A 257,618-nucleotide genomic window follows, 5' to 3' on the forward strand; every position below is an offset into this window, starting at 1 on the left:
CTATTTCAAAAGTCTTAATTAGGGGAATCACTTACCTCAAGCTAACAGTGTCTGAACTCACTTCACAGGTGACTACTTAGAGTGGTTTCAGCACCTTGCACAACTCGGAAAGTATTCTCCACTGTGCTGGACTAAAGTATATTCCCCCTTGAATTCGATTCCTTTTGCAGCAGCTGTAATCTCCTACATGCTGTTGCAGAATGCCAAAAATTACCCGAATTATTTCTGGACACAGACAGCATCTCCTGCATGTCACTTATTTTTGAAAAAGCTCTGCACCACCAAGTTGATTGTGTGAGCAAAACAGGGAATGTGATGGATTTCTCCCCGCTGTAATGCTCTCACAATATTGGTGGCGTTCTCACAAATGACAATATCCTCAGGAGAGTCCAAGCGAGATAAGCCATGTTGCAATGATATCCCTTAGTTTTTCAAACAGGTTGTCAGCGGTATGCCTCTTAGTGTAGCCGGTGATACACAAACGTAGGATACCACTTTGTATTTGCAACAGGATGAGGGGGGTATTTGTGTAGCTGATGACGGCGCTAATGAGGATGTTGATGAGGTTGTTTGTGTAAGTCCTGCACCAGTGGAAGCAGTTCTTGCCAGTGATAAGAAGAAGGCCATTGTCATTTCTGAGCATAAGACCAAAAAATCCACCTCTTATGTGCAATTATTTTTACCCAATCCTGACAACAGTTGTAAAGCCACACAGACAACACCTTCCTCATCAATATCCTCACTAGTGATCGGCGTTAGTTCTGCATCCAAGTTGCTAAGGCTAGATGACTCCTCCCTTATCCAGGATTACGCTGAAGAATCCTTGAGCGTTAGTCTTGCTGCTGGGGGTGGATCTTCAACCCAGAAGCAGACCAAGAAGAAGACTACTATTAGTTTACAACAATTGACTGTTAAACAATCCTTTGCAAGAGGAACCAAGTATGAAAGCTGTCACCCATGCGGATCACAGACATCATGGCGACTATGCTGCTATTAGATCTGCGTCCAATATCCACAATTAATGCAGCTGGTTTTAGACAGTTAATTCAGGTCCTGTGTCCCCGGTACCAAATTCCATCACGGCACCATTTTTACTAGAAAAGCAATTCCTCACCTCTACCAGAAGGTTCCATGAAATGTAATTATTAGGCTACAAAATGCCATTCTACCCACTGTACACTTAACCACAGATATGTGGGCAAACTAAAGATTATATGACTGACAGCCCACTAGGTTGGTGAATTACATTCAGCAGCAGCATGTACCCAACAATGGCAGATTATTCTGAGGCAGGTTACTCTGTGTATCACCAGCTACACTAAGAGGCATACCAGGGACAACCTGTTTGAAAAACTAAGGGATGTCATTACAACATGGCTTATCCCGCTTGGACTCTCCTGAGGATATGTCATTTATGATAACGCCACCAATATTGTGAGAGCATTACAGCTGGGTGAAATACATCACATTCCCTGTTTTGTTCACACAATCTACTTGGTGGTACAGAGCTTTTTGAAAAATGACAGGGACGTGCAGGAGATGCTGTCTGTGGCCCGAAATATTTTGTGACATTTTCGGCATTCTTCAACAGCATGTAGGAAATTGCAGCAGCTGCAAGGACAATTTATTTTAGCTGCCACCAACTGAAGCAAGAGGTGGTAACAAGGTGGAATTCCACAGTTTATATGCATCTGAGGATAGAGGAACAGCAAAAAGCCACCCACGCTTAATCCGCAAGCCATGACATTGGGAAAGGAGGGGGAATGTATTTTAGTACAGCGCAGTAGAGAATACTTTCCGTGTTGTGCAAGGTGCTGAAACGATTTGAAGTTGTCGCCTGTGACCTGAGTACAGACACTGATAGCTTGAGCAAAGTGATTCCCTTAATTAGACTTTTGGAAAATCACCTTGAAAAATTGAAGGAGGAGATGAAACAAAGAAATTACGCTAAGTATGTCGGACTTGTAGATGAAGTACTGTAATCACTTCGCCAGGACCGAAGAGTTATCAACTTCTGGAAATCGTATCACTACATTTTGGCAACTATGCTTGATCCTAGGTTTAAGAGCTATGTCTTCTCTTTATTTCCCACTGTCCCAGATCACAAGAGATGCAATGAGCTCCTGGTGAGCAAGTTGACAGCTGAAGTGGTACCTGACATGACGGCGTCCCCACCTTCAGTTTCTAAGGCTACTGCTGCTAAGAAAAAAAAACTAAGCTTTTCTAAGAGACCCTGGGATGATGCAGATGATTCAGCAGAATATTTTGACATTTGGCCTGGTCTAAAAGAATTGCCCAAAAATCGTGACGGCTGTGTCGTAAAATGAACTACAAATTCCACGAGGAAGGCTTTTACTGTCATTTAGATGAAAGTACAGATACTTCTGTAATGGTGGATTCCAGCTGGTATTAATTAGTATTGAGTGATGATGATGTACACACTGATGAGGGTGAAGATGATGACAATGTAGATTGCTGATGCTGGAATGCTTATTATTTATTGGGTAAAATAACATATTGCCAATTTTATGTTTTTCTAAAGTAAAGTTTCACCTTTAGTAAAGATGTGTTTTTTTTCTTTAAAAAGGTAAAAGCTTTTTTTTTTACACTTTTGTTTTTGACATTTATGTTACAGAGAATTCTGTAATAGTGGTTACTGTGGGGTTGAATTAATATTGTGTTAGGATGATATAAACCAGGCCTGTCCAACCTGCGGCCCTCCAGGTGTTGTGAAACTACAAGCCCCAGCATGCTTTGCCAGTAGACAACCTGTTGATAGCCTCCAACATCTGGAGGGCCGCAGGTTGGACAGGCCTGATGTAACACTGATGAGGGTGAAGATGATTTTGAAGATGATGACAACATCTTGCCACTAGTTCATTGACAGCACTGTTACCTTAGGTGCCTTAAACCCATTGTTATCTTGTTTTGTGGGGGCCCAAACAAACCAAGCACTTCAGCCACAAAGGTGGCACTCCTTGTCGCCGGAGTGCTTGCTTTGTTAAAATGTACATGTACTTTTCAAGATCTTACATAACGGTGGGTGGGAGGGCCCAAGGACAAGTCCATCTTGTACCACTTTTCTTTTCTGCCACTGCTGTGTGGCAACGTGTTCTAGAAGTGCTATGAACGGCCGTGCGTTTGTGCCGTTGCTCTGTCGCTTACCATCCAGCCAGGTCGCTGCAGTCTTGGTCCGAAAGTGAATGAAAAATAATATTGTGACCTGTGAGCTGGGCCAAATTGACTGGATATTAGTGTTATTGAGGTTAATAATAATGTAAGAACAAAAAAGAGCAAAAATTATGAGATTTTAGCATATTTTAGCTATTTTTCTAAAAAATACAGATTCAAAACCAAAACACGGAGGTCAGTGAACATCTCTAGTTTATCTGCGGTGCAGGAATCCACCCCTTCGGTACTACTACTGCCATCAGCGTCTCTGTGCAGAGGGTTCCTGGCTTCCAAGAAGACATTCCTCACAACTTAACTTTTTAAATCAGGAGAGTGAGTGGGCTGCACAAGAAGGGGGTTCTGTGTGCTGGGTCTCCTCCCTGCGCATCTCTCTACTGTCCTTGGATCGGAACAAAGGTCCTAATCCATGGGACAGTTGGGAGTTATTGGTAAGAAGGGTCAGCTGTCTGCCCTCACCCGTTGTACGAGTCACAGCTAGCAGACGGGACGGGGGGGGTATGCGCTTAGACTACAGTGGGAAACTAAACTGCTGCTACCTCCCAGGAACTGTACAAGCGTCAACATTTACGTTCAAATCAACCGGGCCTATGAAATTTGGATAAAATATTTATGCTGTTCTTAAATACCAAAGTAAATACTTGCTCAGTCCTTGTGTTTTTCACACCCTAGAACTGTTGCCCTTTCCCCTCGAGACTAAAATAGACCGTTTTTCATTATCTGAAGCTGGGAATAACAACGGTGAAATGTTAATCTGAGGATTTGGGATAATCTTCGGGGAATTTGTGCAGCTGAAGGAAATCCCAACTGTTCATGGAGATCTGATTATGTAATATTTCAGGTTGTTGGGGTTTGTCCTCTGCAGGCAAGAAAACCTTTCTGTGGGGGTAATGAAGGGTTTTTAGCACTCATCTGTCCACAAAGTATTTTTAAACTATTTGGTGACAGCAGAACTATAATCAAACGGTTTTATATGTGTAGAATGAAATGTCTTCATTCATATTGTACAGTTGATAATTTGTTGATCTGTAAAAAATGGTCATTTATGAAGCATGGGCGAGATGTGGTTTAAATAGGGCTGTAAACCTCAATTTGCGCTATCGTGCACCTACACCCCTAGAAAGCACAGCTTCTAGTTTTAATGGGACGCGTTTCGCATCCTACACTTGGTGGAGAAACACATTTGTAAGTGGACTTCGCCTAATGTAAGAGGAAGCGTCACACACAATAGTGACATCTGATGAACGCCGATGTCCACTCATTCATATGATTACTTTATGCTGTCTGTAAATATTGCAGGATTTTAAGGGGCAAACTTTAGTTAACGAAAAGGAGTGGGTATAACATGGAAGTTGGTTTTGGGATACAAGGTTTACACTTTTGCAAAATGAGCTTCTATGCCACGCGGGGTTAACTGTTTTGCAGGCAGCTTCATTGTTTAACCCCATTGTCTGGTAGGCAGGAGCCCACTACACGCAGCCCAAAACTGAAGAGCTATTTTGGAAGGTAAGACAGTCCCTGCTTTCCAACTGTTTATGCCACTCTTTATTTTTTAGTAAATAAAATTAACAATTGGGGGGGAGGGGTCCATTGTTCACTTTTCAGGAACTACTGCACATTCCAGCCTCAGATTACACAGAACACATGGTGTTATCTGACAAGGCAAAGTCTTCTGAGAGCCACATATAGTTTCCACTGCAAATAACAATGACTGATAATGTGATGAGCACATGGAGGAACAATGCCTTAGCAGTGACGGGGTTAAACACATTCACGTCATCTCACCAACTTGTAAGATTATTTAGAAATGTATGTTGCTCCCTCCTTGGTATAAGAGGCATCTTGAAGGGATGATCCTCTTAGACGAGCACATCCAACAAGTCAGAGCTGTTTTGGGGAGGGGGGCCTGCACAATATGAGGCAGCTGGTTTTAATGTTGTGGCTGATCGTTGTTATATCACAGATAAATGTTTAGCTGTGAATATGGCTATCACTGACTGAGACATCTGCGATTAAACAGGGATATCAAAAAAACATGTCCTGATAGAACTGTGTAGTCTTAATGGTAAGGAGTTGGTACTGTGTGAAGAATGGTGCTCTTCTTTGGTGAAAACAGGGGCAGTGACATGATGTGATGAGGGGAATGGAGGCAGCAGGAAGCCACAGACTGAGAGTTATATAGTGGAAGGAGCAGAGTCCCCAGCAGCACAGAGTATATCAGGAGATGAGTGATGTGTTAGTGAGGATAGGGCTGCATGTGACAGGGGCAGTGACATGATGTGAGGAAGAGAATGGAGGCAGCAGGAAGTCACAGACTGAGAGTTATATAGTGGAAGGAGCAGGGTCCCCCAGCAGCACAGAGTATATCAGGAGATGAGTGATGTGCCAGTGAGGACAGGGCAGCATGTGGCAGGGGCAGTGACATGATGTGAGGAGGGGAATGGAGGCAGCAGGAAGTCACAGACTGAGAGTTATATACTGGGAGGAGCAGGGTCCCCAGCAGCACAGATTAGTGATGAAAGTTTCCTGTCACACCGATATGGAAAGTTTGTCTTATATAACAGTCCATTTGACAACACAAAGTTCTGCAAACAGTCCTGAAGCTTTATCAGCAAATCTCCTCATAACCATCATCTTCTCACCATAATTTGGGACCCATCAAGTTGAACGAGCATAAATGATCATTTCAGACCCACGTACCCAGTGACGTCAGCCCAGTCTGGGCTACAGCAACTGTGTGTAACCAACTTAAATTCCACGTACAGCACCAAACTGCAGGGACGGAGCATTGAGCTGGGAGAACCACGTGCGTCAGGTAATTCTGGATGGATGACATGAGTTTGCTGCGTGACTTCCTTCCAGATAGTTCACATGCATCGTACACGCAGTTACATGTCAACTATTTACGGCACACAGCTGACCTACAAGCAAATTTTTTTTTATATAATAATGTATAACTATCAATCTGATCTATATTTAGTTCAATCTGTGTTAGTTCATAAAACATGAACTCTTTTCAACAAATCAATTAAAAACTTGGGCTTGTATCCAGGGAGGGGGGGTTGGGTGCATAGTTGGGCCTCATAGCAAAATTTGGATAGAGGCTCCGTGATGCCGCCCTGGCCTCTTTGAGAGTAGAGCAGAGGTCTCTTAGCCTGTGACGGACGTCACTGAGTCACATGATCACTGCACACCCAGCCGGGTGTGGTCATCGGGGGACTGTTCAGATGTTGACAGGAGCAGCTGGTAAATCCAATCATTTTTGGGCCCCTGCACAATGCAATCTGTTCCCAGTTAGGCCTAAGAGGACCTAAATGACTAATAATCACAGCTTATATGGTCCTTTATAAGTGAGATTCCATTTTTAATCACCTAAACATGAAAGCACTTTTCCAAATAAATAAACACAAACCTACAGGTAATGGTCATCGTGAACATTTAAAGGCAAGTCCAGGAACCACCATCCTATATATTACATTTATCACAGTAAGACATCCATGATAACAAACGTCCGACCGCTCAATTAAAACAAAGACACAGCGTAATATCCTGGTATTTCTTTTATTTTTCTTGCAATGGTTTTGCACCAATTTGCGCAATACATAAAAAAAACAAAAAAAACAAACTACAATAATGAAAATAATTAACAAGTTCAGCAATAATTTATGCGTTTCTATAAAGAATTTCTTTAGCAACAAGGCAAGTTAAATTATTATTATTACAGAAGAATATTATGAGGGGAAATGATATACTCCAAACCATTATCAGCGTGCAAAAAGTATCTTCTTTTTAGACTTTGAAACAATTAATTTATCTGCAAGCTCAGGTTCACAAATCCTTTACAAATCTCACTACCGCGTATTTGGGGGTCAATCGAAGATTTGTCACCGTTACAGATGAGGATAAAAAAATGTAACCTTTTGTATTGACAAAAGAAATTATATATATATATATACTTCCAGCACAGACTAATGTGTTTGTGTCATTATCACCCTCATAGGAAAGCAGTGAGCAAAAGTGTTTACATAAAAGTGCATTTACTTACGAAACAATCACTGGGAAAGCACCGTGCTCCTGAAATATTACAGTTTGTAGATATTGTCTTTTAAAAACAGGGAGGGGGTCCCTTCACCGTTTTAGACCCAAACGCACATTAATGCAAATTATGAATTCACTGGGAACCTGTGAGATCACTGAGGCACGAGGCACTTCTTACCTCAGCGATACCATCAGTGAATATCGATTCCACTCACAAAACGTCCGTCCCCTCCTGCGTTTATCCGACATGGACATTAAATCCGGGAGTCATTTTAGAGAACCATGATTAATTCCAATAGTGTTTTAAATACTTCAATGTTGTCTAAAAATGTATGTTGTTAATAAAATAGAATATATAAAAATAGGATATGTACAAAATAATACTAATATATGATAAATATTGATTTTACTTGTTGGGAATATGTACAGATTTTTATCAAACATATGATGACCCCACGGTAAGGAAGCTGGTTACGCCCAATACCCAGCGATTATTCTAACACCAGAGGCGCTGTTGTGGAATCTGTAAAAAGCATCCGCTCTTGTCCTTACAGTACATTTAAATAGGCAGATACATTAAATTCATGATATAAATTGAGTGATGTCTATATAAGTGATATCCATGTATGTATAAGCCCCTGTAAATAATATATCTATAAATAGTGACAAAATGCAGTAAGTAAATGCACATTTATATAAATCACATAAATAGTAAATAAAAATAAAAAAAAGTGCAAGACAGAAAGAAAGAAAAGAAAGCATGTGATAGCAAAGTAACATATTTCATGTTCAGCACCAGAATAAGTTCACAGGTTGTAATGAAGGCTCGTTGGGGGGGAAGAGACGGTGGAACATGTACTCTGAGAATTAATTAGCTGCGAGTTACAGCGCCACCATCTGGCTGGCGAATAATACTGCGGGTATGACCGACAAGGATGTTATTGAGCACAGTCTTCAGTGCAAATCTAGTACAACTCAGTTTACAAATCATAGCAAAACTTCAGTTCTTTATTTAAATATATATATTTTTTTTGTAGTTAGTGCACTCCCTCATTAAAAGTGGGACCAATCCCGTCCCTCCAGTGGAGGCGGCCAATTTTTGTTGGCTGAAAATATTCAGACAATTGATTCACTTGGAACATGCGACGTCGCTGGGGTTGTAACCTGGCTACGCCCACAAAATGGCTGCGTCCGCTGTGTGTAGGGGACACTTCACTTTAAATGAGGTACAAAAAAAAAAAAAAGGCAGTTTTGCATCATGTCTGCATTAACATATTCCTCATCAGTAGGGTTGTCAGGTCGGCCATTTCAACCTGGACACAGAAACAGAGAAGCTGCGTTCAGACGGATGGTCACCTATTGAAGACGGCACACGTTTAATGCGGGTTTTAAGTGGCTGACAACCCTGGTTACTAGGTAGTGTTTTATAAGGTCATATAAACAGCCCCCGTAGCAACCAATCAGACGTTAGCTTGAATTCACCCCTCTGCCCCCGGGCTGTTCAAAGCTAAGATCTGATTGGCCGGTATGGATTACAGTAAGTTCTCTCTGTTATTAAATGCCTCACACTGCATCCTGCAAATAGTTATATATCTACAGTGCGGAGCACCCTGTAACATTCACAAATACATTTAAAAACCTTCTCAAAACAGGACATGTTCAGGTATTTAGAATGACCTGTGCAATTTACATCATCGTGACGGAAGCCATATTGCTTTAACTTATTCTAAAGTCTGGTGCCATTGTAGCTACTTTTCCTCTATGAGTCAGATAGAACTAGTCTAATATAGGGACTGCCATCCGCCAAGGCACATAGACATACATTAAATGCACACATACAAAAAATTATAGTTAAGCTCTGAGTATCTAACTTTTTTGTTTTGTTTTGAGAATCCTCTGGATTAAGTGAGAAAATCTGGACTGCTACAAATTGGACAGATCTGTGGTTTGTTTTGAACCCAAAGTGTCCCCTTCAATTTAAATGGTCACAAATATAAATTAAAATAGAGGATCAGGATTGAGGATTTTTAGCAATCACAATGGGTTAAAGCGCCCACAGGACCTGATATTATATGAACACCTGCTACGCAGCCAAGGACAGACTTTCCTTTCGTTTTTCTCCATTTTAGGCTTCAAGTGGCTCCGTGCACCAATAGGCTTGCAGACAGGAAGTCTGATATGCATAGAAAAAAAAAAAAAAAAAAAAACCACTTTCGGCGTATCGCAGATATTCTTATTTCTGAAACATTTGCATAAATACGGTATTTGTGAATGCCACTGACTTGCATCAACATTTCCAATGCTGCGGAATATGACGCAAGCAAAACAGTTCACCAGTGCGCTGCAAAGCTCTGCAATCAAACAAGCGAAACGCGTCTTTACAAGCGATATATAAAACATGAAATGGACAGAAAACACTGTTGGATAGAGGAACGGAATCCGTCACATCCTCCAAGACTTCGTCACCCAGTCAGTCAGCAAACAACGGATTGTGACATTCATGCAACTTACAAAGTTGAACATTTACTTGTCTAATAGACAGTCTGGGATACTAGTTACAATGTTTCATACAGATAAACGGATCAGTGCGTACGCAATCACAAATTGTAACAGAATAAAACACAGCGGCCATCTTGCTTTAAGAGACCGGTTTAAAACTTTGGGAGTGTAACTTGTCTGCAAAGGAGTGAGAGTTGAACGCCAAAACAACAATAGGAGATTAGAGACTGCGCTTGTCTAATCCAGTGACCTATAGTCTGCTATGATTTAAAGGGGGACACCGCCTTCAGATAATTACGTTGGTCAAAAAGACTTCTTTATTTCCATCGGCCTTGGTTATGCCAATACATCCGCTATGGAGATTCAATATCAAAAATAAATAAATCTGCTTGTACAGTATAACTGTGAAGGTGGAGTTCTCCTTTAAGAAAACTTTAAAATACTTATACTAAAACACCACAGAGCGACACGTATTGCTGTAATCATTAAAAGTGGATAAATATCTAGTAAGGAGGCAGACATATGGCATTAGACAAATTCAATCTGCGTAATATAAAATCAGAGCACATTATGGGTGGGACTGAGAAACTCAAGCTCTAACGAATAATGATTTTATCTAACCAGACATTATGGGGATTGTATCTATGCTATGTACAGACTTACCAAGTACGCCCATTGGTATGTGTAAATGTAGAATTTGTTCTCAAAAGTTACTGACTAGAAGTACATGAATTTAACTTTTTTGTTGTCAAGTATTTGTAAATTCCACTTCATCTGGAACAATCACATTATTATCATTTGTAAACAATGATAGTTGTTTTAGTGAAGACGAGGATGTGTATATATATTATAATATAACATAACAGCCATTCATTTCACACAAGTATGTTTTTTTTTTAGATCAGATTCCTTTTAAACAATAGTCTTCAATTAATTTTCTTAGTACTGCTATAAAATGTAATTTGTAAAAAAATAAATAAGATGGGTTCTAGAAGCTGTGAGGTGCTCTGGCCACAGTAGAACTAGAAGTACCAGCCATCCACACCAGAGAGATGACGTACTTCGTGCCACGACGGCTGTAAAGCCACGGACCGTTGTATGTTGCAAGAATATCCCCACAAAAGCCAATTCACTGACGGGTGGAAACTCTAAACATGAAATAACCTATTAATGAATCAAAACGTATCGCTGGTCACATAGCACGTCACACAGTAACTAGGTGTGAATATTTCTGACTCTATAAGAAGAGCGATTGCCACAAAGACGGCATGGATAGAAAATAACATTTCTGAGAGCACCATTAGATGGTGCGGAGACTTCTTACTGGCTGTTGTCCGATGGACCCAATTTGATGGTGGTGTGGAAACATTGTGGTAGAGTAAACGTTATACACTATCAAAGACCACCGTGTGTGGGTTCAAAGCTGGGTGGAGAAACGCGCAATGCTCCAGAATGACAGGTACGAGGGGACCCAGGAGGATACATTCCGGTAACCAAAATCTGTACGGTGTTTTGTTTTATACCAATCCATGGTAGTTTTGTATAAAAGTCTTCTACATGCCGAGATAAGGCAAAAACATGTCAAATAACGCGGTCAAAGCTTTCAAAGTTATAAACAACACATCCAGGCCTTCAAGTTGTGCTAAGTTTCGATCACCGCAGTCTCCAACACAGTGGGAGTAAGGTGCGATCTTCGGGAAATGCCCTTTTGCATATGGAGAATCGGCGCTGGTCAAGGGTTTTGGTCCAGCACGCAGTAGAAAATCCTGCATGATTGTCCAATTTTATACGATTAGAGATCTCAAAGGAAGATAAGATTTAATCCAAGTGTGGACCACTGATGACTGCCAGCAGTAAATCGAATCCACTGCCGTGGCTCACAGGGCTGGTAGGCTGGCCACGGGGAATCCTAGGAGTGGTACGCCAGCTTGATGCTGGCGCTGGAATAACCTTCGTCGCTGCCCAGGCTCTGCAAGCTGCTGTGATCATCAAGGTCACTGATGCTGGTACTGCTGGAACTGTCCACCTCCAAGTGGGAGAAGTCTGTACTCTCAATGTCCACCTCGATCTCCTCTGTGGAAACAAAAGGAACGTGCATTAGGATCGCCAGTCAACATAACCCCCAACATTGGGTGTAAGACAAAGCAACGGGTGTATTCTTACAACGTTCCCAGCTGGGGAACCGCTCTTTTAAAGACCTAATGCTAAATAAACGTGTTTTGATGCAATTCAACTTTTCTGCAAGTAATTCTACCATTTGTCAGTTTTACCAAAGCAGAAATTTAATCTTACAAGTTGGTGGAACCAGTTCAGAAGTTGGTTTTACTCTTCTTCACAATATACTTTCATAAATGCACAGTAAAAATGTAGAAGTTACAAGTAATTCATAAAAAGTTGTCTATATAATTTGAGACAAACGTATCAGTGGAATGTGCCTTTGATATAACGTAGCAATTTAATACCAGTAGCGTAGAGGTCAGAATAGGTTTTACCTCGCTCCGAGTCGGATCGATCAGGCGACATGTTAGAACCGACGCTGTCCGCTCGCAACCGCTCAGACTCGGGACCACCCTGCAGCTGCTCCAGCCTTCGCTTCAGGAACCGCTGTTCCCTCTCCAGGATATCGAGCTGGTGTTGGCCCTTCCGCGCCGAGTCTTCAAGTTTCTGTAGGACCATAGGAGATTTTAATACCACGGTTGGGGACAACTTAAACACTGCAAGCTCCCAGTCTCCTCAATCGTCCCGATTCCTATATGTCTATAATATTGCTGGACGCTGATTATTATTAAGAAATTAAAAATCTGAAAAACTTTTGATGCATTTCAAGACATTTGAGGGCACAAAGTAAAAACGTTTAAATGCACAGAAACAGCTCTTCATAGACTTCTCACACAGAAATACTTGTAATGCCACATTCATATCTACAGTTATTCTATACCGAAAACTCAGAACTTGTGACCCAGATTAAAGTCTGGAAATGAATTTCAATTTTTAATCAGTAAGGTACTTCCTTTTAATAAACAATGTTGTTAATAAAGTAATATACGAACGTGCAGCTAACATTTTTAGGAAATTAGATATGCATTCAAAACAACATTTCACTGTCATTCATGCCTAGGGGAATATTTACTAAACTGCGGCTTTCAAAAAGTGGAGATGTTGCCTATAGCAACCAATCAGATTCATTCATTTTGTAGAATGCACTAAATAAATGACAGCTAGAATCGGATTGGTTGCTATAGGCAACATCTCCACTTTTTCAAACCCCCAGTTTAGTAAATATACCCCCTAGTGTTTTTCGTCTGTGCAGCATAACAATTCGGATGATGCAGCATTTTTTTCTTTTCTTTGTCACTCCCAAGTTAAGAACATCTAATTTAGTGAATATTCATTGTAATGGTGGGAGTTATCCATTAACAAAGTGCAATAGGGCAAGTTAGACAATGAAAATGTCAGATTGGGAACAACAACAGAGTGAATGTCATTTATAAACAGAGTTTTTTTTGTTTTGTTTAGTTAAAACAGGTCAGATTTCGGAATTAAAAACCAAAAAGACAGCAGTTTCAAAATAGAAATTAGTCAAGAACGACGGCTGTAAAATGTATTCATCCCCTTTTGGCATTTTTCACATTTTATTTTCTTATATTAAGGAAGGAAAATTATTTAAAACGGAAATTCTTATGTAAATCAATAATCTGTACATGATTACAGAATATTTTCTTTTGATCAGTCGTAATAATTCCCAAATAAATCCATTTTCGTTTTAAGATGCAAATTGTGAAAATGACCACAGAGGGGTGGTGGATACCTCCTTGGTTCCTACACAATTCCCAATTATTGCTGCTGAATATCGCCCTATAAATGTGTAATGTAATTTGATCAGAGACACTGATATTACATCTCCTGGATTACAAACCTGTTACATGAAAGTGTTAGAACTCTGCAGATAGATACATTGTGTCGAGCACTAGAATAGAACAATAGCTGAGGGCAGATGGGTCATTACTGGAAACAAGGGGTAAATACCTTGATGTGAAGTTTGGCTTTATTGAGCAGCCCTAGTGTGGTATGTCTGTTGCTGTCTGGCTCCAGGGGGATGAGGTCCTTCAGTCGTTCTAGACACAGGCGTAGGTGGGCTCTCCTGAAAACAGAACCACGATGTTACTGAGTTACAGACGAAAGCGGTATGTCTATGCAAAACTGTTTTTAACTTCCAAATTACTGCTGTGCCTTGTGCCTCACTATTTTCTATATAGTCCACATTCTCAAGAGTATTGACACACAAGACAGTGGTTTCCACCGTGTGTAGATACTTTAACTGGACATCATACTAAAAAAAACCACAATGTTTTGTACAGTTCTTCGTACTTATTTACTTTAAATAAAAAAAAATAAAAAAAATAATACAACTAGGTGGCAGTGTTCTGTTGCCTTCCTTGAGATTTTTCATACTTTAGGATTTTTTCTTCATTCAATCAGGTGTTTTTTTTTTTAACTGTCTTGTTTCTGTAAGGTATCGTCGTATGTTTAATAGAAGTCCTTTGTCTCTATGCGATCAGTAAATCGTTATTAAAATCCTATTACTACACTCTGCAACCGATTAAGGACCTCACCATAAATTCATTCATTTCTGGATTATTTTAGACTTGGCTCTCAGGGTCTCTCGACCTCTCCCCACATTCGTTATAAGTGGCATTTCCCTTCACTTTTAGATTGTAAGCTCATAGGAGCAGGGACCTCTATACCTCTTGCATCAGTGTTTGTTAAAGGTTTCTACAGTTATTTCCTCATATTGCAAAGTGATTATGTTGGTGCTAAATAAATACTGGATAATAAAAATAATAATGTTACCATGTCATATAAAAGAAACAAAACAAGTTATATATATCTAACTTTAATGCAAGAACCTCTAGGGACAATAGTGCAGGATATCATGTGCAAGGGGCGATAATGATTTTATTTCATGCTTAAAGAAATTTGTATATTGCAAGAGTGTCTGTCCCAAGTGTAGGAAACACTAAATAATTCATTCACAATCCTCAAACTCTAAAACATTACATTTTAGAAATGTAAAATCGAAAACATTATTAAAATAATATTTTTTTCTAATAAAGTTTTTATTAAATGTTGGGCACTAATAAAATACAATATTTCAACCCTAAGTCACCTCCTGGTCTGAGAAGACTCTATAGACAGATAATTGAGGAATATATGAAAATAGTCGTAGATCATTAAACCAGCAATTTGGAGAGAAAATAAGAGGAATCTTAATGTTTTTATTAAAAACAAACTATTTCTGTTGAACACATTTTAAACTTAAATTGACCTTTGTTTGTTAACTATTTTAGCCTGAAAATTGCATATGATGAAAAATTTAAAAAAGTTAATAAACTTGACATGAACAAGGAAAACCATTTATTTAGCTTCTTCCTATCAGTATTTCTTAATTTTGGTTTCTGTCTCCCCTCGCTGGTTACTGCTCCCAGGAGGCATTTTACACAACACCCCCTGGCTTGGCGCCCACACAACGCTGGCGTGTCGCTCTCTGTTGCCAAGTTTGACTGTCGGTGCCAAACCAACTGGCTTCAGCTTAATTTAAAGCGACATGAAACTTTAAAACGTAAAAACTTTCTGCTGCTATTAGCAGAAAATAGCAGCGTTTGTTTAGACTTCGAATTCTGCTTCAGGGCTGAAGAAAAAGCTCTGTACATTGTGAATACGCGGGGGACGTAGAAAAGTGCGACTGTATTGTCAGGAAATGGAACAAAAGGGCATTTAATATACTCGTTCTAACCCGGACAAAAAGTGCATTTAAAATATAGAAAAAGGGGAATTTACAAAGTACAAATATTTCATAATAACCCAACACGAGTTCCATTGTTTGCTGCAAGTTTCCTCTTAGGGTAATATTTGTTTTTCTCTGTTTTAGGAGGATGGAATTTCGATTAAAAAGTCAAATATTTTTTTAATACCATCTGCAGATTTTTTATCAGTCTCAGAATCAGTATTACTATAAAGGTTGCTGTGTTATCAGTAATTATGTATATTTAAAAAGTTTTCATATCATCTTTACTGTAACACCTGCAAATATTTAGAACAATGTTGCAGAAACAATACACAGCAAAGCTCTTCTTTCAGTAAACATGATACAAAGGAGAAACACTGAAAAGAGGAAGGTTGGACCCCTCCCCAGAGATCAGCACATGATTTATAACAAGGGTCTGGGGAGGGGGGAGGTTGAGAATTAGTTTTTGTTTTAAACCCCTCTAGATATCTGCATTTGAGTCATAGATTGACCAGGGGACAGATTGTACAGAGCACATTCCATTTGCAGAATTGTATTTAAACCAAGAGATACTAAACAAAGAGGACTCTATGCATCATGAGGATTGAGGCCAATGGTGCCTCGTGTCTCAGTGATGAAACTAGTTCTTAGATACACTAAATATACTACAGATCTCTGGTAAGATTAACATTGAGATTTTGGATGCTGAGTATTAGTAAAAGTTTGTTTTTCAGGCCGATTCCACTAGAAAACTGGTTTACGATCACGGCAACCAATAGGAAAACTAAGGCGGATTAACTTCAGCGATACAGACCATGGACCCTACTTTTGCCATCACACAGCGCAAACAATGTCTTATATTAAATCGGGGCAATGTCGGGCATTATGTTACTGTACCAATCTCCACCACAAGTCCTACTAACTCCTATGGTCTCAGCATCGCCCTCTAGATTGTAAGCTCTTGTGAACAGAGTCCTCTTTACCCTCTGTCTCACGTCTGCACCTCCTTCGTCAATGTTGTATACATCTATCCTGTTTTTATGTAAGATTTGTTATTCTGACTGTGGTGACTTACAAATATAAAATTAGAAAATGTAAATAAATAATATATATATATATATACACACACACACACACACACACACACACACACACACACACACACACACACATACACATACACATACACTTATATCACTTGTGTGTTTGCAATGTGATGTTTTTTTTTATAGTGAGACAGGTAGACTTTTTATAATAGTCTCGTAACAGAGGAATAGAGTGTTACATTGAAACATAAATCTCCATCTACCTCACGGTGACTTCTGCGTTTGGTGGGTTTTTAATCTCTGTAATTAAATGTAAATAGGTTGTTTGATGTGGGCAGCAGCTGCACAGAGACCCTGAACAAGATCCCCCCCCCCATCAATATTACTTCTAAAAAAAGACCCAGCACGGAAGTCATCAAACAACTGCCCCACAACCACCGTTTCCTCTCCTAGAAACATCGCACAGCCGAGAACCTGAGCAGAAATATAACTTCATAGAAACCAAACTACACAGAATCTTCTGATGATTCCTAAAATAAAATATGTCCTATGTAGAGAGAGAGCATTACATGACTATATGTTATTGCATTCTGGTGCCTAAACACAGTGGGAACCATTCACATTACTGAAGAGGTATGAGGCACAAAGCCCCTCATGCCTCAGTGATGTCACTCGTTCCTAGTGACTGGATAGGCTACAATCTCAGTGATGTCACTGGTTCCTAGTGACTTGATAGGCTACAATCTCAGTGATGTCACTGGTTCCTAGTGACTGGATAGGCTGCACTCTCAGTGATGTCACTGGCTCCTAGTGACTGGATAGGCTGCACTCTCAGTGATGTCACTGGTTCCTAGTGACTGGATAAGCTGCATTCTCAGTGATGTCACTGGCTCCTAGTGAATGGATAGGCTGCACTCTCAGTGATGTCACTGGTTCCTAGTGACTGGATAGGCTGCACTCTCAGTGATGTCACTGGCTCCTAGTGACTGGATAGGCTACACTCTAAAATAATCTAAAAATTACTATGGAACTGGGTTATTTGTTTCTAAGAAACTGGGTAAAATTGAAGCATGTAAATAAAAACGGCTTCAGATATATCGGAGACTATTATACACATACATGCAAAACTGTTAACTTATGTTAAAAACTACCACATTCTTCTCATCTATTTTCTCAACAAAAACTGCTAAATAAAATGACTGCACTACTATCTGAAAACCAAAATACTTTTGTAATGAAACACAAATAAAGACAAAGTAACATGTTCTGTGATCTGAGCCAAGGACATCAGCAGCCTGGGCAGCTACAGAGACCATCAGCCTAATACAGAAAACCTACAATATATCCAGTGACCCTGTCTCCCTAACTGGTGTCCCCACCTCCTGCATTCCATCACCCCCTCCCCTCATTGTTCTTACCACCCCCACACACTGCCCCCAGTCCCTCCTCTCCCCAGTCCCTACATTCCCACAGCGGCAGGGGTTCTGGAGGGTCCAAATCCAGATCACAACAAATCAGTTACTTTTGTAATAGAAGTCGGCCATTGAGCTGTCAGATTATGAAATAATACAAAGACCAGAGCCCTGTGCTTTGCACTTTAAAAATAGTTTGCTTAATATTTGTAAGAGTCACATTAATGATGGACAGGGAAAGTTGAGCCAATGTGCTGCGTGTCTGTACTTTTTGGTGGGTGAAATAGTTTTCGGGTAACAGCAATAAGATCATTCAGCCAAACTGCACCGTGACATACGCACGATGACGGCAGTCAGTCTGTGGGCTCAAGATAGTGATTTCACTAGTTCCTAATGGAATAGTGGCCTGTACAAAAATTATATATATATATATACACACACACATACATATACACACACACACACATACACACGTCCGCTTCCACTGTGACAGTTACACTTATCACAGCAATAGAACAGTGCCACCTAGTGGGCAGATTTTCCTAAACATTTACTTTACAAGAACCAAAAAAAAAATAAAAAAAAAAATTGTATTATTTCTCAAACCAACACATTTTTCAGCACGATGTACCAGTTACTCTCCAGCTCTCGTGAGCCTCTAAAGATTGATTTATTTTCATGAAGAAAAAAAACAAAACCGCACTTACCTATTTTTTTCTAGTTCGTTGTGTGTTGATCTGAAAATACAAAATATAAAACATCCTGTTATAATGGGGTTAAAGAGAAGGCTGCAACTTAACCACTTATCTGCCAACCACATAGGCAGATGGAGCAGCATTTATTGCAGAGAACAGCTTGTAATATTTATTTGCAATTTCTCATATCTCCAGCTAAACTAGAGATCTGTCACAAGATAATGCAAATTCTCCACTTAACCCTTAACCATGCACCGTTCAATGCAACAAACGCTACCGCAGCTACAGTAAGGCAGGTTTACATTACAAACCGTCTCCGGTTATAAAGACTAATCATTTATGCTACAACAAAGCAATAATACAACATCTGCTTCCCTCTTTGTATTTTATCAAGCGGTTTTACCATTGTTAATTCTCCTTCAGTTATTACTAACTGCTAAGGGGTTAATAGATTTACTACTCTGTGACTCAGGACTTATTTAGAGTTCACTTAAGGTTATGAGCACAAAGCCACAGAGTAAGACACAGCTTGGGGAAGCAATGAACACTTGGGGCTAGATTTACTAAGCTGCGGGTTTGAAAAAGTGGGGATGTTGCCTATAGCAACCTATCAGATTCTAGCTTTCATTTATTTAGTACTTTCTACAAAATGACAGCTAGAATCTGATTGGTTGCTATAGGCAACATCTCCACCTTTTTCAAACCCGCAGCTTAGTAAATCTAGCCCTTGGTGTCCTTAAGAAGCACATTCACTATAATATAGATTCTTTGTAAACTCAAATGTATTTGTTCAGCCCCCCAACATGGCAGATAGGACCTTTAAGCACACACTGTGCATCTCACGAAGGAATATAACTTACATTGGTGACATATTAGCCTACAAGCATCTCATGGTATCAGAGTTAGATATCAGTAGGAAACTAAAGAGCAGAATGTACAACTGTAACAATCTGGGTGGGTGACAAAGTATCTCCCATCTGGTGAGTTAGAAAATAGGTTATAATTTATATTTATTATAGATCCCTTCAAAGGATTAAATTAGAGGCGGGGGTGGGTGTCGTAGTTTGGCCAAAACTTCTGTGGTGTCACCGACAATTATTTTAGTGCAGGCAATTTTTCTAAAGTCACGATTGTGGTTTTGCAAAAAATAATTGCAGAACATAAGTTTGCTGAGCGGTCGTTCTCACAGCGCACGTGCGTCACCAACAATCTGGGTATCAAATCACTAAGAACAAGTGATCTCATCGAGGAGTGAGGTACACAGTGCCTCGTGCCTCTGTAATGTAACTAGTTTCTAGTGATCCGATGTAATCTCAGGAATGTCCTTTCTGCCACACAATGGCTGAGTCCACGGGGAGTAAGCGATGGGTACACTGTACATGGTCACAGATTTGGAACACCAGGTAGAAATAAAAGTCCTCTGCAAATAATATGTAATAAACCAACAATAAAACGAACTTTAAAAAAAACACTTGAAAATATTCCTAGATTTCTAAGAAAGACCCCGTTCCCAGCAGGAAATCCTGGGCTGATCTGGCCGCAGACACAACCGTTGTCTCCAGTTTTAATGGAAAATCCCCAGAGGAAAAACTTTATTTCTGGAACATGGTTCAAACAGGTTCCCTTCCGTACGCTGCCACATATCACTGGCCGCTGAGCTCACATCCTGCCCTCAATACCTTACAAGTATTCCCACCGTCGGGGACAGAAATATAGTTTTGTTCTGAGAATTAGAACTGAAATCGCAACAAGAGAAGGTACACGAAGGACTCTGCAGTTTTTTAGTTTAAAATAGCGTAAACGAAACTGCTCAGTCATTATTGCTCACCCACCTGTTTTTAAACAGGTGTAAACGCTCAATAAGAGGCAAATGCCATTTAGTATGAGAAACCACTTGTCGAAATGTTATTAATTATGGAAATAGTACTGGTTTGTCACTGGCTGTAGGAAATTTCTTTATTTGAGAGTACAGTATTATACGTACAGTCACATGATGTGATAGCACCTCCTACCGTTACGTATAGCGTACAGTATTATACGTACAGTCACATGATGTGATAGCCCTTCCTACCAGTACATATAGCATACAGTATTATACGTACAGTCACATGACGTGATAGCACCTCCTACCGTTACGTATAGCGTACAGTATTATACGTACAGTCACATGATGCGATAGCCCTTCCTACCAGTACGTATAGCATACAGTATTATACGTACAGTCACATGACGTGATAGCCCTTCCTACCAGTACATATAGCATACAGTATTATACGTACAGTCACATGCCGTGATAGCCCTTCCTACCAGTACATATAGCATACAGTATTATACGTACAGTCACATGACGTTACAGCCTCTCCCACCAGTTCTGGGGCCCTATTGTGAAACTCTACATGACAAGTATTTCAAACCAGGGAAATCTTTTAAATGGTTTAAGGCTAACAGAGAGGGTATCACATACTTCACAAAAATTCCAAATTTTAATGGGCTTTTGGACCAATTGGAAAGTGAGCATGGATTTGTGGGATGGAGGCGTGAGTGGGTGGATTTGGATGGGATGTGGTTGGATAAGGGGTGTATTTTGAGTGGATTTAGGGCTTATTTGTGTGGTATGGTCACATGCATTTTATTTACAGTCATGGTCAAAAGTATTGAGAATGACACAAGTATTGGTTTTCACAAAATTCGCTGCTTCAGTGTTTTTAGAACTTTTGGTCAGATGTGTCTATGGTATACTGACGTAACATTACAAGTATTTCATAAGTGTCAAAGGCTTTTATTGACCATTACATTAAGTTTATGCAAAGAGTCAATATTTGCAATGTTGATCCTTCCTTTTGAAGACCTCAGCAATGCGCCCTGGCATGCTGTCAATCAACTTCTGGGCCACATACTGACTGATGGCTGCTCATTGTTGTCTAATCAATGCTTGGAGTTTGTCAGAATTTGTGTGTTTTTGTTTGTCCACCCGCCTCTTGAGGATTGACCTCAAGTTCTTAATGCGATTAAGTTCTGGGGAGTTTCTTGGCCATGGACTTAAAATTTCGATGTTTTGATCCCCGAGCCCCTTAGTTATCACTTTTGCCTTATGGCAAGGTGCTCCATCATGCTGGAAAAGGCATTGTTCATCCCCAAACTGTTCTTGGATGGTTGGGAGAAGTTGCTCTTAGAGGATGTTTTGGTGCCATTCTTTATTCATGGCTGTGTTCTTAAACAAAATTGTAAGTGAGCCCACTCCCTTGGCTTCGAAGCAACCCCACACATGATGGTCTCAGGATGCTTTACTGTTGGCATGACACAGGACTGATGGTAGCGCTCACCTGTCCTTCTCCGGACAAGCGTTTTTCCAGATGCCCCAAACAATCTGAAAGAGGATTCATCAGAGAAAATGACTTTACCCCAGTCCTCAGAAGTCCAATCCCTGTACCTTTTGAGAATATCAGTCTGTCCCTGATGTTTTTCCTGGAGAGAAGTGGCTTCTTTGCTGGCCTTCTTGACACCAGGCCATCCTCCAAAAGTCTTCTCCTCACTGTGCGTGCAGATGCACTCACACCTGCCTGCTGCCATTCCTGAGCAAGCTCTACACTGGTGGTGCCCCAATACCACAGCTGAATAAACTTTAGGAGACGGTCTTGGCTCTTGCTGGACGTTCTTGGGCGCCTTGAAGTCATCTTCACAACTATTGAACCTCTCTCCCTGAAGTTTTTGATGATCTGATAAATGGTTGATTTTGGTGCAATCTTACTAGCAGCAATATCCTTGCCTGTGAAGCCCTTTTTGTGCAAAGCAATGATAACTGAACATGTTTCCTTGCAGGTAACCATGGTTAACAGTGGAAGAACAATGATTTCAAGCACCGCCCTCCTTTTAAAGTTTCCAGTCTGTTATTCTAACTCAATCAGCATGTCAGAGTGATCTCCAGCCTTGTCCTCGTCAACACTCTCACCTGTGCTAATGAGAGAATCACTGACCTGATGTCACCTGGTCCTTTTGTGGCAGTGGAAATGTTGTTTTTGGGATAAAGTTCATTGTCATGGCAAAGAGGGTCTTTGAAATTAAATTTAATTCATCTGATCAATCTTCATGACATTCTAGAGTAGATGCAAATTCCCATAATAAAAACTGAGGCAGCAGACTTTGTGAAAAATAATATTTGTGTCATTCTCAAAACTTTTGGCCATGACTGTACAATTCCAATGGTACTCCTCTACTGGGTGTACCATCATTAAATTGACCTTGCATAAAATCATGATAGCAAAAGGGAATGTTAATATCATCTTTAGTGATTACCTTCCACATAATGATCACAAACCCAGTAAGTGTGTATAAGAAAGAGGGAGCATCGTATATTAATAAGGCCAGAAGGAAAGTCAGTAGCTCTAGGGATAAATATTGCAAATCTGGGGGTAAATGTATCAAGCTGCGAGTTTTCCGGCGGGTTTGAAAATCCAATCAGATTCTATTTATCATTTATTTAGTACATTCTACAAAATGACAGCTAGAATCTGATTGGTTGCTATAGGCAACATCTCCACTTTTCAAACCTGACGTAAAACTCTCAGCTTGATACATTTACCCCCTGGTGTTTAATAATTGGTTTTTTTGCAATGTAATCCCTCTCAGTCTGTGGTGGGAATATATGGTGACCAAGTAAATACATTGTTCATAGGGGCTGTCCCCAACACCCACCGAGAAAGTATCAGTACGGTACGGTGATTTGGGGGTGTCCCTTTGGTGCATTTGTGGTGAACGTATCCTATGTATGTTAGTTACGTCTCGGGTCAGACAGAGAGGATATTATATCATCATATTACCTGTTGGTGCCATTCGCTAGGCTGTTACTAAACTTCTTGGACTTCAGCCTCCTCGCCTTTAGCCTGTGAAGGTCGGAGCTGTCGGGCGAGGGGCAGGTGGAGGCGTATCCGTGCTCACATTCTGCAACAACAGACAAGAGTAAGAGTTAGACCACCAACGCCATGAGAATAAGCCCCATCCCTGCTCATCCCATCACAGGTCACCAGATGCTCACCGTTAGCTTTCTAGTACAACTTAGACAATGAAAGTGGGTACTATGAGTTACATTATACAGAGAAATAAAGGTGGTAACAATTAGCTTTGTAACTTTGTATCCACTTGGAATACAGATTTAGGAGGTTTCTCCCACCACATAGGCTTTCTGGCTTCTGACTAAACTACCCATTGTGTATGTTAGTATGGAACTAGATTGCAAGCTCCTCCGGTGCAGGAACTGACATCCCCGAGTTCCTCTCTCTCCCGGTTGGGATATTACACATACATCCTGGTACAAACTAAATCACCATAAAGAAGATACTGCAGTCTGTACCAGGCATCAAAGAACTAGGAACAGTTTGACAAAGAATAATATGCAACCTAATTATCAAGAGTACTACAGTAACATTAAATTGTTCTCCTACCTAAAATAAATATTTTTTAGTCATTTCATATAAAACCTTCACTTTCCCCAAGAGACTTATCACTAAATATCATTGTGTACGTCGTGGTAAAGTGGGATTAGCTCAGGATATTTCCTGCATAACTAAACCAATGGGGCGGGGACCACAGACTCAAAACAACTACAAGATTCCAAGACAACTGAACAATAATGGGAGCCAAGCTCCATGCAATGTATACATTGTATCTACACTGTGTTTAGAAGACACAAAGTGATATAAATATAAGACACAAAACAAAACATAAAAACAATAATACGACTATGACAAATAAGTCACTATAAGAGCCAGTTACCTCGATCTCTTCTTTCCAAATACTCAGCAGCCTCTAACAGCCTCTGGACATTAATCATTCGTACACAGTCCATAATGCAACTTTAGCTGTCGACCCACCAAAAATTGAAAGGAAAAAAATATTTAAGGGGAAAAATAAAAAGATGGGAAATTTCTGCAAATCCAGAAAAAAAAAGTCCCCTTAAATAAACAGCAAAATTATATCCTGGTCGCTTGCAAAAATACCTAGGTCAGGTAATGTTATTTAAATGGCCAGGTGAGGTTTGCAGCAGGGCTGGGCCTCTGTGGGGCTGAGCTGGGTACAGCTAGATAAGGTTTCTGTTGCAGGAAAGGAGAGTCTGGCAGCTGATCTCACAGCACAAACTGTTTTGGAAGTTAAAGAAACAAAGAATAAAAAAACGTAAAATAAAAAGTTAGAATTAGTTGCAGCAGAACATGAGCTGTAAGAGGCTGCCCTGCAAACAGACAGTTTGTTTACTCCTTGCAGCAGAGAGAGAGGCTGGTCCCAGGCAAGCTGCAAGTACTGCTGGGAGTTGTAGTTTTCTGTGAGCTGTTCTGCAGCGTAGCTTCATGTTAACTCTCTCACCGCCAGAGATTTCTAGTTTTCCATGTTTGGAAGTTGACACAGAAAGGACCTTGGTAAAATGCTTATCTTAGGAAAATGCACAAGTCACATGCAAAAAAAAGCAATGCTTAGTTGTACAGCAATGTTATAATTTACAGGAAGAGCCCCAGGTTTTAAGATTTGTTTCTGGAGATGTCCCTATTTTGTATACTAGAATAAAGTATATTGAAATTCAGTAAACAAGACATGGGGGTAAATGTATCAAGCTGAGAGTTTTTCGGCGGGTTTGAAAAGCCAATCAGATTCTAGCTATCATTTATTTAGTACATTCTACAAAATGACAGCTAGAATCTGATTGGTTGCTATAGGCAACATCTCCACTTTTCAAACCCACCGATAAACTCTCAGCTTGATACATTTACCCCATGATGGGGATTGTTGTGCTCCAATCGCCCATAACACAAGTAGATCCATCAGATCCACAGTAAAAATATATAAAATGCTGATAGCGATATACTGTCATATTTTTTTTAAAACTATTGATTATGGTAGATTTGTACAAAAATAAATAAAAAAATGCAACGACAAAACACACATTTCAGATGGATCTCTAACCCTATATAAGTGCGCAGTTCAGGGGGTGTGGTTAACGTGCTCATTACTGCAGAGGCAGCGATAATGAGCTGTGGGCCCCAGTGCAGGGAGGCGGAACTGGGGCCCCATTATCTCCATGGGCCCCGGTACACCTCACCAGCCACACCAAAGGAAGTTCCACCAAGTGTTTGTTATGTGCCGCTCAAAACACTGACTCAATTTGTGCGTACGCACAGCACGCAACTTCTGTTACGCGCAGAACTGCAACGCACAAGTGCACTTGTGTCTAAATCTGGTCCTATGTGTAGAACATTCCTATCAGTAGTCATGCCATGTTAGGCATTTACAATCAGATAAATATAAAAGACACTCGCTACATTCCTGCACTGCATTGTGATCACTTAAGTTAATAGGTTGGCACCCTGTAGAACTACAACTCCCAGCATGCAGAGGCTGGGCAGTACTGCTGAACTTGCCCTTTCACAACAGCTTAAGAGCCACAGATTGCCGAAACCTGGCTCACATGACTGTTTGAATATCACATAACTGCAGACATGTAGCATACTACTGATTCCATTACAATATGTACTTCATAGGTGTCTGGTTTCACTGGCTGCCCCGGTACCCCTACATACACAGTCCGTCATGTAGACCAGTGTTTCTCAAACACCATCCTCAGGACCTCTAACAGTGCAGGTTTTCCAGGTAACAAGTGAAATAATTATATCACCTGTGGATCTGTTACAATGTATCAGTCAGTAATAACTACACCTGTGCTCCAGCAAGGAGGTATGGAAAACATGTCCTGTTAGGGGTCCTGAGGACTAGTCTAAATCAGTGGATCCCAAATCTATGTCCCACTAATAAAGCAAAGATCTCCTTCTATGAATACGGGGGGATTTAATGGCGTTTTACTAGATCGGTTTTGTTCGTCGGATCTACACCACGGTCAGGAGCAAACAGCTGGATTCTCTTCTGGAACGTACGGTCACTTGGGGACATTACTGACAAATGATGAACAGAACCCACAACAATCAGATTATAGCAGTACAGTCACTGAAGTGTTCTGATTGGTCGCTGTAGATTACAGCATGTTTTCTGGGTGCGCCGGAGGTCAGGAGCGCTATGTGGGTGTTGCAGGGTTTCGTAACCCTTTCAGCTCCTTTTTGTTTTGCGTTCAACGCAAATCAAACTCATTAAAGTGAATGACTTCCATTGATCTCGTCTGACTTGCAGTGTTTGAGCTTTCCTTGTTGAAACAGGTATGGGTCCCCGGCCTTACAAATTATAACAAGGGTTATAAAATGAGGGTATTCCGCAGAGCTGAATGTAAGCGGGAATAAAGAAGTTCATGATCCTGTAAGATTTTACAGGCTACCCATTCCCTACAGATATTGGAGGCAGCCATTTTTTTTTAGCTGAACCAAAAAAAGAATAAACTGAGGTGTGGGTTTCCTCCGGGTGCTCAGGTTTCCTCCCACACTCCAAAACTAGTAGGTTAATTGGCTGCTAACAAAATTGACCCTAGTCTGTGTGTGTGTGTGTGTGTGCGTGTGTGCTAGGGAATTTAGACTGTAAGCCCCAAAGGGGCAGGGACTGATGTGAATGAGTTCTCTGTACAGCGCTGCGGAATTAGTGGTGCTATATAACTAAATGGTGATGATGATGATATATCCGGTCTTGTCGCCATTCCTGGCCTCTAGATATTGGCGATATACACTCAGTAGTATAAATAGAAATCAGGAAGTTGTACACAGGGAGAAGTTACGCAGATCTGCACATGGGTGGTTTCACTGATTATCTGCAAATGATTCTCTACAGTACAATAGGATCCCTGCAAAAGAGGAAGTGACAGATTCTGTATAGATGGCAGCTCCCCCTGATCAATGACTGGAAGGGTTTGTCCTTATCAATGTGCCTGATCTTTATTACTTCTGCACAGTACCACTGCTCATTCACAGCATGCAAATCTCATGTCCATGGATGCACCTGCCTAGTATCCAAGTATTCCTGGAAGCAGCATGCACAAAGAATAAATAGTGATAATTAGTTGTCTGGACTGGGATTACATTCCCCAAAATTGTTATGAACATTATTAAAAGCAAATATTTGCACAATCAGAATATTTAAAAAAAACATATGAAAAAGATGACATCTAAGACATATTGTTGCACAGTGTGACATATAGTTATTGTAACAAGTCTTTTGTTCTGTGTCCATAGCAAATAAATGCTGCATCTTTAACACAAGGGATGACGTCACCGGCCCAGAGAACAATCGTGACCCGCCCACCGAGCTCTGCTCCCAGCAACCAGTGACATCAGGGAGCCAGCTGTTATCTGATTGGTGGATAATACACGCTGGGTTGTTCCCCCTCCCTCCAGGCAGCCAATAGAAAGGCACAGATTGTGTCCATGTGGAAACCATGTGTGTGCCCACAAAGTGCAGGTCAGGTGATGCATCTGAGTCAGGGGGTGAGGTTCCTCTCACACTCAGTGAGTGCACACTCAGCATGCTGCAGCAACCCTACAGCAAGTGAGCAAATCATTCTCTACATTATCACAAGTCTTTAGTACTGAAATATTTAACTGCAACAAAGTAACACTGAATAAATGCTGCAAGTACAAGGTAACACTGGCCCCCAATGTATGGGACAACTTTGCAAAGTAGCAGTAAGTGAAACATATAAAACTACCTGAGTGCTACAAGGTTACAAAGTATCAGTAAACACAACACACATGTTTAATAAATAAACACTGAATTATTGCTACAGTTGCACCAAACACTGACAAGTTTACAAACTACCACTGAACACAACACACAGAGGTTTAGAAAACAAGCACCAATCAACATACTTATATAGTAGGAACACTAAGCACAACTAGTAAATGTTAATGATAAGGATAATAATGACATACACAAGCTGACTATAACACCAGTGTGAGTTCATGAATGGTCCCAGTTCATGATAGACAATGACGGGACTCCTATTGTAACCACAAGCCACAGACAGACAGGTCTATTGTACTCTGATCAGACAGGGGTGGGGGGCTCTGCAGCTGCACTGGGCTGGGGGGAGTTACTGCCAGGGGTTAAATTACAGGTGCCACTATAGAAAATCGGGATCCTCATCCATTCATGGCCTCCCCTGGGTTAGATCTGTTACTACACTACAATGTCCCACAGTATCTGTATTATCATGCCCAGATTACACACAGTAACTGCTGGGATGTGTTATATTATAGTATCCGAGCTCTGTGGGTCCGGGTAGGGGCAGTGTATGGACCTCACACTGACTTGGGGATTAGTACATAGGCGATACCTGGAGGGGCTCATGTGATATGAGTGTGAGACCACCTGTGTGTATGATACAGGATGCTCAGCACAGTACTGTCCCGGGTACACTGCTGCTGATATTACCACCCAGTCCTTTATATTATTACTACATTATATCAGACAGTCAGCAGTCACGTGGGCAGGGGGTACTCACATCCAGAGAGTGCTCTTTGTGCTGTGAGTGACACGTGCAGAATCACAGATCGCACAATACAACTCCAACCAGATCCAGCACAAACACCCCAATAAGATCCCTTACCCAGATCTACTGTCCTGTCCTTCCCAATACAGAACTAGGACAGGGAGCTACTTCTGTATATATCTGTGCTCTCCACACATACATGTAGGGTTAGTACACTGGACATATACATAGGATTAGTACACATGTTCTCCACACATGCATATAGAGGCAGTACATGAATACATGCACGTGACATGCAACATATCATGTAGACCAGGTAGACAGGATCCATGTGATGGTCTCCACACACACATGTAGAGACAGGACACACGTTGTCCACACATACATGTAGGACAGTGTATGTATTCTCCACACATATAGGGGCAATACACATGCTCTACATACATACGTGTAGATTAAGGACACATTCTCTACATACATACATACATAAATGTAGATTAAGGACACATTCTCTACACACACACACACACACACACACACACACACACACATACACATACACATACATACATGTAGGGGCATGACACCTGCTCTATATACATACATGTAGATGCAGGACACATGCTTTACATACATACATATAGATGCAGGACACATGCTTTACATACATACATGTAGATGCAGGGCACATGCTCTATATACATACATACATGAAGGGGCAGCACACATGTGATGTGCCAGCTCACAGCTCTGTGCCCGGTGGCACTTTCTAGATGATAACAATGAGGTGACATGTTTGTTCTTTGTCTAGACTAATTTCATCCAGAAGAGAGTAAAAGTTTCCCTGGAAGCTCCTGACCTGTCTGCCCACACTGGGGCTATTTCGGCTCCAGGGGCAGATTGCCCTCTCCCATGGCGCAGTCTGCCCCCCTGGGAGAGGGCAACCCCGGGCTGGGAGAAGTCTGGTCAAACCCGGGCTTACTATAGCCCCGGATACACTGAGATCTTCCCCTCCTCAGCCTTTGTCTGGCTGCAGCCCCCCCGGATTACAGACCCACCTAACCCTCAGCCCCCCCCCCATCCCTCAGACCCCCCTGTCCCTCAGCCCCCTCTTACTTTTCCTCTCCTGGTCCACTCTCTCCAAGTAACTGGCAGCTTCCAGCAGGACCTGCACATTGTCCAGGAAGGTGGTGATCTGCCCCATGGCATCACCCTCTGTGTTCAGCAGGTCAGTGAGTGGGCACCTGGGCATCTGAGGGTGCACCAAGCTGCTGTCCATCATGTAGTCCTTCCTGGGTCGTCCTCTCACCATGTTGTGTGAGATGTGATGGGTCAGACTGTCCTGGGGTCTCTATACCCCCCCCTGAGCACTTTATCTGAGTCTGGAGACTGAGCGCTGGATGCGCGCTGGTCCTAGAGCCGACGGCTGACCCACATTAGCATAGAGAATAATAGGAGACTGTCACAGTTACCGCCAGAGAGCTGCATTAACCGCCTAAAGCCCGGACACAGTCACACCTAGCAACTGGTTGTGGGATCAGCTCCAGAAATCAATTAAGACGTCTCTTCCCCTCTACTGTATTATTACTGCACCCTGCACCCAGCAGCAATCTGCACCCTGCACCCAGCAGCAATCTGCACCCTGCACCCAGCAGCAATCTGCACCCTAGATGGCACTTTTTATATTAACTGTGGGGTTAATGAGATCTCCTTTGTGACGTTTAGTGCAGTGAAGGATCAGACACAACCGCCAACTTCTGCTTGTTCCAAACTTTCTCAAGTTACAAACTGTTCAACTTATTTTTTTTTATAACAAAAGTTGAAGTCATTTTACTATAGTAAAATATGGGGATGGTGAACGTGCCAAACATGTCCAGATACACAGTGTGACTCCACATTGCTGCATCCTGCTGCATTGTGTGTCAATGTGTTATTGTGTAATCACGTATCACGAGTGATGAGTCTGTAATTCAGCCCAGTAATCTTTACTCCTCATACAGGACTTGGGTAAACCTGTGGTTTTACAGTTGCTGTGGAACTACAAGTCAAAGCATGCCCGGCCACTCTTTTCTATACAATACAAATAAATCAAGGTAAATCTGCTTTTCAAATAGTTCCTGTATTCCTGAAATGCTCCTAAAATGGGAATTTGCCTTAAAACTGACATCTACGTCACCGATCTTATATTGATGTTAGTTTATTTACATTTATGTAGTTGATATGATTGTCTGGCATGTGAGGTTTGTTTATTCTTTGTTTCAAATTTCCTGCAAAAAAAGATTTTGAACCGCTACATGTCAGTAAGGTATGGTACAGTTATATGTCAGTAAGTTACAGCTACATGTCAGTAACATATGGTAGAGCTATATGTCAGTAAGGTACGGTACAGCTATATGTCAGTAAGGTACAGTACAGCTATATGTCAGTAAGGTACGGTACAGCTATATGTCAGTAAGGTATGGTACAGCTATATGTCAGTAAGGTACGGTACAGCTACATGTCAGTAAGGTACGGTACAGCTACATGTCAGTAAGGTACGGTACAGCTATATGTCAGTAAGGTATAGCTACATGTCAGTAACATATGGTAGAGCTATATGTCAGTAAGGTATGGTACAGCTATATGTCAGTAAGGTACGGTACAGCTACATGTCAGTAAGGTATGGTACAGCTATATGTCAGTAAGGTATGGTACAGTTATATGTCAGTAAGGTATAGCTACATGTCAGTAACATATGGTAGAGCTATATGTCAGTAAGGTATGGTACAGCTACATGTCAGTAACATATGGTACAGTTATATGTCAGTAAGGTACAGTACAGCTATATGTCAGTAAGGTATGGTACAGCTACATGTCAGTAAGGTACGGTACAGCTACATGTCAGTAAGGTATGGTACAGCTACATGTCAGTAAGGTACGGTACAGCTACATGTTAGTAAGGTATGGTACAGTTACATGTCAGTAAGGTACGGTACAGTTATATGTCAGTAAGGTACGGTACAGCTATATGTCAGTAAGGTACAGCTACATGTCAGTAACATATGGTAGAGCTATATGTCAGTAAGGTATGGTACAGCTACATGTCAGTAACATATGGTAGAGCTATATGTCAGTAAGGTATGGTACAGCTACATGTCAGTAACATATGGTACAGTTATATGTCAGTAAGGTACGGTACAGCTACATGTCAGTAAGGTACGGTACAGCTATATGTCAGTAAGGTACTGTACAGCTATATGTCAGTAAGGTATGGTACAGCTACATGTCAGTAACATATGGTAGAGCTATATGTCAGTAAGGTATGGTACAGCTACATGTCAGTAACATATGGTACAGTTGTATGTCAGTAAGGTACGGTACAGCTACATGTCAGTAAGGTACGGTACAGCTATATGTCAGTAAGGTACTGTACAGCTATATGTCAGTAAGGTATGGTACAGCTATATGTCAGTAAGGTACGGTAAAGCTACATGTCAGTAAGGTACGGTACAGCTATATGTCAGTAAGGTACGGTAAAGCTACATGTCAGTAAGGTACGGTACAGCTATATGTCAGTAAGGTACGGTACAGCTATATGTCAGTAAGGTACGGTACAGCTATATGTCAGTAAGGTATAGTACAGTTATATGTCAGTAAGGTATGGTACAGCTATATGTCAGTAAGGTACAGTACAGCTATATGTCAGTAAGGTATGGTACAGTTATATGTCAGTAAGGTACTGTACAGCTACATGTCAGTAACATATGGTAGAGCTATATGTCAGTAAGGTATGGTACAGCTACATGTCAGTAACATATGGTAGAGCTATATGTCAGTAAGGTATGGTACAGCTACATGTCAGTAAGGTATGGTACAGCTACATGTCAGTAAGGTACAGTACAGCTATATGTCAGTAAGGTATGGTACAGTTATATGTCAGTAAGGTACTGTACAGCTACATGTCAGTAACATATGGTAGAGCTATATGTCAGTAAGGTATGGTACAGCTACATGTCAGTAACATATGGTAGAGCTATATGTCAGTAAGGTATGGTACAGCTACATGTCAGTAAGGTATGGTACAGCTACATGTCAGTAAGGTACAGTACAGCTATATGTCAGTAAGGTATGGTACAGTTATATGTCAGTAAGGTACGGTACAGTTATATGTCAGTAACATATGGTAGAGCTATATGTCAGTAAGGTATGGTACAGCTATATGTCAGTAAGGTACGGTACAGCTATATGTCAGTAAGGTATAGTACAGTTATATGTCAGTAAGGTATGGTACAGCTACATGTCAGTAAGGTACAGTACAGCTATATGTCAGTAAGGTATGGTACAGTTATATGTCAGTAAGGTAAGGTACATCTACATGTCAGTAAGGTACTGTACAGCTATATGTCAGTAAGGTATGGTACAGCTACATGTCAGTAAGGTGCGGTACAGCTATATGTCAGTAAGGTATGGTACAGCTACATGTCAGTAAGGTACGGTACAGCTATAAGCCAGCTGGCAAAGTGTGGAAGACCCAACCATTCATCGCTCAGTTGGTGACGGTTCCTCACTGGACAATCTGGGGCCTGGAGGAGGCGTTGGAAGTCCGGGCTGATGTCCCTCCAGAAAATATCTGGGCACCTGATGTTTGAGCACCTTAGCACCTTTTTAGACCTCCTCGCACCACCTCCATTTGCCCCGGCCTTATGGCTGCTGGAAGAATTGTTATAGTTGCCCGGCCATGCGGCTGAGGCCGTCACCTTCACTTTTTGTGTTTCACAGATTTTTATCGGTGTGTGTGGACCCTTATGGGACATTGCCGAAGATCTAGGGGGGGTTGTGTGACTCTGAGGTTCCTTCCCCTGAACCCACTGATGCCCTCCCTTCCCAGGGATACGCGTGTTGCACGTGCACTGGGTGAAGCTTTGACAGATCCCAGGGGCAAAAGAGGCCCCTTAGCCTTGAGGTGAAGGGGGTGTGGAGACCCTTGCTCCCTAAGGGACCTCTTGGTCTTGGGGGTCCGGGATTAGGGCCCTTTCTTTTTAAAGAAGGGAGAGTACCGCACCCTCTTGTGCACTTTTTTGGTTTTGCACCTTTTTTTCAGTTTTGGGCATGAAATCGCTGCTCCCCGGCTTTCAATAGAAAAAAAAAATAATAATAATTGGTCGATCTGGTCCTGATTTGTTAAGTCACACAAAACAAACATCCATGTGCTCTGTTTCCACCTCTGATTCTCTCTCCCCTTCTTCCTCCCTTCCAGTCGGGGTCCCTCAGGGCTCTGTCCTTGGACCCTTACTATTCTCACTATACTCCTCTTCTCTGGGTGCACTCATCAGCTCCTTCGGCCTCAAGTACCACCTTTATGCTGATGACACTCAACTCTACCTTTCCTCTCCTGATCTCTCTCCCTCCCTTCTTTCCAGGGTATCCACATGCCTCTCTGCCATCTCCTCCTGGATGTCCTCTAGATTTCTTAAACTCAATCTTGCTAAAACTGAACTCATTGTCTTTCCTCCCTCTCGTACCTCCTTCCCCTCTGACCTCTCCATCACTGTTGACAACTCATCTATCTCCCCTGTTCCCCAACTCCGCTGCCTAGGTGTCATCCTCGACTCCTCTCTCTCCTTTGCCCCTCACATTCACTCTCTCGCCAAATCCTGCCGTTTCCAGCTTCGCAACATTGCCCGCATTCGGCCCTTCCTCTCCCAGGATGCCACCAAATCTCTCGTCCACTCTCTGATTATCTCCCGCTTGGACTACTGCAACCTTCTCCTTATCGGCCTCCCCCTCTCTCATCTCGCTCCCCTTAGATCTGTACTTAACGCCGCTGCTAGGCTTATTTTCCTCTCTCGCCGTTCCACCTCTGTCTCCCCACTCTACCAAGCCCTTCACTGGCTCCCCTTCCCCTACAGAATCCTTTTCAAGCTCCTCACTCTGACTTACAAGGCCCTCGCCAACTCCACTGCTCCCTACATCTCTGACCTTATCTCTATTCACACTCCCTCCCGCTCACTGCGATCGTCCAACGATCGTCGCCTCTCTTCCCCTCTGATTACCTCCTCTCACGCACGTATCCAAGACTTCTCCCGCGCCGCTCCCCTCCATTGGAACAAGCTCCCCCGCTCCATCAGAACTTCCCCTAATCTGTCCTCTTTCAAACGAACATTAAAAACCCACCTTTTCCTTAAAGCCTTCCAGTCTCATGCCTAAACTCCCACCGGTCGGCTACCTCTCTTTCTCATCCCTTCTTCCCTTCTCCTCCTTCATCCCGTCTCTCCGTCTCATCCATGTGTCTGTCTGTCTTCCCCTCCCTTTAGATTGTTCGCTCCTTTGAGCAGGGCTCTCCTACCTTCTGTTTCCATCACTTTTAACTGCGCTCTCCAGCTACTCAGCTCACCTCCTCTCAGTCCCTCTGCCCTCTGTCTCCTCTCGCTTCTCTCCGCTCCCCTCAGTGACTCTCAACCTGTCATCCGTGCCCACCCTCTTGGGCCATAGTTACCTGTCTGTACTCACTTTTCCCCTCCCTCCCTCTCTTTCATGCTGTGCCTGAGCCCCCAGAGTTATAGTGCTTACTGTTACTTGTACTGTGCTGTTTCACCTTGTACTGTGCCATTGTTTGTCCTTGTACAGCGCTACGGATACTTTGTGGCGCCCTGTAAATAAAAATTAATAATAATAATAATAATGTGCATCTTTTTTAAAATCGCAGGTATATCAGGCATGTAAACATCTGTAACAAGGTGCGGATATGACGATACGTCTGGTGATGAATACGGGTCTACAACCGCTCTGATCTAACAGACACTGCAGGATATGTATATGTGGGATATAAAGTCACAAAAGAACACAAATAAAGATAAATAAAAGCATTATATATACAATTATTATCCAATATAAAATTATACATTTATACAATTCTACAATATAGTGTTTTTTTCTATTTTTTCCCATATAATACATTTATTAGGATGTTTTGAATGACTACTGTACATAAAATACATTTTAAAATTTTACTCATCACTTTGTGCTCCAGTGACGTCACCTGTTCCTAGTGAGTTCATAGGCTACAGGTTAGTTCATCACTCAAAATGTCTGCATTCAGGGTGTGTATCATACACAGACAGTGGCGGTGGGGCCCCATGGTGGAACTGTGGTCTTCGCAGGGGCCCAAAGCCAAAGCCGCTACCTGCACCCTCTATAATCTCAGTGCAAGTGCAGGGAAGCTGAAACCATCTAGGAAGACGGACTGCAAATCTTGATTTGGGCCCTGTCGACGCACTCTGTGTAAGGGATCGGTCAATTAGATGTAAGACATTGGACACATCTCATCTGCTACTTTCCGTTATTTACAATATAAGAAGTGATATTCAGTGCGAGCTGTCAGTCCTCAGTCCTGGACCATGTAGGGTACTGTACAATGTACACTGGGTCTCTGGGCCGTAGGGGGTTAAACTCGGACAGTTAATCTTTCTATGAACCCTCCCAGCTAATCCCATTCCACCAAAGCTGGGAGATCTCTGCTCTGTCAGTGAGGCCCCTGTCACTGCCTTATGTCGTCTTCTAATGCAAACCGTGGTTAGGACTCTGTGTGCCTGAGGTCTGAGGACAACGGACAGCGCAGGACGTGTCCTCAGCCTCTCGTGGACACCGTAGGGCGACCTACGACCTCCCGAAGGCAATCAGCCCTCACAGTACAACCAACATGATAGACCATACACCTCATCATCATCATCATCACCACCATTTATTTTATATAGCGCCACTAATTCCGCAGCACTGTACAAAGAACTCATTCACATCAGTACCTGCCCCAATAGAGCTTACAGTCTAAATTCCCTAACATACACACACACACACACACACACAGACTAGGGTCAATTTGTTTGCAGCCAATTAACCTACCAGTATGTTTTTGGAGTGTGGGAGGAAACTGGAGCACCTGGAGGAAACCCAACACACAAACATGGGGAGAACATACAGACTCCTCACAGATAAGGTTATGGTCGGGAATTGAACTCATGACCCCAGTGCTGTAAGGCAGAAATGCTAACCACTGAGCCACCGCGCTAAGTGGTTAGCACTACTCTTAGTCGGCTCCCGATAAATATTCCCAACAATCAGTAGCATAGCTGAAGATCGTCCCTACTTTCTAGAGACATTCCCAGTCTTTAAAGACTTGTCCCTAGAATGTCCCTTTTTCAATATTAAACAGCCGCACAATAAAAGTCTCCTTTTTCTGTCTCTTAGATGAATATCTTATTGCTTATATGTATTTATTGTGCTTTCTGGAACAGGAGTATTTAAAATGCAAAATGGTCCCACGATCTGGGCTGCGGTGGTCCAAGGTCGCTGATATTGTTATTGCACCGGTTCAGCGGTAACGTATTACAGGAAACTATTTGGAAATGTTGGTTGGATGCAATGTATGTCGTGTTTCCTGTTTCATAATAAGCACATAATCAGCCTATATATCATGCAAAGCATTTCACCAGAAAAGCTACAGCTGATTTTTTTTTTGGGGGGGTATCTATTTTTTTTTTTTTAATCTGGCACCTAATTCTCATTTCTCTGGTATACACAACAACTGCTGTGATTTGCTGGTCTAACACTATGGGGTAGATTCTTCAAAACTTCCAAACAGGAAAAGTGGAGATTTTGCCCATAACAGCCAATCAGATTCTAGCTGTCATTTATCCAGTACATTCTAGGTCATGACAGCTAGAATCTGATTGGTTGCTATGGGCAACACATCCACTTTTCCTATTTAGAAGGTTTGATGAATTTACCCCTTACTGTGGTGAGGCCTGGACCTAGGCTGGCGGTATAGCAGTGGCGGTGTCACAGATGGGCCTCAGTGGTGGGCTTCACTGTCTTAATAGGAGCATTGTCCGAGCAGTGTTAGTTACAATACCTAGTAGGGGGGCGGAGCATGTTGCTGCATATTTTATACGTGCCATGATAAGCCACTCCCCCTCCCCCGAGGGGCGGTCCTTAATGCTGATGATAATCCACACTTATTTATAGGTATTGTACGTCCCTGCCGTGTACTGGGTGAGAAGAAGCTCCCCTCGGTTTATAATATGTATATTTTCTTATATATACTTGTATCATAAAATATGAGTTATAGTTTAATGTCACATCACATTTATTTATTTTATTCACACGGTGGTAACTAAGAACAGGTTTTTGTTCTCCCAAAAATTCCAAAAAGTTATGCATCAAAAAGACAAAAACTAGACACAGCCCCCCCCCCACACACTCATGGCTCCTCTATTCTTACCCCCCAGACATATCCTGTGGTATTCTAGTCGATATTGGCATTAAGCCCCTTAGATTGTACGCTCCTCTGAGCAGGGCTATCTCTCCTCCTGTCTTCACCACTTTTAACTCTGCTCTCCAGCTACCCTGCCTCCTCCTCGAGGACCCTCCTCCTGCGTCCCCTCTCGCTCCCTTCTCTTCCCCCTGGGGGTCTCCCTCTCATCTGTGCCCTCCCTCCTAAGTGCCGTTGCTGGCTGACCTTCCCCCCTCCCCTCCCCTCTAGCTGTTCCTTGAGCTCACTGAGTTACTGTGATTATTGTTTACTATTCTGTGCTGTCTCACCTCGTATTGTAATCTTGTCTGTCCCTGTACGGCGCCGCGGACACCTAGTGGCGCCCTATAAATAAAAATTAATAATAATAATAAAAGCCCAATATTTCAGTGTTTAGACCAAAAATGACGCGTTGTCCAATAACATCTCTATAATTTGGATCATTATTATGACTGAAATTGGCCTGTTCTTAATTGGGCATTGATCCCAATGCTCGTTGCTCTCCTTAAGCTGCGCGATCAGCCTGGCTGTGGCTCTCGTCAGTTTTACGAGCTTGCGCCAGTGGTAGAGCGCTCTATTCATGAGAGCTTAGTGTAAACAGGTGTTCAGAATATGGGATATATGTGGGAATCCTGACAGAAATCAGGACTGTTGGCATTGACGGTAAGTCCAACGATCACCTGCGCACAGAGGAGGCAGCAATTTTGAAGTATACATCGTTCCCTTCTCTTCTCTTAAAAGAGCGAAGCAGGTGCCTCTTCCGAGCATGAACGGACGACCAGGACCTTACCCAAATTTTGCTATGAGGCCAAGTGATGACTCTACATTAGCAACAACTCCAGGATCTGACCTGGAGTCTTTGCTATACTTATGTGGCTTTAGGTAGCACATGCATAGAGTTATTATCATCATTTAATGGAGATGAGAGCTGGAAAGTTGCCGTAGAGGAATCTGAAGATAGCCCACTGGACAGAGCGGCTAACGACTTCCGATCACCATTGGGGTCAAGCCCCGAAAAGCAAAACTTTTCTGAGTTTGATAAATTGTCCCAGGTCGCAGCCCCCATTGAGAATTATGGGGACTGCAATGCTTTGCGATACTTAGTCTAATGCCGGAGATATCATTGATATCTCCTGCGTGAGGCTTTTATTAAATAGCTAGGATACTAAATTATGCCTAAACAGCTGTTTCCACAATGTTAAAGGCTTAATAAATAATGTAATGTCTTAAAAGTGGTGAAATTAGAGTCTGCAGATATAATGGGCATTTTATCAAAAAAAGTTGCTTAATAGTCTTGGGGACAAACAGCAACGTGATTAGAATGATAAGATAAAGTTTTTGCACAAACTTATATTGCTCTTAGCCTGATGTTTCTGGCTTGTGCAAGAGATTAACATGCTACATGTAGCCTTTCCGTTGTACTAAATAAATGATAACTAGAATCTGATTGGTTGCTATAGGCAACATCTCCACTCTTTCAAACCCTCAGTTTAGTAACTCTAGCCCTAAAACTCTTATCATGGTATAACAAATTTTACTTATACATTTGTTATAAAATTATTTTTATGTTTGATCCACTTGTACTTTTCTGGCCTCTTCAAATAACGCCGTAGCTGGTAGAAGCTGTCGAATAAGCGGGGGGAGATCTGGTTAATCTAGATATCAGAATATTTATGACATTTCTTAGAACATCTTGCTGTACTTGGTTGTTACATACTGTGTGTGCCCAATGATCTTGATTTCCTGGAAATTCTAAAATAATCAATCCTAGTTATCACATGATGAGGTCATTATATTTAAAGGGATATCATAATAAAAATATAATTTACCTTTCATACTTTAAAATACATATATATATATAGGGCCCTGTAATCAATGTAAAAAAACAAACAAATTAGGAAATTAAGTTTTTGCTGAGATGGAATCACTGTCCTTGGGGTCTCTGGTAGAACCTCGCTCAGTGATTTCTTTATTCTCTCCATTATGATCTATATATAACGTGAAAATGCTTATTGGGGACTATTTATTGTATGTACGTGTCATGCCTTATACTGAATCGTGGTGTGAGTGTTATGCTGACTTTCTATATCGCTTCTACATATATCACATTCCTGCTATTCTGTGGATTGTATTCCAATTTTTGCTATTATATCTATTTGTATTCTTGTACTTGTTGTTAGGCTTAATTGTTCTCATGCATTATTCTTATTCATATATTATTCTTATATTGTTATTACTCTCAGTTGCTTTGGTGTACTAATGACTATACAGCACTGCAGAATATGATGACGATGATGATGAAGGTGCAAAAGGAAGGATCAGAATATTATTAATTTCCTGCAACAAATCAATAGTAAATAGCATAGGGTCCAGCGCCCGATTCCTGAGTGGGTTCTCTGTGTGCTTGTTCCTCTCTCTTCGTTGGGCCACCAGGTAATACACCACGACACACGTGCAACTCCAAACAATGTTGTGTTACCTCTGTAAATTAATATTTAAATATGATGAATAATTAGTTTGCTTGTTGCTATGACCCAGAGGCACTGAGGGGCCCAAGTTACACTATTTCATTTCTATTAAGGGTATTCAATTGTCAGCAAGTTTTTTTTTTACCGCGTTAAATCATTGTAACGCTGTTTTTTTTATCATATTCGAGCGGGTTAACTTTACCCGCGATTCAATTCCATTTTTAACGCTACGTTTTTTTTCATGAAACGGTCCTCTCGCGCTCCAGTACAAGGTTTATTGAAAGTATAGGGTGTGCAAGAGGCAGCCGCGTTAAAAGCTATTCAATTGTTTTTTAATGCGGTGCATTAAACAGGAAAATATGCTGTTTTATCTCGCACCTCTTTGGGGTGTGTTAAAAATAAAAAAACACTGAAAAGTATTTGAAATCATGTAATAATGTTGAAAAAAAGTTAAACTTATGTTTAGCGCTAATGCCTAACTCGTGTAAGCTGATTTTCTTGTGAAAAAAGAATGAAATAAAAAAATAAAATAAAAAAATAAATAAATAAAATCACTAATTAATTATATTTATGTATGTTTTTGGGACCAATATGAATGTAGTAATGTGTTTTGTCATGGTATAGATCAGGGTTATCCAACCCGCGGCCCGCGGGCCGCATGCGGCCCAGCACGCCTGTAAATGTGGCCCAGAAGGAGTTTTGGTTGTGGCAAGGGGGCAGCGCTGTTAATGGAAAAAATAATCCTGTAAAAAAAAGAAAAGAAAATACTTACCTTGCGGTCACGCGGTCACGTCAGCTGGTACTCCGGCTCCCTCCCTTGTCTCCTCCTCCGTGCGGTGCTCGCAGTGAATGTCGGGCGTGATGTCATCACGCCCAACATCCATTGCGGAGCGCAGCACAGAGGAGTCACCCGCGCGAGAAGAACAATCAGCAGCACAGAATTGGAGAAAAGAAGAGAAGAGGACAGGAGAACAAGCCGATTAAAAGGTAAGTTAAGGGGGATTTTTTTTATTATTTCAAGGGACGCTGACCAGTGAATAAAAGTCACCTGGTCCTGGAGCATCATGGACCTTATCTCCCTGCTACATACTTCTACTTGTAATACTAATGGGGCATTATATATTATTCTCTTTGGCCCATTATACGTTGTTATCCCTTAACTAACATAGTGGTGTAATTAGCAAAACAGGTGACAATTTGGGGTCACAGTGGTGTATATGTCAGGTACCGCAGGCCCGGTCAGGGCACCCTGATATACAATGCCTGGCTTAAATGCACTTTATTGATATTGCATCGAAACAATACAAAAAGTGATTATAGTATAATAACTAGAGAGCATTTTTTGAACAGGGCGATTGAAAGGTAAGTATAGGGGGATTTGAAAAAAAAGTGATATATATATATATATCTCATATTTTTTCCTCATATAACTATGTTTTCTATGGTTTTTTGGAAGATCAGCTATCGTTATTGTTAGTGTATCTTATGTGCGGCCCAAACCAACTCGTCGTCTTCCAATGTGGCCCAGGGAAGCTAAAAGGTTGGACACCCCTGGTATAGATGATTGTATGGTAAAAAATAGTTCAATTAAAAAATATGCTAAAGAAAGTACTGTAATGTAGATATTATCAATGTGTAAGGCAATCTAATGTATGGGAATGTATGCAAAACCTTTTTTTTGTGTTATCATGACCGGGTTAAAACTCCCCTAAAATCTCGCAAACACAATTTTTATCGTGGGGGGCAGCATTCCTTCTTTTTCAATTGAAATGCACGACTTTCCCCGCTGTGCTAACTCAAAACGGTCGCTATTGCCGTCAAAAACCTGCGGGAGTTTTTTTTTTTTGCAGCGGGGAGAAAAAACCTTGCCAACAATTGAATACCCCCCTATGTGTGTTTGTTTGTGACCAAAGTAAGGAGGTAGTGGATCCAAACCAATGTCTCACCCAGGACCCTATGGTTTTTTAATCAGACTTTGCTTTTTAGCAAAACACAACACCTTGCAAAAAGTGGGTTATGATAAACACTTCAATCATCCTGGTTACTCACTTTTAGTTCTCAATCCATAAATCCACTCAAAGGGTCTGCTCAGATTTGTGACAGGGGTCTCAGATGTGGGCATATATTATTTTTCAAGTTATACCAGTAATAGTGAGAGCACCCCGTCTCACGGGCTCAACGCAAACCAATCCAGTGCAAACAAATACATTTTTGAAGCATATATGTCAGTTTTGTACCTCTTGGCACAAGGGCTTACAATCCGTGGATCGTCCAGAGCAGTTTGAAGTTATGACCAACACTGCGCTCTCTATAACTGTAAATGAGACGTGCGCAGAAGTGAACAGCTTTAGTTCCGTCACTGGAAGGATAGAAAACCATTGCTGTCTTTCCACATTAAGTGGTTGTTTTACTGGGGTCCCAGAACTATACCCCAGCTACAAAAAAAAATATTCCCGGGGCCACACACTCACCCAGAGAGCTCTGTGTACATGTTAAACCTCCAGACAGCAGAATTATTCACTCTACAGTCAGACTAAGGTTCTAGTCTTGTGGTTAGAGAGGACCTTTCAAGTGGTGATTGATGTTCACCAAACCCTTTAATAAACGTCACCAGAGCCACTTAGAGAAGACAAATATAGAACCAGTTCAGGCAGCCGCATTCATCTCCGTCTCTACTGATTGTAAGCTCCTTTATGTTCTATTCTGTCATTGTTGGGATAAGATTACACACATCACAGGTGTGTCCTGTCACTGTCTCCAAACAAAACAACACTCCTACTGGTACTTACCCAGACATCTCCAATACTACAACAACATCACAACACTCCTACTGGTACCAGGGCCGGATTAAGGGAATGGAGGTCCCTGGGCTAAGGGGGCCTCCATTCCCCCATGTGGCCACCCCGGTGAGCCGAGCCGAGCCGCCCCCAAGACACTTACCTCCTTCTCCCGGCATTGCAGTCTTTCCCCAGCGCGATGTACGCTCTTTACTGAGGAGATCTCGTGAGAGTGAGACTCACGAGATCTCCTCAGTAAGGAGACTACAGCGCGCCGGGGAAGGACCGCAGTGAAAGTGCTCAGCAGCATTGATCGCGCCGGGGGTGCCCCCGCCCCCGACCGATCAATAATGCTGTTGAGCACTTTCATGGGCCCCTTGGATGCCCGAGGCCCCTGGGCTGTAGCCCAGTTAGCCCTAGGGTTAATCCGGCCCTGACTGGTACTTACCCAGACATCTCCAATACTACAACAACATCACAACACTCCTACTGGTACTTACCCAGACATCTCCAATAGTACAACAACATCACAACACTCCTACTGGTACTTACCCAGACATCTCCAATAGTACAACAACATCACAACACTCCTACTGGTACTTACCCAGACATCTCCAATACTACAACAACATCATAGCCCTGAGGATCTGGGCACCTGATAAGGGCCATTTACTAATATGGTGCAAAACACACAGAGGCGTTATATCCCAGAGCAACCAATCAGATATCAGATTTGTGCGGATATCAGGGCAAGAAACCATTGTTTCTAGCAGTGGATACATGTCTTTTCATTTATGTATTTTTAAATCTGTTTTTGATTATTTTTGTAGTCAATGGGGGTATTCAATTGTTAGCAAGGTTTTTTTTCCCCCGATCTGTAAAAAAAAATAAAAAATCTCCCACGGTTTTTTGACGGCAATAGCGACCGTTTTTAAGTTAGCGCAGCGGAAAAACTTGTGCAATTCAATTCAAAAAGAGGGAGCGCTGCCCCCACGCATTAAAAATTGTGTTTGCAAGATTTTAGGGAAGTGAAGGGGAGTTTTAACTCTGTCATGTATAACACAAAAAAAAGGTTTTGCATACATTCCCATACATTAGATTGCATTACACATTGATAATATCTACATTACAGTACTTTCTTTAGCATATTTTTTTAATTGAACTATTTTTTTACCATACAATTATTTATATCATGTCAAAACACAATACTACATTCATATTTGTACCAAAAACATTCATAAATATAATTAATTAGTGATTTTTTTTTATTTTTTTTTTATTATTTCATTATTTTTTTTCACAAGAAGTTCAACTTACACAAGTTAGGCATTAGTGATAAACTTTTTTTTCCACATTATTACATGATTTCAAATACTTTTCAGAGGTTTTTTATTTTTAACACACCCAAAAGAGGTGCGAGATAAAACAGCATATTTTCCTGTTTAACGCGCCGCGTTAAAAAACAATTGAAAAGCTTTTAACGCAGCTGCCTCTCGTATACCCTATACTTTCAATAGACCTTGTACTGGAGCGCTAGAGGACTGTTTCATGAAAAAAAACAGCGTTAAAAATGGAATTGAATCGTGGGTAAAGTTAACCCGCTCGAAAATGATAAAAAACAACATTAAAATGACTTAACGTGGTAAAAAAAACAACAACTCGCTGACAATTGAATACCCCACAAGGAGTTAATGTTACAAACATAAGTTAAGATATTGAGGACTTGCGAGGTGGAAAATTTTAAGATCGATTCTGCAGAAGAGATAAATGGATTCTATTTCTATCTAAGCTATTTGAATAGTAAAATAGCTTCTAATTTGCTTAATTAAGTGGTATCTCATCCCCTCGTTGTGCAGATTGATGACGTCAGTGCTGAATGTTCATGAGAAGACGTACTCACACTTTCCGAGAGGTATGTGGTCATTGGGATGTGCAGATCGTGGGATATTCTTGTCATAATATTCCACTCAGGAATATGGGGAGTTGTACACAGAGGGTTTGTTTCATCTATGAACACAACTTGCATTTAATAAACTGAGCATATTTCCGACCGTATTGACCGTATTGACAAGTGAGTAGATCTCAATATATATTTGATTTGAATCTGGGTGTAAGTACGGTCTGCCTAAACATTAGTGGCCGATTGTAGACAACAGAGAGCGGGATATACACATGTATGTGTACGATACACGGTCACATCATAAAACATGCCCAAAAAATATTTTATAAAACAAATGAACAACTCTTAATAGTATAATCATTATTTTTTACATTTTATTTTTTAATACTTTTATTTTACATTAACTACATAAATCAGGATGTTCTTAATATGTACAGTACATACAATATGTTTTTATAGCAGCTTCTCTTCCTTGAATACACATGTTCTGTGCTATCTAGAGGCACACATACGTGTAGTGTTTAATACATTTAATGTTTTAATCAGTCGGCACTGACACCTGACCTGTAGCTGGTGCAGATCACACGGCTATAAACCGCGTACTTAAAAGAAAGTCAGGACTTCAGTCGCCCGCATCTGATTTGGCGCGCTCTACTGTCCATGGTCTACATTCGTCCAGCCCTTCCCTTCCTCGTTCCGCCATTGAAGCCGTAAGCGTCATTTGCGCACTGACATGCAATTTTGTACATTAACATAAACACCATTCTGGCGCATGCACCGTGTTATTTTACACACGCCATTCAGACGGCCCATAATCACTTTTGTCACTTCATAGTGAGCGAGCGCTAGTCTTGTTCTGCTATGCGGCAATTTGTGAAGCTGTAACAAGACAGAGGCTCAGCACAAACGCTGTATTGTAGGTTTTATTCTGCTGCGACAAACAGGTGTCTCTTTCATGTTCATTTGTGCCCATTTGTGTGAGAAGGAGCGCGGCCCGGGGCGTCAAAGTGGCGGCATCTACTGGGGGTGCAAAATTTTGCAGCATTTGGGTAAAATTCTTGTATCTGAGGAGGTAACAAGTCTGACCCACAATGTAACGGTGGGTGACTCCGGGGCCGTTTAGCGGAGGATTATGGCTTTACCATGAAAATATCTTTGGTGTATTGAGGCCTCCGCATCCCTGAGTCCAAATAAACATTACCTGGAGTCTGCCCTTTACCGGTAATGAGATTTTCTGGGACAGAACTGTCTGACAACGACCATTTCAAATGCCAATAATTTGCATGTGAAAATGGGCAGATATGACACTATCGGTTACTTTCCAAACAGAGCTTGTGTACATGTAAGATGAATCTAGCAAACGTTATGGGCCTGATTCATTAACAAACACAAAATGAACATAATGTGGGTTTTTAGAAAAAAACAAACAAGCAAACAAATGTGCGTACATCAGATATACGCACGTCTGTATTCAACAAGGAGCGGATATAATTATACGTCTGGTGATGAATACGGGTCTAGGTCCGCTCTGCTCTAACAGACAATACACTGCAGGATACGTTCAATAATACATATGTGGGATATAAAATGCCAAAAGACCACACAGAAAAAAAATCAATATAGTCATTAATGACAAGACATTAAAATATATATGTATAAAAAAAATTCCCATAAAATACATTTATTAGGATGTTATTAATGGCTACTGTACATAAAATACATTGTTACAGTTGCTCCTGATTACAAACACATGTTCTAGCTGTATACACAGCCGTCATCACTAATCAGCACTTACACCTGACCTGTAGCTGGTGCAAGAGATACTGTAGAAGAACACGTACCTGAGAGATGCCCCAAGCTTGAATCAGATGTTGCTGCGTGCGCTCGAGCTTGGCACACTCTTACTGTACACTGACTCCGGGCATACGCCCAGTGCCCTCTCCGTTCCGCCCATGAAATCGTATGCTGTAGCAAGGCTCCTTTGCGTTTGAAGATGAATTGGAATCGGCTGCGTTCTGTGGAGTGTGGTCCGGATCTGGGCCTGCGCAGAGTAATTGTGCGGATTATACTTAAGGTATCACCAGTTACACTCCTTTATAAATCAGACTCTATATAACTATATACATTTGGCAATAATAGCAGCCATGACATATAATTGTGAGTACACCATATAAGGCTTTCCAGTGTCTTTGGTCCAACAAGGGTAATCCACCAACTTTGGCCACTAGTTAAGGTGCACATAAATAGGATATCATACCTATCATACCTTTTGAATATGCAATTTTCCAATTAACAGGTATTTAAAAATCAGAGCTTGAAGCCCATGTTTAAGCTGTAAGTACTGTCGCGGAGTTAGGGGATCAGGTGCCACCTCCTGGGGTAGATGGTAGTGTAGAGCAGCAGAAGAGTCACACAAGACCAAGGTTTTGGTACAACTGGCCTCAGTCAGTTTTATTAAGCAGGAAAAATAAAGAAAAACTTCAAAATAAACCTTGTCTGTCCAGCACTAACTAAATACAAGTCGTTCCTGACTGTCAAACTATAAAGGTAAACATTGTAAGTACCAGCACATATAGTTTACTCACAACAATTATCAGGCTTTGTCTTATAGAGACTCTGCAGTCCCTTCCCTCAGGCAGAGCAGGGAGTCTGATCACAGTGACATCCTTTTAAACACATCTTTCAAGTACAAACATTAATCAGTCTGCTATCAGACTGGAAGATCAGAAGACCCGGACTGGGCTTGTAAGTGGAGCCCACCCTTCTCTCTCCATTCATACCCCAGGGACCCTGAACAGCTTTTCCCTAAAGCTGAATACACTCTTTGGGAAGCTCCTTCCCACACCAAAAAATCTCCCTGGGGTTTTAAAACATGTAGGTCAGAAACCTCTGACAAACATACCTGCCAAAAAACACTATTCTGGCGTTTTTGTCACCCTCCTCCCTCCCCTGTTTCGACTAGGGGGCGGGACACTAGACAAAAGATCATAAATAGTTGTGTACCGTGCCTATGTTCAATTGTAAATTTTAAATTTTGCCATGCTAAAAGCCATCTTGATCCTGGGCATTCTGGCATTTTTTTTTTTGCACCCATCCATTTTAACGTTGCTTGATCTATCACCGGTTTAACTGTCTGCCCAGGAGGTAATATCTCAGAGTGTCTAATGCCTACTTAATGGCCAACACTTCCTTTTCCACAATGGCAAACCTGTTTTTATGTTCATTGAGTTTTCTACTCAAATAAATTATAGAGTGCTCCTCCCCATCTCTCTTATGGGACAATACAGAACATACCCCTACACCTTTTATCAGATCCAGTGTGGTGATATATCTGGCTGTTCCTAACTTTTCTATCAGCTCCTCCAACGGAGCATGGGGTATGCATCAAACGTGGCTACTGTGTTCAGCTTACAGAAATCGTTACAGAAGCTTAGGCTGCCATCTGCTTTTGGGATTGGAACTATGGGGCTGTATCACTCACTATCAGATTCTTCTATAACACTGAGTTCTAGCATTTTTTTTAACCTCGTTGGAAACAGTCTCTCGCTAGGCTCCAGGTATTCTATATGGTTTTATGTTGACCTTGACCCCTGGTTCTGTGACAATGTCATATTTTATTATGGCAGCTCTGAAAATATACCCTTATTTCTTATGAGGAACACGTTAGCCTCATTCTCTTGAGCAGCAGACAGTGTCTCTGACAGTGTCCTTTACTTCAGGCATTAAGTTGGGCCTCTGAAATGGAAAGAACCCTGTAGAGCAGGGGTCGGCAACCTTCTTCTATCAATCTATCTATCTATATGTCAAAGTGTTCTAGTGTTCTGTATTCGGTGATAAGCCATACCAGCAAGTCTTCAACTGCTTTGATTGTAAACCTATAAAATTCCATCCACTTACATTTTCCGTACCGCCACTACTAAATTTCCACTTCAACCACTGTGTGCGTGTGCGTATATAAATATATATATATATATATATATATATATATTTATTTATATATATATTTAAATTTAATTATTTTTTATTTTACTACGCTAATATCATGATAATATTAATAGTAATGGACCAACAAATAAACGTATGTTTATGCCATACAATAGTGCCCCCATATTATGCCACAGTAATACTCCCAATTAATTTTATGCCACACATAAATCACACCAATCCATGTTATGCCACATAGCTGTGCCCCCAATCCTTATTATGCCACACAGTTGCTCCCAATTCAAAATATGTCACACAGTTGTACCCCCAAATTATTATGCCTCATACTTACCTTTGGATTCATCGCTACCACGATTGCCGATCCCTGCTGTAGAGGATTGAGGAACCTCTAATGGCCAGTACTAATTATGGCAACAAATAATCCCAGTTTTATCCCATCTTTATTTACAACCTTTTTTTTACCATTTTTTTAAGGTTTTGTTGAACCTTTCTACCAACCCATCAGTCTGGGGATGGTAAATGGATGTCCTGAGATGAGTGACCTTAAACAACTTGCACATTTCCTCCATGACTGTAGACATAAAGGGAGTACCTTGATCAGTCAGGATTTCATTAGGTACTCATACTCTGGTACAGACAGATGGACCTGGAGCTAGTCACTGTGCTGGAGAACACATTTCTAGCCACGGCTGCCATCTGTGGTTCCACCTCACAGTTTGCTGCTGTTGCCTGCGGTTTTCATCGATAGCCAATTGCTGAATCCTTGTAACTTCCTGCCGAACCGATGTAGACTGTAGTAAGACTAAAACACCACTTGGACCTGCCTTTGGATGTGTGGCAATGCAGAGTATCACTCCTGTGTGGCGCTGCAGATTATCACTCCTGCAACCTGGTTTTCCAATCACACACAGAGCTGCTTCCTGCACAGTACCTAAAATAGTGAGTGAGGGGGGAGTGCAAATAACTCCTGTAATTACACAGATGAGCTAATTTGTGCGCTATATATATGTGATGCAGGTTTTCCAAATCTCCTTGTTGCAGCACAGGTGGCTTCATCACTGACTGACACATTGTAACAGATCCACAGGTGGCACTAATGATTCCTTAATTATTCACCATCTGGGTTACCTACACGGACCAGGAAAGTATCACGATTTACTCTATTATAGGATGCATTTGTGACTATTTGCTACAAGTGGTACAACCAGTCTATTGTTGGGCTAACAGTCCAGATTTTTGGGCGGTTTCTCCGATATACGGCGATAGGAGAAATAATTATTACTGTTGGAAAATCCAGTCCATATATAGGAGATCTATTGCGGACTACTGCACAAAGCTTATTAGTTTCAATGTTTTACATCATTTTGTTGAGAACTGCTTGTTCACACTGATTTTTTATTAATCATACCTACGAAGAGATAGAACTTGGATCCTGTGCTATTTCTCGATCAAATATTGCACAACGGATAATTCTATTAGATACCAACAGATTGATTGCTTAATTATTATGGATGCCATGCGTTTATTTATCTGAAATATATGTTATCAATATATATATATTTTATTGTAGAAGTGGTATATAAACACTGCACTGCTTTAATTTTATTGTCAAATAAATATTGTTTTTTATTTCAATATTGCGGGCTCAGTTTTTAGTCTATCAGTTCCGGTCAACCAGCGCTGATTTTTCTGTATTTTTTGGTTGGCACTAATGATTTCGCCTGTGATACTGTGAGGAAACCTGAAACACCTGCCCTGTTAGGGCCTGAGACTGCATTTATTTCTACAGATCCCAAACGACTTCCAACAACAAGAGTTCTGGAAGACCGAGTATATCTGATATAGAGGCTTCAGGAGGAAGCTCCGTACACACCGCAGCTGCGCCCTAGAGTGATGTCACCTGGGACAACTACCACAAAACTCTCTGTGCGGGGTGTAAATCCTCTCAATACATTCTTTAGAATTAGACCTGTTTCAGGTGCCTCCAGCTCACAGCTATAGACAACATATGTGAGGAGTTTGTATGTTCTCCCCGTGTTTGCGTGAGTTTCCTCCAGGTGCTCAGGTTTCCTGCCACATTCCAAAAAAAACCACACTGGTAGGTTAATTGGCTGCTAACAAATTGACCCTAGTCTCTCTCTCTCTCTCTCTCTCTCTCTCTCTCTCTCTCTCTCTCTCTCTCTGTATATTAGGGAATTTAGACTGTAAGCTCCAATGGGGCAGGGACTGATGTGAGTGAGTTCTCTGTACAGCGCTGCGGAATTAGTGGCGCTATATAAATAACTGATGATGATGATGGTGATGATTTATGAGAAGACAAATGTGTCCTTGGGTAAAACACATGGGGAGGGAGGGGTGGGTTATTATTGAGGGAGGGGGCTGCGTGTTTCATTTCTACTGGGTACCACAATTTCTGATGGCAATCCTGATTATTGGGGTGTGAGTGTGGGGTGAGGTGTGTATAGTGTCGCTGTTCTCCTGCCAGCTTTTGGTGTTTGTGTAACATATTTGTCAGTTAGACATTACTATGAACTGTGTATAACTCCCTCTTTTTTCTGTTTTCTGCACCATCGTGCCACGTTTGCGTTATCACACCGCAGTACGTGGGCCAAAATGCCGCAATTTGTGACAAATTGCTTCATTGAGGCCTCAATCCCGCCCAATTCTCTAAGATGTGAGCTGGATCTGGGAGACAGACCTGATGTGAGCTGGATCTGGGAGACAGACCTGATGTGGGCTGGATCTGGGAGACAGACCTGATGTGGGCTGGATCTGGGAGACAGACCTGATGTGGGCTGGATCTGGGAGACAGACCTGATGTGGGCTGGATCTGGGAGACAGACCTGATGTGGGCTGGATCTGGGAGACAGACCTGATGTGGGCTGGATCTGGGAGACAGACCTGATGTGGGCTGGATCTGGGAGACAGACCTGATGTGGGCTGGATCTGGGAGACAGACCTGATGTGGGCTGGATCTGGGAGACAGACCTGATGTGAGCTGGATCTGGGAGACAGACCTGATGTGGGCTGGATCTGGGAGACAGACCTGATGTGGGCTGGATCTGGGAGACAGACCTGATGTGGGCTGGATCTGGGAGACAGACCTGATGTGGGCTGGATCTGGGAGACAGACCTGATGTGGGCTGGATCTGGGAGACAGACCTGATGTGGGCTGGATCTGGGAGACAGACCTGATGTGGGCTGGATCTGGGAGACAGACCTGATGTGGGCTGGATCTGGGAGACAGACCTGATGTGGGCTGAATCTGGGAGACAGACCTGATGTGGGCTGGATCTGGGAGACAGACCTGATGTGGGCTGGATCTGGGAGACAGACCTGATGTGGGCTGGATCTGGGAGACAGACCTGATGTGGGCTGGATCTGGGAGACAGACCTGATGTGAGCTGGATCTGGGAGACAGACCTGATGTGGGCTGGATCTGGGAGACAGACCTGATGTGGGCTGGATCTGGGAGACAGACCTGATGTGGGCTGGATCTGGGAGACAGACCTGATGTGGGCTGGATCTGGGAGACAGACCTGATGTGGGCTGGATCTGGGAGACAGACCTGATGTGGGCTGGATCTGGGAGACAGACCTGATGTGGGCTGGATCTGGGAGACAGACCTGATGTGGGCTGGATCTGGGAGACAGACCTGATGTGGGCTGGATCTGGGAGACAGACCTGATGTGGGCTGGATCTGGGAGACAGACCTGATGTGGGCTGGATCTGGGAGACAGACCTGATGTGAGCTGGATCTGGGAGACAGACCTGATGTGGGCTGGATCTGGGAGACAGACCTGATGTGAGCTGGATCTGGGAGACAGACCTGATGTGGGCTGGATCTGGGAGACAGACCTGATGTGGGCTGGATCTGGGAGACAGACCTGATGTGGGCTGGATCTGGGAGACAGACCTGATGTGGGCTGGATCTGGGAGACAGACCTGATGTGGGCTGGATCTGGGAGACAGACCTGATGTGGGCTGGATCTGGGAGACAGACCTGATGTGGGCTGGATCTGGGAGACAGACCTGATGTGAGCTGGATCTGGGAGACAGACCTGATGTGGGCTGGATCTGGGAGACAGACCTGCTCTCACAGGGGTCCAGGACAACTTGCCAAAATTCGTAGGCAAATCTGGATACCTCCCAACTGCCCCTATCCCAGCGGGACAGTCCCGATCCCAGCGGTTGGGAGGTTTAAACTCCAAAACTGACCAACCACCGTCCAGCCCCCATACAGCGCGTGCGCAGCACACAATAGCGACCTGTGCTGGACACAAGAGTCAGAACTCTGTGGTGTTACCATGGAGATAGGTGGAGCGGAGATCTGCTGAAGGGGGCGTGGCTTATATTGTCCTTATATTGTACAACCCACAACACGCGTGTTAATAATAAATAGGACGGCCTGACCACATAAGCATCAGCCACACATGAATACACGTACTGCATGTCCACAGATGTATACAGTATATATATATATATATATATATATATACACACACACTGTATACAGGGCCGCCATCAGGGGTGTACAGCAGTATGGGGCCCAACAGCAGAGTAGGGCCCCACCATCCCTAGACCCACACAAATGTATTAAGGGAGGAGGCTTCAGTAGTGAATTAGCGGATTTAGCGGGCGCCATTTCTAGGCAGCAGCTGCTCCTTAGATGTGATTGGTGGTCTGGGGTGACCTCTGCGTGTAGATAAGGTTGCGGCAGCGGGGCCCCTTGTAGGCCCCATGTCTGCCTTCACACCCAAGATGTCGGGCCCCACAGCTGACAAGAAGAAGCAGAGAGGGAGGTAAAACTACTTCAGGGGTTTGATGGAACCGGGAATGTGGGGTGACTGTAGAGAATGGGGGGGCAATTATTAGGTGGAGTATAATTTAAAAATGATTGTAGGGTGAGAGAAGGAAGGAGAGGGGCCCTGTCTGTTACATTTGTACTGGGCCCCTCAAATTCTGGCGGCAGCCCTGACGAGAGAGAGAGGAAGAGATAGGGAGAGAGAGAGAGAGAGAGAGGGGAGAGATGGAGGGAGAGAGTGAGAGAGAGAGGGAGAGAGAGAGAGGGAGAGAGAGAGGGAGAGGGAGAGAGAGAGGGAGAGAGAGAGAGAGAGAGAGAGGGAGAGATGGAGGGAGAGAGAGAGAGAGAGAGTGGAGAGATGGGAGGGAGAGGGAGAGAGAGAGAGGGGAGAGATGGAGGGAGAGGGAGAGAGAGAGGGGGGAGATGGAGGGAGAGGGAGAGAGGGAGAGAGAGAGGGAAAGAGAGAGAGAGAGAGGGGAGAGATGGAGGGAGAGAGAGATGGAGAGATGGGGGAGAGAGGGAGAGAGAGAGAGAGAGGGGGGGGAGAGGGAGAGAGGGAGAGAGAGGGTGTGAGAGGGAGAGAGAGAGGGAGAGAGAGAGAGGGTGGGAGAGATGGAGGGAGAGAGAGAACAGGAGAGAGAGAGAATAGAGAGAGAGAGAACAGAGAGAGAGAGAGAAAGATAGAGAGAGGGTGTGTGTGTGTGTGTGTGTGTGTGTGTGTGTAAGTATTACTGACACACAAGACAACATTATCTGAGCTTTTTGCAGTGTACACTGCGTGTCTTTCACATGAAGCAGGTGTGAAACGGCCGATGTGTATAAATAGACTGTGGACTGATAAAAATCAAGTGATAAAATATAAACAGTTATAAACGTACCCTATTGGTACATGTGTATATGATAAACACTTATCTCTGTGATAAACATAATATATAACATTTATTACAGCATCTAGCTACAAAATACAAATATAACAATGTAATCCTTAGTGGTATTATAGCAAATCATCTCTGGAAAACACAGAAGAAAACCTACATTCATATAAAGCGATTACTACATATATTGTTACAAATATATAGATTTATGTATCATTCCTAGCGGGTTTCTTTGTGGTTGGTATTGTGTGTACAGTTCATAGGCCAGCATCAGTCGCAAAGAGCTAAAACCAATTTCTTTAATATCAGTCCAAGGATTTGTGGAAAGTCCCATATGTATAAAACCTAAATATAACCTACATACTTCACTATAAATTCACAGAGTGCTCTTTCCATCTTTGTGATGGGTGAATATATTTATTAGGGGCTACACTTCCCATCCTCACATTACTAGTTATTGTCTTGTGATATAGGAATAAGTAAACAATCCCTTAGAGTCGGGTTATCTTCACCCCCCCCCCCCCCCCTTTGAGGGGCCCCTGGTTCCCCTGCGTACTGCGGTCGTCTCTACGTTACTGGCGCATTCAGACTTATCAGGTTTTAAAGCACCTGTTCCCCTGTCCCCAGCATAAGCCAATCGTAATCCTTTCTCCTTCCATCACCTGCTGTCACCCCTATCTGCAGACCAACCTGTTCTGCTTCTGACAATTGTACTCACCATCTGTCCAGGCTGATCTCAGCCTCATTCACATATTTAAAGGGACAATAGACTGAAAACTGACTTATTCCACAGCCATTATATGTATTAAATAACCACGTCGGACTAATGTTTTGTCATTTCCATTGTCAGCATTGTAGAATCTCTTGCTGGTGTCTGTTAGTATCTATGTCACTTATGTCAGCAATATAGTAAGATCTTCCTTATATGAATGACCACAGAAATGTTTGATCGGATATTTGCAGAAATATATAGGCAGTTATACCCTACTTGGTAAATGTCAACCTGTTGTTCTGAATTAACATGAGCGCAGTTAAGTAATCGATGTAAAAGGCTCAGTTAATTAATTAAACCCACGTAAACTCATGAAATAGAGTCAGTATTAAGTTTGGGAGCAGAAAAATATTTCTAGGATTAAATGGTGCAAATGACGTCTCTGCTGCGTACGAACGAAGCATAAAACTATATTTAGCTATTCATTAGCACTTTGTAAAAGTGCATAGTCGTTACTTTGTTTTTAATTGCGCTGCAATTAGCTTTTTTATGTTTGTGACTATTTATTCATCTCTCTAAATTCCTCTTTTATGTGTGAATGTTTAACCTTTTCAGTCCCAACAACATAATCAAACTCAATGGAGAAAATGCCATTTGACAACTTTCGAAAAACATTTGACAACAGTTTGGCGCAAACTATTTGCAGAGTCTTTCTGTGGGTTCGATTGTCTCAATGGGGCTATAAAAAAACCCAACTCGTTGTTTTTGTTTTTTACTTTTTAACTTTTTTTTCAGCCTTTGCTGTCCAAATCTTGCTATTGTCATCATGCTCCCCATCCCTTGTGATATCGCTGTAACCGTCCCCCTCAGCATAAACCAGTCCTACTTCTGATTGGGGCTTAGTGCCGTTGTTAAGATGGCTACACTCTACAGTAATTTCATGCAATTATTGTGCAGATCACACGATAAACGACTATTAAGTCCAATATTGCATTAGTGTTTATACTCACACGATCATGTTTTGTGGTACCACAGCACATGATATCATTTGATTTGGTTTTCTAAGTTTCCTAAAAATTACGATCAACGATGGAACGATGTCGGTAAATGTGGAAGTGTGTACGCAGTCACCACCGGCAGTGTAGGCAGATATCTGTACAGTGTACAGAGTCACTATCTTTTCTGCAGATGGTTATGGGAGATGGAGGTCACAGATCTGAAGGTAAGTTGTGTAGGTGTGTACACATGAATCAGTATGGTCATCGGGACTTTCAGTCATTGGTCAAATCGCATCTGACGGAATTTTCTGTATTGTGAACCCAGCTTTAGAAAGTTCCTGTATACAAAATAAATCAGTCTACGTTGCTTTTACTTGGCAGGTTTAATTGTTACACTTTGAAAAGTAAGTCAACAGGAGATTGTTATCAACACAAGGCCAAATAAACATTTAATGTCCTTTGATCATAAGACCCATAGATTAAAATCTGGATCTCCCAATTCGTCCAACGGTTTCAGCATAGTGACCACAAACCTGTATTTGTACATGGGGTAATGCGCTCCCTGCTGTAAGTTATAGGGTTATTAGGAGCCACTTAGGAGACTGGTGACCAATGGCAGAATTACTGCAACTGCAGAAGAGCAGAACGGACAGTGATGGAAAAACTGTGTGGCCACCACTGGGCCCAGAGGTGCTGGGCGTCCCGTCCCAGCCCTCTAAGGCCACAGTTCCTCCCCGCGGTACCTGCTCTGCTCTCAACAGCGTGACGAGAGTCTAGAGCATCGCCACCGGGCGGCTACACAAATTTTGCTGTGGGAACCGGCGCTGTTCTGGGGGCTACTTCTGTGCATGCACTGATCTAAGTGACTCAGTGGTTAGCACTTCTGCCTCACAGCACTGGGGTCATAAGTTCAATTCCCGACCATTGCCTTATCTGTGTGGAGTTTGCGTGGATTTCCTCTGAGTGCTCCGGTTTCCTCCCACACTCCAAAAACATACTGGTAGGTTAATTGGCTGCTTTCAAATTGACCCTAGTCTGTGTATCTGTGTGTGTGTGTCTGTGTATCTGTGTGTGTGTGTGTTAGGGGATTTAGACTGTAAGCTCCAATGGGGCAGGGACTGATGTGAGTTCTCTGTACAGCGCTGCGGAATTCGTGGCGCTATATAAATAAATGATGATGATAATGATGATGGCAGTTAGGCCCCAACAGGGGGACTCACCAATTATAAGTGATGACATCAGGACTGACTGTTTATACTAATAATATTTACAGGAGTTTAGGCAATATGTTACCTTTACTTATTTATGATATACACGTTACTACAGGCTGCCCTGGGCATTACCCACCATAATCGCACAGAGGACAGTTTAACGTCTCTGGACAATAAGGATCTAGAGACACGTTGTCAGCTGCTTGTTATCCTAGATGTTTAATCTCTGTGTCAGTCAAAACATACCACAAGGAATAGTAATAATAAGGCAGCGTACAATGAGCTGGACAAAGGCTGATTCCAATATAACAGCCTCCATTGTCCTCTTGGGAACATATTTTTTTACAATAAGTAACATGCAAAATTCTGGATGACTGGGGAAGAGAGCGGGGGTGGGGATTCACCAGTCCACCCACCCTAAAAAAACAAAAACCTTTACACACAATGATGAACTCAGAATCAAAGGCCCATTACATGTAAAATACCGGAGTCGCACATAGATAGGGGACCTACCAGAATACAAATGTATCAGTGATAATGCTATTGAAGCAGAATACAATGGGCAGAAATCTAGAGCAGGTCTGGCCAACCTCTGGCTCTCTGGGTGCTGGGAAACTACAAGTCCCAGCATGCTCTGCCAGCAGATAGCCAGACGATAGTTGGCAGAACATGCTGGGACTTGTAGTCTCACAACATCCAGAAGAGCCACAGGTTGGCCAGACCTGATCTAGAGGGATTCAAACGGACATTTGTTGTAATCGAAGCCACCAATCAGACGGCGGCTTTCATTTTCTAAACTCTGCTAGAAGAATGAGAGTCAAAATCTCATTGGCTGCTATGAGTTACAGAATTATTTTGGCAGTCACCTGGACATATAATATCAAATATATCCAGCTTTGCAAATCAATTGGGAACTTACAGATATGTGAATTTTAGATAGTAATTTGCTACAAGATTCTGAGCTATTTCTGAGAGTCCAGTCATCAATCATGTTCTGAATGGTTTTATTTATCAACTAATTGAATCTTTTCTAAATCCTGCTAATTACTAATGTCCCACACCTGCAGGAATAAGTAAACAAGATGAATATTTTACCCCCCTTCGCTCTGCAAGTTCTGGGTGTGAAGTGAGAGTCACCTTATCACTATATTGGCAGATGAAAGAGACATTCAGGTGAAGGACAATGACACACACTTTTCCTAATTGAATCACACAATTACCATTGTATTCTGAGTCACAAGATCTTTGTTGTCATGTATAAGCAGAGTTGCAGCAGGATTTTGCCTGTAACAAGTTGTTTTATAGAAGCACTGAGATGCAAACTTGGGGTTTTGCTTCCCCGTTCTGTGGGACAATGTATCACAGTCTGATTAAAGTTGCGTTTTAAAAAGAGCGAAAAACTTGAGTGTAGCTCCCACTGTATTCAAATCTACGTTTATCTAAAGATAATTCTAAAGTTGGATTTGAACCTGTGTAAGTACGTGCGGCCTAAACGTTCCTTATAGACTGATAGAATAGACTGCAGTATACGTACAGGCATCTGTTCAATAACAGGACAGCACAACACGTACAGTAAATGTCCGTTATAAAATAAATTAACAACTCTTAACAGTATAATCATTAATAAAAATACCAATTGTAAGAAAAAATATATATATTACCTTAAATACATCATAAAATGTTTTTAATGTGTACTGTACATACAGGCGTGAGTGATTAAGGAGCATAACCGGTGATACATTGTGTATAATACGCACAATTACTCTGCACATGCCCAGAACTGGACCATACGACTATCCCGTGTCAGTCGGCTCTTACCCCTGTCCTGTAGTGGGTGCAAAGGATACAGGTGAAACTTAGCGCACTTACGAGATACCCAGGACTGAATCGCCCGCATTTGCGTAAACACTCCTTCTGCACATCCTCACAGTACATGGTCTACGTCAGTCCGCCCCCCTCCCCCGTTCCACCTCTCAAGTCGTAGGCAGGCCCGTCTTTCCGACTGGGCACGATGGGCAGGTGCCCGGGGGCCCAGCGGGCAAGGGGGGCCCAAGGCAGGATGAAAATAAAAAATCCTGTAAAAAAACAAACAAAAAAAACAAAAAACAACCCCTTACCTTTTGTGGTCACTTGACCGTTCAGGTCAGGTGGCTATACGGCTCCCTCCCTGGGCCCCTCTTCAGTGCTGCGCTCGCAGTGAATTTCGGGTGCCCGATATTCACTGTGAGCACAGCACGGAGGAGCGGAGAACAGCGACAGCGATAGCAGCGACTCAGAAAAAAGAAGAGAAGGGGATCGGACTCGGAGAACAAGGCGATGAAATGTAAGTTAAGGGGGATTTGATTCTCTAGCTGAAGGGACGCTGAGTGAGCACATGTAAAAAAAAAGTGATATATATATATATATATATATATATATATATATATATATCTATAATATAAATGGCTAGTGGCGTGTGTTAGTCTGTCTGTGTGTGGAAAAAAAAAAAAAAACCAACTGCAGCGCCACCTGCTGGGCAGAGTTATACACTGACCTATATATTTCTTGAAGGAGAAGTGACAGTTGGGAGTGGTTGGTGGTTGCCGGGGGTGACAGTGGGGAGTTTTTAACACCTTTAGTAGCTTGATTTGACTAGAATGCATGAGTATCATGCACGGGTTACCTGACCTACTAAATTCTTAGTGTGTGTGGGAAAAAAAACCTCAAAAAGGGCTGAAATTTGGTATACTGACAGTATTGACAAGTTGAGAGGTCAAACTCATTTTCGTGAGGTAATTTTACCTCATGAACACAGATGTGTACAGTGGCGGATCCAGGGGGGTGCGATCGGGGCAATCGTCCCCCCTAGCAGGGGTTTGCTGCCGACGGCTGCACAGTATGTGCAGGTCCGTTCGGCAGTGACAGTGTGCTGCCCGGCTGCTCTGATTGTGTTTTAAACACACTGTCCCTGCCTGTCACTGCCGAGCAGACCTGCACATACTGTGGAGCCCCCGGCAGCCTCAGAAGTCGGAAAGGGGACGGGGCCTAAATCACCCCATCCTAACATCCCCCCGGGGAACAAACATTTTCTAGATCCGCCCCTGCATGTGTAGCGGCGTGAGTTAGTGTGTGTGTGTCTGTGGGAAAAACTATTTTCTCAGAAAGGGCTCATCCGAATGACCTGAAATTTGGTATACTGACATTATTTGACAAAAAAATGCATGAGTATCATGCACGGGTTAACTTGTAGTATAATATATATATATATATAGGGGCCCCAGAGCACTGCTATGCCCAGGGGCCCATAATGTTGTTAAGATGGCCCTGGTTGTAGGCAGTCATGTCATTTGCGTTCAGACGTGGATTGCACGCAATTGCGTTAATTGCCATAAATTTCATTTTTGAGCCTGCGCACAGATATTTCACGCAAGATATGCTACACAAACGGGCGTACACCTGAACATGACTCAGGCCCTATATTTCCAGACTTCACATTTCACAGAATTTATAGTCTTGAAATAGATTGGAGAAAACAGTGTCAAATCATTCTGTTATATATGTATAAGTGTCTCCCTACCCCCATCTCTACATATATATGTATAAGTGTCTCACTACACACACCTGTCCCCCCCCCCCCCCCCCTGTCGATCACACCCTCAGGGGAATGTGACTCTGGGAGAGTGCTGTGCGTCCTGTTATCAGACAATAGAGGTGATGGTTTATTTTCTTGACTGAGCCGTCTGGTTTTACATAATAATATTTCCACGTTCTAAGTTGGATTTACTGTGTATATATCTTCTCTAGCAGTGTTTCCTAAACCCAGTATACATGACCCCTAACAGTGCAGGTTTTCCAGATCTCCTTGCTGGAGCACAGGTGTAATCATTACTGACTGATACATTGTAACAGATCCACAGGTGTATAATTATTTCCCTTGTCACCTGGAAAACCTGCACTGTTAGAGGACCCTGAGGATGGGGTTTTAGAAACTCTGATCTATAACATAGGACACTGCAAATAGTTCTTTTCTGCAATACTTTTATTATTATGGTTCTTTTGAAGTAACAATTATTATTCCTGATTTCATGGTCAAGCTGTGTAAAACCTGCTGCTAAGTGAAGATTCAGAGGCAGGAAACCAATAATCCCTTAATCTCTCTGAGCAAATGATAAGATTGACTTTTATTAAATGGCTCCTGGGTGTCCTTAAATCAGACCCCGGGGTGTTCAGGATCATAAACACAACTAGCATGTCAGAAGGCTCACAAGGGACACTTAAAGGGTCATTTCCATCATTAGATGACTTTATATTGGACTCAACAAAACATACTGCAACTTTTACTAAATATGTTGTCTTTTCGCTGACTTATTTCCTTCTGTGCTTTCTAGCCATTCACTTATATCATCAGTCAGAGCTGGTTCCTCTCCCTGGGGTAGGAGGCAGCCTTGTTGTACTATCTGCACTGAATACAATTTTATCCACAGTGCAAATAATCTCCTCTGCCTGATTATATAAATATGTGGCTACGGTACCTACAGGCAATGTATGCAGTAAAAGTTACAGGAGGCCAATAAGCCAATAAATTAAAGTAATCTGAAGGTGGACGGCCACTGTCACATTAGCAGTAGGCTGCACTCTTTCATAAGATCTGAGTTCGGCACAAGACCTTTCAGAGACTTTGGAACACAAATGATCATAGGACACAGCTTACAGTAGACTGTTGGTCCAGTCAGGGCCGCCAAGAGGAACTTGGGGCCCCGGTACAGCCGGTCAACCCATTTGGCACGCTGGGCAACATGCGTAGGGGCCCCATAGCCAGGGCTCTGAAGTAATTAAGAAAAAAAATGTATCTTTTTGCGGACACACAGTGGAAATCAGGCTCCTCCCTCTTCCCCTCCTCCCTACTGCGCACGCACTGAAGTTGGCCGCGGGTTCATCACGCCCAACATTTACAGTAAGGAGCGCTCCGAGAGGAGCCACGATGTGACGGACAAGGAAACGAGGAAGAAAGAACTGAAGAGAAGAAGGAGATCTAAAAGTAAATGACGGGGGACAAACAGGAGCATAATGGAGGGCACAGTGTCTGACACAGGGGGAGTCCAGAAGAATGATGAATGATGACTTGTAAGTGCCTCAGAGGCGTCCAGGCCTAAAATGTGTATTTGGGCAAAAGACGTTTTCCCACCACTGCAATCATCACAAAACCATAGTGTGGAGATAAGACATAGGACACCCAGCAGTAAACTGATGACATTATTTGTTAGGGGAAACAGATGGAGAATTCTGTGACAATTCCAAGGAAGACAAACCGGCGGAAGAGCCATTAACATGTTCAGCGCTATCAGTCTGTATTATACTCTGCAGATAGTGGTTCCTTTTAGTGGACGGCCATATCTGCCAACACTCACTGCCATGGGTATCACTGCCTAATACTGTGGGGGAGTACAGAGCCCTGTGTCCTCACAACACTTCCTTCAGATATTATCCCCCCGTCCGTGTCCTCTCACCCAGCATCTTACCTTATTTACACATACCAGCAGCACACGGAGAGCTGGTACTTTAAAGAGATGAAATCAGCATTTCAAACTTCAAAAAGTCAGCAACTATTTCCGCCAGCCTTTGAAGTGGGAGTCAAGAAGAGCGAGACTGAGATCTCCATATCCTGAAATGTCATCAGGACTCCTTGTTCTCACTGAGGACACAACTGACTGCAAACAGCCCCCCCTGGCCCCCTCCTCTTGTTTTATTAGCCCCTAGGCATCATTCTGTCATCTTAAAACTGTTTAGACTGCAAAACTGATACTGCCAGGATCATAGCAACAGAAAACACACAGAACAAATCCGTAGGACTGGGAAGAAAGCTCTCAGGCGTGTGTGGCTAACGTGTGTGTACAGGGCTGCAGAGGCCAAGCTGTTGCATTATGTCCTGGAAAAAGAACTCACAATCTGGGCTATATACAATTAAAGGGGAATGTGCTATTTGATATAATGTACAGGTCGATGTTTATGACAAGTCGTGCAAAGAAAAAAAGGGGTGTTGCTCCAAGTAACCTGATTTGTTGTATTGCAGTTTGGAATTTGAATGCAGCCATCTTACTGTGGCAAATTCTACATATGACACATAACTGCATTGTGCAAATCAGGAACAATTTCCAGGTGATGATTTGATGGTTGACCAGAAGCGACCTATGTTCCTTGCACGGTGGCTCAGTGGTTAGCACTTCTGCCTCACAGCACTGGGGTCATGAGTTCGATTCCCGACCTTGGCCTTATCTGTGTTTAGTTTGTATGTTCTCCCCGTGTTTACATGGGTTTCCTCCAGGTGCTCTGGTTTCTTCCCACACTCCAAAAACATACTGGTAGGTTAATTGGCTTCTAACAAATTGACCCTAGTCTGTGTGTGTGTCTGCGTATGTGTGTGTGTGTTAGGGGATTTAGACTGTAAGCTCCATTGGGGCAGGGACTGAAGTGAATGACAGATATTCTCTGCGGAATTGGTGGTGCTATATAAATTAATGGTGATGATAATCATAGACAGTGATGAGTACTGCGGACATGACCAGCTGATCACTGTTAAGCTGGAGTTCCCATCACAAGGGGGGGTGGGGGGCAATGCCTGTAATTTTTGTGGCTCACCCTTCCAACACCATATCTCTAAGCTCACATCTAATGTGTCTAATGTGTGAATCTTTCATATTCTGTATGTCCCTGCGCCACTAGGCGATGATGTCATTACCCAATTCATCATGATATAATGAAGGCCCTTCTGTTCTACAGACCGGTTAAACTGCTGTGGTCTCGGCATCCCAGTCCAGTGGTGAAGAATCGAAATATGAGGTAATGAGGTAAGGGGGGGGGGGGGGAGGCAGTGGGGAGAAAGAGGCAAGGGGAGGTCAAGAGGGACGTACAGGCGGAAAAGGAGACAAGGGGGAAGCAGAGATGGAGCCTAAGAATGGCGGAAAAGTCATTGATGGCACAAGGGGAGCATTGGGCATATAGGTGTCCGGTGGTTGGGTTGGCAAGGGGTTAATGACAGATTTGGTAAGGCAAAAAATACATGGGTAGACAGTGGGCACATATGAGGTGCTGGAGGCAGCAGGTGACTTGGGGAGGCGAGGAGTGGGGACAACCGGTGAAGACATGACAAGGGGTGTAGACAAAAGGGGAGCACACAAGAGACGGGGGGAGCAGACATAGGGGCATATTTAAAAAAGCACGATAGTGCTCTTACCGGCAAAATAAGGTCCCTCTGTGTCCTCCGCAAATTTATTAAAGGTGCATCACAGCAGATATCATGGATATCTGCTGCTTTGCACTCCTCTTCGTTTTTGCGAGCAGTCACCATTGTACAGTATGGTGACTGCTCTGGCCGCTATCTAACAAGTTCCGAAACGGCACATGCGCAATTAATGTATGAAGAGGAACGAAGAGGACCGGGAGGAGATCCTGAGACAGCGCTTCCGAAGAGGGGGGTAAGTATGATTTTTTTTTTTATCACAGAAACAGCAATTTTTCGGAACTGCTCTTTCTGTGATCCGTTTTTCATAAATTTGAGAAATAGTTCAATCCTTATCCATGCGATAAGGATTGATAACTATTTCTCGGTTTAGGCGATGATTGATAAATGTGCCCCATGGGGAGCACACAAGAGACATGGGGAGCAGACAGGTGGAGCACACAAGAGACGGGGATCACACAAGAGACAGGGGGAGCAGACATGAGGAGCACACATGAGGAGCAGACAGGTGGAGCACACAAGAGACCTAGGGAGCACACAAGAGACGGGGAGCACACAAGAGACAGGGGGAGCACACAAGAGACAGGGGGAGCAGTCATGAGGAGCAGACAGGTGGAGCACACAAGAGACGGGGAGCACATGTGGAGACGCCGGCTCCACACACGGGCCGCGGGCCAATCACGGCGCCCGCCCACGGACCAATCACGGCTCCCGGCCGTGATGAGGTCATAGGGAAGCGCCTGGCCCGGGGATATTGTCGGCGGCCACGTGGGAAGCGTCCTGTTCGGCGGGAAGTGAAGCTGGAGGAAGGACGTCCGGACACAGCAGCAGCAGCACCCACAGCAGCAGCAGCAGCACCCTCAGCAGCAGCACCCACGGTAGCAGCAGCAGCAGCAGCACCCACAGCAGCAGCAGCAGCAGCACCCACAGCAGCAGCAGCACCCACAGCAGCAGCAGCAGCACCCTCAGCAGCAGCACCCACGGTAGCAGCAGCAGCAGCAGCACCCACAGTAGCAGCAGCACCCTCAGCAGCAGCACCCACGGTAGCAGCAGCAGCAGCAGCACCCACAGTAGTAGCAGCAGCAGCAGCACCCACGGTGGCAGCAGCAGCAGGACCGAAGAGGAGTTACGCTGACGTCGCGAGCGGAGGACCTAGACCAGGTAAGACCCCAGTGGGGACCACCCCTCCCGGGCCCACGCCCGCATCCTATCGGACACTCTTTACCCGGGCCCAGGGCCTTCTGCCGGCGTCCATTAAGTCTGCCTTTCCATTTGGTAGCTCCCGTTAGACCCAATAGGGCACCAGGCCCTGAGTAGATTCCCTAGGGCGCGACGCCCTCAGGTCACCCCTGGGCTTTAGGCCCTGCCTTGGAAGTCTGTCTTTGTTCCCTCTCTCCCTTTTCCTAACCGTATCACCCTTGGGGCAGAGTAGGACAGGAACACACACACTCTGCTTTGATATTACACTTTTCCGTGTTAATAGTGTCCTGGGTATTGTACTGTGCAATTGAGTATTGTATTGTGAGTATTGTACTGTCAATTGAGTATTGTATTGGGGGTATTGTACGGTGTAGTGGGCGGTTGGGGCGTGTTGTGTCTCCCTGCAGGGGTCGGAAAGTGGTGTGTTGGGACTGATCGCCGGGTGGACTCAACTCGTTCCCGAGCCGTGTGTACGGCCTAGAAAGGGCAAGTAGGCAAGCTACGTCCCACCCCAGGGAGAAGGACCGAGGAGGGTCTCCCGAGCCGGTAAGTATTGTCTATCCCCTTTCCCTTCCCCCTTCCGTGTAGGCCCTGGTGGGGCAGATCCTTGGGCGGCGGTGTGGCACGACTTCTTCGTGGGCTGGAAGAGATCCGGGTCTCCCTCGGTGCCTTGGAAGTAGTGTAGCACAGCCCTTCTGAGTTCCGAGGGCGGTTCGGGCGTTCTGCGGTTCCACTGGGGCAGTACAGCCCTGCCCTGGTGAGTTCCGGGGTTGGTCACGGCCGTCCACGGTTCCATTGGGGTGTCTGGCCTGAGTTCCGGCAAGGTTGCCTGGCGGTTCCAGGGCAGACGGTGCCTCGTGGGGTAAAACGGAGTCCGCCCGCACGCCGGCAGGAGACTGACGGTTCTGGGTGGGGACTGTGATACCTCGCGGCGCACCGCCGGCGGAGTGAGTCTTGTCCCCACACTTGTGGCCCTCCCCAGAGGGGAGTAGGGAGTTCGGGCGAGAACGTTCTCTACCCCGAACTCTTGGAGCCGCGTGGCTTGGCCAGAATAAAACGGAGAGTCGCCAAGCGGGGCTGAGTAACCCTCTAGTCCTGGGCGGCATTCCGGACACCCCCTTCCACTTCCCCCATTGTTTTCGTGCCTCTGTTCCTCTCGCACGCAGGAGGGACCGTGACTGCAGCAGAAGCCTCCTGCACTTGACGGGTTCCGCCCATAGCGACCCTCGGGATCAGGTGAGAACCTTTCCCCATTACAGGGGATCCTTTGAGACGTTCTTCGGGAGTACCGCTCTCACATTTGGCGTAGTCGGCAGGATCCCGACAGGTAACTATGGAGCCCACGGGCAACAACAACGCTCCAGAGGGCCGGCCGTCTGGAAGGCCGGCGAGCGAGGAGGATCTGCCTAGTGCCGCCGGGAACGTCCCACGCGACGTGGAACCGGTAGGGGAGCCGGCGGAGCGCTCCCGAGTTGTAGCGATAGGGGCGGCTCTTTCTCACGTACCGAAGTTCGATGGTACGAACATAACGTTAGCCGACTGGGAGATGCAGTTACGAATGGTCATCCGGCTATATGGTGTGCCCCCAGATATGCAAGCGGAAGTGGCCGTGCTCGCCTTGGAGGGAGATGCCCGCCAGGCCGCACTTCTATGTGAGCCTGAACAGCGAAAGACTTTGGCGGATGTGTTGAGGGTCTTAAGCGATGTGTATGGGGACAAGTCTACCACAGCGACCCTGCGCAAACGTTTTTTTACCCGATTTCAGCGAGAGGAGGAGACCATCCCCAAATTCGCTATAGCCCTCCAAGGCCTGCTGGCGAATTTAAAGAAAAAGGACACTAAGGTATTGGGAGAAACAGATACCGTACTACGGGATCAATTTATCAACGGCTTACGTAGTGAGCACCTGCGAACCTATATGCAGGACCGATTGGAATTGTTGCCGAGCATGACCTTCCATCAAGCACAAACCACGGTCATCGCCCGGGACGACAATACAGGCAGCGGCCCGAGCACCGTGGCCGTGCAGCAGGTCCGCGCCCCCATCCCAGCGTCCTCCGCACCATGGGAAAGCTGCATCCGAGACCTGACGGACGTAATTCTACAGATGAAGGAGGACATGGGACGGATGCAGAAGCGGATCGAGGGAATACCGTCCGGCCGCGGGGATAGAGAGTATCCCCGGAATGAACCAAGGGACGCCCCACGGCGACGCCCAGCGGACGGGCCCCGGTGTTGGCAATGTGGGCAGGTGGGACATCTGGCCCGTAATTGCCCCAACGCCGCACCCAGGCCGACTTTAAACTAGAAACCCTTGCGGTAGTGGGACCCACCGCAAGGGAAGCCGACTCAGAACGACTGATTGTTAATTCGGCTGAATTAGTAGGAGAGTGTCCCGTAGTTGTGGCTCGCTTCCAGGGTCACAACCAGCGTTGCCTATTAGACACCGGGTCCCAGGTCACCACGATGACAGCGGCCTGTTTCCAAAAGAACTATCAACATCTACAACAGGCCCAGACGGGGGACTGGATTCATCTCACGGCCGCCAATAATCTACCCATCCCTGTGGTGGGAGTCGTGTGGATGGAGGTGGAGCTCTACGGGCGCCCGTTGGGGAAGCAGGGCATTGTGGTCGTAGACAGCCCGGAACTACGACATGGCCCCGTGATTCTGGGGATGAACATCCTCCGAGGATTAGACCATATGCTGTGGTCCGAGAGGGGTCCGGCTTACTGGAAGAAACTGGGGGTCCAACGACCGGTACAACAGGCGCTACAGCAGGTGAACCGCCTGCGAGTCCCAACATTTCCCCAAGGCCGTCCTGCTCCCCTGGGATCCATCCGCACGAACTATCGGCAGGAGGTGGTCGTTCCCCCTCGGCAGGAGCTCCTGTTGTGGATAAGGGTGGGGACCAAGCGGAGGCTCGAAGGCCGGGAGGTGCTCCTCGAACCGGTATCCTCGGGCGGGACGGAGGAGAGCAACCAGAGGATGCCAATGGTTGGCCGTGCACTGGTCAGGATACGGGAAGGACGAGTCCCCGTTCGTTTCTGTAATATGGGCGACCAACCACAGAAAATACCGCCCAACACCCTGCTGGCCTTGCTCCACCCAACCACCGGAGAAGAGGTGGAAACCACTCAAGATGTGTCGTTGTTCCCCGACCCCCAAAGACCTTGGACCATGGTGGTCCAAGTAGCACCCCCGGAACAACCCACCTCCACCTGGAACGGACGGGTAATCCGTGAAAGCATGGATGTTTCAGAAGGTGACCTACCGCCGAACGAAATCCAACAACTGGAAGCGATGCTGTGGAGAAGACAGCGAGTGTTCTCCCGACACGAGGACGATTTCGGGCTAACGGATCAAATGGAGCACGAGATCCATACGGACGGGGCCGTGCCGGAGAGAGAACGTTACCGTCAAATACCCCCGAAGCTGTACCAGGAGGTCAAGACCATGCTGCGTCAGATGTTGGACAACGGGGTGGTGACTGAAAGCCGTAGTCCCTGGGCGGCACCGATCGTCCTGGTGCGGAAGAAAGATGGCACTGTCCGGTTCTGTGTGGACTATCGGAAGCTTAATCACTGCACCGTGCGCGATGCATACCCATTACCACGCATAGAGGAATCCCTCGCGGCGCTGGGCCGGGCCAAATACTTTTCTACGTTAGATCTGGCAAGCGGCTATTGGCAGGTACCCGTGGCCGAGAAGGACAGGGCAAAGACGGCGTTTATTACACCCATGGGGCTATTCGAATTCCAACGAATGCCGTTTGGGTTAACCAACGCGCCAGCCACCTTCCAGCGACTCATGGAGCGCTGCCTCGGAGATCTGAATTTTGAAGCCCTGTTAATCTACCTGGACGACATCATCGTATTCGCATCCACCCTGGAGGAACACTTAGTCCGCCTAGACCTGGTGTTCCAACGACTGGAACGGTTTGGGCTGAAACTCAAGCCGAGGAAATGCCAACTGCTGAAGGATCAGTTGGAGTACCTGGGCCATGTGGTGTCGCGGGACGGAGTGCGTCCCACCCAGGACAAGGTATCCGCGGTGACCAATTGGCCAGCCCCCACGACCATCACGGAGCTTCGAGCGTTTCTGGGCCTCGTTGGGTATTACCGCAGGTTCATCAAGGGATTCTCCAAGATCGCCGGACCATTGTTTGACTTGCTCCGAGGAAGCCCAGCGGGAGCCAAGTCCCGAGTGGAGGCGTGGAATGCCCCCCACGAGGCTGCTTTCACCCAGCTAAAAGAGGAACTTACCCGCGCCCCCGTGTTGGCATACGCCGACTTCAGCCAGCCGTTCATCCTGTACACGGATGGCAGCCACCAAGGGCTAGGAGCAGTACTGGCCCAGATACAGGATGGTAAGGAGCGCGTGATCGCCTATGCCAGCCGGACCTTGCACGACTCCGAGCGAAACCCCGCCAATTACAGCTCCTTCAAACTGGAGTTCTTGGCAGTCGTGTGGGCCATGACCGAAAAATTTGCAGAGTACTTAACGGCCGCGGAGGTGGAGGTAGTCACCGATAACAGTGCACTGGTGCACCTGGACTCGGCCAAATTAGGAGCCTTAGAACAACGGTGGCGAGCCCGCTTGGCCAAGTTCTCTCATCGCTTCCGCTATCGCCCCGGCCGGAATAACGGCAACGCCGACGCACTCTCCAGATTCCCAGTGGTCATGACAACTCACTCCAAAGACGAAGAAGAGGAAGAAGTGGAAATCCCAAACTTCACGCGGTTTCACAAAATGGTCTCCAAGACACCGCTAGACGCCAGAATATGCGCCACCCTCCTTGCCAACCAGATGCCAGACTGGGCCGCAGAACAACAACGGGACCCCGGTATACGCCAGGTCTTCCAGTGGTGCCAGCAGGGACATTGGCCCTCGAAGGGGGAGAGGAAGCGCCTGCCGGTGAGCGAACAGAAACTTGTGGAGCATTGGAACCAGCTGGCGGTGCACGAGGGCGTGCTGCGACGCCGCGCCTATTTGGAACACGAACTACGGCCGGTGTGGCAGATTGTGGTGCCAGCCGAAACCACGCGGCGCCTGGCCGAGGAGGCCCATGTTCAAGGCGCCCACCTGGGGGCCATGAAAACAACCCAATGGCTAAGACAGCGGTTCTATTGGCCAGGGCTGCCAACGTTAGTGGAACAAGTGTGCCGTGAATGCCGAAGATGTGGCGTGACCAAACCCACCCAACAACGGGTGCCCGTCCACACCATCTCGTCGGGACGGCCCCTGGAGCTCCTCATGATCGACTACGTGGCTATCGGAGAGTCTACCCGCGGACACCAGTATGCATTGGTCATGACCGATCATTTTACCAAGTTCACCGTCGTGACCCCTACTCGGGACCAGACGGCTGAATCCGCCGTCACGGCCGTCGTGGAAGACTTCATCAGGAAGTACGGCTGCCCGGAGCGAATCCACTCCGACCAGGGAGCCTGTTTCCAGGGGCGCATCATGCAAGGACTCTGCGACATGTATGGGATACGCCGGTCTAGGACTACCCCCTACCACCCTCAAGGGAATGGCGGGTGTGAGCGCTTCAATCGGACCCTAATCCAGATGCTGCGAACCCTCGAAAAGGAACAGCGGACCCACTGGCCAGCCGCGGTGCCGGATCTTACGTGGGCTTACAACAACCGAGTACATAGCACCACCGGGTACACACCCTATTTCTTAATGTTTGGCCGAGCAGGGAAGGACATGCAAGAGCTGGCTCTGGGACCGGCAGAGGAGGAGCAATGGACATGTCCTGCCTGGGTCATGGAGCAATGGCGGCGGCTGAAGATCGCATGCAGCCTTGCCAAACACCACATCGAAGCCAAGATCCATGATGGCGCCCAGCGAAAGGCACCCCCGGACTTCACAGAAGGGCAGCGCGTTATCGTCCACGTGTCTAAACCGGCAGACAAGCTACAAGAGAGGTGGGAAACCGCCCCCTATGTGGTCCGGCGGCGGTTGAGTCCAGAAAGCCCCGCCTACGAGGTTGAGTCCACCAGGGTACCCGGACTCACGAAAATACTACACCGAGACAAGCTGAGGCCCTGCCTGTTCCACCAGGTCCCAGCAGAGGACCCGGTTCCGGAAATCCTGGGACCCGCACCATGCCCAGGGGGTGAAACCGAGAAAGGGTGGGTGGAGGTACCCCGACCAGCTTTGCCGGGCTCCCCCCGAGATAAAAGATCGGACGACCTCGCAGAAGCACCCGGAAACGTAGGATGGGAGGCGACAACCCTACAAACCCCCACCCTTGGCCCCCAGACGCAAACGGACCCGGATCGCCCTGTCCCTTCCTCTCCGCTAAGACTCATGGCGCCTCGGCAGTCACAGAGGAGCAATCGAGGCGTTCCGGCCCCACGTTTCGCCGATCCGCATTTCGATTGGTCCCAAGCCGTCATTGCAGGGACTGCAATGGGAAACGTAGGGGGATGTGTGGAGACGCCGGCTCCACACACGGGCCGCGGGCCAATCACGGCGCCCGCCCACGGACCAATCACGGCTCCCGGCCGTGATGAGGTCATAGGGAAGCGCCTGGCCCGGGGATATCGTCGGCGGCCACGTGGGAAGCGTCCTGTTCGGCGGGAAGTGAAGCTGGAGGAAGGACGTCCGGACACAGCAGCAGCAGCACCCACAGCAGCAGCAGCAGCACCCTCAGCAGCAGCACCCACGGTAGCAGCAGCAGCAGCAGCACCCACAGCAGCAGCAGCAGCAGCACCCACAGCAGCAGCAGCACCCACAGCAGCAGCAGCAGCACCCTCAGCAGCAGCACCCACGGTAGCAGCAGCAGCAGCAGCACCCACAGTAGCAGCAGCACCCTCAGCAGCAGCACCCACGGTAGCAGCAGCAGCAGCAGCACCCACAGTAGTAGCAGCAGCAGCAGCACCCACGGTGGCAGCAGCAGCAGGACCGAAGAGGAGTTACGCTGACGTCGCGAGCGGAGGACCTAGACCAGGTAAGACCCCAGTGGGGACCACCCCTCCCGGGCCCACGCCCGCATCCTATCGGACACTCTTTACCCGGGCCCAGGGCCTTCTGCCGGCGTCCATTAAGTCTGCCTTTCCATTTGGTAGCTCCCGTTAGACCCAATAGGGCACCAGGCCCTGAGTAGATTCCCTAGGGCGCGACGCCCTCAGGTCACCCCTGGGCTTTAGGCCCTGCCTTGGAAGTCTGTCTTTGTTCCCTCTCTCCCTTTTCCTAACCGTATCACCCTTGGGGCAGAGTAGGACAGGAACACACACACTCTGCTTTGATATTACACTTTTCCGTGTTAATAGTGTCCTGGGTATTGTACTGTGCAATTGAGTATTGTATTGTGAGTATTGTACTGTCAATTGAGTATTGTATTGGGGGTATTGTACGGTGTAGTGGGCGGTTGGGGCGTGTTGTGTCTCCCTGCAGGGGTCGGAAAGTGGTGTGTTGGGACTGATCGCCGGGTGGACTCAACTCGTTCCCGAGCCGTGCGTACGGCCTAGAAAGGGCAAGTAGGCAAGCTACGTCCCACCCCAGGGAGAAGGACCGAGGAGGGTCTCCCGAGCCGGTAAGTATTGTCTATCCCCTTTCCCTTCCCCCTTCCGTGTAGGCCCTGGTGGGGCAGATCCTTGGGCGGCGGTGTGGCACGACTTCTTCGTGGGCTGGAAGAGATCCGGGTCTCCCTCGGTGCCTTGGAAGTAGTGTAGCACAGCCCTTCTGAGTTCCGAGGGCGGTTCGGGCGTTCTGCGGTTCCACTGGGGCAGTACAGCCCTGCCCTGGTGAGTTCCGGGGTTGGTCACGGCCGTCCACGGTTCCATTGGGGTGTCTGGCCTGAGTTCCGGCAAGGTTGCCTGGCGGTTCCAGGGCAGACGGTGCCTCGTGGGGTAAAACGGAGTCCGCCCGCACGCCGGCAGGAGACTGACGGTTCTGGGTGGGGACTGTGATACCTCGCGGCGCACCGCCGGCGGAGTGAGTCTTGTCCCCACACTTGTGGCCCTCCCCAGAGGGGAGTAGGGAGTTCGGGCGAGAACGTTCTCTACCCCGAACTCTTGGAGCCGCGTGGCTTGGCCAGAATAAAACGGAGAGTCGCCAAGCGGGGCTGAGTAACCCTCTAGTCCTGGGCGGCATTCCGGACACCCCCTTCCACTTCCCCCATTGTTTTCGTGCCTCTGTTCCTCTCGCACGCAGGAGGGACCGTGACTGCAGCAGAAGCCTCCTGCACTTGACGGGTTCCGCCCATAGCGACCCTCGGGATCAGGTGAGAACCTTTCCTCATTACAGGGGATCCTTTGAGACGTTCTTCGGGAGTACCGCTCTCACACACACAAGAGACAGGGGGAGCAGACATGAGGAGCAGACAGGTGGAGCACACAAGAGATGGGGAGCACACAAGAGATGGGGGGAGCAGACATGAAGAGCAGACATGAAGAGCACACAAGAGACGGGGAGCAGACATGGGGAGCACACAAGAGACGGGGAGCACACAAGAGATCTAGTTATACATAAACAACATAAAAAGTTTGAGGATATTCATAGAGAACTAAAGAGAGAGAAATGAAGGGCTATATGTGACTACAATATATTTACTATGATGTGTATTTATAACACTTTTTTTATTTTGTTTAATGAATATTTACTTATATGTACAGAACAGTTTATTTCTCAGCTGTGGGGTGAGGGGAAGTTGTCTACTGATCTACAGGGCTCCATTTCTACAATTTGCCCAGAGCAGCATAAACTCCAAACATCTGTTGCCAAAATATTACACTATGCTGTACAGTTACAGAACATTTATTAATGACATCAGTCCCTGTCCCCGGGGAGCTTACTATTGAAATTCCCGAGCAAGGACACGCAGACATTAGAGCCAATATTCACAATTCTATTAACCTACTAACGTGTTGTTGGAGTGTGGGAGGAAACCGGAGCACCCAGAGGAAACCCACGCAAACACAGGGAGAACATACAAACTCCACAGATAGCGCCCTAGGTGGAATCTAACTCATTGCCATACCGCGGCGAAGCAACAATACTAATACATTTATTTATTTTGTTGCTCTGTAAATTATTGCTGTTCGTAGAACATATGATACTGTAACAATTTGACGGCATTATATGTACAATTGTCCCGGTGAGGAGTGATGTTTTGAATTTAATTAACACATAATCAATCACTGATGTTTTCTTGGTAAACATGGAGGTTGGTTTTGAGCTGTTTGAGCAAAAAGTAAAAGCTGACAACACCCCGGGGGCGTTAACAAAGGACCACAAGCTGTAAAGATTGTAGAAATTGGAAAGATTTGCACACGTTTGATTTTCCGTTTCTTGCTTGTACTGCGCTACGCAATATGTTTGCCAACTTGCCTGTAGCATTTTTGCACAAGTATCTTTCCGGTACTAGTTCCACGTTATTCATCAGTTTGTGACATTTTATACTGTTCTTGTTTTTGGCAATGTCTGACCCCTGACCTCTCCCTGTTGTGTTGACAATCACTGGGTTGAAGAATGGGGGCTGTGTAGCAGTATTGACACCTTCCCCAGTGTGAATAGCGGAAGAAACGGTGGGTTTACACAAGATGGTCTTTTACAAGGAAAATGTGACATTCTTTCTGATAGCCCAGGGGCTGAACACAGCAAAATAGACTCAGAGCGACTTGTCAACATGTCAGTTCCACAGATTCCATATACTGTATAGTCCCCTAACAGAGACGTAGACCAGACACAATGAGAGGCCTCCTATAGACAAGGAGATGTTAAAAGGTCAGTAGTACTCAATGAGGGTCATTCTGGAACTGGGAAAAATGTGGACACACGGTGCAGATGCCGGGACTTCCATTTTGGGATATTGTGTGCCTATATCTACATGACTGGAATTAGTGGCGCTATATAAATAAATGATGATGACTGTGCAACATTGTGCTCTTCCTATGGAAAGAAATGAGTGGTTCAGGGCAATCCTTACCGAATGTTCCCCAAAGGTTCACACTGCGCCCAGCTCAGTGTGAACCAACATGAAATAAGATTTCATGTTGATTGATGGGATAATTAAATAAGTCTTGACAGGATAAAGTTGTGCATATAACTGGAGAGGACCAGCCGGGGTTACAGGATGACTGAATTGTTACAAGACCGCAAAGATGGCCGTGATCACGCGTCGGCCCTTACGTTGGATGATTTGAGTTTTCTGTGACTTTTAAAGTCAAAAACACAAATACCAAGGTCATAAAAACACTAAAACCACAAATGTCCCCTCACTTCCAGTTTATGAAAACATTAAAGACGCTTGAAAACGCAGCATTTTCGGAGAAAAGAAATAGAAGTTGTAAAAAATGAAGGGATTGGGTCAAAGGTGATAGGAGGCGGGAGATCACAGTGACAGCCAATCACAGGCAAATCACATGTGTTTGTATATATATATATATTCGTTGCCGTTTTTTTTATTTACTCATTTTTATATTAGTGGAATTAAAACCCCAAATCAGGGCACCTGAGTATCGCTCAGCTATCCCAGTGATATTTTATTTGGTAAATTGCGGCCATGAGGGATTTTTTTTATCTCTGTGATAAGCGACTATAAAATCACAGCCTCATCGCAGGAGAAAAATGGTCTATTTATCATGGATGATGTTGAGATTACGAGTTAGATGGTGGGAGGAGCAGGGTCTCCCTTCAGCACAGAGTAGTGATATAGGGGGAAGAGAGCTGGATATTCATGTTCTCAGAGACACAGAAAGGAAAATAAAGACGTAGATGACGCTGGGTCTCCCTGTACATCCTCTCCCCGTGTGGTTACAGAAACCAGACAAGGGTGGGACACTACAAAGAGTACAGTGAGCAATTCATAGTGTAGAATAATATTATCATTAGTGGTGAGAGCAATAGGCGTGTATATATTATATATGAACACAGTATTTTGACAGATTTTTTGCCCCATCTGTACTCGTAATATTCTGTTGCAGATGTTGCTGACCTCTGTATGCTGAGTTGCATTTATTTAATTTATTTCAAGATACATCCAACTCAAAACACAGATGTGATTCTGCGTCAGGCGTACGATAGATGTAACAATGCGTGTACTTATACCGCAATATAGTGCTAGAGATGCTTTGACAGCGTTGTTAGCAAACATGAAAGAGACAAGTACCCTCTTATGATAATATAATAATGTAATACGTAAGGGAGGATAGTGTCTTGCTAGTGTTATTTATAAATGCCAAAGTTATATTTTCTGTATTAAATGTAATGAAATACAAACAAGCCCCACATTCGTTTACCATATGCGTTAACTGGGGATCTTCTGTCCATTTGTAGTCCAATAGGTGGCTGTAACTCTATACAATATATCATACTTGCCAACTTTTCCTCGTTGGCTTCAGGGAGATCCTGGGGAGGTGGGCGGGGCTTGATGAATCGAATAATTTTGACCCCGCCCTTAAATGATTGTCACAATTTTGGCCAATTACAGCAGGGGGCTAAGATGATGAGATATTTGCGTCATTAAGTCCTGTCCCCGCCACTTATCTATTGCGGGGGCGAGAACCGGGAGGTTGCCCTGCTCTCCCGGGAGCCCAGGAGGTCTCCCAGAAATGCGTGAGTCTCCCGGGCATTCCGGGAGAGTAGTCAATTATGTGTTAAAGAAAAGCAGCTAATGAATCTCTAGAGACTGAAGTGTCTTTTACATTTCTGCCTCCATTACTGAAGTCATGTTGTCTTACCTGTCAGTCTTTGCTTAAATCTTGGTCTCCATGAAAATGGCCACCTCCATAGGCATCAATACATGGACATAGGACACAATTTTTGAACTGTGTCATCATGCCACAGATGGCGAAGCCAACCACGTCTTGTACTGGCTCAGCATCAGGGAGAATGCCAGACTCTTCAGGGAGTGTGGGAGATCACCCCTATTTCAGGGAGTCACCTGACATTCAGGGAGAGTTGGCAAGTATGGAATCTGTGACGCTAATGAAGGAAGTACTATCTGCTGGAGGGGTCATTAGCCAATCAGGAGCAGATCACTGAGTCCCAAAATCGGTAGCAATTTACAATTGTGTGAACTGCGTTCACTGTAAAACTAGTGAAACGCGACATCTTGGAAGTCAGCTCAGCTGGAAGATACAACATTGGCAGATCACTAACAATATTTTGAAACAAAAGAAATCTGATTGAGAGTTTTCCGGCGGGTTTGAAAAGTGGAGATGTTGCCTATAGCAACCAATCAGATTCTAACTGTCATTTTGTAGAATGTACTAAATAAATGATAGCTAGAATCTGATTGGGTTTTCAAACCCGCCGGAAAACTCTCAGCTTGATACATTTACCCCCTGGGGTTTAGAAGGCAGTTAAAATAATCTTTAGTCAAGGAGACACGTGAACTGGAGCACACTGGAGATCATGTCCGAAGAGCACCCAATGTCGCACTTGAAATCGTATCAGTTTCGCTCCTCGATGGTGTCCGCTCCCCTCTCAGGAGCTGTCTCCCCGAAGCACGCCAGGATGTGCGGAGGCTCGCTGTGACATTAAAGTCCAAACTTTAGGCGTCATCCCTTTCAATCAAATATACATTTACATTTTTCTCCTAAAGTATTGCTCAGTTTAACATGACCTAAGTCTTATATTAATCATGGGATTGTGGGTTTGTCTCCATTATACGTGGCAACTGTGTGCAAGTGAAGTGTTTTACTACATAGCCCAGATAATATATATATATATATATATATATTAATAAATAAAAAAAAAAAAAAAAAAATATATATATATATATATACAAGTTAACCTGTGCATGATACTCATGCATTCTAGTCAAATCAAGATACTTAAGGTCTTAAAAAGGTTCTTGTCATGCATTTGGGCCTAGCCCAGACCTCCTCAGGGGAAGATCGTTACTTCCCGACGCAAGCGGCCTTTTTAATGTGTGTTCATGAGGTAAAATTACCACACGAAAATGAGTTTGACCCCTCAACTCGTAAATTTAGCCTTTACTACCCCTCCCACGGGGGAAGGGGGGATGATGGAAGTTAACTGACTTGACTATTCTAATTTTTTTGTCAAATAATGTCAGTATACCAAAGTTCAGGTCAATTGGATGAGCCCTTTCTGAGAAAATAGTTTTTTCCACACACACACACACACACACACATACACACACACTAACGCATGCCTCTACACATGTGTGTTCATGAGGTAAAATTACCTCACGAAAATGAGTTTGAGCCCTATCAAATTTCAGCCCTTTTTGAATTTTTTTTCCCACACACACTAAGAATTTAGTAGGTCAGTGTATAACTCTGCCCAGCAGGTGGCGCTGCAACTTGTTTTTTTTTTCCACACACACACAGACGCCACTAAGCATTTATATATATATATATATATATATATGTAAGTATGCACTATAAATTTTTTCATTACACTAATGGCGAGACCGGCTGCATCTATCGCAAGTTTCAATTTATATCTCTAGTTATCAGTCTTGTTTCATTATGACTCCATCACGTTTCCTGTATAGCCGTTTTTTTTTTACAGTTTACGAGCTTCACCCTTACCATGATATTATTAATCCTCCAGATATAATTGTCTTGTGAACGATGAACTAGACTGTAAGCTCTTTTGAACACTTTCTCAGATTCTTGTCAAGATCCCGATCCACTGAGTTTATTTGGATTGAATGAACTGGAAATTGAATCCGCGTTTTACAGTGGATCAAGTTTTAGAGGAGACTCAAAATTCTTTTTAGCACCGAGAGCCCAGTGTGAAAAGAAATATTTGCAAATCAGAGCCAGACAGCAATGGGATGTGCGTACACAAAATACCTTAGTTACTCTGTGGGTGTAACAGGCAGGGGTCCTAGGAAGTCCTGTACGTTATACTGGTAGGTCACAGTATCTTCAGGAATATAGTCATCTGCACCAGTGTCCTCTCACACCATGTTCCCAACGACTCTATCCTATCTTCCATGCTGGATTACCACTGCTATGCGGACAACACACAACTGTACCTGTCCATTGCTTCAGGTGCTAAAAACCTAATTCCAATTCTAAATGGCTGTGTAGATGAGCTCTAGGAGTAGATGAGTGCCAGTGGCTGAGATTGAATCCTAATAAAACAGAGGTTCTTCAGGGGCAAACGTAGGATTTGTAGAGGGGGGTTTCCACACCACGCCGCCAGTGGGCGTGACCAGCATGCATGGGGGCGTGGCTATAATATTAGACAGTGCTTGGCTGCTCTCCAACTCTTCCTATCCCTATAATATACATGGGCAATGCTGTGTGCACTACTGTTAGGTGCACGCAGCTCTCTCTTTTCAAGCAGAGCCGTGTGAAGCAGGGGAAGGGTCCAGCCTCCTCAATTATACAGTGCCCTGGGCTTGACGGGTGGGTTTCCAGGCACCAGGAAACCCACCCTTGGTTTGCCTATGTTCTTATAACAGGAGCTCAACGCCAAATAACATGACTGTAGCTGTGCCAACCAACTGGGATTAAGCTTGGAGGTTGAGTATTGCAAAAGTCTGATCATGTGCGTAATCTTGGTGTTGTCCTTGATTGTGGTTTGACATTTAAACATCAAGTTTGAGCCATGATCAAATCTTCATCCTTTCATCTGAAGGACATCACCAGAATCAAGTAATTGTTTCCCTCAGAAGATCTTCCTAATCTAATACATGCATTTGTGTCCTCACGCTTGGATTACTGCAATGCTCTCTACTCGGGTCTCCCAGAACAGCATCTGCCCCGCTGTAGCATCTCATTAACACCTCGCTATTTTATAAATAAAAAATTAAAATGCTGCGTAGCCCTTTCTTCTGTCCTCTTGTTAATCCTTCATATGTTTATTTTGTATCATGTTTTTTTTTTTTTAAAGCTGCAACAGTAAAGATAGATACATAGTTACACTCATAGTAAGAGCTGAATGATTTTGTTAAATGAGTAAAGTAAACTCAGAGAACAGAAGCAACTCTCATCTGTGACATCCTGCTCCTTGCTGGCAGTATCCTGGGGAGGATGAGCGGCTGGATGTGTTGTGGGAGGAGGGGAATCAGCAGCTCAGGCACAGAGTGTTCCTGGCACAGAGACATTGCTCTAGTTTCCATCCATTCTCACGTAATCTGCCGTCACTAGAGCCCCAAGTCGCACTGGGTGAGAGACATCACTCGCTGGGGGCAGGGGGGACCAGATTGAGAACATTTCTGCTTCATTGTTTTCAGGGATGATGGCGTTTAGTCTGAGCTATGGTTGGGACATTTCTTGCCCTAGGATACAGTAAATTAATAATTGTACTCGCTGTGCGCTCGTGTCATTCGGCTCTTCTTAACTTGGACGATAAAAGAATTGTCGCGGATCCATTGTCTTCACTCAGTGAGGGACACCATGTTGTGGTCTGGACATATATTCAGTCTGTCAAATCACTTGGACCTAATCGTGCTGCAATCATATGCCATTATTTTATATGTGGGCAGCATGGTGGCTCAGTGGTTAGCACTTCTGCCTTACAGCACTGGGGTCATGAGTTCAATTCCCGACCATGGCCTTATCTGTGTGGAGTTTGTATATTCTCCCCTTGTTTGCGTGGGTTTCCTCCGGGTGCTCCGGTTTCCTCCCACATTCCAAAAACCATACTGGTAGGTTAATTGGCTGCTATCAAATTGACCCTAGTCTCTGTGTGTGTGTCTGTATGTGTGTTAGGGAATTTAGACTGTAAGCTCCAATGGGGCAAGGACTGATGTGAGTGAGTTCTCTGTACAGCGCTGCAAAATTAGTGGCGCTATATAAATAAATGGTGGTGATGATGATATGTGCACAGGTCTGCGTTTCTGTGCTGACAGATGCCTCTGTCTACTTAGGTTTCCTGGTCTATGATAAGCCCTGGACTGTCTGTGTAGTGGGAGGAGCCATCAACCTAATGTGGCCACGCCTCCTCCAGCAGCTATGGAAGTGGCTCCATGAAGTTTCTCTACCAGGGCCCCGAAATTCTTCTTGGTGGCTCTGGGAATAAGGATAGAGATTGACGCACAAAAGTGGCATCGTCGCTTTTCATTTACAAACATGCACAATTGTGTGTAGATCTGATTGCTGGACAATCGGATCTGCATACAATTTAAGGCCACGTTGAACAATCCCATTCTTAGCAATCAAATCATTTGGTGGGACTGATCATCACACACATGCAGACACAGACAGGTGCACAGATATTTCCACCTACAACATGTCCAGTGAATGATTGTTCGACTTGATCGGTTTGATAAATGATTTATTGATTGATGTTTCTTATTTCCGTCTTTGCTTTTCCCCAAATCCAGTACATTAACCAGGAAGAGTTGTTGTGTTATCAATGCACTTAGACACAACACTAAACTGCTCCCAGGATACAATTCCTCGCAGTGCGTAAAGCAGTGCTGGGTCATATTCAAGGGTGACAGAAATAAAACAATTCTTCATGGATGATATAAAGACCTAAGTGAAAAACACAGAAGGATCCCAAAAATATAAAGCAATGTTAATAGCAAAAGTTGCATGAAGGTACTTACCAACAAATACAAGTTGTCTGACTGTGGAATCTCTAAAGCAAATTAAAATTAAATATAATTATATATTGATTGGGGTTGCCGGCTAGATTGTTATAGTTACAGGAGTATCTGAAAAAAGCTGAACTACATGTTCAGATGTAAGTCTGTTTGTGTTGGGTATATTGCGTGAAATATCTCTGCGAGTATTCAGAAACGGACCTTATGCCAATGGCCGCAATTGCATGAAATTTATGTCCTAATGCAGAACACTTACACAGCATAGTCTTTGTTTTCAAAAGTACACATATCTCATACTTGCCTACTTTTGAAGGCATCTGTCCGGGAGGGGGTCCGTCAAGGGGGGCGTGGCCACACATGGTGTGCCGTTAGGCTCCACCCCCTGTCAATCTTAGGCAATTGTAGCTAATCGCAGCAGGGGGCGGGGCCACGATGCTGCATTTAGCCCCGCCTCCACCATCTGAAACAACGGCGACAGCTGGATCCGGGATTTTTGCCTACTCTCTCGGGAGTCCGGGAGAACTCCCAAAAATGTGGGAGTCTCTCGGACATTCCGGGAGAGTAGGCAACTATGACATATCTGTGCCTCTAGCTCTCACTGAACAATTGTATGCAAGTAAGATATATTATTAAAACGCATTGAATGTACAGTGCGCATTGAAATCACCTGTATTTATGTAATTAATGTAAACATTTTTATTATAGTTGGAAATAAATTTTTATACTGATAACAGTTAATTTATTTAATGATCAAATAAAAGTTTTCTGTGTACTGATGTGACATTTTATTCTACATACACGTGTGTATACTGCGGTCTGTCCTGCGTGTAAGCAGAGCGTATTTATACCCAGATTCAAGGCAAAACCCATCTTGAGATTCGCTTGGATTTGAACATGGTCGGAATAGGCACAAGTTCCGTTCGCTCTATAAACACCACTTATGTGCAAGTTTCGTTCAGACATGAACCTGTCCCAGGGTCTCTAAATCAATAAAGTTAATATAGATATATCTGGCTGTAACACCGCAGTTGATTAATGTACATTAAAGGGTATATCCCAGATATAGTATGCTCCCAGGCTGGTCTGTCCCTCCTCAGTGACATTGTGGTTTGGGGACTGAGGGTGATTGGGCAGAAAACCAACGATCCTATGTGTAATTAAAATAGAGGACCCCACGTGACTGTGCCAGGACCAGCAGAGAGAGGCCAGATCAGTAGGGCACCCGGCCAAGGTTACACCATTGTGCTTTCCTTCATCGCTTTGTATTAAAAGCATCGTACACTGCGCTCTCCACCAATCTGGAACCTCACAATTATTTTTATGACTCTTCCACTTCATTTTATGACTCTCGCCTCAATATTAGATCTTTCTGCCCTGAGTAACATTGGTGTTAAAACTATAGATGAAGTGCGCCCATCATCTACACACAGTGCAGGCAGCCATTTTTGGTGGGCGGAGCCACAATTGACAGGAAAGCAGCCAAACGATTGCTAGAGACAAGTACAGTAGTTTCAAGGATACAGGTTTACAAGACTCACACAGAGAAAAGGAGTAAAACGAACGCACTAGAGGTTGTCTGAACTAAGAAAATGTTATGTATATCCACAATGGAGGCCGACAGAATAGAAGCTTTGCATGATCATCGTAATATACAATAATTACAGACGCATTGAATCAGGGGGTTGGCTGAGGGCTCATTCACACGTACGCGCTGAGATGCAAAAGCAAGTTTGTGAAACTGTTGCTGTAGAACAGTGTTGTCTAACCTGTGACATTCCAGGTGTTGTGAAACTACAAGTCCCAGCATACCCTTCCAGCAATAAGCTGCTGTATATTGGCAAAGCATGCTGGGACTTGTAGTTTAGTGCAGCTTTAAGTTTGTTTGATCCCATCGATTCCCTAATGTCACAATCATTAATCTGTAAAACTAATTCAACATACTGGGCTGTGGTTACACTTTGCTGATGACAAGATCTTAGTATTGGGGCCACATTGCTCCTAGTTGGGTTGTTAACGCCATCTGAAGATCTTTATGTTCAAGTTCCTGAGTTTTCAAAATTCAGCTCCACTCGGCTCTTTAAAAGGGTCACAGACATTTTTGTCAATAATTTCCTTTTCCAAATTAATTTCAGTCTATATCTGTCCCTGTCATAATGTTGTACCTACAAATATTTAGCGCCCCCCCCCCCCAAAAAAAAAAATGCCTTGTGCGCCCAGCTTCAGCCTATTGGATAATCAGGCCTGGTACAGTTAGGTAATTTGTGACAGAACCTGGAGGTTACGTTGCTTTCTAATTGGAATCATCTTTGTCCGGACATCAGGTTCACAAAACCTTCACGTTAATCTGCGATCATCAAACATACAAGAATTCATTAAAATTTACTCATTCAGTCAGTCCAGACCCTCACACAAGTATTATATACTGCTGATAATATCAATATATGTCCATCGTCCTCATTTCACCTCACAGGACCCTTAGACTGAGGAGACCACAGCGTTCTAGTAAATTAGGGAATGACAGACTGCTTTGCAAAGTGATCCAGGATTAAGTGACAGGTTAACAAAGATCCCAGGAGAATGGGCCTTACTTTGGGGAGGGGGGGGGGGGGAGTGCCAACCCTAAGCCCCCAATCAATAGTCTAATGATAGCTTTCAGTTTGCTGGCATCTGTCACCTCGTGGAGCCTTTCAGTCCATCCCAGCGGCCGCCATGTGCTCAGGAGAGGTCCCGGGACCGGTTAATCCTCCCTTGTGTCTGAGGACCCTGAGCTGGGAGTCAGCTTACAAAGAGGGTAAAAGGTGATATCTTATGTAATATAGAACATTGCTACACATCAAGCACTTCTCACCTATAACAGCGCAGTACCAAGGTCTGCGGAGCTTAAAAAACTCAACTCAATCATCAGGTTTAGAGTCCTAAATTATTTTAAGACTATGAACAGCGAGGAAGACTGATGTATTATCCTCGCTGTTCGCGGTGTAAGAATCATTTAGGACTAAACTTATGTAGCGCCCACTTATACTGTATCTTCCCTACAGTCCTACCAAAACAACCCATTTTCACAGTGTAATAATGTTGTGCTCCTGTTTTGCGCCACCTTATGTTACAGCAATCCTATTCTGCAGGGTGGTGTTTCTCCAACTTGTCCGCAGGGCCCCCCAACGCTACCAATCCTATCCCCGGAGGAAGAATATATTTATTAACGCTCCTGCATCAGGAAACAAGTGCACAAAATGCTGAACACAACCTGCGACATAATTATAATTGAAGACGCCGTTACTCCGGTGAGAAACAGAGAACATAAATATTGTGGTAAAGGAGAAAGGTGACATAATCCTGTTAACTCCTGATTCTTCCCCTGGTATCACACACGTGTTATCTCTTCTGTGGTCAGATCCAGGAAACGTGTGTGTGTGATAATAGTCAGTGGTCGTTCCCTTTCATTGGTAAATCGGTTAATGGCCAACTTCACCGTAAAACAGCTTATTATTATTATAACAATTTATTTATATAGCGCCACTAATTCCGCAGCGCTGTACAGAGAACTCACTCACATCAGTCTCTGCCCCATTGGGGCTTACAGTCTAAATTCCCTAATATACACACACACAGACAGACAGACACAGACTTGAGTCAATTTGTTAGCAGCCAATCAACCTACCAGTATGTTTTTGGAGTCTGGGAGGAAACCGGAGCACCCGGAGGAAACCCACGCTTAAAGGATTTCATTGCTCTTCACTGTCTGCAATTGGTTTAGGAAACCATTGGCCCTGTGGGGGAACGACCAGCCGTGGTTCTCTACCAAACTTTCCAACACTACAATTCAAAAAAATGGGGACGCTGTTGCCCCCAGCCTTGTGACCCCCGGCAACGCCCCAGATTTTCCCATTCATGATATACCTCTGCCCACAAATCATTATGCTTCACCCCTTTTTTGTCACCTAAATAACGACACAACAGTTAGTGTACGCTCGATATCCCCGGGGCTTTCAAACCAGAAGCGGAGAGGTCTGTAGGCGCTATGGTCCCTCTTTATCAAGGAATTGCGATAACATTGATTTTATCCACCCTATTTACCATTAAAATTTCACTGGGGAGGCTGAGTGACTCTGAGCTTCCCGGCGACGGCGGTAAGAGGATTGTTAGTGGTTCACGGTCTTCAGCACCTCTCCGCATACAGGAATCGCTGAACCTGGACTTCAGCTCCCGCTTTCATCACAAAATAATAGAAAACAAAATAAAAAGATTTAAAAGGTATCAAAAATAAATATTTAAAAATGAATCCGCTCAGGAAAAAAGATTTAGTTAAATAAATAAAGCGTATTCCCTTTGTATATACCCTATCGCTATCCTTAGATGGCGATAAGTGGACGGCGGTGGTAGACGTACCGGCGTTATCCATGGTAAATGGGCTTCACCATGGGGAATAATAATTAGACCCATCAATGTTTGAAACACAGTAATGCAGAGAAATGATACGGCTCGTTGCCAATTGCAGGTGTAAATATTACCGGTGGAGAATAAAGGGCCGTAACGTACCACATTGACGCAGCTGACCGCCGATTAATGCCAGGTAAGGGATTCCTATGGTGGCTGAAACTTTTTAACACCAGGTTGATCTGTTAAGGAAAACAAACAAACAAGTAATTAGGGAGCCAGAGGTTAACCCCTGCACTGCCAGGTCTGACCAGATGTGTTAACGAATTGTGTCTGGGGAAGGAGAGGAACTTGTTTCTCATGGGGGAGTGTAATGCTGAGCAGATGTACCCCCCCCCCCTCCCCTCCTTCCCTCACACCCACCCCCCCACTGATTGTGTCCTGCCCTCTGCGGTGGTTATTATAGGTCAGGGAAATGCAGCTGCAGATTAATACAAAGGAGACCTTTACCATGACGGCTTAGCATTGTCCTCCAACCTAAGACAACCGTCCAATGAGGTCAGCAGCAGAGGCCGCAGAGCATTCTGGGAAATACAACATGACATCACTCTTATCAGATAGTTACGTGTTGGACGAACCTTTCTACAACAAGAAGTGACACAGGCAAATAAACCAGACTGTACCCTTACAAAAGCACATGGGGCTATTTGCAGTACGCACATTGGTGCAGATAAAAATAAAAAGTTACTATAACTCTTAGCAAGCGCTGAAATTTTAACTAAACTTCGAGTGTTGAATTGATTTGTAGTTTATAGCATCTTTTTCCTGTGCAACAGCTTTAACAGTTGTCCCCGCATACGCTCTAACCATCTACTTTATTTATTTTTTAAATGAATATACCCCAATTATAAACAGATCATTTTGCACATCCTCCTTATGCGTTTTTATGCAAATGTTTTGCTGAAAAACAAATTGTTATTTTGGACCTGTCAGATGTATAAACTGTTTATGTGATGTCACAGGTCCATTCATGAAACCTCAGCATATTGTTCGAGCCAGCAAGACGGCAGCTCAGCTTCTCCGTCACGATACAATACAGCGGCGGGACTGCGCCGTGTGCGAGCTCCCAAAAAATCACAATAAAATCTAATCTGATTAGATTGGATGAGATTGCTCACTGACGGCGGTTAACTGGTTTTGAATCTGGATTAGCTTCATGTTTTGGTTTTGGATTTTTTAGAAAAAATCCTAAAATATGCTAAAATCACATAATTTTGCTCTTTTTTTGTTCCTACATTATTATTAACCTCAATAACACAAATTTGAAGTCCTTTGCAGTCAACACCTCACAGGTCACAATATTATTTTCATACACTTTCGGACAAATACTGCAGCGACCTGGCTGGATGGTAAACGACAGAGCAATGACTCAAACACACGGCAGTTCCTAGCACATCTAGGACACATTGGCACACAGCAGTGGCAGAAAAGAAAAATGGGGTCCACCCTCCCTCCCATCCCTCGCTATGTTGGATCTTAAAAAAGGATTCCAAAACTCGCGAGATCCAACAACGTAACAATGATGTTTTGCCTCGTTTTCAAATCCGAGGGCCTGCGACAGTACTGTCTCGGTACTCGGATCTGCCAAATTCGGGTCTAGTGTTATTAAACTCAGTTGAAACATCAGCAGAAATCTCCAATTCAGGACGTATTGACGGTTGGTGTTGCCCAAGGTATTTTCAGCGAACACACACTAAATTAATTATCCGCCTCTATATCCAACGCCTCCTTCTCCACAAGTTTTATAGGAAAAAATGGGTAGTAGTAAAGCCTAAATATAAAATAAACTACTAAAATGAATATAAATATATGTGCGCCCCCTGAACGTGACTGCCCTAGCCGTCTGCCTCATTTGTCTGTATGGTAAATGGAGAGGAGACCTGTAGACAGATAAAGTCACTTCTTCCATTCTGCTCCTTTCCGTGGATGCAGATGGTGGGAGCACAGAAAGAACATCAGACGTCACACATCTCAGGCCGTCACCACAAGTCTGGGCCATTGTGATGCAGATCACAGGAGCTGAACCTCCACCAGCCAGAAGACCCTTTTGTCCTATCCCACCATTGTATTCCAGTCCTTATTGCTATAGCAGCAAGTCCACGATTATCCGCTCGTTTCCCTCATTCAACAGTTGCCACGTGCATTATTTTTTAATGGACTTACAGAACTCTTATTAGACGGCAACAATTCATTTAAACAAGAGCGGTCTGTTCATTTATCACCAACAGCTGAAATGCGATTATCTTACAGTAAAATGTATCATCGATAAACTTGTATCCTTGGATCTATACTAATATAAAACAATATCACAACCATCTGCTCTTTTATTTAGTCTATTGAAAAAGTAATGTGTTTAAACAATGTATCGGAGTCCTGATCAGCTCGGCAGTAAACCTGTGTTCCTTATACCCCCCCCCCCCCCCACAATTTATATAATCAAATAATGTATAGACAGAGTAATATTTTCCATTCTGTTTGCTCAATGCTGAATACTAATACACAAGAACAGCTCCCAAGTTTCAGCTCTCCCTTCAGTTCTACTTTTCTGGTAATCTTTCATAAAGTCTCTCAAACAACTTTTTTAAAAGTCTAAACGAAAATCGTCAAATGTCTGGGTGCAGTGAAAACTTTCCAGAGGATTACTATAGTACTGGGAGAGAAGGGTGTAGAAGCACAGGGGGCATTTGGAATGGCACCACAGAACCTCCTCTCTATCGCCCCCCTGTGGTAGTATTAGCACAGCAGTGGCCGTCAGCGAGAGTAGTGGTACCAGGATAGTCCCTCCTGTACATACTTCACAAGGGAAAAACACCATCAGTAAATGGCAGCAGTGGTCGGAAGCTCATCCTCCAGGATAATGAGATCTACGTATTCATTTCGAACTGTCAGACAAAACAGGTGATAAACTGCAGGTCAACTAACTGCAAATTTCAACCTGTGACGCCAGCAGCCGGTCTAATCAGAAATGGTCCGACAAGACCTCCACAGAGCAGGAGATCATAGTGTGGTCGCGGTACATAAACCGCCCATCACATCCGATAATACGTTTGCAAGTTCAGTGGTGTAATGAGCACAGGTAACGGACTACCAAGCAGTGAAGGAAGATGGTCATCCCAACAAACAGATGAGTGCACTTCTGAGGCCAACCTAAAGGACTCTACTGACGAGTGCTGGTTTACAACAGGTCTTTTTGGCTCCGTAATGTTGGGTGGGCATTTTCCAGGCCTGGTTTGGGTGAAGTCGTTCCCTTATAAGCAAGGTTAGTGCCAATTACTGTTTAACGGCACCGAGTGACCACCTTCACGCAATGTTAGGCTAGGTACACAATGAAGAATTTTACGACCGACGTGTTCTCTCAAACGATTGAACCTACGACTGAAGGTCCGATCAGTCTGACGATTCATCCATACACACTAACACGATTTACCTTCAGATCTGTGCTCTTCATCTGGTCCTCTAGTCTTCAGAGAATGACAGCACAATATTCAATCATTCATTATTGTCACATTGATTAAAACCGCCTTGTTATAGCTATCCACATGTCCTAACGAATTTCGTTAGCTTCTGTACCTGTTATTTCCACCTTCGGAATATGTCCAAGATACGCCCCTTTCTCACCATGGAAGCTAAGCAAGCCCTTGTTCACTCGCTTGTTATCTCTCGCCTTGACTACTGTAACCTCCTTCTCTCTGGCCTACCTGATTCTCACCTTGACCCTCTTAAGTCTACCCTCAATGCTGCTGCCCACCTCATTTTTCTCTCCCGCCGCTCTATCTCTGCTGTCTCCCTCCAATAGTCACTACATTGGCTCCCCATACCCTACAGAATTACATTTAAACTCCTCACCCTCACCTTTAAAGCTCTTAGTCAATCTTCCCCTCCCTACATCTCCAATCTCACCTCTACCTACACTCCTAGCCGCCCCCTCCGCTCTGCCTGTGACCTCCTCTCACTCTCGTCTTCAGGACTTTGTCCGGGCTGCTCCCCTGCTGTGGAACGATCTTCCACGTTCCATCAGGTTAGCATCTACTCTCAAAGGCTTCAAGCGTGCCCTTAAGACTCATTTATTTACTCAAGTCTATCAGTCTCCTCCTATCTCCCTTGTCCTGGCTCTCTCCCCCAGTTAGTACCACCCTATTTGTGTCTCCCCCTTTCCTTTAGGATGTAAGCTCTTAGGAGCAGGGCCCTCTTTCCTTGTGTGCTCCTTCTACTATTCCATCACCCCCTGTACCTCTTGGCCTGCTTCCCTAGCCATGTTTTCTTAAGCTTCGGCCTACTTCTCGCTGATTTCTACCATCACTTTCACTCATTGTCCCAGTAATAATCTGATTTGCGTTACCATGTTACCTGTGTGTCTGTGTATATATTTTTGTTCATTTTTTGCTCTCTCTGTATCATGTTGTGTCATGGGTCACCGTTTTCTGTATGTCATATACGGCGCTGCGGAGCCTTTGTGGCGCCTTATAAATTAAAGATAATAATAATAAAAAATAATAATACTTTGAAACTAAACATTCTGTCTCAGAATGAACAAATTAATTATTCGTTCTACAGCGCTCTCTACATTTATTCCCCGGGACATTCATCACTAGCATCAGCTGAAAAGATCATGACTCTAAACTCTATGGCGATTATCAGCATGAGTGCATACACACTACATGATCGGAAGGTGATTGGTCGAAAATATTAAACGGTACAACTAACTAAATGAGCCGACAATCGACACTTTGGAACGACTTTCGACCATTGTGTCACTATACACACTAACCCGACTTCCGACCGAGCGGCTGATTTACCCAATTATTGGACAAAACCGCTCCAGTGTGTACCTAGCCTAACGGTCACCTGCTGGATGGGGTCTTTCAGGATGTGTTAAGCTGGGTACACACTACAGAATTTTCCACCAACTTTTTATGCCGATCGATTTTACATGCGATCAATGATCCGATCACTCGGTCCATGGACTGCATACACACTAGCCTTGTTTAGGACGATAAAGGGAAGAGCGGACGTCCCTTAAGCGACTTTTTACAGCTATGTTGTCGTGAGCAATGATTTTAATTTCGTACACACATCGGTCGGAAATCTATACACACTACACAACAGAAACGAGATTGGAACGAAAATATTTAACGGTACGACCAACCAAATGAGGCGAAAATCGTCCATTTGGGCAGACTTTCGACCATCGTGTCACTGCACACACTGACCCGACTTTTGAACGAGCGGTCGTATGTCGGCTGATTGAACCGATTATTGGACGAAAACCCTGTAGTGTGTACCCAGCTTTAGATAGTGATGTTATCCATAGATCACTGCCTCAGTCACCAGCTCTTACCCCACCTGAGCATTTATGGGATATTCTGGAACAACGCTTAAATGTTTTCCATCACCATGAACAAGACGCCAGTTAAGTGACATTCTTCTGGACGACGCTGCCACATCTCCCCTGCACAATGCCAGACATCAGTAGACTCAACGTCACGGTACAAACAGGTCGCCCCCGATGGCCCTATTAAGTGGCTTTATATTGGTGCTTCCATTTCTGGGGTCTAATAATGTATAAAGCAACATTTGTGTTTTATATTGTGCATTACGCGGATATAAATGTTGAAGGTAATTTCCGGGAGAGATTAGAGTGATGTTATTCCAGTTCCTGCCTCAAACAGCATCGAGCACGATCTGAGCTCATTTAAATTCAGCATACGGACTTCATATGTGTCTGGGCTCAAATAGCTGATTTAACAAGGTTAAGTGCTGCACTTGTAAAAATGATGGAGTCAAAAACACACACACCTGTGTGCAGTAAAGATACCCTTTAAAACTGTACAACTGGGACATCTGGGGAGGGTGGAGTAACGTCTACTGACCAGGTTTTCAGAACAAGAGCTGATGTGAAATCCCCCCCCTCCCCGGTCTCCCCCCAGGGACCAGTCAGCATCAATTCCATCAAATGAGTCCTCTCCTCCTTATGGACAGAGCCAACTTATGGATATGTAAGAGGTCGCACTATAATTACGACATTCTGCTGCCATTCTTCCGATGGCGACTGTTCCTTGCCCGCTGTACGAAATTACACTGTCGTTCCTATTTTGGGGACTGCGCTCACAAGGACAGCAGGACCCAACTTAATATTTTAATTAGGAGTTGGATATTCATAGACCCTTCCCCAGTTGGATATTCATAGACCCTTCCCCAGTCCTGCTTTGCAGTAAATAGATTAATGAGTTTCCCCAACTCTCTCTAATTAAGGGAAACACAGCTGCTTTCACCTGCAACTGACTGAGTGGGGGGTTTCTTAAAGCCCCCCTTCCCAGCAGCTTTGTCTGAGCACAAAGGGAGAACGTTTGGTCACACAGCACAGTCAGGAATACAGAGCATGGCAGGGAGCCATCTGCTCCATCCCTACCCAGCACAGCAGCGGGCCCCCATCCCCTGCAGGAGGGCCCACACAGCCGTGACACACACAATGTACTAACAGGTGATCAGTGTCCTCAGAAGATACCGTGACCTCTCTCCTCCATGTCTGACCCCCTGGACTAGACACTTAGGACATTAACACTTTTCATACATTTAAACAGAGGTTCAGTTGCCACATGGAGATTCGTGTTTTCAAATGCAACGCAGAGATCTCAGCAGAGGAGGGAGAAAGTGTTACAGCAGCAACAGACACAGACCAGTCCTAAAATACAGTGCAAGAAAAAAAGGAGCCATATCCTATTATTTATTTTAAGTTTAGAAAATTAATGCAAACCTCTGATTGGTTACAGCAGCTTTTTACTCTGCACCAGTTTTCCTAAAGGTAATTATCCCCCAACGAGACGGGTTTGCACCATTTTAATCTGCCTGTTCCTCATTTCATAGGTCTCATTTTGAAACAATTTAGAACATTTAATTCACAGTAGACATTATCACTCCAGTAAATACTTGGTGTGTGTCTGTAGTATTGTGTTTTTCATGTTGTGTTACGGATCGTTGCTGTTTATTGTATACTACTGTAAATGTCATGTACGGAGTTGCGGACCTTTTGTATAAAAGGATAATTATAATAAATGATAATGTTCTGGTGGTATAATTTCTTCACTGTAGATTTGAGCGTTTTCTTCAGGATACTGGGATGTTGTAGAAAGGTGATGTAGGGTCTTTGTTATTAGGAAAATTTATTGCCCTGGGTGAACTCTTAATCCTGAACTGCCCTTCCCTTGAACCCCACCAGATAGACATCTAATAATACCTGCGTCATAAACATTCCAGATAATAGCTGGGACAACAAACCGGACAATTACTTCTGGAGTCCACAACACAATGCAAAGTAGTGAGGGGGTGAGAGGGGATTTCGTCTGAGTCTGTAATGACCCTACAAGGTTACTGGGTCCTAACCCCCCCCCCCCCCCCACCTGCACTCATTTGGCATAAATACCAAAAATTATCTATATTTTTTCCCCACTAACAGCTACAAATAGTATTTTGCTAACACACTTATCAAGTGTTCACCACATCTTTTAGATTGTTAGCTCTTGTGGACAGAGGGGATCTTTACCTGCTGTTTCAGATCATTGTATGCGATTTGTTTGTAACACTTTCCCCGCAATGTACAGCGCTGCGGTATTTGTCAGCGCTTTATAGATAAAGGGTGATAATTAGACGGAGGCATGTACTGCATAAGTCTGCACCAGTCAATGCCTGGCCGTTTATACTGAGCACACAGATAGATGTGATCAGATCACTGGAAATGCAGCCTCTGTACTGTAATCCGGTCAGCGGTGCACGCTTCTCTTTGTAGAACAACAGACACGTAACTTTTAGGAAGCGTTCACAGCTTATTTGTCAATAGAGACACAAGACAAACAGTTTAAGATGTAACAAATTCCCCAAAAATGAAAACGTTAATGTAAAGTTTAAAGAATTTGCAAATATAACCCTTGTATTAAGGTTAATCATTTGCTTGATACACTCTGGTAGAATGTATCTAGCTCTTAACTCACCTGCAGTTTATTCCAGAATAATGCTACGTGTATCTAGCAGACAATTAGATACAGGATTAGGTTGTGTGTGCAGCTCCTGTGTGTAGGTGGCAGATTAATATTATTTACTTATGAAATGATGGAGCACTAAGTTACAACAGCCAACCAGTGTGTCCTGCATCCACAATTACGGTTTATTTTTTGTATGTATTGTATCAAACGTAAAAATGTGCGACTCCAACGTGCCCTCTATCACGTGTAGATCTTTCTAATGCTTTGTTAATGACGTCCTGTGTGTGTAAGAGGAGGTCGCTGGTGGAAGATCTCATGTTTATTAAAAATCCTTGAAAATAACTGCATTGGAGTGCCACCTAGTGGTGATTTTGTGTACAGCTAAATTCAAAGGTAAGGGGTGATACTGTGAGGGCACTAGTTAATTCAGATTGGCCACTAATGCCACCGGCATTGTTCACCCACAGTTCCCGAGGAAAGTCTATAGTCCTTGTCAGTCGCTATTGCTTGCCTGTTTTTTTACCAAATCCAATATAAAATACTTCTATTAACATACACTGACATTAACAAAACTGCTCCAACATACATCTCCTCACTTGTCTCAAAATAACTCAACACCTTCGCTCTGCACAAGATCTGCGTCTCTCTTCTACACCCATCACCATTCCTGGTTACAGGACTTTATTCTGGTTTAAAAACCTTCAAGCGTTCTCAGAAAACCCACCTCTTTAGGAAAGCTTATAATATTCCTCTCCCCCCCACTTAATCTCCCTGGTTACCCTATTACCGCCCTCTACACAGCTAACACAAGACAACAACCCTCTGACCAACATTACTGTGTGACTGATCATACAGCCCACTAAGCACTTTTTACCTTTGCACTCTAGCTGGACAAATATTCAATATGTAGCACTTACCCTCATGTATCAGACTCCCATTGTCCTATAGATTGTAAGCTTGTGAGCAACGTCCTCTTACGGCTCTGTCTGTACAACGTGTCATTATTCACTATGTATATGAAACATACACAAACTCTGACATTCCAAGATTAACTCCTCTTTATTACAAAGGTGAAATTACAAAATTTGTCTACGTAAAATACTGTTTATTTGTGATCCAACATTAATTAGCGATACAACTGTCAGCAAGTTCTAGGGTAACATTTTTCCACAGGACAGTTTCTCAAATGGCTCAAGCAAATATATAGGAGAATTTGCAGGGAGGGGGGAGAGAAGAAAGGTGCATATAACATACCGCGTTTTAAAAAATATTTATGCACATTGCATACATATAGATATATTTTATATAGACTTATTTCTGTATACATTTGTTTTTTTTTTATTATTTAGAAAACGTGTAGCATAATTCACAGACTCTTGTTCCCACGGTTGTAATACAATGTAAAAATACCACACAAATAATGAAAAATAAAAAACAAAAACAAAACAAATTCCCCTAAAAAACAAAACACCACATTTGAGATTAAGCAATTCAAAAGGCATCTCCCTTATAAAGACAGGAGCCGGACACTGAAGGGTTAAAATATAAACAACGTTTCTAAGAAATTCTTTTCCAGTATATAGATGTCCAGATTTCCCACAAATTAAATATATAGGTTTTTTATTATGGAGAGAATTAAAGACGAACCAGCAAATGCGTATTTCTAACACGTCTTCAGTTTCCAGTATAGTTTGAATCTAAACAATAAAACAGTCGGCGTCGGGACGTAGAGAGCCGCCGTCTCACGCTGTACAAAAAAAAATATCAAAAAAAAACTTTTATATTAAACTCAAAATATCTCCAATAAGTAGAGTGATTGATGCTGGAGGAGCCGAGAGCGACTCCCAGAAATAAGCACCAATTGAGGGAAGGTGGAGGGTAGGAAATAAGGCAGAATATATGTAATTTGCATTTAAAGCCTATATTGGAAAATTAATCTTTTAAAAACAAACTAAAAAAAAAAAAAAAATTCTAGGAAATTATGAAAAATTATGATCATCAAGTCCAAACGTTTATTTTTCCTGCGCCTTAAAATAATTTTTCCCTCTGACTAATTTAAATGCCTAGTTTGTTACCTGTCGATTCCCATTGCTTTAAGTTTGTTGTTTAACAGACCAATGAATGAATGCAGTTTAAAAGCCAATCTAAGTACAAGACACGGCTCAGGTCTGATTATCGTGGGTTTCAATCCAATCCGTGGACCTGGAGTAATTTTTTTTTTTTCAACTAACGTAAACCCCCCATCCAGACCAAGCTTAGGCCAGAAAAGAACGGACCCTCTTTCAGATTAGTTAAAAGCTTAAAAAAGCAAAATAAAACAAAAATGCTAACGCTTCAAAGAACATTAGTGCAATGGACGCAGGACAAGGCTGAAGGTGGATTTCAACAGGCTAAGCCGCGTTCCTGCATTTCCCCCTAGTCTGCAGAGCACTGTGCTGTGTTCTCCAGAATCCCGGGCATCTTTGGTGTCTCTAGAGTCTTTCATTTCACTTTTATACGACCTCCCCGTCCAAAAAACCCTAACCAATGCAGCCTACTGACCCCTTTGATTTGCTCTACTATATTCTACAATCTGCTACCTGAACACTTTACCATGTGACCTCTCTGTACATTCAAAACGCAGAATCATCTCCTTATTAGCTACATACTTAAACTTTAATGTTCCAAACTCACCATCGCTATTGAACAACAGAACTAAAAATTTGGCGTTTTTATTCTCCCTATTATAAAATGCTAAAAATATATTTAAAGAAAAATAGTTTCTTTATTAAATTCTAAAACCAAATAAAACTATCTAGCGCACACAGGGGTATAATATAACGTGCAAAATTTAGTATATTTTTTTTTTTTAAATTTCACTGTAAAACTAATCTGTCTTTTTATTTTAAAGAAAATTTTAGATTTTCAAGAAGCACTTAATCATTATCCAACTATTTGCAGATTTTAATACTTGTTGACGTTTTTGAGCATTAAATGGGAAAATATATATATTTCATGTTTTACAAATGAACATTGTAATCTTCAATTAGACTGTTTTCTCAAAAATAACCTTTAGTACTTTGCTTCTATGGAGCTTTAGGTGCAGTTGACGTACTCGCAAAAAAACCAACACAAAATAAAAATAAAATTCATAACCCGCAGGTGAAGAGAGAATAAAAATGAAAAAAAGAAAAACCCACAGCACTCTGCAATATCAACAACACCTTGACCCCGTTTGTGCAACAATTGTAAGAAGCCCTTTGGCAGCAAATAGTTAAAATGAACAAATATTTGGCAAGGAAAAAAAATATATATATATACCGTATATAGAAGCATTTTCTAAGTCTACTCAGCTCAGATTTTTAAATGCCGGAAATGAATGAAAAGTCTGCAATTAGAATGTGCCATAGGATACGAAAAATATTGACATGTTACAATGACAAGTTATGCAGAATATAACTAAAGACAATTCTTAGCCGCGTCCAGTTACAACCACCAATCACAGCCCACGATCCGTGAGACCAAATGAAACTACAGCGACCGTATGAGATAGTCTGCAGCCAAAACCGCGTAGTTATACTCTGCACCGTTGCAGGGTGCAGCATAATCGATTCTTAGAGATACAAGAGGAAACATAGCGAGTAGACCGTATATACAGCGCAGGGTCCGTCACCTCCCCCCCCCTCGGCAGACCCCACCTTTAGCGACCCCCCCTGGTGGGGGCTGTGGTCAGGAAAATACAATCACAGTTTATATTCCAGCTTTAAGCTCCAGTTGCTTAGGGATTTCGGAAATTTCCTCCTCCGAATTAAATGGAACAGGGGGGACACAGTTAAAACGATGGATGTAGATATATTTCGGGCACACACCCATGGGATTTCAGTGGACGCCTGTGCAGCCGTGGGATCTTTAAAAAATAATTTGAAGCTCGGTTAAAAAAAACACACACAAGTTGTGTTTGCCTATTCCTGTAGCATCAGACACAAAAATAAGAGCTGGTTCTGAAAACGTTGATGCGGACAGTCTGGGGTGAGAGGCGGCTGAGCTTCTTCCGGCGGTGAGGACTCATGAAGAATGCTGGAGACGAGCGTTTTCATCGGAACAGTCGGGGTCTACGACCTTCGCATCACACGTCCCTCCAGCATAAAACAGGTTTCACCTATTAAGCCCCGTAAATATATTCCCCATTCCCCAAAAACCACCTGTTATGCCTCCAGCTTATCCTTCTTTTTATTTTTCTTCAAGAAGGACGGGGTGCGGAACTTCTTCTTCTTCTTGTTGGGTGACTTGGAAGGAGAACCCTCGGGGGTCAGCTCCCCTTCGATGATCTTCTCCGTACTCCGGACTGTAATCTCCACGCTCTCCCCCACGCTCAGCTGACTTATACGCGTGGTTAAGACCTCCTCGGCTTCCGGTCTGCCGCTGTCCTTGCCGTTCAGCACGATCGGAGAGTCTTTCTGGAACACCAGGTCCTCCAGAGGCTCTGAAGCGGCATAAGGGTACAATGAGTAAGAGCACACAGTCACTACAACTGGTATGCGCTCTCGTTCCTCAGTGTTCCTAATTAACAGCACTTCAGCCATGGCTGCTCCGGTCACAGCAATAAGACAGACGCTGAGTGCAGAGTTCCGAGATGACCCGCTCTCTGCGTTAGAATATAATGTTCATTGAAGGCTTTAGACACTAGCGGCTCAAGCACTGGACAGGAGTAATGTGTCTAAGACAGGACAACGAGAGAGGGATCATCAGGGAACTCTGCCCGTCAAGCAATCCCTGGGGCGCACACTGAGGAACGGGAGCCCCCTTCATCCACACATTAAAATAATACAGCAAAGTATATTATAATTATTGAATCCCACACTGATCTGCAAACATTTTATTCATTCTTGGATTTCTTATAAAAAAATAACCAGCTTCTCAGGAGCAATAAATTAGATGAAAGATTTTGCAGAGAACTGTTACATTGTTTCAACAAAGTAACAAAACAAAATGGAATGGTAATGGCTGCTGGCTATGTACTGTAGGTATATGTAGTCTATCTTTTCAAACTCTGCTGATTTGAATCATTTGCTGTTTCGGCCAGAAGGCAGCAGGAGAGATAAAAAGTTGCAAATGTTCTTCTCCATTGGGGCATATGAATAAAATAAATAAATAAATAGTGGACTTCCCCTTAAATAAACGGCTTAGTGATGATCTGGGCATTAGTTGCTATATGGTGAGATCTGTGTCATGGATGGAGCCAGGGCCAAAAATTAAGAGGCAGCAATTTGAACATAAAATTATGAGCTGCACATTGTTCTTTAAAAAGAGAAGACCAACACCCAGGGCCGGATTAAGGGAAGGGAGGCCCCCGGGCTAAGGGTTCTGTGAGGCCCACCCTCCATGAGCTTACCTCCTTCCGTTGTTCCACTCCCTATAGTACTTCCGCGGTGCACAGTAATCTCCTTACTGAGGAGATCTCGTGAGAGTGAGACTATGAGTCATAGTCTTACTCTCAAGAGATCTCCACAGTAAGGAGATTACTGCGCACCGCGGAAGTACTACAGTGACAGCAGGCAGCTAACAGCATAACATTTGCTGTTAGCTGCCTGCCATTCTCCTTGAACAGACGACAGTAGGAGTCGGTGGCGGGGACGCCCCCGACACGATGAATGCCGGTGGGCCCCACAGCTGCCTGAGGCCCCTGGGCAGTAGCCCCTTTAGCCCTATTGTTAATCTGGCTCTGCCAACACCCAGTGACTCCACATGCCAGTCTATGCCCAGGAAGTATACCAGTGCCCCCCATCAGTGGGCCTACAATATACCAGTCTGTGTCCACGCATTATACTAGTGCCCGCAATCAGTGGGCCTACATTATACCAGTCTGTGCCCAGGCACTATACCAGTGCTCCTAATCAGTGGACCTACGGTATACCAGTCTGTGCCCACGCATTATACTAGTGCCCCCAATCAGTGGGCCTACATTATACCAGTCTATGCCCAGGCACTAAACCAGTGCTCCCAATCAGTGGGCCTACGGTATACCAGTCTGTGCCCACGCATTATACTAGTGCCCCCAATCAGTGGGCCTACATTATACCAGTCTGTGTCCATACACTATACCAGTGCCCCCAATCAGTGGGCCTACATTATACCAGTCTGTGCCCAGGCACTGTACCAGTGCCCCCAATCAGTGGGCCTACAGTATACCAGTCTGTGTCCATGCACTATACCATTGCCCCAATTAATGGGCCTACAATATACCAGTCTGAGCCCAGGCACTATACCAGTGCTCCTAATCAGTGGGCCTACGGTATACCAGTCTGTGCCCACGCATTATACTAGTGCCCCCAATCAGTGGGCCTACATTATACCAGTCTGTGCCCAGGCACTATACCAGTGCTCCTAATCAGTGGGCCTACGGTATACCAGTCTGTGCCCACGCATTATACTAGTGCCCCCAATCAGTGGGCCTACATTATACCAGTCTATGCCCAGGCACTAAACCAGTGCTCCCAATCAGTGGGCCTACGGTATACCAGTCTGTGCCCACGCATTATACTAGTGCCCCCAATCAGTGGGCCTACATTATACCAGTCTGTGTCCATACACTATACCAGTGCCCCCAATCAGTGGGCCTACATTATACCAGTCTGTGCCCAGGCACTGTACTAGTGCCCCCAATCAGTGGGCCTACAGTATACCAGTCTGTGTCCATGCACTATACCATTGCCCCAATTAATGGGCCTACAATATACCAGTCTGAGCCCAGGCAGTATACCAGTGCCCCCATTCAGTGGGCCTACATTATACCAGTATGTGCCCACACACTATACCAGTGCCCCAATCAGTGGGCCTACAGTATATCAGTCTGTGCCCACACACTATACCAGTGCCCCAGTTAGTGCTCCTACAGTATATGCCTCAGAATACAACCAGCCGTGCTCCAATATATCAGCTAGATCTCACAATTCATGTGACAACCCTTTGTCATGGCTGTTGGCACTCAGGGGCACGGAGAGGTAGCCTGGGCATGGCAGTCATGACAATGAGGTGATGTCGAAATCTATTCATGGGTCGGGGAAAGTGAAGGTCTGTGACTATGCGGTCCTGTCACGCGTGTTCACACGCCCCTAGCCTGCACACACACACACACACACACACACACACACACACACATATATATATGAGATGGGTGTAGACACAGAGACGGGCAGCCGGCAGCGGATAAATACCTGTAGCGGTGATCGGCGTCAGGGGTGGGGACTGGGTTACGGGGGCAGAAGGTTCTTCTTCTGAGATTAGTTCATGCTCAGCATCTGTGGGGTTTAGACGGGTGTTAGCGGTCATGCAGGGCACAGCGTAGGGCGTTTGGGATGTTAGGACCGGACGGGAAACATTCACTTTCATGCATAGAAATATTACATTAAAAAAGGAAAACAGAAAATAAATAAATTGCAGGTGAGGAGAGAACAGAAGAAGGTGTCTGTGTTAGGTCATCACCAAACCAGGGTCTGTGGTTCCACTCACCTCGTGTCCTGTTATCCTCGCCCCGTCTGTCACCCTCGTTGGCTTCCTCCAGCAGATGGCTGAAGGGGTTGGGGGGCGGAGGCGGAGCGTTCTCATCCTCCTCAAACTGCATCTGCTGCAGGAGAGAGAGAGGAGGTTACATTCCATCCAACGGTCCTCAGATCTAGGTGTAATGTCCTTCTCAAACTGGAACTGGGGTGGGAGGATCACACGGCAAGTGGGAAGAGGGGGAGGTCACACGGCAAGTGTGTGTGTGTGGGGGGGGGGGGGATGACACGCCAAGTGGGCACATTACGTGTTATTTTCTGATACACATAATTTGATAGTGAACAGCGATAGGGACAGTAGTTTGTAAAGATGAGAAAAGCCCGAAATTGCTACAGCGTACACTAGAGATACTTCAACTGCTTCAAAATGCAATCAAATTTCACCAGTTCAATGACCACGAACATATTTTCGGTACAATCAACAATTTACCCAGATTCTAACATGTGGTTCTAAATCCGTGTTCTGCATTTGCGTTAAAATGTGTGTTTTTAAACACTTTAGATTGTTAACTAAAAAGTCTTTAAAAAATGTGTTTCTAACTGTGTATGAAAGTCTGCCGTTTTCCAAACAGTGAGTCAATTTCAACTTCAACACTGTCAGGTCAACTTGACCACGGTCGAACGATGTTCCCCTTTCTCAAATTTAGTTTGATTTTTTTAGTTCCATCAAAAATTTGAGAAATTCCAGGATATTTCCATGTCTGTTTGTTGAACTGGTCCTAGAAACAATATGTGGCCAGTTCCAGCATCTCTAGTCTACATCTACACTGGCGAGTGTTTCTTCACTATACTGGAACCTAGACTGGAGGAATCTCTACACACTGCAGCCTCTATGAGTGAGGTCCAAGACTTAAGGCTGCACACAAAGAGGGTACTTACAGGAACTGGCTTATCCACCACAATTCCAGCCAAGACCTGAGATTGAGGTCCCGCAGTCTTCAGATCGTACCGATTTTGCTCCCGGATCTATAGAACAACAACAAGGTGGACAAAAAATATATATTTATAATACTGTAATATGTACAGATAAAGCATTACTTCTGGGAACAAAAAAATTGTTTAATAAAACAGTCTTCATCTCAAACTGGTCTTCACACCATACGTTCTTCTACCGCTCATGACCTTCAGTGCTCTATAAGATCTTTCTCCCTCGTTTATGGATAACAATTCTTTACACAAAAAATCAGAGAGAATATCTTGGGGGTTGGAGGCAACAGATGACTGATTATTAAGCATAATGGGTCAACGGTAATGACTGCAACTCATAAACCAAACGTCACCTTGTTCCTTTTCTCCAGAACATCTGTCGGGTTGGTGTTTAATGGGACAAACTGGTTAGGATCTTCTATTTTGATGGGATATCCGCTGGAATTCCTGTTAAACTCCTCGGCTTTCATCCACTGCAAAGGAAACAGGAAGTGCTCAGCCGAGGACCACGGACATTCAAACGTAAAGTTAGGAACTTGTCTAAGTAGGTTTATCCCTTAACTTCTAGCCTTTCCCCTACATATACAGCCCAAAGACTATAAAATACTCCCGAATCGCCCCAAACAGCAAGCACTTTATCTTGTGATATATCCTATAAAACCTAGAAGCATAGAATAGGCCACAGGAACCCAACTCACTGTGATCTTAGTCCTTGGGCTCATCTCTCCGTTCAGAGACTCCTCTGGCACGTGGACTCTCAAGTAGGTGTTGGGCGAGTTGAGCCAGCGCGTCTTCTCTCTCTGCTGCTTCTGGGCCAGGAACTTGAGCGGAGACTGCGGCATGGACTGGTCGTCCTCAAACGAGAAAGCGGTGACGGTGGCCGGGATTTCCACGTCGCTCCTGTGCCGTGGCTTCTCCCGGGTCAGGGGCTGTCTGTAGGCGTAGCCAGTCCTGTAACCCTGCAGGAGAAGACGGTCCCGTTACTAGCCGACTGCTAAAGGCTGAGCTAGTAACTTCATCAAGTCATTGGGGGTGCAGTACTTCCCACCAGCCTGTAGATGGCAACGCGCTCCAGTACTTACCAGGTTGTCCAACATTCTCATGAGCGATTCAAACTCCAACTCCCCAACTTTCCACTTGTGCTGCCCCTCCATGTTCACCCCTCCGCCGCCGGCCGCAGCCACGGCGTGTGTGACCACCTTGTACTTCTCCAGATCCAACAGAAGAAGGTTGTCCATGCCTCCCGAACCGGCCAGAGCGTGTACCTGTAGGAAGGACACCGTGACCATCGATACAACCTGATTGTTACATGGAGGTGAACCCCAGGTCGCACATTAATGTCTTCTGTTATTATATAACGGTTACCAAATATTACCTGGACTTCACAGGCCAACTGCACATTGAAGATGTAATGAAAAGCTTCTTCCAGAGTCTCCCCCAAAGCCAGTACCCCGTGATTCCGGAGCACCAAAACCTGCACACATAGAAGAGAACGTCAGGTAGAAGGTACCCTTACCATTGGCAAGGGGGGCACAGTGAGACAAGGAAGCACCCCTTCAGGGAAACCTCCCCCCACCTACCACAAGGGGGCAATGCGCTAGGTGTAGACCCACAACGGACACAGAATGAGCAAGAGACACTATCCCAGAAACAGAAATACAAATTGTAATTGTAATAAACTGCAATATAACCATCTATCGGGGTATCCATATTTACGATGTGCACCAAACTGTTATTTTATAACACATTCACCCGCAGTTAGAGATTATACTAAACGCTACCTTGGCGCTGGGTCCCAGGACTTTCTGCAGTTGGATTCTCTCCTGCTGCTCGTCCAGAGATCCCTGGTAATTGTAGTACGCCACGTCTCCAAGCAGCAAAGCCTCCTGGGAGATGGGGAGGATGCCGCACTTCATGGACGAGACCTGACGATGAGAGAATGAAAGACGTGAGAACCTCAAAGGAGAACAGTAAGCGCGTAGGACTCCTAGTGCTCATGAAAATATTATGTCTGGTATTTAACTTCTTATCTGTGGATTCTAGATCCTTTATCTGGTGGCGCCCCCTAGTGCCAGTGGCATTTTATGCAACGTAGACAGACTAAGGCTTATATGAGATAGCAATAATACTCTGGCTGGATAGAAGTGAGATCTACAACCATGAAAGTTTAATAAGTCCAGAGAAAGTGTCGGCTGGACGTATAACACTCACAGCAGCAGTGGCGGGGGTGTGGATATGGATGACGCAGCGTACATCAGGACGGGTGGAGTAAATGGCAGCGTGAGGGCTGAAACCTGACGGGTCGATTCGCAGGTTGGTGGTCCCTTGGTCTACCACCTCACCAACGATGTTCAGCTTCACCTGCAAAGAACACAGAGGATTCTTAAACGTGGAAGAGCCGAGAGACAAATGCATCATCTAAAACAGGCAGCGAGGTGGGGGGGGGGGAGAGGATGGCGGCCTTACCAGATTGGAGGCCGACGCTTCGGAGAAGGAGAGGCCTCTGGGAATGATCAGGATGTGGTCTTGCTCCTTGCTGACTCTGACCTGCACAGAACATCACAGAGAATCAGAGACAGGACAGCAATACAAGGATAAATAACGTGAGCACACACGGTAGGATGCGCGCTTCCGCTAAGCCTGCCTGGACAGTGGAGAATAATGCAACCAACGGGGCAAAAACCAACAACATTTCACTGCAAAATATAATGAAGTATTTGTTTTAGTCTGTTACCTTGTATTATTTCTAGAACAGATTTTTTTGGCGTGTTTATTTAACTTTTCAATCAGTGATCTTAACTCTCCAGATTACAATCTAACATTTAGACAAAGAGGAACATTAACTCTTATGTACGGGACTAGTTAGAGAGACCCATAGAGAGAGAACAATATTTTGCTGGGTCTTCCTGTGGATCAACCCAATTAGAATTTAAGAAATGAATGGAACGGTCGCGATTTCATCTTACAAACTATGTAAATATTATACAAGTAAAAAGTAAAAGTAAAAAGTAAAACTGCAACACACACAAAAAGTGTTTTCACATTCTCATTAGTAGAACTGATTCTGTGTCAGGAGTTTTTTGCAGAGTATTTAGTGGTAGGAACAGGCTGAGATCTTCTATTAGCAATTCGGCCACTGGTCTAATGTCGGCTGCACAATTGGGGTTAAAGCTTAGTAAACATTTTGGCCTAGGGGAATATGATGCAGTTAACATGATAAGGGCTCATTCTCAGTAAGGAGGTCTGTACACGCCATGTGTTTGGTCTGTGCCTACACGCCGGTTTTATATCCAACTCAACTCTGTTCATTGGACAAAAGCATGTTTTTTTTTGGGGGGTTTTTAAGCATTTTTGGGACACGTGCAAACATTAACTTACAAGTCGCCTGGCATCGGTTATATGTCTTTGAGCGGCATATAAGTGCGGCGTGGCCACAGGTTTTTTTTTAGGACCCAGACCACGCCTCTAGATCAAGGTAACTTACTAATGGCAAACCAGGGATCTACAAATCCAAGACCCAGGCAGACAATACGCCTACATAAAATGAAAAATAAATAAATGCATAAATGCTACCACCTAACATTTGTCAGTAATCTCTATCGATGGCCATTTCCCTGGTCGTTAAAAGTTTCCTGCTGGTGCCTAAATTCTACATTATTCTGCTTGCCTCCGGCTGTAGAGAACACCCGGCGCTCCCCTCTTTATACCCCCCCGACATTAGAATGTATTAAATTATACGCTCCCTCCTTTATAACCAGACCCTCTCACTATAACACCAGCTTTGTTCAGTCTTTTAAGCCAACGTCACGAAGACTGAGTGGCGTACGAGCCCGTAGCACTGCCAGAGCGGCGGGTCTCACCGTGAAGTAGGCGTTGGCCAGATGCGCCCAACCGAAGAGATCGGCCAAGCGGTACATACTGGCCAGCTTGCAGCGGGTCAGTTTCTCTCCTTTTGCCATCGAGGGCTCTGCCGCAGGGTGGACGTCGTTAATCGGAGTCACCATTCCGAGACCTGCGGAGTAAAGTAAATAAATAGAAAGTTCGCGTACAGTAGTGAGCGGCTCCTAGTATACAACATACGAGATAACAGTAACCCAGACACAATAATTGATTTTTTTAAACACTTATTAACTAACAATCGAGCCACCTACCGTTGACTGTGGTAATCTGACCAGTGACCAGTAGGGGGCAGTGGTCGCCGGGATTCTACATAGGATCTTTCAATCTAACAGCAGCGAGAATTATTCTAACATACACAAACAGTGAGAGACAGGATACAGGGATATAAACCCTTATGACTGAATAATAGAAATAATTCAGTAAATAAGAGATTCCTGGAGCAATTCCGACAGATTCCGACTTGGAGGAAGGAAGTTCAGGGGCACAGCTATCCGGTAATTAAAAACATCCGCATGAATGGTTTAATCAGACACCTCTCAAAAAAAACAAGACTTCTGGCGGCTCTCTTATGTCCTGGATATTAAACAGGAGTAAACCCAGCCTTCCAGCGTTTATGGCCTGCCAAACCTTTGTACCCAAAGCTCTCACTAAATCTAACGACACCTGTATGAACGGGTGCGACCGTGCACAGGATATAAACACCAGAGAGATAATACTGATAATAAAGAAAGTCTTAAAGTATTCAGGCAGAACTACAATTTACTGTATTAACTCCCGATACTTGAAAAAGGACTTGTGCCTGAAATATCCTCTTGAAACCTAAGGGAACTCAGTTATTCACAGGTGATTTCAGGCAGAAGTCCTATTTTGGTAATCAGGAGTTATTTCAGTAAACTGTAGTACCCAAGAGATTTTGATCAAGAAACCTAATTTTTGTGTGGCTCTTAAACCGTGGCCTGGTACACATTTATCCCATCATTCAATGTAAAGTGATTTATAGCAAACAAACACAAGCAGAAGGTCAAATGGATAAATCATTTCGGTGGATCAATCATCTGGAAGTGATTGGATTGAAGCCGATGGATGTGTTTGTGTTCTGCAATTAAATCAACAATCCTGTGTGTGAAGCGATTGTTTATTTTTTGACAATATCTAATTAAAAACACCTATTTTGTTTTGCATACAAATGTAATCATACTGTATGTGCCTCAACTGTTAACTTATGTGATTGCGAAAAAAATACAACTGCTCATTTGGAAATCAATAAAAGAAAAACAAAGATAATAAAATGACTGTAATGTGTCTCCAGGTTAAAGAAACGTCAGCAGAAATAAACATGAAAACAGTTCTACGGAACTGTTTGTGTAAGTTGAAGAGACCGACCCATCGCTTCCTAGGGCTATGTTTAAATGAAAGTATTATAAAGGATAGTGACTCACACTGTATTTAAGAAGACATTACATGTAAACACAGCGGTTGTTATATAAAAATAAATAATGCTACAGCACAAATCACCAATAAAATTAATAAATCGCACACTTTAATTTGTGGGACACAGGCAGAAAGACTCGCCAAACATCACATCATTTGACAGCAGACAGAGCTCAGAGGGGCGTTCCAAAGCTTCTCCGCTCCCTACATTATGTGCCACGTGATTGCCATGATAGTCACATGACACTGCTATAATAATTAACAGCAGCCTGAAGAAACAAACCAAGAAAATGGTAAATACCAAAATTATTAATTGCTAGTTGTGGCAGACCATTCCCTAATTCCAACAATTCTGCAGTACCTCAAAGGTTAGCTCCAGTCAAACAATCATGCAGAGAAGTACAATTTATTGGAATAACTCTTAATACTTGAAAATGGACTTCTGCCTGAAACTCAAACACACTGTCGCTGCCATTTGACAAGTATGTAGCGAAAACCTGACCATCCCTAAAATCTGTAACCATGAAAACAAATGGTGGACAGAATTGATTTTGATTACATATAAGGAAGTACAGTGATTCCCAACATAACACAATGTCAGCAACAGTGAGTTTCTCAGCAATCAACAGGTGATTTCAGGCAGAAGTCAAACTCCAAACATCAGATGCTGTTCTAGTAAGTTGTAGAACCCAAAATGAACATTTTAATTAAGCAAATCCAGTAGAATTAACCTTTAAAGTTGATCAACTCTGTGACAAAATAGTTAAATAGGCCTTTGGGGAAACTAAAAACCACTGATTGCATCAATTTAGATGTTCACCAGTAAACCGCAGAACTTACTGAGAGGAGATGAAGCAAATCCGGCGAATGAGCTGGCCATGATATAATCTGCAATCTGCTGGAGAGCCAGGAGACCAGTGGGGTTCTTTCCCTTCTTCATCTGATCCTGAATGAGACTTTCCAGGTCCTCACGGAACGCCTGCGGGAACAGAGACAGCGTATATACAGTATTATACCACACAATGTGCGGGAACAGAGACAGCGTATATACAGTATAATACCACACAATGTGCGGGAACAGAGACAGCGTATATACAGTATAATACCACACAATGTGCGGGAACAGAGACAGCGTATATACAGTATTATACCACACAATGTGCGGGAACAGAGACAGCGTATATACAGTATTATACCACACAATGTGCGGGAACAGAGACAGGTTACAGACTGCGGGAACAGAGACAGCGTATATACAGTATTATACCACACAATGTGCGGGAACAGAGACAGCGTATATACAGTATTATACCACACAATGTGCGGGAACAGAGACAGGCCACAGACTGCGAGCACAGAGACAGCGTATATACAGTATTATACCACACAATGTGCGGGAACAGAGACAGGTTACAGACTGCGGGAACAGAGACAGCGTATATACAGTATTATACCACACAATGTGCGGGAACAGAGACAGCGTATATACAGTATTATACCACACAATGTGCGGGAACAGAGACAGGTTACAGACTGCGGGAACAGAGACAGCGTATATACAGTATTATACCACACAATGTGCGGGAACAGAGACAGCGTATATACAGTATTATACCACACAATGTGCGGGAACAGAGACAGGCCACAGACTGCGAGCACAGAGACAGCGTATATACAGTATTATACCACACAATGTGCGGGAACAGAGACAGGCCACAGACTGCGAGCACAGAGACAGCGTATATACAGTATTATACCACACAATGTGCGGGCACAGAGACAGGCCACAGACTGCGAGCACAGAGACAGCGTATATACAGTATTATACCACACAATGTGCGGGAACAGAGACAGGTTACAGACTGCGGGAACAGAGACAGCGTATATACAGTATTATACCACACAATGTGCGGGAACAGAGACAGCATATATACAGTAATATACCACACAATGTGCGGGAACAGAGACAGGCCACAGACTGCGAGCACAGAGACAGCGTATATACAGTATTATACCACACAATGTGCGGGAACAGAGACAGCGTATATACAGTATTATACCACACAATGTGCGGGCACAGAGACTGCTGGCATATATAATGGTTTCCCACAAAAGTATATAGAAAAATCATTAGATGTCATCGGATATAAACGTATCTGGGATAGATTTATTTTTAATTCGCAGTTTAAATGTTATCACTTAGAGGAGGTCAGTGATCAAGTGTTATCAGAAGTTTCTAACTCTGACATTGTACAGTACAAAGTTTAGAGCTGGTGTTTGTCAGACTCCCTGGCAGACGTTAGTATACGGCGCTGTACCTGCTAATCATCTGAGCGGGTCAGATCTGTGTAGGAGGACGACCAATATCCACACTTCCCACCTTCCAGAGAGGAGTCTGGAGAACTGCCCAGAACTAAATCATCCTCTATATAAAACACCAGGAACTTAAAACTCCTCCAGCAAAAACTCACGGGAGAAAGGTAGCGCTAGGGCACCAAGAGGACTGAGGCACAGGGGGGGAGGAAAACCGGTCAACGTGCACATTGTCCAATTAAAAGAAAATTTATTAGAATTGATGGGTTAAAGCTCAACAATATTTATCCTTTTTATTACAATACAAAATTCTGGTGGGAGTCAACAAGTGAAATCAATACAAAATACCCCCTAATAATGCTTTGGTGCCCATGCTGATGTGCTGGTTAGCAAAAACAATAAGTTGTAGTACCCCAAAACCACCAGCAGGGTGCATTCTGGACCCTCAACATAGTTGAAGATACCAGTGTTTTGCATTTAAAGTACATACATTGTGGTATTAACGGTACAACTTCGAGTATATTGTATTGACCGCATAATGAATGTCCTAACCAGGTAAAAAAAAAGTGGTAGGTAGAGGAGACCGCATCCCAATATTGTGGATATAAGGATATAATATACATCTCTAACACAAGATTGTGTTTCTTGTGCATTGTAATGTCAGCATTATAAGACAGATATTATAAACAAATCTGTTGCTGAACAGAAAACGGTAACGTACAAGGCATTAATTTGGACAGCAATGTCAGAAAACAAATAATCTGTACAAACACAGCAATCAAACATGACACATACATTTAAAATGGCGCTGAAGGATTTGCTGAGAGAGGAGGCACAAAGTTAAAGGTTTGTAGCCTTTATCCTCTTCCCTTGGTTAAAAGTAACGTGGTCTGTTATATGAACTCCACTTTCTGACCATAAAACGGTGCCCTGCACTGAGGAGTCCTGACAAGGGTGAAACAGTCGATCTAGACGGTTTAATGCTATAACACCAAACTGGGCAGGGCATCCGAGGCCTCCAATGTAAATGTCATTTTCCAGAAGTCTACTCTTCCAAATTATTTTCATATGGGCAGGACCGGTACGTGGCCCCATTATCTGCGCTAAGTGCAATGTGCTGATGCACATTTATGTCCGTGTCTAACAGCGGTTTCGTTATAAGAGGTGACCGCACCAGAGCAACTTTTGAGAGATGGATAAAGAATTCCAAATGCAGGGTTTGCACAGCCCCAAATCCCTATTAGTTATTATGGCACTACAACGCTGTGTCCTACAAAGAGTTAATGTTTTCGGTATCAGAAAATCCAGTCCCCCTTGTCCTCCGCCCCACGGGGAGCCGGACACTCTTGTGATTGTGTAATGAAGCGAACTGCGCTCAGAAAGGATTTCTAAGCCCTCTGGCCAAGCTAGCAGCATCGGTCCGAGGGTCGGTGGGGAGGGAAGGCCGCTGTGGCCCCCGTGTACAAGCTTTTCCAGAGGGATTAAACATTCCAGGGGAAGGACTTATCTGTGGCCAAGCTTGAGGGGCCCGTGTGTCTGCTGGATTATAAACTACAATTGTTCACGGACACCTACAACCATTGTTACATTATAGGTAAGGGACAAATCAGAAAATTAAATTATAAAAAAATTGATTACAAAACTTTTTGAGAGGTTTAAGACTTTAAATTTTTCCCACTAGAACACAGTATACTTGTAAAATAAAAGAAGAATAAATGGCTTTCTGCAAAGCTAACAAAGCATGGGGGTTCCCACTCACCGGGCTTTTCAGTATCTGTGTCACTCTCTTCTTCTGCTCCATCATGTTGAAGTCCTGACGGAGATCCGGGGACATGTTTCTCTCCCGGAGGTAGCCGGGGTCATTTTCATCGATACGGTCGAAGTACCGCTCTTTGTGAGGCATGCTGGGAGGAGGAGGGGCAGTGATCACCCCCTGACTGGCACCGGAACTCATGGCTCAGTCGCAGCGGAGCAGGGTCTACAGAGAGAGAGAGTAAAGAGCTAGGTCAATATAGCCGTGAGGACACCAGGCGCCATAAAAACATTTACACACGTTTTCTTTCCGGCATTTAATATTTTGTCATTGTCCAAATTACCCAGAATCCTTGGCTACAAAACCTATTGTAATGATAATTAGGACTACAGCTTATTCTACACTCAAAAATCTAGTCAGGAGAGGGGATTAAACCTCACCGTGCAATGTATGGACTTTATTAGGCCACCTAAGGTCACGTTGATATTTGAACCTCGTCCGGGCTATACACGGACACGACACAAACAGTGTCTGCGCGTACATCTCAGAGGACAGATGGCCTGTCCCCTCCCCGCACCCACACTGTGCCTGAGATTTGTTTTGAAACCTGAGAGGGTCACATGACAAAGCAAAGACGAGGGATTAAGGGACAAGGAGCATTTTCTGACGTGTACACAAAACAAAACACGGAGCCAGGCCTTGTGTACACATCTCCCACGTCCTGACTAATGCAGTCTAGTGTTAGGACAGTAACAGTCTTTCAAACATCTGCACAGTGCTGAAAATGTCATCTATACACACACACTGAGGAGCCATTATGGCGACTGTCTCCTAGGCTGCTTTGGTTCAGTGACATCACTGAGCCGTAGATATAAAGCTTTGTGAGCTATTCATGGTTTATGCTTATACAAAATGCACTATTTTTATGTCAATCTTAAAAAACACAGACGACACGAATGCAAGCTGTGGCGGGTGGTGCATTTCTGGGACTTGTAGTTCCCACGCTTTGCTGAAGCCTGATGCAGGCCATGCCGCTCATCTCAGCAGTCAGACATCTCTAGTTTATCATATAAAACTCTACTAGATCCGAGTGGTACAAACCTACGGCTGGGTATACACCACAGTGTTATGGGGCCATCACACGATAAACGACCATTAGGACCGATATCAGATTAGTGTGTACTCTCCAACGATGAATGATTATTGTGCCAAAGAGCATCGTATCGTTTCACTTGATTTTATATACGGACTAGAAATCTCTATAGACAATGTCGTTCCGATCCCGCAGTGTGTAAGCGCTCACGACCGGCAGAGTCCATAGTTCTATGCAGAGTTTACAGAGTCACACTCTTAAGCCATTGGTTACGACAGATGAAGAGCACAGATTTGAAAGTAAATCTTGTAACACGTGTATAGTGTGTACACAGGACTCGGCTGCTGATCGGGACTTATATTTTTAAATCGTTGGTAAAATCGTTATAGATAACACATCGGGAGAAGAGTTCTGCAGTGTGTACGCAGCCTTAGACTGTCAGGACACAGGGGCAGTTCAATACCACAGCCCGCTCGGCAGGGAAGCTAACAGTTAACAGTGGGAGGAAAGCCACTTACGCGCAGATGGTGCCAGAACAATGAGTAGGAAATGAACAAGAAAAAGTAAACATTCAAAAGATGAGGGGAAGAAAGTGGGATTTCTGAGCATGGGAAACGGGAGGATCCCTATAGGGGGACCGTCCATCTTCCAGGGAAAAAGAAGTGAATCAAAGTTCTGTTGCCAGAAATGACATAACGTCGGGGGACAGATGCGGTGACGACACATTTTCTACGACCTCTAACTTATCTTATAACAGTAGAGAGCAGTTTACTACTCTTTATGTGACCTAGTCACATTATTACGGTTTATGTAGCGCCAACATACTCTGTAGTGCTGTACAATTGGGAACAAGCAGTAACAAAACAACCTGGGTATTACAGACAAAGCGATCAGAGGGCCTCGCTCAGAAGCTTACAATCTATAGAAGATAGTTGAAGTTTCAGTGCCACCGATTGGTCCAGACAGATCGCAATGGGAAACAATGTGTCATTGTCTTTCATTTATTTTGGATAAAGACGACCAGACATCCAAAATGTATCCTAAACGGGGTCTGCTCTATAAAACGAATGGTATAAAACATTTGTATCCAGAAAGCAACATTGTGTCTTATCTGACAAGACAGAGCGGCCCCGAGATAAGTAGATGACTAAAGATCACAGAAGATTGGGAGATAAAACTATTAAAGTTACACAAGGTCGTGGGCAAGTTAGTACCTGTAATAAGACGTCTGAAGGTGGAGAACCCCTTAAGTGAACTTTTAAGTAATAGATAGTCAGAGGAATCCATTGTTATTAAAACTATTAATCTGATTCACCAACAGATTTTAATAGTGGTCTAAATATTTGTCAAACAAACTAAACAGTATTTCCCAAACACGTTTAATGATTGTGATTGGATACATTTTATACAGTTTTACATAAGAAAGACCTGTTGGATAGATAGATCAAACCTTCTAAAAAGTGGAGGTGTTGCCCATAGCAACCAGGCGTAATGCAGATATCCTGTTCTACAATGTACTAGATAAGTGATAACTAGAATCTGATTGGTTGCTATGGGCAACATCTCCACTTTTCCTTTTAAAAAGGTTTTAATAAATCTATCCTCAAGTATTTCTATAGTAAGTTGCGTCTTTTTTTTTTTTTTTTTTTACTCTTTTTACAGTAACTTATATTAAACATATCTGAAGCCACTTTATTTTGTGGTCATTATAAAACACTGATCAGCTCATTTCCAGAGCGGATCACTAAGAAACAGCAATCAGCCGTTATAATGAGTGTATAATACATTGCAGGCCAGTAACTCTCCCTCACCTGCTGAATGCTAATAAATGGAGGGAGAGGGAGAGGGAGAGGGAGAGAGGGAGAGAGGGAGAGACACGGGACAATTTTAATAGCAGCCAATTAACCAACTAGTATGTTTTTGGAGTTTGGGAGGAAACCAGAGCACCCGGAGGAAATCCACGCAAACATGGGGAGAACATACAAACTCCACACAAATAAGGCCATGCTCAGGAATTGAACTCATGACCCCAGTGCTGTGAGGCAGAAGTGCTAACCACTGAGCCACTGTGCATTATCCACCCTGTCCCCCCAGGCTGTCTTCACAGATCATGGGCCTGGATATACAGACTGAACAGTGAGGCACCTACACATGACCCAGCACCAGATATAGGTGGTAAACAAGATCACATGAGACACATGGGTTATAATTATAGTGAAACCAAAACAAATATAGGATCTGTGTGACCTCTGTAAGTATGCCGGGTGGCTGAGGAGGGGGCGACAGATCACACATTACATAAGAGCCTCTGATGAATGAAGGTTTGTACTTGAAAGACGTAATTGTTGCCGCTGGCAGTTAGTGATACAAATAGTTACAATGTAACAACATCGCCACAGAAACACCCGAATAACTTCCCCATCTGCAGGACGATCAGAGGTCAGTCAACTCCAGCGCTGTCCAACGCGAAGGTAACAAAGTGTCAGCTTACACTGCGCAAACCAGCACCGCGCTATAAGCTCATATCGTCCAATGGGGAGTGTACCGAGCCCCATACGTACTGCAGACGCGGTTATTTGTGGGCTGAACCAACATTTGTATGAACGCTGCCTAGTAATGAACGCTCAGTGTACGCAAAACCATACGCCAAATATAAAGAGCGTGCAACCGTTTTCACGCTTGCTCAGTGTGAACGAGCCATAAATGTGATAAGCAAATGACAGAAATAAAGCAGCATCTATAGATTGTAAGCTTGCGTGCAGGGCCCTCTTACCTCTCTGTCTGTATTACCCAGTATTGTCTTATTAATGTTTGCTCCCAATTGTAAAGCGCTACGGAATTTGCTGGCGCTATATAAATAAATGTTGATGATGATTAGGTCGTATTACCGCACTGAGGAGTTAATGTAATTACCAGGAGCCAGGGTGGGCGGGGCTTACTGCGCCAGGTATGGAATTACCTTGGTGATAATTCCCACCTCCATGGAAATATCCATATACATGATGAAAGTATTTCTAACCTATATACTTGTGTTCTGCAGATTTTAGCAGATATGTTTAAAAGTGAGCCGATAAGTTTCAATGTTATTTTCAGTCAGGAAACACCAATGTTGTACATGATCAGGTCTATTAGAGGATACTGAGGTATCAGACAGTCAGTAACCATTAGTGGGAAAGTCCGACGTACTGGCAGGAGCATGCTCAGTGTGGTACTGGGAAACATCCTGTGACATCATCAAACTGCCAGCTTGCAGTGCATTGGCTCAGAGAGATCACATGAGATCAGTGTCACAGAAACACCAACATCTAATTTAAATAATTAGTACGGCAATTATAACAAGCAGAAAAAAAGTGGATGCAGCACACTGGCTTAGTGGTTAGCACTTCTGCACTGGGGTCATGAGTTCGATTCCCGACCATGGCCTTATCTGTGTGGGGTTTGTATGTTCTCCCTGTGTTTGCGTGGGTTTCCTCCGGGTGCTCCGGTTTCCTTCCACACTACAAAAACATACTGGTAGGTTAATTGGCTGCTGACAAAATTAACCCTAGTCTGCGTTTGGGAATTTAGACCGTAAGCTCCAATGGGGCTGGGACTGATGTGAATGAGTTCTCTGTACAGCGCTGCGGAATTAGTGGCGCTATATAAATAAATGATGATGATTGGATGAACATCTTCTTGAATAACCCAGAAATGGTAGAAAACCTGAGTACAAAGGAATCACGTTGCACAAACATGTGGACACAATTGTTTTATTCAGTGAAAAGATCTAAATAGGTCCTAAAACCAGACAACGTGCGATTCAGTACTCCGGGCGCCGGAGTTACAACATATCAGACTTTCTGGGAGATCATTAACGACGAGATTCCGGTCACCACAATTCCACTACGTGCTGGAAGAAGCGCGTTCCCTCCGTCTACCCTTCAGATTTTAATTAAAAGGAAAATCAAAGGCTCTCTAATTATGTGGAACAGGGCACAGGGAGTCACATGTCCGCTGTAACCTTCATGTCGTTTCTATGGAAAGCTGCGGAGAAACAAGACGCACGCCCGGACACAAAGACAGACATTTCTTTGTGGAGGACAGAGAGGGGGAAATGGACGCATCGGTGCTTGTACCAGTCACTGGAGGGGCCATGAAGTCATGTCTCAGCCATCCGCAGCCTGGTTAACCCCCTCTATAAAGCAGCAAACCTGATGATTGTTTATGTGCTAAAGAACAGCCCTCCTGAAACCTTTACTAAGTACACTGCTTTGTCTTTTCTGTGCTTCTCAGTATTACTTTAATATCAGCCAGGCAGGGTTTTTATTTTCTGGTCTTTGGACAAAACACTTCTGTATCATGGCAACAAAAATGCAATCTGTCTGAATGATATAAAGTCATTGCTGAAAAAACAAAAACCTAAAGGATAAAGCAATGTTCTTTCAAGTTGCAGTAGGGTGTGTACAACAAATGAACGTTCCCTGAAGGTAAGGTAACCGCGGTAATGGAATGCTGGAATGCTGATCCAGGGCAGAATCCATTTGTCATTTTGCAGTCAGGATTTTGTCTACTTAATTGGGACAGTGTGTGCGCTAGGCTCTCCCCAGACTCACTTCACCAACATACACCCTCAGAATGCCGCAAGCTCCAGTGGCAGCTGTGCGAGGCAGCAGAGGCAGCTGTGCGAGGCACCAGCTCACCTGGAAGCCGTGACAAATGTCCTGACTGCCGGGAGAGTCCCAAAAATAGGGACTGTGCCGTCTACATCGGGACCAGTTGAGAGGTCCCGTGCCATGTGCCATAAGTTACAATAAACTAATGATAGAAATCCCTCCAGACCTACCTGAACTTTAACCACGGACAAGTACTGAACTTCTTTTTACATTGTGTGTATTGTTTCTACTAGCAAGAGCGGGAAGGGTTAAATTCACTCGCGCCGGCAGCTGGCTGCGGTTACAGGGACAGCTCTTACAGGGATTTGGGCGGCTGACATCACCTCCATAAGATTACATAACCTGGCACGCTGAACGCCAGACAGACAGACTGTGCTCATCACCCCCCCTGTACAACAAGAGGCCCCCTCACAGGATAGATACACAGACTGCTGACCATCCCACACATTTACCAGTATATCCCTCAGCTGACAGGAGCCTGGGTGTGGTAAGAGTAATGTATGCCCTCAGCTCCGCCACTGACAGGGGCCTAAGGGTAACATCGTCTCAGCTCCGCCACTGACGGAGGCCTAAGGGTAACATCGCCTCAGCTCCACCGCTGACGGAGGCCTAAGGGTAACATCGCCTCAGCTCCACCGCTGACGGAGGCCTAAGGGTAACATCGCCTCAGCTCCACCACTGACGGGGGCCTAAGGGTAACATCGCCTCAGCTCCACCGCTGACGGAGGCCTAAGGGTAACATCGCCTCAGCTCCGCCGCTGACGGGGGCCTAAGGGTAACATCGCCTCAGCTCCGCCGCTGACGGGGGCCTAAGGGTAACATCGCCTCAGCTCCACCACTGACGGAGGCCTAAGGGTAACATCGCCTCAGCTCCGCCACTGACGGGGGCCTAAGGGTAACATCGCCTCAGCTCCACCACTGACGGAGGCCTAAGGGTAACATCGCCTCAGCTCCACCGCTGACGGGGGCCTAAGGGTAATATCGCCTCAGCTCCGCCACTGACGGGGGCCTAAGGGTAACATCGCCTCAGCTCCACCGCTGACGGAGGCCTAAGGGTAACATCGCCTCAGCTCCACCACTGACGGAGGCCTAAGGGTAACATCGCCTCAGCTCCACCGCTGACGGAGGCCTAAGGGTAACATCGCCTCAGCTCCACCGCTGACGGAGGCCTAAGGGTAACATCGCCTCAGCTCCACCGCTGATGGAGGCCTAAGGGTAACATCCCCTCAGCTCCGCCGCTGACGGAGGCCTAAGGGTAACATCGCCCTCAGCTCCACCGCTGACGGAGGCCTAAGGGTAATATCGCCTCAGCTCCACCGCTGACGGGGGCCTAAGAGTAATATCCCCTCAGCTCCACCGCTGACGGAGGCCTAAGGGTAACATCGCCTCAGCTCCACCGCTGACGGGAGCCTAAGGGTAACATCGCCTCAGCTCCACCGCTGACGGGAGCCTAAGGGTAACATCGCCTCAGCTCCACCGCTGACGGAGGCCTAAGGGTAACATCGCCTCAGCTCCACCACTGACGGGGGCCTAAGGGTAACATCGCCTCAGCTCCACCGCTGATGGAGGCCTAAGGGTAACATCGCCTCAGCTCCGCCGCTGACGGAGGCCTAAGGGTAACATCGCCCTCAGCTCCACCGCTGACGGAGGCCTAAGGGTAATATCGCCTCAGCTCCACCGCTGACGGGGGCCTAAGAGTAATATCCCCTCAGCTCCACCGCTGACGGAGGCCTAAGGGTAATATCGCCTCAGCTCCACCGCTGACGGAGGCCTAAGGGTAACATCGCCTCAGCTCCACCACTGACGGGGGCCTAAGGGTAACATCGCCTCAGCTCCACCGCTGACGGGGGCCTAAGGGCAACATCGCCTCAGCTCCACCACAGAAAGCAGCGTAGGTGTGGTAAAAGTAATACATCGCCTCAGTTCCTCTGACCAGACACACACAATGCAGGGAGCACTGGTGCGTTACTAGGAAGGGTTGAGGGAAAGGACATTCAGAATCCACTTGACAGTCAGACGCCGTCCATCAATAGGACAATGAACAAGGTCACAATATTATTCCATTATTATAAGCAGCCGATTTATCGTAAATGTGGCTTTTAATGGAAAATGTGTATGTAATGAAAGTCCTCACAGAGGAACGGGGGTATATAGTGCACAGTCACTTATTACAGCATCGGAGGACCAGAACAGCCATATAATGTATCTATGACATCACTACAGACTCCCATCATTGGTCAGACACTGACGCACAGATCGGATTGTCCAGACAGATCTCTGTCTAATCTCATTGGCTGAATCTGTGTGTTTAACAGAAGATCAATATGAATAATATTATTGCTAAAATAGATGTTCTCCAGCTCCTTTAAATGTATGATGTTCATAGTACCTAACAAGATAGAAACGCTCCTTTTATACCATATATTTCCCTGTAAGCAGATTAGCACCAGCACTGTTGAGATCTTGCCACTAGAGTAGGATAAATCCTCTTTTCCAGAGAGCATTGTTTACTGTACGTATCACACATAGGCCTGAGCGCTCTGCATGACTGCACCCATCCAGAGGTCTGGACACGTATTAGTACATATCACGGCTCACGAGACGCTCTGCAGACGGGCTGGGAGTACACCGACACCTTGTATCACGGCTCATGAGATGCTCTGCAGACGGGCTGGGAGTACACCAACACCTTGTATCACGGCTCACGAGACGCTCTGCAGACAGGCTGGGAGTACACCAACACTTTGTATCACGGCTCACGGGACGCTCTGCAGACGGGCTGGGAGTACACCGACACCTTGTATCACGGCTCACGAGACGCTCTGCAGACGGGCTAGGAGTACACCGACACCTTGTATCACGGCTCACGAGACGCTCTGCAGACGGGCTGGGAGTACACCGACACCTTGTATCACGGCTCACGAGACGCTCTGCAGACGGGCTGGGAGTACACGACACCTTGTATCACGACTCACGGGACGCTCTGCAGACGGGCTGGGAGTACACCGACACCTTGTATCACGGCTCACGAGACGCTCTGCAGACGGGCTGGGAGTACACCGACACCTTGTATCACGGCTCACGGGACGCTCTGCAGACGGGCTGGGAGTACACCGACACCTTGTATCACGGCTCACGAGACGCTCTGCAGACGGGCTGGGAGTACACCGACACCTTGTATCACGGCTCACGGGACGCTCTGCAGACGGGCTTGGAGTACACCGACACCTTGTATCACGGCTCACGAGATGCTCTGCAGACGGGCTGGGAGTATACCGACACCTTGTATCACGGCTCACGAGACGCTCTGCAGACGGGCTGGGAGTACACCGACACCCTGTATTACGGCTCACGAGATGCTCTGCAGACGGGCTGGGAGTACACCGACACCTTGTATCACGGCTCACGAGATGCTCTGCAGACGGGCTGGGAGTACACCGACACCTTGTATCACGGCTCACGAGACGCTCTGCAGACGGGCTGGGAGTACACCGACACCTTGTATCACGGCTCACGGGACGCTCTGCAGACGGGCTTGGAGTACACCGACACCTTGTATCACGGCTCACGAGACGCTCTGCAGACGGGCTGGGAGTACACCGACACCTTGTATCACGGCTCACGGGACGCTCTGCAGACGGGCTGAGAGTACACCGACACCTTGTATCACGGCTCACGGGACGCTCTGCAGACGGGCTGGGAGTACACGACACCTTGTATCACGGCTCACGGGACGCTCTGCAGACGGGTTGGGAGTACACCGACACCTTGTATCACAGCTCACGAGACGCTCTGCAGACGGGCTGGGAGTACACGACACCTTGTATCACGGCTCACGGGACGCTCTGCAGACGGGTTGGGAGTACACCGACACCTTGTATCACAGCTCACGAGACGCTCTGCAGACAGGCTGGGAGTACACCGACACCTTGTATCACAGCTCACGAGACGCTCTGCAGACGGGCTGGGAGTACACCGACACCCTGTATCACGGCTCACGGGACGCTCTGCAGACGGGTTGGGAGTACACCGACACCTTCAGAGTCCCACATCACCCTTATCTCCCTCCTTCATCTCAACAACCCCGGCTCTTGGCAGGCAGACTGGGGATCCGGCACAAGACTGAGACGGACGGGGCCAGGAAACAATTACGGTCAGGAGTGTGGTGTTAGGAAAGCAGACTTAAGCTGATATATAAAAATACAAATTTAAATGGCGGTCAGAAGGCTTCCAATGTAATAATAATACACCATATATAATAAGAGGCTGACTGCATGGGCTAGTGGGCTCGGAGCACAAGGGTATAACTGTAGCCTGGAGGGGCTAAGGGGGGAGATTGAGGGTGTCAGGGGTGATGGCGGCAAAGAGGGTTACAATTTTCGGGATGGCGTTAATAATTACATAGCTCCCTCTTTATACCGCAGGTCAAGACTGGAGTAATAGTGAAGGTGACAATAATGTTTTTATTGTACTTTCATACAGATAATATACATCTTGGTGAGGGGGGGTGGTCACAATAACCTGGGCATGGCAGCCCACAGAACACCCGAGACCCCCCTTCACTGTACACAGTATAACACAGACAGGAGTCACAGTGACGCCCTATAAGTGTCCCTGGCTTCCCCAGGAAGTGAGGTGCGCAACGTGAGGCCGCTCCCCGCGGGAATAAGCTCCAACACCTCCTAGGCCAAATCTCCTGCCGTTCAGTCCAAAACAGAAATAAGGCGGCCCTCAAAAAACTGAGAGACCGGTACTGGCCTCTCACACATTATGTCAGTCACGTACAATCACATGCATCATAAAAACATCACACACGTGTAATCAGGAAGCAAAAGACACATTTAGGTTGGAGTTTAGTGTCTGCATGATATGCATATGACTGAGCAAAGCTGCAGGACAGGAAGAAACCAGCATTATGGGGTTGGATACCTTCGTCCTATTGAGATAAATCCGACACCGCACACACAGACAGTAACACTGATGGTGTGCTCCCCGACAGGCTCTTCACAGCGACCGCTTGTAATACACACTTGAAAGGATTCCGATTAATGAACATGGCGGCTGCCTACAATGACGTCTATTTCAAGAGTGACTGCATTAATATTGGGGTTAACGTGTTAATTTAAGGAGGTGCCGGCTCTACAATGTGCTTTACAAAGGCCTGTACACTGTCTGGGTACGCAGTGTCGTATCTGTGTGCATCGTTATAAAGACTACAACCGGTATTATGTCTGTACACCACCATGGTCATTAAGGGGTCTGCTCACTTTAATATTAATGTGGATAAACATAACCATATAACACATTATAGGAGCAGACAAAATAAAGCGTCACAATTGCAGACTAGACCCCAGAGCTTGCGCTCATTATTCACTAAAATATATCAGGTGCTTAGTGGTGTAAGGACTCAGATATGGGCGTTATTATTATAAGCTCAAGACATGGTCTTAAAGCCCAGCATGGAAAATACAGAGAAATTGGTGGAAGGTAAGTGACTAACACTAAACGTCTCTATACTACAGATTTCATAGTGTCAACACAGAAAAACTAAGCTGCAGTCCCAAGAGGCTATTATACAACACAGACTACCCACAAATAACTGTATCAAAGCAACACAGGACATAAAACCTACATATGATGTTTTCTAGAGAAAAAAAAGTTAAACATTGCCTTATATTTATTTATTTTTAGATCATTGGCGGTTTCCTCATCTTTATATGACATGTGCGCAAGTAAAACATTCTAAACCCACAAAAAACTTTATTCCGCGGCAGCAGCCGCTCCAATGCCGCTTATCTGGGTCATTCCTCATCAGGGTGTTTAAGGACACGATTTCTGTATTGTAGATTAAATCTCCACCCGAGCTGTGCATTGTGGTATGCTATACACGTGTGGCAGCTATGTAAAGACTTAACATAATATTTATTATCTCCCACACTGAGACGGTCATGGCTGAAGACTTTGTACAGCCGCAGTGAAAATAACATCGGATTTGTTTCCATGTAGACGTAACCACCGCGGGTGTCAGCCATGACAGGCGCAGCGTAGAGGAGGCTGGAAGCTGGAACGGACGGGACTGTGGGGAGGTAGAACGTTCATCTTTTCTAAACATGGCTGCATGTTGGGTAGAGATACCATAAGTGACTGTATACCGGTCTATCTGTACTACATACAATCAGTGACTGTATACTGGTCAGTGTGACCTCTCTGTGATAGCACTATGCACTTTAGCGCATGAACCCAGCTGTATGCACAGTGATTGTGTGCAGAAAAGAGAATGGTGGAACATGTCACTTAGAACCAGCACCAGTCATACCACTTTCCTTATGCTTGTGGGAGAGCCACAGACGCCTAAAGTGACTTCTCAAGTTATCACCAAGGGTTAAATCATCCCACTATTGTGCTGAGCTACATTCTGCATGGTGTGTCTGGTAAGCTCTCCTCTGGACCTAGTGTCTGGTAAGCTCTCCTCTGGACCTAGTGTCTGGTAAGCTCTCCTCTGGACCTAGTGTCTGGTAAGCTCTCCTCTGGACCTAGTGTCTGGTAAGCTCTCCTCTGGACCTAGTGTCTGGTAAGCTCTCCTCTGGACCTAGTGTCTGGTAAGCTCTCCTCTGGACCTAGTGTCTGGTAAGCACTCCTCTGGACCTAGTGTCTGGTAAGCACTCCTCTGGACCTAGTGTCTGGTAAGCACTCCTCTGGACCTAGTGTCTGGTAAGCACTCCTCTGGACCTAGTGTCTGGTAAGCACTCCTCTGGACCTAGTGTCTGGTAAGCACTCCTCTGGACCTAGTGTCTGGTAAGCACTCCTCTGGACCTAGTGTCTGGTAAGCACTCCTCTGGACCTAGTGTCTGGTAAGCTCTCCTCTGGACCTAGTGTCTGGTAAGCTCTCCTCTGGACCTAGTGTCTGGTAAGCTCTCCTCTGGACCTAGTGTCTGGTAAGCTCTCCTCTGGACCTAGTGTCTGGTAAGCTCTCCTCTGGACCTAGTGTCTGGTAAGCTCTCCTCTGGACCTAGTGTCTGGTAAGCTCTCCTCTGGACCTAGTGTCTGGTAAGCTCTCCTCTGGACCTAGTGTCTGGTAAGCTCTCCTCTGGACCTAGTGTCTGGTAAGCTCTCCTCTGGAGATAGTGTCTGGTAAGCTCTCCTCTGGACGTCAGAGTTAAGGTGAGCGGTCAGATCCCAGACGGGGGACAGAAAACAAGAGCCTGAGAGGAGGAAATAGATCAGACAGAACCAGAGATTAAACTCAAGCTGCTGTCCAGCACAGGGGCCACCAGCCCTCCTCTGTGCTCCCCAGGCAGGAAGCCAGAAGGTTATGAGCTGTAGAATTATTACTTAACGAGGAGCACGGATAATTAAAGAACAAATATAAATCTGTTAATTTGCTCTGTGCTTCTGTATGTAGCAGTTACACGTATGTTCAGTCCCCTACAAACACACACCCACAAAGGACACGCCCATAACATGGGCTTCACCAACATCCAGCCTATCAAATCACTAGGAGCTAGTGACATCACAAGGTGTGATGTCATTCTCCAGTGACATTACTAGTTCTCAGATAACTGAGGCTGCATCGCTGCCAATATTGACCCAACCTACAAGACGTCCGCCTCCTCTGTGGTTAAGTGAAAGGAGCACTTTAAAGTGCATCATATCTAAACTACAGCAAGCAATGCTGGAACATGTAGTTCATCAACTGTCAAATTACCATACCCATCATGTGTCAGCCAAAGCCAATTCAAAATGCTATTTGGAAACAAAGATAAAATTATTTCTGGGTTGGTCCTCAGAAATGTACTTTCTCAGAGACGTAATCAGGGACCAATCATCTGCTAATATCAGCTTGATGACGCTGGGTGGGCGCTGTATGGGGGTGAAGGGTATAATGCCAGATGCCATCTGCCTCATCTGTCCGACACTAAAGAGTAGTAGGGAGGAAGGACCCTATGGGGCAGCCGGTGGCTTTACAGCTGTTGTGGAACTACAAGTCCCAGCAGGCCATCTTTTGCAAAAAAAACCAAAAAAAAAACATTTGCAAAGCAGGTCAAGGAATGTATGTCAGCGACACTAATCCAACGCCTCCTAAATCTGCATTTTCTTCCCAGTAGTTTCATCTTTCTCAAACTGGCTTTAAGGATGTGGTTATAGAAACACAGCCCAGGGAGATCTCCATAAGTTGCTGAATACAGTTATGGTGGATATTCTGCGTTTAAGTTTCGTCATACTGTCCAGTATACGAAAGAGATAAAGTCACCGCGTGGGTCTTGCGGATGGACTCCGGCTACTCTGCACAGCGGAACGTGACCACACACAGACAAACAGTGAAATAAAAAAAAAAAAAACAACAATGGAACAACAAAAACAAATCAGCTACAACTCTTCAATTATAAAGGTCACATTTAAACATAAATGTAAGTTATAAACAATCATCATGACAGCTTCACTAACTAGTCAAACATTTGATTTCTGATTTAGAAAACACAATAAAAAAAAAATTAAACTATCCCCTCTGTGTTTTAAACAAACCATAATCTCTAGACCCCAAGGCCATGAATAATGAATAACGTGCCAGAGATTTCTACTTGTCACACACATTAATCTTCAGACACCGTCGCTCCATCCTCTCCGATGACCAATCAATGTCCATCTCTAACCATTGTTAGAAACCAAAAGTTTCACCGACAAGTTTGCGATTCAGACTGTTGAAGATCGACGTCCACTTTAATAGTCGCTGTAACCGTCTTGACTTCCCCTCTTCAGCGTCGGTATAACCCAACGACCGAAGATCAGACCTTGAAGACTGGTACTTCTCCTTTAAAAAAGGGAAGTGCAATTTTCCTGTATAACTATATTTTGGTTATACCAACCATTGTTGCTTTTTTTAATTTTTTACTGCAGAATAAAACCAGGGGTGGGGTGTGTGGGCGGTGGAGATTGCATAAAAAAAGAAGTATTTCATTTCTAAGCTGAAGTCACAAAATAAACAAACAGTCTGTTATGGGTAATTAAGAGACTTTAGAAAAATAATCTTTATCTGCAGGGAACAGGGGCTTTGAAATCTCACCGCACTTACAAATAAAAAGCAAAGCGGTCTGATAAAAAGAGGAAAATTATTGCACAATGCACCAAAGATGAAGTAAAAGATAAATGGTGCGTTATTAAGACTCACTTTTGTGAAACATTGCAGTGGAAAAGATGAGTGTAGAGATGATAGCACCACGCCCAGGATGACCCGCGACCCGTCAGCTGGAGCCAGAGACGGGTTATGGATCCAGTGCTGGGAAAGAGCAGCAGACAATGAAATGTCTTCATTAATGATGGATCCAACCAGATCTGTTCCTTCCAGACTCATTCCAGAAGTACAAATAAATTGCTGGAACATTTTCCTTGACTGTGATATAACCGGTCACTGAAACACGTTACTTTATAACAAGAATCCCTTTTTAATAAACTAAAATCTTCTGCTACACAAATGTTTTTACAACCATGTAAAATTGGAGTTTGTCAGCTGTGAACTTGAGGTCAACTTGGAGTTGTTGTTACAATCAGCAGAGTTCTTGACCTTGGGGGAAATTGTAAAATTTTTATTAGTTCAGGAGTCACTAAAACATTGACTCCATGACTTAAAAGGGGAGGAAAAGAAAAATATATATGGCCATGGCCTTATCTGTGAGGAGTTTGTATGTTCTCCCCGTGTTTGCGTGGGTTTCCTCCGGGTGCTCCGGTTTCCTACCACACTCCAAAAACATACTGGTAGGTTAATTGGCTGCTATCAAACATGACCCTAGTCTGTCTGTCTGTGTCCATATTAGGGAATTTAGACTGTAAGCTCCAATGGGGCAGGGACTGATGTGAATGAGTTCTCTGTACAGCGCTGCAGAATTAGTGGTGCTATATAAATAGCTGATGATGATGATTTTTGAAATCTCAAATCCCCTGAACCCAACTAATAACCTCATACCCAGGACCCCTGTAATTTGGTAGCTACTTGCCCAAACCTGGGATACTCTGGTAGGGGCGGAGAAGAAAGAGGCGGTGGGTGGGGCTTGAGTTATGATGCAAATTGGGTCATTGAGGCTCCGGCCGCCCTGGGCGGGGCTACATGCAATATGCAGCATGAGGTTGTTACGTGAAAGCCGATTGGCTAAGCTATTGCTCTATCCAATCAGCTTCCACCCGACAACCTACAAGTTTATAGTCTGCTGCCAATGCTTAAGAAGCTGGTTTTTCCTTGCGTTCCCTTGTAAACCAACCCCCAACCAAAATAAATCACTAAGAAGTTATTACATATATCATAAGTCACCCAGAACACCCATTTGCCAGGATTCTCTAGTATAACTGTGTGCAAGATGCAGGCCAAACATGGAAACTGTCAAGAAGTGCCTTGTGCCTCCATGAGCTCACTGAGCCATGCTTTCATAATGAATGGTTCGGCCCACACAATGTCTGCTCCGTGGCGTGAACGCAGCAATTACACTTTAAATACCAACAGAGCCACTGTTGCACTTACTACAATTATTGTTGGTCTATTTTTTTGCTCCATAATTTCAAGTATAGAATGCAATTTAATAATGACATAGATGGCCCTGAATAACACTTAGCTGCTGCAGAACTATATGTTACAGACAGACGGAAAGATGAGCCGGCTGCAACCTGAGATCCGAGTTACGAGGAGAAGACGAAGGAGAATGCACTGGGATTTTTATCTGGATTGTGCATTCCTTCACCCGCATATTCCCAGAACGCTGTTATCCGCCTCCTCCCCCCTCAGTGAATGCACTGGTAAGCAATACCTAGTATAACCGAGACGTTTGCCACAAGCTAGGAATGTATCCGACCCACACACACAGAGCAGCAGAGACAAAATCCAAAACACCCAACGCACTCGAGGCGGAGAATCCGTGCAGGGGAGAACGCGTGGAGGCCTGCCAGAAATCAGCCTCAGATCCGGCGTCCACTGCCGACTTACTGGCTTACAGGAGGGCGAGAAATTCCCTGCGGAATCCATAAGGAGTATTACATTCAGCCAAGAGTGAGGATTTACCAGGCGGCTCGCCAACCGTTTGGGCATGATACGTAGCGCTCATCGCAGGGGGGTAAGATTGTACTTTTATGATGAGCGGTTTTAACTTTGTCCTATTGTTGAAGGGCTGGCAGAAAGACTGACAAAGAGTATTCCCTAGAACAACAGACAGCTTCATTCTGGAGACAAAGAATGTGTTACATCGGAGGGAAGTCGCAGAGAGACAAAGGGATTGGCATAAAATAAAATAAAACGAGAGATAATAAATCAGAGGGTTCTTTTGGAAACTTCTCGCACAGTTTACAAGAGGAAACTTGATAACACCGCTCTCAACGTACAGAACTGCTCGATCCCCCACCCCGAATATTAAAGAAAAATAAATAAAAAAAAAGTTTAGTTTATTTTGAGAGGGGGTCCTGCCCATCTGGCTGAGTATTTGTGTAAATCAAAAGCAACAGATGAGCCGAAAATCTCCAGCTGGGACTTTGCAAGTTCCAAATGACATCACGGCAGGGAAGCCGGCCAGAAAAACTCCACTAAGAGCGGTTGCCTGAGCCAGGGACTGTGGAACGGCATGTACGTGTGCTAGAGATCGATAATCCCATCGGGGCTTTACTGTGGGAAGCCAGGGGTTAAATCCGCAGTCTTAGCGGGTTTTGTGTTACGGCTGGCGTTGGAGAGAGGAGTTGGGTGGGGTGGGGGGTATCAGAAATTCAGAGCACACTCTCGGACAGCGGATTTAATCGTTCCAACACACTTCAACTCGAGTGAAAAATGTAACAGAAAGAGATCCGTCTTTGTATTCAAAGCTCTGACATTTAACACCGGGGAGGGAAGAACTGGAATCAGCAGAAGAGCGAGGAACGTTCATTGGAAAGAGATTCAGGACCGGCAGAGTCTTGTTTACTGATAATATATTCCCGTTTGCGAATCATATTACTGTAAGAAATTATTAGCAGGAACAGAGTAGCCCAAAATCACAAATTAGGAGGTTCTGCATTTGGTTTCTGTAAGTAACATAAAATAGCTTATACCACCTAATCAGAGACTACTATTAGTAGACAAACTGGTCTGTATAACAAATCCGAGTATTGTGCTCTTATCATCCAAACCAGGGGTGTCCAACCTTTTAGCTTCCCCGGGCCACATTGGAAGACGACGAGTCGGTTTGGGCCGCACATAAGATACACACACACATATATATATATATATATATAACTTTTTTTCAAATCCCCCTATACTTACCTTTCAATCGCCCTGTTCAAAAAATCCTCTCTAGTTATTATACTATAATCAATTTTTGTATTGTTTCGATGCAATATCAATAAAGTGCATTTAAGCCAGGCATTGTATATCAGGGTGCCCTGACCGGGCCTGCGGTACCTGACATATACACCACTGTGACCCCAAATTGTCACCTGTTTTGATAATTACACCACTATGTTAGTTAAGGGATAACAATTTATAATGGGCCAAAGAGAATAATATATAATGCCCCATTAGTATTACAAGTAGAAGTATGTAGCAGGGAGATAAGGTCCATGAAGCTCCAGGACCAGGTGACTTTTATTCACTTGTCAGCGTCCCTTGAAATAATAAAAAAAATCCCCCTTAACTTACCTTTTAATCGGCTTGTTCTCCTGTCCTCTTCTCTTCTCCAATTCTCTGCTGCTGATTGTTCTTCTCGCGCGGGTGACTCCTCTGTGCTGCGCTCCGCAATGGATGTTGGGCGTGATGACATCACGCCGGACATTCACTGCGAGCGCCGCACGGAGGAGGAGACAAGGGAGGGAGCCGGAGTACCAGCTGACGTGACCGCAAGGTAAGTAGTTTCTTTTCTTTTGCAGGATTTTTTTAACAGCGCTGCCCCCTTGCCACAACCAAAACTCCTTCTGGGCCACATTTACAGGCGTGCTGGGCCGCATGCGGCCCGCGGGTTGGACAACCCTGATCTAAACCAAACGTGGCGATTGTAGACCAAGCTAAACCGACATTACCACCAAAACCGATCCAATCTTTATCCCACTTGTGACACAACAAGGTGGTAAATGTTGTGGAAAGTGGCCGTTTCGCCCTGCGCGTGCGTTATTTGGCCATGGGGAACCTGGACAAGAGACCGGAAAAGACCAATTTGTCCCCGTCACAGATACAACCATGTTAAACACCCAACACCTGGACAGCTTAAAGCCGAGCTAAAATGCCGATAACGAGCAGAAAATCGTTGCACACGGAAGCGAGCACAGTGCAACCGCAATAAATTATGTAAACTGTTTTCCCACTGTAAGAATTTAAAACAGCAAAAATCAAACAAAAAGAAAAAACTCCCCCTAAGGCGCTAATCGCTGTATATAACGGTGTCTGTTATGTGGTCTCACATCGTAAATATACCACCAGGGTACAGAAGTTCATCATCCAAACCACACGCTCGGTGTCCCACCCACAATAAGGCCTCCGCTGCTGGATACGGGCCAGGCCCCGGCTCGGAAATATTTATGGAAACAGCTCTGGGTCATACAGCAAACAGATGTTCTTCGTTAATACAATAGATGTGAAAATGATAACAAGCTCATTTAATTAACCGTTTCCCGGCTCCTGGAGGCTGTTCCTGGGGGCGAGGAGTTAAATGTGTTAATCACATCCATAATTAGTAGTTGGGGGACCTGTATTTCAACATCAGAAAAAAAAAAGAAGGATAGTGTGTGGATTTAATTTGTTTTCTGGCATTTAGCCAGACCCACGCCCTACTACATAGCAGCGAGACGCCCCAAAAAGGCTGACTGACGCCCAACAATAACCAGACTGTAATTGCTCAGCAAGACCGATGTCTGTTAGACCCAAACCAGATGCTGACGCAGAGGGGGATGTGCGCCAGGTTGCGTTGCGTTATCTTGCGTGAATCTGCCAGAAAGCGGGCGCACACATATGCACCTTTGCAGGGTCATGTGATGGTGCCCCGACGCCTGCCTGGAGAGGTGGGACAGGGGGAGGGAAGGGCATGCAAACGCACGCAGGTTAAACTAAAGGCGCGTTCATGCAAAGGCGGTTCCTGCACAGACAGATATACGCCCTCTCTTTTTTTTTCTTTAGAATAAGTTACTCCTGTTTCGCTCCGATGTCACAAGTAATCCTATGTGTGTGCCCATTTTATACCCAGCTAAAACAGCTCTTGCTCTAATTTGCCCCCTAACAGTGCAGGTTTTCCAGGCGACGACTGGAACCCGTTACAATGTATCAATGAATACACCTATGCTACAGCAATGAGTTCTGGAAAACCTGCCCTGTTAGAGGACTTGAGGACTGGGATTGGCAAACACAAACAAGATATAGCTTGTACACACTAGTATATGTACATCGCCCCTGCCATGGTGATTTTTGTTGCTCAATCTGACCGCCAAACACACAACGGCCGGAGCTCCTGCTGCCTGGGCCGATCTGTCCTGGAAGCTGCAAACACGTAAACACATCTATACGGATATGGCTGTCCTATAATTGCCCTACAGAAGGGTCTGTTTCCTGAAGCTGGCGGGAGATAATGAGACTAATGACCGGCCATCCTCTCCATACACACATCTGTGCTCAGTGACAGCTTCATACACAACGTCTGTACGGTAACTAATCACAGGACGGCAGTCACACAGCGGAAAAATGCAGAAGAGATTCTGTTTTATTAATGCGCCAACGTGTACGTGTGCATATACGTAGGACCGCGCTCCCAGTTATTATTGTAGCCCAAGAAGATGCTTATCACAAGCCTGTTATATATAGAGATATGATCATTTCGGAAAAATAATAAAAAGACACTACATATTATCACAATCTGATCAGTTGCTTATTTACAACTTTACCTCTGCTCACTTACGTAACTAATAATAGTAAGAGGACTGAAAGCACTTACTTCAAGTGTTGCGTATAATAATAATATATATATATATATTTTAAATGCATCGATTTTTGAAGTGTACATTAATACACTTCAGCTTTAAAATAAGTCCAAATAGCGCAACAAAGCTGGTTAGAGGACCTGGCTAGCTGGAAGCCTACAAGTTGATGATTAAAATCTTTACAGTGGCTCAGTGGTTAGCATTTCTGCCTCACAGCACTGGGATCATAAGTTTGATTCCCGACCATGGTCTTGTGTGGAGTTTGTATGTTCTGCCCGTGTTTGCATGGGTTTCCTCTAGGTCATCATCATCATCTATTTATATAGCGCTACTAATTCCGCAGCGCTGTACAGAGAATTCACTCACATCAGTCCCTGCCCCATTGGAGCTTAGTTTAAATCCCCTAACATACACACACACACACACACACACACACAGACCGAGAGAGACGAAGGGCAATTTAATAGCAGCCAATTAATCTACTAGTATGTTTTTGGAGTGTGGGAGGAGAACGGAGCACCCGGAGGAAACCCACGCAAACACGGGGAGAACATACAAACTCTCTAGATGCTCCGGTTTCCTCCCACACTTCAAAAACATAATGGTAGGTTAATTGGCTGCTGACAAAAAAAATTAACCCTAGTGTGTGTGTGTGTGTGTGTGTGTGTGTGTGTTAGGGAATTTAGACTGTAAGCTCTAATGGTGCAGGGATTGATAGATAGAGCTGTTAGTTTCCAGCACCATATAGTAGAGAAAATGTATTAGCCAATGGGTCTCGCTACCCAGGATCCCAGGGGCATCGGAGTTACATGAAGTGGGAGATTAGAAGAGGGATGAGCCCATCACCTCCTTCCCCCGAACCTCACAGCCCAGGAATCCGCAGGCAACATGATATGAAAGCTTATCTCCCGCAGCCTCAGGACATTAAGGAGGAAGAGGATGGGGGATGGGGTCCAGGGCGCTCTGTCCGGGATACAATACACTGAAGCCTGTCCCAGCGTTAGTCAGCGATTTAATTCACTGACTTTCCAAACAATTCTGGGAGTAACCAAGCAGAATGCAACAGTCTATATTAAGTTTTATTTACAGTAAAAAAATAAAACCCACACATACTTCTCAGAGTAATTTATATATCCTAAAGATGTATGTTTCTCATCTTCAATACTTTGAATATACTGTATGCCTTATGATTAAAAGAAGTTATATATTCTTTACTTATGTTTCAATAGATGTACAGTTACATACGGACAGACCCTGCTGCACTATATAGTTATTGGTGTATTAACAGGCAGAGTAGTCCCCAGATTAAAGGGAAACTCCACTTTTAGAGAACTATTATCCAGGAAGATTTGTTTAATATCCTCTCTTAGATACAACAGATGTACTGTTTATAAATAAATTGTATCCAAGGCACATAAATCTCGTGTTGTTGTTGTATCCATGGGGAACAAGATCAACAAATTTGTTTGTATAATGGAATCATCTGAAGGTGGAGCGGATATTGTTCTACTCAGAGGAAACATTGTTTCAGTGTCATATTCCTGGTGATCGATCCACGTGTATCAGTAAATGTAACAGCGTACTCCCATGACATTATCCAATATCAGCAACTTGTAACACAAAGTTTCCATACAGCTCACAGGACTAAAATGATGCCTGGAAATAAATATATTACTGCACATCCCTAACGAGCCCTCATCAGTCATATTTCGGTAACGAAGAGTCTCGGTTTACCATGTGGAGACGGTGAACCGGGATACGTGGTATAGAGAGAATGGATGTAGGTAGGAAGGGAGTAAGATTAGTTTTGAATAAATGAATCATAACATTTAAAAACCACCAGAATTCCACAATCTGAGCATTGTGGGTCTGAACATTTCTTTACTCTTGATTAATCAAAAAGGAGAAAACCTGAAAATCAACTGCCCAATGCTGGCCATAGATTGGACACATCTGTGTGTCTGGCATGGACGGGGCCAGTGATTATTATTATTATTATCATTGATTTGTAAGATGCCAGAGCTCCGCAGAAGGGAAAACAGAGACATACATAAGACGGGGAGACAGAATAAATGCAGATATGGAAACAGGACGCAGGAAGAGCCCCTGCTCATTAGAGAGCTTACAATTTAATGGGAGGAAGGTAGAGCTGAGACCAGAGGAGCGAGAGTGGCTCAGAGTGGAGATTGGGACAGCTGTGAGGGTACCAGAGTAAATTATATAGGTGCGAGTAGGTTACGGCAGATTCTAGTAAAGAAATGTGTGTTCAGAGAGCATTTGAAGGCTGTGAGAGAGTATGATTGGGTGTGGTAGGATATTTCATAGGTGGGGAAGCAGCACAGGAGAAGTCTTGTAGGCAGGAGTGAGAGGTGGAAACCAGAGACGAGGGAGGTGCAGGTCAGAGGTAGATCTAAGAGAGCGAGAGGGGGAGTATTGCAAGATGAGGTTTGATGCGGGGCTTTGTTGAGGGCTAAGGGAGTAATTTTAAATAGATTTTGGAGGAGCGGATATAGGTATCTGCAGAGGGTGTGTCAGAAGAGGAAGATCAGCATCTCGGACAGATTGAAGCGTTGACAGTTGAGTGAGGAGAATGACAGATTGGAGGAGGTTCCAGTAGTTGTAGTGGGAGAGGATAGAATGGATAAGAGTTTTGGTTGCAACTTGGGTCAGATAAGGACATGCAATAGGCAGTAGTTGGGGTGTGTGGTGCCTGGCATGAGGAGACATCACAAAGTGTGTCCATTATGTCTTTGCAGTAGGTTGAGAAGTCCTGGGCTGTGTGGGAGGATGGGGGGGGGGGGGCAGAGGAGAGAGGTAAAGAGGAGAGAGGTGACAAACAGGCACCTGGGGTTAGAAGACTGGGTGGATATTAGACACGTAAAGTAGGTTTGCAAATGAAAGAGCAGTGTTGTTAGATGAAAGGATGAAGCTCTATTCGGGGAATTGGGCGTTGGGGGCAGATTTCCTCCTGTGGGGCTCAGTGGGGTATTTGATGTGCTATGGGTGAGGTTTGAATCACTGGGCTGAGGCACAACGGATATCAGACGATAGCAAAACTTTCCTGTACCCTGTGTAGCAAATGGAAGGTACCACCTGAGGCTGTGGTGGGAAACCCTCAAATAAAAAAATATAAATTCAGTTTGCGAAGCCCTATTCATTATATCAGCCATTCTCCTCTTGAATATCATTATATCATCCCTGAACTCCCTCTTTTCTGTGTTCTGCACGGTCAACAGGTTTACAAGGCTTAATTTAAAAAGCCAACAGAAAGGTAATATAGCTCTCCGATGGGTAAACCTCCTGGCACTAATTCCCGGCTCACCCTAGTAGAGTTAACAGCACCAGATTTTGCCGGGATGTATTGAAACATGAGCTCTGTGTAAGCAGAGAGCAAACGTCACTCAGAAACCTGGATCTAAAAGTTATTAATATAAGCACACGTCACTTAAAGACTTAACGAGTGGCACTGTGTATACCGGTCACTCACGGACAATGGAGGTAACCAATACGAATATTCATGAAAATGCAGCCTATGAATTCACTAGGAACAACACTGAGACATGAGGCACTAGTTATTGGATGGGCTGTGGTGTCAGTGTGTAAGTAACAGGTACACATGAATGCATCGCCTCTGTTTTGAGAGCTTAATCACGGATTATCCACTCGCTGCCCTCCCCACAGCCTAATACTAACAGAGGTTTTACAGCGATTCAGGCACCACAGGATCCATGCAACCACAAATGAGGCAGAATGTACATCCGCCGCCCCGGGGCTCAGATTCACCGCCCAGCAGGAAGGAGTAGGGTAGATGCACCAGGCCGGGCTCCAGCACCAACCCTGTGTACGAGCCGCCGGGCGGCTTAGCCACAGCGACAGGTGGAAGCATTAACCCCACACTGCCTGTCTCAAACGCATCCTTTAATTTCCGAATAAACACTTCCATTCCAGCACAATGACATCATAACACTAGGGCAGCACGGTGGCTCAGTGGTTAGCACTTCTGTCTTAGAGCACTGGGGTCATGAGTTCAATTTCCAAGCATGGCCTTATCTATTTGGAGTTTGTATGTTTTCCCCGTGTTTGCGTGGGTTTCCTCTGGGTGCTCTGGTTTCCTCCCACATTCCAAAAACATTCTGGTAGGTCAATTGGCTTCTAACAAATTGACCCGTGTCTCTCTCAGTGTGTGTGTGTGTGTGTGTGTGTGTGTGTGTGTGTGTGTGTGTGTGTGTGTGTTAGGGAATTTAGACTGTAAGCCCCAATGGGGCAGTGACTGATGTGAGTTCTCTGTACAGCGCTGCGGAATTAGTGGCGCTATAGAAATAAATGATGATGATGATGATGATGATGAGTATGATGATGGAGGTAGACGTCTTAACTGTATTTTTAGCATTTTTGTTTCACACTGTTCTGCTTGGACAGAAAGGAATCTGCAGGGCACGCTCCACGTAGGACACTTGTAGTATCATTAGAAACAGCGAATTTGATGGCAGAAGATAACCTACGTAAGGTCCCTTGTGTCTGCGCTATTTTCTAAGTTTTACCAATAGCCGTATGTTTGTCCCATGTTTTTTTTTTTTGGGTTATTTTACTGTACGAATCTCAAACACAGCTGCTGGGAGACTAGTCCCTGGATCTACTACTCCTTATGTATAAAAAGTTCTTTCTTAAGTTCCCTTTCAGTATTCCTCCAATTTCAGAGCGTGTCCCCTTCTGCCAGGAACCCTCTCTTACTTGTATAACTATAAGCTCTTCATGAACACTATTACTTTTAATATATTTGAATGCACCATACTCTCCTCTGTCCCTCCTCTCGTCCAGCTCTTCAAGTCTTCCCTGATGAGTTGTGTTACGCAGCCCATGTACCAGATTAGTCATCCTTCTCTAGATTATTTCTATTTTATCCCTGTCTTTTTGGCGATAGGGCCTTCAGAACAGTACACAGTACTCCGGGTGACATCTTACCAGTGACCTATGAAGCGGCAATATGTGTTTACTACCATACACATTCAGATTATTGATCAGTGCTTATCAGCTAATGGATCAGTCGTTGTCCACCAGTCCAGGGTTTTTACAATTCCATAAAAGTAAAATAACAATTGCAACGTGTGTGGACAACAGTACAACAATGAAACATTCAAGGGTTCAAACCTAAGTTTAGAGATTGCATCAAGAGTGAAACACACAAAAAAAAATCAAATAAAGTTTTTGGGGCTGAAACTATCTTGCTACAAAGCAGTTCTGGGACTACGGTATAACAGAGGACGACACGTTGAACTGAACACTTTCACAGAATCACACTGTACTTCCCCTGACCTGTGCCAGCAAACAGCTCAAATTACATCTGGTGATGACCAAACCCTCTAATCACAGTCAGATCTCTGTTTACACTAGGAACAGGGCAACGTGGTTCCTATAACTGTACAAACACCAACTCAATAACAGGAAGCAGCAGAAACTGATAGAAATCTACGCCCTCTATGCCGCAACCAAAAACCGCAGGGTAACCAACCGTACAGGGAAACCCCAAATGTGTCCACAGAGCTGCATCAAAAACACAGAACAGCGCTGCCCCAGAACGACGAGATGTAATAATCCCATCAGTTCCATATTTATCCCGTCCTATAAGGGGCAGATATAATGCAGCACGGGGTGACGCCGGGCACCTCCTCGATATCCGGCTGCGCACATTGTCCTCTATTACGTTAGGGAACATCTGCTCGTTTTCTGTGCAAGGAAAAATAAGCAGAATTTTCAGCCTGAACATCGCCTTGATGAGCCTCCGCGGACAGCTCCAGAGACGCGTCACGCTGAATGGAATATCCCACTTACAATATATTCTCCCAGATTGTCAAAAACATTATCCTGTCCGTTCTGTTTTCGCACTAAAGCTTTTTGCAGGAAAGGGTCTTCGTTAATGAAATAATGCAAATATTACACAATGTAAGCCTCTTTGGATAAACCCCTCAAATATATTCTTATAGCCAATCAGGCCCATCACCCCACCCTCCCACATTACCCCTCCCAGGTAATTGAACTCTTGCATGCGCTAGTGATGGGCCCTCAAAGCCTTCACCTAGGGCCCCCCAGCTCCTTCCTGCTCTATTGTCAGATCTGTTACAGTGTGTAACACTTCTTCAGAATCCCTGCTGATATGTAATTACAGATACGAGTCTCTTTCTTTGATTAAATGTCTTGTTTTACCTTTGAAAGGTTAGAGGGTCTCACTAGGTTGCCTATGACTGTGCTAGAGGCTACAATCAGTCCACAGCCCTGCTGGAGAGTTATAAGGAAGAGCTATGGCCTCCTGGAAATCGTGCGGGGGTCATTGTTCACTTAAGGAGGTGTTGTCCAAAAATGGACAACTGCTTTAACACATCTCTGACACCTCCACCCCCTTCCCTGTGGTATGTACAAGTTATCAGTACCTGGAGGGCTGTGCTACAGCTGTACAATATAACCAGACCAGAGCAGGACATGATCATCCCTATTGTAGATAAATGAACCTCCTGCAGTGACCTGAAAACAAAGACCGATATAAATAATAAATTATAAAGATTACATGGTGCGGCAGCTGCAGCACCCGATGTCTTGTGGCTGGACGCAGCGATGGCTGAATGCCGCTTCACTCGTCGCCAGCAGAGCGCCAGGGAAAGCGGAATGGGCCCCCTTCACTGCATCCTCTCAGGTCATAGGTATGTATGTATGTATGGAAGTAAAACACGTCAAACAGCATTAAGCACATAGAACACGTATGACATTACAAGGTGGGAAGTTCCTCTAATCCCAGAACAGAGAACAACTGCGCGTCGTACATAACCCAGATCTTGTGCTTGGTAATAAAACTCAAATAAATGTGAAAGTAAAGGTGTGTTTACTTCAGGTTACCAGGACAGAGTAACAGCGTTATATTATGTTTCTTTACGATCTGTTTACCTATAGAAGATAAAAACCACCCGGGAGGGGTGGAAGTCAGTGCAGCAAATAGTAATGTACAGCAAGTTACTGGGGTCATGAGTTCAATTCCCGACCATGGCCTTATCTGTGTGGAGTTTGTATCTTCTCCCCGTGTTTGCGTGGGTTTCCTCCGGGTGCTCCGGTTTCCTCCCACACACCAAAAACATACTAGTAGGTTAATTGGCTGCTATCAAAATTGACCCTAGTCTCTCTCTGTCTGTCTATGTTGATGTTAGGGAATTTACATTGTAAGCTCCAATGGGGCAGGGACTGATGTGAGTTCTCTGTACAGCGCTGCGGAATTAGTGGCGCTATATAAATAAATGGTGAGGATAGAGATATAGATATATGTATATGTATATGTATATGTATATGTATATGTATATGTATATGTATATGTATATATATATATATATATATATATATATATATATATATATATCTCTATCTGTGCACTAGGAACCTCCGTGACTACGATTACATGCCGATTTACTGTCGTGCTATTTTCATTTTCCAAACATGTGGAAGACATTATATACAGGCGTCTCTGCATTCTGTTATAATCACCATTCTGGCTGGAATGCCGTCACATGGATGTAAACACGGAAGGAGAATGTCAGAGGACTAACGATACATTACAAAACATAGTACTAGCTGAATGTCTTTTAGCCAACTCCCCTCTCAGATAAAATCCCCCCCAACATGTATGTGCAGGTATCGGCCTTGTTACACGCAAGGAGTCAATATAACCTATAATAAGAAGTCTGTAACATATGTCCAGGTATATTCATTCCACACACAAATATATAATTCTAGGACCAGAGCTTTTCCCGATACATAGATAAAAGTGACACTTACCCAAATGTATTCCCAGGAGAAATGTTCAGCTTTTCACCTAAAGCAAGAAACAAAATCAATAATGAAGATCTGACGGTCAGTGTAACCCACAATGCAGCCAATAAAATAATCCATTAATGACATCTATCTGTAATGCTGTCAGTTACTCAGCTGAAAAAATAAACCTTAATCTATATACATCACTAAACGCCCGATATCTGCCCCATTACTGTACGGAGAGGTCGGGTGGATCTTCTGTACATTGTATCGCTCAGGTTTAGTCTGCAAGTGAATATACGTGATTGGTGGATTCGCACACAGGGTCACGGTAAGGTTTATAAGGGGAATTACAAACATCCCATATCAGCAGCCGATCATTATTCACACATAGTAGGCAGCGTTATACATCATCCAATGGATGCCATACTGAGACATAAATATACATACAGATCAATACAGACACGCTTTACGGGTGCTTTTAGATAGAGAATAAGAATATTAAAAAAAAAAAAATATTTTCTAGAAAGCAAAGTTTGGTTCCAATTAATTCAAAACTATATGAGAACTCGAGATGGGAGAATCAATTTGTCCAATTCTGAAATTCTTCCAAATTTCATTGAACCAAAAATTAACATGTGAATCGTCCAGATTTGCCCAAAATTCAGCAAATAATGTACGCTCCCTTTTGCCAATCACAGTGCATAGAATGTAAACAAACCAATCGGCAAAGCTCAAGAAAGGTCACATGACTACAGCCTTATAAATAGGGCTTACAGCCTCTCTAATGCTCGATCCTCCTTGATGGTTCTAGAGGAAAACGGTCTGAACCCTGAATTTGTGACTCTGCCTATTATACTCTTCACTTCTGTTCTGCGCAGACATAGTGCTCAGCCCGATACGCTCATTATTTTAATTTTGCATTCAATTCAGCTCAATGTGGTTCCGGGATCAATCCGCGGAGACACAAAGGCGATGATCAAGTACCGAGGTACTACACTGCCTGCCCTCTAATCTGGTGTTTTGTTTCTTTACGACGCACCAACAGACGCAAAACACCATTTATCCGTCATTCTACTTGTCGTTCCGTCCATCCGCTCTACCCGAATCCCTTAATTATTGGGCGTCAGTGGGATCACAGAGGACGACAACTCGCGTGCAGAATAGAAACTGTAGATGGCGGACAGGAAGTGCGTGCGGCGATTCGGAGCACATTAAAGCCATATTCAGGCCGGTGGTAATCTATCCCGATACTTGGGATACCGACACCGACTATAGCTACAAAAAAACCCACGAAGGCTGAAATCAGGACATGATTATAATATACATACACTTATATCAGCACCGACCGAGGACATTACAGAAGGAAGTGCTATGCGACTACTACACAAGCCGAAGATGCTGGATGTCGGCGCTTCAGTATGACATCACCGAAGACAGCGACATGCACATTTAAAGAGATACGTTAACGTTAGGCTTAGGGTGCGTCAAACTTGGCTGTCGTCGGTGACCTGTGTAGCAGTCGCTTGGCACTTCATTCGGTAATGTCCTCCATCGGTGATAAAGGTAAGTGTATATTATAATGATGGGGCATATTCAATTACGTTTCCGGTCGGCGGGATCGCGCCGGAATGGGCCGCAAAGTTAATCCACGGTACCGCAATAACGTGGATTTTTGTTCGCACCCCATAGGGTTGAGTACGAAAATCCACGTTATTGCACCGCCAATATTGCGCATCGGAATCCTAATTGAATATGCCCCTTAGTGTTTTATTTGTAGCTATAGCTGGTGTCTGTATCCCAAGCATCGGAATACCGTACCCAACCCCTTCAGGAAGAATGTAAATAAAAACAAGATCATTTTCTACAGATCGGTGCTCCGGTCAGAGACCAGCATCCATTCTACAGATCGGTGCTCCGGTCAGAGACCAGCATCCATTCTACAGATCGGTGCTCCGGTCAGAGACCAGCATCCATTCTACAGATCGGTGCTCCGGTCAGAGACCAGCATCCATTCTACAGATCGGTGCTCCGGTCAGAGACCAGCATCCATTCTACAGATCGGTGCTCCGGTCAGAGACCAGCATCCATTCTACAGATCGGTGCTCCGGTCAGAGACCAGCATCCATTCTACAGATCGGTGCTCCGGTCAGAGACCAGCATCCATTCTACAGATCGGTGCTCCGGTCAGAGACCAGCATCCATTCTACAGATCGGTGCTCCGGTCAGAGACCAGCATCCATCTCTTCATCAGTAGTTTCTCCAACAGCTCCGAACATGTTGTGACAAATTACAAGCTTAGGAACTATTAATCCGGAATCTCGGCGTGGCAGATCGCATCTAATTTCCCCATATCATTAACTCTGACTTACACATAGCTTTACAGATTAGCTGAAATCACTACAACAATGCACCTTGCCGGGAAAATCCCACCATCATTACCAGATTTACCAATATTAAGCCAGAGAATTTATGTCACAATTAGGTGACCCTTCCTACCTCAACATAGCTTTAAAGGTAAAGTGACCTAATTTTTCCTGCACAGGTCAGTATTGTGAGACCCATATACGACTTTTTACAGATAGCATAGGGTATATTCTTGTATTAGCTCCCCACCCCATTATAGACAGCTGAAGCCCCTCCCACATCGTTAGGGGTGTGTCCTAATGGGATCTAATGCAGGTAAAAAAAGCTAAGACTAAAAACATTTTATTTAGTAGGTCACCACTGGCCCCACCCCTCTGTATGAATCAACCAATCCACATATTCCCTTTCTGCAAACAAGTCTGCCAAGCCATCAGCCGGTCTGTGTCTGCCCAGTTAGAGGAACCCCGTCCTAACCAGTGGCTGATTAAGGGTTCGGGCCGCTCTAGGAAAATACACATGAAGTGCTCCTTGTCCTCCACCCCAGGCATATACGCAGCAGGTAAAAATGAACTTGTTCTTAATTTAAAATTATGCTTCCTTACCCCTCCCCACATATGTCCAATACTGTCCTTGCGTCTTCTGTAAGTTGGCTGCTAGAGCTTTGTTTAAAGTCCTATAATGTCCTTATAGCAGGTCTGGGAAATCTAAGAACACAAAATTTACATTAATAACTGAACCGCACCCTTAAATGTGCCACGACTTCTCCATTCCTTCCTGGTACTGCAACGCATTTCACTGTCCTCACAGTGTCATGTGTTGTACAAGGACATTACCCAGCATGCACCAGCAAAATAATGGAGGGGGACACAGGTCATTGTGAACAGATATTGTAATCCATAGCGACCAATCAGATTCCGCCTCTTTGTAGTTTAGAAAAAACATTCTTTTTTTTTTTGCTATAGTTACAGCATGTGCAGTTCCCTATGTGCCTAAATGTCAGTCTAATCATTCGTGAAGACCATATATACAAATATAAGCTGCACTCACATAGTAATGTTTAGCAGCCATGTAAACAGATCGTTAAACAGATCGCTCATTTACCAGTAATGTATAGCAGGAGGCAGCAATATATCCAGAACACAGCGTTACAGTAATGTAAAGCGTGAGAAAGCCGCGTAGAGGAAACTCCGATCGTCTAATGGACAAGACAGATCTGACCCCGAGTTTCCTTTTCCTAAAAGCCGGACCCTGTGGATCGCTGTAATGTGTCATTATCAGGACGTGCAGAGTGCTCACTACTAGGCACCGAGACCTCTCGGGAAAATAAAGATACTGGTGGAAGTGAATCGATCTCCAGAAGGAGATGGAGAAACCATTAGAGCGCAGTCAGCGCGTTTCAATCTCTGCAATGTCAGCGACTGCGGAAACCTGAGAGCGCAAGAGCCCAGCGATTGCCTTCATGTTATTATCCATGTACAAGAACAGTAACACTATTCTATACGTTCCTGAACTATAAACCTTAATGTATAGGACATATTAGTGACAGCGAGGAATTCTGTGACCACACACGAGGTAATTACATTTATACAGATCACAGGAATCAGGGAAACCACCAACTAGAATATGCTACATACAAGTGTACACTAATGCATCACATATATGGTTACAGACATACATATATATTTATACACATGTGATACCGAGGGCTGGAGGCATTATATCGCCCCCACCACCACCGAATGGGTATATTGCCTAACATTCAGTCATTTAGGCATTAATCACTAGTGTAATATGACAGATTATGGATTAGAAGATGAAATTGCTGTAAATGTGTTTACACGGGAAGGGCAAGTTTACGACATGCATTGATTTACGCAGCACAAAGTCTACACGGAGAAGTCTGCAATGTATCAGGGGTTACAACAAAAATAATCAATTAAAAATGTCAGAACTGTTAAAGGACAACTACACCCCAAAACTGACCTGTTTCTGTAAAGGACCATGAACCATGGTCCAGTGTTAATGATCAGCAGCAGAATATACAGAACTACGGGGTATAATAACACACTATATAGTATGTCGGCACAGGGTAATATGTATAGCATCAGGGGAGAAATGTTCTCCATTTAAGACAAATTGAACGACGCGTTCTAGGAGTTTTCATATTTTCTGGGATTTGAGGATGACATTTTTTTTATGTGCAATTATATTACAGACAGCTGACAATGTCCCGACGGGCTCTGATGCAGGTCAAAAAGCTGAAACTGAAATCATTTCAGTTACTGGCCCCGCCCCTGTGTATGGACCAGCCAATCCACACACTGCACTTCTGCAAAGCTGTCAGTCACTCTGTGCCTGCCGTGTTAGAGAAGAATTTTATCCTAACATGGCAACCTGCTGCAGAGGCGAGTGTGAGTGAGAGAGAGCATGGGGGGGTGGGGGACATATCTAGTATACACACTCCAGTTATCTCATGCATACTATTGAGCAGTCAATCAATAACACGCAGCCTTTGATATATAAATTCTTCATGTCAAACAGCGGCTGGAGTTGCCCTTTAAATATAGAGCAGATTACTCCGAGGTTAGAGGCAGAGTCGCATATTACATTACACGACTTATCTCTCAGATAGGCTGCAGGAATTCACACCCTATTTCTGCCAGGTTTAAATGGGCAACGCATGCCAGGAATTCATTTTAGCATTTAGCCCGGGAATGTGCCACAGCTTAAAGCAAGAATTCTGGGAACACTGAGTTGTCCGTACTCCCCCCTGACCCCCCCCCCCCTCACCCCCTGCAAAGCCGATTCCAATGTACTGGTTACAAGGCTGCTTTTTAATAGCATTTCTGGATGAAAATAAAAGTTTAATGCCACTAAATTACCTTACTGAATGAGAATAATAATAATAAAAAAAAAACAACACTCATTAAAACATTTTTCGAAAAAGGAACTTATACTGTGAGATGACTTCTTAACTGAAAATACAATGTATCCAAATCCTTTATGAAACTTGTAAGGATTAATACAAGTTATAGGCTCTGAAGTTACTTAAAACAACGGTTTCGCATCAATTGAATCCAGATTACGCCGATGTGGGAGAAGCTCTCTCTAGCACAGAACCTCTTTGGGGTTAAACACTACTCTGATGCACAGAAGCTCAGACCTGACATCTTCTAAGAGACAGAGCAATAAGCTCTGAAGATTTAATATAAAATCTCTGCAATAACCCCCCTACAGTTCATTAGACAGAGCTGGAAGTCAGATATAAGCAAAACAAAAATCAGAATTCTGACTAATCCGCTTTACATGGTATGAATCACCAAAATACACCAATATATCGCACAACTTGCTTTTCATATCCCTCGTAAAATACAAAAACAAGTTATTGCTTGTCAATTTACTAACGGCTGAAACAGGAGCCCGCTAGAAAATGCGGCTAAAATCAAATAGCTGACTACGCCACGATTTAAATTCAATAGAAGTAGCGTAAATAATGACCTCCTAGATTCAACAGGGGGGCTCCTAAAATATACAATATTTTGTTTTAGACGGACTGATTATGTGTCAGAATTCTGCAACCAATGCAGATTGAAGTCATTAATAATTATTTATGTTTTATAATGTTTTCCACGGTTCCTTTAAGCCGTCAGCAATAAACAGACATATATATATTAATAACTCTCACGGGTGCACTTGGAACATCTCTGCGACCACCGATAGCGCAATGCGTGTGTAGCGTTGAACCGTGGCCCTTGTCCAGACATTTAAACAACGAACAGAATTATTACTTGGATGGTCTGCGAGAGGACGGCTGCAGGAAGCTCATCGGGAAACGCTGGGAAAGGAAGCCAGGTGCGTAGTGGAGGAAATCACATATTTACAACAAAGTGCCCATTTCACCCGTGCCAGCTGGCACTCAGAGCGCCCATTCAATGATCTCCGGCTTCTTCCAAATACCAGGGCCACTCGGAAGTGCAAGTGTCACAGGGTAACGTATCTGACGCAGGCGACACTGTGTGATAAACGTACTGCTTCCTCTTCCATCTCATTTAATACCGCAGTCATTAAGGGGGGGGGAACAAAAAGGAAAATACACAATAATCCTTATTACAAGTCATCACACAAATATATGTACAAAATCCCCTAATCCCCTATCCTATTATACTTATTAAGCAGCCAATAGTGTAAGCCATTGCTCTCTGTTATCTGACCGTTCCAGTTCACGGTCGCTATCCTGTAACAGACGTCGAGAGGAACATAATAAACATTTCGTCAAAATCATAGTTGGAGCTGTGATTTTGGGAGCTTACACTCAGAGCTCTGAGATATGATGAAAGCAAACATTTTATATTTTATCTATCGAGCATCTCGCCCGGCAAGGTGGACAATCTGCTGCTCAGCGCAACCCCGGTACATTGGATTTTCCATAATTAAGTTCTGCTTTTTCTAACCATTATTTCCAGAGTACGAAGCTTAGAGGAAACAGAAGTCAGGTAGTTTTATTGTACTTGTACTTTACTGCAGTGGCTACAAAATTATCAATATAATCTACACAAATAACCTCTTCTGTACAGGTGACATATCATATTCCTGATAACTGATGAATGCTATGACAAACTCTATATATATTATACTTGTATATCGGGCAGCACGGTGGCTGAGTGGTTTAGGGCCTTACAGCACTGGGGTCATGAGTTCAATTCCTTAACATGGCCTTATCTGTATGTATGTTCTCCCCGTGTTTGCGTGGGTTTCCTTCGGGTGCTCCGATTTCCTCCCACACTCCAAAAAACATACTGGTAGGTTAATTGGCCGCTAACAAAATTGACCCCAGTGTGTCTGTCTGTGTGTGTGTGTGTGTGTGTTAGGGAATTTAGATTGTAAGCCCCAATGGGGCAGGGACTGATGTGAGTGAGTTCTCTGTACAGCGCTGCGGAATTAGTTGCGCTATATAAATAAAAGATGATGATATTGTGTTATATGTATCTGATATGCCGATCTGGGGATTTATCAGGCGCCATTGTATTATATATCAGAGGGTTCGATTATAAAAAGGGAAAGCAAAATGGAGACACCAGGTAAACTGATATTTTTAGGATGCAATAAAAATTATTTCTTGTAGAAAACAGCTGTCATTTATTCAGCATTTAAACGAGAACAGTCACCAGCCTGACGTGACGGATACGTGTAACGGACAAAGTAACGCTCACTAATATTCTCTACAGCGCGAAAGAAACGGTCACTTTAAGAAGTGTCAGCAGAAATATCTTCATTCTAACCTGAACTGGAAAATTATTATAACACACAGATCATTTAACAACCAGGGACATGGAGGAACCATTTGTCCCCGTGAATAAATTGGTAGTTCGGATTTCAGAGTTTCATTGTCCGCAACAAACGCAAAGAGAACTATTCAATCTCAACGGAAAGTATTGTATTAGACTCAGATACAATAAGAAGTAGTGGGGTTACAATGGGAACATTTAACAAGCTGGTTTACACTTCAAGCTAAATGAGGCAAATATTTATCACCAGAACGAACTAACCCTGTGGGATCCTAGAATAACACTGTCCACAAGTCCTGTGATGAAATGAGGCTTTGACTGGACTTCCTGAGGGGGGGAAATAATCATCTGTGACTTGTTCTGAGGATCCTTCTCTGCTCTATAATCCTGGCTGAGAACACACATCTCATTTGCCTGAAGGGTAAATACCAGGATCTAGACTAGGTCCCAGCTGTACGGTAAATAAACAGCCCCACAAGAGTGTACAGTGGAGACCGCGGCGTGTAAGGCTGCGCTGTGTCTTAGTGACGCAGGATAAGGTCCCGGCTAACAGGCCAGATCTCTGTTCACCGTCGCCTGGACTGTAAGTTACATGAGATTTAGCAAAACACAACAGTCGTGTGATGAAATAAAGGGTCGGCACAGGCTCAACTGTATAACGAACACAAAGACGTTTACACCATGTCCCAGAAACCGCTGGAACGCAGATAATCAGCCCCCATACAGCGATGGTCCTGAGCAAAACTAACCCAAAAAACTCCAACTCCAATGGAAGGCGGCTTTTACTCATACGGTGATAAATTAATATATTATACCCACTCATAGGCTGATCCTGGCATTCAGCTAGGGCACCAAATTAAAGGATCTATTTCTAATTGGCCACATATGGATGGCTAAATTGTAAAGTTCCACCAATCAAGCACCCGGCCAGAGTGATTGGTTATTCTATCCCCATGAATGTTCTACATTTGTGATTGGGCTGCACGTTGGCCGAGCAACTTTCTAAGGCTCCGATTGGGCTGCACGCTGGCCGAGCAACGTTCTAAGGCTACAATTGGGCTGCACGCTGGCCGAGCAACTTTCTAAGGCTACAATTGGGCTGCACGTTGGCCGAGCAACTTTCTAAGGCTCCGATTGGGCTGCACGTTGGCCGAGCAACTTTCTAAGGCTACGATTGGGCTGCACGCTGGCCGAGCAACTTTCTAAGGCTACAATTGGGCTGCACGTTGGCCGAGCAACTTTCTAAGGCTCCGATTGGGTTGCATGTTGGCCGAGCAACTTTCTAAGGCTCCAATTGGGCTGCACGCTGCCCGAGCAACTTTCTAAGGCTGATTAGGCTGCACGTTGGCCGAGCAACTTTCTAAGGCTCCGATTGGGCTGCACGCTGGCCGAGCAACTTTCTAAGGCTACAATTGGGCTGCACGTTGGCCGAGCAACTTTCTAAGGCTCCGATTGGGCTGCACGTTGGCCGAGCAACTTTCTAAGGCTACGATTGGGCTGCACGCTGGCCGAGCAACTTTCTAAGGCTACAATTGGGCTGCACGTTGGCCGAGCAACTTTCTAAGGCTCCGATTGGGTTGCATGTTGGCCGAGCAACTTTCTAAGGCTCTAATTGGGCTGCACGCTGCCCGAGCAACTTTCTAAGGCTGATTAGGCTGCACGTTGGCCGAGCAACTTTCTAAGGCTCCGATTGGGCTGCACGCTGGCCGAGCAGCGTTCTAAGGCTCCGATTGGGCTGCACGCTGGCCGAGCAGCGTTCTAAGGCTCCGATTGGGCTGCACGCTGGCCGAGCAGCGTTCTAAGGCTCCGATTGGGCTGCACGCTGGCCGAGCAGCGTTCTAAGGCTCCGATTGGGCTGCACGCTGGCCGAGCAGCGTTCTAAGGCTCCGATTGGGCTGCACGCTGGCCGAGCAGCGTTCGAAGGCTCCGATTGGGCTGCACGCTGGCCGAGCAGCGTTCTAAGGCTCCGATTGGGCTGCACGCTGGCCGAGCAGCGTTCTAAGGCTCCGATTGGGCTGCACGCTGGCCGAGCAGCGTTCTAAGGCTCCGATTGGGCTGCACGCTGGCCGAGCAACGTTCTAAGGCTCCGATTGGGCTGCACGCTGGCCGAGCAACGTTCTAAGGCTCCGATTGGGCTGCACGCTGCCCGAGCAACTTTCTAAGGCTCCGATTGGGCTGCACGTTGGCCAAGCAACTTTCTAAGGCTCCGATTGGGCTGCACGTTGGCCGAGCAACTTTCTAAGGCTGCGATTGGGCTGCACGTTGGCCAAGCAACTTTCTAAAGCTGCGATTGGGCTGCAGGTTGGCCGAGCAACTTTCTAAAACTCCGATTCTGCTATAGGTTGGTTCTAGGTTTGTCCACTTCACATGATTATCACTGATCAAAAAAAAAAAAAAAAATCTAATATGTTTGACAGGTGCTTGTGCTGTATTTAATCACACTTAAAAACAGCACAATCTTTAGTTTGCTTAGGAAACAGGGAGCATACAGTGAACAGATACAATAAGCATTATATAAATCAAAACCAAAGCCAATAACTCCAAATATAACCACAACTAGCAACCCGGTAACTCCAGAGAACGACACAACATGTGAAGCGCTCTACCAGACATGGCAACAGCTGTGTTGATGTGCGGCTCTCCGTCCACTCTGACTGCATGACGCAGGCTCTTAAACTGCGGAAACTCTCACACGACAAAGAACCTTCAGTTTACACGTAACCTTCAGTTTACCACGCTCCATAAAAGCTAAATGGTTTGCAGGGTCAAGAAAGGTCCGTGAGTAGAATACAAATTGAAGCCCCGGACTTTACACTGTGACTTAAATACTCCATTAAGGGAATAAGAGGCCATTAACTTGTAGCCAATACCTGCAGGACCCAGAACCAACAGATCTTACACTCTATCAGGAAATTCTCTCATGTCCTTGTATTCAGCATCTGATTCCTATCACCCTAAGCCTATGGCCCATTACCCTCAGGGTCTCTTCATTTACAAAATATTAATCCCACAAAAAGCGCACTTATGTGTTAATATTTCGCAACTCCAACGCGCAAGAACAGCAGAAGCATTAAGGAGTTTTCATCCAGTCGGTGATTCGCTTTCTGTGATCTGGAACTTCTCTCCTAACACCTGAGATCTCACTATGCTCATGAATAAGAGGAGACACACTGAGCAGCATTCTAGAAGGTTAAAAAGAGGCAAGAAGACATTTGCCCCGGCCACTGTGTAAATGAGACAAAGTAATCAAAGCTCTTAAAACAAATTCACTACAAAGTAATGATCTGAGGTTCTATATCATCTCCCAGAGATTATTATTATTATTATTATTATTATTTATTTATAGGGCGCCACTAGGTATCCGTAGCGCCGTACAGGGACAGACAGAAATACAGTACAGGGTGAGACATCACGGAACAGTTAACAAAAAGCACAGTAACTCAGAAGCTCAAAGTACAGCTAGATGACAGGCGAGAGCCCCAGCGGGGTAGCTAGAGGGGTAGAAGGGCCTCACAGAAAAAACAAGGAGCTGGAGAGCAGAGTTAAGGTGGTGGAGAACAGGAGGAGAGGAGGCCCTGCTCGGAGGAGCGTACAATCTAAGGGGAGGGTAGGACGGACAGAGACGCAAGGGAAGGAAGAGGAGAGGGGGAGAGTGGAGGCAAAGACGGAGGGGAGGGGGGGAGAGGAGAGCGACGAGGAGGAAGGTAGGTGGGAGACAGGAAGGAGGGCAGTTAGGTGGGGGACTGGAAGGCTATAAGGAAGAGGTGGGTTTTTAAGGCCCGTTTGAAGCTGGACAAGTTGGGTGAAGTTCTGATGGAGCGGGGGAGCTGGTTCCAGTGGAGTGGGGCAGCACGGGAGAAGTCTTGGATGCGAGCGTGGGAGGAGGTGACCAGGGGGGAAGAGAGGCGACGGTCATTGGCCGAACGCAGAGGGCGGGATGGAGCATGGATGGAGATGAGGCTGGAGATGTAGGGAGCGGTGGAGTTGGAGAGGGCCTTGAAGGTAAGTGTAAGGAGCTTGAACACGATTCTGTAGGGGAAGGGGAGCCAGTGAAGGGATTGGTAGAGGGGGGAGACAGAGGAGGAGCGGCGAGAAAGGAAAATAAGCCGAGCGGCAGCATTGAGAACGGAGCGAAGGGGGGCGAGATGAGAGCGGGGGATTCCAGTAAGGAGGAGGTTGCAGTAGTCTAAGCGGGAGATGATAAGAGAGTGGACAAGAGCTTTAGTGGCATCTTGGGAAAGGAAGGGCCGAATGCGCGCGATGTTGCGCAGCTGGAAGCGGCAAGATTTAGCAAGTGAGAGAATGTGAGGGGCAAAGGAGAGAGAGGAGTCGAGGATGACACCGAGGCAGCGAATTTGAGGAACAGGGGAAAGAGAGGAGTTGAGTACAGTGATAGAGAGGTCTGAAGGGCAGGGGGAATGAGCAGGAGGAAAGACAATTAGTTCGGTTTTCGCAAGATTAAGTTTGAGAAATTTAGAGGACATCCAGGAGGAGATGGCCGAGAGGCAGTCGGACACCCTGGAGAGGAGGGAGGGAGAGAGATCAGGAGAGGAAAGGTAGAGTTGGGTGTCATCCGCATAAAGGTGGTACTTGAGACCAAAGGAGCTGATGAGTTTGCCCAGGGAAGAGGTGTAAAGAGAGAACAGTAGGGGTCCGAGAACAGAGCCTTGGGGGACCCCTACTGGAAGGGAGGAGGGGGGGGAGAGAGATCCAGAGGTGGTGACCGAGAAGGAACGGTCAGCAAGGTAAGAGGTGAACCAGGACAGGACGGAGCCAGAGAGGCCAAAGGATTGAAGGGTGTGGAGCAGGAGTGGGTGGTCAACGGTGTCAAAGGCCGCTGAGATCTTAAAGCACTTTAATTACAATCAGTGATGGGGTGTTTGTCTGGCTCTAATATAGAAAAGGAAAAACCCACAAACCAAGGACCTTAAACACTCTAATGATTTTTGGCTACTATAAACTTGATTGTATACATCATATAAAAGACATTATTTCTTAAGCAACACATCAATGTCCTCAGACACAAGGATTGTAATATATCATTAAACAAAACACACACAAACCTACAACACCGAGCACACACGGCGCAGGCCTGGCGCAATCGCTAGCTGTCCGTCTGACCGCTTCACGGAACCAGGAACTTACAGCGCAGTTATCAGTCCCCCTATGACAACCTCCACCAGCAAAACGAGCTGCGGACACATCTGGCCCTTGTTTCCACATTACACAAACTTGAACTTGCTTACCAACACAGAGGGAAGGGACGGGGGTGCTTCCTCCCCGCATTAACCCATGGTGTGCCACACTGCCCGCAGCCCCCGACAGCTAGCCCAAGCGCTGCAAGAGAGTTGAGGAAGGGGTCACAGCTGGTTGTTCCAGACCCCCCCCCCCCCTCCCTTTATTTGTGCTGGCAAATTCTCAAGTTCCAAGAGTGCTGGCCTTTGAAGTGGGGAAACCTGTTTGGAAACCTTCGCAGATGTGAGGTACTGTCACCAGCACGGGAACGAGATCAACCGGTTTCAATCTCTGTCCCTCTGCTTTCGCTCTAGGAAGTCGTGACTGCTAGAAATAGATTGCAAGCTGTCCAGGCTAAATAAAGCTGGGTACACTCTACACAGTTTTCAACCAATAATCGGCTAAATCAGCCGACATACGACCGCTCGTTCAAAAGTCGGGTCAGTGTGTGCAGTGACACGATGGTCGAAAGTCTGCCCAAATGGACAATTGTCGCCTCATTTGGTTGGTCGTACTGTTTAATATTTGCGTTCCAATCTAGTTACCGCTGTGTAGTGTGTATAAACTTCCGACCGATCCACAACAGTGAGTACGAAATTACAGTCATTGCTCACGACAACATGGCTGTAAAAAGTCGCTTAAGGGACGTCCGCTCTTCCCTTTATCGTCCTAAACAAGGCTAGTATGTATGCAGTCCATGGACCGAGCGATCGGACCATCGATCACATGTAAAATCGCTCGGCATAAAAAGTTGGTCGAAATTTCTGTAGTGTGTACCCAGCTTAAGCCTAGCGTGCTCTTGTGAAGGCGAATAACTACAATGGAGGTGGGTCTGAAATCTAATTAGCTGACATCAATTCACTTTACTGCCCGCTCTGCATCCAAAATACAGTTTAAGGGGGTATTTTCTTCTAGTAGGTAGCCTAAAAAGTAGGGATGGGATATGAACTTAAAAATAAATAAATGTAAAAGCCAATATAGTAAACACAGCTCTGGTCATTAGTAGTCATTCAATTAAAAAATAACTATCAAAGCATGTGAGCATCAAACAATGTGTTTTATTACAATGTTTCCCAAATTCTACCCCCTACGACTCTCTACCCCACAGGGTAACCAACATGGACCTTGTTGTGGGTTTGGAGCCCTCAGATTAACGCCGGTGGTTGTCTGGGTGTAATCCAGGCTATAGAACAAACGTTACAACAAACCTAAAGATGTTTTATTTGCATGTAACAAAACAATCCTGTCCAGGAAACAATGATATCAGCTGTCAGTAGATTGTGCTGTTATCACAGCAGGAAGAGGTTACAAACAGGGAATTTTCCAAGCAAACGGCCAGTTTGTGCTGAGTTTAGCTGATCAGGTTATTGTGCAAGAGACAGATATATTGTGCAGCCTGGATAGAAGGAATGGAGGAAACAAGAATCAGAATGAATTGTCCCTTTGGGCTAGGAGCTGCCTGGAAAGAAAACAATTTATTGTTCCTCTTCCTCGAAAGCCACCAGGTCAAACTTCTCTTATCAGGTTGTCACAATGTATCACTGAGGCTTATTGCAGCCATCTATGGTAAGTTATCTGATTGAAGCCGCAAATAGGTGGAGCCTGTACAACAGGCAGGAGTATATTATATCAGGGGAGGGGTCTGAAAATAAAGCGGGAGCGTCTCAAGGGGTTAATATAAAGAGAAGAAACTGTAGTTCATAGGATGTGATGTCCCTGATGGCTGTACTGTCCCACACCCCGGCAAGTGGGTGTCGATGCCCCTCCCCATGGGCGTGACATGCCATGTGGGGGAGGGGCACCGACAACTGCCCAGCCAGCTTGAAACATGCCGAGCGGCAACAGGGACCAATACAGCGCCACAACAATACATCATTTTTCAAATCAACTCGTCAAGAGACACTATACAGTATGTGGGTGCTGAAAACAACCAGGGGTCTTTGAATGAAGGACGGGGTGAAGGTTTTCTGAGATATGGCAGCATACAGTAAGCAACTTCTAAATGATTTTCTGTGTTAACCAAACAGTTCCAAAGCTCAAGGAACTATTAGTTTTTCAGATTTTGGATGAGGAAAGGCACTAGTCATTTATAAACGCAATTTAGCAGGAAACCCAAAATATTCTAGATTTTATGTATAAATAATGACACTAATTCTGCAAACTAAACGGATGATGACAATTAAAAGAGGTAATTAAGACAGTGTGAATTTAAAGCTAAACTTTACAACACTTATACAATGCTCCTCATCTTAACCCTTTAGATTCCAGCTGACAGGTATATTTTCAATTCCCCCTTTTTTCTTCCACTCCTTGTATCCAGCAGTAACCCTCCCTAGACTTACATGTGACAGTAGAACTATACAGGACATCTCTCAGCCTTCACCGCATTAAGTCATTTTAACGCAGTTTTCACTCATTTTAGAGCAGGTAAACGTTACCAGATATTCAATTACATTTTTAACGCAGCGGTTTTTATGCACAAACGGTCCTATCGCAGACAAGTAGAGTATCCATTGAAAGTATAGGGAGGGCGGGAGAAGCGTTAGAACCTATTAAATTGTTTTTTAACGCGGCGCGGTAAACTGTCAAATCTCCAGTATTATCTCGCACCTCCCATGGCTGTGCAAGAAAGGAAAAACATAAGAAAACTATTTGAAATCATGTAATAAATGTAAAAAAAAAAATGTACATTATGTTTATCAGTAATACAGAACATAAAAAGGTTGATTTCTAACATACAAATATATATGTATGTTATATGTACTAATATGTATATACTAATGTGTTTTGTCATGGTATAGATGATTGTATAGTAAAAAAAAAAAGTACTGTATGTAGATGTTATAAAATAGAAAGGTTGTGTAATGCAATAAGATCTATGCATTTTCTTTTAATTATAGTTGAACACTTAAACCCTCCCCTTCACTCCCCCAAAAATTCGCAAGCACCAATGATTAACGCGCGGGGGCTGGCTTACCAGTATTACTGAATTGCACAAATGTTTACGCGGCGGTAGCTAAAAACGGTCGCATCAGCGGGTCAAACCCGCGCGGGTATTTTTTATTTTATTTTTTTTAACCCGGCATGGAAAAAAAAACAACCGTGGTCAATTGAATTCACCCCTCGGTGTCTTTAACTTGATGCGCGCGGATCACGCTCTGAATGTGCACCGTCAGGTTTCTAATCACAAAACAGATTTCAAGCCACCGCTCATCGAAACTGAAGTAGAATAAATTAAGCCCTGTGTGGGGAGATTCAGCCTATCAAATCGCTAGGAACCAGCGACGGTACTGAGGTATGCAGTACCTCGTGGCTCAGTGGTGTCACAAGCTCCTGGTGAACTAATAACCTGCATTTTGGTTGATGTCATAATAAGGCTGTTCTTACTGTGTGCAGGGGATTAGTAGTGACCAGTTATTCTGTAATATAATATTTCCCTATATCAGAGGATAACCCACTTATGTAGATAAATATATACATCAGTGTAGTAGTTGTATTTACATTAACAGAATAAACAAGATTAAAGAGACCATTTTCATGACAGGATATTAAGAGGTATAACCGAGTCCTCTCTATATATCCTCATCTATAAGATGGATCTAGACCAGATTCCCACCAGTCTTTACTTGCATTTAATTGCTCACATGCTGCAGATGATTGAAGACTCTGAGCTTCCCACATAATTACTGGATAATGCATCCTCTCCTCCAGCAATCTATTCTATTTGTCTTTAATTACGTGTACACCCTACGTCAACAAATTCTTCACTAATTTTTTTTATTTTTTTTTAACCAGGACTTAAAATACACAATTATTACAAAATTTACTTGAAAACTCTGAAATGGAAAATTAAAAAGATTAAAGTGACACTAACCAGCCCCTCCCATAAAAAAAAATAAAACAATCAAACATATTTTTATATACTGGAGAAGGGCGATTTGTATTGTGACATTGTTGCTTAAATATCAATACAGCACTGTTTACTCTGAAATGCATTCAGAAGTTTCTCACTGCAAGCTGCCATATTCCTATGAAACGCTCTCACGCCACTGGCTGCTATCATTAAACTGAGCTTTATACCAGCAATGTACATTAGGACAGATGGTAAATAATGATAGTGAAACTAACATATCATCATCATTTATTTATATAGCGCCACTAACTCCGCAGCGCTGTACAGAGAATTCATTCCCATCAGTCCCTGCCCCATTGGAGCTTACAGTCTAAATTCCCTAATATAGACACACACAGACAGACAAAGAGGGAGACAGACAGACTAGGGTCAATTTTTTATTGCAGCCAATTAACCTACCAGTATGTTTTTGGAGTGTGGGAGGAAACCGGAGCACCTGGAGGAAACCCACGCAAACACAGGGAGAACATACAAACGACACACAGATAAGGCCATGGTCGGGAATCGAACTCATGACCTCAGTGCTGTGAGGCAGAAGTGCTAACCACTAGGCCACTGTGCTGCCATATCAAACAGCAAAAAACAAAATATAAAATTCAAGAAAGAAATCGCGTTGGTAGAACGATCGTCGCAGCTGTAGGACGGATCTAAGTCACATTTATCACATACATGAATAGCTTGATCCATTGAGTCTTCAGATATATTTTTGAATGTCGGGTTGGTCGTCTCACAGTCCCATTTACCAGCGTTCTGATCATGGTTTCAAGTGGTTTTTTTTTATTGCCCATTGGGGTGGTTTTAGGGCAAGGTGCTATCATTGTACGGAGGGGTGGGGTCTGATTATGCAAATCACACCATCACGCCCCCCCCCCCCTTTGCGCAATGATGCGCTCTCATCTTACCCCCAGGTCCAGAGGTCCAAACAGTAGGCAAGTAGGTCATCAGATCAGCAGTAACCAGCGTAAACATTTGGTGCCCCGCACTTCATTGATGCTGCTAGATCCTAGTTAAATTGAAAAGCTGCAGTCATCATCATCACCATTTATTTATTTTTTGGAGTGTGGGAGGAAACCGGAGCACCCGGAGGAAACCCACGCAAACACGGGGAGAACATACAAACTCCACACAGATAAGGCCATGGTCGGGAATTAAACTCATGACCCCAGTGCTGTGAGACAGAAGTGATAACCACTAAGCCACCAAATAGCTGCAGTCTCACTTTGGTGCAGACCACAAAACCACTGTCTACACTTTGTGCATCATGCCTCGCGAGGTTCACAGGGAATTGATAGGCTGCATACACATAACTGGGAAAAATTGCACTGGTGTCAGACTACAAGAACGTGGGGGGGTGTTCGTCCGCTTCCATAGTCACCTTCCAGCACGTTCAATAAAAAACTACTGGGTTAATATCTCCGGAGCACAACCTGCGAGTGTCACGCAGGCTTCATGTGATAAGTCAGATATCTCTGGACGACCAATGGTTCAACCAGTTTATGTTTCCGTCAGATATCGGCAGAGGAGAAACAGACACCAGGCCCTGTACAGACAGGAACCAGGAACAGACCTCACATGTTCTATCTTCCAGAACACAGGACAGTGAGCGACACAGAGACCCAAATACAGACCACACCAGACGGTTATCGTCCATCGCCTGCAACGCGAGGGTCCGTCACTGAGCTGGACGCTCTAACACATCTATAACTGCTGCCTGGATTGTCAGCTCTTCTGATCACCAACCCTCCATCGTATGGTTGCACAACAGAACATCAAGAGTCAGAGACTTCTGTAGCACTGAGTGTTGTCCCCTCACAGACCTGCAAGTTATACAGGCATTACACCAAGTGACTGACAGACAAGAGCCACAAACAGGATAATGTCAACGTTATCCGCGGCATGTTTAAAAATAAAAATCTTCAGTCCTCATCCAGTTCCGTTGCTCAGGATTAAGACACCATCAGTGTCTGCAAAATAAACCCCCAATGCTGGGGCGTCCGTAACCACCAGTTCTCCAGCTGGGGATGAATACGCCGATCAGTGCATTATATTGATAAGGCTGATTAGACATGTACTGGGTGTTGGCTCTGAATAAATGACTCTTTCCAATAAGGGTGGAGATCATCTGTACAAAACTTTTATTTTTATATCTACTGGGGGGAAGGATTCTCTTTTATGCATCTCGTTAACATTATTAAATCGCTTCTAGAATTCTCCAAAAATAATAAATATAGAATAGTGGTATCAGCTGTGTAAGAAATACCTCACTCTCCTCTCTCGCCTCTCGTCTGGATATTCTCACAAAGTGTGGAATCCAGATAATGTAGCTCAGCTATTTGTGATATATTCCCTGGTCCATTTACTTACCGGGAAAAGCTCTAATTAACTCCGAACTTGCTGGCAGGGTAGACAGAGGACAGGGCAGGGCGCCAAAAAAACAGCTAGAGACAAAATTGATATATGCATTGGTGTTATGGAGTCGTTTGTCCTGCAATGCATTTTCCATGTATAAAATACAAGAAAACATCAATGTAAGGATCACGGATCCCTATTACAGGGAAAAGAAAACGTGCAGAAATTATCATGTATTAATACATTCAGGAGCCACATGCAGCTCACACCGTCAATACAATGCACGGTGGCTTAGTGGTTAGCACTTCTGCCTCACAGCACGGGGGTCATGAGTTTGATTCCTGACCATGGCCTTATCTGCGTGGAGTTTGTATGTTCTCCCCGTGTTTGCGTGGGTTTCCTCCGGGTGCTCCGGTTTCCTCCCACACTCCAAAAACATACTGATAGGTTAATTGGCTGCTATCAAATTGACCTTAGTCTGTGTCTGTCTCTGTGTGCATGTTAGGGGATTTAGACTGTAAGCTCCAATGGGGCAGGGACTGTGAGGGACTTCTCTGTACAGCGCTGCAGAATTAGTGGCGCTATACATAAATAAATGGTGATGATGATGATACATTGACCAACGGTGGTGCAGTTTCACTGGGGGCAAAACGGTCAGGGAAAATAGATGGAACTTGTTTAAAAAAAATCGAGACTTCACTAAAAGTCGATTTAATACATTTGGAGTGGTCTGGTCTTATTGCAGGATAATACAATAAATTTCCACAAACTTGGTTGGTAAACATTTCCAGATCACTAACGGTCTCTGTGTGCAAGAATATTCAGGTATCTAGTGCAACCAGAACCATTATTCTGGCTCAAATGCCCTCCACCCCTAACTGTCCAGATTTCAGTGGGACAGATTCAAAATGGTCCTTGAAAGCGACAGAGTTTACACTAAAGTGGGTGGAGGTTTATTTTTGTGCTTTTTTCTTTTTAAAAGCCGATATCTATCGATTTTACATATATAATTTTTGGGAGGTCGGATAACCTACTGTAACAGCTGATACCAAAGTAGCCTTTCTGCCTGAAATCACCTGTTGAAAACCCACACATGCTGCTGCCATTTGACAGATAGGTGGTGAAGAACCAATGGTTTTTTTAGCAACATCTGTTGCTAGAAATTGTTTTTGAATTGTTATAAAACAAAATTTGGGGTATTAAATTTTGACATATGCATTTTTACATGGGGAACAGTATATTTTAAACTATAAACGTACACAATACTGAGCATTGTTTTCTTCAAGTGCAGGTTCTATATCTGGGATTGAAATGACGGCGTCAGACACATGCACCAGTGGCACTTCAGCCGTACTCCGACACTCATCTGTTCAGGGTGTCAATGTTCAATGACAGGGTCGGTGGTAGGATTTAGGGGAGGAATGACAGGAGCTAATCGCAGAGCAGACAGGAATCCCAAATAACACTCAGAACACTTTAACATCATCATCACCATTTACTTATATAGCGCCACTGATTCCACAGCGCTGTACAGAGAACTCACTCACATCTGTCCCTGCCCCATAGGAGCTTACAATCTAAATTCCCTAACATACACACACAGACACACACTAAAGTCAATTTGATAGCAGCCAATTAACCTACCAGTATGTTTTTGGAGTGTGGGAGGAAACCGGAGCACCCGGAGGAAACCCACACAAACACGGGGAGAACATACAAACTCCACACAGATAAGGACATGGTCATGAATCGAATTTATGACCCCAGTGCTGTGAGGCAGAAGTGCCAACCACTAAAACTGGGTACACACTACAGAATTTTCCACCAACTTTTTATGCCGATCGATTTCACATGCGATCGATGGTCCGATCGCTCGGTCCATGGACTGCATACATACTAGCCTTGTTTTAGAAGATAAAGGGAAGAGCGGACTTCCCTTTAGTGACTTTTTACAGCCATGTTGTCGTGAGCAATGATTGCAATTTCGTACACATCGGTCGGAAGTTTATACACACTACACAGCGGAAACGAGATTGGAACGAAAATATTAAACGGTACGACCAACCAAATGAGGCGACAATCGTCCATTTGGGCAGACTTTCGACCATCGTATCACAACACACACTGACCAGACTTTTGAATGAGCGGTCGTATGTCGGCTGATTTAGCCGATTATTGGACGAAAACCGTGTAGTGTGTAACCAGCTTCAGACACCGTGCTGCTCAGGGCCAATATGTGACCCAAACTCACCAAAATAGCACAATACTAAACTACTTCTATAACACAGGGGATGTGCCGATCATTTTGAACACTTTCGCCCGTTTTGCTTCACCGATATCCGATTAGCAAACCATTGTTAAAACAAAGGCAGGCAGCGTCCGTATTTCTCGTAAAGCACAATTTGTCTCTTCGCTGACCCTCTGATAGATATATTTCTCCACAAAGAACTTGCGCAAGCAGCATGTCAAAAGATTATTGCCCAGAGGGAGTGTAAACGCTCGTTGACACAAAATTACATAATCTCAGTAATTTGCAAGACTTACACTCCTGCCAAAAATGCAGATCAAAGAGCAATTACAAAACAGGGTTGTTAGAGTAAGAGACTTTAATAACAGGCATATTTTTTTATAATATTACTCTGATCGGGTTACTAAGTTAGCCCGGTTCTGCCTGCGGCGAAGCCGAAAACACAAAGAGCGCCGGGGAAAAGGTTCCTCTCATCGCTTAAGTGGAATGTGCCCTTCGAATCACTCTATTAAAATCATTAGGATAATTGTAGACCCACAGGAGACACCAAATTGTCTCAGGGATGTATTGACGTAAAGTGAGCCCATCATAACCAATTATGTTTTTATTAGATTTGGAGAGTTATTGAAGGATGCCATCTCGTTATCAGGAGTCCTGCGTCCAATCAATTAAAGGCTTATTGAGTTACAGAAGGTATTGCTGTGCATTCCCTGCAGGAAAGTAGGGGACTTATTAAAAAAAAAAAAGTGATCAGGTAAATATCAAACTGGGTGTAAAAGCCCCAGAACTAGTCGGACTTTATTATTTTACAGCAGGAAGGTGCATTATTTTTCATATCATCTAGTGATAGCATCACTGTATAGGGGAGACTACAATTATCGTCTAAAATCCCACAGAAATGCCAAATAGCAACTAACATTATTCTATTATTTTAGATGTTACTGATTAGAGGTTGCCATTATGATCTCTTGCTACGTAGCAAACAATCTTCCTTCGATATTGAAGCAAATCAGCGACTTACAACGGGGGCTGTCATTTCAAAGTAATGTGGCAGCCTGCAGTGAGCAACTGTTTAATTATTTTATCGGCCGTTTGGATATTAAGCAAAAAGTAAGGCCTCGCTCTGCTGACCTTTCCAAGACACTCAATAGTGATGAACACATAGAGGCATATTCAATTGTTGGCGTTATAGCCCAAATTAACGCACTGTGTGCACTATTACCGTCATTACGGTAATAGAGCGCATAAATACCGTTATTACGGTAGTTTTCTCGCTGGATTTCAGTTCGCGGCTCAGGGAGCTGCGAGCTGAACACTGACTAGGAATTACTATGATAACGGTAATACTTTTTCTGCGACGGAAAAAGTTAACAATTGAATATGCCCCTAAATCTTGTAAAATTTGTATTGTGTGTACGCATGAGTCAACATGCTGATCGGAACTTTCAGTCGTTAGTAAAATCGTTAACAATATTGAATTAGGAGAAATTTCCTGTAGCGTGTACCCAGCCTAATTCTGCAAAATTCCTAATCACGTGCATGCGATCTCTCATTACCGATTTGTTTATTTTGTGATAGGTCAGGGGCAGAAATTAGTGGGCTATAGTCTGCTCTTTTCAGAATGAGTTTTTTAAACATAGTTAAAATAAATACTTTATACTGATTCTCTGGTGCATTGGTGAATGATCTATGTAGTTAGAATCCATTTTTCTTTTGGAATAATTAAGGGGTAGAAGGCAGGAGTGGTTCATAATTAATGTTTTTTGTGTCCTGCATCATCATTCGGGAAAAATATCTCCCGAGCAGCTATTTTCCTTAAAAACCATCAGCTGTGGTTGAGCAGGAAACTATTTGTGTTTGTAAAGTGACTTTGACAAAACAGATCAGCCCCTTATAGTAATGCAGTTTTCCACCAACTCTCGCAGAATTATTCTGGAATCTCTCTAATCAGAATTCCCAGTAGGAAACAGTTGTGCCCTAGCTGAGTATCTGTCCGTAGCCTGACTTCCTTCCGTACATACAACCCCCAGCCCCCACTGCTGACATGGAGCTGGCGAACTCGCAATAAAAGCCTGTTACGTTCTGCTATTATCTGTTATATGCAGAAGCCATGATGGAAACACAGTATCTCCTGTATAATCCTGCACAACCTGTTGACTCCGGACTGTTCAAATTTCCCTCTTGCTATAAAGTATCAACCATGGACATCTAAAAGTTTTCCATGGGATTTATCCACTGGAGTTATAAAGAAATATATTTATATAAAAACTTTGCAGAGAAAAGCTTTCTGTGCAATCAGTGACAGCTACAAACATCCCACTGGAAGCACCAACATAGTTCAGTTATCTTTTCAGTTACAACGTATCTCTAAAAATTCCCCACACTGTCGCCTCCATCTACGTCACACAGATAGATGTACTAGATTTACTTCTAAGATATTTGTTTAGGGGGACTGGAGAGGCGGCAGAAGTCTGAGAACCACTTATGGTCGCTTGCTGGGCGTAAGCAACCCCCCTCCCCTCCTGTCTCCTTTACCCAAATATAGGAAATAAAAAACAGTATTTTTATACTTATATCTGTTGTGTGGAAGATAAAGAGAAATCTGATGCTAGTGTTACATTAATAACCATAAACATATGTTGTCTATCAAGGTAATCCATGAAATTACTGATATATCTCATCAGGGAAAGGAAAATCTCTCTACCCCCCCCCCCCTCCAACTTCAGAGCAGATATACAAGATAAAGTAAAATAAAGTCTATCTATGATAAGCTGACCAACAGCAAGGACAGGACAACAATGTTAAAGGGACAGTAAATCTACAGCACAGGTCACCCTAAACAGAGGAGGCATAACATCACATTCACAAATATATATTTAGATGTCCTCGCACCTTGACAGACGCTCAGATCTTTGTCACTGCATTGTACTAAGGCAGACAACAAGGTTACAAAGTATTATCGGTTATCAGACATTGTACACAGCAAAAAGTTTCTGCAGTGTCAGTCGGCTTACTAGACACCCCCATTCCCTGAAGAATGGGTAATCAATAATGTTACATCAGTTCTGTGCCAAATGGCAATAGGGGCAACATAATACAATTTATTAATTGGTTTAATGCAAGCAACTTGGAACGTGAGACAGACGTTCACATAATTATGGCAGTGTGCAACTTTTAAATGCGTCAATAGAGCCGACATTAGAGGGAACACAATACTATAGATCAATCCTCTTCAACAGCATATTAATTTCACACGCTAAGGTCCCGAATATATATATATATATATATATATATACATACACACACATATACTGTATAGTGGTCTTTTAATATACAAGTCCAAAGCTTGAGAAAACTTCTGCCACTATTGACATGCTGATTAACCCGTCTGTGTCTGAGCACAGTGATTCACAAACCCCTCACCCCTTCCTGTAAATCAGCAAAACTAATTAAACAACAAAACTCTTTTTTCCCCCCCCAATTTCAGTACAAAAGAAATTTAGAGGTAAAGTTCCTGACACCTCAGACACAGAGTATGGTAACTGCAGACCCCAGGACACACATCAAAGTCCTCAGCCTCATTAACTTCAAAAGAGGGATCCCAGCGTGAGATCTCCCAGCTGGAGGAACATTGCTGGAAAGAGGGGAAAAATAGGCCACTTGTGTTAAATTTCCCAAGCCACAAAAAAAAACCAAAAACAATAACATACAAGACATATTCAGTGGCTGGGGACATATTACAATACACTTGTGTTTGCAAAGGGTGGGTAAAAAAAACACTGAGGGAAATTCATTTACTGAGAGGATTTGATAGTAAACCACCTTGAAATCTTAAGGGTTTAACCCATTACTTCTAAGTAAACATTTTCCAACTTAACCTAGACTGATGCACATTTAGTGGCCAACTTAGCAGTAAGCGCAAAACCGCAGCTATTATGGACACGCAAGTATCCATCCATAAATGTACATTTCAGTGGCTGTATCTTAAGATACGTGCAACTTTATATATACGTCCGGTGCAAAATTGCGACAGTCATCACATGGTAACTAGACAGCACGGTGGCTCAGTGGTTAGCACTTCTGCCTTACAGCACTGGGGTCATGAGTTCAATTCCCGTCCATGGCCTTATCTGTGAAGAGTTTGTATGTTCTCCCCGTGTTTGCATGGGTTTCCTCCGGGTGCTCCGGTTTCCTCCCACACTCCAAAAACATACTGGTAGGTTAATTGGCTGCTTTCATAATTGACCCTAGTCTGTCTGCCTGTTTCTGTCTGTGTGTGTGTTATGGAATTTAGACTGTAAGCCCCAATGGGGCAGGGACTGATGTGAGCGAGTTCTCTGTACAGCGCTGTGGAATTAGTGGCGCTATATGAATAAATGGTGATGATGATGATGACTTACACAGAGGTGACACATGCAAGTCAAAATCGTCCACATCTCTAAGGGACGTGGTCGTCTTTCGCCTCCACGACCATGTGAAAACCCCTAATCCACCCCTCCAAGCGTAAGTGGACATAAGTATAAGATACGCTTAATCCAATATATAAGCGCAAGCGAAGTGCGGCAACTTTTTTTCACGCTAGTCACATTTGTACAATAAACTTCTGTCATTCCCTTAAAGTGTGCACGTGGCTTATGCTCGGTGGTTTACGACATTTTCCGGCCTGTGCCAATATTCTTGAAGCTACAAGTACATTTTGCCAACATTAACTAGTACACAACAAGCTGCAGGAACAGAGCAGACAATCATTTATGGAAAACTCTGCACTGAACTTTCACATTATAATGGGTGATCTAGAAGTGCGCTCTGTTCCTTCTGGGCTCATGTGGTTTTGCAAATAATTAAAAACACTTTCACATCCCTTTAACTGAACCCCACCAAATACTTCTCTTGCCAAAAATGATACCGATCCCGTGTGTACATTACATGACAGATCCACACAATGACCTCAGTTTGGGAGGGTCACAAAACCTTCCCACAAACACTGCTAGGAGTCGGTTTACTGATGTGTGCTGAGATATAACAGACGGTGCAGGAGTCACTCACTAGTCAGCTTAGTAAACTTACTGATCAATTCAGATGTCAGAATAAAGAAAACTTGCAGCTTTATCAGGTACAGAACATACAGCAACATATAAGACACATATGACAGTGCAAGAGCAGGAACACACCCCACCCTTCCTGAGATGCACCATTCCCCCAGTATCTGCAGGAACCGACAGTTTCACTATGCAAAGTAATCATATAACCACCTGTATGAATGACAAAGCTGCATCTAAATACACAACTCTGCGACTGTCCTGCCTGAGGTCACCACATGGACGTGTCCAGTGACAAACACACAACTTTATGTCTGTCTGGCTCAAGGTCACTACATGCCAATGTCACACTGCACCACCGCCAAGTTATACAGCTGTCTCCTGGGCACAAGAAGTGACCAGTGCTGCAGCCTCATCATCTGGTGTGAAGTTAATGTCCGTGGACATTGCAGATCACCCATAAAAGCTGGAGCCCTGAATCACCTGTATGTTGTATATAGCACATTGACCCAAACCATCTGCACCCAGCATCCCTACAGCACCCACTCGGCTCTGCACCCAACATCCACACAGCACCCCTATTGCACCCAGCATTCCCGCATCACCCTTTCGGCTCTGCACCCACCATCCCTATTGCACCCACTCAGCACTGCACCCAGCCCCCATCATCCCTATTGCACCCAGCATCCACTCAGCACACTCTCGGCTCTGCACCCACCATCCCTATTGCACCCACTCAGCACTGCACCCAGCATCCACTCAGCACTGCACCCAGCCCCCATCATCCCTATTGCACCCAGCATCCACTCAGCACACTCTCGGCTCTGCACCCAGCATCCCTATTGCACCCACTCAGCATCCCTATAACAATGCACCCAGCATCCCTGTAGCACCCACTCAGCACTGCACCCAGCTTCCACTCAGCACACTCTCGGCTCTGCACCCAGCATCCCTATTGCACCCACTCAGCATCCCTATAACAATGCACCCAGCATCCCTGTAGCACCCACTCAGCACTGCACCCAGCTTCCACTCAGCACACTCTCGGCTCTGCACCCAGCATACCTATTGCACCCACTCAGCATCCCTGTAGCACACACTAAGCACTGCACCCAGCTTCCACTCAGCACACTCTCGGCTCTGCACCCAGCATCCCTATTGCACCCACTCAGCATCCCTATAGCACTGCACTCAGCACCCTCTCTGCTCTGCACCCATCATCCCTATTGCACCTACTGAGCATTGCACCCAGCATCCTCTCGGCAATGCACCCAGCATCCACACAGCACCCACATCACGCTGCATCCAGCACTGAGTTCTGCACTGCAGCATCCTCCCCGCACTGCATCCAGCCCTCACATACCCCGCACACCTCACACTGCAGGGATAGAACCACCGTGCAGCTCAGTCACCCAGACCCCCAGGACTCCTCCACACACCAGGAGAGACCCTCCAGGACCCCAGCCTGAACAGTGACCCCGCCAGGACCCCACCTCCCCGGACAGCTCACCATGGAGGATCCGGCTCTCCGCTCTCTCCAGCCGCACTGACCAGACTGAGCGCAGCCACGCCCCCTCTGACGTCACAGCGCGGGGAGGAACGGGATCGGCAGCGCTGCTCAGCCATTGGACAACGGCCACCCAATCCTGACTTTCAGTCACGTGGACTACAACTCCCATGTCCCCCCGCGGCAGCGAGAGGTCACCGTGACTCCGGCGTGTCCTGGTCTGTGACTCCTTCCCTGCCGGAGCCAATCCTAACCCCCCCCAGAGCCCTACCAGACCCAACCTCCCCGGCCAGAGACACCCAACCACCTCACTTCCAGAGGTACTGGACCCCTTCCCTGCCGGACCCAATCCTACCCCCCCCCCTCTCCAAGAGCCCTACCACTTAACCCCTTCCCTGCAGGACCCAATACCACCCACTCCTGAGACACTTAACCACTTCCCTGCTGGAACCAATTCCCCTATTCCAGAGAAACATAACCCCTTCCCTACCAGATCCAACCCCCCCCCCCCATTCCTAAAAAACTTAACCCTTTCCCTGCCAGAATATATACATATATATATACTAATAGGTTAATTGGCAGCTATCAAATTGACCCTAGTCTCTCTCTCTCTTTCTCCACCTGTTAGGGAATTTAGACTGTAAGCTCCATTGGGGCAGGGACTGATGTGAGTGAGTTCTCTGTACAGCGCTGCGGAATCAGTGGCGCTATATAAATAACTAATGATGATTATATATATATATATAGTGCATCTCACCACCACAGCACTACAAACACATAACCATGGGGACACACTGAGAATGAAGTGACATCTTCACTACAGCAACCACCCGATCCGCTAGATTCCATGAGATATTGTTAGTATTATTAACATTTATTTATATAGCGCTAGCATACTACACAGTGCTTAACTATTGTTAAAAAACACAATAATAGAACAAGACTGTGTACTAATAAATGGACAATCTGTAGCTATACAATAAATAGATGAGATAAAGAGGCAGCTGTTCTATTTGCAGAGTGTCTCCTCTTATCAGGTGCAGATACCCACAGATTAGAGGACGTCTCTTAGTGAAGTGTAACATTCAACCAACCATTTCCATTTATTAACTTGTAAGCTCCAAACCAGGAACCACTGGCATTTTATGCTGTTGGAAGACGCAGTCCCCCTGCTCCAAGACGTCGCAGTGATGAACATTACTAAAATCCCCGTTGAGACACCTGAACAATGACACAAAAGTATTTATCCAGTGGTTTTACTCATCTCCTCCATCACTAACAGATCGGTGAACATAATCGACTCAGGAATATGGGAGACAATCGCAATGAACAACAAGTTCGCAGAGTTTTGCCCCATATGGCTGCAGTGATTGAAAGACTGACTGCTCCAAAAGCTAAATGACCTTGGAGTTATAATGAATTTAGAGTAAGGCTGGGAACACACTACAGAACTGGAATGATAACAGTACTCCACCATCACTGCCATCCCTTCCCCTTCTCCTCCCTTATTGCCCTATCACCCTCACCCCTTTATACTGGTAAGAGCGCCAGGGCACAGTACCTGGTGTTTGGTTCTTATCTTTGCCCGCAGCTGAATCTCTCCGGCTGTCTAGAGTCGGCTCGTACTACAGATGTGACGGGATGAGATTTGTCTTTTCTGAACTCTGTAAGTACCTTTCCCAACATCAATGAAACATTTTTTGTCTAGATTGTTTTATTGTTCAAATTTTCAATGAAAAACAAGTTTAAACAAAATAAGAATACAAGGTAGGATGTGGAGTATGTTTACACAGCAGAGTCCTTCAAAACCTCTTGTACAGAGAAGATGTCTGTAACTGCAAATAACACTGTAGGCTTTTAACCTTGCCCGTGTCTCTGGCATATCATGTGAGCTGCACAGAGACATGCGTGTACATGTCACCGACATGTCATGTGAGCTGCACAGAGACATGTGTGTACGTGTCACCGGCATATCATGTGAGCTGCACAGAGACATGCGTGTACGTGTCACCGGCATGTCATGTGAGCTGCACAGAGACATGCGTGTACATGTCACCGACATGTCATGTGAGCTGCACAGAGACATGCGTGTACGTGTCACCGGCATGTCATGTGAGCTGCACAGAGACATGCGTGTACATGTCACCGACATGTCATGTGAGCTGCACAGAGACATGCGTGTACGTGTCACCGACATGTCATGTGAGCTGCACAGAGACATGCGTGTACGTGTCACCGGCATGTCATGTGAGCTGCACAGAGACATGCGTGTACACATTACTGACCGACTGACACAGAAAAGTTTAAAAGATGAAGAATAGTTTTTATATAAGATTTTTTTATTCAGGATATTAGATTTGGGAGCTACCGTGACAAACATATCCTATTACGCATTGTAAGGTCCACATTTCATTTACTCAAACACACAACTGTGACATGAAGCCGTCTGACTGCGGTTGCTGTAGTCAGCGCTGCACCCAGCATTCCCACAGCACCCGGTCAGCCCTGCACCCAGCATCCCTACAGCACCCGCTCAGCACTGCACCCAGCATCCCCACAGCACCCGCTCAGCACTGCACCCAGCATCCCCACAGCACCCGCTCAGCACTGCACCCAGCATCCCCAACGCACCCGCTCAGCACTGCACCCAGCATCCCTACAGCACCCGGTCAGCACTGCACCCAGCATCCCCACAGCACCCGGTCAGCACTGCACCCAGCATCCCTACAGCACCCGCTCAGCATTGCACCCAGCATCCCCACAGCACCCGCTCAGCACTGCACCCAGCATCCCCAAGGCACCCGGTCAGCACTGCACCCAGCATCCCTACAGCACCCGGTCAGCACTGCACCCAGCATCCCCACAGCACGCGCTCAGCACTGCACCCAGCATCCCCACAGCACCCGCTCAGCATTGCACCCAGCATCCCCACAGCACCCGCTCAGCACTGCACCCAGCATCCCTACAGCACCCGCTCAGCACTGCACCCAGCATCCCCACAGCACCCGCTCAGCACTGCACCCAGCATCCCTACAGCACCCGCTCAGCAATGCACCCAGCATCCCCACCCGCTCAGTACTGCACCCATCATCCCCACAGCACCCGCTCAGTACTGCACCCAGCATCCCCACAGCACCCGCTCAGTACTGCACCCAGCATCCCCACAGCACCCGCTCAGTACTGCACCCAGCATCCCCAAGGCACCCGCTCAGCACTGCACCCAGCATCCCCAAGGCACCCGGTCAGCACTGCACCCAGCATCCCCACAGCACCTTCTCAGTACTGCACCCAGCATCCCCAAGGCACCCGCTCAGCACTGCACCCAGCATCCCCACAGCACGCGCTCAGCACTGCACCCAGCATCCCCACAGCACCCGCTCAGCACTGCACCCAGCATCCCCACAGCACCCGCTCAGTACAGCACCCAGCATCCCCACAGCACCCGCTCAGCATTGCACCCAGCATCCCCAAGGCACCCGGTCAGCACTGCACCCAGCATCCCCACAGCACCCGCTCAGCACTGCACTCAGCATCCCCACAGCACCCGCTCAGTACTGCACCCAGCATCCCTACAGCACCCGCTCAGTACTGCACCCAGCATCCCTACAGCACCCGCTCAGTACTGCACCCAGCATCCCTACAGCACCCGCTCAGCACTGCACCCAGCATCCCCAAGGCACCCGCTCAGCACTGCACCCAGCATCCCTACAGCACCCGCTCAGCACTGCACCCAGCATCCCTACAGCACCCGCTCAGTACTGCACCCAGCATTGCCAAAGGAGAAAAGCAAACATCTCACATTATGAGAAACTGGACTGTTACATTGGTTTCAGGCGTATATATGTTATATCCAGAGCAGTTATGCTTAGAAATATGGGCAATTAGATAATTATACATAAACCCTTACTGACTCCCTGGGGCCTTCACTAGTAAATGTCAGTAGTATGATGGATTTATTCATAGGTCATTCACAAGTATGAATTGTGTACATTAATTCCATTTTAAATGGACATTATCTGAAAGATGCATATTTGAAGACTTTCCCAGAAATCATTGTTCTGATGGCCTGAGGGGAACTCAATCAGGTTAAGGCCACCATTGGTTTTCCTTTTAAGCCTAGATAGGAGGAGCCCTAAAAAAACCCTGAAGGGTGTTTCCTCTTTTAAGATTCTTGACCTACTTAAACCTAAGGTCAGGTGAGAACCTTTGCACATCCTTAGCTGGCTGGATACTCTTCGGAGAAATGTATCAAACCTTCTAAAATGGAAAAGTGTTGCACATAGCAACCAATCAGATTCTAGCCACCATTTACCTAGTACATTCTAGAACAATGATAGCGAGAAGCGGTTTGGTTGCTATGGGCAACACCTCCACATTTCTTTTTTAGAAGGTTTGATACATTTAACCCTTTGTGTTATGTAAAGAGTCATGAGTGCGGCACTCAGAGTGCCCATTAATGTCCTAAAGGTTAGCTCCACCCAAAACTTAAAAAAAACCATGGTGTTTTACTGCCCAGTGCTGTGTGGAGGTGACCGTTTTGTGGATTCTTTCTCCTGCTGGGGCGAGACTTTTTCAGGTTGCCAAGGTCCTTCTCATGCATACAAATGCATTAAGTAGAATGTCCTGCTCAGACCGTTAGACACATTGTGGCACCTGACAATTCGCTGGTTCACGGAACACCAGTAACTCAAATGTAGTATTTTATATCACATCTTACGACTTATCTTTCATTAATGATGAAACTAACATTTTGAGGAACAGCATGGATAAATATAAATAACTAAGTATAAGAATCTCTACAGAATATCCAAATATATTAATGAGTACAATATACTATTTATCTATCTCATATCTATCTATGTATCTATCTATCTATCTCATATCTATCTATCTATCTATCTATCTATCTATCTATCTATCTATCTATCTATATATCTCATATCTATCTATCTATCTATCTCATATCTATCTATCTATCTATCTATCTATCTATCTATCTATCTATCTATCTCATATCTATCTATCTCATATCTATCTATCTATCTATCTATCTATCTATCTATCTATCTATCTATCTCATATCTATCTATCTATTTATCTCATATCTATCTATGTATCTATCTATCTATCTATCTCATATCTATCTATCTATCTATGTATATATCTCATATCTATCTATCTATCTATCAATCTATCTATCTATCTATCTATCTATCTCATATCTATCTATCTATCTATCTATCTATCTATCTATCTATCTATCTATCTATCTATCTCATATCTATCTATCTATCTATCTATCTATCTCATATCTATCTATCTATCTATCTATCTCATATCTATCTATCTATATATCTATCTATCTATCTATCTATCTATCTATCTATCTATCTATATATCTCATATCTATCTATCTATCTCATATCTATCTATCTATCTATCTATCTATCTATCTATCTATCTATCTCATATCTATCTATCTATCTATCTATCTATCTATCTATCTCATATCTATCTATATATCTATCTATCTAGGTATCTATCTATCATATCTATCTATCTATCTATCTATCTCATATCTATATATCTATCTATCTATCTATCTATCTATATATCTATCTATCTATCTATCTCATATCTATCTATATATCTATCTATCTAGGTATCTATCTATCATATCTATCTATCTATCTATCTATCTCATATCTATATATCTATCTATCTATCTATCTATCTATCTATCTATCTATCTATCTATCTATCTCATATCTATATATTTATCTGTCTATCTATCTATCTCATATCTGTATATCTATCTATCTATCTATCTATCTATCTATCTATCTCATATCTATATATCTATCTATCTATCTATCTATCTGTCCATCCATTATGAAGTTCATACAATGACATAAAGTTACAGTTTAGTTTTGCCGCTTTCGTCTGATGATCTCACTTTCTGCTGTAAGTAACTTGTGATTGTCACATCACCGTCCCTGTTTTTCCCCTAAACAGAATGACATTGTGCTAAGTCCAGTTCTGCAGCCAGTGACAGAAAGACATTTGCTGTGAGTCAGATGTAGGTTTTACCTCTGATAAATAAACCTTCTAAGCTTTAGAAGAGAATACCAGTACGATGACTGCAGTAACAGAATCACATTCTTATGGGCATATTCAATTGGCCGCCCTACTGCCGAAAGTAACGCAGCCTGCGCACTATAACCGTTACTACGGTCATAGTGCGCATAATTACCGTTACTACGGTCATAGTGCGCATAATTACTGTTAGTACGGTGATAGTGCTCTTAATTACTGTTAGTACTGTAATCTTTAATGCTGGTTTCTGCTTGTGGCTCAGGGAGCCGTGAGCAGAAATCTGGGTTAAAGTTACCCCCTTATTTAGTTTTAATATCTACTTTTGCTAAGAAAGCATCAAACAGACGATTTGTCTGCAGCGTGGCCTTGAGCCACAGGCCTCAGGTAACTTTCTCATGGTGGGTAAAGCTGCACAGCCACCCAGGTTAAAGATTGTAGTGAGGTTTCCCTACACACTTATTTTTTGCAAAGCAAGTCTTCCAAGCTGTTAATCACTCTGTATCTGCTGCAATAGGGAACACCTACCTCCTAACATCACAACCTGCTGCAGAGGAATCAGAGAGAGAGAGAGCATGTGGGGCATATTAACTTAATGTAAACACAGCAGTTATTTCATGTATTTTATTCAGCTCAGTAATTCACAACATTTTATATATGAATGTCAAATAAGGGCTTTATTTTCACTTTTAGGCCTCCTAAGGTAGATGGTTCTCACAGCAGTAGATCTGGTGGTTACACCCATACGTGGACCATGTACATGCTTGCATACCAGGTCTAATTAAAACCATCTGCCATACTATAGCATGCTAAAGGTTCTTAAGTCAGCTCTGTGGTCTAAAACAGCCACATAAAGGTGCTGGGGGGCACCCAGACAGCGATGCCACAAGACGAACCTTGTTAGCCCGTCAGTGAGAAGTCACATTATACATAGAGGTTAAATATCATACAGTTGTCATATAAAATCATTAAAGGTTACAGAACTGTGGGATAGAAATTAAACTACAAAAGTACTGATATTGTACCTCCCAATATTCAATGTCTAGTAATCGGGACACAGACATGCCCATCCAAAAAGGGGGGAGTGGTAGCATTACGTTGGGACATGGTCTAGCTAGCGGTAGAATGTCCCCCAACCTTCCTCCCCTAAGTATACCCGTTGCTTTGCTGTACGGCAGATCTGTGCTTTACTCATTACCAGGACCTATTTCCCAACATTCCCAAAGTTGGGACAAAGGATCTGATAGCGGGACGGTCCATTGGAATCGGGTCTGCCCCACTTAAATGGGATCAGTGGGGAGGAATATGTGTCGGAGAGTGGTCAGACCACTTCCAGATGACTAGAGCTGGATAGAGCGATCACAGGCTGTCTGCACACAGAGGTCACTAGCAGTGATTTGAATTCATTTACCAACATGTCCAATAATTATGCAATACTGATTATTTTCTGACATCACCTTTGATTTCAGGCCACGTGCTGTGATCTGCGATCAGCATTCTGCATTTCATCCTTCCCAGGATATTTAATTTTGAGGAGTGATTGTACTAGAGACCAATACAACATAAGCCGCCTGAGGAAAGCTGCCAAAATTTTGGTTGGCCAGTCTTAAGCTGGGTACACACTACAAAATTTTCCACCAAATTTTTATGCCGATCGATTTTACATCCGAACGATGGTCCGATTGCTCGGTCCATGGACTACATACACACTAGCCTTGTTTTAGACGATAAAGGGAAGAGCAGACGTCCCTTTAGCGACTTTTTACAGCCATGTTGTCGTGAGCAATCATTTTAATTTCGTACACACTGAAGCAACATCGGTTGGATCGGTCGGAAGTTTATACACACTACACAACGGAAAGGAGATTGGAACGAAAATATTGAACGGTACGACCAACCAAATGAGGCGACAATCGTCCATTTGGGCAGATTTTTGACCATCGTGTCACTACACACACACTGACCCGACTTTCGAACGAGTGGTCGTATGTCGGCTGGTTGAGCCGATTATTGGACAAAAACCCTGTAGTGTGTACCCAGCTTTACAAATCGGCCATCCGTTGTAGCATGTACTTTACATGACCAAAATCTGATTGAACGATCAATAGATCTCCATATATACTGGTGAGCCGATGATGACCAGATTTTCAAACTTCCATTATCTGATCGTTATTTTATCACAGAGATCTGCAGCCAGTGTGGACCAAAACCACCAAACTGACCGGCTGAATTGCGGCGTGCGTGGCCAGATTATTCCGCCACTGTATGCAGGCGGGTCTTGAACCTTTCGTGAACAAACCCTGTAGTGTCATCTTTTAATTAACTTGCATCGCTCTGTGCAAACCTCAGAGCAGAGATACCTCCTCCCTCACACCTGTGAGTACAGCTTGATGTTTCTAAAGAACCAAGGGTTTCGTGACTGGTTAATCAATAAAAGTCTTGATAAGAGAGGAGAGCCGCTCCTTTCATTACATGGAAACAAATATTGATGGCCACAATATATTCCATGTGGGTGTTTGTGGCGTAGGTGCCAGCAGTGTGTACTTTGTAAATGTTTGGAAAGATTAACAGAGCTTAATATAATAAAATTCTGATCCGCCAATAGAATGACATTTGTATTTCTGTTGAGAACATGATTCCCCAGCTTGCTGCTTAGGTGGGATCCTTGACTCACAACTATCCTCTGTTCCCCACATCGATTCTATAGCTAAATCATGTTACATACATCTAAAACATAATACGCACATATCTCACAGAAGACACCGTAAAAACATTAATTCATGCACTCATCATCTCCCGCATTGACTATTGCAGTTCCCTCCTTACTGGTCTTCCCAAAATCAGACTCTCACCCCTACAATCTATTTTGCATGCAGCGGATAGATTGATTTTCCTTACAAATCGTTCTTCCTCTGCTGAATCACTCTGTTAGTCTCCATATTGGTTGCCTGTTTTTTACCGAATCCAATATAAAATACTTCTACTAACATACAAGGCCGTCAAGAAAATTGCACCAACATACATCTCCTCACTTGTCTCATAATATCTCCCAACTCCACACCTCCGTTCTGCACAAGATCTGCATCTCTCTTCCACCCTCATTACATCCTCCCATTCCCGGTTACAGGACTTTTTTCGGGCTGCACCCACTTTGTGGAATTTCCTCCCTCACACAGTAAGACTTTCCTCTGGTCTACAAACCTTCAAGTGTTCTCTGAAAACCCAACTCTTCAGACAAGCTTATAATATTCCTCAGCCACCCTCTTACCCTCTGTAAGTGACCTTATTACCACCCTCTACACAGCTAACACAAGAGAACAACCCTCTGACCAACATAGTTGTGTGACTGATCACACAGCCACTAAGCACTTTTTACCTTTGCAATCTGGCTGGACAAATATGTAATATGCAGCACTTACCCTCATGTATCAGCCTCCCATTGTCCAATAGAGTGTAAGCTGTGAGCAGGGCCCTCTAACCTCTCTGTATTACCCAGTATTGTTTTATTACTGTGTGTGTTCCCAATTGAATTTGCTGGCGCTATATAAATAAATGATGATGATGATGATGACAATGTCCTGACTATCGCCCATTTGCTCTAAAATCTCAGTCATTGTTTTATTTGCACATTTTGAGCTTTTTTTTTTTTACACAGTTTTTTCTTTTAAATGCTAATTGCGGTTTTTCCAAATAGAAGAACTATATTAGTGTTTAAGAGTGTTTTACTTTTATTTTTACTATTTCCAGGTCCAGCAGCATGAAAAATGCTGCAGACGCTGTTTTCTTGCAGTATCCTCCAAGCCACCTGTGCCGTTGTTGTGTGTGGGGACAGTGGAAGTGTCAGGGCACAGAGGGGGATCAGTGTGTAGACAAAATAATATAGCATTCAGGAGACATTTATTCTAATCTTGGAGCCAGCAGGGTCTTTTAGGGAGGCAGGAAAGATGTGCATCCAATGATATTAATGGGAATGACTCCCAAAATACAGGCGCTAGTAGTAATACTGTAAGTGTATTAGTTCCTGGCATTAATCCAGGGGGTAAATGTATCAAGCTGAGAGTTTTCCAGTGGGTTTGAAAAACCAATCAGATTCTAGCTATCATTTATTTAGTACATTCTACTAAATGACAGCTAGAATCTGATTGGTTGTTAGAGGCAACATCTCCACTTTTCAAACCCGCCGAAAAACTCTCAGCTTGATACATTTACCCCCTGTCTTTAATGGTGAAGCATCTTTGATGTAATTTGTTAGTAATTTAACACGGTACAAAATGTCTCTGCAGCACAATAAAGAACTTTGTAATCAGCGATTGCATAAAACAATAATTGTGTCTTTGGAGGATTATTCTAATACTAAGGGACTGATTTATCAATGAGCGATAACACTGCCATAGTGACTATTTTCTAATTGTGATTTGTACGCTTTTTATTTATTAAATAACATTTATTTATATAGCGCCGACATAGTTCGTAGCACTTTACAATTGGGAACAAGCACAATATTAGAACAATACTGGGTAATACAGACAGAGAGCTTACACTCTATAGGACAATGGGAGTTTGATACATGAGGGCGTGTAAGTTAGGGAATTTAGACTGTAAGCTCCAATGGGGCAGGGACTGATGTGAGTGAGTTCTCTGTACAGCGCTGCGGAATTAGTGGCGCTATATAAATAACTGATGCATGGGGGATGCACACAGATACATCCATTTATAGAATTGCGCTAAATCCGCACATGTGCAGTAAGGGCGTAGAGACACAAGTTAAGATGAGAGGTGTCTTATTTTGAACTGCGAATATTTTGGAGTTGATAATGATTGTCGCAACTTTGCTCTTAAGACTTGTGCAGCTCAAAATACAGATGTGGAAATTGAAGTGTTCAGACACATCTTTGCAAGAGGGGGAACGTTTTGTACAACTCTAAATCTGTCCATAGTAATTTAGCCTCGCACCGATGCTTGAATGAAATTTTCCCAAGTAAGCAGTTAGTAGGACTAGATTAAGTCATTATAAAATAAGTTCCTTTAGACGTAGGACTTTCTGAGCTTGAGTCAGAGGTTTTTCTGGCCAGAGTCTTAATTCTACAAATTACAGCAGACAAGAGTCAGTAGAGGTGAAGATTTTTGTTTTCTGGATAGATTACAATCCCATACCCGTGACTAACGGCCCCCGAGGGACCACTACTCAACGATCAAACGATCATCATTTCTTTTTCCATTCCCTCAGAGCCTAACCAACCATCTACCAAATTCCTGAAGATTCCGACTTCTGCTTTTTGTTAAGCCGAAATTACCGTTTGTCTGTTGATGTGGCAAGAGGATAAATTAACATATCAGTTATATATTATATTATATATCATCATTATCATCATCACCATTTATTTATATAGCACCACTAATTCCGCAGCGCTGTACAGAGAACTCACATCAGTCCCTGCCCCATTGGGGCTTACAGTCTAAATTCCCTAACACACACACAGAGAGACAAACAGACTAGTGTCAATTTGTTAGCAGTCAATTAACCTATCAGTATGTGTTTGGAGTGTGGGAGGAAACCTGAGCACCCGGAGGAAACCCACGCAAACACGGGGAGAACATACAAACTCCACACAGATAAGGCCATGGTCGGGAATTGAACTCATGACCCCAGTGCTGTAAGGCAGAAGTGCTAGCCACGTAGCCACCGGGCTACCCTCATATCACCCAGAAGGACATAAAAAGGACAATCTACAGGCCTCTATTCGACACCAAACCTTTCAGATTAATGGATTATTGTATAGCTAAAACTAAGCAGAGTAAATTAATTGGTTGACTATCTGGGGCCGGCCTGGTGAAGCTCCCCAGGTGTGGTGAAACTACAAGTACCAGCATGCCCTGCCTGCTATCAGCAGGCTATCTGCTGTCAGAGCATGTTGGGACTTGTAGTTTTGCAACACCTGGAGAGCCACAGGTCGGCCAGGACTGGTCTAGGGTATTAAAGTGTATTTGTCACTGACACCTTGTCTGAGCTGAACTAATATTTATTAGAGGTCAGTCCAGGAACTGGAGGGCGCACAGTGAACGTTGTATGATGTGTCTGTATTTAATGCGTTTTGGTGCACTGGTTAAAACAGACACAGAAAATGTGAGTGATAATGCAAGAGGGGCACGCCCAAGGGCAGATTAGCGCGCTCCCACCAGGACTCCACTGATTGGGTGAGATCTGGGGCAAAATGAGTGGGGCAAGTGTTGTGTGATGTGGCTGATATTGGAATTAGCGGTATACATGTGGCAATGTGGAAGGAGAAATATATTACACAGAGTGTTGTGGAGTGGGCAATGGGGCTATATAATATAGCTGGCAGTGGGACCCTCACCAGGTCCGATGAGAGGGAGGGGGTAGCAGGGGTTGAAGCCCTAGGATGTCCACAGACATCCAGCTCGTGTCTGGTGTGGGAACAGAGATACTGGTAAGTTAACCTCTGTCACGGCACAGCAGAAGTCATACCTGCCAGTTGTCCCGATTTTGGTGGGATACCCTGGTTCATGAGCCACAAAAAGGGCGGAGCTCAACAGGAAAGTAGGTGGGCTTTACCCAAATATGTCCACTTGTGGGTGGGGTTTGATCAGAATGGGGGCGTGGCCTCTTTTGCCCCGCTTTCAGGATACTGAATGTTGGGGGGTATGGTGAAGAGACAGATGAATAAGAGGAGATGGGCCAGGAAAATCCTCTAGCTCTGGGCCCGTGATCGCTCTCTACGTACCTGGCCCTCCCTGGGGGTGAGTTTTTATTTGGAATAATACAGTTCTGTAATAAAACACTGCTGGGCCCCAAAACTGCTACCCTGGTTCAGGGCTCATACAGTCTTCATCCATCAAGCTTAAGCAGCCCATGTACTTACCGATATGATCAACTAGGTTGGTAAATTGTTACCAGATTTGCTTGATGTCACCGGGTGGGGGATGCAAACAGTTCAGTCTGTCCAATACGATTGTGATTAGTGTGACCAAGAAAGTACAATAAATGTGGATGGCTAATAGCCAGTGAGGGGTGTGCGACCATCAGCCGAACTGTCACACATTGCACCAGCTAACCTGCATCCTGGTCACTGTTCTTACCTGTTCCCCTTGGTTCTCACTACCTGCTTTCACTGCTGGTCTGAACTGAACATGTGCACACCTGGGGGTAAATGTATCAAGCTGAGAGTTTTCTGGGGGGTTTGAAAACCCAATCAGATTCTAGCTATTATTTATTTAGTACATTCTACAAAATGACAGCTAGAATCTGATTGGTTGCTATAGGCAACATCTCCACTTTTCAAACCCGCCGGAAAACTCTCAGCTTGATACATTTACCCCCTGGTCTTTTCAATACTTCCTGCATTCTCTTGATTGGCTAATTGCTGTCAGCTCTGTCTATTTAAAGCACCTGCTCCTCTACTAAGGTGCCAGATATTCAGGTCTCCTTACCTGTGAGGACGCTGTTCTCTATGGCTCCCGTCTGCACATCGGTATCCTGTGTTACCTGTTCCACGATCAAGATATGTGGTATTATTGCAAGAACCTCGTGCCTCATCATCGGTCCTGTTCTCAAGCTATTCACTTTCCAGGGATCTCAGTGCATCAGTTCTCTGCAGTTTACCACCTCTCTGTTTGTATCCTGTGTTACCTGTTCCACGATCACGACCTGTGGTATTGTTGCAGGAACCTCGTGCCTCATAATCAGTCCTGTTCTCAGCTATTCGCTTTCTAAAGACCTCAACGCTTCACCTGAACCTCTGTATTTATCGTCCGGCAGCCCTGCTCTAATCCCCCTTAGAGTACCGCAACCTGCAGCTAGAGAGCAGCTAAATCCATATTCCCTTGTGGAGATCCCTGGTGAATACCTCTGTACCGTTAGACTCTGCACCTCTCTGGGGGTAAATCTATCTAGAGCGGGGCTTCGAGGTCTACTCCAAACTCAGGCTCCGTGACATCAATGGAACGGACTGAGGCCCTTCCGATGCTGTTGTTTGTGCTGAACGCAGGGCGAAACCACAGATTGTGTAAAGGAGGTTTAAAGGTTTATTTGGATTAGAGGACCACCCAAACCTTGTCCTCCCCAAAGGGAATGTTAAAACGATAAAGTATATTCCATTTGAATATTAGTGTATATGGTCATGTTTTTTTTTTTCTCATGAAATGTTTAGCAAAGTTTTCATTTTCCCTGCAATTATGAAAGATGTTCTCCAAATAAAATATATTATTCCCTGTCCCACCCACCCTTATATCCTTTAATATTTGAGACCAACCATATTAATCGTATAACCCCCATCTAGTACTGATCACTACGGCTGTACGGTGGGCACTAGTGATAGATCCTAGTGTTGCACTGTTATAATTACAACATTTCAGGATCTGCATTTAACATACAGCTTGTTACAGTCAACAAGAACATCAGGGGAGGCTGGTTCACAATCGGCCTCCTCCGGCGTTTACTTGATGGTTTCACATTAAGCCTCATTATCTTTCAGTTATGTTGTTAAAATGTACTAAATATCTTCAAACAAACCGTCAAATATCCATAAATCTTCTAAACGTCTCCCAACAACCGCGGGTGACAGGTGACATCTGGCTAATGACTTAATAACCTTGTCGGACTTTGGTGCACGGTTAGGTCATGCACAAGGCAGGGAGCAGCTGAAGAAACGCAGGCCGGGCTTATCCAAATACTGCACTGCTGAGAAAATACAATGTAAATGTCTTTCTGTTCCGTAACTCCCAAAGCCTGCAATGTTCTCTCCCTTTTTTTTTTACAAGGAGTAAAATAAACAATTTTTAAAGTGTTTCTAAGAATGTTTGTTTAGGAGCTTATGTCTGGAACGGATACACCCACAGTGGTAACTGATATATACAATAGGAAGGGTGATCTGTTGTTGGGTTACAGGCAGGTTCATTTAAAGAGGACTCGCCGAAAAAAACCAGACTGGAGGCCTACATTTTGTGGGTGGAACCAACATTCAGTCTATCAATTCAATAGAAACGGGAAACTGAGGCCCAAGACCGCCCATTCTGCTTTTGCTTGGACCTTCACTCAGTTACCCCCTCACCCACGTGATGCCTCTTAGAGAGACTTGGTCGCTGGGCGATGACCACAGAGATTGATAGGTTTGCATCCTGTATCCTGCGCTACTACCTACCAACTGTCCTGATTTAGGCGGGACAGTCCTGGTTCGAGGCCCACGCCCCCATCTTGGCATGCCCAATGTGACCTGGCCTCTCCACCATCCCGCTGCCGGAGGGACCAATGTTGGGAGGTATGCGCACTATGATTGGTTACCAGTGCTCTGTCAACTTCTTACTATGTAAAATGTAGCCGATGAGAGTTCACTGAATTCACTGAATTCCGTGCTCCAAAGTTAAATTCTTAGAGAGCTCTCTGAGCAGGAACTGAAGCACAGAGCAGCTCCCGGGAGGAAGAGGAGCCGGCTGGAAGTTAAGTGAAGTGACGTGAGGGTGACAGGGACCTCCCTCCCTAGAACCATAGGGGACCACATCAACATTTTTGCTACTAGCCATACAATTCTATTTATGCCCCTCCAATTATTCTCTTCAGTCAGCACCCAGGTCCAAGAGACAAGTGCGGGGAGGGGGTGATGACGAGATTCACATGGCCCCGTCCTCTTCATGACGAGGTAAAGCAGGATCCGGAAGGGTGGCCTAAACGCCCGGGAGTCTGGAAGAACTCCCCTAAATTTAGGAGCCTCCCGTAGGCAAGAATGGCCCAGCATAGCATGTCTGTGCCCGACAGCGGGGATGTGGGCTTGGTCATGTCTTAATGGGGTATGGCCACATCAAAACGGGGGCATGGCTACGCCCCAGAAGGCTGCCAAGCGCTATTAAGCGCTAGGCTGCTCATTAGATACCTCCCTTCCCCATTATGTCTCCCCGTGCGTCAGCAGGACAGAGCCCTAAAGTCGGGACTGTCCCACTGAAATAGGGACAGTTGGGGGGGGTATGTACCAGGCTGCGCACATGGGCACACTGTAACTGGGGGGGAGGGGGTGCTTGGCTCGTTGTCCGGAGCTGTTTGCCTGCACAACTGGTGGTGTCACTAGGACCAAATGAATCCATAGGCTGAATTCTTATAAATAATAGATCAGACTACAATGTGTATGTGACAGGTTCATTATAAACGGACACATTTACCAGCTTAAAATCTTTCAGCGTAGACCAATCTCCAGGTTGAAACTCAAGTGGATATTTCTAAAGACCTGTTTACGCTAATGTTTAAAGCACAGAGCTAATCCAGAATGTCATTTGAATCATTCTTTGGGCTGCACCTCAAGTCAACGAAAACAATTCCTGATCCGGCCATGACCTTGGAAAGTGCAAGTCTAGCAAGGGAGGGCTGAGCACAGCCAGCTCCATCCTAAATTATAAACACATGCTAGGTTCCGCCAATTACCTGCGCCAAGCAGAGTCCTGCTCGCAGTTTGTTTTCATTTTGCGCATGGCTGGAGACGGCCGACGCGACTCAACAGCCGCAAGAGTTCTTTCGAAAAACAGAATGAAAAAAAAACAAGCGTTGTGTAAAATGATTGTAGAATAAATCAGAATTCCATTGATTGCCTTTGTGGTTGGATGAGTCCTTAAATCCAAACAAACATTCGCTCTACTCACTCCAGCAATGTAATAATGCAAAGTAAATTTCGTGGGCTGAGCCAGTGGTTGCGAGAAAGCAGCCTATCAATACGCGAGGAATGAGTGACATCACTGGAGCACTAAGGCGCGACTGAAAGCAGGAAATGGTGAGACACAGAATACCTGAGTGTGCTCATAGCCTTCTACAGAGATACAACGTAAAGCCTTCTTAATCTACCCTCCGCCCTACATCATCATCATTTATTTATATAGTGCCACTAATTCCGCAGCGCTGTACAGAGAACTTACTCACATCAGTCCCTGCCCCATTGGGGCTTACAATCTAAATTTCCTAACACACACACAGACAGCCTAGGGTCAATTTGATAGCAGACAATTAACCTACCAGTATGTTTTTGGAATGTGGGAGGAAACCGGAGCACCCGGAGGAAACCCACGCAAACACAGGGAGAACTCGTCCTGAATTTAAAATCCGGCTTCCTGCAGCCCCTCTCCAATGTTTATATGTTCAAAACTCAGCTCCAATTAGCTTTTTAATTGGGTCATGGCAATCTTTGTCACTCATTTATTTTAATTAAAATCAGCACTGTATAGTAAAACGTGGCATGAACGAGCGCTAGTGAAGGGGGGAGGGGCCGTCACGCCTGTCACCATCCTTGTCTCCTCTACTGGCTTATCCTCAAGCGCCCGCCCATGGATGACTCTACCACGGGAATACTTCAAGATTAAACCTTACTACATATTTCTTTCATGTTTTCTTTTTACTTTGGAGAACAACTATTCTCTTATATTATAAAACTAGATTAAGTGCCCGGCGTTGCCCGGATTTATATCTTCAAGTTATTATCAATGAGTTGGATGTAACTGTCAACATTTTAAAAATAATTAGCAGGTAAGATGTCATCCAGATCCATCCAGTGGAAGGCCCAGAACAGCCTCCCTGGGTCAAAGTTCTGCCCAGCGTACACCGATGGGAGGTCTGATCGATACCTCAACCCCCTAGTATGTCTTCTGGGATCCAATGTTGCCACCCTGTGAAGTTTTCAGCTAAATCCATCCAGTGAAAGGCTCAGAATAGGCTCCCCGGGTCAAAGTTCTGACCCAAGTACACCAACGGGAGGTCCAACTGAGTCTCTTTCCCCCCTAGAACCTGTCCAGGATCTAACTTGACCACCTCACATTGGTTTCATCCCAGTCGGTGCAGGGGTGTCCGGATGCATACCTGGACAGACAGACCAATGATTTTCCTGTATTTGATGAATTTCAGTTTATACCTTTCCTTGTCACAACTTTGCACCCCCAAATATTTTCCATCCCCCCCCAAATGCCTTGCACCCTAGTCTGCACCCTAGTCAGCCTACTGGATAATCAGACCCTGGTTTGCCAAATAGTGAACAACTCCTTTAAGTGGCTTAGAATTCCCGCACCTCTATTATGTGTTGTACAAGGAACAGTTGATCTAATGTTTTTCTTACCCACCCACCCAAACATAAACACGGAAGCGGCTTTTGTGGTTCTAGCAAATTTCAGGCATTGGACTGGCATGGTGGAACTTGTAGTTCTTAAACTGCTGCCGAATCACACCTGACCTACGTGGGCAGACCCAGCCACTCGCCCTGAGTAAAAAATCCAAAATACCCACATACATGTAGAGAGACATCAAAACGTTCTGTAGATGTCATAAACACCTATATTATTAATTGGTGACATTAATTCTATATATTTTTTCTGCTGTGGGTTCTTCTACAATCCTTCTAGTCATTGAACGTATCCTGCACATTGAGCACATTGCGTTCCTGGATGAATCAGACCCAGTGAGAAACCAGTCATCTCCTGACTGCACGTTCTGCCGGTTTTGATTGATTGACATCTGAATGTTCCTGATCAGATGATGATTGGGATCAGAGGTGGCTTTGTGTCTACACACACCGAATTACAATGGATTAGGTCTGAAACTTATTGTCTGTCAATCTGCTGAGTGTGGGCACTTTAAGCCTCAGTACAGCCTGTGTGAGACATCTGGACTGTGTGGAAGAATATTTTATGTTCTGCCTCAGCTGGAAGGGGGAGAAAGGGAGAGTCCCCAGATTTGTCTGGCAAACGCCTCCCAGCATCAGTCATACTCACCCGCTGTGATGAGAGATAGCTATGCTGCATACGCCCTATTATGTGACCCAGGGTCACTAATCACACCTTTATACACACTATTTGGCTTGGTTCAAAATCATTGATAGCAGAGGGTAAACAGCAGATAGGGCTGGAAATTCAGGAATGAACTTGTCTGAGTAAACACTTAGAGCTGCAGAAGGGGAAGGAGAGGGGAATTAATCCAACATAGCGCCCCCAGCTGGCTGTATCAGGCACAGCCATGCTAACACTACATCAACTTTGTAAGAATGTAACCTCCTGCTGCACTGTGACTGAGGGGATCAGACTTGTGAGCCTTTATTTTTAATAGGTAATAATGAACAATACACTTTAAATATATATCTAATGTGCAAAGTATTTATTATCTATGAATTAATTAATATTATATGTATAAAAAGCCTCTGTTGTTGTTGGTTTGCCTTGTTGGCAGTTTCAGTTTAACCTTATTGCTGAAACGCAGTTATTTCCTTGAGTTCTTCAAAATTATGGCACAATTTTGGGTACTGACCGCTGTCCGCACCTCTGGTGGTTCTTTGTCTTTCAGGCACATCGGAGAGTTTAGATTCTGAGTGGGTCTGCAGCAAGGGTTTCTGGGTAGTGGGTCTGCAGCAAGGGTTTCTGGGTAGTGGGTCCCTCTGATGACACTCAAGGGGAGAAAGGGATGTCCCGGACATATACCTGGGGAACGCCCCTTCAACTTCCACTGAGTGACCACCCAACCAAAGCAGAGCCCTACTAAGGTACTAGGGAACAGGGAGGAGAAGGTAGGCACACAGAGGTAATCAGTGTGAATAAATACATGTTCATTTAGACAGCAAGTTGTCCACCATCAAACTAACAGAATTATACGCTGTACTCTCAATGGCCCTGCACACCAAAATAGATTTACTGGTGACCTTGGTCCACTAATCCCTTTGTTCCCCAACTTGTCGTGCTGTGACCATTCCACATAGATCTACTACTGACTTGACTGCGATCAAGCCCAGGTGTCTTCCTGCTTTTAGCAGGCCAACAGCACAACTGTTTTGTAGATAATCAGCTCCTCCCTCCATCCAATCACCTTGGTCCAACAGGAACTGTGATCCATAGCCAGCATGAAACGCAACTCTTCCTTCTACCCCAAAGCATAGAGTTCTTATACCTCTTGGATTTCCCATGATATGTCTCTGGTACCAGACTCAGCATGCCCAAAAAATTATTCCTATGGGTTGACCATTAGTGGGGGTGGGGGGTTTACCCTGCTGACCCAGGGACACAATACATAGTAAATAGAGCCATAACTATACATTACAGCATTTATAAATTCAAAAAAGGGCAAAATAAACCCCTTATCTAATCTGCCTAATCTCTACCCCCAATCTGCCCAAACACACGGCCACTTCCCAACCATCCACTTTTTTTTGGGCTAAGCTCTACCCACTTTAGTGCAAGATCCACGCCTTCTGAGGTGTGAAATTCTGGACTCTCCCACCAAAATCAGGACAGCGGAAAGGTATGCTTTAACCCTTTAGTGGACAAATGAAACGTACAGAATAAGGTGTCATGTGATCTCTGTCACGCTGCAAGTTGTTGGGCCGAGAGCATTGTTTCTTCTTTACCCAAAGCAATGGAAAATGAATCTCGCTGAATGCCAACGGCTCTGAGGTCACCTTGTCTCATGAAGTCTACATTGTTCTTAATGAGGCAGCTGGGAATTGCAAAGAACTGTTACTATCGCCTCAGGGAAGGTACAAGCTGGTTACATTCTGTGGATAAAATCACAACTAATCTGTTGCAACTTGCCGATAATGCTATTTCTTTTAGGGGAGTAGAGGGAAAAACACACACAAGTTGCAAAATAATATTCAGTTCATTAGAAAGAAAATGGTTATGAACATTTTTGTTTCATATAAAGGTTTGTGTGTGACACCTCATTCCTGCACCCGTCTGTGGTGCTGATAACGTATAAATACTCTGTGCTGCTGTTATCATTGCTCCCATTGGCTACAGGTTGTTCTGGCCACATCCATTACATTGCCTGTTTGTCTGCGTGTATCCAATTTTAAAGAATCAATATGATAGGTGCTAAGACCCTATTCCAAAGAATCTAACAATCGACAAATTAGAAGCAGATAATAATATTGTGCAGAACTGTAGATTTTTGTGGTGCCTAAATTAAAAGTAATAATAATAATAATAATTATAATTTAATTATATTGCTATATGAATATTGCAGTGTTGGTAGCTGAGTAAATCAAATTAGTGGAATGATGATTGTCACAGTGTAATTACTACAATCTGCATAGTTTTATTTATCTCCAGGCTGAATATGACGGAACATGCGATCTATCCTTGTGCTTAAGTCATGTACCTGTATGACCACACAATTGGTGATTTTATTGGACAATTTTGCAGAATTAGAACAACTTGTTTGGAATAACTGTGTGTGAACCTCCAGGGACCACCAATAATAGACCAGGATGATTACAATCCATTTGTGGGCAGCAAGGTGGCACTTCCGCCTCTCAGCACTGGGGTCATGAGTTTGATTCCCGACCATGGCCTTATCTGTGTGGAGTTTGTATGCTCTCCAATGGTTTCCTCCGGGTGCTCTGGTTTCCTCCCACATTCCAAAAACATATTAGTAGGTTAATTGGCTGCTATCAAATTGAACCTAGTGTGTGTGTTAAGGAATTTAGACTGTAAGCTCCAATCGGGCAAGGACTGATGTGATTGAGTTCTCTGTACAGCGCTGCAGAATTAGTGGCGCTATATAAATAACTGATGATGATGATCTCCAGGACACAGGGGTACAGTGCACTCTGCACAAAATGTTTTATTCACAGACCAACTACATAAATCTGGCCTCTTGGCTGCATCTGACGACAGCAATTGTTTCTGATTTATAAAACTGCCTATTCCTGATGAGGATATAACTAAGGTACGAAAGGTCTGGATGTATGTGAGACAGAGTTAGAATAACAGATACTTCGCTCGCAGGCTCTGTCACTCATCGGGTTGTGTGACAAAGTCATTGCAAAACATAAAAAACAACAGAGACTGAACTTTTCACCCAGTAAAATACATGAATCTGACATGGGAAAAAAAAAGTTTTATGTACACAAATAGTCCTGAACTTCAGTGTTGTCCTTCAATGATCTCACAGGTTTAAGCTGAACTTCTTCAGATCTTTTGGGTCTATTCTTAGAAATCATTAAGAGGAATTTCTAAAAGGATCTAGCAAATGTATTCTCAAGCATGATGGACGGGAAACATTCCTGCATCCGCCGAAGGGGGTGGAGCCTATTGGCGGTACAGTGTCCTAATATTTATAAAAAGGTAAGTATCACGTGCGACTAAAGGGCTGTCAGTTGGTCAGATCGGCCACAGAACAAGTGTAAGGTGGAGATTTATGTTACTTGCACTGGTGTGCACAGTTCTTGTAGTCAATATGCAGCAAGATAATCTGAAGCACAGCGATGCTTATAGTTTATATAGTCAGGTGTAAGGTCATAGTTGCCAACCTTTAAAGACTGGCCTCCAGGAGTCTCGGAGTAGAGTTGTGCATGAGGGGGCGGGGCTCAGTGAATTGCGTCATTTTGGCCACACCCCCTGTGATGTAATGATGCAAACGCGTCATTTTAACGGGGGGGGGGGGGGGAAGGGGTCAAAATTATGCGATTTCCAGAGAATCGTATCATGGAGGCTTCAAATCTGCCCACTTCACTAGAAAGTGGGCAGATGCAGGGGAATTGCCAGCTCTCCCAGGAGTGCTGGAGACCTACCCGGAATTCGGGAGTCTCCCGGGGATTCCGGGAGAGTTGGCAAGTATGTGTAAGGTCCAGCTGTCTAGTATATATAAAGATTGTCTATAGTGATGGATCAGAACTCAATGAGCTCACGGAACTCGGCACAGAAATCACAAGTCCAGACACTGAGAAGCCGTTGAAGTACAGCGCTGACGCTATCATCCTCATCTATTTATATAGCGCCACTAATTCCGCAGTGCTGTACAGAGAACTCATTCACATCTGTCCCTGCCCCACTGGAGCTCACAGTCTAAATCCCCTAACACACACACACAGACTGACAGAGACTAAGGGCAATTTAATAGCAGCCAATTAACCTACCAGTATGTTTTCTGGATTTTTTTTAGACCACTTGAGCACTATTATGGCCATTCTTATACATGTTTATCTTTTGATGTTGACATTGTTATTTAATATATATAGCTATATACTTAAAAGGTTGTGAAGTGTGAATACTTTTTTTGTTAGGAATGTTGGACATTGTTGACTATTTATTTTCAGCAGCTCTTGTGCACCTATTTTTATAAATTTGTAACCACTTAAAGCTGCATTAACACCCAAGCAGCAAAACAATTTAAGTTTGCCACTCTGAAATGGCTGTGGCGGGGGGAGGGGAGTATGAGTGGGGTGACCGATCAGACACCTCCATCTCCGCAATAGGTTTTATTTTGGGGGATGTGAGGTGATCCGCAGTAGCCCTAGGAAAAACAACTGTAGCCCCCAGGGGAGGGGTATATTAATAATAGGTGGTAATACAGCTTTAAGGACATTAGTGAGCTCCTAACCTTTGCAAATCTGAACTTCTGTGATTCATGTGTCCCTGTAGAAGCGTAAGAAATTACGTGGCCTTAGTTTGTTCACACAGCAGGATATTTGTCCGTTGTAAATTTTTTTCATCGCTCTCTGCAATATTTGTTCTATTCCTGAACATAGATGGACAATTGGAGGAAGCGCAGATCAGACAAGCGGAGGAAACTTGTGCGCTTCATTAAATAACTCCGATGCTTTTGCATCCAACATCTCTGCTTTATCTCCTGACACTTCATCACTAGTTTTACTGGGTAGAAAATACTCTACTCCCAAACCTTCCATCTGTTAATTAATTAACTAATGCTAAAGAAGATCCTTCTTACTAATCATTTCATCCCGCCCAGATCACTGCTATGGAAAAAGAGGTGAAGATTATTCTCCAAAATTGAGAGCATGATGCAGTTGGGACACGTTGGTTAGAGGAGAGGGCACAAGAATCCGGTCCCATCACTACATGATCAGCTTCAGAGTTTTGAACATATGTCAGTAAATCCAAAAGGTAGTTACATTAATTCAGGACATTACAGTTTTAGTGACACCTTGATCAGCCAAGGAATTTGGAAAATGAAAGAAAAGATAAGTCAACAGATCCACATCGTACGATGACACTGCCATATATTGTTTTGCCTGGGGAATCGGGCAAACACAGTATTTGTAGAGAGGGGTTTCCATGCCACATCGCCAGTGGGCATGACTATAATTTTAGACAGTGCTTGGCTGCTCTACAACTCTTCCTATCCCCATCATATACACGGGCAATGTTGTGTGCACTACTGTTAGGGGCACACAGCTCTCCCTTTTCAAACAGAGCCGTGTGAAGTGGGACATACCTCCCAACAGTCCCTACAATCAGGACAAAGTCCTGACGGAGTGTGTCAGAGCAGTTGACAGACTGTCCTGCTTTCTCCTACCTGTTCTTACTGCTTTCAATACTTGTTGGGGAGAGATGGCTGTGAACAGTGGACAGAAATGATCTGCACACAAGCTGCAAAGTGGCTGGTCCTTGGGCAGGGTCCAGCCACCTCAAGCATATAGTACCCCAGGCTGGGATGGGGGGTTTCCAGGTACTAGAAACCTGCCTATGGGGATGGGACTTGAACGTTTGTTCATAAATGGAGTAAATCAATAATTTGAGGTTAGAGTGGGGTTGTTATCTTCAGGCAGAGCAGGGTAATACAGTCCCTAGAGAATTTCCCTGCCTCTCTATATGGGCCGTGGGATGCCCCCAGCAACTGAGGATTACAATAGTGCCCGGGGTCTGTGCTCAGTCATTGGATGCTCATCATAGGCACGGTTACATGTATCTGTTCATGGCTGGGGACGGGGTGTTTTATTATTTACTGTGTTATTTGGTATTCTATATCTTATTTTATGTACATTCATTTAATAAAAATAGTCTGTGGGCCTTGAACTTCCAAGTCACCCATCCTGGTGTAAATATTGTCACTTTTGAACAGGCTCCATATTAATGACATGTACAATATACCCTGTTTATAAATCAGGGTTATTTTTGCTTTACTTCTGTCTTAAACAAGCACAGAATGTCCACTGCGCAGCGCAGAACCAACGCAGGACCTGCTGTGCGCCGCAAGTTGAGCAAGGACAACTTGGGTGGGTTGATGGAGCGAGATGGCGGTGGAGAAGAGAATGATGGAGAAGTGGTCAAGGGGGGGGGATTCGAGGGGTAAAGGTGTTCTTGGCAAAGTGCGGAGTAGGCGGGTCCGATTTTAAGGGTGCACACAACCATTTCCACCGCACAAAAAAATCTTGACTTTTGCACCAAGCTGGCGGTCTTCTAGTCTCCTTCTGTACTTTTAGCGCATGTCCATGCTGCATTTGGACGGTGAAGCGAATTTCCAGACTAAACTGTATTTTAGACCAAATATAGACAACTTTTATTTAATGAGATGGAAGGCAATAAAGTGGCCGGAGGGTGGACTTTGATGTGATGTTTAATCTCTTACCCAGCACGGCTCTGGACTTTCTAGGTTTCGGATGTGTCTCACGAGATCGGAGAGCAGGTACGCGCCTCGTTGTGAACTGGGAAGACTGTACTGGCATTTTCCTTTGCAAAGCTGATGCTATCACGCGCCGGGGAATCTGGCCATATACCCAATCCCCGGCTCACTTACCTTCTCCTGCCGTCCACTCGGTCCGGGTTCCGGGTCTGTCAATTACTCAGTCCCTCTTCCTATTAGTTGGAGTTTTGGCTCCAAAGTTTAAAAGGCACCTCCTCCCTGTTCTCAGTGCCTGATCTTCATGTACCTTCCATGGGTTCCTGACTCCTGTTCTGCTCCTCGTCCAAAGAGCTGACTATCTACTCGCTGTACTGCTGTTCCACCATTCGTGAGTCCTGCTTACTGCTGAATAGGATTCCTGCCGCCACTCTAGTGGTAAACAGTCGTCCACAGAGCTGACACCCTACAGCGCTTCTTCCCTGTTCCTCCATAACCTGCTGGCTACACCCTGCAACATATCTCTGCTATTCGTGAGTAACCTACTACTCTTGTGGCTTGTCTCCCTATTATCTCAACTGGTTGCTTCCAGTAAGGACTGCGACCTGCAAGGGGGTGCAGCTAAGTCCAAACCATCTTGCGGCTGGTCCCTGGTGAATACCTCCTCCTTGTTAGACTCCGCGCCTTACTGGGAGTTGTATTAGTTCCAGGACGGTTACCGTTCATTACCACTCCGGTCGCAGAATTGTGACGCGGAATCGTGACAGATGCGTTTCACAGATCTATGCAGGTTATATAAGACGGGCGCACTAGTAGCTTTTCCATCAGATCCACCTTATTCAGACATTTGCTGCTAATAACATGAACAAGAACTGTGATACTTATTTTTCTTCCCTGGAAAGCTGAAACAAGATTGAAAGATTCCAGATCAGACAAACACCCCGTACAATGCAGGGATTGGGAAATAGCAGAAGGCCTAAGTAACATTTTTAAGTAATGACGCTAGAACAAAACTCTTCTCAGAAGACATGGGTGTACCCTCACTTATTTTTAAACCATAAAATCCTTCGGTGACATCATCGGCTCCTAGTGAACATTATGATTATTGATCTAGTCTACAAAATGTGTGCAGACAATGAGCGCTCTAAGGCAGTGATGGCCAATGGTTGGCCCTAGGGCCGCATGTGGCCCCCTGAGACTTCATCGGTGCCCCCAACTCCTCCCTGCTGATTTGTCAGATGTGTTTGTTACAGCTTGTAACATTTATTTAAAATGCCTGCTGATGTCATTACAGATAGGTGTCTCTTCTTTGATTAAAAGTCTTGTTTTGTCAAATGAGATTAAGGGTACTGTGTGGCCCTTCTGAAGGCGCACCATGTGGCCCCTGTAGTGTATCAGTTTGCCCATCACTGTTTTAAGGGTCTCGTCCAGCCAGAGGATTAAAATTTGCGTCTGGACAATCCATGTTACAATGCAAACGCTACAAATGTAATTATATTAAAAGTACTGCCAGCTTTGCGTGTAATTTTGATCCCCCTCCAGTCCCTAAATCTGCCTGCACATTTTAATGTGCCCCCCCCCCCCTTCTACAGAGCAATATTGTTTTTCCAAGGTGCAATATGACCCCTTCTAGCGGGATTTCCTCCTACCTCTAAGTGTAGTTCTGTGACCTCTACATAGCACAGAATCCAGGTACAGTTATTGTATCACTACTTCTGGTTGTCCTGGAAACAGAACACAACGTACAGTATGTCCCCTATATAAACCTCTCTCATACCCCATGTGCTGATTACATACATGATGTCATTAGACATTGGATAGGGCTGTGTCACTCTCTGGAGACAGCCGATCGTGGAGTAAGTTTATATGAACGGACCCCCGTACAGGACCTCCCGTCAGCTCCCAGCTGGAGAATTTCATTTCTGACCGAATATATTACAACGGATACAAACCCGTAAAGATTCTTGTTTCTGCAACATGTAAAATAAAACACTGATTGATACATGAAAACCTTATGAATCCCACTCACCAAGCTCCTTGTAAGTGTTACTACCAGTATTAAGATCAGGACTTATTGGACCCTTTTCATGAAAGTATAAAGGTTAAAAATTCACTTAAGAACATTGGAAACGTATCAGATATCCCAAATGTCCTGATGTCAGCTGGACAGTCCTGGTTATAGGGCTCTGTCCCGCCCAGGGACATATTTGTCCCGCAGGTGGGAATATTGGGAGAAGGGAGTAATCGAATGGACAGACTAGCGCTGGGGGCGTGGTCACACACCCCTTGTGATGCGGCCACGCCCCCTGTATGATGCATCAGATATATATATATATATATATATATATATATATATATATATGTATAATGGAAGTGGGGGGTATACAGGGATATGTCATGCCGCCACTTCTCCTACTGCCTTCATTGTAACCCTATCACATTCCAGTCACTTACATTATATATATATATATATATATATATATATTTATCCTGCTGCCTTCATTGTTGTTATATTCCATTCACTTATATTATCATTATATTTTCCGTACCGCCACTTCTATATTTCCACTTCGACCTCTGATTGTAATAAAAACTGTATTTAATGCAGATTCATGTGTAAGCGTCAAAAATGTCTTTGGTGTCTGCGAGGATCAGCAACTTCTAGGAAACTGCACCCACTGACAATGTAATCAGACAATGAACAGTCTAGACACAAGAGCTGACACTCTAGGCTCTTTTATGTAAAACGCATCACTTCTTTATCTCTTCATTCTCCTTCCTGGTGTGTTGTTGTGTAAACATCAGGCTGAAATCTTAGTTTAGGAACCTTATATCACCTCTGAGATTTAGTGACTCTATAACTATCCCAGCGGGTGTTCTGGGGTATATTTCTTTCGGTTTATTAGGGCACATGCCAAAAAGCGTGGCTGACGGAATCCACAGTGTGCCCTCTCTACCCCATACACCGCTACTGTCTCGGAATGTCCAGGAGACTCCTGAATTTTGGGTAGTTCTCCCAGTAGGCCTTTCTCCCAGATCCGCCCACTTCCTAGGGAGATGTGCTATGATCACTCGATTTTATGCGACTGTAGGGGCAGGGCCAAAATGAAACGATTTGCCACGTTCTCCCTGCACTTGCCAGTAATCCCCCGAGAGGGGAGATTTTGAAAGTTGGAAAGTATACATTTATCAGGATGTTATTAATGTCTACTGTAGATAAAATAAATTTTTACAGTTGCTCCTGATTACAAACACATGTTCTAGCTGCACACACAGCCGTCATCACTACTAATCAGCACTTACACCTGACCTGTAGCTGGTACAAGTAATATGACAGAAAAACACGTACTTTAGAGACGCCCAAAGCTTGAATCGGACGTTGCTGCGTGCGCTCCAGCTTGGCACATCCTCACTGTACACTGACTACATGAATACTCCCAGTCCCCTCTCCGTTCCGCCCATGAAATCGTAGGCTGTAGTAAGGGTACTTTGCACTCAAAGATGAATTGGATGTTGCTGCATTCACTGGCGTACAGTCTGGTTCTGGGCATCGTGATTTTACGCAAAATACGGCACATATCGCCATTAGTGTTCCTTAATGAATCAGGCCCGGAGTTTATAGGCCACATACGAGAAGTCTTATTCATTTTTTTTGTGCAATATTTTTGATTGTGTGTAATGAATTATTATTGACTGAATTTGCTCACCACACTTTAGGCTGTAAAAATATTCAGGGACATTGGGTTTCAATATCGCACTAGAATTCATAAATAATGTATATTTTAGTAAAAATAATAAAAAACTTAATTATTAAAAAAAAACACCAAACCCTTAAATGTTGTCACAAACATCCATCATCGATATCGTGGTCAGATTTAAGTATAAAAAATTAGGAGATGGCATTTTTCGGTGAAATTCTGTCTCACGCGTCATAGTTACCGCCCTGGATCAATAACTAAACTGCCCGGCAGTACGATAAAACACTTTTTATCTATCTTTGTGTCTGATTATCATGTTTAAAAAATTATTATCTGAGCAAAATATTTCTGTTGTCATAGGATTTATCACATTATCTTGTATAGAGCAGTATGACCCTGAAATGATTATTGTCAGAACTTCCGCTTGTCTAACGGATTGTGGATGTTACATTGATACATACAGTGATGCGTTAGTAGACAATGACACTTGGGGAAAATTCTGATTGAGTAAACTACTACTGGGATGATGGAAGATTTGGTGTTTCAAGATTGGGGTAGATTTAATTATTTTACAGTTGGAACAATTGGCCTCCAAAGGAATTAGCCAATCAGAGGCCCTCTCTGTATTCTGTTTTATATGGTACCACGTGATCCACGCCAGGCACAATGGTGTCAAGGAGAACTCATACCTCCCAACTGCCCCGTTTCTGGTGGGACAGTCCAGAATTGTGGACCCAAAAAGGTATAAGTTCCACATTGAGAAAATGTAACAAATTTGATTTAACTGTTTTTGTTTCAATAACGGGATATCTATAAAAGAGAAGCAAAAGAGAATAATTTATTTTGCTTTAACTTGTCTTTATATTGTTGTTCATTCTTCTCCTTGATCTCATATCGCCATCTTTATCGCCATTTCTGTCCCTACTTACACTAATAAATAAAAATTAGTTGTAGGATAGTTAACTTGCCAACATTTTAGCTCTGTCCTCCGAGGGATTCTGAAGGATAAACGGCGGAGCCGACATTGGGGGTGGCGTGGCCATACTAACCGGGCCTCCTCTGCGCAATGCAATGACAGCATTTCTTTTCTTAAGGAAGCACAGAAATTCTTATTTATTTAAAGACGTTATTACATACTAAATAAAGATTTTTAATAGAATTTTAAGATTCCTCCTCTTAGAATATCCTCAAAATGCTTTTTTTTTTCTTCAGTGAACAGCAATGAATTTAAACAGGGAAAAGAGATTCCCAATAGGCCCAGTAACTGTTTCTGCTAATGTAATTGTTTCTCAATGGCCTTATCCCCTGTTGTATTCCACATTCTAATTGTATGGCTAATTACGCAGGTCTGATACTAAACAGATGTGTATTTGCCTGAAAACATCGGTACCTGGCAGTCCCTGGGGCGGATGACATCATCACTACAGGAATGATGTCAGTGATAATACCAATGTGATTGACTCAAGGATTGATCGAGGAGTCTGTAAAGTTTCAGGCTGACCCTGTGAACTCCCGAGTATATTTTCACACTATTACTTCACTTGTTCGTTCACAGACCTCATACGCCGACAATCCTCAGCTGTATGGACCACGTGTGTTAAATTCTTCACACAAGTTTGTATCTCAAAGGGAGAACCAAGAAAATATTGTCCAGTTTATACTGTGGCAATACTGTGTCTTCCTGACTGCTGATTGTAGATCTAAGTCCCAAGTATCTGTGCACTTTATATATTTCCAGTGATAATTACAAAATAGACATATCTTACTCATCATAACAAATAGTTTTAAAGTGGAATAAATTTAGAATTTGAAACCTGATCTTAATTGGAAAAGACTAGTCCGATTCATTGGCCTGTGGATAGGCTTCATCGACAGGACAGTCCGATTCATCGATCATTTGCTTGTTCGACATCATGTTCGCATTCGTTTTGCCAGTTGGATCATGTGCCTGCTCAACATTTTAGTTTGACTTCACTGCTGGTTGGATGGGACTTCTCTATGCGTTGGTCTGATTCCTTGTACAGTTGTGTTGGCCTGTTTTGTAGGCTGATCTTTCTAATTCTCTAATTCTTCAAGCAGTTGTAGGCTTGTTCAACAGGATGAATCGGTTACTTGGCCATTTGGAAGGGTTTATTTAAATGTTTGGACTGATTCCTTGACTAGTTGAAATGGGATTGTTCCGTTGTCTGTCATTATTCCTTAGCCAGTTGGATTGGGCTTGTTCGGCTGGCATGATTAATTGGCCAGTTGGGATTGGGCTTGTTCGGTTGTCTGGCACAATTCCTTGTCCAGTTGGAATGGGCTTGTTTGGCTATCTGACACGATTCGTTGGTGAGTCGGATGAGATTCCTAGGCTGATAGTTTTTAATACTTGTTACATAAGCTCATGATATAAGTTGCAGGATGGGATTACACATAACATTTATTACATTCCTATAGGGAGGAACATTTGACATAATAGCTGCAAGATACTAATCCCAGCATCTCCCTGTATCCATGTAAGTGACATTCTCAGCGTTATATTTCCAGTGCATTCCTGTATCATTGTAGGTAAATACTCTGTAAGACAGTAACTGCTTCCACCAATGGGCGGATGTGAGCTCATTTGCTGAACGTTTATTAAAAATAAACTAATTAATAATTAGCTTAATAACAGCAATAATAATAAACCAAATTATAACTACATTGTAAATATTGTGATGACATTAAGATAATTCATTAACATAAGAAGATAGAAAATCCTTCCTTATATAGTAAAAGATCTGTAGTATTAAATTAATATTATGCATCACACTTAAATCATACTTGCCAGCTTTGTGTTGTTGGCACCAGGGAGATCCCGGAGAGGGGGTGCAGTGGGAGGGTGGAAGGGGGCAGGGCAGGGCCAATCGCATCTTTTTGACCAACAAAATTTTCATTTTGTGGCGAGGAACGGGGTCAAAATGACGTCATTCACAGTGAATCACGTAATTTTGGCTCCCGATGGGCAGGATGTTGGAGAATCACCCCGAATTCAGGACTCTCCCAAACATTCCGGACTGGACATATAGGGAGACTTAAAGCAGTAAAAAATTCAGCATTCATATGTACAGGGGTACAACTATAGGGGGGCATTACCCATGGGGCCCAACACTGCCGACCCCAGTAGACCCCAGACACCCCCCCCAGGTGCAGGAAACAGAAGACGGAACAATATTATTGTACATAGACTATAAATAAGTGCAGTGAAAGAGTGAAACTGATTGTACCAGTGATAGAGTCCCGTCCCTCCCCGTCCCCTCGGGGTTTCTATAACAACTCATTCTCTCACTGAGAACTCACTCCCAACCAGCCCTGTTCAGTTTATTTCAGTCCATTGCAGCATTGTCAAGGTCAGCTCATAAAATAGGATATAACCAAACACGAGTCAGTAAATGTGCTGCGTTCGGTAGCAGAAACAGGTAGTTTGCCTCATAAAACACTAGAAAATGTCAATTTATAACTGGCAACAATGTGACATTCAAAGCCGTCAGGTGATTCACAGGAGCTGCAGGATATCTGGGTGTCAGAATAGCTCCACCTACTGGTGGACCAGGGGGTAAGTACACGATACCAGGACATTTGTATGTAGCTCAGGGTCATGCATGATCCAAAAATAGCTCAGCAGTTTCCAACGAATGTAAATAAAATTCACATGAACAGGTGCGTGCCCCTAATTTATGTATGTGGGCTATAGTAAAAATGTCCTTTCAAACATTATTATTCTACTATGACTTTTGTTCCACCCCCTCAATTAATGACCAATTTTAATTCCCCCCCCCAACTACAATAATGTTTCTAAATGTGTAGTCTCCATCTCTGACATTTAAATATCTCAGCAGTACGAAATCCCAGTTCTGCATTGGGTACAAGGAGTTGCCCCTTTGCCCAGAAGCCCCTCCTCCCCCCTGCACTCGAATCATGCAAAATTGGGGAATCGGGACAGTGTTCGCAAGCCGCTATGGCACATATGAAAAGGGGCAGGACCATGCACTAGGGGTGTGGCCACATTCTTGGCCACACCTCTATGGCCAAGATGTGTGCCCAGGGCTTCAGAACACTGGGATAGTGGCCTCCTTAAAAGCAACATTTCAATGCCATGCAAATCAGTAGCAGGGTGCGTGTTTCACCCTTCCCAGGACATACCCCTCAACTTTCCCACCACGGGACAAAGATGACCGCTCGGGAGGTATATGCAGTCCATTGCGGCGTAGGCAATGCTCATTCCGGTGCACAGCGTTTGGGCTGAGATAGATATAAGACAATTGGAGCATTGCCATTTACTTGCAGGTCCCTGGTTATAGATCGCATTTACAGCAATATTCCGAATGTGGGGAGAGGGTCTTCAGTAAGATGACCTTTTTCGGGTCTTTCAATGTGTGGGGTGTTGCAGCAATGTGATTAGTCCTATTATGAGTTTTAATAAAGTAAATGGTACTAATTTGTCATATGTGAGTTTATATGAAACATGAATAAAACAGGTATGTCACTTGTAAATAGAAATATGCACAAGATAGGATGTGATCCATATGGCTGTTTAAAACTGGTGAACAGTTTTGCTTTATTCTACATTTTTGAATAGATATAAAAAGGGATCAAATATTAATACAGGGATTGGACTGCTGAGGACTGTGGTAAAGTCATTTTCTCTGATGAATCCCCTTTCAGATTGTTTGAGGCATCTGGAAAAACACTTGTCCGGAGAAGGAAAGGTGAGCGCTACCATCAGTCCTGTGTCATGCCAACAGTACAAACATCAATGCCTTTTCCAGCATGATGGAGCACCTTGCCATAAGGCATAAGTGGTAACTAATTGGCTCGGGGATCTAAACATCGAAATGTTGGGTCCATGGCCAGGAAACTTCCCAGACCTAAATCCCATTGAGAACTTGTGGTCAATCCTCAAGAGACGGATGGACAAACAAAAACCCACAAATTCTGACAAACTCCAAGCATTGATTAGGCAAGAATGGGCGGCCATCAGTCAGTATGTGGCCCAGTCAGTATGTGGCCCAGAAGTTGATTGACAGCATGCCAGGGAGGATTGCAGAGGTCTTCAAAAAGAAGGGTCAACACTGCAGATATTGACTCTGCATAAACTTCATGTAATTGTCAATAAAAGTCTTTGACACTTATGGAATGCCTGTAATTTTACGTCAGTATAACATAGACACATCTGACAAAAAAGGTCTAAAAACACTGAAGCAGCGAACTTTGTGAAAACCAATACTTGTGTCATTCTCAAAACTTTTGGCCATGACTGTACTAACAAATGTTAACTAATAAAACATATTCTGTTAGTCTCAGTCCTTCTCTATATGAATAAACAACCTTACTGGTTATTTACAGACCGCAAAAAAATGTCTGTCCTCGGTTTATTCTGGCAAGTTCTTTGTCTTTCAAATCAAGCATTCGGAAGCCCCTCTGGGTACAGTACAATGATCGTCACTGTGGCTAATGTGCATACAGCAATGTTTAACTACTTGTCTGCAATTTTATAGCTTAGTGCGTTACCCAATAATTCCTCATTGACAATTTTACCCAGTTTTATGGGAAAACCCATAGATTTTCGGACTGAAGTAGTGGCGTGTACAGATACACCTCAAGATCAAACCAGGTGACGAGAGGAACTGGGAAGATCTGGGGGTTTTCTTCCTAAGTGCAGCAACAAAAAATAGGATTTAATTTTGTGATTTGGGAACAGTAAAATAAAGTAGCGGAGAGAGCGCATTTACTGTTGCGCTGCCTGATTTGTGTGATCGCGAAAATGCCTTTTCCTCCCCACAAAAGGATTTTCATTTTCTGCTGAGCTTGCGGAGACCGTGAGCCTGATTCATTACCAAACACAAAACGAACGTACATCAGGTATATGCACCAAGGAGCGGATGTGAATAAACGTCTGTTGATGAATACGGGTCTAGGGGGTATATTTACTAAACTGCGGGTTTGAAAAAGTGGAGATGTTGCCTATAGCAACCAATCAGATTCTAGTTGTCATTTTGTAGAATGTACTAAATAAATGATAGTTAGGATCTGATTGGTTGCTATAGGTAACATCTCCACTTTTTCAAACCCATAGTTTAGTAAATCTAGCCCTTGGTCCGCTCTGCTCTAACAGGCAATAGACTGCAGGATACATCCAATTCATATGTGGAATATAAAATCAGAAAAGAACGCACAGAAAAAAAGAATTTCAAGAAGTGTCACCTGTTAATTATATAGTCATTAATAACAAAACATTACAAAGATTTTTTTTTAACCCCACCATAAAATACATTTATTTGGATTTTCTAAATGTCTACTGTACATAAAATGCATTTTTACAGTTGCTCCCGATTACAAACACATGTTCTAGCTGTATACACAGCCGTCATCACTAGCAATCAGCACTTACACCTGACCTGTAGCTGGTACAAGTGATACGGCTGAAAATCACGTAACTGAGAGATGCCCAAAGCTTGAATTGAAGCTGCTGCGTGCGCTCCAGCCTGGCACGCCCTTACTGTACACTGACTATGGGCTACGCCCTTACTGTACACTGACTATGGGCACACGCCCTTACTGTACACTGACTATGGGCACACGCCCTTACTGTACACTGACTATGGGCACACGCCCTTACTGTACACTGACTATGGGCACACGCCGATACTGTACACTGACTATGGGCTTACGCCCAGTCACCTCCCTGTTTCACCCCTGAAATCGTAGGCTGTAGTAAGGGTCCTCTGCGCTGAATTGGACGTTGCTGCGTTCACCGGTGTATGGTCCGGTTCTGGGCCTGCGCAGAGCGAATTACGCAAAATATGGCTTATATCAACATTTACGCCCCTTGATGAATCAGGCCCCATATGTTTTCCCTAAACCTTTACTGAAATGTATTCAGCGCCCATATGACCCCTTTCCCCTCGCGCTTGTTATTCATTTCCGCAATAAATTAGGATGAGCTGAGTATTATTTTAGGAGACAAAAAATTAAACATTTTCATGAATAAAGAGGTAGTGGGTTGGACTTTGACACACCTCCCAACTGTCCCGATTTTGGTCTCACACATGAATGGGGTGGGGCTTCACACAGAGTGGGGGGAAAGTGGGAGCGTTTGGTTGGTTCGGGGTGGAGTTTAGACAGATTGGAGGCAGCATCTGTGTTTTCAGGTTTATCAATTAAATGGTAAATATAATGGCAGACAGACTGACGCTGTGACGTGCGCCAGGTGAATGAGCACGGCGAGTCTGCGGTATTTGCGGTACATAAAGTTTGGCGTTCAGTATTATAACTGCATATTTTTGCCCTCCCCAATCTGTATTTCCCAGAGTTCTTAGTGACCATGAATGATCACTCCCAAGAGCTGAAGTTACAATGTAACAATACTGTCTGGCTGCGTTCTGTTTGTCGCAGACGTCGCTTTCTCAAGGACAATAAGCGAGCTGAGCCCGCTGTGCACGAGGCAGAGGCTTCATCCCTCTCTCAGCAATGCCTTAGTAACCCCCGGCACACAGCAGGCCAAACCACAGCGATGGATGCCACGGCAAGGCTGGCACGTCTTCTACTCACCACAATCCTGCTGGAAGCTCCGAGGAAATCCTCTTCTCGGTCTACTTCCTCCGGGATGACTGACGGGCTGCTGGTTAACCATTCACTGCCCAGGACACGGTGCTAAAATCACATTTACATGCGTCCAAACATCTCATGAGCGTTTGCACTGCTCACAATATCTATAGATCTCTCTGTATCTATAGAGTTATATACATTATGGGCCGGATTCATTAAGGGATATAAACAGCGATTTTGTGCGCACAATCCGCACAATTACGCTGCGCTTTCCCAGAACCGGACTATACGCCACAGAACTCAGCAACATCCAATTCATCTTCAATTGCAAAGGACCCTTACTACAGCTATGACATCAGGGTGGGGACGGGGCGTTTTCCCGTGGTCACTGTACTGTAAGGACGCACCAATCTGAAGCGCACGAAGCAACATCCGATTCAAGCTTTGGGCATCTCAAAGCTCCTTGTATTTTACCCGTATCTCTTGCTCCAACTACAACTAGAACATGTGTTGGCAATCAGGTAACAAATTAAGTTTTATTTATTTAAGTACATTCAACATTAATTGCATTAAAAAAAATTTTTTAAAAAACACTTTTTGTGTTAATAGTTTGTCATTACTGACTATCTTATTAACATGGAACGTTAATTGAATCGGTTTATTAAAAATTTCTGTGCATCTTTTTGTGAGTTTATATTCCAATATATATATTGGACATATCCTGCAGTGTATTGTCTGTTAGAGCAGAGCGGACCTAGACCTCTATTCATCAACAGACAAATCTTCACATCATCTCCTTGTTGAATTCGGATGTGCGTTTAACCGATTCATGTATGTTTTTTAAAAAAACATACATTACGTTCAGTATATGTCCCTTAATGAATCAGCCCCAACATCTTCAGGGCTGGTGCTAGCATTAGGTAAACCCAGACGGTCCCCTAGGGTGATAATGATTAGGGGCATTGGAATACCGTTACTCTGGTGCTGGGCTATGTCATCAATGCCCGTCGACCCGCTCCCAGACTGAAGGGATTAGTATTACCCTTTACTTCTTGTCTGCTAAGGTAAGAAGCAATGAGGATGGGAACACCTTTCTGGCTTCCGAGGGGAGCCGTCTCCAGGTGTGTGGAAGTGCTGCTTAGGGCACATAGACAGGGATATTTGTGTCCAAAACCTGGACAGTTAGTTACTAAGTAATTTATAGATGGATACAACTATTATAATATATTTGTAATAAGTTACCAACAGAGATAGGCTTGTAGGATATAATATTGTGGACTCATAGACGATTGTGTCAGTAATATGCACAATCAGTTCTTTCAACAAACAATTCTGAATTATTGCTTTTTATTAAACAGTAACTATAAAAGCATAACAGGTTTTCCAGTTTCCCCAAAACAGTCTTGGCCTTCTGACACCCATAACCTTATTTTCTTAGACTTCAGATCAATGACATCTCAGCATCAGCAGTTCCTTATACTTGATTCATACATTTGTTATGGACTAGAAAGTAACGTTTATGAAAGGGGGAACACTTCATGTCACCTTGATGTCCAGTTTTCTGTCCCCCCCCATAAAAAAGTGAGTTCTAATAATATATTACATGTAGATAACGACATTATAATACATTATCTTCAAGCGTTCTCTGAAAACCCACCTCTTCAGACAAGCTTATAATATTCCTCAACCTCCCTCTTAATCTCCCTAGTTTACCCTATTACCACCCTCTACACAGCTAACACAAGACAGCAACCCTCTGAGCAACATTGCTGTGTGACTGATCAGACAGCCCACTAAGCCCTTTTTACCTTTGCAATCTGGCTGGACCGATATACAATATGCAGCACTTACCCTCATGGCATTATGGGGAAACGGGTCGAGTCCTGACAATATCTGTAGGAAGAAAATCTTACCCCCTCCCCCCCCATTTCTGCAGCAGCTTGCTGAGCAGGGGCAGCTGGAAAGGTGACCCCGATCATACCCCAGGGCCGGTTGTGTGCTCTGGTACCCGTTGTAAGTGCGGAGATTATGCCATGTTCAGCTCCCACTATTGTGGATACAGTCACAAGATGGTTTGAAGGATACAGACAGTTCATGAGTTCCAGCATCTGGGGTGGAAGATCCTCTGTTTACATAATGCAGTGTTTTTGATACATTGTATATACTGACGACACTACATGTAGATATGTATATATAAATTGTTAGCTGATCATTTGAACTGTAATCAGTTTTGTTTAGCTGGTTTACTATAGACAGATTAATCTCATAGATTTGTTTATTTTCTGTTCTGTAAGAGGTCATACTAGTCTCCGGTGGATTGTGTGTGTGTTACTATTCCATGACACCCATCTTTAACCAATGTCCCCTGTGGGACTGACTACGAGGACTGGGAATCATTTGATGTTTCATCGGAACCATCGGTTTGATGTGTAACCCAGCAGTATTGGGGATCAGAGTTTCCTCGCCGTCTCTAGAGTTCTCCTCCGATGTTTTACAATGTTCACCGATGGTGCACATATAGCGAGACAATATCTGACAACTGTGGCCACTTAGTTCCTTCAGACGCCTGTTCTCTAAGGTTGGCGGAATTAAAAGTAAAACCAGAAATAGAATAAAGGGGAAGCTAAAACAACAAACTCTCAGTTTCAATGTATGTTGTACTGTATGTACAGTCTGTTATTTTACATGTTCAATTTATTAACCTGTTGCTACCGTTACAAATCAAGTTTAATAAATAGTCCTGAGAATGAGCATTAGTCCCAGTCAGCTCTTTCATTCAAGTTTTACTAGTTATTGTAAATGCTTCGTGTTTTCTTTTTATTCAATAACAAGTTTGCTTTATCCCAAAAACATGTTTTACTGCTAAAAACTGTTAACATCTTTATAATTTTTGCACCATTTGTGTGTGTGTGTGTATGTATATATGTATTTATATACACACACACACACACACACGCACATACACACACACACACACATACACACACACACACACACACATACACACACATATTGTAAGCCTACATTTAGATAAACATGAGGATGATTTTGGAAGTTAATAAGTGTTTTATATGTTTAAGTAGCCAGTTTACTTAAAAAAATATAGAAAATCGGTTTCGGATGTTTAGGACTAAACAATGTTTTGTAACAACCAATCTTTTCTTCCAATGTCCCATCCATGGACATCTAGCTCGGCTAAATAACCCTGTCCTGCAAAACAAAGGCTCGCTGGTCCACTTCAGTCTACTACCACTTGCGCTCATGCACCAAATGATCCACTCAGTTATTAAAAATAAATGAATAAATTGTAAAAGGAAGAGGACAAATAATAAAAAATAAAATTATATTTAAACATTTCAACATTGCAAAAAATGTTTCATTCAAATAATAAACTATGTTTTCACAGACTTTCTTCTGTTATCCCCATCCTGAGATGGGGATAACAGAAGCAATTCCAAGTATTGGTAATGGGTGAGAATTCAGGATGATATAGAATGTGAATTGGTCTTGGTTTCAATAAGCCAAACGCTGCAGCTAAACTCTCGCTAGGATCCCGGTCTCTGCAGGTGGTGGAGGGTCTTTGAAGTCTGATAATTATTGGTTCTGACGTGTAATTTCTGTTAGTGTCACACTGTTTAGAGATGAAGTTGTATTTATCTTGGCTTTACTCATTCATACATCAGTACAGCTGCAAATCATTTCACGTCTTCACCATGGAAACTGCAGGGGGGATTTACAGATCTCTTTCTATAAATATATTTTCCTTTAAAAAGATTTCCAAATGACCTATTATTTCTATACTTAAAGTAAAAGTTAGTAATGTGGCTGCAAATGACACCAGTTCATCGTTTGTTTCTTATTTCTCAATCCCGTTCACACGATAGATAAAAATACTTGGTAAAAATAATTTGACGATAGCTAATTATTGCTGGAACAACATTCTACATTGTTCTGATATTTATTAACTCCTATGATTTTGAACATTACTTTGTTATTAAAGCGTTTCTTTTCCTCTTTTTTTTTTTTTTTTTTAGCTTATTTCAACAACTTTACAGCTTTAACTGCAAAGAACCCTCTCCAGTTGGAATGGCTTTTCTGTGCCCCTTTCTAATTAATACCTTCCCAAGGATTTTTTTTTTTTCGAATAACTTTATTTAACATGCAATTAACAGATGTACAACAAGGTTACATCGGTGGATAACAGAAAGAAACTTTGAATGTCCCAAATCACTCACCCAATGGTCAATTTTCAAAGCAGACTTTTTAATAGTAACACGTGTAATTGATCTGAATGTGTTCACAATAAAAACAGATTTTTTTTTTTCTGTTTTAATTCGCCTCCTTATTTCTCACGGGGACCTGTTGGAGCATACGGAAGGTGACAGCACACACATCCCAAAGTGGTCATCTCTGACCACTTGTACTAATATGACTGATGATCCGACCGATTACAATTGAATAATTAATGACATCTCAGTCATTCTTGGGCCACATAAACATATGGGAAATTTCAGAGAAATATGACAGCAGGCAGTGAACAACATTAGATTCTTCTTCTGATTAACCAGACATGTTCTGACGTGTAAGGAAAGGAAAAACAAGTTTGATATCCCTACATATAGAATTAATAACAACACTGATTATTCTTCTGAGCATATAGAACTATAGAAGTCACACTGCACACCAGCTAATACTGCAGGGATTTGTAGAGAAAGTGAAATCTAGTTATCTGGGTGAAAAAGAATGAGGGACCCGCACCAGAGTCACAGAAGGATAATCCCCTTTATTTGCTGAAAGAATCTAGGGCATTCTATCATTTTGTCGCTCTCTCAGTCATGGTGGCGGTGAGTCACGGCGCTAATTGAGATGTACGAGCAGCTCGACATGTAGAGATCTGAGACCCCATCTGCAATCTCCTTCACCATGACAACTGATCAGAAATCAGGAACAGCCGGGGACTTTATAAGTACTGAACAAACCACACACTGGTCTCTAAAGGCTTTATTAAAAGAAGCAGTGACACTTCAGTGATGTCACTGGTTCCTAGTGACTGGATAGGCTGCACTCTGAGTGATGTCACTGGTTCCTAGTGACTGGATAGGCTGCATTCTCAGTGATGTCACTGTTCCTAGTGACTGGATAGGCTGCACTCTCAGTGATGTCACTGGTTCCTAGTGACTGGATAGGCTGCACTCTCAGTGATGTCACTGGTTCCTAGTGACTGGATAGGCTGCACTCTCAGTGATGTCACTGGTTCCTAGTGACTGGATAGGCTGCACTCTCAGTGATGTCACTGGTTCCTAGTGACTGGATAGGCTGCACTCTCGGTGATGTCACTAGTTCCTAGTGACTGGATAGGCTGCACTCTCAGTGATGTCACTGGTTCCTAGTGACTGGATAGGCTGCACTCTCGGTGATGTCACTGGTTCCTAGTGACTGGATAGGCTGCACTCTCAGTGATGTCACTGGTTCCTAGTGACTGGATAGGCTGCACTCTCAGTGATGTCACTGGTTTCTAGTGAATGGATAGGCTGCACTCTCAGTGATGTCACTGGTTCCTAGTGACTGGATAGGCTGCACTCTCAGTGATGTCACTGGTTCCTAGTGAATGGATAGGCTGCATTCTCAGTGATGTCACTGGTTCCTAGTGACTGGATAGGCTGCATTCTCAGTGATGTCACTGGTTCCTAGTGACTGGATAGGCTGCATTCTCAGTGACGTCACTGGTTCCTAGTGACTGGATAGGCTGCATTCTCAGTGATGTCACCGGTTCCTAGTGACTGGATAGGCTGCACTCTCAGTGATGTCACTGGTTCCTAGTGACTGGATAGGCTGCATTCTCAGTGATGTCACTGGTTCCTAGTGAATGGATAGGCTGCACTCTCAGTGATGTCACTGGTTCCTAGTGAATGGATAGGCTGCACTCTCAGTGATGTCACTGGTTCCTAGTGACTGGATAGGCTGCACTCTCAGTGATGTCAATGGTTCCTAGTGACTGGATAGGCTGCACTCTCAGTGATGTCACTGGTTCCTAGTGACTGGATAGGCTGCAGTCTCATGAACATTGGTTCAGCCTCTGATGTGTACCATCCACTTAACCCCTCATCTACTCTGCTTGTTCTCCCCTCTCTCCCCTGGTCCCTCTTTTCTCTCCCCCTTGCTTCACTGGCTCCCTTTTGTGCCTATTTTTGTTCACCCTCCCTTAGGATGTAAGCTCGTATGAGCAGGGCCCCCTCCCCTCCTGTCTCCATACCTGTTCTTCTGCTCCATCTTTACTCCATATGTCTGCCTGGCGTTTCTGAAGTATTGGTACTTTGTGTTTATTGTTCTGTACTGTTTCACCCTGTATGGTCTACTGTTTGTACTGTGTACGGCGCTGCGGAAACCTTGTGGCACCTAACAAATAAATGATAATAATAATAATGTTTGCAGGTGACAGATGCACTTTTTCCTCTTTGAAAAGACAACCAAAATATTCCCCCACACACACTCAGTTCTGCTCTTCTGTGAGCGGGTGACTGGAAGAGTAGAGTGGTATTGCTGGTTCCTCTTACCAAAGTTTGCTATGGGCTGTGGCGATGCCATATTCTGCTCCTGAGTGGCAGAGATGTGGAACAAGCAGCACTTGCAGACTCTGCCCTAGTAATACAGGACAGCTGTCTTCCCACAGAACACACCTAGATGTCACATGTTCCTCCACCTTCGCTGTGTGTAATTATCTATTCTACATATTTATGTCTTCTTATTACATTGCTCAGATTATACCCAGATTCCACAATTCCAGGGAGACTGTGTGGGGTCTCTTGGCTGTAATCAAAACCTGGCTGGTTCGTGCAGTTCTGGCGTCACTAGGGAGGTGGAGATAAAACCATGCCCCCCCCCCCCCTCAGAGGTTACTATCATGACACTGAGACGCTCTGACGTTCCTCCCAAGCTCTCTGCCCCTCCCCCGCACGCTCAGAGATCAGGGGAATTAAAAAGATTGGGAGCCCTGAGGTATCAACTCTGCCACAGCAGAGGTCCTGGTATAATGTACAAGAGTCCCCAAAACCCTAACCCGTTATACCGAAAGGGTATAAAATAGGAATTAAACACATAGACATCAAATCAACATTAATTGAATAAACAAATCACAAAGTATAAAGTGAAATAAAGAACAAATGGGGAAATCCTAACCCCACCCACCAAAAACAATATAAAAAAATTAAATATTCACATAAAAAACTACCCACCTGCTCACTATGGCCATTGCAAAAGGATCAAAGCCGGAATTCTCCAGGACCCTCTCCCCCAGCCCCCGTTATTCCTTATCACAAGCAGCTAGTGTGGGAAAACACTTTTCGTTCCCTGAAGGTGAAGGGAATCTGGGGTCTCCGGACTTTGATCATATTTCAGCCGTTGTTACTTTATGGGGAGTTTTCTGCTTTATTTTATTTTACTTATTTGTTCTACAAAATGTATTAATCAGCCCAGGACAGCCGAGAAGAGCCCCAGGGCTTATCCGTGCGGGACTGGGAGCCTCTGGGAGGCAGGGCCATCTTAACAACATTATGGGCCCTGGGCAAAGCAGTGCACCGGGGCCCCTAGATATAGATATAGATATAGATATATAGATGTATACAGATACAGATATAGATATATAGAGATAGAGATAGATAGATGTACTTGCTAAGTGACCCTTGTAGATGTTTTTTGCAGGTTTTTTTCTTTTGCAGGATTATTTATTTTCATTAAGAGCCGTGCCTATGGGGCCCCCTTGCCCGTGGGGCCCCCGGGCAGCTGCCCATCGTGCCCAATGGAAAAGATGGCCCTGCTGGGAGGTGGGGGCTCAGGCTGCCTTGCGCAGGGGCTGGTCGATGATTGAGGGGAAGGGGGAAAGGGTTACTGCCTGTTGCTTACACAACTTATTTATTGTCAATTACCAGGCGCACTGTGCATGGGAACAGTTTTGTCTCATATCCGCCCGCTCTCAGCGGGTGCAGAATTTAAGCCTTTAAGCAGAGAAGGAAAGGAACTGAGTTGCAAGCAACACAACTAAAAAGACACCGGCTCCACCCCATTAACCCCATACTTGCCAACTCTCCCGGAATGTCCGGGAGACTCCCGCATTTTGCGAGAGTCTCCCGGACGAGTGTGGCAATCTCCCGAATTCTGCCCACTTCACTAGGAAGTGCCCCACTTCCTAGTGAAGTGGGCAGAATTAGATCCCAAACGCCGCGATTCCCGGTGAATCGCGGAATTTAGCCCCCCCCCCCCCGCTGTCAAATGACGCAATTTGCGTCATGACGCAATTTTGGCGCCCCGCCCCCCGGACGCCCACCTGCTACAGAGAGTCTCCCGGACACCAACTTAAAAAAGTTGGTAAGTATGATTAACCCATATTCTCGCTCTGCAATGCGAAATTTCATTTTTGCTCTGCAAAGCAAGACGCAAACTGTTAGTCACATTTGTGAGGGGTTTCAAAGTGTACACTAATGACCTAGATGTATTTGGGACAATGGCAGAGTGCCGTGAGTCCAAAGCTGCACTTGCATTGCGAAGCGCCTGTTTTGCCCTTGATGAATGACCTCCTCAGTCTCCCGACCTCGATAAACCCTTCCTGATCTCTCCCGCCGGAGGAGGAACCGTAGACCCAGAACTGCAGACCTCGGCCTCCTGTGGGTTAATAGAGGAAAGCAGTAAACCACTGTCTGTAATAAAAGCAGTATATGGGTAAGCAGAGCCTGTCCGCTGTCAGTGGAAAGAAACGATCAGCCTCACTGGGGACAGATGAATCTGCAGGAAAAACACAGAAAAGACAAGAAATGTGGAAAATGTGTCAGCAGAGAAGGGAAAGTGAATTCCTTTTCATTGTGCGGGATGATGCAAGTACCTAGCGTCACAGATTGGGGCGTGGGGGTGAGGTCGCCCTCTCTGCTGCATTTGCTGAGGGTTTAAAGAAATCTGCAAGAAAACAGATGGCAGCGATGGCTTGTCACAGGAGTCACAAAGTGCAATGATAAGAACACACCGCTCAGGATCCGTACTTGCAGAATGTGGACAAAATAAACCCCACGCCGATCTGTCCATACCCCGATCCCCCATTTACCCCCAAACGGACACTTTTGGATCAAGCGCCAACGCATTCTTGGAGCTGCATGACGCGTATCGCGTCATATAGTCCCTGCCCCTTGCGACTGCTTTATTTTGCCACATGGGGAATAGAGGCCCCCATCCCAACCAATCCACTAGTAAGTGGGCTCCCGGGAGTCCAGGAGGCCTAGATGGAATTTGGGAGTCTCGCATAAATTCCGGGAAGAGTGGGCAGGTTTGCTCCAACCGCTTCGGTGTAAGCTCCGCCCCTTTGATGGTCCGCGATTCAGGACTGTCCTGACGAAATCTGGACAGTTTGGATACAATATGTTTGTTCAGCTTTATACTCCATGTCTGGACCCTCATAATTCCATATCACTCATTCTCATGAATAAGGCTACTGGCTGTCCTCCACTAGATCTCATTTATGAAGCACAAGTTGGCGAACGAAAAATTCCTTTTTGCTGATAATGTGCAAGGGTTTGTAGAGGAGCAGAAGATTCCACCAGCCCATAGCGAGAGCGTTCCTGCAACGTACGATTAAACCCTAGGCAGGGGCGAAAAAAATTATAGAGAGCTGATGCGCATGTGGCCGCGCATTCGCAGCAGCTCCATTTCGGCGGCACTGTATTTTACAGCAGCCGCGGCGCTGTCAAAGAAGCGTCCGCCACGGACGCTTCATTGACAGCGCCGCAGCTGCTGTACAGTAAAGTCCCGCTATGTAGGGGCACTGTTTAGCCCCCGTTCTTCGCAGAGGGGAGGAGTTTCTGGAGAACCAGAAACCCCCGCTGCATGTGCCCCTGCTAGGCTCCTGCCACAGGAGGGTCCATCATTCTCAGACAGTCACAACAATGTACTGCCTGTACCGTAATCATGAGTCATGTAGGCCCAGCCTATATTGTATTGTGATGTCAGTAGGTTAACGCACCTTATTCAGTGCCGGCTCCAATGTGACACAGAACAGAAGGGAGAGATGAACTTCCGGCTCTCCTCTACTGGATAATGATGTGACGGATCTGGGCTTCTCCTGGTGCTCTACAGTACTATACTATAATGTTCTATCACATATAGCGCATAACACTGCGCCTTGAGGACGCGAGTGTCCAGATCCATCATATCGCTGTTAGGTAGAGAATATCTGCACATTCTGTAATTTCACATTGTGCCGGCCTTGTGTAGGGTAGTTTGTAATAACAAACTGTAATTACTATGGGGGAGTGGAAATTGCATTTTAATTGAAACCAGCGCAAGTTTAGTAACATAGGGACCTATTTAACATTGTTCACATTTTTGCCCCAATAAGTAATATCGCAGCAATGACCACTTATCGGAGCAATTTACCATTAAAGCCAAGTTGGGCCAGCGCAGCCAATAAGAGGCGATCCCGGTGACCACTCTCTAACGTCAACCCTGGGTTCTGACACGTATGGGACAGTTCCATTAATTAACGAAGGTAGGAGAACGAAGGATGCCAGAGATGGATCCAAAGATCCCAGTCCTATGATGCTCCCCCCATAAGATTGAATGGCTCATTCCATCTTCAGATGGCCTTAGCATCGGAGTCAAGCTCCGAAACGGTAAGCTTAAATTTAATCAAACCGCAGTCCCCACTGGAAACAATGGGGTCTGTGGAATTGTGCGGTACTTTTCCTAATATCGGAGATATCTATGATGTCTTCTGCGTTAGACATATGTTAAATTGCTTTCAAACTTATATATGCAATAATAAACTGGTAGTTGCTCAAATCAATTTATAGGCTATAACAGGTGCATGAAAGGGTGGGGTTATCCTAACAGGAAAAAACAGAGACAAATTCCCCCAGCACACTGCTATAGCCAGCAACAGATCTACTATTTCTACTGTAGATAAAAATGCAAAAGTCTCAGTTGCACACATTTGCAAATGTATGTTGAAGCCACCCACCACGCCAAGGTGCTACAGTAAAAATAGTAGATCTGTTGCTGGCTATAGCAGTGTGCTGGGGGAATTTGTCTCCAAACTTATATATGCCTAAACTGGGTGTAAACAGCTATTTCCACATGGTTTAAGGCTTGATAAATAGGCAACATAGTGCAAAAAGCAACAATGTGCTATAGCCAATCAGGAGTCAGCTATTAGTCGTATACTGCATTCAGAATTAAAGCCAATGTTTGATTGGTTGATACTGGTTATAGCACCTGTTCTATTTTAATAAATGAAGCCTAGAGCATGCTGGGAAAAAGGTACTTTATCGAAATACATTAGAGACACCTGTGCTTGCCGGCTGGTAGAGTGGCCGGGGTACCCCTGTATTTAGGGACATATATGATTTACACAAGTTCTGGGACTGGCTGCACCCAGATGTGAGTCCTCACCTACTCCCAGAACCTGTATAATACACATGCCCCCCTTATTACAGGGACTTGGCGCCCGGCTGGCACAGTAAACACAGACATGAAGGACCTCTGCGGCCGTCACGAGATACCACAGAATTATTATTACCGACTTCCACCAAGCTAAAATTAGAGGTACAAACCCAGATGAAAAGCATCGTCTAAGGACACCGTCTGTAATTCTCTCTTCTGTTAATCTCTTAATATCTTATCCTCCCCCCGTCCATCTTTCATTTCATTTTAAGTCGGGGTTTATACACATACAGGGTGTCTACTATAGTGGTAAAATCAGGTCACTAGAGACTGGAAATAAATCTTAAATAATCTCTGATCTATTATCTATTTTTGGAAGAATCTCATATAATTCAGAGGTTTGGACCAGACTATGAGAAAAAAAGGGACTTTGATGTCCTTATAAAGGAACAAAGCCGGATTTACATAGGAAAGTACTGTACACGGCTGAATGATGACTGACAGTGAACAGAGCGGCTGTAACACAGGAATACCCAGCGGCCAGAGAGACAAGATTCACGGCAAACCGAGAAAGGCCACTCTGTGTTATAAACAACCGACGGGTGAAAAATGTGCACATAAGTAATCGAGGTGCAAAACACCTCTGGATATAGAAGGGTGAAAAAATGAAAGGGATATAATACATGAGGCGAAACGGAGGATTATTTTAGGAGAAAAGGGAAATGCTGACATTAATGAAGGACGTTATTATCCTAAAGTGGAAGTAGGATGAACTTTGATGTGAGTTGTTACTGTTCTCACCTTACGCCTTTTCCAGATCATCTGCCAACAAACGAAGGGAGGATCAGATTGACGGCACGGGACGCGGGGCTTCCACAGGCCTGAAGGGAGGGTGCGCCTTAAGGTGGGCAAACTGCCGCATTTGCGCACATAGGAAGCATTGAGACCCTCATTGTTTCAACATAATCGAAGACGTTGTACAAAGCCCTTGCAGTCGGCACGATGTACAACCGTCTTGGCTATTCTAGCCGCATAGTGTCTGCCAATACCGGGCATCCTACATACAAAGGAGGATGTCCAGCCAAATTTATTTTACCAATGAATCCCCCATCCTAACAAGTAGCATAATCACAGTTAGGGACCCCTGAAGTTCTGGAGAAATTCCCCACTGGTGGCCCAGGTGACAAGCGGATACTCTGCAGGATTTTTAATGACAAGATCTTCCAAAGGACTGAGCCGCCCCCAGCACCTCCCCGAAAAACCACCCCATCACTGGGGGGGGGGGGGGGGGGGGGGCACCTGCTGGCGGATTCGCTGTATTGATACGGCAGTAGGGACGTGGGATGGCAGAATAATGAGCAGATAGAGATGACTGGATGGGTTCTGTGCGAGGCGATGTTCAGCTGCACCTATCATCATCATTTATATAGCGCCACTGATTCCGCAGCGCTGTACAGAGAACTCACTCACATCAGTCCCTGCCCCATTGGAGCTTACAGTTTAAATTCCCTAATATACACAGACAGACAGAGAGAGAGAGAGAGAGACTAGGGTCAATTTTGATATTAGCCAATTAACCTACTAGTATGTTTTGGAGTGTGGGAGGAAACCAGAGCACCTGGAGGAAACCCACACAAACACGGGGAGAACATACAAACCAACACAGATGAGGCCATGGTCGGGAATTGAACTCATGACCCCAGCGCTGTGAGGCAGAAGTGTTAACCACTGAGCCACCGTGCTGCCCAACATCCAGCCATTATGGCAGGAATCTCCGCTCATCTTTCTGCGCAACTCTATAGGGTGGGAGATAAAAATGAGCGGAGGTTTCTGCCATAACATTGGTGCCTCCGTGGACGTTCAGAAGACACCTGGCACCAAACTGAATCTCCTATGCCTACAATGGGGGCTCATTATACAAATGAGGATGAATAGGAGATTCCCACTAATATATTTAGTGACAATCTCCTTATCACCCTCATTGATTTTTTTATTTTATTTCTCCCTCCAACTGAAAATCCCCTTAGATTTTGGATTGTCCATTCAGTCCATGGCTGTTTATAATATCCCTTGTTAGATATGTGATTATTGTATCATTATTATATTGTGGTACGGAAATGTCCACATTGTGGTCAAACCTTTTAACTCTTATTTGTGGTTAATATGAAAACTATTGACAGAAATCACCTAAAAATCTTCCTTCCAGGGATACATTGTTGCGAGATGCATTACTGCTAGATACTTTGTTTATCTCGCAGACCTTGGAGTGGAATTTCTCTTTCTTCGCTGGTCTTCCTGCTCTTTAAGGCCCCCGGTGGGAACGAAGAGATATTTTTCCCCAGTGGAAAGTAATAGCCGTTTCTCTCTCTTTTCCTGTTTGGATGGAGACAGATCACTGTGACCCCCTCCATCCGCTGCCCTCGCCTCAAACTCCATTCACAATAATAAGAATGATGTCTCCATTGTTTGAGTTACACGAGAGGTTTAGAGCCATCCGAGAGCGCACGTCGGAGAGATGGAAACTCTGCTCCTGTTTGGAAAATAGCCGCTGTGACCTCTAGGATAAAGGTGCGGATCCATCTGTGCGAGAACCTGGGCTTACGTGCAACCAGCAGAACAAAACATCCACAGATTCAGTAGTGTTATCACATAATGAAAACAAATGGCGTTACTCCCTTCTGTGGGAATGTCACTGTTGTATTATGATGATTTATTATGTAACAATGGTAAATACGATCATTATTATCACCATTTATTAATATAGCGCCACTAATTCTGCAGCGCTGTACAGAGAACTCACATCAGTCCCTGCCCCATTGGGGCTTACAGTCTAAATTCCCTAACACACACACACACAGATTTATTAGCAGCCAATTAACCTACCAGTATGTTTTTTGCAGTGTGGGAGGAAACCAGAGCACCCGGAGGAAACCCACGCAAACACGGGGAGAACATACAAACTCCTCACAGATAAGGCCATGGTCGGGAATTGAACTCATGACCCCAGTGCTCATTGTCCTTTACAGATGTCGCATTGATGCCTCCAGGGGCATTTAAAGCCCCCTTCTGGAATCCACCATTGATAAAAGCAGTAAGCCAAGGAAATTTGTCCTTTACAGATTGTGGACAGGTATTGCCAGAGGTCCATATGTCTTATCTCCTGGACCCGGCCACTGACAACAGCTTACCCCTCGCTGGGGCTGAGTCTGGCCATGGGCACCGCATAGGAAGGTTATATGTAGACTTTAAACCAGCCTGCGCAACAACGTCATGTCTAGATAGTTGCTATTGTCCCAATTTTCTACTAATTCCACAGTAGACCTGCTCAGCCACGTCAGTGCTCTCTCTATCTCTCTCTCCAGGAATACCCAACAAGGTAGGTGGTTTTATCCAGCTTCCTGTAGAAGAGGAGCCTCCCCCCCTAATCAGTGTGTACAGAAGGGCTCTCTAGGGGCCTCTGTATGGTACAAAGTCTAGTGTAGTCTAGCACATGATGGGGACATTAAAAACCACTGAATGAGTGTCATGTTTTACGTGCCCCTAAGCATCGGTGCGCTAAGAGGCTGTCTATTTTCGTCTAATGGTAGCGCCAGTTTTGTGGGAACCCTAACAGCAAGTAGACTGGGGAGAGGGGTAACTTAGAACTGAAGACAGTGCGCCGTTATTAACGAGACAAGACTGAGACAACTCCCCTTGGTGGTTAGATCACCTGACAGTGACACATTAATTTACTAACAATGGAGCAGGAGATATCAGTGTCTTGAATGGGGGTTCTTGTGTTATATACCCTAACACAATGTATAGTAATACCACTTTGCACATATGCCATCTATATCATACTTGTCAACTTTAAGATCTTCCTCTACGGGAGACCCTGGAGCGGAGGTCACGTGACAAGTACAGGAGGACATAGAACCACAAGTCTCGTCACTGTGCGAACCCGCTTCCTTTTACTATTCCACATTAGTGATCAGATTTACAATCTGAAATGCAATTTGAAATGAAATTATTTATTAAAAAATCATGTAGCTATTGTAGTATAGTATTTGGAAGCAAAGAAATTTACATTATTCTTATATTACAGCAACCTCCCAGCCGGCCCAGTGCTGTTGTACGATAGATGCAGCGGCCTCTCCTTATCCCCAGACAGTCGGTCTGTCACTTTAGTCATCAAAGCTTTGCCGTGGATTTCAACTTTCTGAGCTACTTTTAGATGCAAGAAGCAGATTAAGCGTAATGCGAGACTTTGAGGGGTGATGAATTTCAGTCTGACTCTCCAATACAAAGCTGTTATGTCTGACATACAATATTATTATTATGTGGCGCCATCTAGTGTTGAAATTGAAAACCAACTCAATACAATAAATTTAAAGAAAGCGGATTAATGTCATATCCTTTCTAAAGCAGATGTTCATGGAGATGACATACCCTGTATACCCCCCACTTCCACCACTATAAATATATATACACATATATATATATATTTGAAGTCCACACTATCCGTCTTGCTACCCCATCCATCTCCGCGTCTCTGTCATATACCGTCCCCCTGGGCCCTCCTCCCTTTTCCTTGACAACTTTGCTGCCTGGCTCCCACACCACCTCTCCTCTGACATCCCCTCCATTATCCTTGGCGACTTCAATATCCCTATTGACAACACCACCGACCTTGCTTCCGTCAAACTCCTTGCCCTTTCTTCCTCCCTTGGCCTCTCCCAATGGACCTCCTCTTCTACCCACTGCCTTGGTCACTTCCTTGACCTTGTCTTCTCCCACCGTTGCAGTCTGTCCGACTTCTCTATCTTCCCCTTTCCACTCTCGGACCACCATCTCCTCTCATTCTCTCTCTCCTCTACTCCTGCACACCTCCCCCCACCCATATCTACCCGGTCCAGGTGCGATCTTGACACCCTTTATCCTGCTATTCTATCCTCTTCTCTCGAAACTCTCCTCTCTCCCCTTTCCACCCTGTCCTGCCCCAATCAGGCGGCCTCCCTCTATAACCAAACCCTAACCTCCGCGTTTGATGCGGTCACCCCTTCCCAGCCCATCCACCTTCGCTGCTCCAATCCCCAACCCTGGCACTCCAAACTTACCGGCTTCCTCCAAAAATGCTCTCGTACTGCCGAACGCCACTGGAGAAAATCTCGCTCCCTGGCTGATTTCCTCCACTTCAAGTTTATCCTCTCCTCCTACAGCTCTGCCCTCTCGCTCGCTAAGCAATCCTTCTTTAAATCCCTCATCTCCTCCCAGTCCTCCAACCCCCGCCGCCTCTTCGCTACCTTTAACACTCTCCTGTCCCCCCCCTCCCTCCTTATCTGCCACTGACTTCGCCTCCTTTTTCTCCTCTAAAATCGCGGCCATCAGACTTGAAATCTCCTCCTCCACCCACTCTTCCACCACCCCCCCTCTCACCCTTCCTCCCCCCTCCACTCTCCCCCCAGCCACCAACTCCTTCTCTCCTTCCGCCCCACCTCGGGCGAAGAAGTCCACTCTCTCATTTCTTCTTCCCCCCTTCTACCTGCCCTCAGGACCCCATCCCTTCTCACCTTCTTCGCTCCCTTTCCACCTCGCTCACCTCTTTAATCTGTCCCTCTCCACCGGCATCTTCCCCTCTGCCTTTAAACATGCTCTCGTCTCACCCATTCTCAAGAAAACCAACCTTGACCCCACCTCACTCTCTAATTATCGCCCGATTTCCCTTCTCCCCTTTGTCTCCAAAATACTCGAGAGACTTGTCTGCAACCGTCTCTCCACCTACCTCTCTGAACACTCCCTCCTTGACCCTCTCCAATCAGGCTTCCGCCCCCTCCATTCCACTGAAACTGCCCTGGCACAAGTTACAAACAATCTCCTCTCGGCTAAAGCCATGGGCCACTACTCCCTCCTGATTCTCCTCGACCTCTCAGCGGCCTTTGAAACCGTTGACCACCCCCTCCTGCTGCACACCCTTCAGCCCATTGGCCTCTCCGGTATCGTCTTCTCCTGGTTCACCTCTTACCTTGCCGACCGTTCCTTCTCTGTTTCCACCTCTGAGTCTCTCTCCCCCTCTTCCTCCCTTCCAGTCGGGGTCCCTCAGGGCTCTGTCCTTGGACCCTTACTATTCCCACTATACACCTCTTCTCTGGGTGCACTCATCAGCACTCAACTCTATCTTTCCTCTACTGATATCTCTCCCTCCCTTCTCTCCAGGGTATCCACATGCCTCTCTGCCATCTCCTCCTGGATGTCCTCTAGATTTCTTAAACTCAATCTTGCTAAAACTGAACTCATTGTCTTTCCTCCCTCTTGTACCTCCTTCCCCTCTGACCTCTCTATCACTGTTGACAACTCCTTTATCTCCCCTGTTCCCCAACTCCGCTGCCTAGGTGTCATCATCGACTCTTCTCTCTCCTTTGCCCCTCACATTCACTCTCCCGACAAATCCTGCCGTTTCCAGCTTCGCAACATTGCCCGCATTCGGCCCTTCCTCTCCCAGGATGCCACCAAATCTCTCGTCCACTCTCTGATTATCTCCCGTTTGGACTACTGCAACCTTCTCCTTATCGTCCTCCCCCTCTCTCATCTCGCTCCCCTTAGATCTGTACTTAATGCCGCTGCTAGGCTTATTTTCCTCTCTCGCCGTTCCACCTCTGTCTCCCCACTCTACCAAGCCCTTCACTGGCTCCCCTTCCCTACAGACTCCTTTTCAAGCTCCTCACTCTGACTTACAAGGCCCTCGCCAACTCCACTGCTCCCTACATCTCTAACCTTATCTCTATTCACACTCCCTCCCGCCCACTGCGATCGTCCAATGATCGTCGCCTCTCTTCCCCTCTGATTCCCTCCTCTCACGCACGTATCCAAGACTTCTCCCGTGCCGCTCCCCTCCATTGGAACAAGCTCCCGCGCTCCATCAGAACTTCCCCTAATCTGTCCTCTTTCAAACGAACATTAAAAACCCACCTTTTCCTTAAAGCCTTCCAGTCTCATGCCTAAACTCCCACCGGTCGGCTACCTCTCTTTCTCATCCCTTCTTCCCCTTCCTTGACTCCGTCTCCGTTTCTCCCGTCTCATCCATGTCTCTGTCTGTCTTCCCCTCCCTTTAGATTGTACGCTCCTTTGAGCAGGGCTCTCCTACCTTCTGTTTCCCTCACATTTAACTGCGCTCTCCAGCTACTCAGCTCACCTCCTCTCGGTCCCTCTACCCTCTGTCTCCTCTCGCTTCTCTCTGCTCCCCTCAGTGACTCTTAACCTGTCATCCGTGCCCACCCTCTTGGGCCATAGTTACCTGCCTATACTCACTTTTCCCCTCCCTCCCTCTCTTTCATGCTGTGCCTGAGCCCCCAGAGTTATAGTGCTTACTGTTACTTGTACTGTGCTGTTTCACCTTGTACTGTGCTATTGTTTGTCCTTGTACGGCGTTACGGATACTTTGTGGCGCCCTATAAATAAAAATTAATAATAATTATAATAATATATATATATATACAAACACACACACACACACACACACATATATATATATATATATATATATATATATATATATATATATGTCAATAAGAGCCGAAACTACACATATAAAAACTAGTGGGAGAGTCCAGGATGATATCCTGTAACTGGTGTAATGGTTGGGCAGCACGGTGGTTAGCACTTCTGCCTCACAGCGCTGGGGTCATGAGTTTAATTCCCGACCATGGCCTTATCTGTGTGGAGTATGTATGTTCTTCCTGTGTTTGCGTGGGTTTCCTCTGGGTGCTCCGGTTTCCTCCCACACTCCAAAAACATACTGGTAGGTTAATTGGCTGCTTTCAAAATTGACCCTAGTCTGTGTCTCAATGTATGTTAAGGAATTTAGACTGTAAGCTCCAATGGGGCAGGGACTGATGTGAATGAGTTCTCTGTACAGCGCTGCGGAATTAGTGGCGCTATATAAATAAATGGTGATGATGATGAATAGTTATTGCCTGTCTAGTTCTAGTACTCTAGGCCCCAGGGTGGATTATACCTCCAGATACCTGTTCTATCGGCATCTAGAGCCTCAGTCACCGCTGCCGGGAGACTAACTTTGTACATGGCCGCATAGTTACATTACCCCCTTAAGAGCAGTGTTAACAGCGTCACTTATGTCAGTGACGTCATCCAGTCCTCCACCAGCGTCTTCTTTCCTCGGGATTGCTTCAAGTCGCTTCACAAAACATCGTGATAGATCCTCGTTGGGGAAGCAGCCGTTCGGACTCAAGATGTTGTGGGTGTAATCAGCACCGTTATTCCATACCCCACCCATAATAGTGACAGCGCCTACATTTTCTAACTTTTTTATTGTATTCAAACGTTTGGTGACACCAAAGTAGATTAAGAGAAATGTTGGCAACCTGTGGATCTTCAGCTATTGTAAGACTAGAAGTCCCAGACTGCCCAGGATGACATAAAACTGAAGGGTCAGTGAGGGACCTGACCTGTAGATCCATAACAGCTGGAAAGTCATAGTTTACCTATCCCTGGCAGTGAGAGTGCCCACATCAACACATTAGGTTACTAGTCCATCACCTGTTACTAGGCAGCAGACCAGAGTTAGTGGACTATATAGTAAAAGTAGTGTTATGTGCACCTTATCCCTGGCAGTGAGAGTGCCCACATCAACACATTAGGTTACTAGTCCATCACCTGTTACTAGGCAGCAGACCAGAGTTAGTGGACTATATAGTAAAAGCAGTGTTATGTGCACCAGCTAGTACAGTCTTGTATAGTCAGAGCATTACTAGGGGCTGGTGCAGAATGAGCAGTCACAAGAAGCAGGAACCAGATGTAGGTACTCACACTCAGAGATTCCACCAGGCTTGTTGTTTCCTCTGTCAATCCCGCTATGGCAGTACGTGTGGAAGGTGAGGGAGCAGTCTGAGCAGAGGATCGGTGGGGATTTTCATTGGTATGGCAGAGGCCACAACAATTAGGCAGCAGTGTATATCAACATGCTCTGCAAGCAAAGCATATTCAATGAAAGTGGGGAGAAAAAGTGTCAGTATGTCATACCGGGGTATAAAGGCAGATAATGGCATTCACAGGAAAAGAAATGTATTATTGGGCAGTCACAGGGGGTCACTTGATACTACGTGCACTATATCATTCCCAGACAGCTGAATTGATTGAATGAATGTATTGTTGAAACAACAAATCAGACTTCTAACACTTACACATAAGATCAGGGAATCCCTTTTGATTTACAATCTCCCCGATGTACCAATATGATTTCCATCTGATACTATCCCAAGCCTCGTTGCATTTAATGGCTGATAGCATGTTAGATAAATGGGGAGGCTGAATAGAGATGTACTCAGGAGGAATTTTAGGAATATTGTGTTATACTACATAACTCTTTAGGCCAAATGATACCTAAAGGAACCAACACTGGTATGTTATGGATATGTAATAAACATATCAGTGAGATATATAAATTATGACGTAAAGTGTGGGTAGCACCTGTAGTAAGAAAGAAAACTAAACAAGTGTAAAACATTGCAGCCGGACAGGGAATTATACAGTTGGTGTTTACAACATGCTGATAAAGCTGTTTACATTCCTTCTTACAGATTGTAGTTATCACCATGAAGCCTTGGTTCAGCCTTTGTCTTCTGCCACTGGTATGGACGGCCACTCACAACACTTATCCTGATGTGATGAAGCAGACAGTCTGTGCAGTGAGTGTCACCCATTGTTGGCTGTGTGGAGCCATCCCTCAGTATTTGGCAGAAGGTTTCCTTTATTAGGTATTGCCTTATGTATCGCAATAACACTTGGAGACACATAATGAACTGGTAAATAAACTGAACATGAACTGGCATCTTCCTGTTTACATAAAGACTTCTTGGAACCACAACTTTTATCAAGCTGCAACCAATCAGATTCTAGTTGTCATTTTGTAGAATGTCGTTGGTTGCTATAGGCAACATCTCCACTTTTTCAAGCACGCACTTTAGTAAATATACCCCTTGGAGACACATAATTAACTGGGATGGAACTTCTTCCTGTTTACATAAAGACTCTTTGGAACCACAAGTGTTACAGGTGAAAACAACTCTTATGAGTAAATGTATCAAGCTGCGGGTTGAAAAAGTGGCGATGTTGCCTATAGCAACCAATCAGATTCTAGTTGTCATTTTGTAGAATGTACAAAATAAAGGATAACTAGAATGTGATTGGTTGCCATAGGCAACATCTCTACTTTTTCAAACCCGCAGCTTGATAAATTTACGCCTTAGATGTTTTGCGTGTAATGAGAGATGAGGCTGTTTTCCCCAGCATAGGAAACTCCAAATGTTATAGATTGTATCTATCTATCTATCTATCTCTCTTATTGTTATTATACTATGCAGTGTACAAGGATGTACAATATATACTTCTGCTAAAACTGCCTTACTAACAGCTTAGTGAGGCTCATGGGAGAAATATTCCCTAGTAATTAAAGAGTCAAGGGGCGGTGTGTGTGGTATATAGAGATAACATTAAGCAGCTGAGTAGTGTCTCTTTAGTGACACTTCTAAATTCTCCTTATAGCATTACATACATCCATGTTGAAAATGAACAGTATGTTCTAGAATAAGGAACTGATCTATTGTTTTATGTAACATAAAGATCAGGGCTCCGGCACTGTGAAAGCTGCTTCATTCTGGAATTGACTTTGAAAGTACCAAGACACCTTCTGACTATGGAAATACCAGGACTTGTGTAAATGCTATGGAGCCCCTAAGCTAAGAATAAGTTAACCTTTTAATTTTAGCTAACTATCAATTATTGTGTAAGATAAACTGTGCAAGTAATTTTACTTATTGGTGTATTTATTGCTTCATTGGAACTCTAATCACAATAATAATATTGTCCTGCACATGACAAGTGTTCCACCCCAGGTGCCCAGTATACAAAGCAGCCCCCAATCTGGAGACTGTAGCGAGCCCATGTACAGGTTACACATCACTGGCCATACAATGAGGGGCATGGGAAAGGTTTGTTTGTTTAAGCTAAAAAAGATATCCAAGTGAGAACTTTAATTGGATGCCGGAATTCAGGACAAGAGAGGAAGCTGAGCTTTATATGCTAATAATACCATCAGTTGATACAAGTTCTGCCAGCGAACAAATGCCCCTCTTCTCCAACCCTCAGCACTAAACAACATTGTTACTGACTACATTGGGACTGTGCGTCTTCAGTAAGATAGTTGGCCTGTAGCACTCACTACCACTGCAATTGGAGTTTTTCTTTCTGTGACTTACTTAAATTATACACCACTAGTTCAACATACTTAAACAGGTACTTGCAAAAGGAGGGGAGGGGGACTGCTATAATGTGTGGAGGAGGGGAGGGGGGCTGCTATAATGTGTGTAGGAGGGGGAGGGGGGCTGCTATAATGTGTGAAGGAGGGGAGGGGGGGGCTGCTATAATGTGTGTAGGAGGGGGAGGGGGGCTGCTATAATGTGTGAAGGAGGGGAGGAGGGGCTGCTATAATGTGTGAAGGAGGGGAGGGGGCTGCTATAATGTATGAAGGAGGGGAGGGGGGCTGCTATAATGTGTGAAGGAGGGGAGGGGGGCTGCTATAATGTGTGAAGGAGGGGAGGGGGGCTGCTATAATGTGTGTAGTAGGGGAGGGGGGGCTGCTATAATGTGTGAAGGAGGGGAGGGGGCTGCTATAATGTGTGTAGTAGGGGAGGGGGGCTGCTATAATGTGTGTAGTAGGGGAGGGGGGGCTGCTATATGTGTGGAGGAGGAGGAGGGGCTGCTATAATGTGTGAAGGAAGGTGGGGTGTCTTAATATATTGTGTGATATGAGGGAAGGGAGGGGGGCTGTCTTAATAGTACATGGGTGGGAGATAGGCTTTCAATTTAATGGTGGGAATGGAGGTGGGGGATAAATAATTAATTGGTGGAGCTATTTAATTTAATACTGGGACATATTAAATTAAGATGGAGTGATGGGACCATTAATTTTATGCTGGGGCAATTGGGGCTGTTAATTGAATGTGGGGCTGGGTTTGCAAAGGAGGGCTTTTTATTAAATGTGAATACTAATTATTTTATGCCGGGGATGGCTGTGGGAAATGGTTATATTAAACGTAAATGCTATTAATTTATTGTTGGGGCTGCTTGGAGGAAGTGAAATAGGTTTATTTGTTAAATAAGAATACTTTTATTTTAATGTTAAGACTGGAGGGAGGCCTAATTATTAAATGTGGGTGCTATTGATTTAACGCCGGGGCTGGTTGGAGTTTTCTAAATTTTCCAACATTCCAGGATCCAGATAAGCAGCAACTACTGCCCCTTATATCTCCAACCTCCTCTCCATTCACACTCCCGCCCGCTCCCTACGCTCGGCCAATGACCGCCGCCTCTCCTCCACTCTGATCACCTCTTCCCATTCCAGAATCCAGGACTTTTCCTGTGCAGCCCCCCTTCACTGGAACGATCTCCCTCGCTCCATCCGTCTCTCTCCTACTCTGTGCTCCATCAAACGTGCACTCAAAACTCACCTCTTCCTCAAAGCCTACCAACCATCCACTTAACCCCCATCTCCTCCGCTCATTCTCCCCTCTCTCCCATTGCCTCAACTGGCTCCTCTTGTGCCTGGTCTGTTTACCCTCCCTTAGGATGTAAGCTCGTATGAGCAGGGCCCTCTTCCCTCCTGTCTCCATACCTGTTCTTCTGCTCCGTGTTTATTGCATCAGCCTGCCTGGAGTTTCTGAATTATTGGTACTTTTTGTTCATTGTTCTGTACTGTTATACCCTGTATAGTCTACTGTTTGTACTATGTGCGGCGCTGCGGAAATCTTGTGGCGTCTAACAAATAAATGATAATAATAACTGAGCTAAAGACACAGCAGCCACAAGTGGTGACAGTGAGAAGAACAGGTAGGAGAGACCAGGACAGTCTGACAACTGTCCTGAATCTGCTGGGGAAGACCCGAATTTGGGTGACTGTCTCACTTAGTCAGGATTTGGTCTGACTACAAGGACAGTTGGGAGGTATGTCCCACTCACACCGTACTGCTGGTGAAGGCAGAGCTGCGTGCACCTAACAGTAGTGCTCACATTATTGCCTGTTTATTTGTCTAAAATGATAACCCCCTGTTTTAAGTGCCCCGGGCCCCCCAGAGCCTTATTCCAGCTCTGGTGATACCCAGGGCTGCCAAGAGGAATTCAGGGCCCCGGTACAATAAATTTATGAGGGCCCCCCCTCATAGTTGAGCATGGTAAAAAATTTGGCGCCGCCTCAGAGGTGTGGTCATGCATTTGGTGGCGTGGCAAATGCGACATTGGGGCGTTGCTAACACATCAAAATCACTAGGCTCTCTATTCGCCAGAGCATCACATATGTCCAAGCACTCCTGACTTTCAGGACATCTAGCACTAAAATGTAGTATAAAAAAAATGCAGTGTGTACACAAAGAGTTCAGTCTTGGCCTCCACCTTACATTGGGCACAACACTCACCAAAAATTGACATTGTCCCTACTAGAATCACAACATTTCACATACTGTCCTGCTCTCTCCTACCTGTTCTTCTCACTTTCACCACCTGTTGCTGCATGTTTCTTTAGTTGCGGCTTGTCTGGATCCTGGAATGCTGGGGGCCCTATTTGGAAAAAAATAGCTACATTTAGATAATTCCAAACAACCCTGGCGTTAAATCAATACCATCCACGATTAATAATTAGGCCTTCCTCCAGCTCCAATATTACAATAATGTGCCCCTTCATCATCGCCATGCCTTATGATCACACTGTGCCCTCCATGCTGTTTTTGCCCCCTTCATCTGGCTCCCCTTCATCAGACTATACTATGCTGCTCCCCCCCTTTTTCAATCCCACTGTGCCATGCCTCCCCCCCCTTTGTAACCCCACTGTGCCATGCTGCCCACCATTTTTTAACCCCACTGTGCCATGCTGACCCCTGTTTATTAACCCCACTGTGCCATACTGCCCCGTTTTTTAACCCATCTGTGCCCCTCTCATTTTTTCACCCCCTCTGTCATGCTGCCCCCCCCCCCGTTTTTAACCCCTCTGACATGCTGCTTTCCCATTTTTTAACCCCTCTGTGCTCCCCCTCAATTTTTAACCCCTCTGACATGCTGCTTTCCCATTTTTTAACCCCTCTGTGCCCCCACTCATTTTTTAACCCCTCTGACATGCTGCTTTCCCGTTTTTTTAACCCCTCTGTGCTCCCCCTCATTTTTTAACCCCTCTGACATGCTGCTTCCCCGTTTTTTAACCCCTCTGTGCTCCCCCTCATTTTTTAACCCCTCTGACATGCTGCTTTCCCATTTTTTAACCCCTCTGTGCTCCCCCTCATTTTTTAACCCCTCTGACATGCTGCTTCCCCGTTTTTAACCCCTCTGACATGCTGCTTCCCCGTTTTTAACCCCTTTGACATGCTGCTTCCCCGTTTTTTAACCCCTCTGTGCCCCCCCTTATTTTTTAACCCCTCTGTCATGCTGCCCCCCCGTTTTTTAACCCCTTTGTGCCCCCCTCGTTTTCCTCCCTTCACTTACCTTTTCTCCTCTCTTGGTCTTCTCTGCTGCTCTGTGCTCCATTGCTCCAGACTGACTGAATGCTGGGCATGACATGATGACATCACACCCAGCATTCAGACAGTCTGAATAGAGCACAGAGCAGCAGAGAGGAGGGATGCCGGCTCCGCGATCAGGTGAGTATGTTTTGTTTTTTTTTTAAACTAGCCTGCTCCCCCCACCAACGACCGAGCCCCCCCCCCCCCCTGCCAAAAAAAAAAAAAAAAAAGAAAAGGAAAAAAAACGTTTTGAAAAAAAATATTTGAAAATTAAAAAAAATCAGCAGCGCAAGGGCCCGGGCCGGGCCCCCTGACATGCCGGGCCCGGGTAATTAGTACCCGCTCCCCCCCCCTCTCGGCGGCCCTGGTGATACCCTCGTGGTTCCTGCATTGATTCCATTGCATACTTACCAACTTTTAAAGACAGCCGTCCGGGAGGGGGTCCGTTGAGGGGGCGTGGCCACGCGGGGATGCGCCGTTTGGCTCCGCCCCCTGTCAATCATGAGACATTCTGGCCAATCGCAGCAGGGGGCGGGACCACGATGCCGCGGTTAGCCCCGCCCCCACCATCTACAACAACGGGGAGACGCTGGATCCGGGATTTTTGCCTGCTCTCTCGGGAGTCCGGGAGAACTGAGAAAAATTCGGGAGTCTCCCGGACATTCCGGGAGAGTAGGCAACTATGTTCCATTGCCTCCTTCTACCTTGCACTGGTCCCATTCTCAGATCACTTTGTAGAACATATGACCAGCCCACATTGCACTGACAATATCATTAATCCTTCCTCCTTTGTAATTACTATATCACTAGCAAACCCTTGGATTAGCTCTCTTCACTTATCCCATTGTCTGCCAACCCTCCCTGCACTGGTATTAATTCAAACCACCCCCCCCCTCCCCCAATCACTGGGCACATTTAGGGCTCATACAAAAATGTTACAAAATTAGTGTTTTCTTGCAGATGCTTGAAGCATTTCACCTTTGTGGTGATCGCAGTGGATAATAGTCATTTATTATAAGGATTATGTCTAATGCATTTTTTTACACACACACAGTGCACATTTTATATATTAAAGAGAGAGGTTTGACTGGTAGTTTGCATCTCTTGACGTCAGGGAAAGATGCTACAGAGCGGTGAGGTCTCATATGCTGCTCTGGCAGACTGATCAGATACGATTGTGCCAACATGTTACGTAATAGTTAAACTTATTAAACGCAGTCACATATGTTTCTATGAAGGGAATATTGGAAGGATGTGTTAGTAGCAACTAAACAAGTTGGAGCACAGAGGCATAAACCAGTCGTAGATCATGTAAAAGGATTCATGTCATTTTATAACACAGGACTGGCAGCATTTTCCTGCATTGCTTTAGAAATGACCCACTGTGTCTTAAGTCATCACATATGGGGTTTCCCAATTGTTACTACAACCAAATTCTAGTTCTAAATCCCGCCTACTTTTGTTTTGGCCCCACCTACAGCTGATTTGGTCCCGCCCACATGAGGCCAGTTCAAGATTTTTTTCCAGGGCCTCTTTCAGTTCCCAATTCACCCCTGTTACAGTTACTTCCCCAATAATGTTTCTCAATGGCACATCAGCGACACCCCTTTATTTGTGTTTCCCCTCATTAATACTATTACCCCCCACGCACAAACACCGTTCCATCAGTATATTACTTCCCACACATTCTTATCCCTCCACATCCACAAGCCCACTCACAGCTGCTGCATATTCAGTCATTCCCACCTAGCTCCCACTCACCTGTAAGACCTGAGTCATATAAAGACACACACAGCACCATAACACTGCATCCCGGACACACTATCAGCATGGACAATATGTGTTGTATACTACACTACTACACGCATCCATCTAAAGAACCAGTCCCACATATTGTAATTGCTTTTTATTGATGGTGGGGAGGACACAGGGGCTCAGTGGTTATATCACGGTTAGGTAGGGTAGGATCCAGAGTCTAACGGTTCATGATGATACGTGCTGCCGTTGATACGTGCCGCCGTTGGTACGTGCCGCCTTTGGTATGTGACGCTGTTGGTACGTGCCGCCTTTGGTATCGGTAGGGGTCCCATCCTGGTGGAGTGAATTTTGGTGGAGTGAAGGGCGGTGTTGCTGCGGAGAGAGTACCTGCCTTCTTCAGGTGCAAGTATGGGGATTAGCCCGTACTTACACCTGAACAAGGTGGGTACTCTCTCCGCAGCATTACTTCACTGATTACAAAGGCGGGCGGCTCTCTGATGCTTAGGTGTTACTTAGCATGACTCTTGTTCCTCTTTTTCTTGGAGTTCTTCCTGCAAAATGAAGAGAAACCTGGTAAATGACAAAGGTCTAGGGAGCCATGTGCACATTACAGACATTTTAGCAGGGCATACATATATATACTGTGAGGGGAAGACACTGGGAAAGGGGTTGGAAGTGTGTACATTTGTACTAGATTTTTAACTTACTTTGGAGGCTCCTTTAGCCGTTCGTACGGTGTTTCTTTATACTCGTTCTTCATGAAAAGTTTTTTCCAGAAGCTCATTATGGTCCCAGAAGGTTTTTCTGTAGATAAAATGCAAAATAGGAGTCATACTGGTGTCTTGAGGTCTCCAATTGCCTGTTTAGAACAGAAACTCGCCCGAGATTCAACAGAAATAGAAACTTTTATCTGATGTGGCAACACTTAATATTTTCAGATGGAATACACCATTTAAAGTACATACTTGTGGGACTACAAGTGGCAGCATGCACATGGGCACAGCTTGATACATTTACCCCCTGGGGTCCAAAAACACTTGACTGATCTTCCAATATAAACATCCTCCCACAACTAGCCTAATATATAGGAAGGAATATGTCTATCTGGGGGCTACAGTAGAAGTGAGCCCCCCAGGGCTGTGGCTGCTTCCTAGAAGGGGAGATTTAACAAATTCCTTTTCTGAATGTTTTTTTATTATTATTATTATTATTATTATTATTATTATTATGTTTCCTGCTCAAGTGTGTCCCTGTTCATTTATATAGTTTTTAAATGCCAGAGGGAAGAATTCAGGGTTTAATACAATTACAGAACTTTAACCACTATGCTTACCATTCTTCTTGGTCAATCATATTCATCGAAATGAATTACATCAAGATCATCAAAGTCCTAAAAATAGTAAAATTATATATATGAATACATCTTGGCATTGCAATATGTGAATAGTATGTAATATGTATGTAATAATAACCAGTATGGCATATCACTGGGATACATTTATTCCTGGCAGTAATAACATTTATAATTAAGGACACCTCGGACAACTTCTATCTCTTTACATTCAAGTACCAACAGCAACATTCTACTAGCAGTACATTAATCATACTGGCGTTGGCACAAAAGTTACACTATCATAGATGTCAGCTTCAATCCTACATACAGTTGATAGAGGTTTATTCTAATAATTAATATTAATATTGCTAGTAATTTCTGCATAGCTTTACTTACCATTGTGTAAACAGGTAGTTGGCCCTTGATGTTTTAGACTTTGTAACAGGCTGGACGGCCTAATATATAGTATTTTGCAGCATGACTCATAATGTGTTTACACATTATGACCTAATATGACCTCGCAGCCATTATTTGCTAATTAAAGTGGCCCCCAACAACATTTACATGTTTCAATGTTTTGGGCATTGCATGTCATTAGTTTAGAAACAAATATTAGGACAAAAAAGTTCTAATAGTGGTCGTGCGAGGTTTTCTTGTGAATGCCCATGGTTCCTAATGTATGGGTCTTTGTTTTTTTATTTGACGTATATACCAAACCTCCCAACATGTCAATAGGCTATTGAGGGACACTTAAGATTGAATTTTTTAAATTGCACTTTTTTTTTAATGAATCAGAATTACCCATGCCTCTCCGCATACTTTTGGGTTCAAGTTATAATAAAATACAGCTACTAACACTCAAAAACATTACCCCTCAACCTAATATAAAGATGTAAGCTGTAATATAATATAAAATGACCGGTGAATTGGGGGGTCCAAAGAAAGATTCTTGTGAGATATGTATAAACATGTATTTATATTAAAATAAAAAGAATGGATGTTTCTCAGATAGGAAAGCACAGTTAAATAAACGTGTGCTAAGAGGATGCAGATAAGGGAATACATATCACATAAACTGTAAATAAAGGCTTATCTGAGACATACTTGACTACCTTTTGAAAAATAATTTCAGGGAGATTGTGCAAGTAGCACCTAGACGCAGCGCACTGTCAAAGGGGCGTGTCCTGCTCTGTCCAAAGGGCGTGTCTAGCTCTAGCTGTTGGCGTATCTACTGCCTAGTACCGCCCAGGAGCGTGTCCTGAAATTACTGCTGCACAGCTTGATTAATAATAATATAGATTTTTGATATTTAAAGAATTAGGGCCAATGTATCAAGCTCTATGAACGCTATAAAATAGAGATTTTTTTTCACCTTGCGCTATTTATACAACCAGTTACCATAAGCACCTGGGCCCCCATACTCTGCATGGAGAGCTTATTATTTATCAAGCTGTGCAGCAGTAATTTCAGTGCTGTGCTGCTTGGTTATCACTGGCGCGCCATAACCTTTACAGTAACATGAAAATAATCTTTTCTTCAACCCTGTTACACATACAGATACTGGTGACGTGCCACCCATGCACAAACTACACACAAAGCTAAAAGTTCCAACTGGTGGTGCAGGACACGCTCCTGGGCGGTACTAGGTGCTAGATACGCCCACGGCTAGAGCTAGACACGCCCTTTAGACAGAGCAGGACACGCCCCCTTTGACAGTGCGCTGCGTTCTAGGTGCTACTTGCACAATCTCCCTGAAATTATTTTTCAAAGTAGTCAAGTATGTCTCAGATAAGCCCTTATTTACAGTTTATGGGATATGTATTCCCTTATCTGCATCCTCTCAGCACAACTTTTCTATCTGAGAAACATCCATTCTTTTTATTAAGAAAAATACATGTTATACATAGGTCGTCAGCGAGGTCTTTCTTGTGAAGCCCCATTCCCGGTCATATTTATGATTATATTACAGCTTACAACCTGTATAGTATTGAGGGACTTAGATTTAATTTTTTAATTGCTTTTTTTACTGAATCAGAGATTCTTGAACCCAGAAGTATACGGAGAGGCATGGGTAATTCTCTGATTCATTAAAAAAAAGTGCAATTAAAAAAATTAAATCTTAAGTGTCCCTCAATAGCCTATTGACATGTTGGGAGGTTTGGTTTTTACGTCAAATAAAAAAACAAAGATCCATACATTAGGAACCATGGGCATTCACAAGAAAACCTCGCACGACCACTATTAGAACTTTTTTGTCTTAATATTTGTTTTCAACTAATGACATGCAATGCCCAAAATATTGAAACATGTAAATGTTGTTGGGGCCACTTTAATTAGCAAATAATGGCTGCGAGGTCATATTAGGTCATAATGTGTATAACATCATTATGATGTCATGCTGCAAAATACTATATATTAGGCCCTCCAGGCTGTTACAAGTCTAAAACATCAAGGGCCAACTACCTGTTTACACAATGGTAAGTAAAGCTATGCAGAAATTACTAGCAATATAATTATTAATTATTAGAATAAACCTCTATCAACTGTATGTAGGATTGAAGCTGACATCTATGATAGTGTAACTTTTGTGCCAACGCCAGTATGATTAATGTACTGCTAGTAGAATGTTGCTGTTGGTACTTGAATGTTAAAGAGATAGAAGTTGTCCGAGGTGTCCTTAATTATAAATGTTATTACTGCCAGGAATAAATGTATCCCAGTGATATGCATACTGGTTACTATCACATACATATTACATACTATTCACACATTGCAATGCCAAGATGTATTCATATGTATAATTTGACTATTTTTAGGACTTTGATGATCTCGATATAGTTAATTTCGATGAATATGACTGGACCAAGAAGAATGGTAAGCATAGTGGTTAAAGTTCTGTAATTGTATTAAACCCTGAATTCTTCCCCTCTGGCATTTAAAAACTATATAAATGAACAGGGACAGACTTGAGCAAGAAAAATAATAATAATAATAAAAAAACATTCAGAAAAGGAATTTGTTAAATCTCCCCTTCTAGGCAGCAGCCACAGCCCTGGGGGGCTCACTTCTACTGTAGCCCCCAGATAGACATATTCCTTCCTATATATTAGGCTAGTTGTGGGAGGATGTTTATATTGGAAGATCAGTCAAGTGTTTTGGACCCCAGGGGGTAAATGTATCAAGCTGTGCCCATGTTCATGCTGCCACTTGTAGTCCCACAAGTATGTACTTTAAATGGTGTATTCCATCTGAAAATATTAAGTTTTACCACATCAGATAAAGTTTCTCTTTCTGTTGAATCTCGGGCGAGTTTCTGTTCTAAACAGGCAATTGGAGACCTCAAGACACCAGTATGACTCTTATTTTGCATTTTATCTATAGAAAAACCTTCTGGGACCATAATGAGCTTCTGGAAAAAACTTTTCACGAAGAACGAGTATAAAGAAACACCGTACGAACGGCTAAAAGAGCCTCCAAAGTAAGTTAAAAATCTAGTACAAATGTACACACTTCCAAACCCTTTCCCAGTGTCTTCCCCTCACAGTATATATATGTATGCCCTGCTAAAATGTCTGTAATGTGCACATGGCTCCCTAGACCTTTGTCATTTACCAGGTTTCTCTTCATTTTGCAGGAAGAACTCCAAGAAAAAGAGGAGCAAGAGGCATGCTAAGTAACACCTAAGCATCAGAGAGCCGCCCGCCTTTGGAATCAGTGAAGTAATGCTGCGGAGAGAGTACCCACCTTGTTCAGGTGTAAGTACGGGCTAATCCCCATACTTGCACCTGAAGAAGGCAGGTACTCTCTCCGCAGCAACACCACCCTTCACTCCACCAAAATTCACTCCACCAGGATGGGACCCCTACCGATACCAAAGGCGGCACGTACCAACAGCGTCACATACCAAAGGCGGCACGTACCAACGGCGGCACGTATCAACGGCGGCACGTACCAACAGCGTCACATACCAACGGCAACACGTACCAACAGCGGCACGTATCATCATGAACCGTTAGACTCTGGATCCTACCCTACCTAACCATGATATAACCACTGAGCCCCTGTGTCCTCCCCACCATCAATAAAAAGCAATTCGAAAATATGTGGGACTGGTTCTTTAGATGGATGAGTGTAGTAGTGTAGTATACAACACATATTGTCCATGCTGATAGTGTGTCCGGGATGCAGTGTTATGGTGCTGTGTGTGTCTTTATATGACTCAGGTCTTGCAGGTGAGTGGGAGCTAGGTGGGAATGACTGAATATGCAGCAGCTGTGAGTGGGCTTGTGGATGTGGAGGGATAAGAATGTGTGGGAAGTAATATACTGAGGGAATGGTCTTTAAAGTGTTTGTGTGTGTGTGTGGGGGGGGTAATAGTATTAATGAGGGGAAACACAAATAAAGGGGTGGCGCTGATGTGCCATTGAGAAACATTATTGGGGAAGTAACTGTAACAGGGGTGAATTGGGAACTGAAAGAGGCCCTGGAAAGAATTCTTGAACTGGCCTCATGTGGGCGGGACCAAATCAGCTGTAGGTGGGGCCAAAATAAAAGTAGGCGGGATTTAGAACTAATAGAATTTGGTTGCAGTAACAATTAGGAAACCCCATATGTGATGACTTAAGACACAGTGGGTCATTTCTAAAGCAATGCAGGAAAATGCTGCCAGTCCTGTGTTATAAAATGACATGAATCCTTTTACATGATCTACGACTGGTTTATGCTTCTGTGCTCCAACTTGTTTAGTTGCTACTAACACATCCTTCCAATATTCCCTTCATAGAAACATATGTGACTGCGTTTAATAAGTTTAACTATTACGTAACATGTTGGCACAATCGTATCTGATCAGTCTGCCAAAGCAGCATATGAGACCTCACCGCTCTGTAACATCTTCCCCTGACGTCATGAGATGCAAACTACCCGACAAACCTCTCTCTATAATATATAAAATGTGCCCTGTGTGTGCTTCAAAAAATGCATTAGACATAATCCTTATAATAAATGACTATTATCCATGCGATCACCACAAAGGTGAAATGCTTCAAGCATCTGCAAGAAAACACTATTTTTGTAACAATTGTGTATGAGCCCTAAATGTGCTCAGTGATTGGGGTGGTTTGAATTAATAACAGTGCAGGGAGGGTTGGCAGACTGGGATAAGTGACGAGAGCTCATCCAAAGGTTTGCTGGTGATATAGTAATTACAAAGGAGGAAGGATTAATGATATTGTCAGTACAATGTGGGCTGGTCATATATTCAACAAAGTGATCTGAGAATGGGACCAGTGCAAGGTAGGAGGAGGCAATGGAATCAATGCAGGAACCACGAGCGTATCACCAGAGCTGGAATAAGGCTCTGGGGGGCCCGGGCTACTTAAGCAGGGGGTTATCATTTTAGACAAATAAACAGGCAATAATGTGAGCACTACTGTTAGGTGCACGCAGCTCTGCCTTCACCAGCAGTACGGTGTAAGTGGGACATACCTCCCAACTGTCCTTGTAGTCAGACCAAATCCTGACTAAGTGAGACAGTCACCCAAATTCGGGTCTTCCCCAGCAGATTCAGGACAGTTGTCAGACTGTCCTGGTCTCTCCTACCTGTTCTTGTCACTGTCACCACTTGTGGCTGCTGTGTCTTTAGCTCAGTTGCTGCTTATCTGGATCCTGGAATGTTGGAAAATTTATAAAACTCCAACCAGCCCCAGCATTAAATCAATAGCACCCACATTTAATAATTAGGCCTCCCTCCAGTCCCAACATTAAAATAATAGAACTCACATTTAATAAATAGACCTATTTCCCTTCAACCAGCACCAACATTAAAGTAATAGTATTCTTATTTAACAAATAAACCTATTTCGCTTCCTCCAAGCAGCCCCAGCAATAAATTAATAGCATTTACGTTTAATATAACCACTTCCTACAACCATCCCCGGCATAAAATAATTAGTATTCACATTTAATAAAAAGCCCCCCTTCGCAAACCCAGCTCCACATTCAATTAACAGCCCCAATTGCCCCAGTATAAAATTAAAGGTCCCATCACTCCATCTTAATTTAATATGTCCCAGTATTAAAGTAAATAGCTCCACCAATTAATTATTTATCCCCCACCTAAACTCCACCATTAAATTGAAAGCCTATCTCCCACCCATGTACTATTAAGACAGCCCCTCTCCCCTCATATCACACAATATATTAAGACACCCCACCTTCCTTCACACATTATAGCAGCCCCTACTCCTCCTCCACACATTATAGCAGCCCCCTCCTCCCCTCCTTCACACATTATAGCAGCTCCCTCCCCCTCCTTCACACATTATAGCAGCCCCCCTCACTCCCCTCATTCACACATTATAGCAGCCCCCTCACTCCCCTCCTTCACACATTATAGCAGCCCCCCTCCCCTCCTTCACACATTATAGCAGCCCCCTCACTCCCCTCCTTCACACATTATAGCAGCCCCCCTCCCCTCCTTCATACATTATAGCAGCCCCCCTCCCCTCCTTCACACATTATAGCAGCCCCCTCCCCCTCCTTCACACATTATAGCAGCCCCCCTCACTCCCCTCCTTCACACATTATAGCAGCCCCCTCCCCTCCTTCAAACATTATAGCAGTCCCCCCTCCCTCCACTTCTTCACACATTATAGCAGTCCCCCCTCCCCTCCTTTACACATTATAGCAGTCCCCCCTCCCCTCCTTCACACATTATAGCAGCCCCCCTCCCCCTCCTTCACACATTATGGCAGCCCCCCTCCCTCCCCTCCTTCACACATTATAGCAGCCCCCCTCCCCTCCTTCACACATTATAGCAGCCCCCCTCCCCTCCTTCACACATTATAGCAGCCACCTCCTCCCCTCCTTCAAACATTATAGCAGTCCCCCCTCCCTCCACTTCTTCACACATTATAGCAGCCCCCTCACTCCCCTCCTTCACACATTATAGCAGTCCCCCCTCCCCTCCTTTACACATTATAGCAGTCCCCCCTCCCCTCCTTCACACATTATAGCAGCCCCCCTCCCCCTCCTTCACCAGGGCTGCCAAGAAGAATTCAGGGCCCGGGTACAACAAATTCATGGGGCCCCCCTCATAGTGAAGTAAGCCCCAAAATTTTTTTGCGCCGCCTTACGGCGGCGCAAAAAAGATTAGGTATATGGTCATATATTCAGGGGCGTGGCTAGCCAAACGGCAGTGCAAAAATTTTGGGAGGTGCGGTCATGCATTTGGGGGCGTGGCAAACGTGCCATTGGGGCGTGGCTAACATAAAAACCACTAGGCTCTCAATTCGCCGGAGCGTCACATATGTTTAAGCACTCCTGACTTTCAGGACATCTACCACCACAGGGTAGTATACAAACAATGCAGTGTGTACACAAACAGTTCAGTCTTGGCCTACACCTTACATTGGACACAACATTCACCAAAAATTGGTATTGTCCCTACTAGAATCACAACATTTCACACACTGTGCTGCTCTCTCCTACCTGTTCTTCTCACTTTCTCCACCTGTGGCTGCTGCTTTCTTTAGTTGTGGCTTGTCCGGATCCAGAAATGTTGAAGGACCTATTTTGAAAAAAAAATGGCTACATTTAGAAAATTACAGCCAGCCCCAGCGTTAAATCAATAGCACCCACGATTAATAATTAGGCCTTCCTCCAGCTCCAATATTACAATAATGTGCCCCTTCATCATCGCCATGCCTTATGATCACACTGTGCCCTCCATGCTGTTTTTGCCCCCTTCATCTGGCTCCCCTTCATCAGACTATACTATGCTGCTCCCCCCCTTTTTCAATCCCACTGTGCCATGCCTCCCCCCCCCTTTGTAACCCCACTGTGTCATGCTGCCCACCATTTTTTAACCCCACTGTGCCATGCTGACCCCTGTTTATTAACCCCACTGTGCCATACTGCCCCGTTTTTTAACCCATCTGTGCCCCTCTCATTTTTTCACCCCCTCTGTCATGCTGCTTTCCCATTTTTTAACCCCTCTGTGCTCCCCCCTCAATTTTTAACCCCTCTGACATGCTGCTTTCCCATTTTTTAACCCATCTGTGCCCCTCTCATTTTTTAACCCCTCTGACATGCTGCTTTCCCGTTTTTTAACCCCTCTGTGCTCCCCCCTCAATTTTTAACCCCTCTGACATGCTGCTTTCCCATTTTTTAACCCCTCTGTGCCCCCACTCATTTTTTAACCCCTCTGACATGCTGCTTTCCCATTTTTTAACCCCTCTGTGCTCCCCCTCATTTTTTAACCCCTCTGACATGCTGCTTTCCCGTTTTTTAACCCCTCTGTGCTCCCCCCTCAATTTTTAACCCCTCTGACATGCTGCTTTCCCATTTTTTAACCCCTCTGTGCCCCCACTCATTTTTTAACCCCTCTGACATGCTGCTTTCCCATTTTTTAACCCCTCTGTGCTCCCCCTCATTTTTTAACCCCTCTGACATGCTGCTTTCCCGTTTTTTAACCCCTCTGTGCTCCCCCCTCAATTTTTAACCCCTCTGACATGCTGCTTTCCCATTTTTTAACCCCTCTGTGCTCCCCCTCATTTTTTAACCCCTCTGACATGCTGCTTTCCCATTTTTTAACCCCTCTGTGCCCCCACTCATTTTTTAACCCCTCTGTCATGCTGCCCCCCCGTTTTTTAACCCCTTTGTGCCCCCTCATTTTTTAACCCCTCTGTCATGCTGCCCCCCCCCGTTTTTTAACCCTTGTGCTCCCCCTCATTTTTTAACCCCTCTGTCATGCTGCCCCCCCCGTTTTTTAACCCCTCTGTGCCCCCCTCGTTTTCCTCCCTTCACTTACCTTTTCTCCTCTCTTGGTCTTCTCTGCTGCTCTGTGCTCCATTGCTCCAGACTGACTGAATGCTGGGCATGACATGATGACATCACACCCAGCATTCAGACAGTCTGAATAGAGCACAGAGCAGCAGAGAGGAGGGATGCCGGCTCCGCGATCAGGTGAGTATGTTTTTTTTGTTTTTTTTAAACTAGCCTGCTCCCCCCACCAACGACCGAGCCCCCCCCCACCCCCCCCCCCGCCAAAAAAAAAAAAAAAAGGAAAGGAAAAAAAACGTTTGGAAAAAAAAAATTAAAAAATTTAAAAAAATCAGCAGCGCAAGGGCCCGGGCCGGGCCCCCTGACATGCCGGGCCCGGGTAATTAGTACCCGCTCCCCCCCCCTCTCGGCGGCCCTGTCCTTCACACATTATGGCAGCCCCCCTCCCTCCCCTCCTTCACACATTATAGCAGTCCCCCTCCCCTCCTTCACACATTATAGCAGCCCCCTCCCCTCCTTCACACATTATAGCAGTCCCCCTCCCCTCCCCTCCTTCACACATTATAGCAGCCCCCTCACTCCCCTCCTTCACATATTATAGCAGTCCCCCCTTCCCTCCTTCACACATTATAGCAGCCCCCCTCCCCCTCCTTCACACATTAGAGCAGCCTCCCTCCCCTCCCTCACACATTATAGCAGTCCCCCCTCCTTCACACATTAGAGCAGCCCCCCTCCCCTTCTTCACACATTATAAGTCTCACTCCCCTCCTTCACACATTATAGCAGCCCCCCTCGTCTCCTTCACACATTATAGCAGCCTCCCCTCCCTCACCAGGGGGTCTATTTACCAATCACCGCAACATATGATTGAAACTTTTCAATCCTCATCGCATAGATGCGGTTTGAAAAGTTCCCCATATGCATCAAAAAATCAGCACAGGAACAGCTATTCCGAAAAATGGCTGCTCCTGTGAAGATTAACACTTACCTTTCCCTTGGGTCTTCTCTTCTCCTCCCTCCGTGGTGCTGTTCGCCCCTCTTTCAATCCCTGTGCGCATGCGCCGACCGATAATCTGGGGCATGCGCACAGAGATCCCCGAATGAAGGAACCAGAGTCATGTGACATGGAGGGATCACATGATCCCTCCACACATGCGCTGTGCAGCTCTGCTCTTCGGAGAAGAGCTGTTTTCAGTGAAACTTTTTAATCATGGTAATGTACGCCAGCTTCAGGTGGCGCCAGCTTCAGGTGCCGTACATTAACATGATTGAAAACTAAGTACCGGCCATTGTTACATACTGAGCACTTCCCATACACTGTTATGGGGAGTGCTCAGTAAAACGATGAGAAGCAAAGCAGCAGATATCTGCTGCGATGCTAGAATAATACATAATAAGTTAGTGGTTTTTGGGGATTTACCTCTAAATTACAGGAGGGAGATCTTTGATAAATAGGCCTCCAGGGTGCGGCTGTATTTTGGTTTCCTGTTGTTCCAGCAATGCGGCAGTTAAGGCAATTCTTAAATGAATGTCTCTCCCAGCAGTCTGATCAGTGACTTAGTGAGGGGGATGATGGTGTCACCCTGAGATCCTGTTTATCTACTAAACTTGGAGCCTTGATCTTGATCTGTGTGTCTGTAAACTTGGGTATTGACCTGACACGTCAATGTATTGGTGAATCTTGAATCCTGACCTGACTGTAATGTGAATCTTTTTTACATAGTGCAAAGAAGGAAAATTACCAACCGCAAAGCATAATTGGGGCAACACGGTGGCGAAGTGGTTAGCACTTCTGCCTCACAGCGCTGGGGTCATGAGTTCAATTCCCGACCATGGCCTTATCTGTGTGGAGTTTGTATGTTCTCCCTGTGTTTGCGTGGGTTTCCACCTCTCTCTATCTGTCTGTCTGTGTGTGTGTGTTAGGGAATTTAGACTGTAAGCTCCAATGGGGCAGGGATTGATGTGAATGAGTTCTCTGTACAGCGCTGCGGAATCAGTGGCGCTATATAAATAAATGGTGATGATGATGATGATGATAATGTGTTATTTAGTTTATATTACATTAGTCTGAGTCATTATCATTTATTTCCTTATTTTCTATGAATTACATTCATATAAATAGTGTTATCGGGGTGACATATTAGGTATACCAAGAAATGTTGGTAATCCCTGGTGGTCTAGTGGAGGTGGAAGTGGGGCACAAGTACAATGGCCAGAACGCGCTACCGCGCATGTGTAAAACCGCAATACTGGAAGTTCAGCTTTCGCGCCGACACTTTCATAAGAGACCTAAGTGAGAACAGATGCAGCAGTGTTGGCTGCACAGCTAACTATAACTTATAAGTCCCATAGCAATTGGACAGTGACCGGAGACTCCCCACTGTAAGCACCATAGTACAGGGGTTGGCAACCTTGTTCTATCAGTGAGCTGGCTAAAATCTAGTCAAGCCCAGGTGTGCTATATATATATATATATATATATATATATATATAAAACAACAAACAGACACACTTGGCGCTCCACTTAGCTTAGCATCTGGGTATAAATACAGGCAATATATACAAATTCACATATATATTACAGGTAACGAGAGGGAAGTACATATAGAACCATATAAAACACTCCACATGTGCAGACAGCTTACTAATTCCAAAGATGGTTGGTAAGTCCAGTAATGTTATCAAATGCAAACATTGAAAGGAAAGGCGCCTTTTAGTGTGAGAATCCTGAAAATAACTCCTATCTGCTGCGTTCCAACTGTATGGAGCAACATGCGCATATCAATCAATCGGTTGAACAGGTCCAATCCAATCCACTCCTCAGACGTGTGGACTCAATATGCGAATTAGGGAGAAACAAAAGGAATCACACATAGGGGTAAATGTATCAAACTGAGAGTTTTCCGGCGGGTTTGAAAAACCAATCAGATTCTAGCTATCATTTATTTAGTACATTCTACAACATGACAGCTAGAATCTGATTGGTTGCTATAGGCAACATCTCCAATTTTCAAACCCACTGGAAAACTCTCAGCTTGATACATTTACCCCATAGTGTGTTATCATAACAAAATATTGTGGATATCACCACCTCACTAACACCAATTGTGAGTAAGAGTACCATAAAAATATAAAAAGAAGTCTTGTCTGGGTCCTTTGTTGTTGTTGATCTTCATTAAGACCCCTCTGCATACAGTCATCTTCCTCTCCAGAAACCCGGGAGCTGCTTCAGTAAAGTGTCACAGATATCTAGGAATCGTGGACCCTGATCTTGCCAAACAACTGTTACTCAGCAAAGAAGCGGAGTCTAACGCAGCGGCTGGTCTTCTCCAGGAACTCCCGCAAGAGGGTATGGTTTTAGCGGCTTCCGATACGCAGGTCGCGGCCCTCTGGAGAGTATGGCGTGATCAGCGGAATTCAGCAACACTGGAATGGTGGAGTGATGATCTGCGGACAGCAGGACTGAACACAAGGAGGATGAGGATCCACAGCTTGTTCCTAGGAGAATGATGAACAGGCACTGAAGGTGGGAGGATGGTGCCTTAAATAGTAGGAGGTAATATGGACCAATGAGAGAAGAGAAGGGGTTTTAAGAAGTCACATGTTCAGACCGGAACCTAAGATGGCGCCCGGCTGCGGGCAAGCGAGGACGCCGGCGGAGGGGTAAGTGAATCGAGTCTCGGTTAAGATGAACCGAAGACCCAGCGTGTGACATAAAGCAGCCAATGACGGGCAAAATAGAGCTTCTGCACATGCAGAAGCTCCGTTTCATCCATCATTTGCTGCTTTAGTGAGACAGCTGCAGGGTCGGCGTGCCAGACAGAAGTGGTCCGAGTGCCAGTGCTGAAGGTGGCCGACCCTTACTCTAGTCAATGAAGCAATGCTATTATCTAGGGACTGAACGACTTTTTTGCTTCACAGTACAGGTGAAAAATTGATGTTCCGAAGAAATGGAATCGAGATGGAATTTTATATCGTGAACATGTGACCTCAACTAATCGTCTAAAACATTTTACATTGATGGCGGAAATTGGGCGCACATCCAATGCTAACATGGCTTTAGTGATCTGCTGTGCAACAGGATGACGCTAACTGTTATACTTGTTTCCATTTGCAAATAGTTGCTTCACAGACAATTGTGTAAAATACTTAGTTGCCTTGCTCCTCTTCTGTATAGATTTCTCCCCCGCAGCAGCAGCTGTAGCATACAAGGATGTTTCTTGGGAATCATGGATTGCATTAGGAGAGTTATTTGGAATTTTATAGTTGGATGCTGGACTAGTACGTACTAATAATGGGGAGGATGATGATGAAGGTGTTGATACCGGTGAGGATTGCTAGTGTCTATCCATTCGGCTGGTAGATGATTCTGGTCTGCTTGTCATTTCCTCAGGCACTGATTTGTCTGTTTTGGAGGTGTCAGTAACAGACGTACACTCTGAGCGACAAGGTGGTGCATGTGAAGTTAAGAAGGATGCACGACCACGTTGGGCACTCTGTTTTGGAATGGCCATTCTAGTGCATATACCATTACCAGCAGTAGCAGGACCCCTACTAGCAAAACATGAACATAGTCTGAGCCTTGTTTTGCCACTGCAGGTGGTATATGAAACGTTAGCTATTTTGCTTTTTTCGGACAAATCGCCACATTCATCAGAAAATTCCATCTTAATCTTTCTCTTTACATTAAGAGCTGATAGCTTCTTTGAGTTTGAATTTGACAAATAGTGTTTGGATTTTGAGGAAGCTTTTGTCAACTTTCTTTCCGCATTAACTTTTTTGACTAGTAGAGGTTGTAACAGTAGTACTACTGCCAGTACTGGTACTGGGCTGCTCCTAATCTGTACGGTGAACCATGGTGGACAAGAGGAGTAATACTACTGGAACAGATTGGAGCTACTTGTAGATGCCCAATGAGATAGGGTAAGGAAGGAATGTTATCTGCTGACCCTCACACACAAACAGCCCTTTTCCAATATAGATTTCACTGAATGACCCTTTCAAAACAGGCAAATAGTGAAAAATCTAAAAATTTTAATATATAGTTATTTTGGGGGGTCCAGCTGCGTGCTGATCCTCACTAACCGACTTCTTTAAATATAGATTTCACCGAATGACCCTTCCAGAATATAAATGTATTGAAAAGTAGAAAAGATTAGAATGTATAACGTTTTTTGGGCTGTGCTGCAGCGTGCGGACCTTGACAACAGCCTTTTTAAATATAGATTTCACTGAATGACCCTTCCAAGTGTTGAAAAATATAAAATATTAGGATATATAGCATCTTTTGGGGGTGTGCAACTGCTGCTAAATTTCACATACAAACACCCATTTTTTTTTCTAAATTATTTCAGTTGTCACTGAAGATTACTTCCACTAGAAAGATTTTCAAGTTTAAAAGAAAGAAATCTATTTGTAATTTAGATTCTAATAATCTGACAGCAAAACACACTGTTTTTCTCAAGGAATATACTAGTTAGTTCAGAATGATATCCATCTAACTCAGTCTGTATATACTGTCTACTACTATTAGATGTATGCCACACATGCCAACACGGGGAAGTCATATGGCGGGAGTAGGAGGGGGCGCGGTGATATCGACGTGGAAACATAGCCCCGCCACCACTACATAATTACATAATGCTGAAATTCACGGCATTGAATAGTGGGTGCGTGGCTTAATGATGTGATTATACCCCGCCCCGCCATTCAGTCCCGTGAATTTCGGCAAATCCGGGAGGTTTGCCTACTCTTTCGGGAGACTTCCCAAAATTCGGGAGCCTCCCAGGAATTCCGGGAGAGTAGGTAATCCCCAATTGTAAAGCGCTACAGAATATGTTGGCGCTATATAAATACATGATGATGATATATGCAATGCAATGCATTAACAACCAGTAGCCACTAGTCTCAGTAAAGTGTATTAAGATTGAAATTAAAAGCCTTTGATCTGAAAACTATTGTAGCTGACTATTCTCTATAGAACTGCTTTACAATAATGACAAGATTCTACTGCTTTCCTATGTCCCTGGTTCACCCCTAATGCTATTTTATGAGCAGAGCACCACAGCTAACCTCCTCCCTACACGCTGCCTGTTCTAAAATGGCACTTGAGAGACTGAGGGCGGACTATATATTCAAAAGATGGTGATCCACAATTCGCCAGAGTTTTGCAAAAAGACATAATCACATAAATGACGTTTCGCAGATCTCAAGAGATGCAATGAGCTCCTGGTCAGCAAGCTCACAGCTCAAGTGGTACATGACACGATGACTCATACTGAGTTTCTTTGGCAACTGCTGCTAGGATAAACTTTACTTTTCAAAGACACCCAGTGGTGATGCAGATGAGTCAGCACAACATTTTGACATTTGGTCTAGTCTAAGAAAATTGCCCAAAAATCGTGACAACTCTTTTGTAAAATGAACTACAAATTCCACAGGGAAGGACATTACCGGCAATTACATCAAAGTACAGAGACTTCTGTAATGGTAGATTCCAGCGGGGATGAATTAGTATTGTGTGAGGATGATGTACACACTGATGAGGGTGACGAGGATGATAGTGTAGATTGCAGGTAATGGAATCTAGCTGAGAGAAGCTAGCTGATGCTGGTATGCTTGTTAATATTTTGGGTAGAATGGCATGTTGGCAATTTTATGTTTTTCTACAGTAAACTTTCACCTTTATTAGAGAGGTGATTTTTCTTTAAAAAGGTGCAAGCTTTTTTTAAAAATTTTAATTCCCTGACTTAAAACCACTGTGCACTTGAACATAGGCTTTAGCACATGAGGGATAAGTTTCATCATGTCTGAACTGATGAGTGACAAGAACAATGTGACTGAAGCCTGAAGAGTGTCAAGAACAATGTGACTGGAGAGTGACAAGGACACTGCCACCCCTCCAGCTTCTGTATGAGCTATGGCACAGTACAATGTGACTGCAGATTTTGAAGAACACTGACAGCCCTATTATTTCTATTTCAGCAATGACAATTAGCAATGCAGCAATGGACCTCTCCTGTTTCTGTGTGAGCTATAACTCAGTAGAATCTCACTGGTAACTTTTAAGAAACCTGCCACCCCTCCTCTTTCTGATTTAGATATGATGCTGTTCAACTGCATTAGAGACTGCCAAGAACCGTACTACCCTTCTGTGTCTCTGTGAAATGGGTCTGGATCGCCGTGAAGGACGGTACTTATAGAATCCATTGGCTGCTATCAAAATTGACCCTAGTCTGTGTGTGTGTAGTGTAAGGAATTTAGACTGTAAGCTCCAATGGGGCAGGGACTGATGTGAATGAGTTATCTGTACAGGGCTGCAGAATTAGTGGCGCTATATAAATAAATATATAGTGATGATGATCATATATGAAAAATACGAATATACTGACTAACTTAACCATTCCTGCCAACTTTTCCTCGTTGGCTTTAGGGAGATCCCGGGGGAGGTGGGCATGCGGGGGCGGGGCTTGTCAAATCGCATCATTTTGGCCCACCCCCTAAACGACTGTCACAATTTTGGCCAATTACAGCAGGGGGTGGGGCTAAGATGACACACTATTTGCATCATTAAGCCACCCCCCCCGCCACTTATGAATTGCTGGGGCGAGAACCGGGAGGTTGCCCAGCTCTCCCGGAGGGTCTCCCAGAAATGCGGGAGTCTCCCGGGCATTCCGGGAGAGTGGGCAACTATGCGTTAAAGAAAAGCAGCTAATGAGTCTCTAGAGACTGAAGTGTCTTTTACATTTCTGTCTCCATTACTGAAGTAATTTGTCTTACCTGTCAGTCTTTGATTAAATCTTGGTCTCCATTAAAATGGCCACCTCCATAGGCATCAATACATGGACATAGGACACAGAACTGTTTCATCACGCCACAGATGGTGTGACTGGATCACACATAAATAACTTATGGTATCAATTTATGCAAGGGAAATAGCGCAGGGCACTGTTTTATTTGAATTGCCAATGCACTTATTTTTAATATTTTGAGATAGGAAATCGTTATTTCTGAGACCAGGGTAGAAACTGTTTTTTTCCTGTTTTCACCTTACTAAAGGATATGCCTTATTTCTTATGCATATATCGGATACAATAGGCCTTTGTGGAGGGAGGTCTTGTGTATTGGGATGTGTTTAGTATGGAAGTGTCATTGTTTAGGATTTGTAAGGTTGCTAGTGGAAACCTCCAACTAGGCATATGTGTAAGGGAGTCTGATAGCAGGAAGTGCTAACAAAGTTTTGTGATGAAGTGTCATGCCTGCTCTGGCCAAAGACCCAGCAGGGGGTTGTTACTGTGTGGCCTTTTGTCCAGAGTGAATTTCATAGATAAGCGCAAATTTTGTTAGCCTTCAAATGCATGTAAATCCATGTTGGTGTAAATTGAGTGTATCCTGATGCTAAAAATAGCCTTGTCTGAACTGTATAAAAGATGAGCTCTGTGAGCATGTAATGTGTTCTTCTGAATTCAACATTTGAGCTGATCACTGATACCTCAAACCAGTGAGAGCAAATAAACATCTTGCTTCAAAGACCTGCTTGGAAACATCTTCAATATTGCTGTATTCCTGTGACCTGCAGATTAGACCCTAAATCGAATCCGTTCTCCGGCTGTCTGAGGTTTGGACCTAAGCTTTTCCAGTACAACCGCTCTGCCCGCTACCCAGTAGCCCTGGTCAGTGTGATAGGCCAGGGGGGGTCGTCCATTCACAGCAACCCTGATCCATCGTGAGAGGTCAGGAGTACCAGCCCAGGTACACCAACAACGAGGTACGCTAGCAGTGTCAGTTACCCAGAAGAAACCCCGTTCTGAATGTCGGTATAGGAGTCCAGTGGTGGCAGCCTTTGTAAGCCCCTCCTACTGCGGCAAGAGGGCGCTTTTGGGATAACGAAAGGAAACGGTGGCAAAGTAAGTCCTGCCGGTTCCCAGCAACAACAGACAGGGTGGCATAGGCGGTCCATCCTGTCACAGATGGCGAAGCCAACCACGCCTTGTACCGTCTCAGCATCAGGGAGAATGGTAGACTCTTCAGGGAGTGAGGGAGATCACCCCTATTTCAGAGAGTCTCTCTGACATTCAGGGAGAGTTGGCAAGTCTGAACTTAACCCATACTTGCCAACTTATGGCAGTTGGCGTCCCGGAGCTGCTGTGGAAAGGTGGGCGTGTGGGGGGCGGAGCTTAGAAAATCATGTCATTTTGGCCCCGCCCCGTGACGTAATGACGTAAACGTGTCATTTAGGGGCCAAATGCTGCCATTCTCAGGGATTTATTTGGGATTTAATTCTGCCTACTTGATGCGGGGGGCTGCCATACTCTTTCGGGAGTCCAAGAGACCCACCCAGAATCCGGGAGTCTCCCGGACATTCCGGGAGAGTTGGCAAGTATGACTTAACCTAATCGTATTATAGCAGATCATATAACAGAGAATAAAAAAGCCTGTCAAACCTGAAAAGCCTGGGAAACAATGTGGTTCTCCGATCAGAGTTCAGGCAGCCATATATGTTTACAAACATCTCCTATAGGTGTCAGATCAAATCTTATGTGATCACACTAAAACAAACACGAGGGGACTGCACTGAACCAAACCTACAGCACCGCCCCCAAGAAGGTCACATGACCAGGTCAGGTGTGTTTACATTTACACAGAGCAGCATAAACACAATTTACTGTGTGTGAGACTGTGGGCAGCCGATCACATGACTAAACACCGATCACATGACTAACACTGATCACATGACTAAACACGATCACATGACTAAACATTGATCACATGACTAAACACGATCACATGACTAAACACTGATCACATGACTAAACACCGATCACATGACTAAACAAAAGCAGACTGAGAACACAGCAAAAGCAGAGAAAACACAATCCCTCTGCAGTACAACTACACAGGACCAATCTCCATCTGGCACTGCAGAGGGATTGTGTTTTCTCTGCTTTTGCTGTGTTCTCAGTCTGCTTTTGTTTAGTCATGTGATCGGTGTATGTCTCTACACTGGCTGCCTGTCTTCTACCGAATCCAATATAAAATACTTTTACTAACCTACAAGGCCATCAACAAAGCTGCACCAACATACATCTCCTCTCTTGTCTCAAAATATCTCCCAACTCGGCAACTCCGTTCTGCAAAAGATCTGCGTCTCTCATCCACCCTCATTACATCCTCCCATTCCCGGTTACAGGACTTTTTTCGGGCTGCACCCACTCTATGGAACTCTCTCCCTCGCACAATAAGACTCTCCTCTGTTCTACAAACTTTCAAGCGTTCTCTGAAAACCTACCTATTCAGACAAGCTTATAATATTCCTCAACCACCATCTTAACCTCACTACCTTTAGCCTGTTACACAATTTCACACAAGACAACTACCCCCGGAATAACATTGTTGTGTGACAGGATCATTTAGCTTATGAGTCACCCTACCTTTGCAGTCTGGCTGGGCCAAGATGCAAAATGTATACTTAACCTCATGTGTCAATCTCCCATTGTCCCATAGATTGTAAGCTTGCGAGCAGGGCCTTCTCACCTCTTTGTCTGTTTTACCCAGTTTGTTTATTAGTTTATTACGTTTGTCCCCAATTGTAAAGCGCTACGGAATATGTTGGCGCTATATAAATAAATGATGATGATGATGATGGCTAGTACATTGTCAGCTAAATAATTAAACCATATTGGTAAAACTATAGAATATATACAAAATAGAACTATATATATATATATATATATATATATATATATATATATATATAAATATTCAAAACCAGATAATTAAAACTAGTGTTCAATACATAAATACACAAAAAAAGTAAAAAATATAGAGCAAACAAAAACAATACAGATCACAGAACAAAACAGAATAACCTTACATTAACAAAGGATATAATCTGAGATCCCAAATTGACTATTATACTATGTCAATAACTATTGATCACCAAGACAATAGGTTAGATATACAACCTCCTATCCAATTGAGTCTAAAGCAACGACTAAGAGCCATAATCAATTGAATTCCATAAAAAACAAACAGAATTATTGCTTAATATTATAAAAACAGGACAAAGACAATTCTTCATTTAAACCATAAGGTGCCATTGCTTTCAACCGATACATCCAACGAGCTTCTCTTTGTTTATCACAATCACTTCCTCTTCGCAGTGGTGAGACCTGATCGATTGGCATACATCAGAGATGAACAATTTTGTGGTTGAATGGAACAAAGTGACGTACAACAGGTGGAGTTTTGATGTCAGCTTGTAGCAAAGCTTTTTTTTTATCGAAGATAACACCCAATTTTGGTGCAAGCCATCGCGTGGCTTTATTATGTGCAGCATTTTGCATTACATCATTGCGAACTAGAATATCCTTAAGGCTCTGTCTCCGTTTGTAACAAAACATGGGTGGCAAAGCCAAATCTGATCCAAGCACCGGATTTGAGTGTCATAAGACCTCACGTATCTTTTTAAAACTGATGGAAAAAGTGTTAATAAAAGTTAAACGATCAACCTTGTTGACATCAGTGTCCTTAGACTCTAATAATTTGTCTCGATCAAGTTGTAAGCATTGAAGGATTGCCTCAATGATCTCCCCTGGGTTGTAGCCTTTGTAAAAAGTGTTCACCCAGGGCATCTTAGGGCTCCTGGTAATAATTCTTTGTTAGATGTAATACGTACAACTCTCAACATTTGAGAAAACGATAGTCCCCTCTTTTGTGGTATAGGATGAAAGCTTCCTGCCAGTAGTTGGCTATTCTTATGTCATTTTTCTGTAAACAGAGGTTAGAAAACTCATATCTTTAATGGTTACATCAAGAAAATTAATGGTCACGGGGCTAAAGTTCAAGATAAACCTAATAATACTTTTAAGAAGATTGAGTCTCCCAAAATATGAGTGCTTTCATATTGATGCATAAATAAATTTGCATACGATGGGGCCATGTTCGACCCCATCGCAGTCCCTTGTAACTGCAAATAAAAACTGAGTTCAAACCAAAAAATTATTTTTTATGCAAAATAACATCAGTTAATAACATCAGGAAGTCTATAGGAGGACCTTCATACTGTGAACTAGAAGACAAAATGTCTCTCACGGCCCTCATACTAACTGAATGAGGAATGCTCGTATAAAGGCTAGACACATCCATAGTAACCAAGAGGCAAGATTTAGGAACATTGTTTACATTTGACAACCGCTTCAAAAAAATCAGCTGTATCACATATAAACGAAGATGTCCCTTGTACAATAGGTTGCACGAGAAAGTCAAGAAACTGAGAAAGAGGCTGTCACAAGGAGCCACGAGAGGAGATAATGGGTCTACCCGGAGGGTTCACAAGTCTTATGAGCCTTCGGTATATTAAAGTATTTTTATCGTATCCCAATAAGCATTGTCTAAGCGATTTGTGTGGTTCCAAAGCACAAGCAATTTATTTAGCAAAAGCATAAGTTTAGCAGTTCAATAAGCAAGTACAATACAGCCGATACCAAATACATACATACATATGCTGCGCTCTCTGCTGGATCCAGCTAGAACAGTCCTTCAGTCCAGAAGACTGTGGTCAGTGATGACTGTCTTAGCTGGTCCCAGGGAGCTTGTATATATACACTCAGTGATACAGAAAAAAAACAATACAGATGATGTGGCTTGCTTCTATAGGTCCAGGATTGAGGGGGGTCCAGTGTAATGCAAGTCATAGACCAGTTCAAACGAAAATATCCAAAGGTGGGGGTCAGCACTCCAGGGGATGCACTCCGATTTTCCCGCCCAGAATCCAGTTTAAACTAGTCTATTTACACACTACACAGACAATATCATTCTAATCATTTATTCCCTACAATCTATAACTACCATACGCAATGTGCGTTCTGTTTGGCGATTGCACCGGATGTCTGCGAATAAATTGGGGATTAGAATGATACTAAACATGACATACTTCTCGTGACCTGAACTTAAAATATCACTAAAGTGTACATATAACCTTATAATATATAATAATAAACCAAATAACATCTGCTCATAAATAACTGTGGAATGGAACCATTATAAATATGAAATATATAAATAAATGTGAAAATGCGAGTGTATGCGTGCGCATCGTGCGATCGCGGCCATGACATGTACGCATGGCGTACTGATCGGAATCACACTGTAAAACAATATTAATCAATATACTTTCTTTCATTCAATTATATGACTGCGACAGGTAAGATATAAATAATTGGAACAATGGGAAAATCTTGTTTTAAAAAATTTGCTGTGGTTTCATTAATCCAAGTGTTTTGTAGACCCAAAGAAATTATATTATCTATTTCTTTTTTATAATTGTTAGTAGGGTCAGATTTCAAATATTTATAACATGACTTATCCATTAACTGTCTCCTAACTTCCCTGATATAGTCCTGGCGATTGAGTAAAACAGTCCCCACACCTTTGTCTGCTGGACGAATGATTAAGTTGGTATTATTGCGTAATGTTTTAACAGCCAATTATTCATCCTTATT

The 257,618-nt window shown here is 44.3% G+C and overlaps 2 protein-coding genes and 2 long non-coding RNA genes across 8 annotated transcripts; 1 reads left to right on the forward strand and 3 right to left on the reverse strand.

The window, feature by feature from the left end:
* Positions 1-6,734: 6,734 nt before the first annotated feature.
* MXI1 (MAX interactor 1, dimerization protein) lies at positions 6,735-30,704 on the reverse strand. 2 transcript variants are annotated; one of them, XM_075215715.1, is made up of 6 exons: positions 30,186-30,704; positions 23,482-23,602; positions 18,677-18,706; positions 13,753-13,867; positions 12,219-12,390; positions 6,735-11,799 (listed from the first exon to the last, which is right to left on the reverse strand). In XM_075215715.1, the coding sequence occupies exons 1-6, from the start codon at positions 30,379-30,381 to the stop codon at positions 11,636-11,638; spliced, it is 798 nt and encodes a 265-aa protein (XP_075071816.1). In that variant the 5' UTR covers positions 30,382-30,704; the 3' UTR covers positions 6,735-11,635. The 2 variants fall into 2 exon arrangements, with proteins under 2 accessions (XP_075071816.1, XP_075071817.1); XM_075215716.1 differs by lacking the exon at positions 30,186-30,704 and adding an exon at positions 24,434-24,916.
* Positions 30,705-96,409: 65,705 nt separating this feature from the next.
* Positions 96,410-169,669, reverse strand: ADD3 (adducin 3). 4 transcript variants are annotated; one of them, XM_075215717.1, is made up of 16 exons: positions 169,609-169,669; positions 141,687-141,723; positions 113,235-113,453; positions 110,003-110,141; positions 107,692-107,843; positions 106,298-106,378; positions 106,043-106,192; positions 105,613-105,756; positions 105,207-105,305; positions 104,914-105,096; positions 104,530-104,790; positions 104,185-104,304; positions 103,784-103,870; positions 102,858-102,972; positions 102,563-102,646; positions 96,410-99,831 (listed from the first exon to the last, which is right to left on the reverse strand). In XM_075215717.1, exons 3-16 carry the CDS (start codon positions 113,427-113,429, stop codon positions 99,554-99,556), a joined length of 2,088 nt encoding a protein of 695 aa, XP_075071818.1. In that variant the 5' UTR covers positions 113,430-113,453; positions 141,687-141,723; positions 169,609-169,669; the 3' UTR covers positions 96,410-99,553. The 4 variants fall into 4 exon arrangements, with proteins under 4 accessions (XP_075071818.1, XP_075071819.1, XP_075071820.1 ...); XM_075215718.1 differs by lacking the exon at positions 169,609-169,669 and adding an exon at positions 154,460-154,478; XM_075215719.1 differs by lacking the exon at positions 169,609-169,669 and adding an exon at positions 154,378-154,396.
* A 569-nt stretch (positions 169,670-170,238) lies between these two features.
* LOC142160163 (uncharacterized) lies at positions 170,239-210,610 on the forward strand. The gene is made up of 2 exons (XR_012693079.1): positions 170,239-171,271; positions 210,324-210,610. It is a non-coding gene; the product is annotated as an uncharacterized LOC142160163 (long non-coding RNA).
* Positions 210,611-234,132: 23,522 nt separating this feature from the next.
* LOC142160164 (uncharacterized) lies at positions 234,133-234,798 on the reverse strand. Its single transcript, XR_012693080.1, has 2 exons — positions 234,707-234,798; positions 234,133-234,550 (listed from the first exon to the last, which is right to left on the reverse strand). It is a non-coding gene; the product is annotated as an uncharacterized LOC142160164 (long non-coding RNA).
* Positions 234,799-257,618: the final 22,820 nt, after the last annotated feature.

The sequence above is a fragment of the Mixophyes fleayi genome, chromosome 6, assembly GCF_038048845.1.
Source record: "Mixophyes fleayi isolate aMixFle1 chromosome 6, aMixFle1.hap1, whole genome shotgun sequence".
NCBI lineage: Eukaryota > Metazoa > Chordata > Amphibia > Anura > Limnodynastidae > Mixophyes > Mixophyes fleayi.

Coding starts and splice junctions, on each gene's coding strand:
- MXI1 (XM_075215715.1), bottom strand. CDS start 30,381: ATGGTGAGAGGACGACCCAGGAAGGACTACATGATGGACAGCAGCTTG. Junction 13,868..18,676: donor AACGAACTAGAAAAAAATAG/GTAAGTGCGGTT, acceptor TTCTGTTTTCAG/GAGAGCCCACCTACGCCTGT. Junction 12,391..13,752: donor AAGCCAAACTTCACATCAAG/GTATTTACCCCT, acceptor ATGGTCCTACAG/AAACTTGAAGACTCGGCGCG.
- ADD3 (XM_075215717.1), bottom strand. CDS start 113,429: ATGAGTTCCGGTGCCAGTCAGGGGGTGATCACTGCCCCTCCTCCTCCC. Junction 105,097..105,206: donor AGTTGGCCTGTGAAGTCCAG/GTAATATTTGGT, acceptor TCCTTCCTACAG/GTACACGCTCTGGCCGGTTC. Junction 104,791..104,913: donor TGAGAATGTTGGACAACCTG/GTAAGTACTGGA, acceptor CTTCTCCTGCAG/GGTTACAGGACTGGCTACGC.